General features: G+C 42.0%; 5 protein-coding genes across 9 annotated transcripts; 4 read left to right on the top strand and 1 right to left on the bottom strand.

Annotated features, from left to right (window-relative positions):
* Positions 1-365: 365 nt before the first annotated feature.
* Positions 366-76,958, top strand: hdac11 (histone deacetylase 11). Of its 5 annotated transcripts, none has more exons than XM_029502915.1 (11): positions 366-499; positions 844-895; positions 1,020-1,168; positions 4,366-4,466; positions 5,234-5,350; positions 29,035-29,077; positions 37,273-37,349; positions 39,470-39,532; positions 41,561-41,657; positions 43,125-43,303; positions 75,389-76,958. In XM_029502915.1, exons 2-11 carry the CDS (start codon positions 861-863, stop codon positions 75,413-75,415), a joined length of 888 nt encoding a protein of 295 aa, XP_029358775.1. In that variant the 5' UTR covers positions 366-499; positions 844-860; the 3' UTR covers positions 75,416-76,958. The 5 variants fall into 5 exon arrangements, with proteins under 5 accessions (XP_029358775.1, XP_029358770.1, XP_029358773.1 ...); XM_029502910.1 differs by lacking the exon at positions 75,389-76,958 and adding an exon at positions 58,672-59,921; XM_029502913.1 differs by lacking the exon at positions 75,389-76,958 and adding an exon at positions 58,810-59,921.
* A 24,448-nt stretch (positions 76,959-101,406) lies between these two features.
* On the top strand, positions 101,407-191,984 carry fbln2 (fibulin 2). The gene is made up of 17 exons (XM_029503037.1): positions 101,407-101,548; positions 102,925-104,786; positions 125,501-125,618; positions 126,208-126,337; positions 127,339-127,525; positions 132,232-132,441; positions 137,795-137,926; positions 148,054-148,155; positions 151,678-151,812; positions 153,833-153,970; positions 155,987-156,130; positions 158,457-158,585; positions 178,398-178,523; positions 178,779-178,895; positions 185,592-185,720; positions 187,862-187,985; positions 189,787-191,984. Exons 2-17 carry the CDS (start codon positions 103,025-103,027, stop codon positions 190,142-190,144), a joined length of 4,041 nt encoding a protein of 1,346 aa, XP_029358897.1. The 5' UTR covers positions 101,407-101,548; positions 102,925-103,024; the 3' UTR covers positions 190,145-191,984.
* On the top strand, positions 159,415-160,561 carry LOC115044167 (N-lysine methyltransferase KMT5A-A-like). The gene is made up of 3 exons (XM_029503038.1): positions 159,415-159,471; positions 160,104-160,260; positions 160,440-160,561. The coding sequence occupies exons 1-3, from the start codon at positions 159,444-159,446 to the stop codon at positions 160,531-160,533; spliced, it is 279 nt and encodes a 92-aa protein (XP_029358898.1). The 5' UTR covers positions 159,415-159,443; the 3' UTR covers positions 160,534-160,561.
* Positions 191,985-233,538: 41,554 nt separating the features above from the next.
* LOC115043057 (glycine-rich cell wall structural protein 1.8-like) lies at positions 233,539-234,099 on the top strand. The gene has a single exon (XM_029501133.1). It carries the CDS (start codon positions 233,539-233,541, stop codon positions 234,097-234,099), a length of 561 nt encoding a protein of 186 aa, XP_029356993.1.
* Positions 234,100-256,930: 22,831 nt separating this feature from the next.
* Positions 256,931-266,486, bottom strand: wnt7aa (wingless-type MMTV integration site family, member 7Aa). The gene is made up of 4 exons (XM_029502459.1): positions 266,039-266,486; positions 265,660-265,886; positions 263,395-263,666; positions 256,931-258,493 (listed from the first exon to the last, which is right to left on the bottom strand). The coding sequence occupies exons 1-4, from the start codon at positions 266,107-266,109 to the stop codon at positions 258,014-258,016; spliced, it is 1,050 nt and encodes a 349-aa protein (XP_029358319.1). The 5' UTR covers positions 266,110-266,486; the 3' UTR covers positions 256,931-258,013.
* Positions 266,487-272,972: the final 6,486 nt, after the last annotated feature.

Below are 272,972 nucleotides of genomic sequence, written 5' to 3' on the forward strand. Positions count from 1 at the left end.
GAGTCAGGAAGTGACACCAGATTTCATTGATAGAAATAGGTGGACAGATTACTAGAAACACCTGTCAGTGTATTGCATCTATACTTAATACATTTCAGCAGCTCAGACTTCATTTAAATGATTAGTTAAGTGTGTACTGTCAAGTATGTATCTTGTATCCCTTTGTAGTCTTGTTCTATATGATATAAAATATAGTGTCCTGAAAATAAAGGATTTTATTATGATATTTTTTAGTTAGTGTGCTTACTTGTAGCGGTCTCCTAACTGGACTATGTGGCGGCTCGTTGCGGTTATTCCTTTAAATGTGATTACGCAAGAGTGTGGCGTATACAGCTTCAGACGAGACGCTCGTGCACATTCCCGCTACACATTGTACGGAGCGGATAAGTGAGAGCGGAGGAGGATACTGGTTGAACGGTCAACACAAGATGTTTTCCTTTCAGCTATCTGCCACAGACCAACCCCAGCTGCTCCTCTGTCTGACTGTCGGTGACAGCAGGTGAGTCGCTGCTTTAGCCTGACTCTTCTGAGCCTTTTCTTTCACCATCTCCGGACACGGTTCTTCTTCGGCCGGTTATATGAGCACGGATAAACCACTAAATCATCCCATTTATAGTCTGCGCGTGTCCCCGGAAGCATTTCGTCGAGCTGTTGAGTCTTTGCAAACGTGGAAATCTCACAGCGCATGCGCGAGAGCAGCTTTTTTTTGTCACCTAATGCCATATCATTTCTCTCTTGTTTTGCGCAGGGTGGCCACATTTGGTAGATGGCTTGACTCAGAATCTCCAAAGTCCGTCAGTTTCTGTAAATATTAACACGTTTTTTTACCATAATTTTTCCCAGGTGCAGTGCCTGAAAACATGTCTCACAAAGAAGATATTGAAGAGAAAAAAAGGTGAGCAGTAAAAGCAAACAACATGAAAGTTCCAGTGGTGCTTCTTTGGCCATTGGGGAAATCACTTAATCTAAATTCAATACAGCAGTGTCTTACTGAACACCTCTTTGACAATTTCTTTCAGCTTTCACCACACCGAATTGTACATCAGCATACCTCGAACATGTCTGCCAATTGTCTACCACCCAGACTACAACATCACCTTCATGGGCCTTGAAAAGCTCCATCCATTTGATTCAGGGAAGTGGGGGAAAGTCATTTGCTACTTAAAAGGTAAGAGAGCAAGAAGTCCAAGTGGCAGAGGGGGTGGGCAGTTCCTGGGGTCGTTGTACCGTAATTTCCGGATTATAAACTGCTAATTTTTGCACATGCTTTGAACCCTGTGTAGTTATAGAAAGCTCCCTGTGGGAGTCTGTGCAGGTACACAGATAAGACCCAGTGTGAATTTTAAGGCCAAAGGACAACAATCACACAGGAACTGACACAACTTCAAATGCTCTTGATGTCAAATTGTGGTATTGTCTTTGCCATGGATAGTGCCGTGCATACCTTAATGAACTCATAAAGGCTCCAGCTGTTAAGAAAGCAAACCAAAAGCCTATTATCTAAATTTACCCTTGACATAATTGATGAAATGAGAAAATTCTGCAAATTTAAGCAGCATTTTTAGAATACAGTTGGAAAGAACTTACTTGCTATAGATTTAATGAATCCTTCATGTTACATTGAAAGTTAAAGGCTTGACTTTTTAAAACATAGGACCGTAGAAAATTAGTGACTTCCCTTGGTCTAAGAAAAAACAAACTGTCTCTCCAACAAAACAGATAGTATAATATTAATCAAGAACACGTAGTCAGTGCCCTGGTCATACTTACTTGTGTGTAACTGCGTATTTTTTTTACGCTGTGAAGCACTTACTTGCTTATTTTCATGAAAAGTGCTATATAAATAACAGCCACTGTATTGTGGACTACTGTGTGATGTTATAATTCACCATATGGCCATATGTATGCTACAAATTATAGCAGATGTATTATGGTATTGTAATTGGGGCTGAAACAATTTTTCAAATAATTTGAGTACCTTGATTACAAAAAATGATCGAGGAATTTCCTCTGCCTCGAGGAATCATTTAATTTTTGCAGAGCATGGCATTTCGCCCAGACTAACAGACAAACAAATGCCCAAAAGCCACTGTGCGGTAGACCGGGCAGTAAGAGTCAGAGGCTTCAAGGCTGATGTGTAGCCGATTGGCGCCTCTCGTCTTACTGTCTGTATCCACTTCTCTCGTCTTAAAGGCAATTTTTTTCTGTTTGGCAGCTTCTAAAAACTTAGATCAGGGTGTGTTTGCTGGCACATGGAGAGTGACAAGAGACACCTTCACACAATACAAAGTCAAAGGAGAGCTCTTGATTGCTTTCCCCTTCGGTGTGGGCGAGACTGAAATGCAATCTGTCTCTAAGATGTGATGACGACAAAGTGAGGATAAAGATAAATGTTGACTGTTTAAAAAAGGAAAGCAATTGTTCATTATTAAGTGAAATTAACACTTTTTCATTTTCTCATGTATATTTATAATTGCTCTTTCACTAAACAAAAATATGTCTTTCAGTAGAATACTTGATTACTCAAATATTCGATAGCAGTCCGAATTGTAATCATAATATATGCAGCACTGGGTGAGGGCAGAGCACTTTCTGTGCAGGTCAACAATCTCTATATATATATATATATATATATATATATATATATATATATATATATATATATATATATATATATATATATATATATAGGCAAAAGCGGCCGACAAGACAAAGATAGAGGACCAATTCGCCAATGGACCAATGATCCCAGAAAGATGTGGCAGAGGATAAATCATATCACAAATTATAGAAGCAAAATCCTGGGCAACACCAAGACTGATGCCTTGCTGGCGGAAGAGTTGAACAGCTGATTTGCCCGCTTCAAGGCAGACAGACCAGCAGCCACTCCACACACCCCACCCTCCAGCACCTGCAGACTAACACTTCAGGAGCATGAAGTGAGACGTGTGCTGAAGTTGGTGAACCCCAGGGAGGCCACCTTATTACATTTGAGTTTACTTTAATGGGCTCCACAGCATTGAGGAATAAACTCAGCTATAGAAAATGTTTATCTGAAGATGCTGTGGCTAAATTTAAAGAGAACATTTGGTCATCATTCCCAACGATGCCATATCTAAATTCAAATGAGGATTTCTCCCATACACAGGTTGATGACCTTGTGATTAGCACTATGGCCACACTGTGTTAAAACCTTGATGATGCCGCCCCTCTCAAAAAGAAAGTATTCAATCTGAGGAGGCTGGCTCCCTGATATAATTACCAAATCCGTGCCTTAAAGCAGACATCAAGGAAATTAGAAAGAAATTGGTGTTCCATTAACGTAGAAGAGTCTCACAGAGCCTGGAAAGATAGCCTAAAAACATATAAAAGAGCTCTCTGCAGTGCTAGAAGTTCATATTACTCAGCACTAATAGAAGAAAACAAGAACAACCCCAGGTTTCTCTTCAGCACTGTAGCCAGGCTGACAGAGAGCCATAGCTCAGTTGAACCAGTGATCCCCTTAGCGCTAAGCAGTGATGATTTTATTAACTTTTTTACAGATAAAATTATAACAATCAGAAAAAGAATTTATCAGCTCTGGCCTACGTTAGATAAAAATCCCCTACTGAATACAGCAACTCCTGAATCAGCTGCGACGCCTCTTTTACATCTGGAATCATTCTCACCTCTGAATCTCTCAGAGCTAGCTTCTATAGTTTCATCATCCAGACCGTCAACCTGTCTATTAGACCCAGTACCAACTAGCCTCTTTAAAGAGATCTTTTATTTAATTGAGCGGTTCATTCTAGATTTGATTAATCTGACTTTATTTCTGGGTTATGTACCTCAGGCACTTCAGACCGCGGCCATCAAACCCCAGCTTAAAAAGCCTAATCTTGATCCAGATGTTTTGGCAAACTATAGACCCATATTGAACCTTCCATTTATTTCTAAAATCATTGAGAAAGCTGTAGCAAGACAACTACACAACCATCTGGATGGGAATGGTTTGTTTGAAGAGTTTCAGTCAGGATTTAGAGCCCATCATAGCACAGAAACAGCGCTGGTTAAAATCTCCAATGATATTCTAATGGCTTCAGACAATGGATCAACCTCCATACTTCTCCTTTTAGATCTCAGTGCTGCATTTAACACCATAGATCATAATATTTTACTACAGAGACTGGAACATGAAATTGGAATTAAAGGAACTGCACTAAAATGGTTCAAATCCTATTTATCAGATAGACATCAGTTTGTTCATGTTAACAACAGCTCCTCCTCGTGCACTGTAGTCAGTCATGGAGTCATGGAGCAGGGTTCGGTACTTGGACCAATCCTCTTTGATTTGATTTGATCAGTCAGTCATTGCCTGTGTCTCAGAGGAGCAGTTCATCCATGATGGGAACATAGTGGGAGCCCTTGAAGCTACTGAGGAGGATCTGCTAGTGGTTCACACCAAACACTACCTCAACAGATTAAAGGTAATTTTATTTCTTTCTCACGGCCTTTCCACTGTTCTGTCCCTCTTTTATTCTGACAAATTTGCATGTTCTTTTCTCTGTGTATCATATGCATCACTCAGTTGTTGTTGCATGTGATTTTTAACTGCTTCACTTTTGAGTTTTTTCGCTGTAATTATGGTGCAACAGGTATAATAGGGGCCAGGAACTGCACAGCCGACCTTCTTGTTGTGGTAACCGTAATGCTAACCATTATTTATACCATGCTGCCTCCTCAAATCAATCAATCAAGAATATTAATAAGATAATATAATATAATATAGGAGATAGCGCCTCTGAGTCCTATGAGTCAATAAGAGTTTTTGTGTTCAATGTTGCTTTTTATTCTTTCTCCTGCTTTTTTTTGTATTTATTCAACACTATACAACACTAGGTGAGTTTTTCTATACCTTTTTATATCCAAAACCGTCGAAGTATCACCTTGTCATGAGTAGTTGAGAAGTTGTCTATGCATCCTACATTATGGCCACGTATGGTCATAACTGAATTCACTCACCTTCTTTAACCATTGAAGATTAGAAAAGGAAAATAACCAGAGGCAGTGATTCTAGCTTGCTTCTTTCTTGCTTTATCCGTTCTATCTATTTTGTTTTGTGGGTCTTTAAGTTATCTGAGGTAAAAATACGTTGGTGTGTCTGCTTTCTAAGTTTACAAGGGATGGGGTCCTAGCACAGGAAAGCAAAATATATTGTATGTGGTATGTCTAATTGTGCCTTTCCTCCATATAGTGGTCTCTTGTGGTGGCAACAATCACTGAAATCCCGCCTCTCCTGTTTCTGCCTAATTTCCTGGTGCAACGGAAGGTGCTGAAACCTCTTCGGACTCAAACAGGAGGGACAATAATGGTCCATATTTAATTTCTCCCAAATGTTTTTATACATTTTCTTTATCTGCCTACAGTACAATATTATCTGTTTGCCTCATAAATTATAAAGGTGCTGCAGTCATTATTACAAAAGGGATTGTTGTGGCAGAAAGAGGTGGAAAAGAGGAAATCAGGCTGTCTGGACACAGGTGTCAGATGGGGAATCTCTTTATTCACATCAGCCCTACTAACAACGTAGTCAGAGACAGAACCACCAGAAAAACATGTGACTTGCTTCTTATACCTAAGACAGGTTTCATGTGTGTGTTGTAGTGATTGTGATTGTACAACACTAGGTGTGTATGTGTGGTGTAGTTCTCTTCCCTGGCACCCAGATGTCTTCTACTAATTGTTTTGACTTGTTTGGCGCCAGAGCAGGTCCTGATGACCTGACTCTCATATTGACGCATGAACAGAGACAAGGCCTCTGAACTTTGTCTTTCTCCCACATTTATAGTAGGGCTGTTGCTATTGAATATTTTAGTAATCGAGTATTCTACTAAAATTCCACTGACTAATCGAGTAATTGGATAAAACATTTTTGTTTAGTTAAAGAGCAATTATAAATATACATGAGAAAATAATATATTTCACTTAATAATGAGCAATTGGTTTCCTTTTTTTGGACAATCATCATTTATCTATATCTTCCCTTTCATCATCATCACGTCTTTCCTCCATAGAGATAGAGCACATTTAAGCCCCGCCCACACCGGAGGAAAAAACAGTCAAGAGTTCTCCATTGACTTTGTATTGTGTGAAGGTGTCTCTTGTCACTCTCCATGTGACAGCAAACACAAACAACCATGCCCAAAAGCTGCTCGGTACACTACTAAGAGGCTAAAGAACCCTGATCTAAGCTTTTTTAAGCTGCTGAACAGAAGAAAAATTGCCTTTAAAACAAGAGGCGCTGTCGTTAGCTACACATCATCCTTGAAGACCGGGCAGTCAGAGTTGGCTGGTTTATGGTGGAACACAACTTCAATCCATTCACTTACAAAAAGAGTTATCGGCATCCAAAGATCTGTAATTTCTCATTGTTGTGTGAGTGTATATTCCTGACAAAAAGGAAGATAAATAACAAGCAATTAGCCCTCACTCGATACTCTTCTCATGCCAAGCTTTTGTTAGAATATTTTGTACCATAAGTGGTGTAATGTTAAAATGTATACAATTTATAAATTAATAAAAAAAATAATAATAATAATAAAGTTATGTGCATTCATTCTTTTTAACTCTAATTTAGGGTTAGGGTTAACCCTAACCCTAACCCTGAATTGGCAAGGCTAACTGTAGGAGTTGAAGCTAACCATGGTTAACGTACATACACCAACTACATTTTAACCCCATAAAATGTTTGAACCCTAACCCTCTTGAAAAGCTATTTTAAAACGATGATGTGGTAGTGTGGATGTGTTTGTGTTTACTGGCACACAGAGAGTGACAAGAGACACCTGTAGTCCGGGCGAAATACCATGCTCTGTAAAAATATAACAATTTCTCGAGGCAGAGGAAATTCCTCAATCATTTTTTGTAATCGAGGTATTCAAAGTATTTCAGGAATCGTTTCAGCCATAATTTATAGGCTTTGAAACTAACTTAAAAATAGTTATACCAATGCATTACTCCTAATGCAAGGGAAATCAAATTACAGCATGTGAAAATACATGTGATCATGGAAAAGAAATAGTTGATTCGTGGTAAAATTTTTATTTTAACTGTAGCTATACGCCCCATAAGAGAGGAAATTTGTTCCAGCGCCCTAGGTCATCACAGATTTTCTCCAGAAGTTGATCAAATTTCAAGTGGGCTTGCTCTGATAGTTGAGGTGAGATATTTATACTGAAGTATTTAATGTTGCATGTGGAGAAGGAAAGTTGGAGCTTCTGGGTTATTGGGAATATTGTTGATTTGGACCAGTTAATCGAGTAGTCAAAAAGGGCTGATATATTTTAGATACAGTTATAGGCTTCCTCTAATGATCTTTGAGGTTGTTGTAAGTAGAGTAATACGTCATCAGCATATAAATTGATTTTGTGTCCGGAAATAGTCGAGTGGGTACCTTTTGATATTGGTGTTCCGACATATTGCTGATGCCAGTGGTTCAATACAGTTAGTGCAGTCCTCCTTCCTCTCTGTTGGTGCTCCTTCAGGATCAGGTACAGCACTTTCCGCCTCTTGTTGATCTCTTCTAGGAATTAGTCGTTCATCCCGAAAGAAGTTCCTTAAGTTTGCGTCTTAACAAGCATCCAACATTAAACAAAACACAGCACGGTTTACGAACAAACAGTTACAAGCAAGCAACAAGTCAAAGTTGTAACTCGTCAGCTGAGTAGTTACAGAGGTCTTTCGCCCACTTGGGTTAGCTCCAACAACAACAGGAGCAAGGCACTGAACGAACTGTATCAGCATATCAGTGAACAGCAGACAGCTCACCCAGATGCTTTTCTCATCCTGGCTGGGGATTTCAACCACGCAGACCCAAAGACTGTTTCCCAAATTACACAAACACATCAGTTTTCCAACACGGAGTAACAGCACTTTGGATAACATCTTCACCACCCAGAGAGGAGCCTACAAGGCTCTGCCCCTCCCCCGCCTTGGTGCCTCAGACCACATCACTGTCATGCTAATCCCAGCATACAGGCCGCTGGTAAGAGTCACCAATCCAGTTTGGAAGAGGGTACAACATGTGTGGCTGGAGGGGTCCCGAGACGCACTTCAAGACGGTTTTTCTATCACAAAGTGGGACATGTTCAGAAAGGCTGCCACCTACAACAACACCACTGACCTCCAAGAGTACACATAGACTGTCATTGCATACATTGCCAAATGTATAGATGCTGTCACGAACACCAGGACCATCACTGTTTGGGCCAACAAAAAAACCATGGCTTACCAGGAAGATCTACTGGCTCCTGAGGCCAAGGAACACTGCCTTCAGAGCTGGAGAAAAGGTGGGCCTGAGAACAGCAAGGGCCAACTTCTTACGTGGCATCAAAGATGCAAAGAGGCAGTACTCCAGGAGGGTTGCTCATTGCTTCAGTGACAGCAGAGACACGCGGAGCCTGTGGCAGGGGATACAGACCATTGTGGACTATAAACCCACACTACAGACCATCAACACCTCCACCGCTCTGCTGAACTAGCTGAACAACTTCTTCAGCCATTTTGAGATGCAAAACAACACCCCAGCACAGAAGACCCCACCTGGTACCCAGATACTGAGAGCCTGAGTAGATCCCTCAGCAGGATCAACGCACGCAAAGCTCCAGGCCCTGACATCATCCCTGGTCGTGTAATAAGGGACTGTGCTGAGGAACTCACATAAGTCTTCTTGGACACCTTCAACACCTCACTCAGCCAGTTTATTGTCTCCACACACTTCAAAGTCTGCACCATCATTCCGGTCCTGGAGAAGTCTCCTGCTAGAATGACTACCTTCCAGTAGCACTCACTTCCATCCTCATGAACTGTTTCGAACAACTAGTCATGCAACATATCAAGTCTGCCCCCCCCCCCTCCTTGGACCCATACCAGTTTGTTTATCGGCCTAAGCATTCGACGGATGGTGCCATCTCCACTGCCCTCCACTCAGCCCTCACACATCTGGATACTAGGGCCTCATATGTCAGAATGCTGTTCATAGATTTCAGTTCAGTATTCAACACAATCATTCCCCAGCAGCTGATTCACAAACTGGACTATCTAGGGCTAGAGACCTCACTGTGCAACTGGCTGCTTGACTTCCTGACAGGAAGACCTCAGGCAGTCAGCACCACCTCTAGTACCATCACAATGTGTGCTGAGCCCCCTCCTCTTCACTGTGCTAACCCACCACTGCACACCAGCACACAGGTCCAACCTCTTTGTCAAGTTTTAGGATGACACAACTGTGGTGGGTCTCATTAGCAAAGAAGATGAGACATCCTACAGGAGTGAAGTGAGCCACCTGGCCATGTGGTGCAAGAACAACAGTCTCCCCCTGAACGTAGAGAAGATGAAGGAGATTGTTGTGGACTTAAGCACATGTGACCACACTCAGCACACTCCTCTGACCATCAATGGTGCTATTTTGGAAAGGGGAGCAGCACCAGGTTCCTGGGTGTGCATATAACAAATGACCTCTCCTGGACCAAGAACGCCACGCCACTGGCCAGTAAAGCCCAACAGCATCTGTAATTCCTCCGCAAGCTGAGAGGAGCCAGAGCCCCAGCCCCCATCATGTGCGCCTTCTACAAAGGCACCATCTAGAGCATCCTGACCAGCTGCATCCCTGTGTCGTATGGCACATGCACTGTACCCTGCCACAAGAAACTACAACACATAGTGAGAGCAACTGAGAGGATTGTTGGTGTCTCTCTCCCCTCCCTCCAGGAAATCTACCACACCCGCCTCACCCACAAAGCCCTCTGGATTGCAGGGGACCCCACCCATTTAATTAATTTGTATCTGTATCTGTGCATCTGTCCTGTAATGCGATTAGTGCTTCATCTAACGTGAAAGTAATGCTTAAGCACAATCACTTTTACAATAACACAAACACTTTTAATATTTAATTGTATGTTTATTGTCCATATTGAAGAGGTCACTCAAATGCTTATAAAATAATGTGAAACCCCAAATTAATGACATTGACAAAAGATAACAAGTGTCAGGACTCAGTAAATTGCTAATAATAATAAAACTGTAATAATTCATTGTGAATGGATTTACAGTCAAGTCTTCGTCAAGCTGGAAACAAACAGTGCATAAATGCAGATCATTTAGTTTTCTAGCTGCTCTCGAGTAAACTTTTCAAAGAACAGCTAAATGCTTCACAACACACAGGGAAAATGATGATGTTTTGGTTGATTTTATAAAGACCACTAAATATTGTGTAAATGCCCATTTACCTCATTACCTAACTATATAAACCTGTACTTCACTCTACCACTCTGCTATATGATTCCGTTCCATTCACCTATTCATTTCCCATGCTGCTCCAGTCTCCATGTTTTCAACCTCTTTTTCATCTTCTTGGAAACTACATCCCACCAGCCAGCTCCCTGCCTCCACAGCCTTTTTGTTGTGAGCAGTGAAACGGCTCCCCATTTTCCTAAATTTTGGTCCATCCAATCCAAAGACAGGCTACCTCCCCTACCAGCATTCCCCCTTTATTCGTCTTTGAACTATAGTAAGTTAGCCATGGCATTTGTGAATGATCCATCAGCCCGTAGTCCTGGCTATAGTCGTCATATACATCTTGCTCATTCTCCTTTGTCTTATCTGGGGTTGGAGTGATTTCTTCAACCTTAATAATTTTAACTGTTGGCTCATTGGTAACTGTACGGACCATAGTTACTATTCCCTCAGTCATAACTGTTGGTTCTCTCATTACTATGGTCACAGGGGTCATTGTCTTATTGGCTTTTACTGTGGTCGTAACTGTAGTTCCTTCATCTGACTTAACATCACTTGGTTTGGTCTGGGGTGTCACCCATTCTCATGCAGTGTACTTGTCTCGTCTAACTTGTGTCTCAGCATGTTTTTTACTTGTAACAGTTGGTGAACCGTAAACCTGGTGTAGGAAATCTGGTCTGGGCCCGAGCACTGCCTGGATGGATGTGTTCGTTTTTGCATCGTACTCCTCTGAATCATTGGGAGTAGCTCCTTTCATGGTCTGGTGCTTTCCTTCCAGTGTCCTGCAGTTGCTTGGATCTTCTTGGGCCAGTTAGGGGCTGGTTGGCTCTGGCCTCATCTGTCCCAGATTTCCTACTGACATCAACACGAGAGTGCTTGTCACTAGTTTGCACCACACAGTCATTCTCCTCATCAATCTCTCTCAGTTTTATACTGCTCTTCTTGTCTGTCAGAACCTTTTGGTTGCAGTGATTTAGGTGATACCAAATCTAGCTTCCTTCCACCTGGACAGCCATTGGTGTTGCTCTTACAACTTTGTAAGGTCCCTCACGCCTAGGCTCGTGCCACTTTCGTCGGAAGACTTTCACATACACCTGATTTCCTGGCACCACTGGTCGGGTTGGATCCTGGTCCTGGTTGACCTCTCGGGCTTTTTTCCTGCAAGTATATAGATCTATGGATAGCAGTTAGTTGTTTCATTGCTCAAGCGATGGTCCCTGATGAGGACCTCTTCGTTGCTTCAGGTGGCACGTTCGTGAGCGGTGTGTGAGGGTTGGGCACTTCTGCTGGTAACTCTTCCACCATTTAATTTATCATTCTCAGGTCATGAACCAACCTGTGTCTTAATTTGTCTGATTTTAACACAGGAAGAATAGGGGTATTGTATACACTACCTGTTTCAACCAATACTCCTTCTTCGATTAACTCTGTAATTGTTTTACTTACTCCTTCTTATGATTCCGGTTTCAGTGGGTATTGAGCGCAGCAAGGGAATCGCACGCCTTTTAGCTTTACCTGTATGTAGGTTGGCAGATTTCACGAGGCCAACGTCAGTATGCTTTGACCACAACACTTCTGGAACATGTCCTAGCATGTCCTCCTTCAACTCCGCATTTGTCTGTTCCATTTTGTTGGTTATTAGAACAGCTTGAGTCGGTATCACCTTGCGGGTTTTGCCAACATTGATGTGCCGCATGGGTTCTTCATCATGTTTGCCTTTAGGGACTGAAAAATCAGTGGGTTATCAGTTTTGTCCCACTGGAGTGTAGGGGCAGTTTCCATCATTGGTCCTAAGTCTTTATCTTTAAAATGTTAGTTTTTTAGCATGGTAATGTGTGGTGTTGATTTTGGCACATGAAACCATTCTGTGAGGAACGGGTTACATTCTACCTGAAATGCTGCTCCTTCTTGCTCAATAACAATGTACTGGGAACTCAGCTCAACTTTGATTCCTTTTGTCATTTTGTACTAATTTCTCACTTTTTGTTTCGTTATAGAACATTGTGCAATGATAGTCAAACGATGGCTTAGAGGCTGTTGGGCCCGGATGTACTTTCGCCACTTCTCTAACACTTGTGTTACTGGTGTAGAGATTTCACCTAGCCAATAAACTTTAGCCCTTTCAGTTTGCTAATCAACATTTGATTGTCCAGGCCGTCTTTGTCAACATAAACTCCCAAAGGAGAGCATCAAATTTTAATTTCTTAATTTACACAACGCATCTCTTCCTAGTAAATTGATTGGGGTTTGGCTTGACACTAATATTGCAATTTTGATTTCAGAATTATTAGTGGCAATTTTCACTGGAGCAGTCTTTGGAATTAGCTGCTTTATTCCTGAGAATCCTACCGTTGCAACAAATTTTTCAGACATGGGGGAGGTGAGTGGCATACTTTGGACTTACACAGGTGTAAGTTGCTCTCCAGTGCCTACCAAAATGGGCGTATGCTTGCCCTCTATTTGCACCTGCAGCATTTGTTCTTCATCAGTCCCTATGGTAACAGTCGGGAACTGACCCTAACCCGCAGCCCTAGTAGCCGTGTTTGGGCCCTGCCCATGGGTTTACTGGCCCTCCAGCTCCACACTGCTGAAGCCGGCCAAGGCCGTACTGAAAGTCCCCACCAATTCGAGGATGTTGGCAACATGTCCATATTCACCACAATTCCAACACCTCTTTGTGCGACCACCACCACGTCCACCTCCTATATACATCCTCCAAGGTTGGTAACGATTGCCAGGGTGTTGCATGTGTTGAGTTCCGAAAGTGAACTCGCGCATTCATTTGATGGATGCAGGAGATGTCCAAATCAATATCATATATTTTATTTGAACATCTAACAGTAAAATAGACAGTAAAAAAGACATTGTTTACTCTGGACCAGACTATGTTTCCCTGACCAGCAGACAACTCCAGCATCAGTTCACAAAGTCTGATGCTCTATCTTTCCCTGGTCCAGCTTATGTTATGGTTACACAAATGAAATGAGGTATGTGGGTGTAGTCCTCTTCGGAGTGCACACTTCCTCTTTGTATTATCTGGCTCCATTCAAATCAAAAGGAATCAAATCAGATTTATTTGTATAGCGCCAAATCATTAAAACCTCATCAATGCACTTGACATACAGAGCAGGTCTAGACCAAACTCTTTATAAATTTATTGAAAGAGACCCAACAGATCCCCCGATGAGCAAGCACTTGGCGACAGTGGCAAGGAAAAACTTCCTTTAAGAGTCAGAAACCTCGAGCAGAACCAGGCTCAGGGGGGGCGGCCATCTGCCTCGACTGGTTGGGTTGAGAAAGGAAGAGAGAGAAAGAGATGCATGGAGGGGGTGTAGGCAGGAACATGTTGCTATATGAAGTTCATGGAGAGGAGCTGTAGTCCAGAATTCATGAAGATATAGGAACAGCAGGCGTTGCAGGAACATGGGATGGCAATGAGTCACCACCTGCAGGATGAGGACAGGGAGAGAGAGGAGAGGAACTGGGAGAGACAGAGACTTTGGCAGAACATGGTTAGTGAATGCAGTACAAATGCTTAAAACTGGGAAAAACAGGGGTTTTTAAGAAGCATGGTTCTTATCAGCGCATGCAGGGGGGGAAGGGAGGGGGAGAGAGAGAGAGAGAGAGAGAGAGAGAGAGATGCTCAGTCCTTCCCCAGTAAACTAGGCCTACAGCAGCATAGCTAAAGAGTAGAGGACTTTAACTTTTTAACTATAAGTTCAGTCATACAGTTAAGTTTTAAGCTTGGTCTTGAAAATTGTTAAAAGAGTCTGTCCCCGGACCGATACTGGAAGTTGGTTCACACAGCCTGATAACTGAAAGATCTGCCTCCAGCTTTCCACTTGGAGACTCTAGGAACCACAAGGAAACCTCATTCTAGAGAGTGGAGTGGCCTACCAGGACAGTAAGAAACTATGAGCTCTCTGAGATATGATGGAGCTTGGCCAGTAAGAGCTTTATATGTTAACGGAAGGATTTTGAATTCTACTCTGTATTTTACTGGCAGCCAATGAAGAGCAGCTGCCAGGAGAGACGTGATCTCTTTTCCTAATTCCTGTTAATATTCGTGCAGCAGTGTTCTGAATCAACTGAAGGCCTTTTAGAGATTTGTTTGGACATCCAGCTACTGAGTTACAGTAGTCCAGCCTAGAAGTTGCAAATGCATGGACTAGTTTTTCTGCATCATCCCGAGAAAGGATGTTTCTGATTTCGATGTCGAATGCAGCACTGAGATCTAGAAGGAGAAGTATGGAGGCTGATCCATTGTCTGAAGCCATTAGAATATCATTGGAGACTTTAACCAGCGCTGTTTCTGTGCTATGATGGGCTCTAAATCCTGACTGAAACTCTTCAAACAAACTGTTCCCATCCAGATGGTCATGTAATTGTCTTGCTATGGCTTCCTCAATGATTTTAGAGATAAATGGAAGGTTCGATATGGGTCTATAGTTTGCCAAAACATCTGGATCAAGATTAGGCTTTTTAAGCTGGGGTTTGATGACTGCGGTCTGAAGATTCTGAGGTACATAACCCAGAAATAAAGTCAGATTAATCAGATCTAGAATGAACGGCTCAATTAAATAAAAGATCTCTTTAAAGAGGCTAGTTGGTACTGGGTCTAATAGACAGGTTGACGGTCTGGATGATGAAACTATAGAAGCTAGCTCTGAGAGATTCGGAGGTGAGAATGACTCCAGATGTAAAAGAGGCATTGCAGTTGATTCAGGAGTTTTTGTATTCAGTAGAAGCTTATTGTCTAATGCAGGTAAGAGCCAATGAATTCTTTCTCTGATTATGAGAATTTTATCTTTTAAAAGCAGCTTCGAGTTAAGGGGATCACTGGTTCAACTGAGCTATGGCTCTCTGTCAGCCTGGCTACAGTGCTGAAGAGAAACCTGGGGTTGTTCTTGTTTTCTTCTATTAGTGCTGAGTAATATGAACTTCTAGCACTGTGGAGAGCTCTTTTGTATGTTTTTAGGCTATCTTTCCAGGCTCTGTGAGACTCTTCTGACTTACTGGAACACCAAATTTCTAATTTCTAATTTACTAATTTCCTTGATGTCTGCTTTAAGGCACAGATTTGGTAATTATACCAGGGAGCCAGCCTCCTCTGTTTGATTCCTTTCTTTTTGAGAGGGGCGGCATCGTCACGATTTGAACACAGTGTGGCCATAGTGCTAATCACAAGGTCATCAATCTGTGTATGGGAGAAATCCTCATTTGAATTTAGATATCGCATTGTTGGGAATGATGACCAAATGTTCTCATTAAATTTAGCCACAGCATCTTCAGATAAACATCTTCCATAGCTGAGTTTATTCCTCAATGCTGTGGAGCCCATTAAAGTAAACTCAAATGTAATGAGGTAATGGTCAGTCAGGAGAGAGTTTTGGGGAAGAATTGTTAGCGTGTCAATTTCAATGCCATATGTTAGAACAAGATCAAGGATATGATTGTAGAAGTGAGTGGGTTCATTCACATGGTGGGAAAAGCCAATTGAGTCTAGTTGGGAAAGAAACCCAGAACTAAGGCTGTCGCTTTCTACATCAACATGTATATTGAAATCTCCCAGTATAATGATTTTATCTGTACTGAATACTAACTCTGATATAAACTCAGAAAACTCTGATCACTTATACAAAATAAATCAATATGGTGATCAGCTATGAGATTGTTAACTAGTAGAGATTTTGATGATAATGATTGAATGTTCAACAGTCCACATTTGATCGCAGATTTGAGACTGAATTTGTGGCTGTTTTAATTTCAGTTAAGTTTTTGTTTTTAGCTCCTCTTCTGTGTAATTTGGGTTTAGTAACTTTTCTAAATTTAGGTGGTCGGGGGAGAGACACAGTTTCTATAGACCTAAACATAGACAGAGACTTTATTCTATTCTCGGCAGGTGACAGCTCTGACTGAGGTGCAGAGGAGCGTGTTAAACTGCGGCTCTGGCTCCTGGTCTTGACTCAGGGCTATCAGGGTTTTGGATTTCTAATAAAATCGGCCATATTCCTTGAAATGAGAGCGGCCCCGTCCACGGTGGGATGGACACCATCTCTCCTAATTAGACCAGGTCTCCCCCAGAAAGACTTCCAGTTATCTATGTAGCCCACGTTGTTTTCGGGACACCACCTCGACAGCCAGCGGTTAAATGACGACATGCGGCTGTACATATCATCACTGGTCCGATTGGGGAGGGGGCCGGAGAAAACTAGTGTCCAACATTGTTTTAGCAAAGGTACACACCGATTCCACATTAATTTTTGTGACTTCCGACTGGCGAAGTCAGGTGTCTTTACTGCTGAGGTGAATAACAATATTAGCATATTTACGTTTACCCTTAGCCAGCAGTTTCAGATAAGACTGGTTGTCTCCTGCTCTGGCCCCCGGGATACACTTCACTATGGCCGCCGGTGTCGCTAACTTGATGTTCCTCAGAAAAAAATCGGCAATAACTAGAGCTGACTTTTCAGAGAACTGTTTTCTGTGCAACAGAAAGGAGAACAGACACAAACCACAAAGTCCACAAACCCAGTATATATCCGTCACTCAGTAATAAAAAGACCATGATTATAATATACTGTGTATAGATATTTCATAAAAAGTGTTTTTCAATCATGTCTATGTATTATCTTTATTATATTGTGCAGTAGCTACTTCATTCGTGTGGGTGTCACTCTTTACGCTATCATCAGTAGTTAGTTAAATCCAAACAGTATAATAAAAGTATAAAAACATTTAAGAGGTATAAACTCAGATATTAAAACAATATGTGATTCATTAGTTTAAAACAGCCTGATTATCAATCATACAAAGGTGTGTAAGTAACATAAAGCCAGACATCCCTGCACGTCAGATGGTTGTTGAAAGACATTGACCACTGGTGGTGGCTGAGGTTGGGGAGCTCCAAAAGCTGTTGGTTGTGTCAGTGGCTGGGGTGGCATAACGTTCTGTGCCCCCACCGCCAGGACAGGTGCAGTGGGTTCATTTGGCTGCACAATTACTGCTTGAGTGTCCTTGGTCGTCACGACTGCACCCTGTGACTTTGCCTTGCTCTTTCCTTGCATGTTTTTGTGCTGCTCATTCATTTGTTTTTCATCCATCCTGTGTTTGTCAACAGCGTACACCACAGGATCACGAAACTGTTCATGTGACATGGATGTAAATCCCACAACATCCTCCAACTTTCTTCCGACAGGGGCTGGCATTGCTTCCACTATGGCATTGCGAAACAATGTGGTAAACACTGTGTCTCTTGTTTCCACCTCCTCATTTGACGTGTTATGTAGGCTGCAGCATTTTCAGTCTCTGATAGGGGCTCCCCTTTTAACACTGATGGATCTACTTTTTTTGGATACTCACCACGCAGCGCCTTCCAGAGTATGGATCGAATGCATTGAACTCAGCTCCACCTGCTCTGGGATTCAACATCCAGCCATTTTTGCTGGCTTTTTGTATGTTTTCCATAACAGGGGCTCCACAACACTGTGCCCATATGGCTTTAATGTCTCCCAGGGCCAGCAGTTTGGACACAGTTTCTTCCTTAAAAGCTCTGATCCATTTGTTCGCACCTTCATCGGGCAGCCGGCCAACCAACCCAGTGAGTGTTTGCCACGGTACATAATGTCCTTCAGTTCCTTTAATTAGTATTGGATATTGGCTGTCTGTGTAGCGCTCAGGATTTTTAAATTTGGTCTTAGCCTAAAGTCATATGTTTGACCAGCATGCTGTCCTTCTGTTGATTTTGTAGCAGGTTTGTTCATGTTACTGGCTACCTGTGCTTCCTCCAGGTTACATTTCTTATTATGTAACCTGTCTATCTCTTCCTAAATTTCTTGAATCACTTTGTGATTTTTTTTTTTCCTGTTTGGTCAAGTACTAGCCATTACGACAACCCCCCTGCACGCTCATTATTTTTTGCATAACAATCTAGCACTCAGTGCTACAGTATATTTGGGGCATGGCTATGTCACTCTGTGGTGTTCTGTTTAACCCTGTTAACTGACTTCAGTTTATCTGAGAGTTCTCCTGGTTGCCTGCAGTATCATTTCTCATTTGAGTGTTTTCTTGTTTTCTTGAACCATCATTAGGGTCACATTGGCTCAATGCAGCCTGTGGCAACACGTCAAAATCACCTGAAAAGTTGACTACCCCAGCCAGGGATGGATACATCCCTGCTGGTTCCTGCTTGGGGTTTTGGTAACGCTGATTTTGTTTTTCTTTTAATTCAGTCAAACCTTCCTTCAGGAAATTCCTGTAGTTTTCTCCTTCTTTTTTAAACAAGTTTACATTTTTATCTCCAAGTTTCTTTTATCTTGTCTTTTCTTACTTTTGTCTTTTATTTTATGATCATTGATTCGCCTTTCCATGTCCTCACGCACTAACACATCAAACATGCCATCCTTGGGCCATGCAGAGGTCATTCCTTTTGTTCGCTTCTCCCATTTTTTAGAAATTTTACTAATTTGTTTCAAGTATTCTGGATACTTAGCTGCGATCAGGGCTGTTGGCACGATACTCATCTTGCTACTGGCACTTTTTAAACTGATGTTAACTGATGTGTAAAGAAAGAGAGGAGAGGAAAAAAAGTTCTGTTTCTGTACAGGACTTGGGAAAAGCACAAGGGGTTGGGGAACTATTTTTGGCTTTCTGCTTCTGTGTACTTTCCTCGGCCAGTTGCCAACTGAGTAGACTGTACTATCACGCCCACACACCAGTTACTCACTCCCACTGGCCACTCACACCAATCACACTTGACTAGGACAAGCCTCGAGGCGTTCGTCTTTGCTCATTCACCATTTTCCTTTGACTTTAACTTTACTTTAACTCCTTAAATTCTGACTTCATAATTTCCTCTCTGTGCCACAACCTGGCCTAAACACCTCACTCTGTTTGTTCACTTCCAGCGGTCTCCCCTCAACCAAAAAACACTTCTCTCTCATCCATTCACTTATGCCCAGCTTTGCAGATCAACATATATCGTACATATATACGTTACCCGACTTCGCCAGTCGGAAGTCACAAAAATTAATGTGGAATCGGTGTGTACTTTTGCTAAAACGATGTCAGACACTGTAGTTTTCTCCGGCCCCCTCCCCAATCGGACCATTGATGACATGTACAGCCGCATGTCGTCATTTAACCGCTGGCTGTCGAGGTGGTGTCCCAAAAGCAACGTGGGCTACATAGATAACTGGAAGTCTTTCTGGGGGAGACCTGGTCTAATTAGGAGAGATGGTGTCCATCCCACCGTGGACGGGGCCGCTCTCATTTCTAGAAATATGGCCGATTTTATTAGAAATCCAAAACCCTGACAATCCCGGGTCGAGACCAGGAGACAGAGCCGCAGTTTAACACGCTCCTCTGCGCCTCAGTCAGAGCGGTCATCTGCCGAGAATAGAATAGAGTCTCTGTCTATGTTTAGGTCTATAGAAACTGTGTCTGTCCCCCGACGACCTAAATTTAGAAAAGTTAATAAACCCAAATTAAACAAAAGAGGACTTAAAAACAAAAACCTAACTGTAATTAAAACAGCCACAAATTTAGTCTCAAATAACACTGCGATCAAATGTGGACTGTTGAACATTCGATCATTATCATCAAAATCTCTACTAGTTAACGATCTCATAGCTGATCACCATATTGATTTATTTTGTATAACTGAAACGTGGCTGCAGCAGGATGAGTATGTTAGCATTAATGAAGCTACACCCCCAACTCATGTTAACTTTCATATCCCTCGTACCACAGGTCGAGGAGGTGGGGTGGCTGCAATATTTCAGTCAAGCCTATTAATCAACCCCAGACCAAAATCTGGCTGCAGGTCTTTTGAAAGCCTCACTCTTAGTCTTTCCCACTCAGACTGGAAAGGTGAAAAACCAGTTCTGTTAGTTACAGTATACCGTCCACCTGGTCCGTACTCAGAATTCCTATCAGAGTTTTCTGAGTTTATATCAGAGTTAGTACTTAGTACAGATAAAATCATTATTCTGGGAGATTTCAATATACATGTTGATGTAGAAAGCGACAGCCTTAGTTCTGGGTTTCTTTCCCTACTAGACTCAATTGGCTTTTCCCAGCATGTGAATGAACCCACTCACTTTTACAATCATATCCTTGATCTTGTTCTAACTTATGGCATTGAAATTGACAAGCTAACAATTCTTCCCCAAAATTCTCTCCTGTCTGACCATTACCTCATTACATTTGAGTTTACTTTAATGGGCTCCACAGCATTGAGGAATAAATTCAGCTATAGAAGATGTTTATCTGAAGCTGCTGTGGCTAAATTTAAAGAGAACATTTGGTCATCATTCCCAACAATGCCATATCTAAATTTAAATGAGGATTTCTCCCATACGCAGGTTGATGACCTTGTGACTAGCACGATGGCCACACTGTGTTTGAATCTTGATAATGCCGCCCCTCTCAAAAAGAAAGTATTCAATCTGAGGAGGCTGGCTCCCTGGTATAGTTACCAAATCTGTACCTTGAAGCAGACATCAAGGAAATTAGAAAGAAACTGGCGTTCCAGTAAGTCAGAAGAGTCTCACAGAGCCTGGAAAGATAGCCTAAAAACGTATAAAAAAGCTCTCCGCAGTGCTAGAAGTTCATATTACTCAGCACTCATAGAAGAAAACAAGAACAACCCCAGGTTTCTCTTCAGCACTGTAGCCAGGCTGACAGAGAGCCATAGCTCAGTTGAACCAGTGATCCCCTTAGCTCTAAGCAGTAATGATTTTATTAGTTTTTTTTCAGACAAAATTCTCACGATCAGAGAAAGAATTTATCAGCTCTTGCCTACGTTAGATAAAAATCCCCTTCTGAAGACAGCAACTGCTGAATCAGCTGCGGCGCCTCTTTTACATCTGGAATCATTCTCACCTCTAAATCTCTCAGAGCTAGCTTCTATAGTTTCATCATCCAGACCGTCAACCTGTCTATTAGACCCAGTACCAACTAGCCTCTTTAAAGAGATCTTTTATGTAATTGAGCCGTTCATTCTAGATTTGGTTAATCTGACTTTATTTCTGGGTTATGTACCTCAGGCACTTAAGACTGTGGTCATCAAACCCCAGCTTAAAAAGCCTAATCTTGATCCAGATGTTTTGGCAAACTATAGACCCATATCGAACCTTTCATTTATTTCTAAAATCATTGAGAAAGCTGTAGCAAAACAACTACACGAGCATCTGGATGGGAACAGTTTGTTTGAAGAGTTTCAGTCAGGATTTAGAGCCCATCATAGCACAGAAACAGCGCTGGTTAAAGTCTCCAATGACATTCTAATGGCCTCAGACAATGGATCAGCCTCCATACTTCTCCTTCTAGATCTTAGTGCTGCATTCGACACCATAGATCATAATATTTTACTACAGAGACTGGAACATGAAATTGGAATTAAAGGAACTGCACTAAAGTGGTTCAAATCCTACTTATCAGATAGACATCAGTTTGTTCATGTAAACAACAGCTCCTCCTCATGTACTGTAGTCAGTCATGGAGTCCCGCAGGGTTCGGTACTTGGACCAATCCTCTTTACGCTTTATCTGCTTCCTCTAGGCAACATTATCAGGAAACACAGCATCAATTTCCACTGCTACGCAGACGATACTCAGCTGTACCTATCAATGAAGCCAAATGAAGTCACTCAGATAGTCAGACTGCAGGCATGTCTTGAAGACATAAAAGTCTGGATGACTGGAAATTTTTTACTTCTCAACTCTGACAAAACAGAAGTTATTGTACTCGGTCCTAAGCACCTCAGAAAAATACTATCTAATCATCTCATCAGTTTGGACGGCATTACTTGGGCCTCCAGCTCCACTGTAAGAAACCTTGGAGTAATTTTTGACCAGGACATGTCCTTTGTCCCTCACATAAAACAAGTTAGTCGGGCAGCTTTCTTCCACCTGAGAAACATTAGGAAAATCAGAAACATCCTTTCTCAGGATGATGCAGAAAAACTAGTCCATGCATTTGTAACTTCTAGGCTGGACTACTGTAACTCATTACTATCTGGATGTCCAAACAAATCTCTAAAAGGCCTTCAGTTAATTCAGAACGCTGCTGCACGAATATTAACAGGAACTAGGAAAAGAGATCACATCTCTCCCGTGTTAGCTGCTCTTCATTGGCTGCCAGTAAAATATAGAGTAGAATTCAAAATCCTTCTTTTAACGTATAAAGCTCCATCGTATCTCAGAGAGCTCATAGTTCCTTACTGTCCTAGCAGGCCACTCCGCTCTCTAGATGGAGGTTTACTTGTGGTTCCTAGAGTCTCCAAGAGTAAATCTGGAGGCAGATCGTTCAGTTATCAGGCTCCTCTCCTATGGAACCAACTCCCAGCATCGGTCCGGGGGGCGGACTCTTTAGTAACTTTCAAGACCAGGCTTAAAACTTTCCTGTATGACAGAGCGTACAGTTAAAAAGTCCTCTACTCTTTAGGTATGCTGCTATAGGCCTAGGCTGCTGGGGGAAGGACTGAGCTTCTCTCTCTCTCTCTTTCTCGCTCTCTGTCTCTCCCTGTCACCCTCTCTCCCTCTTTCTCTCTAACTCCCTCCTTGCATGCGCTGATAAAAACCATCTTTCTTAAAAAAAAAAAAAAAAAAAACACAAAAAAAACACACAAAAAAAAAACAGTTTCACCCAGTTCTAAGCATTTATACTGCATTTACTAACCATGTTCTGCCAAAGTCTCTGTCTCTCCCAGTTCCTCTCCTCTCTCTCCCTGTCCTCATCCTGCAGGTGGTGACTCATCTCCATCCCATGTTCCTGCAACACCTGCTGGTCCCATATAGCATGAATTCTGTATTACAGCTCAACTCCATGAACTTCATGCAACAACATGTTCCTGCCTACACCCCCCCCCTCCAATGCCTGCCTGCCTGTCTCTCTCTAATTAATTTATTGGGAGTGGGAGAACTGGCCGGCCATACCAGTTCCCCCCTGCTGTGACCTCAAGTTTTTTCTCATTTTTGAACCTTTTTAAGTTGGAAATTAGAGTGGTCTAATATTCACTCTTAGCTAGGACTTATACACAGGTATTATAACTATAACTTATTTAATTATAAATTGCCCCAATCCAGGGCTGAGGATCTGACTGATTTTCTTGGACGAAATTGAACTTGTAGGTCTTTCTCTTTTCTTTTGCACTGTTACTGAAATGCATCTGTTAAGTTCAGCTTGTTCCTTGACTAGTGGATGAGGTATGATACTCCTCCACATATATATTTATTAATAAGTGAGTACAATTTGGGTTAGGGTTCCCTGGTTAAGAGTATTGCTGCCCAAAATCTTGACCATAGCCCCACCAATTTACAGCATAGCTCACATCCCATCTTCCCTTCTCATTTAAATCCTCAGCCTGCGGTTATCACACGCACACAAACCAGGGGGCTCAGAGTGCCGGCTCTTCACTTATCATACAGCGCTTCACAAAACTCTTATTTCCACAGCACACAACTCGAGCATCTCCGGCTCCGTTCTGTGGTTGGACAGCTTAACTTTTCTAACACACAACAGGAACTTGTCCCTCCTTTCTCTCAGACTGCCTATCCAAGCACTATGACTTGCCAGTCATACCGCCAGATATGTCCAGTCAGCCAAAATGGAATTTGCACGTACATTGATCAAGCTGCCACAGAGCACCTTCCGTGCTTCTCATAAATACATAACCATAATAACATAACACACACTATTACAGAATTTGCTAGCAGAATCTCCATATGCAGGTTTCACCTAGTTTTCACCTGAGTCCCCCTCTGATCCTCCACCATTTCCTCCTTCAAAAATGTTTTTGCTCCAATAGCCTCAATTCAAGGGTATTCATTTAAAGTGCATCCACAATAGCTGAGACTTTAGCTGTCACCCCCCGCAGCAAGTCTACTAGTGTAGGTTTAATTTAACCTACCTTATGCTGCGGCTTTGTTTGGCGGCCTCCCTCTCAGCCCAGGATCCAAACTTGGTCACATCGGGGTCACCATTTATGTGGTGGCAGAAAGAGGTGGAAAAGAGGAAATCAGGTTGTCCGGACACAGGTGTCAGATGGGGAATCTCTTTATTCATATCAGCCCTACTAACAACGTAGTCAGAGACAGAACCAACCAGAAAAAACATGTGACATGCTTCTTATACCTAAGGCAGGTTATGTGTGTATGTTGTGTGGATAGCCTTCACCCTTATCTTGAACTTCAACCATAGTGATTGTACAGCACTATGTGTGAGTGTGTGGTGTAGTTCTCTTCCCTGGCACCCAGATGTCTTCTACTTATTGTTTTAACTTGTTAGGTGCCAGAGCAGGTCCTGATGACCTGATTCTCGTACTGACGCATGAACAGAGACAAGGCCTCTAGACCTTGTTTTTCCCCTACACCCTTTATCCCCACACCCATCAGAAACTCAGGAGTGACAGGGTCGTGCAGTCATTTCCTCCACCAGTGTTCCAGCAACCTTTAACTTATTCCACTGACAATTCAAAGATTTATTTCATTTGTAGTTTATTATCCAAGAAGGCATCAGCTTGGCCTGTGGGAATGGCGAAAAGTAACTTACCCATTACTCACTCCTTTCAGTCATTTACAGCAGAGATTTTTACTAATCTGTTTCAGGGTAAGGAGGATAGTAGCAGGCTTCTCTCCTTAGGTCAGGGCTCAGGGAGAGTTTCCTCTTACTCCACTAACTTTCTAAATCTTGCAGACAAGAGTCGGTGGGATAAGTAAGGACTATGAGGTTTTTTTTGTTTGTATTTTTTTTTTGTTTGTTTGTTTGTTTGTGGGCTTAGTGAGGTACCTAACTGAAGGATGAGCTAGAAGCTTCTGACGAAATCTCCTCCATATAGTTGGAGTTAATTGTTGCACCATTTGTTTTGATAATCACCTCCATGAGAGACAAAGGGAGTGTGCACAAAGACACGGTACCCCTTTCTTTTTTAATGGCCCAAGACTCCTTGACCACCTTCCTCTACTGCACCTCCACTCACAGGACCATCGTCCTCCTGCAGCCTCATCACCCCTCAGCAGTGAGGGGCCCAAACAGCTGTCCTGGTACTGTGTCCTGGTCAAAAGTTTCCCTTCCCCTCCAAGTACTGGTGGATTCTGGTGCAGACAACAATTTTATTGTCTCTGATTTTGTATCTCAGTCTGACCTACCCTCCAAGCTCCTAGCGGAACCCACAGACATTTTTGCTATTGACAGGAGTTTCCTTGCCCATGTAAATCACTGCACTACCATGGTGTCACTGCACTGTACCTTGCTATGCCTTTTGGTTTAACTAATGCATCTGCAGTCTTCAAGGCTCTCATGAATGATGTCTTTTGTGACATGCTTAATAGGTTTGTGTAAGTGTGCCTGGATGATATTTTGATTTTATCTCGCACTTGCAAAGAAAATATCCACTATGTCAGACTGGTGCTGCAGAGGCTTTTAGATAACAGACTCTATGTTAAGGCTGAGAAGTGTCTCCTCTTCTGGGTTTTGTGGTGGAGAAAGGGAAGCTCAAGACCAACCCTGCCAAGGTTCAGGCAGTGACTAATGGCCCACTCTTCCAACAAAAAAAGCAAGGTTCAAAGGTTGAACTAACCAAACTAACATCTGTCAAAACTCCTGTGTGGTCATCTGTTGCAGATGCTGCATTTATCAAATTGAAGCCATTATTTTCTTCTGCCCCAGTGTTAGCCCACCCTGATCTTGCAGCTCAGGTTGTGGTCAAGGTTGATGCTTCTGACTCTAGTGTTGGGGCAGTCCTCTCCCAGCACTCTTGCTCTGAACCACCATCCATCATCCCTGCGCCTTCTTCTCTTGCAGGCTCACTCCAGGAGAGAGACATAACAATGTGGGTAACCAAAAGCAGCTGGCGGTCGTGCTGAAACCTTGAGGAATGGATGTACTGGCAGAAGGACACCACTCATCCCTTTGTGGTGTGGACTGATGACAAAAACCTGTCCTACCGCTGTTCAGCTCATAGGGTTAACTCACTCCAGGCTCGGTGGTCTTTGTTCCTGGGCTGGTATAATTTCTTACTCATCTACTGACGAGGCTCCAGGAATATGAAACCCTGTTGCATCACTTCACCCCTGCTGTGGAGTAAACTACTGAGGGCACTATTCTGCCTTCTTTCTGTGTCATGGGAGCAGCCAGGTAGGACAAAGGGTGGTACAGGAGGCTGAGGAGGACCATACAGCACCCAAGGGATGCCCAACCAACTGACTGTTTGTACCCCCATCTACCAGGTCTCCAATGCTCCAGTGATGGACACTGGCTCTTCTGCGGCCATCCATGTCTGCTGACATGAAGGAGTACATCATTGTGTGCTCTGTGTGCCCATAGTAAGGCTTCTCACAAGGCCCCCGCTGATCTTCTTTTCCCCCACCCCATTCCCCACCAGCCTTGGTCTCACATATTTGTGAATTTTGTCACTGACCTGCCTCCATCAGAAGGTAATACAACTATTATAATGACAGTTGACTGTTTTTCCAAAGCTGTGCACTTCATCCCCCTGCCTGGAATACCTTGTGCTCTGGAGACTGCTAACTGCTACTCATCCAGCATGTTTTTAGACTCCATGGCATTCCCGGGACGTTGTGTTGGACAGGGTACTGCAGTTATCCTCCAGGTTATGGAAAGCTTATTGTCAGACCTTTGGGGCATCTTTCAGCCTGTTATTAGGCTACCCTCCTCAAACCAATGGAAAAACTGAATGGGCTAATCAGGACCTAGAGCCTGCATTTGGTTGTGTCACATCACCTGGCTTCCTCGTCCACCAGCTTCCCCTGGGTTGAATAACAACTCTCTGGTTTTCCACCCAGGACTTCCCTCTCTAAATTGAAGCCTGGAAATTGGCACCCAGGTGCATCAGACCATATGGGATTGAACACATTATTAATCCCAGTGTGGTTAAACGGAGACTGGCTCCTTTTTTGAATGTCCACCCATTTTTCCATGTGTCCCACCTTAAACCAGTTTCTACCAGCCCTCTGAGCCCTCCAGCTGAACCCCCTAAATCCCCACAGATCATTAACGGCCGCTCCACTTTCACCTTCCAGCAGCTGTTGAATGTTTGGATACAACGTTGGGGTTTCCAGTATTTGGTGGATTATGAGGTGTATGGGCCGAAGGAGCATTCATGGATTTCTTGGTCCCTCATATTGGACCTTGAACAACCAGGCTTGCCACATGCCAGCTGAAATAGTTGCAAGGTGCCAGGATAAAAAGGAGAGTTAGTTGCATGCACAGTGAAAGCATATGTGAGAATACAAAAATCAACATCAACTCCTGGTGTGGCTAACCAATAACCTAAACACATACACAAGCCTAGCAGAGAGAGTCACCAGATCTACATTTGCATATACAAAAGTTAACAGTCTTGTTCTTAGCTGTGCCCGTTATATGCTAGGTTGGCCCAGTGAACATTACCCAATTCTTGGCAAAGCAACCTATCTTCTTGCTTTGTCCAAGTCCAGAGCTGCAGGTCTGAGTGGTTGAGTTTCTTTAGTTGGGTTTCTGGTGTTGCAGATGTGGCCAAAAGAGGTGTTTTAAAAGAGGAGTTAGATGGTTGAGACACACGTGTCAGATGGGGAATCTCTTTATTCAATTGGCCCTACTAACAACGCAGTCAGAGACAAATCCCAACATACGACATATGACATGTCTTCTTATACTTAAGACAGGCTATGTGTGTGTATGTGTATGCAAGGTCACTGGACCCTGTCCTTCCCCTACACAGATAAGTTAGCAGTTGATGCTAACTTCAGCCTTGATGCTTCCAGGAATCAGCACGGAGATGCTGCATGTCTGAGTGTAGGACCTCGCATCTCTACCATGGAAAGAGTGAAGAGTTGCAAAGAAAGTCAGGGCCAACCTCCTAGCGAGATCCAAAGTGGGGCCTCAGAGGGCCAAGAAAGCCAAGAAAGGATCCAGGAACCAAGCAAGAGGATCTAAAGAGGGTATGAAGGAAGCGAAGGAAGTGAAAGGAGTGTGAGAGGTTTTTGTTTGACCAATAGCAGTTGAACTTACAGTTTATGTTTGTCTTCTCACATACATGTGAAAAGATGAGCATTGTGTGGGGCTGAGTTCAGAGGACCCTCCTTTTTCTGTGGAGCAAAGGAGCATGTTGTCTTGTCTTTTGAATGGGCTGTGGTCCAAAATACACATAACAGGAGGGAGCACAATGATCATGCTTGTTTGCTGTTTCAGCTGCCTTGGGCTTAGACAACTCACCATCATCAAAATGAAAATTGATTACTATGATCATGCAGGATTAATAATTAAACTGTTTGTCTACCTGCTCAAGTCAAGTCGAAGCTGGTGATGCAGCAGGACAAATATCCTTCACATCCAAGTCACGTCCAAGTAAATCTACCACTGAATTACTTCAAATGAAGAAAATTTACCAGTTGTAGTACTGCAATCAGAACCAAGTATATTCTGTGTGTGTGTAATAATTGGTAGCAATTTTTCAAAATAGAAAACTAGAACCTTTGGTAATGACACAACATTTCAAGATTTTAATTATATTATTATATTATATATTATATTTTCGCTCTCTCGCTCTCTATATTTTTTTTTTTTTTATTTCATAACAAAATACTTTTTCAAAAATCAGCTGTTGCATTCTTGGTGATATGGCTGTATATGGTTTATTTTGAGGATATTTTCTTTCAAAAAGAAAAAAATATGCATCATCATATTAATTCATGTTTTTAATGTGTCTGTATCTATATTATCTATATTATATGTGGATCTGAAATATTGTTTCCTCCTCAGGCAGGAAAATTGGCCATTGACCGAGGATGGGCCATCAACGTAGGTAAGTCTTCAGTTTCAGGCATGGATAATTATCAAAGTCCATAAATAGATTATCAGTTTGTCTTAAATCATGTTTTACCTCCAGTCTTGCAAAGCACATTCCCTGTTGCTGTCTGTATCGAACCCTGGTCCCTCAGAATTTTTTATGATTATGCCAAATATTTATGTGGGAAAATATGGCTGCACAGTCAAAAATTAATGCAACTCACCAGATTTTTATCAGCCCCAATGCTGATATAAGGTTTTTCATTCATTCATCTTCAACCACTTATCCATTTCCGTGTTGCGTGGTTGCTGGAGCCAATCCCAGCTCACACTGGGTGAGGGCGGGGTACACCCTGGACAGGTTGCCAGTCCATCGCAGTGCCAACACACACTCGCACTCAGACCTACGGACAATTTAGAGTCACCAATAAACCCAAATATGATGTCTTTGGACAGTAGAAGGAAACCCACAGGCACAGGGAAAACATGCAAACTCCACAAAGAAAGGCCCCAGGTTCGGTTCCCAGGCCTGGGGCTGCCAGTCATATAAGGTATCAACACAAATTTTAAATATTGGAAAACAGATACAATGGGACCTGATGTGATTCTTGAGAGCTGGGACAAAACACGTCCATGACATAAATCAGTTTTTTAGTTTACAATGCGCATAATATATTTTAAAAACCTAACAAAGTCATAAACAGGGCAAGAGTAGTACCACTAAGTGTGTTTTGAAGTTGTCTAATATTTAGTTTTTCTTCTTAATGATATAATGGGTGACCAGTGCCTACAAAAACCCATGTCCGGAAGCAGGTTTCATCACACTCCAATGCTTTAAAAAGTCCAAAAATATGTATAAAATGTAATTTTTTAAATATTATGTGTAAAATTAGTAGTATTTACTTAACAAACTTAACAACATAAAAATTTTGAAATGCTTTTAATGCACTTTCTAATCAATTGAAAATAAGTCTGGACTTATTGTCAACACCATCTGACTTTTTTAAATTGGGAAAAAAATCAGGAATAATTTAGAGCAGTTATAACTTAAAGGACCCCTTCCTCCTTGGTCTTCCTGAAGAATCTGCTGCTCAGCCTGATATGCAATGAATTTTTGCATGCTTATCCATAAGAAACACCTGAATGCAGAATGGTATGTATGCATGTCAGGTTCAAATGGCGAGACAGAAGTGGTCTGTTGTGGAGTGAAGGAGAAGGAACAGAGAGTATCAAAAGAAAATGAGAGAAAAAATTAAGAGCCAGTCTGAGTTGAAGGAGGAGTTCCTGACAAAGGAGAGGGAAAGATGGAGAAAGAGGGTGAACGAGGGCAAAAAAGAAAATATGGGAAATAAGCACAGAAAGAATCAAGAGAATGAAAGAGCAAGGCCAGCAAGAATTAGATACTCCATCACAGTGTGCTTTAGACAACAGCGTTGAGAAGCAAAGGACCAACAGACAGCTTCAGAGGTCTTCAAATTTGTCCATGCCAAGGCCCCCTGCATTGATAGAGACAGTGGAGGAAGCCCAAGTTAGCTGACATTTAAAATGGTATAGCTAACCAGGCCAACATTAACATGTAAAGAGGCCAGTAGCGTCAAGTACTTTGTAATGCTATGTCAGAAATGTAATACTTATCAACAGACTAATATCTAAGACAGTTTGTTTTGTGATTATACTCTTTTGTATGTGAAAGATTTGTGAACACCCGTCTTAACAAAACTCAGTTTTTCAGGGGAAAAATACATTTTCAGATGTTTTCTTCATCTATTACAGTTTTTACTTTATCTATACAGTTTGATAAGAGAGTTTGAGAGTTCAGATGACCGTTTCAATGAGATTTTTCGAGTTGGTGATCACTTTATTGTTCCTGCAAATTGTCAACTCCGAAGATGCCTTGTCAACTCTATCAGATATATTTTTTAAAGTATTTCTTTGAACAAATATCCTTCAAGGAATAAAACAAATGTCCTTTTTAGAGACTAACACATTTCCAATGTGCATGTGTATTTTTAAATCTTAAAAATGTCGCTGTTAAATCTAAAGGTTAAAGACAAATATAATTCATGGTACAATTTCAATTTACTCACTTCTTTGGCTTTAAAAATGTTATTTTATTGATTTAAAGATCTGTGTGCACTATTAAAGGAAAACGAGTGAGCGAAAATATTTCAGAAAAGTATTATTATGTTTCTGATGGTGTTGACAAAAATAGAGTGGCGTACCAGCAAACACACAATTTACACAAAAAAGTGGGAGGTTGAACCAAAACATGTTTGGATAGACAAAACATAATTTGACAAAAAATGTGCCATATATTTAAAAAAAATATATATTTAATTTAGAAATATTTCTATGAAAATCAAAACCTTTTTTCAAATCAAATCAAATCAGATTTATTTGTATAGCGCCAAATCATAACAAAGTTACATCAAGGCACTTTACATATAGAGCAGGTCTAGACCAAACTCTTTATAAGTTTATTTAAAGAGACCCAACAGATTCCCCGATGAGCAAGCACTTGGCAACAGTGGCAAGGAAAAACTTCCTTTAAGAGGCAGAAACCTCGAGCAGAACCAGGCTCAGGGGGGGCAGCCATCTGCCTCAACTGGTTGGGTTGAGAGTGGGAGAGAGAGAGAGAGAGAGAGATAGGCATTGGGGGGTGGGTGTAGGCAGGAACATGTTGCTGCATGAAGTTCATGGAGTTGAGCTGTAGTACAGAATTCATGAAATATGGGACCAGGAGGTGTTGCAGGAACATGGGATGGTGATGAGTCACCACCTGCAGGATGAGGACAGGGAGAGAGAGGAGAGGAACTGGGAGAGACAGAGACTTTGGCAGAACATGGTTAGTAAATGCAGTATCAATGCTTAGAACTGGGTGAAACTGTGTTTTTTTTAAGGAAGGATGGTTCAGCGCATGCAAGGAGGGAGGGAGAGAGAAAGAGGGAGAGGGGGAGAGAGGGTGACAGTTATAGACAGGGAGAGAGAGAGAGAGAGAGAGAGAGAAAGAGAAGTTCAGTCCTTCCCCCAGCAGCCTAGGCCTATAGCAGCATACCTAAAGAGTAGAGGACTTTAACTTTTTAACTATAAGCTCTGTCATACAGGAAAGTTTTAAGCCTGGTCTTGAAAATTACTAAAGAGTCGCCCCCCGGACCGATGCTGGAAGTTGGTTCCATAGAAGAGGAGCCTGATCACTGAACGATCTGCCTCCAGATTTACTCTTGGAGACTCTAGGAACCACAAGTAAACCTCCATATAGAGAGCAGAGTGGCCTGCTAGGACAATAAGGAACTATGAGATCTCTGAGATATGATGGAGCTTGGCCATTAAGAGCTTTATATGTTAAAAGAAGGATTTTGAAATCTACTCTATATTTTACTAGCAGCCAATGAAGAGCAGCTAACAGGGTTTGATGACCGCGGTCTTAAGTGCCTGAGGTACATAACCCAGAAATAAAGTCAGATTAATCAAATCTAGAATGAACGGCTCAATTAAATAAAAGATCTCTTTAAAGAGGCTAGTTGGTACTGGGTCTAATAGACAGGTCGACGGTCTGGATGATGAAACTATAGAAGCTAGCTCTGAGAGATTCAGAGGTGAGAATGATTCCAGATGTAAAAGAGGCGTCACAGCTGATTCAGGAGTTGCTGTATTCAGTAGGGGATTTTTATCTAACGTAGGCAAGAGCTGATAAATTCTTTCTCTGATCGTGAGAATTTTGTCTGTAAAAAAGTTAATAAAATCATCACTGCTTAGAGCTAAGGGGATCACTGGTTCAACTGAGCTATGGCTCTCTGTCAGCCTGGCTACAGTGCTGAAGAGAAACCTGGGGTTGTTCTTGTTTTCTTCTATGAGTGCTGAGTAATATGAACTTCTAGCACTGCGGAGAGCTTTTTTATATGTTTTATCTTTCCAGGCTCTGTGAGACTCTTCTGACTTACTGGAACACCAATTTCTTTCTAATTTCCTTGATGTCTGCTTTAAGGCACGGATTTGGGAATTATACCAGGGAGCCAGCCTCCTCGGATTGAATACTTTCTTTTTGAGAGGGGCGGTATTGTCGAGATTCGAACACAGTGTGGCCATAGTGCTAATCACAAAGTCATCAACCTGTGTATGGGAGAAATCCTCATTTGAATTTAGATATGGCATTCTTGGGAATGATGACCAAATGTTCTCATTAAATTTAGCCACAGCATCTTCAGATAAACATCTTCTTTACCTGAATTTATTCCTCAATGCTGTGGAGCCCATTAAAGTAAATTCAAATGTAATGAGGTAATGGTCAGACAGGAGAGAATTTTGGGGAAGAATTGTTAGCTTGTCAATTTCAATGCCATATGTTATAACAAGATCAAGGATATGATTGTAGAAGTGAGTGGGTTCATTCACATGCTGGGAAAAGCCAATTGAGTCTAGTTGGGAAAGAAACCCAGAACTAAGGCTGTCGCTTTCTACCTCAACATGTATATCGAAATCTCCCAGTATAATGATTTTATCTGTACTAACTCTGATATAAACTCAGTAAACTCCGATAGGAATTCTGAGTACGGACCAGGTGGACGGTATACTGTGACTAACAGAACTGGTTTTCCACCTTTCCAGTCTGAGTGGGAACGACTAAGAGTGAGGCTTTCAAAAGACCTGCAGCCAGATTTTGGTCTGGGGTTGATTAATAGGCTTGACTGAAATATTGCAGCCACTCCGTGTCCCTTATCTCAGGAATCACTGAAAATTCATGACAAATTAAGCAGGCTGAGGGGACTGTCAGATCTGATGTGCACAGGAGAGAGTGAAACTGGGGATCATACTTTCCTTCCCTCTACTTTAATTTGCTACGCAGTTACTTATGGCACTTTCCATGTGATCAATCAGGTGTGACCAACAGCGTGTCCCACTGAAAGACACCATCAGATAGTACTATGGCAAAGCTTTGTTCATGATTGATAAATAGTTCAAACTGTAATTTAAGTTCATGAGACTGGACCCATTTTGGGCCATGACCTTGTGAATAGTGCTATGGCCAAACTGTGTTTAAATCTTTGGGTTCTTAGGATCTTAGGATCTCTGACTCCTCTGAAAAAGAAAGTCATGTAAAAGAGGGGGCTGGCACCTTGGTTTAGCCTTCAAAGTTGTCCCTTGAAGCAAATGCCATGGATATTGGAAGGGAAGTGGTGGTCCAGTCCAGTCCAAGTGCTTCTTTGAAGAGTTTCACTCAGGCTTTAGAGTAAATCATAGCACAGAATCAACACTGGTAAGGTTACCAATGACATTCTAATGGCTTCAGACATTGGATTGGTCTCCATAATTGTTTTCCTGTTAGATCTTAGTGTTGCAGAGAAAACAAAGGAAGAAATGGTGGTCTACACCTTCACAAATATGAGCTTTAACACTAAATACTACTAATGTGCTGGTTGGATGACTAAAAGGATAATAGGCTATCATGGACATCAGCCTCTCTGCCCCACACTGATGCCGTTCTGGACTTTTCAGTGGGACAAAAAAGTATTTAGTCAGCCACTGATTGTGCAAGTTCTCCTACTTAGAAAGATGAGAGAGGTCTGTAATTTTCATCATAGGTACACTATGAGAGACAAAATGAGAAAAAACATCGAGGAAATCAAATCGTAAGATTTTTAAAGAATTCATTTGTAAATTATGGTGGAAAATAAGCATTTGGTCACCCACAAGAAAGCAAGATTTCTGGCTCTCACAGACCTGTAACTTTTTCTTTAAGAAGCTCTTCTGTCCTCCACTCATTACCTGTATGAATGGCACCTGTCCACAGCCTCAAACACTCAGACTCCAAACGCAACCATGGCCAAGACCAAAGAGCTATCGAAGGACACCAGGAAGAAAATTGTAGACCTGCACCAGGCTGGGAAGAGTGAATCTATAATAGGCAAGCAGGTTGGTGTGATCAAATGTGGGCGCAATTGTAAGAAAATGGAAGACATATAAGACCATTGATAATCTGATGAATGACCTGCATAGAGCTGGGACTAAAGTAACAAAGGCCACCATCAGTAACACACTACACCGGAAGGGACTCAAATCCTGCAGTGCCAGGCATATCCCCCTGCTTAATCCAGTACATGTCCAGGCCCGTCTGAATTTGCCAGAGAGCATATGGATGATCCAGAAGAGGATTGGAAGAATATTTGGTAAAATTTTGGTAAAAGTCAACTCGTCGTGTTTGGAGGAAGAAGAAAGCTGAGTTGCATCCCAAGAACACCATACCTACTGTGAAACGTGGGGATGGAAACGCCAAGCTTTGGGGCTGTTTTTCTGCAAAAGGGACAGGACGACTGATCCGTGTTAAGGGAAGAATGAACGGGGCCAAAACCTACTTCCATCAGGGAGAGCATTGAGGGCAATGAAGGAGTGGCTCCGTAAAAAGCATTTCAAGAACCTGGAGTGGCCTAGCCAGTCTCCAGACCTCAACCCCATAGAAAATTTGTGGAGGGAGTTGAAAGTCTGTGTTGCCCAGCGACAGCCCCAAAACATCACTGCTCTAAAGGAGATCTGCATGGAGGAATGGGCCAAAATACCAGCTAAAGTGTGTGCAAACCTGGCGAAGGAAACGTTTGACCTCTGTCATTGCCAACAAAGGTTATTACAAAGTATTGAGTTTAAATTTTTTTATTGACCAAATACTTATTTTCCACCATAATTTACAAATATATTCTTTAAAAAGCCTACAATGTGATTTCCTGGATTTTTTTTCTTTTTTCCTCATTTTGTCTCTCATAGTTGAAGTTTACCTATGATGAAAATTACAGACCTCTCTCATTTTTCTGAGTAGGAGAACTTGCACAATCAGTGGCTGACTAAATACTTTTTTGTCCCACTGTATATACCCTCTCCATTGCCAATTTCCAGACAGCTTGGAAATTGCTGATCCAATCATTAAGAAGAGGAGGAGGTGGTGTTATCAATGCATTCGGGAGAAACAGTAGAACCAGCCATTACAGAATATACAAAGCATTAACCCTACAACACAGTTGTAACATATGTAATTAGAGAGAAAGCTCTGTGATTAGTTCAAACTGGTGTTGTCTGACACTGAAAAAGCTCTGCCACTTTTGGTTCGTTGGTTTGCCCAAGCACGGATGAGCCCTTCTCTATTTTGTGACCAAGACATGCTATTGTTGTTTTCTTGTCTTTGTATGATCACATTTTTCCTGTTATTCTTACCATAGTCTCCCACTCACTCACCCATCTACATCCGCTTTATCCGTTTTCTGAGTCACGGGGCTGCTGGATCCAACCCCAGCTAACATCGGGCGAGGGGCGGGGTACACCCTGGACAGCTCCTTCCCAGAGGTTAAAGTTATGCAGATAGAACTCAAGTCTAAGTGATGTACGTGTTGTGACTTTACTGTTGGATTTGCAGTCTTAATCGTAATCTTAGTTTTTTAAATCTACCATAGAAGGTGGCACACTACTCTGTAATACTTATTAAATTCATGTTCGACATGTCAACAATTGTTGCTTGGGGTGGATATAATGCTACTGACCTTCCTGCTTGACTTGCTTACCTCAACAACAGGACTGACTAAATAAAAAGGTCTTTTGTTGAAAAAGTATTCTCTATTCCCACAATTAAAAGGAAAGCCCATTTGGACTTTAACATTGTACTTCGAGCTAACTAAGCTACTTCCACATTTTGTCGATATGATTAGGGGAATATTGTCCTGCATCAATATATATATTTTTTTTCAATAAAGATATACAGAGAATATCAGATGGGATGATCATCTTTGTGTTAGGTGACTGAACACTTTGAAAAATCATCCTTTGATGTGGAAGCTTTACAACAGGCCACTTGTCGAAGCGTGGCACTAAATGATAAAAACATATTTTACCCTTTATCTCCCAGACCTTCATTGACATCCTACTCAACACTATAGCTCAATAAACACAGGCAGGGCAGAAGGGACCATAATTCTAAGCCTGAATAAATGGTTCATCATTGCAGTTTTAAAAATCTCTTCAGTGTCGTTCTCTATCTTGGTACATTGCTGCTAAGGTAACAATTGAACAGTTCCATTCTTTTGTCAATACAGCCATTGCTGTCAAATCAATAAAAGCTTTTTTTTTTTATATCAGCAATGGTGATTATGAAGAATAGACTGCTCAGATGTACATTGACCTGCTTGGCTTGTCTACTGGCTCTGATACTAAGCTAGTGAATTTTGTGTCCCCCAGGAGGAGGATTCCACCACTGCTCCAGTGATAGGGGAGGAGGTTTTTGTGCCTATGCAGACATCACTCTGGCCATCAAAGTGAGATGAATGTTTAAAGATGAAGCTTATTTGAAACAGTCTTAATTATTTTGTTAAAGTCATCATGTAACTATTAGGTGATGTTTTGATGCTATAGCTAATTTGTCTGATATGATTTTTAACTTATGGTGACTCGTGATGCTGGGGCTAAAGTTGTTTTTTCTTGTTTTTCGCTGCATAGAGAGAATACAAACAAAAAGAGCAGAAAAAAGGCACAAACACAAAATGGTTGTCATTTTGACGCCTGGACAGAGACTCTTGACTCTGGAGCTTGTCCTTCCCCTACAGTACAATACAATACAATGTAGTATTTTGAAATCAAAATGGGCAATGATGCTTTGCACTGAACATAGATTCACATCTAAGTTCCCTCGCTGAAGCTTTTCAGTGCTGACTTACACAATGTCGTGGTACAGTAAGAAATGCGGATAACAGGGCAAGCGAGTATAGTGAAGGTGGGAAAATAATCAAAGAAGGACAAACTTACAGACACGCTCCACAAACTCATTAGATATGAAAAACTGAATTTTCCACAAAAAGAACACCAGAGAATTGAACCGGGGTCTGTTCCAACAAACAGAACACTGCAATGGAAATTCTGTCTTTTTTTTCCTTACAGCTTAGTTGTATCAACCAAGTATCAGTCTGAGAGTCACCATTTCAATCCAGACGAGCCAGAATCATTAATGTGCAACACGAAGTGCTCTATTTTAGAGCTGCACAACTAATCCTTTTCTAAACAAACTACAATATTATTACAGGAAGTAATTTGTATTGCATGTTGCATTGTTAGTATCATAAATGTTGTGGTATTACAGGGCCTACGAACCCATATTCTTTAGAGTTAAACAAGCATGTTTATTTGGTACAACACCCTAAAAAACTTCATCATCATTACTGCTAAATTTATTTCAGTCATAATAAAATGAAAATAAATAAATAAATAGATAACTGACTGAAATCCCATTGCATATTACAATTTTTTTGTTCATTTGTTTGTTTTTTTTGTTTTTTTAATTTAAATGGTCCAAAATGGCCCAGCAAACACAGCAGCTCTGTGTATATGAGTGAATCAATGCATTTTGCTTCCCTCTGTTAATAACTAATGGCACTATTGGACATTATCTGCAATATTTTGAGACGTGAATACATTTTTGGTTCACTATGAAAGCATGTCCAGACAAATGTGTTTAAGGTGATGAATGGGAAATACAGTGGAGACCCTAGGACACCCTACTGTATGCACACATAGGTAGGCACATATTACTCTCTTGATAATCTGTCCAATACTGTAAAATCTATCTTACTGTGAATTAAGTCCTGAAGACTGTGTAGTGTGCTTTGTCAGCTGGCATGTGGGCAGTACTGGCATGTTAATGAATATGGTGAGAGACCAACATTTTTACAGCAGAGACACAAACATGCATGTGTTGCACACTGCTTTCAAAACAGAAAACATAAAAACAAACATGGGGGGTTCACTAAATTACTAAATCTTTACATAGAAAAATTTTTTTTTTTACTTGTATATTTAGTTTAAAACTAGTTTACAGAATCTTTACTTCTTTGATTGTCTGACAACATAAATAGAGAAACATTTAACTGGCTGACACTAGACTGGATGCACAGTTTAGAATTATTTAAATCATTGCGCTTCAGCCAAATTTATAATGCATTTATATGACAAAGATTATATTACTAGACTTGACGTGTAGAAATGTGTTGATAGTTGGACCCACTAATTGGGTTTATTCTTGCTGACAAGAGGAAAAAAGTACATCAACACCAGTTTTATCTTTAAGCTTAATTGGCCCTAATTTCTCATAATAGCCATTTCTGTGATGCCCAGAAGAAATTCCTCATTTTACATCCCTTTGATTTTGTTTGGGGAAAAGCCTTTTTTTAGGCCCAGAGCAAAGGAAGAACCAAAATGCCTGCCATGCAGCTCTGACTTCTTCTTAGTAAGACAGGCATTCAATTGCTTCCTTCAATATTTCCACACAATATTTTGATGTTTCTGAGCTTAAATGTGAATGAAACTCTACTGTGAGTGATAATCAACTGTGAGAAAATGTGTTGATATGTGATTTAAAATAAATATTGTCTTATTTACCCCTCAGTTTCTGTTTGAGAGAGTGCAAGGCATTTCCAAGGCTACCATCATTGATCTGGATGCTCATCAGGTGAGCCAATAACATTACCGCCTAACAGCTCACACTGGTCAAAGGCGGGGTACACCCTGGACAGGAATGGTCTGTTGACACTGATGTACATCCCTAGTTGAGTGTTGAGTGGAGTGAACACACCTGATTAGCTGATGAATCTGTCAATAAGAAACATACATTTGATTGACAGCTTTATCAGCCAAGTGACGTTGGTTGACCTGTGACATCAGATCAGTCTAAAAATTCAACATACAGATTTCATACATGCACATTCAGCAATTCAAACGCTCCGTGAATTTATATTACAAGTGTACCCCAAAATTACATTTGTGAAGTCTGAAATATAACTATGAAACAAAGCGTGTGAAATCGTCAGGCCAAAATACGACTACAAAACAAAGCATGTGCATTCGTGAAAATTTGTTTTGTCTGGGGATTTGGATTTGAAATCAGGCTCCTGTGGTTAAAACTGAGCCATAATGGAGTGCCTCCCAATGCCACTTGGGCAAGCTCATCCACTGATGTATATAATACTTTGTTTATCTTATTTACACATGTATCAGGGACTAAACAAAGTTAAAAGTTAAATAAATGAGTAGGCAAACAAAACAAAACAAAAGAGTTTTATCTACAGATGATTTATGCTTCTAACTTCTTCAAATCTAAAAGTCCAGAGTGACATGTATGGAATTTTTATTCTTCAATACTGCACTTTGGTTTGCATCCTGCTGCCTTCCATGTCCCTCATTCTTTTAATTTTTCCAACACATCTAGTTTTGTAATTAGGTTTAATTTGACAGCAGAAACTGTAGCTGCTGATCATCTTTAGCTCCTCACCAATATCATCCTGTTACCTGCTGAAGAATCTGATTCTGTCACATCCATTTTTTGTTGTCGTCCTGCCATTTTGATAATATTTTATTAAATAGTGAGGAATTGTTCCATCATTTCACACAGATGTTAAAATATGGTAATAGAAAAGTGAATGAAAAGCTCATTTTAAAGCTGCAGTGAAGGCTTTTAGCTGACACTAACAAATGGTTTGTTCTTGTAGAGTACAGTTGTGGGGAGTGGATAAGACGAATAAAACTGCAGGGAGGCAGCTACAGAATAGGCAGCATATAAAATCATTGAGAGTCTGATTCTGTCTTCAAGAGAGGAAGCAGAGTTTCTACTTACATGTTGTTTCAGTCATTGTAAGTATACGTGTATAGTCTTCAGTGAGATATCCCATTGTATTTTTATTTCCTCTATTTGAAATACAGATTTTCTATTTACATGTTTAACTATAGAGTAAAGTAAATACTTACTCAAATTTATTTTTGACTTATTTTGACCACTTGGTGGTCAAAGGCCAAATTTGCTGTGACCTCACACTATGTTTTCTGTTTTGTGAATGCAACTACATTTTTTGTATGCACTTTTTTAAGCATTGTTTCACCACAATTTAGTTAATTAGTACAATTAGATCTGCTGTAAAGGACTAGATGTTGATATCCCTTATTGCATGAAATTGGGATGTACTGTATGATCGATGACTGTCTAACCATGTCAAGTATTCAAGAGTGGGTGCACTTTGATACCATCCTTATCATAGGAACCAACCAGACCATGCATTAGTAAACAATACCTTTATTGCACTGAGCAGTGGATTATACACTCCAACTGCAAATGATGTTCAACTAACACATTTCCCTTTTAATTCAATAATACTAGACTTGGCACAATGCCTAATCTCCTCCTGACAGCAGTCAGACATATTGGGTGACAAATGGAAGGAGGAAAATGAAAAGTGATGAAGTAGCCATGACTTTTTTATATTATAGTAGTATTTTCACATATAATGCTTACAGATGATAAGATTATGTATCCCATGTCTGCTACTGTCAGTCAACACAGTGCATTTCAGTTAAATAAATAACCCTGTGTGACTCTTGTGTAGACTTGGCACAGAGGAGACATGCAGAAGACTAATTAAGGGCTGTCTGTAAAGAGGCAGACAACAATGAAGTGTTGGGTCAAAGTTGTGGTTCTGCTCTGTTGTAGGGAAATGGACATGAGCGGGATTTCATGGATGACAGGCGAGTGTTCATCATGGATATGTATAATCCCTACATATATCCCAGGGATGAATATGCCAAACGTGAGTGCAACTGAATCTTCCTCTCAAACTTCAACTTTATCATTTAAACATCAGTATAACTTTCTAGCCATTAATACAAATGCAAGAAAAAGTATGTGAGCCATGTGGAATTACCTAGTTTTCAGCATTAATTGGTGATTAAAATGTGATTCAATCTACATGTAAATCACAAGTATTGACCAAAACAATGTACTTTACCTAATGCCACACAAACAAATATACTCATGTCTTTATTGAACACATCCATTCACAGTGCAGGTGGAAAAAGTAAGCAAACCCTTGGCTAATGACTCCAAAAAACAAAGAAAAGCTAAACAGAGTCAGGAGTTAGCAAAGTTGGAGTTCAATCAATGAAATGAGATTGGGGCAAAGTGTAGACCTACTTTGACCTATAAAAGCAATCAAACTTAGATTCACATCAAGCCTCGCAGAAAAGATATCTCTGAAGACCTATGGTCAAGAATTGTTGGGCTGCATGACTGGAAGGGGTTGCAAAGATTTTAGGTATTCACCAGTCTATTGTTAGACAAACAACGATTTAGTACTGTGGCTACTCTACCTAGAAGTGGGCACCCAGCCAAGTTGACTGAGAAGGCATGATGCAGAATGAAGCAGGGAAATTACTCTAAACATCAAAGTAAATATACAACAGATTTACTAAGAAAATCTGCCTTTTGGAGTGTCCCAGTGAGAGCCCAGACCTGAATCTAATAGAGAACATATTGAGCGAGAGAGCTGTTCACACCAGAAATCCTAAGAATACAAATGAGCTGAAGTAGTTCCATCAGGTCCAAACGCATTGTGCAGGTCTGATTAGCAGCTACCACAACTGCTTGGTCAAGGTTATTACTGCCAACAGAGGTTCGAGCTGTCAGTAAATCCAAGGGTTCGCTTAATCCAATGACAGAATAAGCTATCTTTTCCCCCTGATTGGCGGTTGGTTGGTTGGTGATCTTGGAACAGAAGGGCAGCTTTCTCCAGTTCCAGCCCCTAGATCTGCTAGTTATTTTTATTATTATTTTTTTATATATATATTTTTTTTTAATCTGCTTGATATGTTACTTATTTCCTCGTAGCTCCAATGCCAAGTAGTTTTTGACACCACTTCCTTCAAATCTACAAAAACTAGCAAGAGTAGACTTAGGAAACTGCTGAGAATTCTGCCCTACATGCTTAAACATTTTTCTTTCCTGCTTTTGTAGCTTCATTTTTGAACTTTGAAACTTAGTTCTTTTTTCATTGTGTGCATAAATTGCTTGAAATATTGCCCAATGAAAGCCCTGCAATGCTTTTGCATAATTGAGCTTATAATTGAGACTCTGTAGTTATATCTTACATTGGAGTATTTACTGGTGAGTGGATTGAGTTCAACATAACTGCTACTATTTTATGATACTTGGTTTATTGGTGGTGTAGCTTTTAATTTAATTAATGTGTCATTAATCAAGTTATTTGTCGATATTCCAGGAGCCATAAAAAGGAAGGTAGAGTTGGAATGGGGCACTGAAGACTTTGAGTACCTTCAGAAAGTACATCTTCACTCCGAGGGAGCTCTGAATGAGGTCCAACCTGACATCATTGTTTATAATGCAGGGACAGACATCTTGGATGGGGACCCCCTTGGAGGACTCTCCATATCGCCTCAGGTACTGTATCTGCTGCATCTAACAGCAGCCTCAGAATAAAAGGTCAAAATACTTGTAAAAGAGTTCCTTTCGATGAGGGCTGGGTGCACAGAACAAGACAAACCAAAAGTTGCAATTATGCAAATTAATTTCTTCTAGCAAGGTTGGAAAAAAATATTCAAAAATTATCCCCCAAAAATGGATATTCAAAAATAAATATAACAAACTTACAGGCTTTAAATCAAGCATAGAGCATAAGCAGACTCTCATGTCATATATGGGCAGAGCTGTTGGCAGCGTAGTGCCCAACCTCTCCCTCCACTGTCAGAGACAAGAATGAGTGAAACTCCCTCGGCCAGGGCCAAATCTCCCTAGTGAAGGGCTGATACACAAGCGCACCTACAATTCAAATGACCATAATCCAAGAAAACCATTTCAAAACATCAAGTACATTATGACAGATTTTTGAGCGCAGTGTGCGCAGTGAGGAGATAATGTTTTTGCGCGACTTTGGTAAGCCACAAAGCCGCTCCGCTTGATTGTCAGAGCAGTCCCAGCTGACACAGGAACGTTGGTCCTTGGTTGGATATGGGTTGCAACGTGAGACAACGTTAGAAAATTAATTATGTAGTGCTGGGAACAACCATCATCCAACATGTAGTCAGTGTTACCTTACTATAATTAGACATCAAGCCAATGTTAGGTTTTTAACGTAAACCCAATATTCAAATCCATATCATAATCCAATTATAATCAAATGTTGAGATGCAACGTCGTTCCGACGTTACACTAACTTCAGGTGTTTACTATCGCTGGCCACGATAAACCAATCAGAGAAAAGTACGCGGTACGCTTACCTGTGCCACTTTCTGTAATACCGGTATGTACTGTGCTTCGCTTTGTATATGTTTTATCATGCGCCTTATAATCCGGTGCACCATGTTTATGAAAATAGATCCGTTCATTGATTCGCCTTATGGTATGCAAAATACGGTAATTTAATAATTATTTTTGTAAGACTTTTGTCAAAGAAAATCTGACCTTTCTGTCCTAATTAAATGATAAATCTCAATGACTGATACACAACTTTATATTGGTATAAGAAGCATAATCCTTGAGCCTCCCCATAATCCATTAGCCTTTACCTTTCACATAAGCCACTTCTGATTACAACTGATCACCTACAAGTCAAGTTGTTATTTCTTGTTCCCACAACTTGGGCTGCAATAAATTTATCCTGTGGGAAATTCAGTGGTTAAATTACTACAGCAAAACCAGGCGTGGTTGACATGGGTGTTGTCAAGAAGTTTATTATTATTGCATGTATAATGTATCAAATTACCATGAACACAGATGATCTCTGTTGTTGGTGACTCTACTCGACAGCAGTTGACTCATCAGGTTGTTGTCATTTTTGCATTTGCATGTTGCCAAAGTAGTTTGTCCTCTAGAGGACAAACTATTCAATGACAACATTCATAACATTTAATTTAATTGTCATTTAATAGGCCATTATTTAAAACAAATACAGATTAATCTGTAAATAGCTCATATTGGCATTATTGGTATGCTGATGAATCGGCCAGGCTCTAATTGCTTCTATGCAGTACTCTTAGAAGTCATTCAAGCTCTCTTTGTGCAGTTTGGTCCTGCACTGGGACTATGATCTTTGGTCCACATGGAAAAAAACTGAACTGATCTGAGTCATCATTTGAAACTGAGTGTCTGTTGTAACTGAATTGGGAACTGGGACACTCACTAATCAGCTACTGCACCAGTTAAAACTTTGATTGAAAGAATTCCTGCTCTATAAGACAGTTTTCCAAAACATGCTGCCACAAGAGGGTGAGGAAGCCTGAGCCAATCCCTGGTGACATTCAGAAAGGGTGGGATACACTGGACAGTCCATTACAGGACCAACACAGAGACAGACAGAGAAATTCACAGTCACACCTCACACATCTATGGGAAAGTAAGAGTCACCAACCAAATATGAAGGAGGAAGCCAGAGGGAGCCCACAGGGAAGTACAGAGAGAAAGTAAACACCCCAGGCCTCTTGTTGCTGTGAGACGACAGTGCCAAACCACCTTACTGCCCGCACATATTTAAGTAGAGGAGAAATGAAATTGGTGCTAATTGGTTTAGCCCTGCAATGGACTGGCAGCCTGTCCAGGGTCAGAGAGTAATATGTACACCTTCTCGTCAGACTTGACAGGTCCTTTGATCTTAGTTGACCTTTTGACTCCTCCCCTCTCGACCAATGAGAGCGTTTCCCCGCTCGTAACCACTCCCCTAGTGTTTTCATGCACCTGGCGATGAGGTCACAACCAATCAGATCATTCGAGGGCGGGGACGAGCAAAATGGCGGCAAATTCATTTCCAGGTTGACAGGCAAAGAGGGAGGACGTGTTTTGCTAGAGTGAAAGGAGCGGATTGAGTATGTATTTAAAAAAGAGGATGATATTCACAGTGTTTCTCTCTCTACGAAGAGGGAGTATATTGACAATACAATGGTATTCACACAACAAGATAGAAAAAAAGAGTTAAATCATCTGAAAGTTGTGTTTTCTCCCTGTGAAGCGGTTACTTACTGACAATTACTTTTGTAATTTTCGGTTTCGTCCGTTGTTCAAACCTCTGTTGTAATGAAAGGAGAGGATATTGACAGTGATATTCACCCGACACAGAGTCTTTCTCCCTACTCAGGGTTGACTCGAGAGGAGTGGGTTTTCACCCACTGGTCCAGCCATAAGCACTCCCTTAATGTGTCCACACCCCTGGCGATGAGGTTACAACCAATCAGATCATACGCGGGGCAGGTACAAGCAGAATGGCGCTCAATTCATATAGAGGATAACATGCAAAGAGTTTGGATGTGTGCTGCACTGAAACGAAAAAAAATAAAAAATTCAAAGTGTTGAGGTTTTTTTTTTAAGTAAGAAAAAATGGCTGAAAACAACATGAAATCAGAGTCTGCCGCCCTGAACGTGGTGATCGGCGAGACTCCTGTAACGAGTTATCATGAATTACGAGGAGCTCCGAAGAAGCGGGTGACATATTTGTGTCAGATTCAGACTCCAGCACCCGAGGCTGTCCACAGAGAGTGGAAACTGTTGGACGGCAGTGCCTGGAGGTACGTGTTCAACTATACCTCTCAAGAGATGTGTTTTTACCAGAAAAAGATGAGGTTTACAGCCCGACGGGATCAAGAGCGACACTCACCTCAACAGACTGGTCGGCACTGACGTTGGTGGGTCACAAAATTTAAAAGTGAATGGTGTGAAAAAAGAAGAAGGAGAGGGATCATCAGGAGTTCCGAAAAAAATAATTGCAGCCAGCATTGTGTCGGAGACCAAGAGCACCCCGTCGGGTCGATGGTACTACAGAGCCGCCCATTGGGTAAGTGAGTGGTGTGAGGACGAGTTTGTGTTGGAGTATTTCAACAACGAGTGCGGAGTGTTTCAGAGATGTTTGTACATTCCGTTCAAGAACTTTTTGACGGTGATGGAGGAATACACGGAGAAGATTAAGACTGTTTGCGAGCAGTCAGAGTTTCAGAGACATTCTGCTGGTGAGAAAAATTCTGGTGTATTAGACTCCACCCCTTCTACGCCATTGGTCTACGAATAACCCCTCAGCCTCCTCCTACTCCTCCTCCCGACCAATTCCAACACGCTTGTATGGCTAACACGGCGTGCGAGTAACTCTGCCTCCTCTCAGCCGTACTTTAAAAAGAACGACGAGAACAAGAAGATAAAATCATGTCTTTCATAAACACAACGGTCCGCCCGCCAAGTCCTCGATATCCGTCGAGCGGATATCATGCAATGCCGCCAAACTCCCCGACGGCTACACAGATTGCTCCTGACACAACCCCATCCCCGCAGGCGAGCCAATCTTCGATGGAAAGTGCAGCGGAGAGAGAGGATGTGACCGATGGACGGCTGTCCGCCGTTCTTTTGAACATGGTGAAAGCCGCGGTGTCTCATCACTGAACCACGTCATCTCCATTTTTTGTTTGGAAATCTGCTACGGCTGTATCACCGGCCACCCCAGTCAGAGGGAGCACGAGTGTCTGGAAGATGCACCGGACTACTTCTACCTTAAGTACTTTGAGCAGGTGACTTTGGACGGATAAATTTGTTCCCGCCATCGCCACGGCCTTGAAAAATCGCTCCATCCACATGTCGGGTGAGAGGATCCAAGGTCTGGCAGAAGCCAGACCTTCTTGACGATCTGAAATTCGAAAGACGCGTGAACGAGAAAATCGCCGACCTGTACGATGAACTGGTTGAAAAAGGAAACGCTCTGGAGTTGAAAAGCACCGAAGAAGCCTTCACCCTGTGGAACGGTGGAGAAGAGTTGAAGAAATGGGGGATTATTGTGGAAAATTGATGGCGCATTTGGACCACTGGACTACTGGCCGGTTAGTCTTTATTTTAGAAGGGGTGATTGAAAACACAACAAATGATAATCGTGTAGATGAAATAAGAAAGAGGTTGGACTCGGTTCGAAGTCACGCAGGACCTTTGTGGGGTTTACTCATCACGGTAGTCTCGCAATTCACGGATGAACGGTCATTACCCGAAGCATTTGATGAAATGATCAGAGAGATGAATTATGACAATGTGGATCATCTATTTATGATATATGCTTTGATTCTAGATGTCATAAATCATGTAGAAAACACTGTGCCTACACACGTCTCGAGTGAATTGCTGAAGCTGCATTGTGTTATTAGAGCCACCATTGGAGCCTCGGTGATAAGGACCGCCCTGTACAGCCTTGATGTTTAAATATTATAATGTGTGTGTGTGTTGATCCATCATACATTGTCAATGTATTTTGAACCATCATATATTTGCAACGTATTTCTGATGCTTTATGATGAATAAAAGTTGTATTAAAAAAGTAGAGTCTCACGTCTGCCACGACCAATGGTTCAATTTCAGGCCGATCTCTGCGATATGCAGGCTTTGGCCGAGCACAACGATGGTTATCGTTATCTCTTGACGGTCATAGATGTATTTTCTAAAAAGGCGTACGTGAGAGTTTTAAAGAATAAAAGCGCCTCGGAGACTGTAAAGGCTTTTGAATCTATTTTAAAGAGAGCCGGACAAGTGAAAAGTTACAAACTGACTCTGGTAAAGAATTTTTCAAAAAGAATTTCCAGAGGCCGATGAAGAAACACAGGGTAAAACATTTTGCCATGGCCAGCATTCTGAAAGCTTCGGTTGTGGAAATTTAACCGTACGCTGAAAACTAGAATGTTGAGGTATTTTACCGCTAAAAACACTCGTAGATACTTGGATGTTTTACAGGATTTGGTGAAAAGTTATAACAACAGCTACCATAAAAATATAAAAATGACCCCTCAGCAGGTGACCGAGGAAAATACCTCTCAAGTTTTTCAAAACCTGTGCGGTTCTTTTCCTCTCAGATACAAAACCAGGTTCAAGATGAATTTGAAACAGGGGGACACGGTGAGAATATCCCAACTGAGCGGAAAATTTGATAAAAAATACGAACAGAGGTTTACCGACAAGCTATTTACAGTGTCTGAATGCATACCGCGTCTACCGCTGGTGTATAAACTCAAAGACTACGATGACGAACCTATCGAGGGTACTTTTTACAAAGCTGAGTTGCAAAAAGTAAAGACGGCTCCGGATAAGCTCTATAGAGTGGAGAAAATTTTAGCCAGGAGGGTGGTGGGGGGTGAAAAGCAAGCCTTTGTGCGATGGAAAAATTGACCCAAAAAATTCAACTGTGGGATCAGAGCCGACGATCTGAAAAATGTATAAAACAAATCCCGCGAGCCGTCCGTGTACGCACATTTTATCCCTCGTACCGTTTGTACAAAAAATCATGAACGGGACGGATAGCAAGGGCTTTTACATCACCCTTCCCTCCAACACCAGCAGTCTTTAAAATTGATACAGCCTCCGTTTTCCAGGTGGATTTACCTCAACACATGCGCACACCTGGTTTAACGTACCAAAAGGCGCGGGGTACTTTGATTGGACAAAGAAACCTAAAGAGGATGAGGAAACGGGGGAAGAGGTGAAGGCTGTTCTTCTCGTAAAGAGAAAAGGTGATGTACAGGTAGCAGCGGTTGCAAGCGCGTCCAAGAAATAGACGGGGGTTGTCGTCAATGATTTACGGAAGGTTATTACAGAAGTGCCGAGCAATTTGCGGATGAGTTTCTTAGACATATCGAATCGGACATTAAACTAGTCTTAATGACGTTCACAAGAAATTTGAATATGCCACGACATCCCAGGTGTAAAGCCCGGAGAATGGATCAAGTTTGAATCGAAGACGGCTCCTTATCCCGCGGATATAAAAGTGGGGATGTACCACCTCTACTGTTACACAGACGTGGTACAACACCAGGTGGTGGGTGACGCTTACACTCCTCCCTTGAGAATCGTCAATGTGCAGGGAACATACGGGGACGTGATCACACAATATTTCAACCCCGCTTACTATCTGCCCGTGGCCAAGAACCACATTGAAAACAATCGCATAGAGATTAAATCGGATCAAAGCCTACCCGTCAATTTCACCTTTGGAAAGACTGTGTTGAAATTACATTTCAGGCCCGTCAAAACTCTTTCCGGTGTATTAAACATTATTAGGAGTCTCAAAACAAACCGCACCGTTTTGTGAGTTATTATGAAACTCAAGTAGGGGGAGCACTGCCCGGCTTCTACGGGTCCCCTGTGATGTACGGGAGAGGTATAGGCTCTGTATTTAGTAAGTTATTTCGTTTTGTAGCACCTTTGGTGAGAAAGCGCTTTGCGGTCGCTAAACCTCACATCAAAACGGCGGCCAAAAACATAGCCTCTGAAGTGTTTACCTGCGCCGTGGGTAAATTATCTAACCCTTTTATGCGCGCCGACATACTGTTTTGTTTTGTTTTTTTCAAATATGTAAATGATTTCACTTTGTTTTCGGCAAATAAACCACCGGCCACTGGTGAGGTAGTATTCCCTACCTGAGTCTGAATCTTTCTGGACAGGTGGGTGTGAGGTCCACCAATAAATAACCGAAAGGATCTTGAGTAGCGTCTTCAAAACTTTGAATAAAAAAATCTTTTTGACCGGGATATATTTGTTGAGCCAATATGTTGATTTGCAATTTATCCTGTGGGTTCTTAAACAGCACCAGGTAATTACTGTTTAAGCTGAGGGTGCAACTGTATTTACCTTTGTAAAATACATTTTGGGTCAACAGCATGACGCTCATATTTTTATGGTGTCTGTATTGCGTGAGAAAATTCTTACCACTTCCAGATGATCCGCCGCTTATAATAACACGTCGTCTAGTATAATGAGATGGTTTTGTTGAGGGGGAAATAATTGAGCGTCTTCAAAAGAATCCAGCAGTCCGGCAGTCCTTCATATTTTTGTTTTTATTTTGCAGTTCTTTGTTCATGCTTTGATAAGAAGTATAAATCCATACAATATTCTCAGGTACACGGTTCATCACATGTTGACAATTTTCCAATACATTTTTTACAAAAAATGTTTTTCCACAACCGCTGGGTCCCACAATCTGGCATGAAAAGGGCAGGACCAATCTAGGATCAAAATCAATTTCTTCAACAAGGTGTGACATTTTTTTAAAAACCAAAAGTACGACCTGGTAGGCAGCAGCCGTCTCTTGTCAAACACAACGAGAAACTTTTTCTGAAATGAAGAATTTTTTAAGAGAAATCCCCTTTTATCCCTTACAATGCCCTGCTGAGGGGTTTGAATGAACCCCTCCCCCTCTTCCTCTTGCTCCTCCTCCTCCCCACTCTCAGCACGCTGTCTCACACAGCTCTCCACCAGTCGTTTGACGCAGTCAAAGTTGACTCTTTGACAGCTGTCATGCGTCTGCGTAATGCCTTTGACTTTGAGCACCACTTTTTTCTTGTTCCTTGTTTTATAAGCGTAGCTTTTAGGACCGGCTGCAGCAAATTCTTGTATGCTGTCTCCGTCTAATTCATCGGTCAATTCTCACAGGTAGTTACCCAGAGGCAGTGTGTTTTGGCCCTTTCTAGTGGTGTTAATGAGGCTGTCTGTGTCAAAGTAAAGAACTCTGTCCTGCATCTGTTCCAAGTAACCGTACAATTTTAATCTGCCGTAGGCCGTGGTGAAAGCAGCTACAAACACATTGTCTACCTTGTTGGGAGGGGCGATGTAGCGATCTCTGTGCACCCACTGGATCAGAGCCACTCTGTCGTTGATGAAGTTAAAGTATTTGACTTTGTGCTTTTCTGAAAACGTAAAAGAGAAAAACTCTTCGGGTTCTGTGATGACAGACGTCTGACAGAGGTTATTTCTCTGAGCAAACTTTCCCCAGAAGCTGTTGAGACACAATTTCAAAATTTGTCTTTTAGCCGGATTTGGTTTAATTTGGGAGGCATCCAGCAAAATACCCTGATGCGTCTGATAGTCCCTTACATATCTTTCCCTGCTCTCCTCATCTACCTGGGGCGGGTAACCCAAAGCCTCCTGTTTACCTTTCAAAAACGTCTGCATGTACCTTAGAAAGACGGTGTCGTCCCTGCAATTGAAATGCCACACTTCTGTATCTTGGCCAAACGATAGCCCATCTCCAAAGCCTTGTTAAACTCTGGCGTGACCCAGACCCCCTTTAAAGCTCTAGCCTCATCACTGTGAGTGCACGCCCCCTGCTGAAAATTCATCTCTGTACAGGTGCGGCACAAAGTAAACACCAGTTTACCGGAAAGAGTTCTGTACGGTATAACAGGGAAAAACAAACCTCTGGGTGGATACACTACAGCTTTGATTAGCCCAAAGTAGCTGCTGGGGTGTTCAAAATCTTTAAGGATTATTTCAGTGTGACCCAGAGGATAAGGGAAACTGCAATTTACATAGGGATACAGGGAGGTCACGTCCACGTAACAGACGGTCTCGTCAGGATCTGTCTTCACGGCACATGTCCTGTCTCCGTACAAAGCCTCACCGGGTGACAGAGGCTGAGGAGTGTCGTAACGTCTGAGAAAATCTTTCACCCCTTTCATCTCTGCCCACCTGTGCTCCCTCATGACGACAGGTGTGACACCGTGCTCCGAACGCAACCTCTCTTGGCTCTTCCCAGACGTACTGAACGCCCCCTGCTTCAGTGTAACCATTTACAAAGTAGTTACCCAGCTGTTTTTCACCGGCATTCAGAGCGTGCTGTATAAACATGCCGCGGGTGTTAGAAACCCATTCTAACCACTGTATGCTGTTGTGCAAATAAGATTTAAATTGACGTTTGTAATTATCGGTAGGAGGAATGGCTAAGGTTTTGGCCTTGAGAAAATTAGTGAGAAATACTTTCATGCAGGCCGAGGCTATGGTCGACCTGCTGAAAGGATCCACACCCGTTTCCTGGATGTAACCGTTTCTGAAAACGGTACAAGCCTCAGAGAGAATGTCCACGTCGTTTTGACAAGAAAACAGCGCTTCTTTTTCAAAGTTAAAGACTCCGCCCCTGACCGTTTCGTACCACACCTCAAACTCCCTCTTGCCCGTGGCTGTCATGCATTCTGTGCAGTAATCCTCAGCTCGAGGGTAAGGGCCTTCGTACTTCAAACGCTGCTCAGAGCTAAAACCGTGAGGAAAATAGCCTTTGGTTTCATCAGCAAAACCTAAAGCTTTGAGCATGGCGGAGAGAGGCATGGTCAGAAAACTCAGGGAATCTATGTATTTATGATCGTAATCATTTTCTGAAAAACAAATCACTTGTCACGCCGAAAACACGGTGTGAGTGCGTTGCAGGGTGAGGACCCAGGTAGGTGACGAAAAAGACTTTAATCTGAACTAAATCTACAACATAAACTGAACGAGAAAACATGGACAAAACGACAGGGCATGGGCAAAACAACAAGGCAGGGCATGGACAAGCAACGAGGAACAAGCAACAAGGAATAAGCGACAAGGATCCGACCAGGACTAGACTGAAAACAGGACTTAAATACAGTGCTAGACAAGACACAGGTGATCCACATTAGGGCAGGGAAGGCCATCAACATGGGACACAACCAGGAAGTAAAGTAATGGGGAACACGAAGGAACCAGGACTACAAAATAAAACAGGAAGTTACAAGGACAGGACAGAATTAACTCCAAACCCTCCAGCTTTATGCCCAGCTCTATCATGGCATTGAGGACCAAGTAGCTGTCAAAACCTTTAGAATTATGTGCTATAAAGACGGTTTTCTGATAAGAGGCCGTTCTGAAATGTCTGACAAACTCTAGAATGCATTTCACGCCGTGGTTTTTGTGCACACCAGATATGGCATGTGCACGTCCTGCTCTTTCGTGAAGGTTTCAAAATCATAAAAGACTATTTTCTGATTGTGATCCGCGTCTGCCTGTAAAGGCTGCATGTAACACAGATGCTTCTCACTCCCCTCCTCATCACCGGTGACCTCCCCGCTTATTCTGCATTTGAATTTTTGACACACGTGAGGTTTGCTCTTGCCGTTCATAGCGACGTACCACTGTCTGTGACATTTTTCACACTGTTTGAACATCTCACATTGACTAGTGTTGAAGAAAAAAACAATCTGGGTCTAGTTCCAGGTTGGCTGAGGTGGTGTGAGTTTATTGAAGTTCCAGGTCATGGTGAGCCTACCGACACAGAGTGGGTCCGGTAACAGAGATTGACCGACACTGGCCGACCGACAGACTGACCGACAGAGACTGACAGAGACTCACAGAGAGACTCACAGAGGGACTGACCCAATGTAGGGCCAGCTAACAGATATACCCTGTCCCCGGGTGTGGTCACAGACAGTTCATGCATGGATCGTATAGTGGGATGTGTATTACCGATTACCACAGGAGGGTGAACTCAGTAGGGGGCAGGGATGGTTCCCAGACAAGGCCACAGACAAAGGAACAAAAGGACAAAGGAATGACACTCAGGTAGACACTGATCAGCAGGGGAGCGAAGACAGGAGGAAATATCATTTGGTTGGGTTTGCCCCAGACGTGTAATGGCAAGTCCCTTTTCAAAGGAAATGTATCTAAGTTTGTAAATTCTTCTTCACTAGCGTACGGCCCAAACCCTATTCTCTCAACGGGCTCCTTGTGTTTACTCAGACAGTAAGCAGAACAACACGTTCTGTTACAATCTACATGCTCAAACCTGACTTTACAACACGAGCTGTCCAGACACACGGGGCACCGCCCTGGACAGCGGTGGCTGCAAACGCTGTCATACCCCATGTAACAGTACTCACACACGTGATGGGCTCCTAGAAAAGATTGTAAATTTTTTATGCCATAATAGTGATTCTGTGGTAAAAACATAAACACAGTTTTGTCTTTTCTAGGGTTAGGGGTAAGGAATTTGGAGAGGGCTCATGTGCCTTTGTTTCTATAAAACACTGCAATTTTACAATCCAAGGCCCTCTCAAATTTTGAAACATCATCAAACGTCACCTCCATCTGATCATCAAAACCTACAGCCGTCTGAAACTCTCTGGCCCTCCTCTCAGCCTCTCTGTCGCAGAGATGGGGATGCAGCAGGTGTGCCAAATTAATAGCAAAGCACATTTTGTTGGGGAGATTTTCCACCACGTAAAAAAATCTTCTCCTCTTTTTCAAAACCTCCTCATCCAACATTTTATCTACTCTTCTTTTCCCTCCGCTGCGAGGGTTGCGTATCAACTCTACACTAATTCAAGACCGGTGTCCGTCATGACAGACATGTCTCCAGTTCATCCAGGAGATTCTGAAAGGTGGAGAGATCCCCGTCAGCACTTTCAGCTCTGACTATTGAGGACACGCATTTACTCAGTCTGTCCCCTCTGTCTGTCCCCATCCGTACAACGTCACGAGGCTGTGCTTGCGAGAATGCTCTTTCAAACAGCCCGTGAGCGGTTCCCATCACAGCACCGTAAAACTCTCCATAATCGGCTACACCTGTCGGAGTCGGGAAATTTAAAATTTGCCTAATTTCTATATTATTGAATCTATTTCTAATCACAACCCCCTCTGCCCCTCTGCCCCCCTCCCACTCATCCTCCACAAGCTCTGCCCCTCTGCCCCCCTCCCACTCATCCTCCACAAGCTCTCCCCCTCTGCCCCCCTCCCACTCATCCTCCTCTAGCTCTACCCCCTGCCCCTGTGAAAAAATAAATAAATAAATAAATAAAATAACTTCCGACTGAGCTATACACGGTTGAAGCAGCTTCGCTCTGTTTCACTGTTCATGTAGGTACACAGTTTGAAGTACAGGTTGATGTTTTAAATGTGGAAAAAAATCAAAAACTTACAACCTCTTCAGCTGGCGGCAGAGGAAGAAGACGAAGAGGTGCTCAAAGACTCCTTGGATCTTTTCCTAGATTCTCCTCGAGCTTCCTCCCGTCTTGAGACCTCCAGGTCCCGCAATAGTTGTTTATCCACGTATGGTCGCGGTTCTTCAGCCGTGACTTTCCGGGAGCCTCCGGCCTATGGAACTGTCTCTGGTACGGGCCCGGTCACGGCTGTAGCGGTTGCTGGTGTGGGAGAACTTTCTCTGAAAACTCTCTTGCTTTCGTCCAGATCTTGCGTACAAACTACCGAAAAAAATACAGTAAAAAATAAAAATAATAATATGAATATAATCTCGACAACATTAAACACTTACCTTCAGGAAAATCATCAAAAGTGAGCCACTCCAACTCACCCTCTAGAAGACTGCCTCTAAAAACAAGTCTTTTAAGAAAATATACACATCACAAAAAAACTTTTCAGAAACAATCAATTAACTGCGTTATCTTAAAATGACTTAAGGTGGTTCATTTCCTTCTTCCACCGCTCCGAGTGGTCAACTGATAACAACTTGTCAATCGATCGTTTTGTCAATACACAGGCTGTGCTCGCTGTGGCCCTCTGTGTGGTTCTTGGTTTTTTAAACCCCACCCTGTCACATCGGCGTAATTCATCTGTGATTGACGGTCAATTGAGTGTTTTTTGGTAAACGCAGTGTCCGAGATTTTGTCCCTCCAGACACACCCTGATAGTTTTTTTTACCCTTCATAGATAAAACGTTTTACCATATGTAATAAACACATCAGAGTCAGGGTCTTGTCCTTTCTTGGAATGAGAAGATGGACTAGTTCTTTGTAAGTTTTGCATAAAGAGAGAAACATAACTTTCAGATTATTTAACACACTCTATCTTGTGATGTGAAGACAGACTCACCGACCTTTAATTCTCACTTTGTTTTTGTAAGTTTTGCATAGAGAGAAACACAAATTTCTGATTATTTAACACACTCTCTCTATCTTGTAATGTGAAGACAGACTCCCTCAACCTTTCACTCTCACTGTTTTTTACAAGATGTAATAAACACATTAGAGTCCTTCCAGACTCACCCTGATAGTTTTTTTACCCTTCATAGATAAACAAAACATTTTACCATATGTAATAAACACATCAGAGTCAGGGTCTTGTCCTTTCTTGGAATGAGAAGATGGACTAGTTCTTTGACACTCTGTGTCATGTGAATATCACTGTCAATATCCTCTCCTTTCATTGCAACAGAGGTTTGAACAACAACAAACAAAAACCTTTAACCGAAATTTACAAAAGTAATTGTAAGTGAGTAGCCCCTTCATAGGGAGAAAACACAACTTTCAGATGACTTAAAACTCTTTTTTCTATCTTGTTGTGTGAATACCATTGTTTTGTCAATATACTCCCTTTTTGTAGAGAGAGAGAGAGAGAAACACTCTCTCTACCATCTCATGTGAATATCATCGATTTTTTTTTAATATATATACTCAGTCTGCTCTCAACACATTTTAAGTTTTTTCCTTTCACTGTTGACATCTACATGAATTTACTGCCATTCTGCTCATACCCGCCCTTGAACGATCTCATTGGTTCTCGCCTTATCGCAAGGGCTGGATCAGTGGGTGAAAACCTACCGCCTCTCGAGTCAACCCTGAGTAGAGAGAAACACTCTGTGTCGGGTGAATATCACTGTCAATATCCTCTCCTTTACAACAGAGGTTTGAACAATGGACGAAACAGAAAATTACAAAAGTAATTGTCAGTAAGTAACCGCTTCACAGGGAGAAAACACAACTTTCAGATGATTTAAAACTCTTTTTTCTATCTTGTTGTGTGAATACCATTGTTTTGTCAATATACTATACGAGAGGGGGAGGGGTCAAACGTTCAACTAAGATCAAGGGACCTGTCAAGTTTGACGAGAAGGTGTACATATTACTCTCTAGGGTCTATCAGTTTGAGGTGGGATTGGTTACAACTCCACACATGATCTGAAAAGAGATAAGCGGTAGAAGATGGATGAATGAATGAATGAATAAGTAGTTACAATATGAATGCAAATACATAAATAAAAAAATCAAGTTAGAATCCTGTTGATTTGGATTTTAGTTGTGTTCTTCCAAAGGTTTTCTTTTCATAAATTAATCCAAAATGTATTTATTTATTTTTAACCTTTGAATATAATAAGCTTTCATTTTTTACCAACAAAGTATAGAAAAGAATACGTCAAAATAAAGAGTAAGATAGATAATAATAATAGATCCAGCATAAAATCTGTGATCAAATCAATCATGCAAATCACAGACCTGGCTAGCTGTGGTAAACCCATGCAGGGAAAAGCTGAAAGGGCCAAAAAAAAAAGAAAAAGTCGATTGTGGAATAAGGTGTGGTAAAATGACAGGCTACAATATAGCCTCACTCATTATCACCCCTCCTTGATACTATATGTGCTCAGTCCACCTGGTCAGAAAAATCAGAAAAACTGACAGGATTTTTAGCAAAAAACATATTTTCTATGCTATATATTCTATATATTGTTATCCTCTATATATTTCACGTCATGTTGCTGATTTATCGGAAATTGTGTAAACAATCTTAAGAGCTGAAGTGAGTGCCAAATTTAGATCTATTATTTCATGTGCAATGATTTTCTGCCAATGAGCTGGCAAATTCCATGAACAAAGCAAATGAAGGTGAAGTGGGGATGGTACACTCATGTGTAGCACTTCTGAAGATGTGTGTCAGTTGTGCTTATTAATGTATACATTTTTCTGTGAAATTATTCTTATTCTGTGCTTGCTCCCGAGTTAAAGGTACAAGCTGTTCCCACTCTCAGCCCCTAGACAAACAGGGGTGTGTGCGTGTGTGTGTGTGTGTCTCTTTTCACTCCATCCCATATGTGTCAGTCTGAGAGGCTTAATGCTCCACAGTGGAACAGAGAAACATATGAACATCAGTCCTTTTCCAGCCTCCCTCCCTCCTCAGGGGAGGAGGGCAGCGTAGATAAAAACTTTAGCAGGCAGTTACACAGAAAACACAGAAATTAGCAGCTGACAACATGGATAAGCTGACAGCTCGTCTTTCCATTTCTTTGCTAGGGCATCGTAAAGAGGGATGAGATTGTGTTCAGAGCTGCAAGGAGACGAGGGATCCCTATACTCATGATAACATCAGGGGGATACCAGAAAAAAACAGCCCGCATCATAGCCAACTCCATTCTTAATTTGTTTCAGCAGCATTTGATTGGTGCAGAGGCCCTGGAGGGGGACAGGTCCTCATCACTTGTGACCAGTATGATGGGCCACTGTGGACCTTCAGGATCAAAATTCTCTGCTGTCTGAAGGCATCAGCTCCAGTCAACATACTCACAGCACTGGCATGCTAGCCAAATCACTTTATGATATGCACTAATCACGTGAAAGCAGTAATGATGACATGACAGGTGTTTACTTTTAGTCATTTTCCTTATGTGTGTGGGTGTGTGTTTATGTGTTAGCAAACCTTGTGAAATGGGCACTTAGTAATAATTTCAAGAGAAAAATTGGATTGAAATAGCTCTCTCTGGACTACAGAAGATTTCCATAAGTGTCACATGCCACAAAAAGAGTAAATGAAGGGTCTATGTTTTATGTATGTTCAGGGCTGCATCTTAGAGAGGTGTTCTTTGATCTGAGGAAATTATGTAATTTGTGAAGGATATATATTAATAGTACATAAAAGGGTATAGAGCTTTGATGTTTTGACAGATCTGCAGAGTATATTCATTATCCTCCATCCAGTAGATGGAGAAATGTAACTGTCAAATAAAATTTCATAGTGATACGCAACCCAACAGGAGGCATGTTTGCTCTTACCCTCACTCACACTTGAATTGGTGTTTTTATCTCAGTAACATTGTAATCATTATCCATTTAATGACATTTGATGAATCAAGCTCATTGAGTTTTTGTGGACTGAATTCACTCTCTGCTTTAAATCCACAAATGTGGAATTTTTATAGGGAGCCCAATGCAATTTACTGCAGGCACTCCTGCTTTTGTGTCTGAACAGAGTGTGTGAGCACTGAGGACTTTAACTTGCATCTGGTGACAGAGAGAGATTAATCATTCCCCAACTCCTGAAAATCAGTGTCCTTTGTAAAATGTCTTGCTGTCACCAAAGACACCAAAGTCCAAAAACTGAAAGGTGTTGAATGATTAAAGAGCATGCCTTGTCAGATCCTTGTCGTCAATGTCGTCTCTCCGGTGTCATCTGCTCTGTGCCTCTGATGTTGTTTGTTGTCTCAGCCTGTTCTCTGTCCTCAGCCTCAGTCATCTTGTAGTTTTTTGGTTTGGTCATTAAACATTCATTTTCTCACCTCAACCTCAGTCTGCTTCTCCTGCATTTGGGTCCTCATTCCCACACTCCCGCACCCCAAATGTGACAGAAGGATCTGACCAAGCATGGATCCAGCCGAGTCTGCTCCTGCCCACAACCCTTTTTGGGGAACCCGTCTGGCCCAGAGAGGCCCTCACTCTTTGCAGCGAGCCTTCAAGGCCATGCGGTCATCAGTTCAGCCTGCTTTCCCCCAACCTCTGAGACTCGGGTTTGTGTCATTGATGGCAGGTACTTTCGCAGCAAGGGGTCTCACCTGACCCTGGCCCACCTGTCTCCCGAGATAGGTGACAGTGGCTTTACCGAAGTCGCACTTCGCCAGGTTTAACGTCAAGGACGCGCGCGCAAGGCGGGAGAACACCTGTTCTAGGATGAAGACATGTTCCCCCCACGTCATAGTGTACACAATTAGGTCATCTAGATAGGCATTACAATTTGGCAGTCCGGACAGGACAGTATTAACAAGCCTTTGAAAGGTCGCTGGAGCATTACACATGCCGAAAGCCATCACCGTGTACTGTAAGAAGCTATCGGGTGTCACGAAGGCAGAGATTTCAGACGCGCGCTCAGTTAATGGGACTTGCCAGTAACCTTTAAGCAAATCTAATTTGCTAACAAATTTCGCGGAGCCAAGCGTGTCAACGCAATCTTCCATCCTGGGGAGAGGATAAGAGTCCTGAACGGTTACAGCATTAACCTTACGGAAGTCTGTGATAAAACGAGGGGAACCGTCAGATTTGGTCTCCAAGAGACATGGGGAACTCCAAGAACTGGAGCTTGGCACAGCTAAGCCGTTTTCTAATAGGTAGTCCGTCTCCTTTCTCATTAACTGGCGCTTCACGGGATTAATCCGGTAAGGGTGCTGGCGGATAGGCTTTGCCTCTTTGACGTCAATGTCATGTTGCAAAACAGTGGTGCGCGTGGGAACATCATTAAAGAGACATAGAAAACTATCAATTAATGAAGCTATGTCACTCTGTTGCGCGCAGGTCAAGTGGCTTAACTGAGAAGGTAACATTTTGAGCATCCTCGAGTTTGGCAGGCGAGCAGTTTGATGGGGCAAATGACGCGTCTTTAAATCATCCTCATCATTGCTACTGTTAGGAGGCTCAGTAACAATTAGCACACTGACAGCGACAGGTCTGGACTTTACGGGGACAACGGGTGGAGCAGAGTTTGGTTTACGCATGAAATACGCCTTAAGCATGTTTATGTGACACACGCGAGTTTTTCTCCTTCTCTCTGGTGTGGCGATAACATAATCAGTTTCACTGAGACGTTCACGAACCTCATACGGACCGGAAAATTTCGCAGAGAGCGCAGACCCAGGAATAGGCAACAAGGCCAGTACTTTATCCCCTATATCAAAGCAGCGCGAGATGGCAGAACGGTCATACTGACGTTTCATTACTTTTTGGGACAACAAAAGATTTCCCTTAGCGAGGGCGTTAACACGGTGCAAACGTTCACGAAATTTGCTCACAAAATCAAGCACGTTCCTCTCACTAGAGGAGTCAGAGGAGAGGAACTTCTCCTGTAGAGACTTGAGAGGACCGCGGAGAGTGTGTCCGAAGACAAGCTCGGCGGGACTGAATCCTAGAGATTCCTGGATGGCCTCGCGGGCGGCAAACATTACAAACAGGATTCCTTCATCCCAACTCTTACCCGTTTCTAAGGAATATTTTCGGAGCATAGACTTTAAAGTCTGATGCCAGCGTTCCAACGCACCCTGGGATTCAGGATGATAAGCGCTGGAGACATAGTGTCTTATCCCCAAGGTCTTAAGGACTTGAACAATCGCGACTGGAAGTTTGTCCCTTGGTCCGTCTGAATGATTCTGGGGAGGCCAAAGGTGGAGAAGAACTTGGTCAGGGCTTTGACTACAGAGCTGGACGTGATTTTCCGCAGCGGAATGGCCTCAGGGTAACGAGTGGCAACGCACATAAGGGTGAGTAAATATTGATTGCCAGTTCTAGAGGCAGCGGAGAGAGAGGACACTTTCTGTTCATTTAAATACACCACAATGCTCTCAGGCAAACATTTCTTGAACTCTTCAAGAAGAAGTAACTCTCGGAGTGAATCAAAGTCATTTGTTTTACAAGAGTTACACCATTTATCAAAGAGGTTTCTCTTTTCCCTCGCGAACTCAACATAGGTTTGTGCTGGGGCTTTTTTGTGGTTTCGGAACCTTTGCCGATAGGCTTCAGGAACCAATTCGTAGGCGCGTAAAATTGACGTTTTAACACATTCATAATTCAAGCTCTCCGCTAACGGCAGAGCAGCAACAGCTTCTTGGGCTTTACCGTAGATTTTGCATTGGAGCAGTAGAGGCCATACGTCATAGGGCCACCGGAGTGCAGACGCAATACGCTCAAATGCAGCGAAATAACTGTCAACCTCGTTGTCCCTAAATGGAGGGACTAGAGAAATGTGTTTGCTGATATCAAATGACTCATAGGTAGCGCTAGTGGAAGGAGGAGACAGACCTGCATCCGCAGATGCACTCGGTGCAGAACTCTCTTTCTTCAGCTGAGCTTCCAACTCCAGCTGACGTAGTCGGACTGCTTTGTCAGCCTCGATCTCCATTTTCTTAATTTCCAACTGAGCTTGCCGAGCCTCGGTTTTCTCTCGGGCTTCAGCCTGAAGCCGGGCCATGCGGACTTTCAGTCTGGCCTCACTCAGAGAATCGTGGCTTGCTGGGGAGAGGGGATCATAGCGAGGCAATGTGAACGGAGTCTTGGGCCGCTCTCTCACCTCACCAGTCTCCCTCTGTGGAGCGTAACCAGCGGCTTCACTCTCAGCTGCGGGTCTGTGGCTACTAACTCCATCAGACCCAGATGCATCCACAGGGGGTTCACTAAGCACCGGCAACACAATTTGTCCCAACTCCACCAACTTACCTATGACTAAGTTTTTTAAGTCTCTCTTTAAAATGGTTTTAGTGAACGGAACATTGAAGTGGACAGCTATAGCGATCAAATGATCTTTTCGGCACTTATCAATTTGCTCAAATGAAGGATTTCCCAAGAAACTGGCTAACTCAAAAGACGCCATATTCACTCTTATGTTTATCGCAATGTTAACCAAGTTTACCCTAATCTACTAATAACCTTTGGTTTCCGGGTCTCCTTTAACGGATTAATATCCCGGACGAGCCCCCATTTATGTTACAACCAGCTCATTAGGGGAAAGGGAAGTAACATAAACCCCACGATGTCAAGGGTAAAATAAAGTTATTTATTGACCAAAGTAAACAGGGTAACCAAAAAGAGTGGCGGCACAAGAAAACAAAGCCACCCAAAAATGCAGTTTAACACAAAAAAACACGAGCAGCTACCAAAAGAAAACAAAACAACAAAACACCAGATCTCAAACAAGCTGCACTTGACTCTACGCCAACCAAAAACACACCCTTAGCTTTTCGCATAGTTTACTCGGCTCACATTAATGATCACCGTCACACAAGCGCAGGTACACAGCGCGTAGGCGAGTCTGCATACGGGCAACACAGATCGCCACGAACAACCAACTGACAGTTCTTTTATACTCGGGGTGGAGACGGAGGGCGGGGCCAGCTGATCAAGGGAGATGGCTTGCAGCGGGAGCATCGAAGGTGCAGGGAAAAAGGCGGAACACTCCCAGGAGATCCCGGTGACGTCACGGGCATCCCTTCTCTCAGGGTCAGACTGCAACAATAGGCAAACAAGACAGGACACAACACCCACACACACAAATACACACATGGAAAGGCAAAGGTCCCCCGAATACGGCCGCGGCCGTAACAGTCTCCAACCCCCTTGCCCGGAGCCCGTTCCTGCCAGCAACCCTTTCTGGGGAACCCGTCTGGCCCGGGGAGGACCTCGCTTGGCTAGACAAGCCTTCAAGGCCAGGGTCCCACCAGTCCAACCGGTTAGCCACCAGCCACTAGTCAAGCAGGCTAGCCGCCAACCATCCCTGTTCAGGCTGGGCCGCCAGGGCTCAGGATTGCATCGCTGCTTTTTGCAGACGATGTGGTGCTGTTGGCACCATCTGTCTGTGACCTTCAGCTCTGACTGGACAGGCTGGGATGAGGATCAGCACCTCTAAATCACAGGCCATGGTTTTCAGCGGGAAACCGATGGGCTGTTTACTCCCGAGTTAGGAATGAGTCGTTATCCCAAGTGAAGGAGTTCAAGTATGTCGGGGTCCTGTTCACAAGTGGGGGGTGTTGGCCTATGAGGTCAGAAAGGCCTACTTGTAAACCCTGAGGCCTGACCACAAAGTCACCTTCCATTCCTTTGTTCTCTGGAGACAAAAGAATCCATCCACAGACTCAATTTCCCTTCATCCCTTGCAGTTCATACCTGAACGCAAGTGAACATGAGTTGGCAGGCTGTCATCTCTGATTGGCAGAGCCTTATCCACAACACAGGGAGCCAAGGTAACGGGACCTTAACATCACTCCACCTTTAAATATGGACAAGGCAGGAACTTTTCTTCTCCTCTTTCTGGTATTCTCGCTCAGGAGGTTTACTTTTTCGATCAGCTAGATCACCAACAAAGGTGACCGATATATGTGTACTTATTCCTCCTTTTTGAGTTTCACCCTTGCTGGACGGGACGAGACCCAACCCGGTGCCGTGACAGTCAGCTGCTTGCAACCCACTGACCTCTCAGCTATTACCTGCAGAAGGAAGAAGAAGTTTCTTCACTGAGACATGAATAACTTCTACGTTACTAGTCTTAAGTAACAAGGATGGAGCCGTCAGTACCATGCACCGGAGGACCCACTGCTGGATCACACTGATGGACTTATACACACCGGTTCGCTCAGAAGAGCAACACAAGTTGTCTGGGCAGAGACGCTAGACTTATGTGTTTCACGAACATAGTGCTCGTTATTATGTTTGAGTGTGTGTTAACAGACCGCCGGTCCGCCCTCTGCTGTACTCTGAGGAGTATGTTTAGTTTGTGTTCACAATGCCAATGCCATTGTTTTGTGTTATCTCACTTGGGATTATTATTACTTTCGTGTTTGCACCACTGTGAGTGAAAGACAAGTTGCTTAGTCAGTTTACATGTAGACTCTACAACCAGACAGTGACAGTGGCATGTCACGTGATCCAGGCTGGCCATCTTTAGACACACATATACACACACATGCTGTATAATATCTGTGTGTCTTTACACCGCTGCTGTTTCATGTGTTTTGCTCAGCATTAGTTGGTAACATTTATTAAATGAAACAATGGTTGGCTTTGTTAATTATTGTGGAAGTTAATAAATGCTATTTGTAGCTTGGAAGAGAGAGTCAGTGCTCGGATTTCACACCTTCACCGTTCACCGAGTGGTGCTGATATTTCAGATATTGGCTCCTCTAATTGAGCAACTGTTTATGAGGCACCATTTGCAGTTTTGTTATTGGTCCCAGACTTCTGGTGGTGCCCCACATTATTATCTGAATTTAATCAATTTAGATTTAAATTCCTATTTAACAGAGATAATTAAGAATTATAGCTGATAAGCAAAAGCACCCTTTTCAAACCCAACAGGGGACTTTGGAACTTGATAGTGGCCTCCTGGTTGCCTCACTGGGGAGGTGTTCCAGGCATGTCCAGCTGGGAGGAGGACCCGGGGAAGACCAAGGACCAGGTGGAGAGATTATATCTCCGCCTGGGAACACCTTCCCCCAGCCAGAGCTGGTCGATGTGGCCAGGGAAAGGGAAGTCTGGGTAATGTGTTTAATTATTCATTATCTTTTGCTGCTCTGGCTCCACTCTACTGTAAAAAAAAATTCACACAGGATTAAAACGGCTGTCTTTGAAAATCATGAAAATTGTGTTGGGTGCTGATCCAGGAGGCTGTTCGGATACATTCATAATGAAAGTGAAAGGAAGGCTGTGTTCGTGGTGTTCATGCTAATTAGCTAAATCCTTTGATCTGGTGTGCTGCTTTTGAATGCATGCTGAATTGTTTGGTGTAGTCTACCTGCTTAATACCAGATGCCATTCCAGATTTCACTTTATCAGCTGTGTCAGCCAGCCAAGGCTTCGAAGCTGCTCTGTATATATTGTTTGGCGTAATTGTGGTTTTTGCTGACATTGAATTAAAGCTAAGCATTCATGCTAGTATTGAGAAAATAATTCATTCATCTTCTACTGCTTATTTGTTTCTGGGTCGCAAGGGTTAGGGTTAACCCTCGAGCCAATCCTAGCTCAAATCAGCCAAGTTGGGAGTACTGGATAGGTCGGAAGGCCATCACAGGGCCAACATACAGAGACAGACAAAGACAAATAACCACTCAGACCTACAGGCAATTTCAAGTCGACAATCAACCTAAACATGAATGTCTTTGGACGGTGCGAGGAAACGGAAGTACCTGGGGAGAAAATACAAACTCCACAGAGAAAGGCCCAAGGCCTGGGAACCAAACCGACCAGCAACAGCAACAACCACTATGTTGTCATGCTGCCCCGTTGAAAAAAAATAAGAAAGGGTTTATTTTGCTCATTTATTTATTGTTTATTGTTTACTGCCCAAGCTAAAAGTATATTATGTGAGGAAAACTTGTTAGCGAAGCATTTCCCAGAATTTTCCATTGACTGTTGCTCTTCCCATATGGGTGTTTCTCAGCTCTGCCCCATACTGAATAATGTATTGACAGTCCCATACTTGTATCAAAGTGACTCAGTGAGAAAATAATGCCCCTTTGTCATGTAGCTCTACTGATAATTTTTTTTTGTGTGTGTCTGTTTTGTTCAAGTAATTTTATTTACAGTCCTACAGCTCATCAAATACCTGCCACCAATGTAGAGAGCCGTGGCCACAACACGTGTTTTGTGCCTTCTTCTGCCTCTCATGTTCCTGGCTTCCTATCTCCACACTCCACCATCGAGCCCAGCTCTTCATTCCCGCCACAGACAGGACTGCTCACTCCGAGCCTCTACCTCCATTCCTCACTCTGCTCAGCGACTCACTGATCCCATGGCCTCGCTGGCATGAGTCTTTCCAGACATTTATTGAGGCTTTTGGGCTAGCTGAGGCTAGCAACACGCGGCTAAAGGCAATGCTAATCCACAGTCTGGGCAGCGAGGGACAACAGATCTTCAGGACTTCTGCTCTTGTCATCATGTCTTCTGCTCTTCTACTTCTCTGTGGGTCAGCTCTTCTGACCCGCACAGAAGTACGCTGACAGTGTTCCCTTGCTGGCCATTTCGCTGCCCCACAGAACGTCATGGTATGGTGAATCGTCTTCCGCCAGTGCTGACAGTGCCCTGGTGAGTCGGTCCACGACTACGTCGACGACCTCCAGGCCAGCCTCTGTAAGTTTGTCAATTTGGAGGAGATGATTCAGGACCAGCTAGCGGAGCACATGACTGACTCCAGGCTGCATGAAAAACTGTTCATGTCGACACGCCGCTATCGAAGGCAGTGGAAATAGCCTTCTAGCTTGAATCGGCCACTCTGTTAACATCTCGGCTAGCGGCCTCGGACCCGGCCTCAGTAGTCCTTACAGCAGTCCTTACAGTAGTCCTTACTGTTCCGCTGTCTGAGCCCACCTCTTTTCCGTACGAGCTCGAGGTAAACGTCAATGGACACCAGGGCGCCACGGCATGTCAGCGTTATGGAAACTGTGGCTCTTTATCACATCCCACACGCGCACTGGTCTGCCCAGCCACGGGGCAGAGGCGCCAACCCTTTGGTAAGCTGAACCACTTCTCCAAAGTGTGCCGCTCTGCACCCGTCCCCACAAACCCCCAACCTTGCTCATCTGCTATTTCAAGCCCAACCTACAGCCACTCTGTGGGCTCCTGCACCAAGCCATTTAAGTGGTGCAAGGTGGAGCTGGATGGTGTATGCCTGCCGTTGTTGCTGGACATTGCAGTTTCCAGATCTTGCTCAATGAATCCATAGTCCGACAGCTCTTTCCCCGACTGACGATCAAGGCATTACGGAGGATCTGTATGGCTATGGCCATGCTAAGATTTGCATGGTGGGTACTGCCACCTTCTCTGTACGCTACGGCTCCAGAGCTCTGGCGTTCACCTTTCAAGTATCTCGCCATGGTGCCAACCTTGGCCATGGGCCAAGGGCTTCATGGGCTTCTCCATCACAGACAACATGTGTGCCACTATATTGACAGTGGCCACATCTTGGCTGCTTCACTGGCCTTCACTGTTCCATTGGCTGGGCTGCCTCACCACCTTCAACCACTAACTGCTCTTCAACCCTGCTGTGGCGCCGGTCATCCTCAGTGCTTTCGTGACCCACATGGGGTCTTCCAGTACACCTGCATGTCTTTTGGACTTAGCTCCGCTCCCAGCTGTTTCCAGAAGATCATGGCAACCATCTTTGCTGATGTCTACACTGCATGGCAATTGCCTTTCCAGGGTGCTTGACATGCTCACCTGCCACAACCTCACACTGAATAGGGAGAAGTTCATTTTTGCTGTGCCCGCCAACGAGTTTGTGGGATTCTGCCTGACCGCTGACAGCCTGAGCCCACTCCACTCCAACATCAATGCCATCCTGCTTCTACTCGAGCCCTCCTGCCCTGCGCGTTCCTGGAGATGACAGCATTTTATAAAACGCAGCTCACTTCTCCACCTGTGCTTGCCCACTTTGACCTGCAGAGTCCCACGTTCATGACCTGCTATGCATCCAACACCACTGTTGGTGCCATTTTGTCCCAGCTCCATGGAGGGGCTCACCATGCTTCAAGGTCACTTACGCCTGGACCCTGAGTTTACTCAGCTTTACACTTTTATCCAAAAGGGTTGGCTCGCTAGGGTGCCAGAGGAGCTAGCACCTTTCCACCGTGTAAAAGGACGATGGTGAAAGACTGTACAACTTGCCTCCCCAGTGGAAAGACAGGCCCAGCCCCACCTCTGCCATTGCAGCCCCTACCATGGACAGCAGCCAGGTGGACCACATCCAGTTGGACATCTGTGGTGACCTTCATGGCATCCCTCAGCACCAACGTTTCCTCCTGGTGGCCTACGACCTCCAATCCAAATGGCCTGAAGTGCTTCCTGTCTGGTCTGTCACCACCAGGGTGGTCACCGATTTCCTTTCCTCCTTGTTTGCCCACTCGGGTGTACCTGATGCCATCACCACCAATAACACCCCCTAGTTCATCTCAACAGACTTTGCTGCCTTCACAGAGGGGACGGGGATCAAACATATCAGAACCGCCCTGTACCAAACGTACACCAATGGTGGTGTGGAGAGGTTTAACCAGACACTCAAGAACAGACTGAGAGCACACCTGGCAGATCACCTCCCATTTGCATCAGCATTGCAAAACTCCTTACTGCATTACAGGGTGATGCACCACGCCACAAAAGGCAGTTGCCCAGCCCTCTTGATGTTTGGATGTGAACTTCAGCTTCCTTTGGATCGTCTATGTCCTAAGAATGAAGACACTCCAGCGGCGAAGCCCTCCCCCGGCAACAAAGTAGCGGACAGGCATTACTGCATAAAGCAGTGCTTTGACAGGGTGCATCGAGTGAAATGTCCCGCACTCACAGTGTCAGACTGGGTCCGGATCCATCGACCCAGCCGGTCCCACAAGCTGCTTTCCTTGGCTGATGGATCACTTTGGCATGCCACCCGTCTTAGATGGGTCACGCCACTGTCTGCCTCAGACCAGGTGGCTGCAGCTGATCAACATCACATGGATGGGGACTGGAACTATTCTTCGGTGCAGCCAGGAGCCCCGGTGGCACATCCACCAGAATTTGATGCACCAGCTGAACCCCTGCAGCCTAGGTCCTGCTCTGCTTGGGCTCACCAGAGACCTCCTTACCTCAGAGAGTATGTTTTAAGTTCCTTACCAATTATAGAACAGTGCATAGCCTGTCATGTGGCAGAATAATCCACAAGGCTATGCGGGTAAGCTGGCAGTCTACCCGCTTTACCCAGTCAAGTTGGCTATGTTCAGGCCTCAATAATGTTCCTTTTGCCCCGACTTGTTCGGGGCAAAAGTCGGGGCGGGGGGTGGGATGATGGTGGTGAATGCAAAATACAAGTCACAACAGCGTGACGTTACTGCCGTAAAGTGTGTCCTGTAGAGTTCAACATATAAATGGCCATTGAGAAAAATAAAACACAGTGAGCACACACAGTGGTCGTCTGTGCATTATTAAACATAACACTGGCACCACAGCACCCCTTCCACAAGGAGTTTGTGGAGGTAATGTTTCAAGCGGTTGCTAAACTGAATATTGCCTGGCCGGACCCCTGGCACGTCCCCCCTGAATGCTCAGTGGTGCGTATTTTCGATGGTCAGCTATGCAGCCATCCCTCCCTGAGGCAGATGCCATGCTGCGATGACATAAAGCAGTAAGTCCGGCTCTCTTTGGGGGCGCTGCACCAGACCAGATCTCCCATTCAAGAATTCATGGGGTGGTCCTCCATTGACACTGAGTCGGAGTTCAACTATTTGAAGATGCCACTGTTGAAGGAATCTGTGGCGGCTCACCTCTCCGACAAGCCTCAGCTCCACTCCAAAGCCTGCCAGCCCACAGCCTCGCTGGCCGAAAAATCCTACAAGGCAGCAGGGAAGGTGGCGACCATGACAAATAAGCTGGCCCTCCTCCAGGCTTACCAGGCCTGCCTCCTGTGTGATGTGAAGGGTAAGGCCATCACTGAGACCTATATGGAGCTCCAGAAAGTGACAACCTTCTCCCTACGCATGATTACATGCACTGCACAGGACACAGGGAGGATAATGGGCTTCACCGTGGTCACCCAGCACCATCTCTGGCTGAATCTCAACCTAATGTCCAAGTGGGAGAAGAAGAGGCTCCTTAATGCCGAAGTTTCCACCACAGGACTGTTCGGCTCGGTGATTCAGTACATCGCACATATATTTGAGAGGCAGCAAAAAGACTCGCCGGCCTTTAAGTCGCTGACACCTCGACGCTCCCATAATCCCATTCCTTCCCAACTGGCCCTTCCTAACCGACCAGGTCGGAGATACACATCGGGCCAGCACTCTGCCAGCACCTACTGCTCCTGGGAAAGACCCCAGCAGGCGGCGGTGAGCCAATCCACAGCTAACCGGAGCTGGCTTCCTCATCCACTCCGCCAGCAGCAGCATAGCCAGCCGGGCAGAGGGAAAAAGTCTCGTAGGACCTAGTTACCGCAGCGCTGTCCGAGAGGCTGTAAGTATGGTAGTGGCTCTGCCCTCGTTCCCTGTTTATACTCAGCACTCTGAAGAAAGGCTACACCTTGCAGTTTGCTCACAGTCCACCATACTTCGCTGGTGTTATTCAGTCAAGTGTAAGAAAAGTTGCCTTGTGCCCTGACAGGTGACAACGTTTTTGGGTCTGGAGTTGAATTCCCTATCCATGTGAGTGCATTCAAAGGACGGCTCAAACTCTGTGCCAGAGTCCCACGGTCTCACTGGGTGGCTGCAGCATCAGCAGTGGTCCCGCTCGGCCTGCTGCGCATGCGGCCTCTCCAAAGTTGGTCTATCAGTCAACACATAAACCCAGTAAAGGACCGTCACTGCAGACTTGTACAGCAGTGCCGTTGGATCCTAGCAGCCTGGACGGACCCACTCTCTTTTTCAGCCGACACGGGCTGTGCCCAGTAGCGCTGACGCTACCCTGTGGGGGTGGGACGTGGTGTGCAATGGTTGTGCAGTAAACAGGTTGTGGTGAAACCAGGAGGAGCACCACATTCAACGTGCTGTTGGAAGCAGTCTGCCGAGCTCTTGCATGTTTTATGGACTGGATAGTGGGTCATCATGTGCTGATTCAGTCGGACAACACTGCTAGAGTCTCGTACATAAAACAACAGGGCGGAGTCCATTCCCAAGTCCTGAAGCAGGTGGCAACTCAGCTGCACCTATGGGTGCACAAACACTTACTTTCCCTGTCAGCGGTTCACATTTAGGGCCAGCTGAATCAGGGAGCGGACCTTCTATTGAGAGGCAACACGATCTGTTCACATCGTGGCTCACAACTCACTGTCCGCTGTGGTTCTCCATCCACAATGACGACCCACTGTTAGGGTACCACACTCTGGAGCACCAGTGGCCAGGGGAAAAGCTGTGTATGTGTTTCCTCTCATCCTGCTGATCCAGCAGGTTCTGGACAGAGTGAGGGAATGCAGGTTGCAACTCATCCTAGTGGCACCATATTGGCCATCACAGATGGTTTGCCAACCTGTGCGCTATGGCGCAGGGGGTTCCACGGACGCTTCCAAGGCTCGTGGACCTTCTGACTCAGGCAGGTGGAGAAATTTTCCACCCTTCTCCTCAGAAGTGGAAGCTGATGACTTGGTTCCTGAACAGGAGCGCCCGCTACGTGAGGGGTTAACTTTAGCAGTTGTGGAGACCTGTACTCATCTCTGTATGCGTATGAATGGCAAGTCTTTATGCACTGGTGTGCGGCATATAGGGAGTGTTACTGAGTTTTACTGCGGTATAAGGGTTGTTTTTTGTTTCCTTCAGAGCTTACTAGACAAAGGCTTGTCAATTTCTGCCTGCCATGTTGACATCAACGGAAGATCAGTGGGGTGCCACTCTTTAGCGTTTCAGTTCATGAAAGGCACTCGCCGTTTGCATCCACCTATAAGATGTGTTTTTCTAAGGTGGGATTTGGTGACAGTGCTTGAAGGGCTCTCAGGACCCCCATTTGACCCTGTCGGCACAGTCAAGTTAAAGTACTTATCCCCGAAGACGGTGTTATATCTAGCTAGAGGCGAGTTTTAGATCAAGGGTTGTGGATCTATTAGCATTCTGCCCCCCTCCCTTTGCATCAGTGGAAGAAGAGCGCTTGCATAGACTGTACCCGGTCCATACACTCTCTGTGTATTTGGACAGGACGCACAGACTGCGCCATTCTGACCAACTATTTGTTTGTTATGGGCCCAAGGTTAATTCCTCCTTGGGTCAGAAAGGTTGCGCATGGCTGTGTCCTTTTCTTGGCCAGCAAGGGTGGTGGTATGCGTTGTAGCATGAGGAAGAACTGGAGTTCGAAATGAAGTAAAACGTTGGGGTTGTGCTACAACCCAGTATTTACAAGTGAAGGACAAGAATTCTTACTATTTCAGCCTTGCTGGTGCTCCGTATGGGGCGGGCTGAATATGCTACTGTGGTTGACGATGGCAGGTGCTCGGGGAGTAATATAGACATTGGGGTGGGCTCAGACGCGTCATAGCACAGGAGCCTATCACCTGACTGTTCAGGCCAAGATGGACTTGGGTGGTGGTAGTAGTGTATAAATAAAATTTTATTCAGCAGCGCTGCCTATGACAGCTTGGTAGCATGAGTAAGTACTCTTGTTCTTCGTTTGGAAAATCTGGGTTGTAGCAACCCCATCATTTTATTAATTATTATGCTCCCATTTAGAGGAAAATAGACCAAAGGAGGGAATGGATTGGGGGGCAGGGCTGTATGATCAACTGACTGTACTACCCATTCAGGATTGAGTACAGAGCAGGTCAGCAATGCCATAAAAATGCAAGGAAAACATACAGATGTAAATAGTGATCAACACATGTTGCCACTAAATCTGCACTAGTAAATTTAAGCAGAACAAAAAACATTGGGAAATGAGTAATAGTGTGCAATGATAACTAATGGTGATTGTTGCAGCATGGCAGCATAGTGGTTATGGCTGTTGCCTCACAATCAGAAGGATGTGGATTTGATTCTTGGGCCTGGGGCCTTTCTGTTTGAAGTTTGCATGTTCTCTTGCTTGCGTGGGTTTCCTGCAGGTACTCCAGTTTACTCCCACTGCCCAAGTCATCCATGTTTATTTTGATTGGTAACTAAATTGCCCGTAGGAATGAGTGTAATTTCTGTCCGTCTTGAAGTTTTGGCGCTGTAATGGATTCGCGACCTGGCCAGGATGTACCCCACCCTCACCCAATGTGAGCTGGGTGAGACCTGCAAGTGGATGGATGAATGAACTGAGATAATTCAGCACCTGTAGGACAGTGACAGGAAAAGAGAAGTCAGGAGGAGGGAGAAACCTAGGCTATGGGAAGAAACAAAGTTGGTGACACGTAATGTTGTGATATACAGGCACTGGGGGGGATAGAGGTACTCAGTGCCCCCCAAGCAGTATAGGCCTATAGGAACATAACAAAACCAGAACATCAAAAACTTAAACTTTTTAACTGGGCTTCATCATAAAGGAAGTTTTTAAGCCTGATTTTGAAAGCTGCGGAAGAGTCTGTCCCCTAGACTGATATTGGGAGTTTGTTGCATTGAAGATGAGTCCACTAGCTTAATATTTGCATAAACTTAATGTAATTGTCAATAAAAGCCTTTGAAATGCTTGTAATAGATATACCATAAAACATCTCACAAAAGGTCTAAAACTACTTAAGCGGCAAATGCCAATACTACAGTCTCAAAACTTTAGTCTCAAAAATGTTCCTCCCCTCACCTATGAACATTAACTTTGAGTCACGACCAAAACGCGAAGATGCTGAATAGAAGTGGCCCAAATAAATTTTTTGTGCATGGCGGCAGGGTGCTTCCCTAGAGCTGAGATGAGGAGCTCTGTCACCTGGAAGGACCTTAGAGTAGAGCCACTGCTCCTCCACAACAGGAGCCACCTGAAGTGGCTTGGTTTTGGATGCCTCCCTGGGGAGATTTTCCGGGCAATGCCTGGGGATCCCCCTGAAAGACCTCCAGGAAGTGTTCCAGGAGTGGTCTGGGCTTTACTGCTTAGACTGCTGCCCCTGAGACAGCCATTTTTTTATTAAGTGATTTGATAACTGATTTTGTTATTATTTGTCGTTATTTTCTCTTGTGAGGTGAAAGCACATCTGATATTTGTTAAGATGCTGATCTTGGAATATGGTGAAATTGTCAAGTGTTTTTTAAATGGTTTCAAAACAAATGTCCTTTGACCCAGTAGTCTGTGATAAACTGTATATTATGTTTTGTCTATTTCTTAGTCACAGACTAACTAATATGTTAGAAACCGCAGCAGCTCAGGGGTGAAGCAGGGGGTCTCGCCCAGTGAACCTAGGGCGAGGGTGTCTGTTGTGAAACCCGAAACACCCAGTGAACCTAGGTGTCAGAACATGTTCTGATATGGTCCCGCCCACAGCTCAATGAAATATGATTGGCTTAGACACCTGTCAAACAAATTCATGCACACATTGACCTGAATTACACAGGTCTTTGTTACAGCCACCGAAGGTCCAGCAGGAGGAATCGCTGATTTAATAGCCTACCCAGATACCATTGGAAGAAAAATTGTGATTGGTCTGTTTCTCATTCTATCATATTAACCCATTATTTCCCAAAACATATTAGTCCAAATATATGACAATGATCAGGAAATTATTACAAGTACCGACCGAATAAAACTCATTTAAATTTTAAATAAAAATAAATAAATAAATAAATTAAAAAAAAAAAAAAAATATATATATATATATATCATTAGTAGTGAAAAAACTCTTTATTAACTCAATATTTTTTCTTAGGGCTTCACTTTATACCTTGAAGGATGAACTGGAATCCATGAAATGGATGAACTGCATGAGGGAGCTGAACTAGGCATGAGCCAATACTATCCAGTACCCTGTTTAGCTTCTTCCACTAAAATCTGACCCCAGTGGCATACATGATATATTCACAGCCAGTTTCATTTTCAAAAACTGACAGGGTTAATGAAATGTTAATTTGCTCAGGATTTTGCAAATATGCAGTAAAATGAATGTTTTAATCAGCCTCTGATGTACTTTGTGTCAGGTGCATGCAAAGACACTGAAGTGATACACATATATCAGCCATATATAATATACATGCTAAAACATGCTTTTACAACTTTACAACTTTAATGCTGTACTCGAAATTTTTTTGTCTTCATTCTGAGTCCCCCAAAATCTTGACTTCTATTGACTATTACTTGACTATGAAACAAACACTATTTATTTCCAATGACTGTTGAACAAATGATGATGATGAACAAACCACCGGACATTTAAAGCAAAATTATGTCACACTTTTTGTTCTGCCAAAGCAGACATCACTGAAAATTAGATGAAGCTAACTGGAATATTGATTTTTAATCATGTTGATCGGTGTGTGGATCATTATTCAAAGCTTAGATGTAACAGCTGTAGTTTTTCTTTCCAGTTCTGTTCAGAGTCTCTTCTTGTTATTCTGAGCTGTAGTGATGATATGGACAAAAAGCGTCACTGTAGGAAACATGTTTATTCAAGAATCTGTGTCAAGTTCAAATTAAAGTTATTTAATTTAATAGAACTGTGTGACACTTTCAAATGCTGAATGTCAGCATGGTGATTAAAGAAATTTAAACCTGAAATTTCTGTGTACAGATATAATACAGACTTCTGATGGTGCTCTTTGGTAACTCTATGGATGCGATGAAGATGCACTTTATGAGGCTGAAAGCCAGATGATTCTCAGCTCACAGATGCAGCAACCAAACCCCTCACCTGATCCTTCTGTGTAATCAGTTGAACATGAAGCAGTCCTGCTCCAACTCAACACAAACAGCTTCACAGTTCTGTTCTAACTGTCAGAGTAAATCTGCAAAGTAAACCAAAAGTATCTCAAGTAAAACCAATACAAAACATTATACATCTCAGGATTAATGTAAAAAAAAAATCTCTTCTGCTAAGATAATTTCATTAAATAATTTTGACTCAAGTTAAAAGCTGTGTGACGGGGTCAAAGAGTTTTCTTCACACAACTAAAACAATTTTGCATGCAATAATTGGGGATTACATTATTAGGAAAGCTCAGTAGTCCTGGTCCTACTGGGCCAACACGCTCTTTCTGATACATTAGATCACGACATTCTGTTTGATAGGCTTGGAAACCCAGGAGGCCTCTGGTACTGGTGTTTTTCATATTAGGTGGTGGGCTAAAGCCACGATTCCCTGTATTTAAACAATCCCTTTCGGGGGTGGACCCAGATTTTTGTTGACAACTTCTTAAGTTTTCAATAAGTCAAAAGAAAATTGTTGCTACCGGTACTTCCTGTGCATTTTTGTAGATCAGTACCTTTATGATATCTTTTTTATGGCAAACAGAGCAGACAGCTATGTTCGGGGTCCGACATGCATGACATCATTGTAGTTATCATCCAATGGAATGCTTGGAAAAAAGAAAAAACTTGGAAAAATTGCGCTGCATGTAGAGTCATACATAGAGCCATCAATACATAACTTGGTCTTTACACATTAAGGACTTTTTTAAAGTCTATGTGGGTACCATGTATATTTTCTCTGTGAGCTTTATACAAAATAAACATATTTGATTTCACAAATTTGAGGTCTGTGATCTTGCTGGGGAACTTCACCTGTCACTGATCTGTCAAAATGATGAAACATCATGAAGCGACTTCCATCCCCCCACTAGATTAATCTTTGTTGCTTTTTTTTTGAAAGACTGGAAAGACTGACTGGAAAGATTTAGGCACTGAAGAGTCTTATAACTGAAGAGGCAGTGTGGAGATTTAACTTTCACAGCCAGGAACTTGCTGAATATGCTATTCCAGCTAACGCTGGCTATCACAAGGACTGCTACATCCATTTTACTAATTTAACAAAAATAAAGCGAGCCCAGAAAAAAGAAAAGGAAGCATTAATTCAAAAGGAAAATGAACAGAAGGTTGGTATCAAACATGCAGTGAGAAACTGTTATTGTGAGGTCCGAAGAAAAGGGGGATGTGGAGATTCCAGTCCCCCACATCCCTCAAACTTCGAAGAGACTATTGCCTCCAACCGAGATTTCTCAGGTCTCTGTTAAGTGCTATCCTGGACCCTTATCCAAACCGGGCATCTAGAGACCCTGATTTCCTAAAATCATAAATTGCAGTCAACGTCACAAATCAGCATGAACCTGCCTCACCTACAGAGAGGTACCCCTTCTCTGACCCTCCACTCAGGCTGACCTGGTAACCTTATCAGGCAGCGAACGCAAATTGGCTGCACCGCACTCAGGCTCAGCATCCCAAGTTGCCTGGCAACCACGGCCGCTTGACCTGAGCCAGTCCCATCCGTCTTTCATTTCCCCCCTTTTTTTTTTGCTTTTGCTGTTTGAATTGATCTCTTTTTACGAGGCCACAAACCCCAGACGTTGAGTGGATTATCAAACCACCCACACAAGAGACAACATTGATGCTCCAGAGGGACAAGCCAGATCGACAGCATGACGGGAGGCCATGACGAAAGATCTCACCGGGGCCGCTCTAGCCGGACATCTCCTCTGCCCTCTTTGTGGCCGGTTGAGTCGTCGTCCAAAGTAAGGTGACACTTATCTGCTTCCTCAGTGGGTTGTTCTGAGTGCTGTGAGGCATGGCTAGCAAACAACACTAAGCCAAAATTTTAGTTCAGAGCTCTCCTTCCTCAGACAAGCTGTCCCTGATACTCTGACAGATGATATGCCTTTCATTTGCCCAAATCCTCTAGAGTCACGCTTTATCAGTATTGCCCCAGGACGTCATTGCATTGATACATTCGAGTTGTCTTCATACCTGTAGTTCTGCTGTAATCTGCGTCCCTATATAATGAGCGCACATTTTGATGCATTCCTCACTAGTCAATAAAGGGAAACAAACCCTAACCCTAACCCTCTAAGTCATCGTTACACTCTTTCTTTCAGTAATTTCTCTTTAGTCAATCCACAGTAGATAACACCCTTCCAGACTGAGATTAATAAGAGGCAACACTATACACAATCCAAGACACTGTAAATGTGGATCTTGAACTTCAAATCTAAATCTTGAACACTGAAGCTTTAAACAAAGAAAAGAAATTAGGAGCTACAATGACATCCACAATCAGGTTCTGACAACTGAAGTTTATTGTGTGTAATTCACTGTTCAGACATAAGCTTTGTATTTCACTCCTAAAATGAGCAAAATCCTAGTCAAAATCTATTTGATAAATCAGTTCACTGTATTCTCATCCATTTGATTCCATCACAGGAGGGAGTCATTTTCCCATCTAGCTACAGTAAACACTGTTGAGATGAAAAAGAGTAAGTTAAATTAAACCCCTCACTCATTCACATTACTTCTGAAGTCCAATAAAGTGCTCAGTAACATTCAAAAACTAAATTAAGAAGAACATGCAGTTTTTATTTAATCTCAGATAAGGTGACCAGATTTCTGAAATGAAAAGCAGGAACAATTCATTTCCAGAGCACAGAAATCATTATATATTGATCATTGATGGTCACCTGTACTTCCATACAGCCAAAGATAGAAACCCACACATTGTTGACATTAACAGCCTTCATGCCCATCTTGGCAAAGACAAATGTGAAGCCCTTGTTGGTCTGCATGCCTTCTCTGATTGCGACACTGTGAGTGCGCTGCATTGGGTGGGGAAAAGCAAAGGCATCCAAGAAAATAAATTCTGAAGTTGAATATGCCAATCTATTGAGACAATTAGATACAAGCTTCTCTCCATCACCGGAACTCCTTCAAGCACTACAAGCATTTAAATGTGACCTATATGATCAATAGGACTACCAGGACATTAACATTGTGAGGGCTAAACTTTTCAAGACTGCTCTGAGAGACAACTACTGCCAAACAAAGACTCCCTGCACCAGCACATCAAGTGAGCAAACTTTCAGGCAGCAATACACAGGAGGAGCCTTGAGTGTAGGCCAGACATTCCTCCTCCCATAAGTCATGGCTGGAAGATGGTAGGAGATTTTTACAAGGTGGAATGTATGACACTCCCCCCAGCACCAGAGGCGATACTGGAGCTTGTGCATTGTGCCTGTAAAATAACAGACCCACATGTAAACTGCATGAGCTGCCATGTACAAACTACAAACTTGTGTCAATGCACAAATTGTGATAATGGGCCTTTTGAAGAAGACTAGGTCCATATGGCTTCATCCTTTGAGTAGTCAGTGGTCTGTGTGATGACTCCTGCAGGAGGGGAATATAGCTTTCTATATAATGTATGTTATGCTTTGTTTCTTTAGGGTTAGGGTTACCCTAGCCCTAACCCTCTCTATTGCTGCACACGTGATTTACAATCAGTTCGAGCACTTCTCAAAAACTTAACTTTTTTCATTTAGCTGTTAGTTCTCTTCTGCTATTTCCATTGAGGTTATGAGAGGAAACTAATTAAATGACAATGTTTACACATCATCATAGCGTGTTTGCTTAGTTTATGAGACTCTGTGATGTTGGTCAGCAGATACTCGAATAAACGTGCAACAATCCCGGTTATTTCTACCACAAGGTCTTAAGAGAACTAATGTAAACCAATCAGAAATAAGATGCAAGGCACTTCAACTTCATTTTACCCATAAAGTCTGTAAAGCTGCTAGCTACTTTCAAAATGCCATCATATGTTTGAAAGAAATACTACAAATCACAAGGTGCAAGTGTAACCCTGGTTAGTTTCCGCACAAGTGTAAAGTACAAACCCCCTTGAATGCACCATAGTTGTTTCTCGTCTGTTAATTGAATTCCTGAGCTTACCTGAACACACTACATGCAGCTCTCGGCGTGTGAAGGTGAATGATGGCCAAGAAGGATAGAGAGGAAAAAAGAACTACTTCTGAGCTTGTTGTCTGTTGCTAGAAGTGGACACGGAGAAGTACTTACCTGGCGTATCCAGAATTGGTCACACGAGCAACTACGTTTTGCGAACTTCTGAACTATTCTGGATGTTTTTGTTTTTTTTAAGGAATGAATTTTCAGTTCAAGTATGTCCCATATTGATGCCTCTGCTGTAAGGACACTCCTGGTTGACACAACCTGCATCACTGGCTGCCACGTAGTGCAGACATGCAGTGTGGTAGACTTAAGGACAGGAAACAGTTTTTCCCTGGAGGATGCTAAAGGACAATTAACACAGACAATTAAAGGGACAATTGATATTTTTTAATTTTGTATTGATACTTAGCAGGTTCAGCAAATATTTTTCATTTCTACCACGTGAGAAGAACCGCATTATTATTTTGATGTCGTTGAGCTGAACATTTTCTGTTGTGTAATATTTGATTATACACAGTCACACCCCATTCTGTGTTGTGTGTGTTACTGTGGGCTGGGGGTCAATCGCTCTCAGGTTGAGTACTACAGCCAATCTCCTTTCCCGATCGAGCTAATCCAGAGGGAACTCAGGAAGACTGAGAAAAAGGTTGCACAAGTCATGCATTTGCACTCAATACTGTACAAAACAAACTGCAAAAATTTTTTAATAATATGATAACGTTGCTTGCTTCTCTCCACCTAACGGTGTCTATCTGCCGACTCCATTGAACTGCTGTGCTCAGTGTAGCTAAATCCGAAATCCTAACGATGGCCATCATTCGAAATCTTAGCGTTCTATTGGTCAAACAGTGTTTGCCTGCATATTAAACAAACTTTAAATTATAATTGTGGAAAAATGTGCAAGAATGGTTAGTGGCAACAACTCAGATCTGATGAAATAAAATAATCTTCACAATTTTACAAATCCTGGTTATCCCTGCATGGAGATCATTATTTTAACTAACGCAGATACATGGCTTCAGCTCGCCACCTATATATATCCCATCGTAGATTCATGTAAGTACATGAGCACCTTTACAGCGTCTTCAGGTGGTTGCTGGTTTTGGTAAGCATGTTACATCATTTCCAGTGCTCTGTGTCACGTTGTGTGTTGTCTCTGCTACTCTTTCTGTCAGAATAATGTATATAAGTTATCCCACGTTTGCTTAAAGTTACATGTATTAAAGTGTGGAAAATTACTGGCGTGCTGTAGTGTGAAGAAGAAGAAGATTCACAACTCATTCTGCACAGATAAGATTAACCAAGTCACGCAGACCTTGAGACAGAATGTGTCGCCCTCTGTGTATTCAAAATAAGAGGTAACCACTCCTATGTAACAAGGATAACCTAAAGAAATAAAAAGAGAGGAAACGGAAGGACGAACTCAGAGCGTGTTGGAGATTGTAACTGAGTACGTCTCTGACCGTTCTCCTCGCGAGTAAAATAACATCAGTTCCAGTTGTCTTTCTTTCCTAATGCAATTGAGAATGTTCTAGGTTGTTTGAACTTGACACTTTCCTATTCACCCGATTAATCTGACGGCAAACTGGTATCACACTTACACTGGTATAGAACTCAATCTCTCTCCCCTTTCCTAAGCTTATAGACAAAACTGATGCTCCGCTAATCAACCTCTCTCTACTCTCTCTTCCTCCTTCTCCCTCTCCTCTCCTCTCCTCTCCTCTCCTGCGTGCCTCATGTCTAGCTATTACTCGGCCTCATTTTTTGATACCACTTCTTGAAGATGAATGTAGAAATGGAGGCGAAAATCAGCGAGTTAGAGTCGCGACTCCGCTGAAAAGTCAGCTGTAGTGATTGGCGATTCTATTCTGAGGAACATGAAGTTAGCAACACAGGCGGCCATAGTTAAGTGTATCACAGGGGCCAGAGCAGGCGACATCCAGTCTTCTCTGAAACTACTGGCTAAGGATAAATGTTAGTATGGTAAAATTGTTATTCACGTCAGCAGTAACGACATTCGACTTTGCCAGTCGGAATTTCCAAAAATTAATGTGTGCAAATTTTCTCTGGCCCTCTCCCCAATCTGACCAGTGGTGACATGTATAGCCACATGCTGTCATTAGTTAAGGTCAAGGTGGTGTCCTGAAAACAATGTGGAGGAGAGGTGATGTCCATCCCACCGTGGGTGGTGTTGCTCTCATATCTAGGAATCTGGCCGAGTTCATTAGAAAGCCAAAACCCAGACAGCCCCGAGTCGAGACCAGGAAGCAGAGCCGCAGTTTAACACGCTCCTCTGTGCCTCAGTCAGCGCGGTCACCTGCCGAGAATAGAGTAGAGTTGTTTGGGTCTATAGAAACTGTGTCTTCCCCCAGACCACCTAAATTTAGAAAAGTTACTAAACCCAAATTAAACAGAAGAGGAGCTTAAAACAAAAACTTAACTGAAATCAAAATAGCCACAAATTTTGTCTCAAATAACACCGCAATCAAATTTGGACTGTTGAATATTCTATCACGATCATCAAAATCTCTACTGGTTAATGATGCCAAAGTTGATCATTGTATTGGTTTATTCTGCATAGCAGAAACCTGGCTGCAGCAGGATGAGTCTGTATGGGAAAGGAATACTTCAGCTCCAAGTATCTAGTCTAGTGGAGGAGTTCAAATGTACTAAGGTTAGGACAGAGCTCCTGTTACACGGAATAAAGATGTGGTCATTAGTAAGGTGGTTCCAAACCCTACCAAGGGGAGAAAATGGAATCCAACTCATAGGCATACAGAGATTGTGGGTAATGTGCAAGTAGGCCGGGGAGGCTTGGGGTTTGGCCCAGGCAAACCGGTGTGGAGTAGAGCAGGTCCCGAAGAGGAAGCTAGTTGTAGAGCAGGCTCGCAGACAGGAGGAAATATTAAGGAGTGCAAAGGCAGTGGCTTGGGCTAAGCAGGGACTGTGGTTGAACTGGGAAGGTGGATTGAAGAAAAAGCTTAGTTGGAAAGAGCTGTGGAGTATGGAGGAAAGTAGTATTAGATTTCTGATAGGGGTATAGCCAACTCCCCAGAACCTAAAACTCTGGGTAAACGGAGACCCACTGTGTTCGTTGTGTTCAGGTGCTGTAACTCGAAAGCACATCTGGCCAGGTTGTAAGGTTAGTCTGTCACAAGGACGGTATACATGGTGACATAACCAAGTTTTAAAAAGCTTAGCTGCAGGCATTGAAGATATACAGAGGCAGGCAAATTTAGGAAGGTCTAAGGCAAAGAGAGTTGCAATACAGTTTGTTCAAGAAGGAGGGAAAGTCAATAACAAGGAAGCAAGGCAGCTTGGAGGATGCTGGTGACTGGGAGATGCAGGTAGATTTAGGAGGAAAGCTTGTTGTTCCCCAGGAAATAGCCTGCACAAAGCTAAGGCCTGATGTAGTTATGTGGTCTAGGAGTAGAAAGAGAGTATATTTCATAGAGCTGACTGTGCCGTGGGAGGATTCAGTTGAAGAAGCATATAAAAGGAAAAAGCTCAGGTATTCAGATCTAGGTCAGAGCAGCAAGGATGGAAGGTTAGGATTTGTCCAGTGGAAGTAGGATGTAGAGGGTTTGTAGCAAGATCTGCTGTTACTTTGTTGAGGGAGTTAGGAGGAAGAGGACAGAGTGTGAGGAAAATAGTGAAGGAAATATCGGATGAGGCAGTAAGATCCAGTCAGTGGGTTTGGATTAGAAGTAATAGTCACTGGGGGCCCAGCAGGGGGAGCTCTTAGGATAGACAGACTCTTAGGAGAAAGAGAGGAAGAAATCCAGGAAGAGGAAGTGCATTTAAGTGGGTGTGGCCTGTGAGCCTCTTTGAGACCATGTGGTTAGTCCAGGTGAGTTGGCTTGTATTGGTTTGATTTGGTTTGAGTATAGGAGTTTTCAGGTGAGTTTGGTTGATTGAATCTGCTAATGTAGCTTGTATTACCTCCACCTCCTGCACCCTCTATACTTTCATGCCTCCTACCAGAACCAGAGTCTGCATCCCATCCCTACTTTTATCTCCACCTCTTCTATTTCTCTCCCCTACCCGAACCAGGGTCTGTATCCCCACCCCGCTTTCACTGGTAAACCACCATCTAGAGAATGGTGCGGCCTGCTAGGACAGTAAGGAACTATGAGCTCTCTGAGATATGATGGAGCTTGGACATTAAAAGCTTTATATGTTAAAAAAAGGATTTTAAATTCTACTCTGTATTTTACTGGCAGTCAATGAAGAGTAGCTAACAGGAGAGATGTGATCTTTTTTCCTAGTTCCTGTTAATATTCATGCAGCAGCGTTCTGAATCAACTGAAGGCCTTTTAGAGATTTGTTTGGACATTCAGATAGTAATGAGTTACAGTAGTCCAGCCTAGAAGTTACAAATGGCTCAATTGGCTTTTCCCAGCATGTACCAAACTGAAAAAAATAAAAATAAAAAAAAATGTGTGTATATATATATATATATATATATATATATATATATATATACACACACACACACACACACACACATCACTCAGCAATTATAGACATTAAGAAACTACTCATGCACACACGCACACCAAATGAAAAAAAGAACAGGAAGCTGCTGATGAAATGTTTGCATACTGGGCACTACAGAGGGTGAGTCTATTATGCAGTAGTAAGGGGAAAACAGGACCATACCATTTGAGGATGGACCATCGGCATGGGGGTGTGACTATGAAATAATATTATGGCCATTTAAAAAATAATATACACAAAACAAAAGGGGCAAAGGATAGAGTTCACATTGCAGTTTTATTTTCACAGGACTAAACTAAATACTTATGGTCCTAATTGGGCTGATCATTGGACATTCGACTTCTCTCCTTGACATTGAGAACCACATCATTGTAGATAGCGCAGAATTTAATCAAGATCAACGCTGTGCGTGACAGATCTTCAACTAAAGTGACAACTTTATTTAAAGCAGCTAGGACTGGAGATGCCAAAAATTGGCAACAGGTTGGAATTCCCAGACCATATGCATGAAAGTCCCAGGTTTATTCTGAGGTCATAATGTACACAAAGAATTACCCAGGACCTTCATACGATAGAGTTTGAAGGGTGTGGTGATTCTGGACTCATAGTTTTATTCTGAAAGACTGTCGCCGGAGTTCCTTTTCCTGTCTATGCTGTGTGTGGGTGGCTTACCTTTCCCCAGAGACTGCTCCCATCCCCCGCTGTGGCTCTGAGGCTGATTGCACTCACCTGTTGCCAATCACCATCACCAGGCCTATAAGACAGCTGTGGACTTCAGCCTCCGTGTGAGTATTATCGCCTCTACACAGTGATACACAGCTCCTCCTCAGTTCATTTGAGTATTTTGGAAAGAGAAAGTTATTGTGTTGCCTTACCTTGATGCTAATCTTCCTATTTTCTCTTTTTTCCATTGTCTCCCTCTTCAGACCAGCACTCTCTGTCACCTTTTTCATTCCACCCTGGACTCTTTTGGAGTTTAGTTTTACTTTCTGGACTTTTTTTTTTTTGTTTTTTTCCCCCTTTTTTTTTTTTTTTTGGCGCCGTTCTAGCGGCAGCCTGTAGCTGCAGCTCCTCGCTGTGTTTCGTGTAAACTTGTTAATTTGTTGGTTTGCTCTTTTGTTGTGTGTGGGTTTTTTTTTTTTGTTTTGTTTTTTTCTGTTCAATCACAACCTTTCTGTTAAAGTTGCGAAATGGCTTTAGTTGGTTTGGTTTTTCTCCTACTTTCCCGGCAGTTGATTTGCGCTGTGTAAACCCGCGCTGTTGCCTGGAGACAGGCCTGTGGTCCCGCAGGAGCTACGGAGGAGACGCCGGGGCTGCAGGTCCAGAGCGAAACGGAGGGGAAAAAAGGAGAAGACACAAACCAGTGGTCCCAGCGATCATAACGGGGAACGTGAGGTCTTTGGGGAACAAGATGGATGAACTGGCAACACTTGTGAAGACCCAGAGGAAATACCGTGACTGTAGCATATTTTGCTTCAGTGAAACATGGCTGCACTCGAACATCCCGGACAGCAGCGTTGAGGTCCCAGGTTACAGTTTGGTACGGGGAGACAGAGACTTTTCCAAATGTCATGAAGGAACGTCTCTATAACACAGACATCGAACTGCTGGCTGTAGGAATGCGCCCGTGTTGTTTACCAAGGGAGTTCACGTACGCCATTGTTATCACTGTTTACATCCCCCCCGTCAGCTGATGCAGCGCTAGCCTGTGAAGTCATCAGCTCCACTGCTGCCAAACTACTGACTGAACACCCAGATGCATTCATGTTATATATTTTATTCCCTATGTGTAATGCTGCTGTTACACTGCAATTTCCCAGTCTGGGATAAATAAAGTATCTATCTCCGCACTACACTGTGTGCCACAATAAAACCTGTTTTACCGTTCCACCTGTCTGGCTGCTTTTGGGTTCTTAATCTTCATCTCGTCACAAAGGGTGTCACATAAATGCTGTGCGCAAAATGAATAAGTTGATCATCTGTTTTTCTGGAAAATGAAATTATATTAGTGCATACATCATTCAAATCAAAGTTTGGGTCCCAGTCTGGTATATAAAAGATGTGTTCTGTAAATTAAAACTAGCCTTAATATCTTGAAATGTGCACAGGCCATTTCCATCATAAATATCACTAAGCAGATGAATCCCCCGGTCTCAACATTGTGGAAATTAAATAGGTCTGCCCCCTATTCTAAAGTTATTAAAAATTGGGGTATTCAAGTGCCCCTGAGTTGTAATGTTACATAGCTTTTCCACACAATGCCAAGTTGTGATCAGATGAGATATAATTGAACCAAATCGCAATTTGCACATTTTAATTGTTAAATTAGATAACAGCACATATCTGAGAACAAATAAAATTATCTATACAAAGCAAAATCATAGCAAAATTTGCCACAAAGTTGGCAATGACATACTCCTTTTAACAGGGAGAGTTAGCGAAGTTGCACAAGAAAAACTCTAATAGAACAGCCAAGACAGTGTCTCTACTTGTATAGAGTCTGAACAATCGGGCCATGAATGGAAGGAAAACAAGGGTTTTGTACTACATACTTATGAGATGATTGCCTTTACAGGACCCTGCCCTCAACAGGGGCCTCTGGGCATTCAGTGACCATCAGCAAGGCATTGATTCCAGGTAGCAGAACAGAGGAGTGCTGATTGAACCTTACCCTGTTCCATTTGCCCATTAGTCTGGAGGTGGTCCCCAGACGAGAGGCTGCGTTGGCCCCAGGTCCTGAAAAAAGCTCTCCAGACCTGAAATGTAAATTGTGGGCTCCAGTCCGACACAATGTGTTAAGGAATGCCATGGAGCTTGAACCCAGGAAGGATCAGCAGAGCTGCTGTCTCAGTAACTGAGGGCAAATTACAGAAGGGGAGAAAATGCCCAGTCTTAGAGAAGCAATCAGCAATAGCTAAGATGGTGGTGTTACCTTCAAATGGTGGTAGGCCTGTGACAAAATCCACCTCAATGTGGGACCTTGGACCACGGAGGGGATATAACAAGCCAGTAGGGGTCTTGTGAGAGGCCTTACTGTGCATACAGATGCTGCAGGCAGTCACAGAAGCTCAGGCAATGTGGGCCATTCAAGGCCACCAAAAATGCTGCTTGATGAAGGTAAGGGTGCGGTGGAAACCGGGATGCCACGTTAATTTTGACGCATGCCCCCACTGCAACATTTGAGACCTAACAGGATCAGGAACAAATTAAGGTGAGAGTGAAGTTAAATTGCCCTAGAAACAAGGCACATTTATTCGTTTAGCAGAGCAAATGTGGGAGAGGTTTTTGTGATCAGTCCATACAACAAATGGTTGTTCAGTTCCCTCAAGTAAGTGCCTCCACTCCTCCAATACCAGAACCATTGCCAGCAGTTCTCTGTTTCCAACATCGTTGCACTCTGTGGGGCAAAAATAGGTATCCACTTCCACAATAAACTGCCGAGAGCAATCAGGGTGAACCAACAAAATTGTTTAAGGCCTGGAAGGCTGCATCAGCATCAGGATTTTACTGAAAAGGACAGGCAGGAGAGGTGAGTTGTGAGAGGAGCTGCCACCTAGCTGTAGCCCTGGATAAACCGTTTGTAAAAGTGGGCGCAGACCACGCCACCACCACCAACTTTTCCTGGATCTGTCCTTAACTTGTCCTGCTCAATGATAGACATCTCACAGAAGACAGTTGAAATTTACACAGCTTTAACATAACTTTTACTTAAAATTTTCTCCAGTAACTGGCATAGCATGAATCTAGCATGCTGAACATGCTCTTCCATGTTGCAGGTTAGGTTAAAAAAGAAAAAAGAGTATGTCATCCAAATATACAAAAATTAAACAATTCAGCATATCCCAAAGAACATCTCTGACTAGCGCCCGAAGTACAGCAGGGGCGTTGGTGAGGCTGAAGGGACAATGAAGTACTTGAAATGGCAGAGAGACGTGTTGAAGGCTGTCCCCTCCTCTGATTTGGATGAGAAAGACACTACAATTAGGAATGGTGTCAGCAGACCAGTCGATGTGATGGTGCCATGGGTGATGCAAGCCAAAAGTTTTCCCATCCAGGGCTTTAACATTTTTTGGATTCAGGGATTATTTCCAGGGGAATGCCAGCCTGAGCCACATGAGCAGTGCCAATTAAATTATCATCTGCACCCAAGTCCACCAGAGCTAAAGGAAATCCTATCTCTATTGACAGAAAAGTGCAGGAAGCAAGGAAATGGTCAGCTTTGCAACAAAAAAGACACAACCCAACCCTCATCCTGTATTGGTGCTTCTTCTGGAGTGAGGAAACATCTCCTGAGTTGCGTGGGCTCCTCTTCTGAAGAAACACCCAATAAGCTGGTGGAAGATAATGGAGGAGCTGATGGAGCTGAGGGTGGAGCATGAGAGGCACAACTGCTGGAAACAACCAGTTCTCAATATACGATGTTCACGCAGCTGATTATAAAACAAAAGAAACCAGAGAGCTCAGGTCAGCAGGTTCATCACATTAGGGCAGTTCTAATTTTATTCACTTAATCCACCCATGACAAATACTGTCATGGGTGGTCCCTCCTGATCACTCACTCTCCTGTCATTGCAGGTCCTGACACACCCATCTGTCTTGCAATTACCTCATTCCACTCACCTCTCCGCCCATCTCTTCATCTGGATCCCATTATGCTCCTCACTCACTACCTATAAACACTGGCCCAGAGTCTCATGCCCTTTGCAATATTATCTAGTATTTTTGCGTAGCTTTACTTGTACTTGTACCTGTACCTGTAGGGCTGCCTCCTTCCGCCTTAGAGTTGCCAGAAAAGGTCAAAAAATCAACTGAGTAAGAGTAAGATTCAACAGGCGGCCAGCTTCATCCTCCTTATAACTGGGATTGTCAAACACTTCCTTCATCCTCTTAATGAAGTCAGCATATGACCAAGTATGCCCCAGCTGATTAGAATTCAAATCAAATCAAATCAAATCAGATTTATTTGTATAGCGCCAAATCATAACAAAGTTACATCAAGGCACTTTACATATAGAGCAGGTCTAGACCAAACTCTTTATAAATTTATTTAAAGAGACCCAACAGATCCCCTGATGAGCAAGCACTTGGCAACAGTGGCAAGGAAAAACTTCCTTTAAGAGGCAGAAACCTCGAGCAGAACCAGGCTCAGGGGGGGCGGCCATCTGCCTCGACCGATTGGGTTAGAGAGAGAGAGAGGGTGAGAAGGAGAAGGAGAGAGACTATTGTGATGCTCTTCTTAAAGCAGATTCAGCTGATCTGCAGCCCATGTCCTAACCAGGACCAAAGCTAGACAATCTTCCATCTCTATTGTATTGATTCATTGACTTGTTTTTAAAAGTCTTTGTTGTCTTGCCCTGGCAGATTTATCAGCATATTGATGTCTTGATACTATATGAACATGCAGCTCCTCAGGCAGTCATGTAGCTGGTCCATAGTGCAGGACTAAAATCTTTAGTGAGGAAGGTTTTAGCTTTATCGAGCCATCTCCGCAAGGACCTGAGAGCAACCAAGTAGAGATTTTTAAATATAAACTCAAAATGTACCTAATTCATCTGGCTTTTTAGCCAATCATTGATTCATCTTCTACCACTTATCCATTTCCAGGTTGCAGGTGGTGTTGGAGCCACTCCCAGCGCACATTGGCCGAGCCTGGGGTACACTCTGGACAACAACCACTCACACTCATGCCTATGGGTAATTTAGAGTCACTAGTTAACCTAAACATGCATGTCTTTGAACGATGGGAGGAAACCAGAGTACCCAGAAGAAAGCCTCACAAGGATGGGAGAACATGCAAACTCGACACAAAAAAGTCCCAGGCCTGGGCAACAAACCCACGACTTTCATGTTGTAAGGCAACAGCACTAACCACTATATCACCATATTACCATCATCACCATTTATTCCTTAATTATTCACTATTCCTTTTTATTTAGTATAAATCTTCTACTTTTCCTCTCTTTTCTTGTTTTCAAAATTTTCTTCAGTTTCTAAATTTTTGTTGTTGTCATCTTTCTCACTTCATTAGTCCTTTTACCTACCAAGCTGCTGATTGATTATAGAGTGAAGAGAAGTGCTGAAACACAAGATGAAGACAAGGCTCTTTCTGTTCTTTTAACCAATGTTCAGGGATCTTTGCCATTATTAAGAGTAGATTCTTGTTGCTGTTGAACATTATTGAGTGTTTCTTTGTAAAAATGTACACTGCAATTTGTAGGTTTAACAGCCAATCTGTCATAATTTAAAATGCCTAAGATGATCAGTTTCACCAAGGAAGCCCTTCCAGAAAACTGTGATATATTATGAGTAAGCCTTTCTCAAAATGAAGCACATGGTTGGCGTTCTGCCCTTAGCTCAGTGGACACTCAGCACTCAGCACATTCACTGTAACTGAGGGCCAAAACAACAAGACCCAGATGTATGTATATATATATATATATATATATATATATATATAAACTTTGAACATTGTGCTTAGGAGTCCATGCTATTTGTACACACACGCAATTTATTACAGGTCACATTGTTTCCAAATCCCACACTGGAACTCTTTTCTACTAAATCGGGGGATAGTTCCAGTGAAATCCTGAGTTTACAGTAACATCTCTGGATTATTCTGAGAACAATAAAAACAAAAACATCTACATTATACTGATCAAAACCTTTTTTCACAATTTTGCACCCAGAAACTTATTTTAGAATTGACTCACTCACTCATCTTCAGCGCTAGTCCATTGCAGAGCCAACACACAAGGACAAACAACTACACATGCTCGCATTCACACCTATGGTCAATTTAACATTGCCAGTTAACCTAACATGCATGTCTTTGGACAGTGGGAGGAAACCCATGCAGCAACGGAGTCTTATTGTGGGGCGACAACGCTAACCACTACGCCGCCGTGCTGCCCTAGAATTGACTCTTGCTTTTGAAATCAATCTTGGATTCAGTAAAGAGAAGCTTAAATTAAACATGCGCAGACTGGCTAAAGCAGCTTGATGGAGCTAAGGGGAATGTTTCCAATGGGGTATTCCAGAAAGTGGGTTATGTGAAAACTAACTGAGTATGTTAACCCTGAGATGAGGGAAACTCTGAGTTATCGGTTCCAGAAAGAGGGGTATCTGAAACTTCAAGTCAATCAAACAGACTCTGTGAACATAACCTGCTCACTGGTAGGTTTTCTTTAAGAAACCCTGAGTTTCTACCTGTCTCCTCCCACACAAAGAAGGCTGTTGGACATGGATTGCCCATTCTTTCCGAATCCGATTGATATCGAATGCCAAGTAATTCAAAATGCTTTACGTGACGAGAGAATCTTCCTACCAAGATTAGATGTCCTGGTGTTTTCAGTGCGAACACTACAGTATCATTTATCTCAATAACATCCTCCGGCCATACATCATCAACCTCACATACATACACATAAGTTTTTTTTGCAAACAGTAGTTATCTTTACAATGTTGGTGATGCAGAGCACTGTGTACAGTGTGTAGAGCTGTGAGAAAAGTAACTTATTGCACTGAAACAGCTGCTGCCAATGATGGTGGTGTTCCCAGGACACAAACCAAAGCATTGCAGGAAATCATATATTCTATTATTTTAAATGATATACAATCTGTTGTTCTCCATGTGGCAGCAGACAGTGTTTCTTCTTTATCATCATCATCACCATCATCATCCTCCTCCTGTGATGCAGGAAAAGATACTGTTTCAGGATATTTTGAACAGCCACCTGAGGCCAGAGCTGAGTCTGGAATATTTACAATCTCCGGGTGTTAAATTGTTTCAGTCAGAGGCTGAACGAGGCAGGTGACACCTTCCACAACTGTTACATCTGATGTAAGCACTTGTGTCCTGGGGGGTGACAGGCTCAGATGAGCTTACCCCCGAGAAACCCTCGGCCACTGGTTGTTCCAGCTCCTCAGCCTCTGTCAGAGGTAGTGGTGGTTTTTTCGGGCCCCTGCCTTCTTTCTGTTTGCTAAATAGAATGGCAATGTTAATCTCTTTTTTGAAATTAGTAGATTTTAGTGGTATATTAAATGAGATGACGTTAAAACAACATTTTGTCAGGGTTTTAAATTACCACTTGAATATTTACTTTAATATCTTAAGTCAATTTAAAAAAAATGAAATTTAAATCACAGTGAGGTACAATCATAGCCCAGGAAAATATGCCTTACCTTTTTGAATGATGTTTTTATATTTTGTCTTTTTTAACTGTTTCCAAGCACACTTCTCCCCGATGGATTGTACCTAATGAAAATCAGATTTTATTCCTATTTATAAATGTTAGTTGCAATCTTGGCGACTTGGTAGCATTTTTTACTCATGCCGTTTCTCTTTCACTGATGCAGCGGTGTTAGATTTACGGTGAAACACATGCTCATACTCTCCATGGGCCTGCATTAAGACCTCCATCTCCATCGGGGTGAAATAAGTGGATTGCTCTCGGTTGCCATGGTGACTTGTGGTATCGGGGCTCCATTGATGATGGCTTTTTATAGTGGTTGTGCATGCGCGCAACTCAAGGTGAACATACTCAGAGTTGATTGAACTTGTAACAATAGGAGCTATTGTTTCCATACATGTTCCCTAGGAACTAGTGTTTCTGTTTTACAGTGTTGTAACAGGGACAGTTTGAGTGAGGCACCCCAAGTGAAAAGGCTGTCAGCTGAAGTTAAAAAGTAAACTACGGCCCAGTTGGGTATAAATAATAAATTCTGTGGTCACTGAATATAGAAAGAGGCAAAATCTAACATGGCAGTGGACGTGACCTGTTGAGTCAGCGGTGATTAGTGGACAAGCTAATGCTAAGAGACTAGCCTATGGAGCGATAAGAAGGGATTAAAACCACCGCAAACACTGTGCTTGGACTCCAGCAATGAGTTTGTGCTTTATGTGGACCTGTCACTGACATGCGAGGAAGAGGATGAAAAGAAAAAGGTGAAATTTTTCAGCTATCTCATAGGTGCAAGTGGCTGAGAACGTCTGGATACACTGATGGGCGAGATTCCCAAGGATGCATGGAAGTTAGAAGACATCATTGAAAAATTTGATGACCATTGCAACCCCAGTGTTAATGAAACTGTGGAACGTTATCGTTTCTTTACAAGAAATCAAGGTGCCAGTGAACCTATTCATAGTTATCTTTCAGGACTGAAATTTTTGGCCACAACTTGCAACTTTGAGACGTTAAGAGACTCTCTTATTCAGGGTCAGACTGTGTGGGCATAACAACACGCCCATGACCGAGAGACTGCTCCGTGAAAAAAAACATGACCCTCGACATGTGTGTGTAGCTGTGCAGGGCTGCAGAGTTGTCACAGGAAAACATCAAAGCCATCTCAGGACTGATGGTGGAGGAGGTGCATGCAATATAAGGAGCATCGCACCAAAGACAAACTAACAAGACTGTGGAATGCAAGTTTTGTTGGAGAAAGCATGATAAAAGCAGAAACAGAAATGCCCTGCATATGGTAAGACATGCAAAAATGTGGCAAAGACAACAATTCTGCAGTGAAATGTAGAGCAAGCCCAAAGTTAATTCAACCAAGGATGATATAGGACTTGGCTTCTTGTTAAGAGCGATGGTGATGGTTTTGGTAATTGTTACATCCTCCACACACTTCTGAATGTAGGCCAGGATTATACAGCCAGGCCACGATTAGACAACAGTCTTTCATTTCCTTATGGCACAATCTCAGCCTCAGTAAGTCCATCTTGTTGTCCAACATATGCATGTTGGATAGGAAGAGTGATGGGATGGCAGATCTGCCGGCGCAAGCCTTTAGCCTAGTTAGCAGCCCAGCTATTTTGCCTCCTCTCTTATGTTTTCTTGTAGATGGCCTCCGATTTCTACCGAAGCAGTGTAGTCTGCTCATCCATTCTGATGTCCTAAACAGCTATGCCAAGATGCGCTTCAAGTTTCGTATGTATGTAATTGGAGCTAAATGGTAAATGGCTAAAAGGCCCTTCTGGCCTGTCCCTCTGGCTGCTAGAGGACCTTGGCTCTTCAACAGTTGAGGGTGGTGGTGAAGGGGTAGCAGGGAAGGTTAGGCCATCACCACCTATAATGTTTCTGTTTCTATCTTTATTTTTGATCACCTCTAGCTTTGCCCATGGCTCTTTTAGCTGCCCAGTATGGCATGTAGAGGCCCTGTACTCTCCATTTTTAACAGTGCCAGGTGGTAATGGTGCAGTAACAGTCCTCCTGCTCTGTTCAGCCCTGGACACTGGCTGCCTGCTCCCTCCTGCCCTGCTCAGCCTGGACTGCAGCTACTCATCCCTAGCTGTCCATATCACTACCTCACTGTTAAATAAAACTTTTCTTACCGTGCCCTGTATTTGTGCCTGAGTCCCTTGGCTAGCCCATGGCAGGCTGGGGGCATCAAGCTCGTGTTGTCAATGTTCAAATCTTCCATTGCCAAAAGCTGTGGTGGAGTGCTATGGCCTCAAGGTCACCTTGTCCATTGTGCCAGACACCATTGGTCAGGGAAGCTATCTGACTGAAGAAGGAGGCCTTCTGGGGTATGTTATCTCAGGGGACTCTGGAGGGAATTGCAGGACACTGACGGGCCCAAAGGGATGCAGCGGATGCAGTTGCTGAGGCAAAGCAGAGGCTGTGGCAGCGGTTCAGAGAGGACATGGCGAGGGACTTTCAGTCGGCACTGTTGTGCACTAGTAGGGGTAATCTGGTGATTGGCAATTAATATCAATGATTATCAAACTGATTATTGATATCTAAAATTATTCACTATGAGTAGTAAAATTCGGGGCACCATGTCCAAATTTGCTAAATCAATATCAAGTCTCAAAAGGGCTAACAGAAGGAGTAAATCTGAGCACTTGCTGTTATAAATCCACCAATTGTCACAATTATAGCCACAATAATCAGCGATAGCAATGATAATCACAATGGCATAGCAAAAGCAACCGCAATCGCACCAGTCTATCTATCGATCTTGAGGGTGTGTGTGTGTGTGTGGGAGTAGAGAGAAGGAATGTGTGATCGTGTGGGCGTGTGTGTGTGTGAGCAGTAAAGATGGCCGGAGAGTCATGTGGGTGACGTCTGCAATGGTCACCGCGTGTGGATGTGTGTGAGGGCAAGAAAAGGAAGGAGGAAGAGATCGCAGACGACATCACCACAGTTGATTGTTACAATATCACTACACAATAGCTGAGCCAGCGAACGGAGTTCATGGGTCGGGTATTGGTCGTTTAACTAGTGATATTGCGCACCAATGAGTCAATGGTGATGTTATGACATTCATATCACCTCTAAATCATTAACTATGAAGGATATAGATATAGATAGATTATAAGAAAAGATGGCACCAGTGTGTTTCTTTGTGTTTCGACACTCACCCAATAATTTTCAGTAGAGACACCCTGTTAAACATTAGGGAGTCCTCTCTGGACACTTTTTCCTTATTCCACACAAACCCAGAGGGCTTTTTTAGAGCTTTTGTTTGGAGGAGTAGCACCTCTGTACGGGACATGGAGGAGACGCAGAAGAGGTAAGTGGGCCAGCGCGCTCGTTAAGCTCCTACAGAGCGGCCACCGCACACTTCTTCCATCCATTTACCTGGCAAACTTCCGCTCCCTGCCTAACAAAATGGACAAGCTGCTTTTCCTCAACAGATCCAACAAGGATTTTGTACGTTTTTCTGCCCTTTGCCTCACTGAAACTTAGCTCAGTGAAGACATACCTGACTACATCTGCCGGGTTTTTCTCTCCCCTGTGCGGACCTTGTCAAGGAGCTCTCAGGGAACAGAGGATAGTGGAATATGCTTTTATATTAGCAAAGGTTGATGTACATCTGTCACAGTCCTGTTTGAACACAGCAGCCCAAATCTGGAATCCTTTACCATTAATTGTAAGTTCTTTAATTCACACGGGAGTTTTCCTCCATCAGGGGTGGAGTCATCACCTCACCCAAGCCAACGTGGGTGAAGTGCTGCAAACTCCCACCAAACAATTAAATAGCATTGAAGCCAAATGCCCAGACTTGCTCTCTATTGTCATGGGGGACTTTAATAGAGTGGGAATAAATCATGAACGTATAATATATAAGCAGCACATCAGCTGTCCCACCAGAGGCAGCAACACACTGGACCACTGCTACATAGTCATTAAAGGAGCATACCACTCTGTTCCCCAGGCAGCTTTGGGTCACTCTGACCACTGTTTAGTCCATCTCATCCCCACTTACAGGCAGAAGCTAAAATCTGCAAAGCCTGTGGTGAAGACTGTGAGGAAATGGACCAATGAGGCAAAGCAGGAACTACGGGCCTGTTTTGACTCCACAGACTGGAGTGTCTTTGAAGCTTCTAATGAAAACCTGGATGACCTGACAACTGGCCTGACCAACTAAAATCCGCACTTTCAATAATAACGAGCCATGGGTCACTACCAGACTGTGTCAGCTCAGCCAGGTGAAGGAGGAGGCTTATAGGAGTGGGGACAATGTCCTGTATAGGCAGGCCAAAAACACACTGAACAAGGAGGTCAGAGTGGCTGAGAGGAGCTACTCTGAGAAGCTGAAGAACCAGTCAGTCTGGAGGGGCCTGCAAGAAATCACCAGCTACAAGAGACCCTCCCCCTGCCTCGAGGCAAACAAAGACCTGGCCAACAATCTGAACAACTTATACTGCATGTTTGAGAGGGATAACTTCACACCCCTCACCCACCCAAGCCCACTCAGGCCAGCACTACCATAACCCCTGTGACAACACTAGCCACACTCCAACCTGCCCCCCTGTCACACTCAGAGTGTGTGAAGAGGTGTTGAGCTGGCTCTTTCAAAAACTGAAAATCAGGAAAGCACCAGGCCCAGACAGTGTGACACCCTCCTGTCTTAAAGCCTGTGCTGACCAATTGGCTCCAATATTCACCAGGATCTTCAACTGCTCACTGGAGCAGTCGAGGAGAAGTCCCCTCTGTCTTCAAGCACTCCACCATCCTCTATCACAGGACCAAATTACTACAAACCAGTGGCTCGAATGTCTGTGGTCATGAAATCCTTTGAAAGACTAGTGTTGAGCCATTTGAGGACTGTAATAGGACCCCTGCTGGACCCCCTGCAGTTTGCCTACCAGTCAAACAGCGCAGGGATCCTGTTTGTGGATTTCATCTCAGTGTTCAACACCATCATCCCTGAAATCCTCTCCTCCAAACTCTCCCATCTCAATGTGTCTCCATCCATATGTCAGTGGATTACCAGCTTTCTGACAGACAGGAGACAGCAGGTGAGGCTAAGAGATGCCACCTCAACATCCCGGACTGTTAGCACTGGCGCCCCCCAGGGGTGTGTCCTCTCCCCACTGCTCTTCTCCTTCTACACCAATGATTGTACCTCCAAGTACCCAGCTGTAAAATTCCTGAAGTTTGCAGAAGGACATAACAGTCATCGGCCTGATCCAGGATGAAGACAAGTCTGCATACTGGCAGGAGGTTGAGCGGTTGAGAAGTTGGTGCAGCCAGAACAACCTGGAGCTGAACATCCTCAAAACTGTGGAAATGACAGTGGACGTCAGGAGACAGCCCTTGCCACCACTCCCCCCCACCATCAACAACAGCCTTGTATCAGCCTTCGAGTCAATCTTTCAGGACATGAAGTGATCCACTGCATCCTGAAAAAGGCTCAGCAGAGGATGTCCTGCGACAGCTGAAGAGATGTGGCCTCTTCAACAGTTCTACATTGCTGTCATTGAGTCTGTCCTGTGCACCTCCATCACCATATGGTTCGGGGTTAGCCACACAGCAGGATAGAAACAGAATGCAGAGCACAGTTAGAACTGCTGAAAAACATCACTGGAGCCCCATGCCAACTTCCCCAGGAACTGAGGACATAGCCTGCTGGGTGGGTTCTGTCTGGGCACGCAGGTTCCCCGATGCTGATTTTCTTGTCGAAATCATGGTGTCAATAGCGCTGAGAGACCAGTTGATCAATTGCATGTTGAAGTTTGGAGTTTGGAGGGTTCACAGCTGAGTTGAGGTAGGGCTCGTCAGAATTGAGACAGAGACAGAGACAGAAAAGAAAGAGAGGGTAGAGAGAGGAGGAGGAGTGTGACTGCTCTCACCAAGGTCCAAGCTCCTTAATAAGTCCTTTATAAGTCCTGTTCTCCCCTGGACCCAGATCAGGACATAAAACTGTAGTTTAGCATTTTTCTCAAAACTCTCTCCATTGGCTTTGTATGATAACAGAATAACTTGGAGAAGCGACTGAAGGTGTGCGCCTTTATCCCCATATGAAGGATTCATCACCCATCTCTCTCTAATCCTTCACACTTTGTCACTTCATCAGTGGATCCATTGCCAAACAAAGCATGTATAAGGATTCCTTTATAGGTGTCCATTTGTTCACTCGGTGAGAGGAAGCTAGGTATAACTGAACCGAAGGATTTAGAGTTGTCATGTAAATATGTTTTTCTTGGGTGAGAAATAAAAGCTTCCGTGCCATCTAAGGACGAAAGGGTGGTGGTGTAAATGAGGCTGAATATGGCAGGCTTTTCTTTCTGTGAAAATGTTCCAGCAGCCCACACCCCATCCCTTGCTGCAGCCCACACACTGAAAATGTCTGTCACTTCAAGTTAATAGATTTCATTATTTCCATTATTTCATTCAAGCTTTGTCAAGGTACTTGTGAACGTACTTTCCACAATAAACAAACATGTTTTTAAAAAACAAAACAAAACAGAATCTGCAGGTAATAACTCCCTGAAGTTGCAGCTTCATGAAGCTTGGAGAGTTTCTGCTCAGAGTTTCTACTTTTTTCGGCTGGTGTCTTGTTACTTCAGCAAGCAACTTTTCTCTGAATCAACCATGTAAAATGTTTTCAGCAGCAAACAGCAGTTGGAGAGCAGCTGATCCCCTGCAAGGAAAATATGCTGGGTGAAGGATCATTGACCTTCCTGCCGTTGGAGAACAACATAAGTTTAGTTTTAGGCACATTTAAGACTGAGCTCTGAGGAACACCAAAAGAGACATTTAAAATACTGAAAGAACAGCCATCATAGTAAAAGTGGAAAGGTCAACAAAGAGAGCTGTGCAAAAGTTTTTATGATCCAGTGACTCTAATATGTCATTTATGACTTTCAGGGAAGCTGTAATGGTGCTGTGTTGTTTCCTGAATCCAGACTCATATGGAGAGAGAATGTTATTTGTATTTAGGAAGTCTTTTAACTGTTCATTCACAAGTCTTTCAAGGACCTTGGACAAAATGCACAACTTGGAAATAGGTCTATAGTTATAAAAAGAGGCAGATCCCACCTCTTTTAACAGAGGGACGACGCAAGCGGTATTCCAGATTTTATTTGTTGAAATTTTATTTGTTGTAAGAGTGAGGTTAAAAATATGTTGAAGGGGTTTAGCAATAAAATCAGCTGCTAGTTTTAAAAAATATTGTTCCAATTTATCTGGGCCGGCAGATTTTGTGGAGTCAAGTGATACCAGAGCTCTTTGGACTTCTTTGAGCGAGAACAAGGGAAGAAGGCAACAAGGAGGAAGCAAGTACCTGACCCAAATAGGTATGATGCAAGCAGGCATACAGGAGCAGCAGGCCTCAGTTGGATGGATAGGGCCCAGGATGCTTGCTGACCTAGAACCAATTTTATGTGACATCATCTGGACATTGGAACAACGCTGTCGCCCAACATTTGATTATAATTGGATTATGATATGGATTTGAAAATTGGGTTTACGTTAAAAACCTAATGTTGGCTTGACGTCTGATCATAGTAAGGTAACACTGACTAAATGCTGGATGATGGTTGTTCCCAGCACTACATAATTAGTTATCTAACGTTGTCTGGCGTTGCAGCCCATATCCAACCAAGGACCAACGTTAATATAACGTTCCTGTGTCAGCTGGGAATGCTCCGACAATCCATCAAGCAAAACGGCTTCGTGGCTTACCAAAGTTGCACAAAAACATTTTGACAGATTTTTGAGCGCAGTGTGCCACATAAAATTGGTTTGAGGTCAGCAAGCACAAGAAGAATACATACATAAGGCGCACTGTTGAATTTTGAGAAAATTTAAGGATTTTAAGTGTGACTTATAGTGCGAAGAAAACGGTATTTTAATTTAACCGTTTCCTTTTACAACTTTACAATTACAATCGAGTTGATGAAAATGTCTTTTTCATCTAGACTGCCTAATCCATCGTGTCTGAACAGAAGTAAGCATCATGTGATCTCGTGATAGATGTTGTCTGTTCTAGCCTCGGTGTTTTACTGCCGTTACTGAATAAATTTACATGTCATACTTATCAGCATTGTAGATCTCAAGTGAGCCCCCTCACCCCCTCTGTCCGGCCTGTGTTAGGGGCGGCCCTGCCGGTGGAGCTTGCTGCTCCACATGAATCCGGATTGGATCTTTTTTAGAGGGTGAATCAGGGCAGTTGTTGGTCCCTCCCCCTCCGCCCGCCTGCTATTCCTGGCAGCGCCTTCCTGGTCTGTAGGTTCCCACTTGAGCACTCAGAGAATCGGCAGCAGGCGGCTTTCCAGTCCTTCAGTCCGCGCCAGACCAGGCAGAGACCGGTGTCTTCTTACGGCTTCGGCCGCCGCACCTTCCTGTGGGACCGCAGCTTTTCTCCCTTTCTCTCTGTTCGCCTGCGTCAAAACATGAACTCATGGATGCTGGTAAGAACTGACAGAAACAATCTCAAAGTGAAAATTCAGCCTGATAGGTTTATTAAGCTGGATGAGAGTTTTTTTTTTTCAACAGGTTGCAGAGCAGTTTGTACAGCAGAGTCTGCAGCGTTGTTGATGTGTGCAGACATGACACAGCCCAACAATTAGAAGGTTTTAGTGTCTGTAAAATCTGATTCTAGAGAACAGACCAAACTGTACTATACACATCATCTTCATCAAAGAAATGCTCTTATTTTTCTCTTGTTATTGTCTATTTTGGCAAAGGTGGATGAGATCAGGGACTGTGTATAAGTATGTGTGTGTATGCCGGCAGAGAAAGAGAGGAATCCCCATCCCTTGCTGCAGCGGGGATCACCAGGCTGCTCCGTATTTTCTGCATGCATTCTTTAGCAGCTTTTATGACGTCTCTCTCAGTGGCCTTGTATGTGAATGCAGTGATAGTCACTTCACAGAAAAAATCCAAGTTTAGTGTCAGGGAGCCTTGGGGGTAGACTGCAGGGATTTATTCCCCCAGAAAGCTTTTGCAGATGGTCCAACTATGAGAGGAAAAAAGCGTCAACTCAACTCCTCTTCCTTTAACAATCCTCTCCAACCCAAATAATCCAAAATAAATTTTTGGATTATTTGGGCTCGCCTTCCTGTTTCTTGTTGACCGACTCACTTGTGTCAGTCGTTGTGTGTCCGACTATGCATGCTTTCGTATTTCTGTAAACAACACCAACCAGCATGGATTTCCATGAGAAAATATGCCAGATCTTATTGGCATTGCCTGTCAAAAAACATGTTTGCAGTGGAAGTAATTAGTAACCTTTTTCAAATTTTCTCAAGTTCAGGAAAACACAAATTCTTCACCTAATTTTACATATTTATCAAAATATTTTACTATTTGATTTCATTATTCAAGTCATGACTGGAGGTCTTTGCTTTCTGCTCCCTGATTGTGAAATTAACCAGTAAAATGTACATTTTGGTTCAGCTGAACTACAACAACAGCAGTAAGTAGTCAAATGAGACTGCACTTCAATTTGTTCGCATAAAGGGAAAAATGTTAACCAACAAACAAGAGACAACAACAACAATCAAGAACATTCATGACACATATATGGATAGTGGATAGTAGATTTCTACATTGATATCATAGAAATACCAGAATGTATGTGCAATACAAATTTCATCATTCAGGCTCCATAATATAAAACAGTGTGCTGCTGCTGATGGCTTTTAATATAGTCTTGTTGTCAGGCAACCATGAGGCTGAAAAAATGGACTCCTGTGAGTTCAGTTAAAAAGCCAGATTTTGGTCTGCTTTCATTTTGAGAAATAAGTTTCTGTCTCTGTTTCTCCCTGTGTCTTATTTCCTGCAGAGTAGAAGGAATTCAAGTGGACAGAATGCACCAGAAACCTTGAAGATAAACTGAAGTTCTTGGATGATTTCATTTGATTGTCAAGTGTACATCTGGTGCCATGACCTGTCTCATAAGAATGTTGTTATTAAGGTTTACATTGCTTCTTCTCCACCTGAGTGTCTGCTGGTGCCAGCATGACTGTACCGGTGTGGATTGTCCTGTGCTGGACAGCTGTATCGAAGAAGTGCTGGAGAGTGGTGCCTGCTGTGCTTCATGCTTACAAAAAGGATGCACATGTGAGGGTTACCAGTACTATGATTGCATCAATGCTGGATTCAAGAATGGCAAAGTGTCTGAAGGAGATTCTTATTTTGTTGACTATGGCAGCACAGAATGCTCTTGCCCTTTTGGAGGAGGCAGGATAAGCTGCAACTTCATCAGCTGTCCAGACATACCACCAAACTGCATTGAGGTGTCAGAGCCTGTAGATAGTTGCATGCAGTGTGAACGCATTGGGTGTGTCCACGGCAGACAAAAGTATGAGGCTGGACACTCCTTCCACATTGACCCCTGCCAGGTCTGCCACTGCCCCCATGAAGGAGGGAAGCTAATGTGCTACCCTGTACCTGACTGTGACCTGAAGAAAGACCATAAACCCATGTTAGCTGCTGCGACAAAGGAGGTCACAGCCAGGAGGAGAAGTGGTTACTCCAACAGGTTTGACCAACAAAGATTTACAGATCATTTCTCATCACCCTACCATCCTCTTCCAAATGGGAAGCTTCATCTTTTTAAACAGATTAAGGAGCCAGAAGACTATGATTATGGTCCTACAAACCTTCCGGAGACCTACCCTCAATATCTTGTCTTCCCCACCCTGTCCTTCTCCTCTAAAAAGGTCTCATCTATGTCTGGAGGATCAGATCAGAATCAGGGCAGAAACTCTGCAATTCAGAATTTGGATAGACAAGCCAAGCTGGAGCTGAGAGAGCAATATGGAGTTCATGAACATTCTCCTGACAAAGAGAAAGTGTCAGAAAATCCTCTGAGTAATGAGCAGAGCACCGTCAGGTTACAGATGCATGAGGACACTACTACCTCTTGGCAGCTCACGCAGGGTCCGACAAGTGTGCAAAGCGTCTCTGTCAATGATCTGAGTCTACGGACAGATTCTGAGAATCCACTGGATGCACACAGGAGTTACATCCAAGAAGAGGAGAAACACCCAGACCATATGACTGGAGAGGGTGTCACGCAATATCAAAGGGGCTCTGAGGTGAAGACGCATCACCAAAGTACATCAGATAATATTCTACACAGAGGTTCACACAATCAGATTAGCCAACCAGTCAGAGGTGCAGAGAGTCAAACTAATAAGCACAGGCAATCAGAGACAGTGAATTTTCAGTTGTACACCGTGACAAGTCCAGAGAACACAATCCATCCCCAGGCAAGTGGTCAGAAAGTGTTACAGGGATCAGTCACACCAGACAGTGATGCAGGGCTGAGTGCAAAAGAGATGGAAAAAATGGTAACTCCTCAGACTGTCACTGAGCCTGAAGAAGAGGATGTGTCCTTTACAATGCAGTCGGCACAACAGGAGAGAAGCCATGAGGACACCAAAAGCACTGAGTCCAGGCTCAGCACCAGCCCCACCACCAGGTCCAACTTCCAGATAAGCCCCAGTGTCAATGTGGATTTTATCACAACCACCGCCGCCCAGCCTCCAGTAAGGTCCACACTGGATGAGACAGAGCTGAGCAGCAAGCCCGCCCAAAAGCTGTTCAACCCTCACAACAAAGACAGAGAGGAGGTGAAAGCAGAAGGTACGGAGAAAGAGGAGATAGACCAGACTTTTTCATTCACCAGACCAGATGAAAGTAAGTCAAAATACTCAAGCCCTTTTTCACACACACTTAATCAGTTTATTATTTCCTTTTATTCTTCAAACAAGACAGAGATTTCCATTTCAAATTATGTATAGTCAATTTGTGAAAAGTTGAGTTTAGAGTTGAGAAAAGGTTTTCTACTTTATAATCAACATTTCCATACTTGTTTCTGGAGCTGTATGATTTGCAAATATATAATAAATACATTCTAAGTTCTAAGTTCAACTCTGAAGTGTCTCTGATGATCACTCAGAAAAATGTCTATTTCATACCAATAAATGTTGGAATGTTGTAGCAAAGGCAGCAATAGGCTGTGTAATTTTTTGTGCTGCCAATTTAGTTTTTTATCAGTTGTCTTTCTTACTTCACTACATGGCAATACCACACAGCACAGCACACAATCAGAGTTGCAATTCAATATTAGGGTTGAGCTGGATACACGGTTGAAACGAGTATCCGATATGGATATAGCAATTTTAACGAGTATGAGTATCAAACAAATAATAGGAGTCAATATCCGTGCTCTGGCTGAAGGAAAATCCTCCTCAGGGCGTCCTGTTATAGAGACAAAGCGCAACGTGTCATACTCCAAAAGCCTACTGGAGGGAAAACCAATCGGCGGCACAGTTTAAAAGACACTGTCCAGTAGTTCGCTTAGAACATTATTTCAACACGCTAGGTGATTGGAGAAAAAACGATACAATGAAAAACTCACATCTATGGGTCTTTCCCGCTGAATGGCCGGAGGTGACATTGATACAACTACCTGATCAAGTCCCCCGGTAAGATTATCATTTAACCTGATAGCGATAAAAAGTAGGGCTACATCCACACTACCACATCATCATTTTACAATAGCTTTTTATAACCCAAACATTTCAAATCTATGGAGTAAAAGCCTGATTCGTAACAGATGACGAGCGTTTCTCATTCTCACTTTTTCGTCACCGGGTGAGGTTCACTGGTCAGCCCGCTCTTCTTACAAACTAAGCTGTAAATAAAAATAAACATAAATATAAAGATACACCTTTTGTATAAACCACACCCAGGAGTGTGGGTTAAGTACCGCCCCTTACGAGTACGAATGCAGATACAGATGATGTAGATCACGATTGTGGCCGTGGGCCAAATCTGGCCCTTGGTGTAATTATATTTGGCCTGAGAGATCATACCAAATATGGCGGGCCAGCTCTAATACATATTGGATCGCATACACAGCTAATACTACAAATCCCACAATGCTTTGCGTTGCCGCGTCATCCGAGACCGCTAAGTACCCCCTCCTTTTCTGTTTGACAATTACTAGCATCCATTCTAACAAGAACCTCGGACAAACTTATCTCACCCGCTGTGTTGCCTAATGCACAGTTTGCTGAAAAACTCAGCGTCGAGTTTACCCGACGTTTTACCGACTTTGAAGCCCAGAGACGCAGATTTGGACAGCTCAGTTATCCGTTTGCGGTTGACGTGGAAAGTGCACCAGCTAACCTCCAAATGGAGCTGACTGAAATCCAGTGTAGTGACACGCTCAAGTCAAAGTATGAGTCTGTGGGTGCTGCACAATTTCTATCTTTCCTCCCTGACACACTGCCCCAACTCCGTGCCCAAGCTACTCAAGTGCTCTCTATGTGAGCAACTGTTCTCTTTGATTAAGACAAACAAAACACTAGGGAGTCGTATCACTGATGAACAACTTAACTCAGTCCTGAGGATTTCTTTAGCTCAGAGCCTAACCTTTCAGAGATGTCTTATGATGTGCATCAGAGTAAATCAGTGCAAACTGAGCTTGAATGAATGTTGTCTTGATGCACCTTTTCTACTCCAAGGCAGGGACTGTTAATAGTTGAGAGATTGCATTTTCATTGAAGGGAATTATTATTATTTTTGGTTGTTTTGTTGTTGGCCTGTTAAACAAGATTTACATTAAGTAGGATCTTGAAAGGTAACAAGTGGAGAGAGACATAATAAGAAACAAATACAACTGATGTGTGTTTTATTTCAAATTTTATTTCTCATGTGTTAATAATATTAAGCTTTGGTTATTCTAGATTAGGCTGACCTCTTTTACCCGGACATGTCCACCTTTTACTTCCCGTCCGGGGCGTCCGGGGTTTTTTATTAATTAATGGTAATGTCTGGTTTCCTTCTGTGTGTATATGTGTGTGCCCCCCTCCCCCGGTTGTCATTGTTTGGGTTAGCGTGTGTGACATAATCCCCGAGAGGCTGCCTATGGGAGGCTGAGTGCATGTGTCTGTCCAATAAAGGTGCCGGGGACCAACAGCTCATATGAACACAGTGAAACATAAAAAGGCAGTGCGAGGTGAGAGTAGTTCAGCAAAGTTGATTGAGTTCTTTGTGAAACCCTTTGTGAGCAACTGAAACTGTTGGGAAAAAACAGCTTTACGGCAAAATATGGATGGGTAGACAAGGAGGATGAAGATTACTAAAGATTTTGTTTTCTGTTTTTTGTTTTTTTTTTTAACAATTGAGGCACAATAAAGAATTTTCAGTAACCTCTGAGAAGCCTATCTAAATTTCTGTCTTTGAGAGATATTATAATATAACAAAATATTCTATCCATACATAACATAAACACATAAACTTATGAATATGGTCACCCTATTCCAGATTCAATGTTTATGCAAAAATAAAGTTTCTATATGAAAAGGTTCAACATTACATGTCTGGAGAGAAGGGAAAAGATGCACAGTTGCTGTCCATTTTTAAATAAATATTGAGTTTGGCCTGCGACTTCGTCCCAGTGTTTAATTTTGGCACACAGTGAATTTGAGTTTGACACTCCTGATGTAGATGGTTGAACGGATACGGATAGTGGTGTACTTGCTCATCCCTATTAAATTTGTGGTGAGGTCTGAGGTTCCTGCACATTTGTGACAGTTGTGTCTTTCAATACCACGACTGTTGTGTGGATTGTTGAGAAATATTTTTTTGCAGCTGTATGAATAGTTTTCCAACACTGTCAAATTTGGGTTGAGTATATGGAATTGTTTACTTCGTGTTCCAATGCCTATTTATTGCCTATCTCTCCCTTAGTGTTGTTGTTAGGTCAGGTATAGTAGATTGTTGAAATTAAACTACTTGTTATTGCAGATTTAATGTTATACGGTATAGACAGCAAATGCTGCAATTTTGCCATATTTCTTAGTTTTTATTAATTGTACTTTTATTTGTGTGTACTGCTGTAACGAGCAACTAAGCATTTCTCTGAGGCAGTCGAGGATTTAGCACAACATTGTCTAACAATGTTCCCTTTTTCTAACCTCTACTGTAAATACCAAGCCAAGTCGTATGCCATTAGGGCCCAAGGTATCAGAAAAGGAACATAAATAATGAGCCCAGGGTCTGTGTGGAGCAGGTTGTCAAACACTCTTGCCATAGTGACAATCCTCCCACCGCTGCTTCCCAGCAGTCACCTCACTCAGCCAGCCACTGCTTTAGGTTGCTCCAGCTGTCTCAGAGGATCAGCTTGAATTTGAAAGCTCTTCAATCTATATATTATATTTTTTACTTTACATTGGATGTGTTACTGTGACATGTGCATGTTTCAAGTATGAGCATGATCCCTACTGCTGTTAAATCCCAATTCTTTCTTTTCACTTACAAGTGAATGGTGGAAAAGTACAAGTCATCTGTTGCTTTAACTCGTCAAAGTTGAGTCAGAAACAAACTCTTAAAACAGCAAATGGGAAAACTTTCATATGCTGGCCATAGAAATTTATTTATTAGGGTTTAAAAAGAGAAGCCATGAAGAATAGTTTTACAGTTTTTAGCTGAAAAACTTTGGACTGTTTTAAATAAATAGGATCATGGGACATTGCAGTGGGCTTTTGATTCACATTCTAGTAGCCCTTCATGACATCATAGTAAAAGCATTTTCAGAGCAGAAATCATTAGTCAGTTCATCTATCCCTGATGTCTGTTAAAAAAAAATTTGCAATTTTGAAGCTTTTTCCCTTTTTGCAAAGTATCTTTAGAGGTTTTGTACTGTTCATTGGTACCTTCAAAGTAAAATCTTTCAGTAACTAACTTGTTACACATTAAAGCACAAAGAGATTTTCAACCAATGATGTTTGCTAAGGGAAGGAGAGACATCAAATGAAATAAAAAAAAAATTATTTAGTGCCATTTTATAACAAAGTAATTTCAAGGCACTTTTCACATAAAACAGGTCTAGACCAAACTCTTTATAGAGTTGTTAAGGAGACCCAATCTGGAAAAGACAAAAAAAAGAAACCGCATCTTCTGCATATACACTTCTGGAGTCAATCCCAGCTCACACTGGGTGAGGGCGGGGTACACTGGACAAGTCTCCAGTCCATCACAGGGCCAACACACAGACAGACAGAGAGCAACAACCACTCAGAACTATGGACAATTTAGAGTCCCCAATTAACCCAAAGATCAATAAAGGGGATCAATAAAGTTATATCTATCTATCAATCTATCTATCTTTCATTTTTAAATTGGTACATGGAATAGTTAAAAGGTTTTGATTGGATGATCTAAGTGGATGAACAGATGTATATGGGTGAAGTAATTCAGAAATATAGACAGGAGCTAGGCCATGTAATGCTTTGTAAGTGATTAAGAGAATTCTGAAATGGATCCAGTGGAATGACACCAGGATGGGGGTTGTGTGAGCTTTTATGAGAGTCCTACAGAGTTATCTGGCAGCTGCATTTTAAAGAATCTGCAGACGAGCCAGAGCAGTTTGACTAAGGCAGGTGAAGAGGAGAATTGCGGTAATCCAGGTAGCAGGTGGCAAGTGGTTGAAGGTGGGGATGAATATTGTTGGTGATTATGAGTTGAGATTATTTAGTTGCAGGAAATCGAATGACAACCAATTCCTTATTACATCTAAACAGATGTGGAGAGCGTCTATCTTACTGTTATCGCCTGGTTTTAAAGAAAAATATAGCTGTCAGCCTGTATCAGGAAGTCATTAGTGACTCTTAAAAGTGCAGTGTCAGTGCTTTGTTTTTGCCGAAACGCAGATTGAAATTTATCCCTTCAACAGTTCCCTTCCCTTTGAGATAGGTCTCAGATTACTTTGTGGGCTCGAGACCAGGTTTTTTTTTTTAACAGGTGTGGACACTTGCAGATTTGAATTGATCAGGGACGATACTAGAGGTGAGAAACAGGTTAATGTGATAAGAACAGCAGGGCCAATAAGAGGAAAGACTTCTTCAAAAAAATTGGGGGGAAGGATGTGTGCAGAGAAATTGTTTCCATCAGGTCATTCAGAGTGATTGTGAGTGAGTGAATTGTGTGGATGAATATTGAACAATACTGGGTGGTTGTAACAAAGTTGGTGTGGGCATAATGTTGGATCTGAGAAAATTGATCTTAGATACAAAATATAATAAATAAGATTCACAGTCACCATTTAAGGTGGCAGAGATGGCAGGGGGAACCGGTTGTACAAGGTGGTTGATTGCGGTAAACAGAGTTCTGGGATGAATTTTTTTTGGTGGTGATTAGGTCAGAGACGTAAACTGTTCTTTCATACTTGATTTTTTTGATTGAGAGCTGTTTCAAGTGTAGAAGATGAATGTTGAGTTTTGACTTCCATCTGCACTCAGCTCTCCTGCACTCCTGCTTACAGGCACATCATCCATGGTGATAACAACGGGAGCGGTTGCATTATTGAAGCTTTTAACCAGATCACTTAAGTCAGAGGGTTGAGCAGAGTAATTGTATATTTTAGAAAAAACATGAGAATGCTGAGGCAGACTTGTTATTGAAGATTCGAGAAGCTATGGTTCTCCTCTGGGTTGGAGGAATTGTTTGGATGCAGGAGTCAAAGAAAATATATTTATGGTCTGATACCAGGGCCTTTAAAGAAAGTACACCTTAGTAGTACACCTTGGTGAGTTCAGAAAACTATAGTCTGCAGGACAGAGTTCAGTTAACTGGGTGGAGTCATTAGATTTTAGCCATGTCTCAGTTAGAATCAAAAAGCCTAGGTTGTTAGAAATTATTAAATCATTAAGGATGAGAGATTTATTTGATAGGGACCTGGAATTAAGTGGAGGAAATTTAGCAGGAGAGATGGATTGCATAGACTGTTTCTTGCTAATAGGGATGTGGATAAGGTTATTGTGATTGGCAGAAATTGTGCGAGTGGAGATGTGTGTCATAGGCAGGAAGTTAGAGATAACAGGGATAAGTGAGGCAGGATTTAGGTTATGATGAGTATGTGAAAACACTGAAAGGCAGTCGGAGAAGGCCATGCAAGATCAGAGAGTGAGTTCAATGTTCATAGATAGGAGACGAGATCTAGCAATATTTGGATGAAGGCGGTCGTGTTAGAAGAGGCATAAAGAGGAAAGAGGTGAAGTTGTCCACATAAGCAATGCCTCTGCTGCAGCAGTAGCCTTTAAGCCAGAATTGAAGTTGTCTGAGGTGGCTGAATTTAATATCACCAAAGCAGGGGGGGACAAAGGGGCCGAAGATGATGCATTGTTTATTGGAGCTGAGGATATTTTCGATTAGGGAGATGTAATCTTCTTTAAGTTTCTTTGATTGCTGCAATCGCATGTTCCAAGTTAAGCTGAGTTAAGAATTTGTCCCAGGCTGATGTATTGTTTGTGGTAGCTAATCCCATTTCATATTTTCTATTTTGTGCGATGTGAAATCTGTGAATGGTTTTATACTGTATTAACTGTAGGTTTGTGTTAGTGGTCATAGAAAAGATGTTTTCATTGATTTGTGTCGAGAAGGCGAGGTCCTTTTCCCATTTGGTGGTTGGTAGAGATATGGATGAATTTGTGCCGGAGATAAGGTTATATAATTTGGAGATATTTTTTTTCGATGTTTTAATTTTGAAAATTTCTTCAGGTAATTTCGAAGGTTGCAGTGAATTATTGGTAATATTAATTTTGTATTTGATTATGGTTTTTATTTGATATTGGAGGAACTGATCTCTCCCAAACCCTTATTTCTCAGTAACGGTGTTAAAGAATGTGAATTGTTTTTTTTGTTTTTTTTAAGGTGATGGAAGGTGAGTGATTCCATTTTGTTGCCAAGATTGAAAGTGAACGGGGGTGTTGTGAAGTCTGGGTTGTGCCAGAGTAGGGTGTATCTGCAATGCGATGATTTAGTGATTTTGTTGGTTTTCCACCAGGGTGCGATGTCTTGAGTTTTTTAATTGATTGTGCTAAGAAGGTAAGATATTAGATATTAGTCTAGTCTTATTTTTTCTTATGTATGATGTTTTCCAGATTTGTTTCAATTCATTCTGTAAATGTTTACTTGGATTATTGGAATATTAGTTTGGCAGACGTTTTATTTGTTCTTCTAGATAATTTTCTTGTTCCTTTTGCTGTTTTTTCTTGTATGATGAATATGAAAAAAAAATTCCCCTAATGACAGCTTTACCTGCTTCCCATAATAGTTATAGAGTGATTTCTAGAGAGTCGTTTATCATCAGAAAGGATGCTTGCTTTCCATGGATCATTGTGGGGAAGTTATGCTTTTCTAGGAGAGATGTGTTAAAGCGCCATCTTGTTGAAGGTCTCATTGGTGACTGAGTGTTTATTGATAGTGAAACTGGTGCATGGTTGATGATTATGATTGGATGAATAGTGTTTTTCTGGATATGTTGGGTGAGTGAGTTTCTTACTGGAAAAAAGTCAGTTCTGGAGTGGGATTGATGGATGGGGGAAGAATATTAATGTTCTCTCAGTGATGGGTAACATCCTCTCCAACTATCGCCAGAACTATCCTCTCTCTCCCTGTTCTCATCCTGCAGGTGATGAATCATCATCACCCCATGTTCCTGCAATGCCTGCTGCTCTCATATCTGAATGAACTCTGCATCATATATTCCTGCTTGCACCTGTATTGAATATCCCTTCCTCCTGCTCTCATTCTCTCCCTACTCTACCCAACATTTCTCCCCCAAATGTGTTTCTCTCTCTCCCACTCTCAACCCAACCGGTCGAGGCAGATGGCCGCCCCCGCCCCGACTCTGGTTCTGCCCCGAGGTTTCTGCCTCTTAAAGGAAGTTTTTATGTAAACTGTCTTGATGTAACTTTGTTATGATGTGGCACTATATAAATAAACCAGATTTGATTTGACGTTCAAATCTTCCATATATATTTTTTTATTATATCGGTGGAGTGCCAAATTCTTAAGTTGCCAGATGTGCTAAAACACTTTGGGGGTTAGTAACGGTATTGAAGTCTCCTTTCCAGTAATTTTGAGTAGACTTTTCCCGGTAAGCTTAGTAGTGTGATGCCCCTGTAGTTGGCTCACACCTTCTGGTCCCCTTTCTTGAAGAAAGGAAACGGTTTCCTTCTCAGGCTGTGAGTTGGTGGACATGGTGGAAGGTGATGTTGTATCCAATCTCTTGTTGGAACTCAGTTGGAAGTTTGAGAGTTGGATTGGCTCGTCTGGGGAGCTCTGGGATTCCTGAGAAAATCAGATTGTCCTGCATGGTCCTGGGCTGTACGCCTACAACAGTTTCTTTAAGAAGTTTATTTTCTTCTTTGAGCTGGTCTACCTCAGCCAGAGGAGATATCAGCTTGAAGCTCAGTGTTCTCTCTCTGCAGGTTGTAGATCTTCTGATGTGAGAACTGATGTGAGATCCTTGATCTCCTGGTGTAGTAAGCTGAGCAGATCAATTTTTTTAGAGTTATCCAGGTTTTAATAATAGATCCTGTGTGTCAGTGGAGGAGTTGGCCTTCTTCTTCTTGGCCTGGTTGTCTACAGGAAGCTCCATGACGCACCGCTGATAGTATCAATGAAGTCCTCCACTCTCCATTTTTACATTTTAAATTCCATGTGATAACTTCTGTGTGATTCAGGGGATCAGAGGATATAATTCAAAGAAAGAATTTGTTATCAATCTGATCAAGCAGCGCAATGCCTCTATGTAAGGATTCAAAATCTCATTCTGTCTCACGATCTCAGAGCATCTCATGTGATGAACCTCCCCATTGCATTTTGAGATTGACAAAATGCCAGTGTTTTTAAAGTAGCCCAGTGCAGCAACTACAGTGTATGAACAGGTAGCTACACATAGCTTCTTCACCTCCGTATTACATGCAGCTTGGCTTTTTTCCACTCTTTGCTAGTCCCATAGCTTTTAAATCTGAAAGAGCTGCACATCTGTCCTTAGCCCCCTAAGACCCCTCATCTTTATAGGAGAATATTACATTTTGGATTCTCTGCATTATTAAACTTAATTTGCCTTAAATTAGACAGGAGGTAAAACCTGTCAGGGTTTTCACTGGAGCCACCATTCCAGTGATTCTAGTGATGGGAATTTAGGCTCTTTTGGCTCAGTACACTACAAAGCGCTGGTTTGTTCAGCTCCCAAGTGGCTTAGATTTTTTTGTTGCTTACATTTATTTATTACAAAAAGTCATGGACAGACTGAATCCTTGGTTTCTCACTAGCTTAGTGGGTCTGCACTTTACATGCCCTAGCACAGTGATTCCCAACTGCTGTGCCACAGCGTGTAGGTGTGCTGTCGGGGGTCGTCGGGTGTGCTGTGGAGCAGTGTCGTTTCATCTGATTGGTACTCTAAGCCTTGGAGTGCCAGTTGGGTGAGGTTGGGTGGGACCGGGTTTGGCACAAGCAGTGTCCAATGTCAAGATTTGTTCGGGGTTAAACTAAGATAATAGGGTGGGCTCCCATACAGACCTTTTTTTCAGCTTCTGTTAACAAATTTCTGTTAAGCAGCATTTTGTGTTAAGGACACTATAAGACAGGGAAAATATGCTGTAAATTGCTTTGTGAACAGGTGATTTTTAAAATTCTTCTTTGGTTTTTAACTTTATTATAACTTTATATGCATATGGTTATAGTTATTGTTCTTTATGTAAGGTAGTAGTAGTGGGGCAGATGGGGAAGCTGTGCAACCTAAATTTTGCCCCTAACTGTTAGGGGATACTAAAAAAAGTATCCATATTGTCCTTCCTTACAAAATCCAGACTGCTAGCAAATGGCTTTTATACCACAAAGACAGAAACAAAATTTTCAGAATCTGTAACCTCTCTGCAGAAATTGAGCTAATCAAGCAGACTCTGTTAAACATATAGAAGTTGTGTACATATGTTCAGTAAATGTAAGACAAGAGTTTCCATCTGTTTCTCTGTAAACACTTCTTCCTGTGGGATATACTGTAACATATACTGAGCAATGTGTGCTCCAGAAAAATAATACTTTTTTCAGACTTTGATCTAAAGTTTGGATTGTGTCCATCCAGGGTAGTATGATCATGAAGCTTTAAAGAATGTATCTGCACATCTGGATAACTGACTGAAATAATTCACATCTGAAAAGGAACGATTATACAAAGAATGCAAACTGAGCTCGCTCTTTAAGACCAAATCCTGTGTGATGTTGGGGGAGGTGACTGAGACTGGACTAAATTGCATCACATAACTTCGAGTTAAAGGATTTGGACCACATAGAAAGCACAAATCCACTGCAATGTTTCATGATATTGACAACTTGTTAATTGAAAGCAAGAGTATTGCACTACTCAGTTCTACAATATTTCAAATATTAAATAATAGCTCGGAAATTTCCTCACACAAATTTTGAAAGTGCCCCTGGGGGCTGTTGCCAATGGAGGGAAGGCTGTGTCTGTCCCACAGTAATGTATGAACAAAGTTAACAACACTGACTTTAGCTCTGTGTGTGTCTATTCTTGTATGTCACTCAATATGTGTGTGTGTGTGTGTGTGTGTGTTTGTGTCTGAATATCTATGTGTGTGTATGTATGCTTTTTGTTGTAGGTCTGTCTTGTCTGTGTATGTCTGTCTGTATTCATGTCTGTACATGTCTAAGTGTGTGTCAGTTGATAAGCTGACACAGATGCATGGACTTGACCCTCTCTGGGTGTGTGTTTCTGTGTATGTGTTTGTGGGTCTGTGCCAGTTGATAAACTACTTTCATATCAGTGGAGTCTGCACCTGAGGCACACGCACACACATACACACACAGACAGTAACTCCTAACACAGAACTGACCAGACTGTGATTGCTACAACAAGTTCCGTAAGCAATCTATGGTGTCTCTTGAGCCTAAAATGCAGATAAGAGAACAACAGTTCTGCTGTTCTCCTGAGAAATTGTGTTGGAGCAAATGGCAGAAAGGCTGAAAGATACACAAAAATGTGTATCTATGCATAGCTCACCAATTGAGTCTGAGTCGAACAATTTCACATATAATACAAATCAAAGTCAAGTCAAGTCAAGACAAGTCAAAAATGTAAATTTTGACAGAAGAGGAATAATAATAAGAAAAAGAAACCTGCAGGATAACAATTGTGACTCTGGGCCCTGCCCAAAGTCAATGGACCTCTATGGCAATATAGAGCAGTGTGTTTTTCGGCTATACTTGGTAATGATATGCAGATTCTGTAACTCAGACTTGCCCTACTATGGGACTTCCCTCCCATCCACCCATACCCATCCTTTTCTGCTGTCTCTGCTAACACAGGATCCAGGTTCAGGATCTTGTTTGTCTCTGTGTCAAACATCTTATTTGATTCATATAGTTTTTATTGATGGATGACTATAAAATTTGAAGGGCAATGATGAACTTTATTTTAGAATATGCAAACAAACCACCCCCCTTTCATGGACAAAAAAATACAATAAAGGAAATGTATTGGCTGTGTGCATGCTGCAATGGTAAATAGTCACTTTAAAATGTTTTCATCCTAGCATTTGGTTTCTCACTTTAGCTCTTTTACTCATTTTTAATCTCAAGCAAAGCTCTTTTCTTCATTCGGGCGTCATTGTACTTCACTGTCAACTGACCTCCCTTCAGTTTCACTGCAAGTAAACATCCATCCAGCCGTCTTCTACCACTTTTCCATTTCCGGGTCGCGGGGTGCTGGAGCTAATCCCAGCCAACGTTCACCAGCCAATTTAGAGTCACCACTTAACTTGGACATCCATGTCTTTGGAGAGTGGAAGGAAACCGGAATACCTGGAGGAAACCCACGCAGACACAGGGAGAACATACAATCTCCGCACAGAAAGGACCCAGGTTGGGAACCCATGACCTTCTAATTGTAGGGCGACCACTACATCGCCATGCTGCCCTACAAGTAAACAAAACATTAGGTCTCATTAAGCTGTCTTTTATTAGAAAGACGTTTAGCATGATACTGATATTATTATTCCCAACAATGGAGAGCGTTTTTTAAGATGCTTGCATTTAAAGCTACTGGCTAATAATGGATGATACTGATTCTTCTGCTTTACTGGCATATAACTCCACTTGATGGCTTTTTTTTACATATCTTATGTGGATCTGTGAAAGATCTGTGGAAGCCCTCTCAGCACTACATCTCCAGCTTTGTCTTCAGCTGTTTTCAGATCCATTTTGCTCACAGCGATTTTTGGCAGGAAGCAAATCCTGCAAATAAAAGCGGATGATGAGGGAGCATGGGCCCCAATGTCACTGGGGTTGTTCTGCTTATCTCTCAATTTGGAGAGGTAGCTGGGTCAGCGTGTCCTGCCTGCTTTTTGGCCCCATTCACACTTTCAAGGGCTCAAGCACCAGACAGTCACTAAACACTTGATGTCATGTGATGTCAAACACAAAAAGATGTTTATTTCTTCTTGAGGAGGAGTGGAGATAATTATTTTTGCACGCCACCAAGCCATTAGGCCCTTCTGTAATAACATAGTTTTGTGAGGAGAGCATGTGAAACAATTTAAAGACCTGAGGCCAGATGTACAAAACTCGATTCATGACTAAATCTATGTATATGCACAAAACCAGAAAAATGCATAGTTTTTTTTTTTTCCCTTTGGCGTTATAAAGGTGTGCAAATGTGTGATACCCTATTATAAATCTTTTACACTTTTACATAATCAATCCATCAGTTTGTAAACAAAATTGTGTCAAACGTTATCAGATGTGGCTAAAAAAAAAAAATAATAATAACCACTAATTAATTTATTTACTTAAAAATTAAACTCATCATTAAACTTTAGAACCATAATGATAAACCACTGTTGAACTGAACAGGAGCAGAGACATCTTCCTCAGGGTACATCTGAAACTAACAGTAAATACTGAAATAACGTTGAAACACAACGGAATGACAAAGATATATACTAAACTATGCTAAAGGAAACATCCAGCATAAAAGCACACTTATTTCTTATTTATTTTACACTTATTTTATGTTGATTTACGTTTATGAATAGTGTTTGCTACACAGTTTCAACATATACTCTGTCTACATAGTCTTCTCCAGGAAGTGGGGCTAGCATGTTCATTATGTATCTGATCCTGGGTACAAGGACATCTGTGGCCAGAAGAGTCAGACCTGACAGCTTGTGCTTTTTACAAACTGAAGTCACATATTGTAAAAGCAAAAAGTAATTTCTCATTTGAATCTAATGGTAAGAAATGCCACCTCTTTGCCCATTTTTGGGCTGCAAGTTATTGGCAGGGTAAGGCGTATTGGATGTATTGGATGAGCTAATAAACTTCTGACCTCATTAAAATTTCCCAGGTGATGGAATGAACATACTCAATGTGGCCAAGCTTGAAAGATTTAATACGAACAAACATTAAACAAAGCACAACACAGATTACTACATTAAACAGTTACAAGCTTGCAACAAGTCAGATTTGTATTTAATTTGTCAGCTGAGTGAAGAGAGAGTTCTTCCTCCCAGGTGAGTTAGAGAAGTCTGACAATTACTCTGTGACGCAAGTCAATTTTATACATGTAACATCTGGGGAGGCCCAAGGGTTTTGGTAGTCCTTTGTCCATTGTTTCCCTGGTGGGGTCAGATGAGCCTTCCTGTCCTGTGGTCATTTTTATGACCTCGGGGAGCAAATGCCACTTCTTGGCTATCTCCACAGGATCTTCTCAAATGAGGCCTTCAAAGACAAGGCTAATCAGTTGAAGGAATCAGTCAGGAGCCACATATGTCTTAAAAAAACAGGGCATCTATGGTATCACTGTTCAGATTTCCCCCAAACTCTTCTGTAGGTAAAACATAAAAAAATTATTTATATCACATTTGCATTTTGGCTGTCCTCAGCTGTGTTGCTATAGGCCAGATTTCAGATGTCAAGTGTAGCCCTGAGTGCAGCTTTTCTACACCTGTGTCTGGTCCACAAATCCAGTTAAGGCTGCAGGTCCTGGTGGTGGTGGATTCCTTCCAGAATGATCTTACCTGATGCTGGCGGCATTAAGCATATGATAGAGAGAGGATAACAGATTATGGACAGGACTCATTCTTCACTTTAAATGCGAGTTTACAGTTGGTCAGTGCTATAATTTTGAAAAACTGTATTATCCTACAGACATGGCAGTCATTCAACACATTTGTAGCTAAGTTAAAGGAACTGTACATGCTTCATGTGATTTTCAAAAACAAAAAGAATATTTTTTGGGCCAGATTTGGACCCTTGACATTTGTGCTGCACTGTGTTTCTCATTTTGAAACAGCAGTAGCTATTTCTCCCAGGTCAGCTGGAGCAGTGCTTAAGGCGGGGGTGAACTGCTGTTGACAGGTGTCAGGTTTTGAGAGATTGCCAGACATGAAAAGAACTGTCTGCAAAAAGGCAGTCTGAACATAGCAATGGAACAGCAATGTTTGGAAAGGAGGTAGATATAACTGCTGAGAGAAACACAAAGTTCAGAGATTCTGTGTGTTAGAAACAAGCAACAAAGAGTAGGTGGCGGGGCAGAATGGCGGCATAGCGGTAAGCACTGTTGCCTCACAAGACTGTTGTGGGTTCGGTTCCTGGGCCCTTTCTGGCAGTTTGCATGTTCTCCCCTTGCTTGTGTGTGTTTCCAACAGTTGCTCTGGTTTCCTTTAACCATCCAAAGACATACATGTTTAGGTCAATTGGTTACTCTGAATTGAACTGATGGTTGTTGACCTCTGTCTGTCTCTTTGTGTTGGCCCAGTGATGGACTTGTGACCTGTCCAGGTTGTACCCCGCCCTGCTTCAAAAACATGAACAGCATGGCGGCATAGTGGTTATGGTTGTTTTTCAAGCAGAAGCTGGATAATCAAACTAATTAATAGCTTAACTAATGTAAAATCTTTCTTATGTTTATGACTTTTAATTAACCCGTGTATCCTTGTGGAAACACTCATAGCACACATCTATTTCCAAATGTACAGGCATACATTTCATGTTGCCATACACTTAAAAGTTTTCATACGTTTTTCTGAGTAACTCTGTCAAAGCACAGGTCTCAGCCCAGTGGAAACCATAGCTGAATCTTGACCGGTTTTTGACGCAAAGCTTTGACAGAACCCTGATCCACGGAATAGGAAAAGAAGAATCAATGTAGTACACATGAAATAAATTGAAGTGACATTTGTTTTTGATGGTGATCATTAGTTTCAATTACACTTATTTGAGCAGAGAGGTTGGTTTATCAGAATATAATCTGTCTTTTCAATGATGGAAACCATCCAAAGAAAAACAGTTTGATTTGGCCAAGAAAATACCCTCACAGGCATTGGGAAGGCATTTTGTTTTCCGTTCTGTCAGCACTTTGCTTTGACCATTTAAAGTTGGAAGCAATCCTGTCCTATGTAATATTTCATGGCATATTGATAAATGAATGTTACAATGTATGAGAGTGAGAAAAGCTGTGATTGTACCCAGTGTTGAGCAAGTTACTGAAAATTAGTCACTAGTTTGTCAGGACTGGGGGGGCAGAACGCGGTGAGCGTGTTGCGGGTAGGACCCAGATGCAGGAGCCGGAAACCAGGTAGGTGGAAAAAAGGACTTTACTCGAGGAGCAAAAAAATCTACAGGGCATGGGCAAGACAACTAGGCAGGGCATGGACAAGGCATGGACAAGGCCACAACACGGAGACCGGACAGCGGCAGCGGCAATGACAGCGGCAGCGGCAATGACAGCGGCAGCGGCAATGACAGCGACAATGACAGCGACAGCGACAATGATCCAACAAGGACAAGACTGAAAACAGGACTTAAATACACAGTGGTAAACAAGACACAGGTGATCCACATCAGGGGAGGGAAGACAATCAACATGGGACACAACCAGGAAGTAACATAACCGGGAACACGAAGGGACCAGGACTACAAAATAAAACAGACAGTGACATGGACAGAACACTAACCCCAGCTTTAACCCAAAACCTGACAGTACACCCCCCCCCCCTTAAAGGACGGCTACCAGACGTCCCAAAACATCAAACATGGGATGGAGGGCCATCGGATGATGGGGGGAGGAGGAGGCCAGGGCTCAGGAACACGCGGCGGCGGCGGCCCAGCCGGGACAGGAACAAAAGGCGGCGGTGGCAGCCCAGCCGGGACAGGAGCGCAAGGTGGCTGCGGCGGCGGCAGCTCAGCCGGAACTGGAGCGCAAGGTGGCTGCGGCGGCGGCAGCTCAGCCGGAACTGGAGCGCAAGGTGGCTGCGGCGGCGGCAGCTCAGCCGGAACTGGAGCGCAAGGTGGCTGCGGCGGCGGCAGCTCAGCCGGAACTGGAGCGCAAGGTGGCCGCGGCGGCGGCAGCTCAGCCGGAACTGGAGCGCAAGGTGGCCGTGGCGGAACGGGAGGTGGCTGCGGAGGCAGCCCAGCCGGAACTGGAGCGCAAGATGGCTGGGGCGGCAGCCCAGCCGGAAAAGGAGCACAAAGTGGCTGCGGCGGCAGCCCAGCCGGAACAGGAAAAGAGGACTGCTGCGGCGGCAGCCCAGCCGGAACAGGGAACCAGGACTGCTGCGGCGGCAGCCCAGCCGGAACAGGGAACCAGGACTGCTGCGGCGGCAGCCCAGCCGAGACCGGAAGACATGATGGCAGCGGCGGCAGCCCAGCCAGAACGGGAGCAAGAGGTGGCTGCGGCGGCAGCCTGGAGGTCCGCCGCCGTTGTTCCTCCAGTAACTGCAGCGCGGATGACAGCCGATCCACTGCTGCCATACACGCCTCATGCATAGCCACCTGGCGGGCGAGCTTGGGATCCAAAAAGTCAAGTTCCGGGAGCTGGGGAACCGCAGGCTGAACGGACGGCCGCACGGTCCCCAGAGCAAGCACCGACTCCGCTGGGTCCATTGGCGGTTGGATCATTCTGTCAGGACTGGGGGGGCAGAACGCGGTGAGCGTGTTGCGGGTAGGACCCAGATGCAGGAGCCGGAAACCAGGTAGGTGGAAAAAAGGACTTTACTCGAGGAGCAAAAAAATCTACAGGGCATGGGCAAGACAACTAGGCAGGGCATGGACAAGGCCACAACACGGAGACCGGACAATGACAACGACAATGGCAATGACAGCGACAATGATCCAACAAGGACAAGACTGAAAACAGGACTTAAATACACAGTGGTAAACAAGACACAGGTGATCCACATCAGGGGAGGGAAGACAATCAACATGGGACACAACCAGGAAGTAACATAACCGGGAACACGAAGGGACCAGGACTACAAAATAAAACAGACAGTGACATGGACAGAACACTAACCCCAGCTTTAACCCAAAACCTGACATAGTTCAATCAATCTATCTATCAATCTATCTATCAATCAGATTTATTTGTATAGCGCCAAATCATAACAAAGTTACATCAAGACACTTTACATATAGAGCAGGTCTAGACCAAACTCTTTATAAATTTATTTAAAGAGACCCAACAGATCCCCTGATGAGCAAGCACTTCCTTTAAGAGGCAGAAACCTCGGGCAGAACCAGGCTCAGGGGGGGCGGTCATCTGCCTTGACCAGTTGGGTTGAGAGTGGGAGAGAGAGAGAGAGGCATGGGGGCGGGGGGGGGGGGGGGGGAGACTTTGGAAGAACATGGTTAGTAAATGCAGTATAAATGCTTAGAACTGGGAGAAGCAGGGATTTTTCAGAAGCATGGTTCTTATCAGCACATGCAGGGGTGAGGGAGACTATAAGCTCTGTCATACAAAAAAGTTTCAACCTGATCTTGAAAATTATTAAAGAGTCCGCCCCCCGGACCGATACTGGAAGTTGGTTCCATAGAAGAGGAGCCTGATAACTGAAAGATCTGCCTCCAGATTTACTCTTGGAGACTCTAGGAACCACAAGTAAACCTCCATCTAGAGAGCGGAGTGGCCTGCTAGGACAGTAAGGAACTATGAGCTCTCTGAGATATGATGGAGCTTGGCCATTAAGAGCTTTGTATGTTAAAAGAAGGATTTTGAATTCTACTCTGCATTTTACTGGCAGCCAATGAAGAGCAGCTAACACAAGGAATGCAAGCAAGGAAACCCTTGCTTGCATGGGTTTCCTCCAACAGTCCAAAATCCACATACAAAGTTCCCAGGTCTGGGAATCAAACCCACCATCTTCTTGCCATGAGGCAACTGTGCCGCCGTGCTCCTTGGCTGAAACTGGAAGCAGCTAATTGAGGTAAAGAGTTTTAAAGCCAAACTAAAAGATGGAGCAATTTGATTTTGTTGATTTTTTTCAATGTGTCTGTGTTTGCAACAGCCATAGCAAATCAGCAAATAGCAAATCAGAATTATTTTGTTAGTCAAAGGTCAAGCTCACAGTCACCTGACAAAGCACAGCTTTGGCCTAACGTCCTGAGGGATGTAATATTGGATGCTCTAATGCATCCAATATTAATACATTAGGTTTATGCCTTCAAAGTTCTGAAACTTCACATCAGAAAACAAAAGTTCTTTGTCAGTGACTTCTATTCAAAGGGCACAGAGTGAAATGACGTGTGTTGGTGTGTGTCCTTGAGTGTTCATTCTAAGAAGTGGTATTGTGGAAATTCTCTGCTGCTGGTGAAGAATGAAATAGAGACCTCTGCTGGCCAACAAGTTTTTATTTTCTTTGCAAAGAGAAGGTCGATCATTACACGAGCGGTAAAAATGAAGAAAGAGCCCATGCATGGGGAGGGCTAAACATTTATACTTGAGGAATGCCCCTCAATCCAAAGGTGTTTTTTCACACCCTTTGGTCTGCTGTAGGTTTCGGTGCTGACTATCTGGGGTGTGGTCAAATTAAAAACCCAAAAGGATCTGACATCCTGGTGAAGAAAAGGGAAGTGGGGTATTCCAAGTAGATCAAATGTAAGGAACTGAAATTGCCATTATACTAGATAAAAGCAGCAGTGTGGAACTGCTTGGAGTCTGACGTAGAGGCAGTGGGGAAAGTTACAAGCTTTACAGTGCCAAGCAACAGCAGCAGTAGCTCACCTCACAGTGTGTTTCTTCAGCAGCTTAGCTCCATGCAAAGCAGCCAGACTTACTGCTACTCACTTGGCAGTGGGCGGCCATTTCAGGCTCTGTGACGCCTGGACAGTAGCAATGAATGTGAGTGATTTCCATGATGGCAGCTTTTGACGTTGGCAAAGTACTTTTAAGCACCTAATTGAAAGCAACACATTTTTTTTTTTTCTCTCTCAAGCATCGGCACAAATGAGAGGTTTAGAAAAATAATTGTGCATTATTATTAATTGTGCATTCATGAAGCAGTGGTGATTAAATGAGCTTCATGGTTTAATGTATCTAATGCTGGATGGTGGTTGGATGGTCTGACTTACAGTTTGAAGCTCAGTCAATGATTGATCCCAAATTGCTCCTGGGCAATGGTGTGAAGCTTGACTTTACATGGTTTTGCATATTATAACTGAGTCAGTGCTACACATTTAATGAAAATTACCTGTAAAATGCAGAATTGTTCAATCAGTGGTTCCACAACATTATCTGCTTCAATATTATAAGCATCTCATTGTAATGCCACACTTTCCTGACGGTCCCCTTCCCATTCTCTGCTCACCTAGCGATACTGACCCCTACTGGCTACTGACTGACACTGCTTACTGATTTTAACAATGGAATTTTAATTAACGCCTCCCCATAAACACACATAAGACATAGGAAACATAAAACAATACTCTGACCCAAAATTCATTCATCATTGTGCCACATATACACATCCTTCTCCATGTGTTTGTTCAGCCATGTGAGCAAGTTGTTTGGGATACGAGATATTTCATCAACTATTGCATGGATTACAATTGAATTCAGCACAAACTCAGGGGATTTGGATGGACAACGTTGGTTCACTGACATTTGGTAAAGCCCCATTTTACATCTTGACAACTATTGCTTAGAAACTTGACTTAAGTGGATAAAATCCAAGTCAACAATCCTTTTCATCTACTGTCAGTCAAGTTTCTATGTGTATACTTTGGTTTAACAATCACAACACAACAAAAATATTGTACTCTCTATCTATCAGAGAATGTTACCAATCCTACCTACATTGGTGTGTTAATATCGTCATGAGTATGATGAGTATGAGTATGTTAACACACTAACCTTTGCTTATGCTCTTATATATAGGTGTTGGCAAAAATGAGGGTTATTGTGGTTATTAGGGATATTTTGTTAAAATATCTTATCAGAGGTCTTGCACTATAAATAGGATTAACTGTAGTTTTCCATAAAGCCGAGTGAAAGGTTCCCAGTCATAAAATTTGCTGCTGTATTTTGGCCTGCACCTCTTGAGTCAGCTGCAGATCTCAAAGACGCCTGTGAGGCCTGGTGCAGTCTACCATATGTGGCTGTCTGCTTACTGCAGTGCACTGCCAGGCTTTCTCACTGTTCCATATAGTGTGGCTGTGCAGGCATGTGGGATTTATTGCAGAACTGTTTTTATTCCATCACTCAAGTATGTACTGATGTATTTGTACCTGTTTGCCCCTGGACTGGGCTGTGGTTCCAGGTGTCTCCTCTGAAGATATGGTGCAGAGCTGCTGTGCTGCAGGGCATTCATGGGCCACTGAAAACCTCCACTGTAACAACATGCCTACTCTGGACAATAAAAAGCGCTCCATATGCAGGTGAGTGATGTGGCCTTTGGTGCCAGAATGCAGTTTTAATTATTTAAACGTCTTTGGAAGTTGCTCTTGAAAAAAAGGTCACTTGTTGTATGAGTGGTGTATTTTATTGAAATAACTGTGAGACTACTGAAAGGGCCATCCCACTGATTTTACACAGGAAGATTAATGAGCCACATCCAATATGATGCAGAAACCAGGAAGGTTACCTCACTGTACGGTCATCATGAAGGACATTGGCTACAGACATAAAACCAGTTTCTTGCCAGCCAAGTATTTATTAAAAAAAAATTGCAGTTGTATGTAAAACTGTGTTTGGTTTAATTATTCACATTAAAATGTCAAAGAATTTTTACATCCATGTAAAATGTTTTTGTTCAGAAAGGCATGGTGCCAACACTATAAACGAAAATAACATGCGTTGACTCTAACCTGTTCATTTGCTCTCTGAAAAGAAAGAGACTGAACAGTTGCCACGCACACACCATGCTGGCAGTGATATCAGGCTGAAGGAAGGGAGTTAGGTAATGAATGAGTTCATTGATGAATCAAGTTTAGCTAGAATGTGTGTGTGATTATGTCTTTGTGTCAGTGCTGTACAGAAACACTGCTGCCTCAGCTCACTGATGGAGGGCCAGTGTAAATATGGTATGACTTCAGCCAGAGGAGGGGACACCTGTGAAGTGGATCAGGAGGATCACTGCCCAAGTGACCCCTACCAGGTACATGATCTTTTTACCAATAGAGAGCCATTCAGTGCTGTTGTTTCTCAAAGGTTAAAGCATCTGCCAAAATTTTGCTTTGTTAAACAGCACATGAAGTGAGAGTGGTAGGGAAGAAATGAAAAAAAGATGGTGGAGTCAAGACTGAATAGCATGACATTATGGATAGATAAAACAAACATTTTCTACCCAGCAAATTCTCTATAAAACAAACACTGAATTGATTAAAGGTGGGTACATTTAATTCTGGAATAGAAGATGAACCATTTGAAACAGTGAGTCACACTCGACCTAACTCAAGCTGTGACAACGAACATTTCCACACCTCAGCAATGTTGAGTACAATGGATCCTTTGTCACAAAAACATGCAGACAGTTTTACTTTGCTTTACTTTTTTACTTTTTCAACTTGAAACGTATCCTGGAATGAATCATTGTTTTGACAAAGTCAGATTCAGTTTCAGATGCATATGCCAGCAGAGGGGCTTTCATATAGACCAGACAGCTCATTTGTGATTATTGGAAAACACGTTGAACTCTATCGGAAACAGAGTGCCAATTTCTCCCATTTCCCCTCATCTCCCTTCATGTCTATGAACACTTCCACATGGAAAGTGGACTCATACCTTTGCTATGAGTCAGTCCAAATAGCAATCTAGGCTTCTCTGAGAGGAAACCTAGTGGTTTAGCCCTCCAGCCAAATGTTCATGTGTTATTGCAGTCGAGCCAAATCATTGTGCCAGGTCATTGTTATAGGAAAGTGAATAAAGTCTGCTTTTCTTTGAATGACATGTGGTTCAGCTGGGGGCAACAGCTGAAATTTTTTGCAATGTGCTCACAGGGATGAACTATCCTGCCTGCCTGTACTTCTGTCATGCCCTCACTGCTGTTTAGTAAACAGGCCTTAAACTGGAGGGGCATGAAGAGAGCTGTTAAGGGAAATATGAAGCACCCCAGTGAAATACTCCTAACAGGCTCTGCTGCTGTCTCTGGATGACCAGGTGTGCTGCAGCTGCTGTGCACTTGGTTTACGACTGCACACTGAAGGATGGGGCTGTCATGCCCACCAGTACCTGGGTGACCCATGTGCTTACGCTTTCCTCACCTGCTGTAAGGAAAAGGAGGGTCTGAGCCAGATGCAGTTGAAGAGAATGCAGAAACCCAGCCCAACTGCTGTGCCCAGAAAAGGTATCTACTATTCACTGTGTGCAACCAAGTTTATCACGTCTTGGCTTTCAACTTGGAAAGCACATTCAGCAGCTTTAGGATATACTGTATGTTTATAAATAGTCACATAAACAAAGCTTCCTTGAAGCCACATTTGCTTTAAGGAAAAGGCAGGAGTTAAGTAAAGACAAAGCCGCAATACCAATAAGCCATTGCAAACACTTGGTTTACAAAACTCAAGGTCCATTCATGAGTTATTGCTGATTTGATATTTTATCACATCTTCACAAACATGTTAACTGTTAAGACAGGTGGGTTAGAGGTGTTTCACCTTCAGTTCTATGGCAAAATGATCTGCCCATGAATATCATATAATATGAATTTGTCAGACTTGTTTAAACAATCTGTCTTACTGAGACATCACTATCTTGGGGCCTCACCTTGAGGTCTCACAGGACCGTAGTCATCTCTTTGTTTATGGAACACTTAGTTCGTGTCTTCTCTGTGTCTTACAGTGCTATTGCGGGACTACGCAAGCAATTTATGTTTAAATTAACATATGATAAAGCTTACAATAACCGGGGTTAACTAGCAAAACAGTTAAATGTCAGAATTTTCAATCACATTTACTTCACAATAATTTCCTGTACAAGGAACAGGGATTCATGTACACTGAGGAGTGCAACTTTAGTCCAGGCAAAGCCAGGCAGTTGATAGAGAACTTGAGCTTGATCTTGTGATGGGATCAATGCTTAAACATGTCAGGACAAGGACTGGCCAAAAGCTTACTGACATGTTTTTAAGTGATGTCAAATATACAGTCCATCACACATCACAAATAGAAGACAAAAACCCTTAAAAGGTAAGAAAACATTTTATATTGTTGTGTAGGTGTGAGGCTGCTCCATTTCCTTTATACATTTCAGGGATAATAGATTTTTTGAGTGTGGTAAACTTTCTCAGATGTTCTTGGTGATTGCAAAATGACACGGTGATAGAAGTGGTGTGCAACAAGCATTGCTTTCTCCAAAGATTTCTCCAAACAATACTACTCTTGTACTTAGTGAAGTACATGAGAGCCTTTTTCTCTGCCCGTGTTGAATTGTGCTGCTAAAACAAGCTTGGTTTCACAATGGGCAGTTGAAAAATCATCATCATAATAATTGTAGTTTAATGCAGCACAGCTTCACTGTAAAATATGACCAACTACATTGCCCACAGTACAAGTCACCCTCCAACTACTCAAATGAAAATCTGGATATCTTTTTCTAGTAATGAGCAAAGAAGCCTGATTTTGCAAGCACCAAGAAAGACATTTGTTATTAAACTAATCTTCAGCTCTAATAAAAGGTCAGTGAAAGAATCAAAGGTCTACAGAAAAGTCATTGCCATCTGTATTCAAAAACTGATATTTAAACCAGCCGTCAGAACTCCTTTAACTTTGTGATGTCACAGCAAAACGGTCACTGCCTTCACCATTCAACCATGCCCCATCCACCTGGGTTCAGAGCCTCTTTTCTGATTGGCTGAATAACCTGTTGTCACAAGAGCTTCAAAGAGAAACCTGAAAGAGGAGATGTAAGACCGCCAAAGACGATAACTTAAGTTCTGCCTCCTCATCAACTCTGTCTTATAAATATATGTTTGGTTACTGGTTTCAACAAACTGATGTCGAGTTTAGTTTAGTTCTGATGTTGAGACAGATGCTCATAGTTGATTGGTCAGGAGTCAAGTTACCATTCAGAGTAAAGGGGAAAGATGTATTCAAGCTGTGATGAAACAGAAACAGATGTCAGCTCAGACTGTTGTCTGTCTACTTGCCAGCAAAGTTTTCCTCATTCCCTGATCCATCAAGTGCATAACACCAGTGATATTTGCAGCTGAGGTTGGGGATAAACAGGCCTCAATCAAATGGACTCCAACACTCATTTGTATGCCTTTAATTTGCAGATTTTTGTTAGAATACCTTCTCTGTTCACTGTAGTGGCTTTTGAATATGACCCGTATATCTTGATTGCAGCTGTAAGCTTAATGAGAAGGGCTTTGCCTTTTTTACATCAGTGACATCAGTGGTGTGGATGAAATGAGACTTTAAAATTAATGATTAATGAAGATTAATGTATGCTTGGATATGTTTTTGTTTGTTTGTACTCTTCTGTGAAATTAAATTCCATCAGGAAAGTGAAATTTTTTTTAGTTCATACACTAAGACCAATTTTAGTGGTTGGGCCATGATAACTGCGATAGTGAAGTAAGGTCAGTCCCCACCGTCTGTTATTTCACATCAGAGGATTTCCACCTTATCCCACCCTTTAACAACCACTGTGATTTTCAACCATCAGCATTTCTCATTTCCTTCAGAATTAAAAGGAAAATTTGAATGATGTTATTTTGAAAAAGGAATCAGCTAACATGCTGAAAGCTATGAGAATTTTAAGTGCTGCAACAGAGTATTTCTTTCTCTTCTGCATGCACACTACATGCATGAAGGATGCCTTTATTTTGGGACTGAGATGCACTGTAATTATTTCCATGGGGGATAGTTTTTCAGTCCTCTGAATCACTGCCTTTTAATTAAAAGAGAAAACATTTAAATACTGCTCTGAATTTAAATATTAGTTAATGAATGTAAACTGAATTTCATTGCACTGTGTATATACAGTGTGTGGTTGGCATACTGTAAAGTTGTGTTTGTAACACACTGACGTGTTCATGAACAGTTTTTTGGCCTGATATAGAATGAGAGGCATTCTGAAAGTGCCAAACTGAATAATACTAGACAGAACCACACAGATTAAAGGAGTAATCCAGCATTTTTACACGAGGATTAGTTTTGCCAATCTTGAATATCTGAAATTAAATCAACTATGACAATCCTTGACATTATTCACAGTAGATTTCTAAACAAAGTATTGGAATTTTATACATAGTTAATAGTCCCTTAGCAGGAGATTTTTTTGACGTCCAATTTTAAACATTTATGATTCAACAATTCTCAAAAACAAAAAAACCTATTGAATTTCAGAGTAGACAGACACACACACACACACACACACACACACATATTCATATCAGCCAAACTCATCCAGTGACTCCCTCTCATCCCCTACCTCCCATAATAACCTATAAAAATTGTAAGTTCGAAGGTCTCAACATATTCTAAGATATCATTCAAACACGCTATTGTCTGACATTTAGCACCATTTAGTTTAGCAGTGCAGAGTTCCAATGATACAATATCCACAAAAAACTGTTCCCACTGAATCAATCAAAGAGTGTGGAGGTTTCCATCTAAACTTTTTTTTTTTTTTTCTGTTTTACTTCCAGCCAGTCAAAAACGTCTTTGGGCAGCATTTAAAATTAACATATCCTTATCATGAAAGAGCATATATTTTGGACAGAGAGGAATATTAATCTGAAGTGCTGTAGAAAAATATTTTGTGTCCTGGTTCCAGAAAGAGTAGACTGTGGGACACTCCCACATCATGTACAGGAAGGTGCCTATTACATTTGATGGACAGATTGAGAAATAAGGAGATTTGTTAAATTCATTTAAACATGTTTTAGAGGAGTTAAGTATGTTCTATGTGCAAAAAATTTAATCAGCTTCAATATAAAGCTGTCTGTCTTCTTAGAGTACAACATGTTAATTGACTAAAACATGAATGAACACATCTGTGCATTCAGTGGGAGTCAGACCTGTGTGAATAGATGTATGTTTTGTCCACATAGAAAAGGGTGGTTAAACACCCTATGTGACATAAAGCAACACATTAGTCTAATAAAATGTGCGCCATCAAAAGCTCTTTGAGACTGGGAAACATACAGTAGAAGAGGCAACATGTGTCTCTTGAAGCCATCAGGACTGGTTTCAAGGTTTTGACTTTGTTGTGACATCACAACAAAGCAGCCACTGCACTTAGCCATGGCCCAAGCCCTACCCAGCTGAAGTACCATCCAGCTCTGCAGGAATCAACACACCTGTGCCCATCTGCATTTATAGTTTGGCAACTTGAACTAAAATTTCTGCATCATCATCTATCAACAGCTGCCAGCTTTAACAAGTTGAATAGCTCTGATTGGGATGGTGTGATATGCATTGTAAAAGCAACTCAAAACATGTTTGTCTATAAGTACCTCATTTATCTTATTCTACTCATTCCAATAGCTGCTAAAATAGACTTGTGTCAAGCAGAGACTCAGACAGGACTCAGATGCAGAGGCTTTGCAAGACACAGACTTTACATTACATAAACATTAACTTAAAGGGATGTCACTCGGTTCTAAATCGCTAGAGAACAAAATCCTGAAGGAGGTAAAAACTCTTCACTAGAGGAACCAAACCAAAAACAAAAAACGCTCCGTAGAAAGGAAAAACCTGACTAAGAAAACAAAAGAAACTTACTCAAGCTACTAAACGGAGGAATAAAGGTAATTCTATAAAACGTTACTAGAACTTGAGAACTTGAAATCAGCCATCAGGACTCCAGTGACTTAATGATATCACAACAATCTAATAGATCCTGAAAACACATCACATTTTCCCCTATTCCTTCACTCTCCCAACTTGTTACTGCTGGTTCCTTATGAGATGTTGATTCTGTATCGACGCTCTGGATAAAAGACTCGTTCAAAAATACTGATTGTAAAAGAGGAACAGGTGTTGTTTTCATGAAGTAAGCATGCCTCTGCCCCTCCTCCTCCCTTCTCTCTCTTATTACTTCCAGTTTTTGAGGGCAAATTCCCCAAGCAGGCGCTCTCAATCAGTGCCACGGATGAAGCTGCCATTGTGGTGGAGGAGCATGAGGATGTGGATCAGTGTCAGCTGTATGCAGGCCAGCTCTGCCAGCACAAATGCATCAACATCTGGGGATCGTACCGCTGTGAGTGCCACCAGGGCTTCATCCTGCAGCAGGACAGACACTCCTGTGCCCCAGGTAACTCGCCTTTTGCAGGTTGTTTCACACACAAACTATGGCTTTAAACGACTTTATTCTAAGAGTGAGCCAGGTAAGCTTGTTTCTCTTAGTCTGTGTTAAGGATTTGGATTTTCACCATTGTAAATGCTGATTCTCCAGTCAATTATTTATCTGATGGGTCCAAAAAAATTACAGTGAGCTGCATTTATTGCTTTCATACTGGGATGATACAGTATGCTAAATCAGTCTGCGCATTTTAAATATATTCTTGATGGACCAAAAAAGGGCTGTTGAATTAACGTCCTAAGACTGCATCCTCATTGCATTTCGGGGTTCCTTTGTTATGAATTTTGCTTAACTGAGACCTGTTCGCCTCATCTATGGGCTCTCATGTCTGTCATCTTGCGGTTGCAACCAGTGTACAATCAAAATGGCCAACAAGCTATTCACCTACTTTTCCAACTGAGCGAAATGTTTTTTTTGCAGCATTTCATGTTTTTCATTCATTCATCTTCAACCGCTTTATCCGTTTCCGGGTCGCAGAGCTGCTGGAGCCAATCCCAGCTCACATTGGGTGAGGGGCGGGATACACCCTGGACAGGTTGCCAGTCCATCACAGGGCCAAAACACAAAGACAAACATAGACAAACAACCACTCATGCTCACATTCACACCTATGGTCAATTTAGTGTCACCAGTAAACCAGAGTACCTGGTGGAAACCCATGCAGACACAGGAAGAGCATGCAAACTCTGCACAGAAAGGACCCAAGCCAGGAACCAGGAACTCGCAACTTTCTTATTGTGGGGCGATAGCACTAACCACTACGCCGCTGTGCTGCCCAGCATTTCATCTTGGGGGAAAAGAAATACATAAAACAAATAAAAAATGCAATAATTGAAAAGACAAATTGAAAAAAGCACACTTAGTAGCAAGAGCTAATTGACTTCTTTCATATTGATGACCAGTTTGCTTTTCTGTTCGGACTGAGGGCAGACGACTGTGAAGAACAGTGTCATTGGACAGATTCACTGGAGGGACAGCAAACAACTATCCACAGTGCAACCGACGGGTTTGTCCCATCTCTTTGCAGTTTCAACCAGTTGTTGAGCAGATAAGGTCCTGTATCTACTGCAGAGGTCAACAACTCCGGTCCTGGAGAGCTACTGTCCTGCATGCTTTAGATGTTTCCTGCTCCAACACATCTGATTCAAATGATCAGCTTGTCATCAAGCTCTGCTGAGGTCTGATCAGGAGTTCTCATTTAAATCAGGTGTGTTGGAGCAAGAAACATCTAAAACATGCAGGACAGTAGCTCTCCAAGACCGGAGTTGGACACCTCTGATCTACTGCATGCTCATTTGACATGATTGGAGCCTTTTCCATTGTTAACACAAGTCTGATTTCAGTGAGTTTTAGCAGTTTATAGTTTATTGACAATGTTGTGTGGTCATTGAACAACAGTAGCATTGAGCTGGGCCTTCCAGGTTTTTCACAGCTGGTTACCTGTGTAATCTGCATGTCTAAGAATCTGACAAAAACTGAACTTGGATTATTCAAATCAAATCAAATATTTGTATAGCACCAACATAGCAGACACTAAGGTCCAATCCCAATGTTCACCCTACTTACTACCCCTCGCCCTCACCCCCTACCCCTAACCCTAAAAAAGAAGCCACAAGCGTTAGGGCTTTAGGCGTTAGCGTTAGGGCTAATCTCCCCTAGGAATTGGGACACTACTTGCTACGTCACTTGTTTAAGTTCAGGCATGCAAGCAACTGTGTAGTCCCAGCAGCAACATGGACACTAGGGTTCATGTAAAACAGGCATGATTTTATTTTCGTATGTAACACCCTCAACCTGTTCGTACTCTGTTAGTCAATGTAAATTTTATCAATAAAAATAAAAAAACTACGAAACAAAAAACAACAACAACAACAAAAAACACAGAGTCTATGGTCGTGCTAATTTTTTTAGCGTTCATCATGCTTTGGTTGAAGAAAACAATCAAGAGAATGGAGAAGAACATGGAGAAGAATAGACCATCAACGTCTGTTGTCTCTTGTGAATTTTCTGTGGCTTTTCCTTTCCGACTTCTCCACATCCGCTCGCTCTCTGGGGTTTGCTCTCTAGCCCTTCCTCGGCAAGTCAGCATTGGAAAATTCTCAATCTGAAGGGCTGCACAGCGGGCTCCAAACTACTGTCCGTACACTCGCTCTGTGTAGACAAAGCAACCACTGCTCTCCTCTCACAGTCGCAGGACCGAGAATTGCTTTCCCTTCTTTTCGATTTCCACCCTCTCTCTCACATGCACACCTACACATCCATTCAATCGCCCACAGCTCACTCCACACATCTGATCATCAGATAACGTGAGAATAGCGTCACCTTATCCCTTTGTTATCCACCATCAGATTTGTGGGTGTGCAGGAATGCCTCTGACCACCAGGTAGCACTGTCAGTCATTGTCAACCGGAACCTTCCAGGAGCTCCGCCGGTTGTTTACATGGCACACACATACACACACACACTGTAGTTTACCTATTTTGCCTTTACTCTGCTGCTGTCTTTATGTGTTTTGCGTAGCATTAGTTGGTAGTATAGTATTTGTTGATTGAAACAATTGTTTGCTTTGTTTGATTGAGAGAGTCAGGGCTTGGATTTCACAGGCTCCCCGTTCACCTGCTGGGGCGGATTTTTCAGATATCAGCTCTTCTAATTGAACAACTGTTTATGAGGCGTTTACAGTTTGGCTACTGGTCTCAGACTCTGGGTGGTGCTTCACATTATTAATTGAATTTAATCATTTCTGATTCTATAATTCCCAATTATCTCTGATAATTATCTCTGATAATTGGGAATTACAGCTGATAACCAAACGCACCCTTTTCAAACCCAACAATACCAAAATAAAGTTGTGCATCAGTCATTGAGTTTTATCATTTAATTAAAACTAATTAAAACTACATACAATTGTAAAAATACAGAGCTGATTTTTTCAGTCAAAATTCAGTAAAATACAGTAAGTTATAGTTGATAAATTCCCATTATACAGAAATATGACATACATTTAATGTCAAAAAACATTAAAATCAGATATCTTTCAGATTAATCTCTGTAATTTCATGGTATACCTTATTTATTTTAGGAAACAGCCAAGTATATCTGCAGTAATTCCACTGTTATCTGTTAAATACTGTTATCCCATGTGCAATAACAAAATTATAACGTAGAAAAAAGAACTAGGTTCATAAAACTAAGTAAATATCTGCAAATTTATGGTATTCATTTGTCATTTTAGAGAATTAGTAGATTAAAAAACAATTATTGGACAGTGGAAAAACAAGCTGAATACATTACAAAGACATAAAAAAATATAGTTTTTAAGGACAATTCCTATAAATTAAGGGTATTCAGTAGTCATTTAGTCTAGTCATACAGTCTACACCGATTTGCTGCATAATTGTGGTTGCCCAACCCCCCACCCCCACCCCCAAAAAAAGACACAATGTATAAAATAAAAATGAATAAATGTATTAAAAAAAATGGACAATGGAAAATTCAACACTTTACATCAAAATACATTCATAGGTATATTTAAAGATCTGTAAGACATCTGTAAAAGTAGGGTGTTTAACATTTTAGTAAACTGAACAAATATTGTTAAATATTTCATTTGACAGAAAAACTAAGATAGTAAGTCATTACACATTAAAACACTACTAACAGGGTAAAGAACTCTGTTCTAAATTTTTATAAGCTGCTGAACAGAAAAAATTAGCCTTTAAGATAAGATGGTGGAAAGTGATGACGATGAAAGCGAAGATAAGAAAGGGATGCTAACGTTAGATTCAAGGCTCTTCACTAGATGTATGAAATGATGTGTATGTATGAATTAAAATATCATTCACGTGTTATCTGGGATACTTACCTCAAAATGGTTAGGGCAAGTCTTTCCCCTGCATAACTGATTGAACAGACACCAGCGCTTATCCCAACTAATTGTCATTCTTCAGTTACAGATGTACAAATAAAATAAACTGTCTTTCAAAACACAATATTAATGTAATCTTAAATCATGATTAATTAACTTTAATGTTAAACGTAAAATATAAAATTACTGAAAATATTTGTAAATCTACAAGCACTTTGTTGTTTTATTGGAAAAAATCTGTTTAATTTTACAGGAAATGTTCTGTAATTTTTATTTCATTTTACTTTTTTTTTTTACAGTGCATGAGCGTTCCAACAGGTCTGCAGTATTTGTGGTGATTGGGATGCAGTTCAGTGGATGATTCATTAGAAAAATCAACCTTCTGCATATTTTCCACTGTTCATCCTTTCTGCAAGCTTTGGGCCTTGACAAATACAACATGATTTTTTTGTTGTCTTCTGTTTAATGCTGGTTTGTGAGCACTGATTTGCTCATGGGGACCACTACGTGAGATAATTCGACAAACAAAGATATAGGGGTTTCTGGTAACCAGCTCTCATGTAGCTCTGCTAAAGTTGAACAAGGGCTGGCCCAACTGCAGCCCATGTAGCATGTAATTTTAATGGACACTGTAGTCTAGAGTGTGTAGAGAGTGTAACGTTGTGGGAGAGAGAAAAAGTGAGTAAAAAGGGCTATAAATGAACTTCTGTTGATTCTTTCTCATTTTTTGCCATTGAAACAGACCATCACTTTTCTAAATAACTTCATGACTGTAATTAGTGCTTTGTTGAGAGCCATATTGCATAGGAAAAAAATATTTTGTCCTTTATTGTTTAATGTTAGAAGATAGAGAAACCAAATGTCTGATGAAACTTTGCATTTATACCCAGGGTTGGATCAGAGGCAGCTTTGCGCATGCACAGTTCATTTGCTGTCTGGTCTGGATCGATGTTGATAGCAGGCAGAGTCAGAAATCTTTTGGAAAATTTTAAACATCTCACCACAGTGACATCTGGTGGCAAAATAAATTTGACCTTAAAATACTACAAACAACAATGTCTTATGTGTCTTATGTTAGGTGAAAACAAATATAATGCAAAACACAAACAAACCCAGAAAAATGACTGTATGCCTGCTACAGAGAAATGGTGAAGATATGACCAAAACTACAAGCATAGTTAAATATGGAACGCTATAGAAATGAATAACTATGGAGACAAATGGTGTGTTCTTGCCCACTTTGTCACAGGTTCTTTTTATACACACCTGGGAATGTGTTAATCACAGTATTTGTCACTGGTGGAACTCTAATCTGTGATTGGTTGAATTGTTTAAATGCATGAAAAGACTTTTGTCCAAGCAATTTAAAACATTTCGATGCACCATTTCACAGATTGACACGTCCCTGACTGTCTTTATTATTGTTTCTTTTTGCAGTGAGTCCTGATGAGGACAACAGAGTCAGAGAGGACACTCCTGCTGCAGTCCCAACAAAAACTTGTACCACCACCACTACTCAGAGCACGACCACCACTGGCCACCACTCCATCCACTTTAATCCTTGTGCAGGTAAAACCTTTATTATAATGCCATACATGGTGATAATGCTCTGCATAGAAATCGGGACAGTCATGCTAGCCTTAATAATGCACTCTCTGTGGATGTACATATTTGACAATATTTAATATGAGTAAGTAACAGAATTTTACAGACTGCTAAAAGGGAACAAAAATTACCATTGCATCATTGTTGATGTTAGGCTTTCCGAATAAGGATATGGTGTTGAGCTGGATAGTCGGCTGAACCAAGTATCTGGTATGGATTTTGACGAGTATGAGTACCATACGAGTAAGACGAGTCAATATCTGTGCTTGGGCTGAAGGAACATCCTCCTTAGGGCGTCCTGTGATAGGACAGAGCGCAACATGTCATGCTCCGAAAGCCACGCCCTCCGGAGGGGGAAAACAATTGGCAGCACAATCTGAAAAACACCCTAACCCTATCCAGTGGTTAGCTTAAAACATAAAGTCAACATGTCAGATGATTATTTCAACACGCTAGTTGAGAAAAACGGTACAAAGAAAAACTCACATCTATGGGTCTGTCTCATTGTCCCTTCTGTTTGCCTTCATTTTCATGGAGAAATGATCCCGCTGAATGGCCGGAGGTGACTACGATATTTACAACTACCTGAACGAGTCCCGCAGTAAGATTATCATTTAACCTAATAGGATTAAAATATTAGGCTACATTCACACGACTACATCATTATTTTAAAATAGCTTTTTATAACCCAAACATTTCAAATCTGCCCCACTTTATGGAGTTATGGGGTAAAAACTTGATTTGCAACAGAAGCATTGCTTGTGCATCGTGTTTCTTATTCTCAGTTTCCTCACCAGCTCAGCTCACGAATACGGATACAGAAAATGTAGATTGTTCAACAGATATGGATACGGATAGTGGTGTACTCGCTCATCCCTAGTGTTTAATATAGAGCACATTTTCAGGAAAATTGTACCTTTTATTACTCACATACCGTTAATTTTAGGGAATTTTAGTCAGTATCATGGCCTTCACTACACTTCTGCTTCATATTGTTTGTTTTGTTTGCTCTTCACTGATGTGCGGCATGAAAGATGTGCAAAAAGTTAATCAAAGATGGTACAGCTCATGTTGTGTGAGAAATTTCAAATTTCACATGCTAGCTTCTGTGTGATTCAAAGAACCTGAGTTATCAATTCACCATTGAAAACTCTTGCAAGGTCGCAAAAAATATAAAACAAGCAGCAATTTGATCTAGTTAGCCTGTTCATTCAGAGGCAGTTTTTGGCAATTTCCTCCTGTTTTTTTTTCACTGCAATTAAAGCTTTATGACTACAAAAGTACTAATCCCACAACTATGGCCAATGAAAAAAACATTTGTCCCTTTACATCTATTGACAAATATTGAATTGAGTAATTCCATAAAAAATATGGGTTGTGAAAATGCAATATTTTTTGGAAAAATAAAAAACAAGTTTGAAAATTTTTGTGAAAACAGTGATATTTCAAAATCTACTATACACTATAGAAGTTTTACCAAACAATGTCCCTTGGTGATCTCCAGTGTGCCAAACCTATTGTGCACACTGCAAGGTTTCAGTGAAATTAAATTTTTTTTCAACTGATAACCTTTTGGGGCCAATCACAGACATGATTGCTTTTAGGAACACTAGAAAACTGTCCAAAACCTAATCAACACGAAAATGAAATATTTGAAATATGAATTTATGAAATTTCATGTATTGTCTTTTACTATTTAGGTTCATTATTACATTAAAACCTGGGGCAGTAAAAACACACTTTTTGTGGAGATGTCTATTGTTTACTTGTTGACATTGGAGATGGAACAAAGGGACCAGGGTGGGTGTAGGCTGTTGTCGTTGATGTCGCCCTCTTTTTTGTCCTCACTTTACAATATTTGCAGCACTTCCATCGTAGTAAACACCTTATTGTTCATGTTGGTGCAAAAAAAATGGCAAACTCCTCAATGACAATAACAAAAACGAGGGTAAAAAGCGATTAAAAACGGCGCAAAAGAGACATCCAGGCTGACAGCATTGACTGTGTACGTCACTGCGTGTATGTCTTGTGCACCTCAACTCCAGTTACGCAGGGCTTATTTGGGGTGAAAAATTTGCCCAATCAGAGATTGTTATACATCAGAGGATACCTTAGGGTCTGTACTATTTGATGAAAAAATTGTGACCAGCGTGACTTGACAGACCCTACCTGTGCGGAAAAGATGCGCAATCTGACCGACCTTTAAATTAGCATTAGCACAGAGGGAAAAGATGACAAAATGTCCGATTAGCTGGACACGATGGATAAAATTGAACTGCGGATTATTGTTGGGCACATCTTCAGCTTTAAAATGAGGCCAAGCTTGTGAATTTATTCAATGTTTTAGTCAGGGTTTGATCGAAGAATGTTCGTATTCCATAGCAATAGAAAACAACGTCCGACTTTTTTTTTTTGTGAGAAGGCTTGTTGCTAACTTTATTGGGATATAAATTCCATATTTGTTCTTTGTTTTTGTTTCTATGACACTATATGATTTTTTTGGAGGTGAAAGAAATGGTGTAAAGATGCGTGCACATATGTTTACGTGTTGACGTGACGTCGCTTGTTGTCTTGCCGTCGTCTTCCATTGTTCGAGACATTTTCAGTAACTATGCTAAAATGGGAGCACCTACAAACTTAACAGATTTTGTGCATGTTGCTGAAAGTGTCCTCAAAATGTCTGAAATTTTCATTAAACCCTGCCTACTTTTGTTGTATAAAGTTTGGGATGCCAGCGTCCCAACCACTAGGGGGACTGAGTAAACAGGAGAATGTGCAATAGCTGTCAGGAATAGAGTCCTTGTCTTCAACTCCACAACACAGACTCCCCTGTGGATTTCTTCCTAAAACTGAGAGACAGGAACAAAACAACAACAGCAGTTCTAAAAGACCTCAAACAAGGCAGCAAATTTCCATCCAGCAAGATGAAGAGGTGGCATCAGACGAAGACGCCTATGAAAGCGGGTATGCAACTGCTACCTTACCAGATGTTCAAGAGAAGAGGTTTATCAAGGTATATGAAGTGCCAACATATAGTCTTGCACCTGCCCCAGGTGGGCATAGTCAAGGCTCTGTGAAATCTCACCCACACGTTGTCAATGCAGAATTTAGCTCCAGCAGCTGTAAAACCAAATGATACCTCTCAGCCTGAAAGAGCAATATGTCGATATGCTGAAGAGGAGGAAGCAGTCGGTTATTCAAAGGACCTGAGGAAACACAAAATCTACCTGAAATGGAAATGGAAAAGTCACCTGGATCGGACATAGAAAACTTTCCTGAGATGGAAACTTACCTGGAGACCTTCTTGACACTAGTCTGGACCCATGAACCCATGGAAGGACGTTCCATGGAATCAGAAACTAAAAAAGAGGCAGAGATACCAACCGAAGGGAAGACAAGCAGTAGTAACAACAGTAGACAAAGAGAAGTCTCCATTTTGGTCCATAAGAGACTACTATTTACTTGAAACAGTATGCTAACTTACCCAGAAGGCCAATACATCATTATTCAGGCATCAATCTTATGGTGTGGTGCATTAAAATCTTGTGTAGGGTGTATGTGATGTACCTAGCTGTGGCTGTGAGCAGTAATGTAGTGGTAAGTGTGTGTGGTGGGTGAAGTGTGATGTAAGTAAGCAATTTACATGCAAGTGAGGCCCTAGCCCTCAGCTGGAGGGCTGCAGGTGCAGTGGCCCAGGGGACCCACAGGTGGGGAGCCCCATGGAATCCAGAAGTCCCCCAACCGGACCCCAACCCCCAGCGTAGAGCAGCATTGCAAAAGGGGGCGCCATGGCTGCCACAGCAGAGACAACACTGGCCAGCCGTCGATGGGCACCACCAGTCCCCCTTCATCTCTCGGGAGGCCAGGGCCACCCCAGCATGCATGGGGACTCCATCCACTGGAAGAATTCAAACGTTAGTGGACAGAGACAGATCTGGCACGGAGGTATTACAGGTGGGTTATGACGAACAGGATGTGGGGGTAGCCACAGGTACATTTAGTCTCTCTCACTAGATATAAAATCAAACTCCCACTCACACAAATCGAGCAACTTAGCCTAATAATTCCATTCCATTCATTTTGTAGGTTATACCTGGTTAGTTTCAGCATTAGAATGGGGGAGGTGAGATATGACCTGGAACAATAGTGTGAAAAGTATGATTGATGTCAGCATTTTAGGGTGCTTACAGAGCCTATAATTCGATTGCTTTGGTCCGCTCCGGCAGAAAAATGTTACAATGTAGCAAACAGACGTTGGTACGGTTCGCTTTCACATATGCATATTTCTAAATGAACCAAACTAGACTGCAAAGATATCTCTCACGCCACTTTCATTCAGTTAGCATGGAGGGACAGCTTTGCATTGTGCATTGTGAACCCAGGGACCAAACTCATTTAGTGCGCACAAAATGTCGTTGGTGTGAAAGCACCCTTTAATGCCGTGGAACAATAAAAAACTTTGTCTGAGCAAAGGCAACAGTACATTGGGCATTTATTTGACATTTAAGATTCATGGGTAAATAAATGGTCATGGACAGATTTGTAACAAAAGTGATAATTTAAGAGTGGTAGTTTCAAACCTGCAAGCCACTTTGAGAAACTGTGCCATGCAAGACAGGCCCACTGCGCCCACTAATGCAGGGACGTGGGAATTCTTATTATGCTCACTTGGACCATTATGCTTATGTTCCATTGCTACTGTGATGACACAACTGGCATTTTGACTGGCGAGCACTTTTATTTTCTCTTGTGCTATTACTAGTGTTACTTTACGTTTGTAATTTAAATACATTTTGAGCAAAAAAAAGAAAAAAGGCCTGCTACACCATTCTGTTGGGGTGATCAAGGCCAGTGGGGCTTGACAATGACCCCCCTGTCCAAAGTGGGGAATGAAAAAAAGGGAAGAACCACTAAGAACCATTAAGAACCACTGCCCTATACTAAAAGTCTCAAATAATTCTGTGTTTCAGAAGTAGGTTCTCTTGGAGTTGGGTGATTACTTTCTGCTCCCAAGTGCTAAGATGAAGAGGGACTTTGTTAGTTACAAAATCAGGGTTGTACCAGATACATACAGGGTTCCAGTTGGGAACCTGTGGTCTCTAGAGCTTTCCACTCTCTGATTTTTTGAAAAGGTTGTGACACTTCAGGGTCCCACACAAGAACAGAGTGGAGGCTTCACTGGGCGATCAGGACAGCAGATGCATGTGGCAGGGACTTCGGAACATCACGGATTAGAAAGGACGCAATGATTCACTGGCTGCTGCAGATCCTTCACTAGCGGAGGAGCTGAACTCCTTTTTTCAATGCTTCGAGACTGCCAGCATTGCAGCTAACACTAACGCGGAGGTTCCCAGCATCAACACCACACAGACCCACATGCTGTCTGTCTCAGAGCACGACGTGAGGAAAGCTCTGGGATGTGTGAATAGCAGGAAGGCTGCTGGCCCTGATGGCATCCCTGGGCGTGCACTGAAGTCCTGTGCTGAGCAGCTGGCCCCTGTGTTCACCTCTATCTTCAACTTCCCTGGTACTCTCTGTTTTCCCTACCTGCTTCAAAAGGTCCATAATCATACCTGTCCCAAAAAAGCCCCGCCCAGCCTGTCACAATGACTTCCACGCAGTAGCACTGACCTCTGTGGTGGTGAAGTGCTTTGAAAGGCTGATTAAAGACTTCATCTGAACTTCACTGCCCTCCTCTCTTAACCTCTTCCAGTTTGCCTACTGCCCAAATAGGAGCACTGATGATGCCATCAATCACGTCCTCCACTCCACCTTCACCCACCCAGAGCGGAAAGGGGAACTATGCGCGCCTGCTGTTTACTGACTACAGCTCAGCATTTAATACCATAGTTCCTCACAGGCTGGTCAGTAAGCTCAGGCATCTGGGGCTGAACTCCTCAATCTGCTCCTGGGTCCAGAGCTTTCTGACAGATGGACAACAGGTTACAGGATAGGAAAACACACCTCCAGCACATGCACCCTCAACACCAGTCCCCCCCAAGGCCCCGTCCTGAGTCCTCTGCTCTACTCCCTCTAAACTGATAACTGCAAGGCAAATCACTGCTAACATCATGGTCAAGTTTACGGACGACACGCTGGTGGTAGGCCTGATCTCCAACAGTAGAAAGACAGCCTATCTGGAGGTGGATGCACTGCTGTCATGGTGCCAGAGGAACAACCTGGACCTAAACGTCTTCAAAACCAAGGAGACGATCGTGGACTTTAGGAGGAAGAAGCAGAAGAACCATCACACCCCTCATGGGATCTACAGGACCGCGGTGGAGAGAGTGCAGACCTACAAATACCTCAGCATCCACATCTCAGACGACCTAACATGGACCACCCACATCTCCACTCTCACGAAGAAGGTGTAGTAGTGCCTGTACCACCTCAGACGGCTGAGGAAATTTAAGATCTCCACAGCGCTGCAGAGGACCTTCTACACCACAGCAGTTGAGTCAGTACAACAGGAGCATCACCACAAAATGTAATTGTTATATTAGCAATACTTCCTGGAGGTATAAATCCATGTTAAACATCAAATGAAACAGCAGAACCTGGACTCAAAAGTGATCTAAAGCATGTTTACATGCTCCAAACGCACTCAATGAATAACCGAACACAAGAAATACCATAAAACATCACTAAATCGACCAAATTGCCACATTTCTGCCTCTATCGTCATAATCCTTTGTCTGGGACAGTTCTACGGCACCTAGAATGGAAGCCAGCACTCAACTGAGTCTGTACATATGTAACTCGGCACCTTCTGGTGGACCCTCTGTGGGACACAAACCCAACAGCAACAACAACACAAACTGCTTCGAGAAAATATTGTTGTAAATTCTCTCTTACTTTTGCTGTTTCGCCATGAAATGTTTATTTCACTGGTAAATCAACACTGGACTACATGAGCCAGAGGTCCTGTGCTACGTTCAAGAGTACCTCGTTGAATGTGGATAGCGTTAGCACCCGGCTGGTGGAGCTGAGGTGAGGAATCAAATCAAATCAAATCAGATTTTTTTGTATAGCGCCAAATCATTACAAAGTTACATCAAGGCACTTTACATATAGAGCAGGTCTAGACCAAACTCTTTTTAATTTTTAATTATTTAGAGACCCAACAGATCCCCCGATGAGCAAGCACTTGGCGACAGTGGCAAGGAAAAACTTAATTTAAGAGGCAGAAACCTCGAGCAGAACCAGGCTCAGGGGGGGCGGCCATCTGCCCTGACCGGCTGGTTTGAGAGTGGGAGAGAGAGAGAGAGTGACATAGGCATTGGGGGGGGGGGGGTGTAGGCAGGAACATGTTGCCGCATGAAGTTCATGGAGTTGAGCTGTAGTACAGAATTCATGAAGATATGGGACCAGCAGGTGTTGCATGCAAGGGGGGAGGAAGGGAGAGCGAGCGAGATGGAGGGAGAGAGAAGTTCAAAGTTTTTATTTTTTTTTTTTTTTGGGGGGGGGTGTGAACCTAACTTTTTCTTATTTTTTCTGTGTCCCATTCCGATTTACTCTTAACCAGTAGGGTGTATGGTAATATTTTTCACATCTGGACAAATCTCACAAGTATTCCCCTCAATATATCACTAAAATTATTCAAATAGACCTTGTGGTTGCAGAGATATAACCTTTTTATTGAGAATATGCAAGTTTCGAGGCAGAAACTGACAAATAGGCTCAGGCTTAAAAGGTCTTTAAAAGCCTAGTAATGAGGTGTTAAAACGCTATGTGATGACTACCTACTCCCACACAGAGTGATGGCAGAGCCTTGCATATGACTACGTCATATGATGTGGTGTTGAAAAAAAGAGTGTGTTTAGAGGCTTTGCTCAAAACTGTCATTTTTGGACTAAATTTGTGCTCTAATGTCTTGAAAAAATTTTTGAAACATCCATAATCTTTTCAAATGGTATTTAGACAAGACAAGATCTAGGCAAGATTATATATAAATTTGGAAAAAAAATTGACCTGCAATGTTTCCTTAAAGGACTGTGGTTGATTGCCACTTTTTTTGTGTGTGCTGAGTTGTGGAAGCAAGTGATAGACGTATTCAGGACTATGTTAAAATCCCCTCCTATGATCGTAGTTCGGATGACTGATATGTCAGATAATTGTGAAAAAAAACTTGCAGAAGAATGGCGGATCATCGTTGTTATGAGCATAGATATTCACAATTTTGTGTAATTTATAGGGATGAGCGAGTACACCACTATCTGTATCTGTTCAACCATCTACATTATCTGCATCCGTATTCGTACTCATAAGGGGCGGGGTTTATACAAAAGTTGTATTTTTCAGCCTGAAATTGTTATGGGTTGATCAGAAGTTGCTATGTTTGCTATGTTTGCTGTAAGCCTCAATATATTGCTGTAAGCCTCAATATATTTCTATTTACAGCTATTTACAGCTTCAGAGTGAGCCGACTGGAAAAAAAAAACCTGAGCCAGTGAAGAACAGTGAGAATGAGAAATACAATGCGGGCTGCATGCAGCCCTGTCTCGTCACACAAGCGCTGCTTCTGTTGCAGTTCAAGTTTTTACCCCATACATTGGGGCGTATTTGAAATGTTTGGGTTATAAAAAGCTATTCTAAAATGGTGATGCAGTAGTGTGGATGTAGCCTAACTTTTTATCACTATCAAGGTTAAATGATGATCTTACCGATGATAGTTGTCAGACCAGATAGTTGTCAATATTGATGTCACCTTGCGGTCGTTCAGTGGGATCATTTCTCCATGAAAATGAAGGCAAACAAAAGGGACAATGAAAAAGACCAACAGATGTGAGTTTTTCATTCTACTGCTCAAAGAGTCCTTCTTTGAGTTTAATTATTATTATTCCGCTGCATAAACTTGTGCAATAGAACCTGATTTCAGACTAGACTTCAGATAAGCGGTTGAAGATGGATGGATGGATTGATGCATAAACTTTTCGGGGACTTTAACATATCCTGGATCTCGGAATGCAGGGATGCATGTAATTTTGATATTTTGTTGATTGTATAAATGCCTGTCACAACATGGCTCAACAGCACAAACAATGTCCAGTCAGGTCTAAATTAAGCATACATGATCAGAGTCCAAACCTGAACACATCTACATAACAATACTGAGTCAGATTTTGAGCACATAAAGTCGGCCTCATATCCCAACCATTGTTCAATTATAACTATGACATGATATGTAACCGGTGGGTACTCTCTAGTGCCACACAGTGGAAAAGGGAAAAATGCCATATGCACACCACTCCGGAGAAAGGATTTTCAGATTGATTGGGTGGGGGTGAGTCCAGAGGAGTCTGAATTGCACAGGTGTTCTAGGGCCCATTAGCCACTGCTTGCAGCTTTAATTCTGTTTGAGACTCTTAATTGATCATTCCCTTCATTTGTCTGATACTGTGTTAGATTGCTTTATGTGTAATGAGTGATGACAAGTTTTGAGGCTTTAGATAATGTTTTATATGGGGCAGTGAAGTGTACAAGCAGTCACTGGAGCCCTGATACACCACTCAACACTCACATCAGCCATCAGCTGCTTTTATTAAGGCAAAGCAAACAAGTTGAGCTGACATGGTGTGTTCAAGTGCTGCCTGACTGCTCTGAATGCTCCCTTGTGAACAGATCTAAAACTAGGGTCTGCTCCCTCGCTGCAAGCACTCTCACTGATAAACTGTTCACCTGATCTGCAGCTGTAACTTGGTGAATTCTGTTAAAGGTCAGGAGGTCAGGATTGCAAACCTTTTGAGTCTGTGCTCTTTCAAAGTGTGCTTCATTGTTAAAATCTCCTGATCAATGGATACAGTGAGGAACTGAGGAAATTGTTCCAGGGACTTGGTACTTTGTGAGGACTGTAGAGCTGGCAATTAGGAACCAGTGATTCTCTTACATTGACTGAGGGGAAGACACCTTCTGCAAGGAGTGATCATCGCTTGAGGGAATGAAGATGGGATCTATAGGAGTCTTAAGAGAGCACTTGAGGACATTGAATCACTAGGATCACGCAGACACAGCACAAAGATGAGAAATTTCAGAGAGAGTGATTGTCCTGGACATGATTGTAGTCACTTTGCTCATATTTTTGTCTCCTGTAGAAAATGGCCATTGCAGTCAGCAGTGTATGGTGATCGCAGGCCAGGCTCGCTGCTCCTGCTTCCCAGGCTTCTCACTGAAGACAGATGAACGCATGTGTGAAGGTAAGGGCTGTCACACCTCCTCTTCTTCTTGTTGCCAGTATTTGGCAGTTATTGGATCAATTGACAAAGTTTGCGTGTGTCCTGAAAGATTTCTCCCTCAAGCTGGGAAGTGACAACCTGTCAACAATACTGAATAAATGAACAACAAACACATACAAACATGACAAAAAATCAAATGTGCAATGGAGCAGTTTGTCCAGAGATTGGGACACTTTTTAAGTGGATGTAGTTGCTCATGAAAGAGAAATATGCAAATATTTTGTGATACTAAATAATGCACCAATTGATTGGGCTTCCTGTGGTGGAGACGGTCGACAGCTGTATGAGTCAACCATAATCTATTATTCTGAGGCAGCAATAGCTTTAAAACACCACTTAAGACATCTGTACCCTCTGCAATGTTTCTTAAAAAGCCGACATTCACAGCTTCCTATCAACATGTACTTCCTGGTGCACTGAAGCGGTGGATAGTGCCATTTCCTCACAGCAACATAGTTATTGGTTTGGCTCCCAGGCCTGGGCCTTTCTGTGTGGAGTTTGCATGTTCTTTCTGTGCCTGTGTTGTTTTCTTCGAGGTATTCCAGTTTATTCTCGCAATCCAAAGAAGTGAACATTTAGCTTAATTGATGACTCTGAGTGGTTGTTGGTCTTTGAATATCTCTGCATGTTTGTCCTGCGATAGACTCGAGACCTATCCACGGTGAACCCAGAAGTTCCCAAAACATCAGCTACACCACAACAATGTAGTAATGCCTGCCATGACTTCAAAGAGATTTACTGTAAATCACTGACAGAAATGAAAAAGCGCTCTGATTAATTTCTTTCCAACTTGTTATTTAGTATTTATTAGTTGAGAGATAAATAAGAGAATGTCATTTTAATTTTATTTTGTTTTAATCATTATCGCTTAGTTTTTTTCTCATTTTCGATACGCTATTCATTGCTGACCACGTTAATGATGCCCCATGGTGAGGCTTCTGTTTAAGGGTATGAAATTGCTTGTGTGACAGAGTGATATTTGATCACCTCCTGGTTAAGATTTCACTTAGCCTGTGCATTTTACATGTCTGTGAACAAAAATGTGCTGGTGTACATCATCCCCTCCCTCATGCTCTGTCATGGGTTTGGATTAAAAATAAAGAACTTTATGTTTTTAAGAGGTCAAAAAGCTTTAAAAATTCTTCAGCTTCCCTTCATGACTCTTCAATGTACACAGCTCACTCTTGAGGCCCACCATTCATTCACCATTCTTTGCAATCCTAAAACCCTCCTGTCTCAAACCAACTCTGCAAATAAGCCAAGTTTGACTTCATGTACCTCAGCTTGATTTTTTTCAAAAAGAAACTCTTGGTCTGCTGGGTCCAGTGTGAAAGAACAACAGGGTGTGTGTTTTCTTCAGTGCTCAATGTTGCTGCCTCTCTCACATTTGTACTTGTGTACAACCTCCTCCAGACAGAATTCTTCAAAAACTACAACTTCCTTCATACTAGGCATGTGCATCCCAAAGCAGTCTCTTTGTTTATTTGTTTTGTATTGGATCATTTCACCCCTTCCGTCCTTGCACTGTGGGTCTCTCTGGGGACCAACCATGAAAGGTAGGGACCATAAAAAAGCAGGCACATTTTCCTTTATTTTTTTTTTCCCTCTTGAATGATGCACTGGAAATAATGCCAGACACTTGAGGCCTGCAATAGAAGGAGAAGGTGACTTTCTGCACTACTGGCGTTATGTAAACAGTCTCGTCTGTTTGTAAGCTTACTGGGGGCAGTGCATGGGGCATATGATGTGGCGTACTCAGTGTGATTTGTCTCTGGAAATATCCTTTATACAAAAAGTGCAGCTGTTTCTTGGGAAGATTTGTAAAGACAGATCTCAAAAAATGTCATGACTTCACTGCCTGTACAGCTACATAGACTCCCTAGTTCAGTAAATACTGCTGACCATTACATGTTCTTTTTGGAGGCAAATGTGTTATCTGCAGCTCCATAGAGGGTTTGTAGAAGACAGTGAGGTGTGTCCTTTACTGTGATTTTTGAATAACCTAATACACCAGGTACATGCTGAAGATCAGTGTTCTCCCTCCTCTTGTTCCCCATGTGAAAACAGTGTAAGGCAAGCAATTCATTTAAATTCCTGACGAGAAAAGATTTGAAAAGTTGAAGAGGGAATTTCAGTGAGAGACTGCTGACAGAAACATGGGCAAGGCAGGAGAATATGTTTCCCTCTTCTCTAGCTTTTTGTTTTTAAACCTTGGTTCCTTCACGTAGCTTTGTACTAGACCTGTTTGGCAGGTTCCCTGTGAAATGTGACATATTTTATAGCAATTTTCTGCCAAAATCTTACATGCACACAAATGTGAAAGAACACGCAATAACCCCAGTACAGACCACCAGATTATCAGCAGTGTGCTGCATAATAAATGTCTCAAGATCAACAACAGCTGTTACCACCTACAGCAATCTTCAACTGAGGAAAAATTACAAGCATGAAACTGCACAAGCAAAACATTACTTAGCTCCTGCCAAAACCCAATTCTCAATTTCACATGGGATTTAGTCTGTGGTCAAATTTAATACAAGGCCTAACAAAGGGCACATTCTGTGAGGGGAAGAGGGGATTTCCTCTCTCGGGCACTCAGTCATCCAATGAGAAGATGCAGAGAAGAGCTGTCTCTCTATTTTGTTTGGCTAACTTGGAGTAACACAAAAAACTGTCAAAAAACTGATTTCAGGTAAATGCTTAAAGAAACCATATTCTGTAAGGTTGGTTCCAGTGAGTGGGGCTTGGGGTGGTTTGTTGTGATATCACCATAAGTCCTGATGGCTCAGTTTGTGAATACAGGCTGAGCATTTCTCTGTGGACTGAGCAGATTAGAAACTAGTTAGTCAGTTATTGAACATCTTAAACATTTACTTGAAAAACTTAAACATAAGTCACAGTAGATCTCACTCACATCTTCATCCGCTTTATCCGTATCCAGGTCGTGGGGCTGCTGGAGCCAATCTCAGCTCACAATTGGCGAGGGGCGGGGTACGACCTGGACAGGTCCCCAGTCCATCACAGGGCCAACACACAAGGACAAACTAGCACTCACGCTCGCATTCACACCTATGGTCAATTTAGAGTCTCCAGTTGACATATACATGCATGTCTTGGACGGTCTGGACGTGGGGAGGAAACCGGAGTATCCGGAGGAATCCCATGCAGACACGGGGAGAACATGCAAACTCCGCACAGAAAGGACCTAACTCGGGAACCGAACCCACAACCTTCTTGTTGTGGGGCGACGGCGCGGCTGTAAATGTGAGCAAGAACATTCTAAAGCTAGTTTCACTTAGAAATGCCCCATCTTGGTGAGGGAGAGAAGGAAATTGATGGCTGGAATGTTTACAGGCCCTGTCCATCAACAAACTAACTGCTGCCTCACATGCACCTCCAAATCATGAAGCCTCTGTCTTTCCTCCCCTCCATCCTGTCAACACATACAAACTATTTTTTTTTTTTTTTTTTCTTTTTCTGCAGATGTTGACGAGTGCATGACCAATAAACACAGCTGTGGGCCCCATGAACGCTGTCTGAACACTGTGGGTTCATTTGTATGTAAATTGCAGATCACTTGTCCTGAAGGCTACCAGCTGAGGAACAGTGTTTGTGAAGGTAAGATCACTGTTACTTATTGTTTCATTTAGACAATTTATCACACAGTCCAATGGAAGAGGTCTTTCTTCAATTTGCATGTCTCGCAAAAATTAGCTGTGACATATTTGAGGGAAAGTAAATTGTAAACAATGGGGCTGATGTTGATAAAATGAAAAATTTGGTTCAAAAGGCAGGTGTTAGATTCAGCTGTGAGATGGAGCACAGACTTCTGCATGAAAGTCAAACTCACTACCACCTACAATCTCCACTTCTTCTCTTTCCCATTTGCCACACATGCAGCAACCTACTTCTTTTCTCAAGACTAAATGTTGGAAATGTCAGCCTTGAGCTGTGAATATGTCCAATATTTTTGTATTCACAATGGGCTGTAATACATGCAGAAGCAACCTATAATAATCACTCATATTGTTTGTAGTTTCAGCCTTCAGATATTACCTTCAATTCATTTCCACCAACAGAACTTGGCACTTACATTTGGCTGAAGCTCATTTACTTTAGAGTGGGAGACTTGGTTTGCCAGCACCTTCTGGGAGAGCTATTGGCCACCAACACACATTAAATACATGACTGCTGTATACATCAGGATGGCATAGGATACAGTTGTTTTCAAAGAGGCTCTTTAACAGAAACAAGATGTATTTGAACAGTCAATTTTAATCTATGTCCATGTTTATTTTTGTAATATAAGCATTAGCAACACATCAACAACACATCAAAGCAAAGTGTAAAAATCAAGAAAATGTATCATTATGGACTTTTGTCTTCCTTCTGAGATACTGTGTCAATCGTCTAATGATTTAAAGTCAGTACAATTAGCAAAGCTTTATGAAGGTTTATGGTAATGCTTTTAGGCCCATTAGTGATGTTTGTCCCTCACCAGATGCCCATGTTCAGTATCTGATCAGATGAGCGCCCACAGAGGCAGCATTGCAGAGGTAGTCAAATATGTTGACCTCTGTCTCTGACTCGTTTCATCAGCACTTGGAATCAGGGAAGGCTCATCAATGCAGCTACATAATGAAGGTAATATTTAGTTGATCTTCCAAAAGGGGAAATAATAATTGGCTGGTTGAAAGAAAGGGGAAATGCTCTCTGATGTGGGATGTCCTTTCCTCTGATGTTGCTTGGTGGAGAAGAGACCAAATTAAAACCTTGAGAGAGAGACCGGCGGACTCTTTAGCAATTTCAAGGTCAGGCTTAAAACTTTCCTGTATGACAGAGCTTATAGTTAAAAAGTTAAAGTCCTCTACTCTTTAGCTATGCTGCTGTAGGCCTAGGCTGCTGGGGGAAGGACTGAGCTTCTCTCTCTCTCTCTCTCTGCTCCTGCCTACACCTCTCCTGCTCTCATTCTCACCCTACACCACATCCCCCACCCCCCACACCCCCGTGCCTCTCTCTCTCTCTCTCTCCCACTCTCAACCCAACCGGGTTGAGGCAGATGGCCGCCCCCCCTGAGCCTGGTTCTGCTTGAGGTTTCTGCCTCTTAAAGGAAGTTTTTCCTTGCCACTGTCACCAAGTGCTTGCTCATCGGGGGATCTGTTGGGTCTCTTTAAATCATTTTATAAAGAGTTTGGTCTAGACCTGCTCTATATGTAAAGTGCCTTGATGTAACTTTGTTATGATTTGGCGCTATACAATAAATCTGATTTAATTTGATTTTGAAGTAAAAATCTCAATAATGGACAAATAATGTGAACTCTGTAGAAATGCACTTGCAGCAGAAAGGAAAAAATCTTCTAATTTCCATTGCTCAGGGGACTCAGTAACTTTCATTTAAGACGTTTGGTTCCACTTCTGTTAATTGCAGAGTTTGGAACAAGTGATATACAAGAAGGAATTTTTCCCGGAGTGAATTTCTGGGGTGCTACCTATGTTTATTCTGTGCTTAAGCCACAGTGCCATCTACTGAGCAGAGACTAAGGCTGAGAGCCAAGCGTTTTACAACAAGGGAGTGTGTGTATTGTTCTAGTTCCTCATGGTGACTCATTGCATTTATGTTCATCTGTTCTTTCTTTAGATGTTGATGAATGTGCACTGCAAACTCACAACTGTGGTGTTGGCTTTATATGTGACAACTCAATGGGGTCCTTCCTGTGTAAACCTAAACATAAGTGCATCAGCGGCTTCACACAGGACTCTCGTGGCAACTGTATCGGTAAGAGACTGGGAGAGACTGTTCTCTGCTGGCTCATGTAAACTCATAACACAGGACCATGAAGTGGGGAATAGATGCTAATTGCGTTACACAACTACCTGAAGGACTTTGACGTACCAGCCACATTCACATGGCCATTCATACAGTGCACCCTTAATTTTTATGGTAGTATTATTTAATGGGTAATTAGATCATCTTGCCAAAGCCACTTCAACATCGAGATCAAATCAAAGCAAACCACCAGCCATCAAACTGCTAGGATCAGGGGAAAGTGACTTGCAGGTAAAAGTTTGACGTCTATCTCATTCTGACTCAGTGTCACTGATGAGTGTGGCTGGATGGCGCAGATGTTTGCTACATGATACCACTAAATAACTAATAGTGACAGCACACCTGTTAGGTGAGATGCTAAATGGCTGGGGCTCAACAAAAACAAACCCATGTGTAGGCTGTGTGTGTCTGTTCCCACAAATGTACATCCAATATTCACTTCTTAATGCTGGTCTTGTAGATTCTAAATGGTTTAAAGTAATACTACAGTGACTCATTAGACAAGCATGATAAAACACATGCTATGAATCAGTTTAGACAGGAAAAGTCATCAGGACATATAAATGTCTTCCATGTCTTTTTTTCATTCAGTCATTTGCTCTTTATTCATTCATCTTCTGCCATTTATGAATTTCCAGGTCGCGGGAGCCAAACAGGTGGGGTACACCCTGGACAGGTTGCCAGTCAATTGTAGGGCCAACACACAGAGACAGACAAGTACTCACACCTGTGGACAATTTAGAGTCATCATTTAACCCAAACATGTATGTCTTTGGACAGTAGGAGGAAACCAGAGTACCCGGAGGAAACATGCAAACTATGCACAGAAAGACCCCAGGCCAGGAACTGAACCAGTGACCTACTTATTGTGGGGCAACAGCACTAACCACAATACTGCCGTGCTGCTGTGCTACCCTGTCATTTGCTCTTACTGGATGAAATAGTTTTATGATTTCTAATGTAGTATTACAGAGTTTTGGGGACTCAGTAACATGTTGAAGTTTGTGAAACTGCCTTTTATGCATAAATTCTACTGAAAACTCTATTTTGGGGCAGGACACAACAAATACATCCATGATATAAATCCATCATAATCATAATTTAATGATGGATTTCTTGGCTGGATGCAGTGACATTGTGGAGAGTAACCATGAGTAAATTCCAGCAGCTTCCTGCTTCCATCTAAGACAACAATCTGCTGGATAACTCCAATAAAGTCTCTATTTTTGTAGAATTTTTCTTTATTTTTTTCTTCTTTCTTTTTCATTTCTCAATCACTGATTTTTATCTGGGAGCATGGCAGCATAGTGGTAAGGGCTGTTGCCTTACAGCAAGAAGGTCATGGGGCCTTTCTGTGTGGAGTTTGCATGTTCTCCCCATACTTGCTTGGGTTTCCTCCCACAGTCCGAAGACATGCATGTCTAGGCTGACTGGTTACTGCAATGGACTATTGGCATTGGGTGATGGTCACCCAATGTGACCATTTCCAAGCAGTTTGAAGTTCCTGTGACTACAGTTGCACATATTATTCAGAAGTTTCACGTCCACTGGACTGTAGCCAACCTCCCTGGCTGTGGCTGCAAGAGGAAAATTGATGGCAACTTGAAGAGGATAATATGAATGGGAACCCAAGAAGCCCAGAACAACTTCAAAAGAGCTTATAAGTGAACCCTAAGGTGTAGGTATATCAGTGTGAGATTGTACCATCTGTCGCAGTTTGAGACAAAGTGGACTTAATGCAAGTGGTTGAGGAGGATTCCACTGTTGAAGTCAAATCATAAAAAAGTTAGACAGGAATTTGCACTAGGCTCTGTGATGGACTGGCAACCTGTCCAGGGCACACCCCACCCCCACTCAATGTGAGCTGAGGATGGCTCCAGCACCCCCTGCCACCCAGAAACGGATAAGCAATAGAAGACGAGTATACTTTTTAAATGCCTTTGGATTCCCTCTCTTTCTGTACAGACATTAATGAGTGTGACAGCCTGAACGAGCCATGCAGCTCAGCCTCTAACTGTATCAACACAGTGGGCTCCTACACCTGCCAGCAGAAGATTATAAGGTGCAGCCATGGGTACCATGCCAGCCCTGATGGAGCCAAGTGTGTTGGTGAGATTCACCTCTGAAACACAACAGCATGGGAAGCATGAAAAATTTGAATGTTGTGATATCATTCTGGAGTTGACTATGACACAATTGCTCAAATAATTTGCAAGCATGAAAGTCTAGCCCAAAGACTACCTAGCTAGGGTCAGTTATATACAGACCCAAAAGAGTTCAAATGATGTCATTTAGAAATTACAAAATAACACATAGCTCATTATCATGAATTCTTTGCAATATATTGCTGGTCATTTTTAGATTTTATTCTAGTAGTTAGACCATGTTTCTATTTCACAACATTTTCAGTCTTCTCTATTATAATGTTAGTTTATATGCCCATGTCTGTCAATGAAGACAAACAGGTTGAGAGTATGTTAAGTGATTTGCTGTTGCATTTGTCTGAATGAGCTGATTGTCAGTCAATCAAGACTGAAAACATGAGATTTTGAAACATTTTTCAGTCCCACCAAGTATACAATCACAGTGTTCAATTTCACATAAAAGTAAATTTTTAAGAGATACTGTACAGATGTAGACTGTGGTCTCCTTTAGACTAATCAATGATTCAGCATGTACAGTGCTCTGAAAAAGTATTTGTCACCTTCCTGATTTCTTACTTTTTTTCATGTGTGCCACACTCAACTGTTTCAGATCATCAAACAAATTTAAATATTAAACAAAGATAAACCAAGTAAACATAAAATGCAGTTTTTCTGTGATGATATTATTTGTTAAGAGAAAAATACTATCCAAACCTACATGATCCTGTGTGAAAAAGTAATTCCCCCCCTTGTTAAATGATGAGATAACTGTGATTAATCATATTATTGTGGAAAGCTGAGTTCAATTTCATAGCCACACCCAGACCTGATTGCTGCCAGACCTTACAAATCAAAAGATCACTTAAATAGAACCTGTCTGATAAGGTGAAGTAGGCCATATAGAACTCAAGACATCATGCTGTGATCCAAAGAACTTCAGGAGCAGGTAAGAAGAAAAGCAATTGGAATGTCTCAGTCTGGAAAAGATTACAAAGCTATTTCTAAATCTTTGGGACTCCAGCGAACCAAGGTGAGACCTGTTATCCACAAATGGAGAAAGCATGGTACAGAGGTGAACCTTCCCAGGAGTGGCTGACATATAAAATTACCCCAAGAGCACAGTGACGACTGATCCAAGAGGTCACAAAGGTGCCCACAACATCTAAACAACTGCAGGCCTCACTTGCCCCAGTAGAGGTCAGTGTTCATGACTCAACCATAAGACCAAAGAAGAACATAAAGGCTTGTCTCACTTTGCCAAAAAAACATCTTGATGATCCCCAAAGCTTTTGGGAAAATATTCTGTGGACTGATGAAGCAAAAGTTGAACTTCTTGGAAGGAGTGCATCCCGTTACATCTGGTGTAAAATGAACACAGCATTTTATTTAAAAAAACATCATGCCAACAGTGAAACATGGTGGTGGTAGTGTCATGGTTTGGGGCTGCTTTAGGACCTAGATGTCTTGCTGTGACTGAAGAAACCATGAACTCTGCTCTCTATCAACAAATCCTGAAGGAGAATGTCTGCCCATCAGTTGGTGAAGTGCACTTTGCAGCAGGACAATGATCCAAAGCACACCAGCAAGTCCACTTCTGAATGGCTTTAAAAAAAACAAAATGAGGGTTTTGGAGTGGCCTCATCAAAGTCCAAAACTGGACCCAACTGAGATGCTGTGGCATGACCTTAAAAAGGCGGTTCATGCTCGGAAACCCTCCAATGTGGCTGTGCTTGACTGCAGTTGGCCAAGAGTGACATAGGTGCAAAAAAAGTAAGAAATCAGTAAGGGGGCAAATACTTTTTTTTTTTTTTTTTTTTTTTTTTTTTTTTTTTTTTAATTATTATTATTATTATTATTATTTTATTTTATTTTTTTTTTTACAGCACTGTATGTTAGAAGATGGAGCCCAAAGTGTCCCCTCCAGATATCCAGAAAAGTCTTGCTAAAAAATTAGACCAATTATTTAATGATTGAAACTGTGAATGTGTTTGTCTTAAATCACGAAGTAGGTATTAATATTGATCAATTACTGTCTAGAATTTTTGGTCAATTACTCAACTGATTGCTTCAGCAGTAATTTATACAAAGCTTGCTTCAATAGCAGTTAACAAATTATAGGATTTTGGAAGGAGTATTTGAAGACCAAATGATTTTGCAACCTTTGTTAAAGAGCATGATATTTACGTGCATTTGTAAGTGGGTGTACTGTGCCTGGAATTCAGGATGAACCTAGACTGGGTCATCACTGAGGGGCTTTATGTTCCTCTCTCCTGTTCCTCTCAAATGTCTAGACATTGATGAGTGTCAGACGGGGACACACCACTGTGGACTGGGCCAGATCTGTCACAACCTCCCTGGCAGCTACCGCTGTGACTGTCAGACAGGCTACCAGTATGATGATCTCAACAAAGTCTGTACAGGTACATATAGTGTGTGTGTGCGCGCGCGTCCCCTGATGTTTCTCTTGCTTTTTCTTCAATTGGCCCACAAGGTAGGTGTAGGTGTGTCGATTTTTGACGCGAAATCGCGAGAGGAGCGGAGGGAAAAAAAAAAGCCTAGATGGCTAAAATGGATTGTGTGGGTGAAAATCTGAATATTTTACCACATTTTATCGCAACAAAGTGATCGCTCTGCACGCAGAAGGTAAGCATGATTTTTGTTCAATTTATATTGTTTATATCTTAGTGACGTTAATTACTTTATTACAATAATTGTTCGCTGCTCCCATTAGCTAGTGTAGTTAGCTGCTAACGTTCGCGATATTATAGGCTAATATTGCGGAAGTGGGAAAAAAAAATTTTTGTTAGATGCTACCATTAGCTACTTGTGGTTAGCGGCTAACGATCGCGGTATAATAGGCAAATATTGACAGAGTATAAAACTTCATTATAATTGTTAGCTGCTATCCTTAGCTACTTGTGTTTAGCGGTTAACGTTCGCGACACAATAGGGTTATGTTGACAGAGTGTAAAACAAAAAATTACTTAATTACAATAATTGTTAGCTGCTACCATTAGCTACTTGTGTTTAGCGGCTAATGGATAATGTTGAAAATGTATTAAAACATAACTATCCTATTAACAATATTTACTACAGTTATTAAAATTAATTTATAGATAATTAGATCTAGGCAAGACTTACTGAACAATTCTTATACTGAATGTGTGGTAATGATTCCAATTATTTTCAGAGTCATTATGTCCAAAAGGAAAGGAAGATTAAAACCTGCAGATGATGCAAAGGCACATTTTCTGCCTTGCACTGACAAGTCGGGATCTATGGAAAGATTCATTGACATTTTCAAAGGTAAGTGGTAGAAGGTTCCCTGAAGCAACTTATGTATTTCAAAAACAAAACAGTAAAGTTTGTACAGGGCATAGTTTATTTGTTTCAGGTCTTATGTGGGTTTTTTTTTTTTTTTTTTTTTTTTTTTGTGTTTGTCACAGGATTTCAGTGTATGTGAGTACTTAAGTAAAACATTTTACCAAAGTGTACAGTGAAGTAGAGACTGTTGCTGTAATGAAAGAAGTATATCTCTGCAACCACGATGTCTATTTGAATATGACTTGACTACTAAAGGGATCAGTATATGTGTTCCTGGTGAAGAGTGGATTTCAGGCTCACATAAATTAAAAACTATTTAGGATGAGTATCCTTTAGAATGATGCTGATTTGACTACCAAAATTTCAGACAGGGTTTCCAAAATGCCCATTTATGGCACAGTTTGGAACCATTGTTCAAGAGTCAATTAGTCCCAAACAATTTATAAAAAGTCACTGAAAACCAATCAACCCAGAGCCTGCTGCTTAATTTGATGTGCAACATGGCTATATTCTTTCATGATTACTGCAGTGGTCAACTTTGTTTGCCATGTATTTTTCACAGTCCCCCTTTAAACCTCCCAAATTGCAGTGTTTACTTTATTATATTCTTGTAGGAAGAGGAGTGTTCGCCATGCACCCCATTGAACCAGAGGACTTTGTCTTGGAGTACAGGGGTGAACTCTTCACACAGGCAGAAAGCCAGTCACGACAGTACTCAGAAATTGAAAGCACATTTCTCTTTGACTTTGAGTGGCAGAACTGTCGCTTGTGGTGAGCATGTAAAGATAGATGTTTTGTATCGATGAGAGAAATTCTAAGTTGGGTCTAAACTAAGGCACAAATACTCCTTAGAAAATTCTTTTTTTTTTTTTTTTTTTTTTAAAATCCATTCCAATAAAACTGCTTAAAATTATACCTGTTAAATTATTTTTTTTTCTTATACTTTTCAGCCTTGATGCATCTAAAGAAGATGGATCTCTTGGAGGACTAGTCAATGACAACCACAAAAATACAAATTGTGTCATGAAAAAAAATGGTAGTTGACAACAAGCCACACTTGTGCCTTTTTGCCCTGAAGAAAATAGACATAGGATCTGAAATTGAGTGATTCAAAATGGCCTTGGCGCAAGAAGGTGATTTGGTTAGATTAAGCATGAAGATTTTATTTATTGATAAATTAAAGCATAAAAATTTGCCATCATGTAAAAGCAAATAATATATTAACATTTCCACTCTTGAGTGCATCCATAGGCATGCATGTGATCTTTGATCTGTGTGATGTGATTCAACATCAGTTCTTGTTTAATTGAAATCCAGGTGAAAGGCCCTCAGACTCCTGCAGCAGTCGAGACAGAGACCAGGCCTGAACATCAGATGTTCCAAGAAGAATCAAAGCCAGATGAGACGAGCATGCAGGTAAAATGGCATTGTACAGTCATCACAAAAATATCTGTGGTGACTTGTATGTCAGGGTTGTCCCACCACCAAAACAGGCCAATGTTCACGTTGCTTTAATGCAGTCAGGATTACCTATTGGGTGGTGTGATAAAGGCCAGTAAACATCTCTCCCTCACACACGCATGTGTTTTTTTTTTTTTTTTCCCCCCCAGTCATGTCCTTATGGGGGTCATTTAATGTCACGAAAACTGATTGTCTCCTGGGTGGGGGATGGGAACATAACACACATTTATAGTCTTACTGTATGGGGTCCTTCTGTGTGACTCTCACTGAGAGTTTCTATGGCACTGTCCACCACCTGGCATAGTCTCAGCTTTGTTTTTTTTTTTTGTTTTTTTTTTTAAGTGATTATTGAGAATGTGAGCCACTGCAAACCTTTGTAAGGGGTTATGAGAGTTGTTGTTGCATCAGAAAGATTAAGCTGTGCTCTCAGTTTGAAGTTTTCAGACTGTTTCAGAAACTGTCTTACCATTTGGTGTCCTTATTAGCCTGTGAATGTCTCCATACGATCATGAATTCTGTCAGTTGTAAGTGTCCTCTTGTCTGGTATCTAAATTTCAGGTGAAAGGCCCTCAGACTCCTGCAGCAGTAGAGACAGAGACTAGGTCTGAACATCAGATGTTCCAAGAGGAATCAAAGCCAGATGAGACAAGCATGCAGGTAAAATGGCATTGTACAAACAGTCATCAAAAAAATATCTGTGGTGACTTGTATGTCAGGGTTGTCCCACCACCAAAACAGGCCAATGTTCAACTTGCTTTTCTGGATACAGGTTTTTAGTTGCATAATTTCATGTTTGTTACTGCTAACTCAGGAACAGTTTATGCCTTGACTAACTCATCTAGTTGACAGATACAGCCATGCATGAACTTTTTTAAAGCTAACAAATTTTTGCTGTTGACTTACGTTTAGGTTTTTACTGTCCGAGGGTTTTCGCTTGTTTGTTATTCCGATAGTAATGAAACTGATGAGGATTGTATGGAGAACACTCTCACTCCACACAGTGATGTCCTAAGGAAGAATACAGAAAACATTCCGGTAGGTCTCCAATGATTTGAATTCCATTAATGTTTTTAGTCAAGTCATTGTATAAACCTTCATGTTACTGTTTAAAACACAGCAACCTCTGTTCTGCTACATCTCCTATGTGTTCATGTTTCTGTAGTTTGAGCAGATTGTTGATTGGGGAGGGGGGATCATGTCTCCCTTTTTGCAGATGGATAGGGTACAAGATTTTGCTGGCTGTCTCTATGATTCAAGTGATGACAGCAAACAGGGCACTCTAAATTTTAAACCTGGAAGGCATTCACAGAGGCTGAGAAGAAGCTCTTGCCATCCTGTAAGTCTTTTTATTTTTATTTTTGTGTGTCTTCATGACTGAACGTCTTTTTGTTCTTGCTGGTGAGCCTGGTACTGACTCAATTGTATTTCCCTATTTTGTTTTGTAAATTAATACCAAGTCTGTTCCTTTTTTAGGCTTTATTGTATATGGCATTCAGGTTGTTTTAAAGGATTTAAGTAGGGATGGGCACAGTTAACAGTTTACAGGATGAGGATTGAACTTTATATTGTGGGTAGCTTATAATTTTTTGTATGACCAATTGAACATGAAGCTATAGGCTATGTGTTCTCTTGCTGTATTATGATTTGAGCCACTGGTGTTATGCCGAGTTCTGCCTGCTCACAACTGCATGCACCTTGTGAGAGTCCACAATGGTGTAGCTCCATAGTACCAGGCTTGGTTTCTACATATTCGCAATGGGTTGGATCGGGCCTTTATTTTCATGTCCATTGAGAACTCTAACAGGGTTACAACTCATTTATCACACGCAATATGTTCTTGTTTGACTGGAAACACTAGCGGAACAAATGTTAAGGGTCAGACACGTACCTACTGGATTTATTTTTATGGCTTAAAAAATGTAAGTACTCGTTCATTATATAATGCAAGTAATTGAATATTAAAATAACTGAAAATCCCACCCATCCCTAGATTTTAGTAAATATTTTTGGATAAGATTTACAGTATGTCTTTCTAATTTATAAATTTACTTAACCTGAGTGAGAGAGACAGACTCAAACATAGGTAGTGAAGATGAGTACATTCCATGTCCCATGGATGAAAGCACAGAGAGTGATAGCAGTTTGGATAACCAAGAAGATTTAAAAAAAAAAACAAAACAAAAAAAAAAAAACAAAGGTGCATCTAGTAAGAGCAGAAGAAAGTCTTCCAATCAGAGCAAGTTCAGGCCCAGGGATAGTGGAAGTGAGTCCTCCAGTAAGAGAAGAAGCAAGTCTTCCAGTCAGAGCCAGCTTGGTTTTAGCCAGAAGAGACCCTTCGAAATGACTCATGACCGCACCAACAGACTTGATGTGAATTAAAAAGAAAATAGTGGCAACATATTCCAAAAAGGATGTGAGTGTTTCAATGCCCCTAGAAGAGCAGTCTGTCTGTCCAGTTTTAAAGGAGAATGGATCTAGAAGTTATAACAAGAAACATTTCTGCTTTTATTGCAGAAAGTTTGTCCAGAAAATGTCAAGACATTTGTGGCGTAAACACCAAGATGAAATGGAAGTTGCAAAAGCACTCAGCTTGCCAAAGAACTCAAAAGAAAGGAGACTTCAGTTAGACTATATACAAAACAAGGGGAACGTTGAGCACAACAATGATGTTTTGGAGACACGGAAAGGTGAACTCATCCCATGGAAGCAACCAGGAAAAAAATCTGATGGATGGGAATTTTTACACTGTGTTCACTGCTATGGCTTGTTCTCAAGAAGAGCCATGTGGCGGCATTTTCAGGTGTGCAGGTTCAAACCTGAGAATACTAAACCAGGTAAAAGTAGAGTTCAAGCTTTGTGTGCTTTTGCTGAACCTGCTCCACATGGATTTAGCGATGCTTACTGGAAATTTTTAAGTATAATGAATCAAGACATGATTGCAGTTGCAATTAAAGAAGACCACTGCATTCGAGTGTGGTTAGACTGTTCAGGAATAATGAGAAGATGGCCAGTCAACATCAGTATATTAGGCAAAAACTGAGAGCTCTTCAGGCTGTTATTGGCAGCAAGAAAAATTATGCAAGTGAAGACCATCCGAGAGCTCATAAAACCTGAAAAGTACAGTCAGGTCATCACTGCTGCAAAGACTATCTGGATATAGTGAGCAACCTGGCAAATACCAACGTCCATCTCTTGCTCGCAAGGTTGGACACAGCTTGCAATCTTTGGCCATGTTTATCAAGTCTGAAGGCCTGGGGGGGAAAAAAGATAAACAAGCCATTCAAGATGCTGAGGAATTTGCACAGCTTTTATCAAGAAAGTTGGAGATTTGATATTGCAAGGTCACTTGATGCTCTGAGAAGAGAGGAGAATGTGGGGTCATGTGTGAAAATAGATATGTTTGCATTACCACACTCCATTGTCCATTGCATAAGGGCTTCTGACTGCATAAGGCAGTTTATGAAAGAATGCAATCACATCAAAAATCCTAACGCATTGACATCAACAAAACTGAGGAAACATATTGCCACGCTCTCGACTGTATTGAACCTTAAGACCACAGAACTCGATCAGTTGGCAGACTTCCTTGGGCATAATATTGCTGTCCACAGAAAGCACTACCGCCTTCTGGAGGGCACTCTCCAGTTGGCCAAAATCAGCAAAGTGCTCCTGGCAATTGAACAGGGACGCCTGGGAGAATACAAAGGAAAGAGTCTGGATGAAATTCAAGTTGACGTGAAAGGTACTAAGTCTTATTATATTTTAAATGTTCATTATGACATTTAGTCTTCAGCATTCAGTATGCAAGTATTTACCCTGTAAAACATAAGGGAGTAATGGTAATTGACGAGAATGGCAGTACTGTTATCCCATGTCTCTAGTAACTTTCACATAGACAGATTGCCCACAGTTTCAGCTTTACAACTAAATTATATCAATTAACATTTTAGAGACCGTTGGCATGGAGGAGCCTTTAGAAGAGGGCATTGAAGGTATGATTGTTTTCAAATTGATTTCTCTGAGCTGTCATTTATCTGTGAAATACAACTCACACCAAAGATTCAGGACAAGTCCAAATAATTTTAGAATGTTTCAGGGAAAAGTTGCAGCAGTGTGACTAGGTCATTTGCAGAGCATCTGAAGTCGTTGCAAATACTTCATAAAGGTCTGTCTTGTATTTCACCATTTCAGAGACGGCACAGAACATGACAAGTGGTGACGTTTATTAAGTTAGATAAATATTAATAATAGGTCATTATTCCATGTTCTACCAAATTAAAATGGAGAGGAAGAATAAAGAATGAGCACTGACACCAAAACATACAGTAAACAGGACAGACATTTGTACAAAGGGAGGGAGAATAAGCTGACCAGCTGTTTGAGGAACCACTTTCACTTACTCCAGTCAGACAACTGGATTAAATTAATGTCTTTTATTGGTTATTAATAATTATAACTACCAGCAAGCAAGTTGGTGTCAGGTTCTGTCTTGGAATATTCATTCCCTGATTATAATCTGCCTGAGAAGATGTTACAATGAATGAATGGAAATGATACCCCTGGGTTATTATAGAAACAACCCACAGGTGGATGCTGGGCAGGAGGTGGGGTTGCACACTTAGGTGCCATGTCCACCAAATGTGCTGACAGGGCTCAGGCTGTCTCTCTCTCTCTCTCGTCAGAATGCAGTTGTTGCTAGGTTACAAAACCACCTTCTTGGTCCTGATTTGTCAGTGTGCGGAAAAAGTGGCATGTCTCTGTCTGTCTTGCATGGTTGAATAAACCTTTTTTTGTCCAGATGTCAGTGTGCAGGAAGAACAGTGGTCAGAAGATGAGGTCAGCATTTCATCTCTGTACTGCCACATCACAAGTCCAAAACCAGGAAGTGTCTGCAACAGGTGAGCTGGAATGATTAAAGCAGTTTGTTCTTGACCACTCATCTGTGGGAGGAGGGAGGAAGGCAAAGTTGGGTAGAGTAGGGAGAGAATGAGAGCAAGAGATGATATTCGGTAGTAAAGGTAGGCAGGTAGGTAGGAAAATGATGCTGTATGGAATTCATGAAGATATGAAGCAGGAGGCGTTGCAGGAACATGGGGCAGGATGAGGAGAGCAACTGGGAGAGACAGAGACTTTGGGAAAACATGGTTAGTAAATACGGCACACATGCTTAGAACTGAGAGAAGCATGGTTATTGGTATGTCCGCGCATGCAAGAGGGGGAGGGAGAGAGAGGATAGGACCTGATGAAGTCCTGGATGAGTATTTATCCATGTTTGCAATGAGTTTATCACCTCCACTGGGTGGAGTTTCTGAATCACTGCCAGTTGAATGTAGCTGTATGATTTACTGTGGCCCTCTGATTGGCTACCTCTGACAGGGTAGGCTCTATATCTGCCTGTATTGTCACTGTTTTCAAATCTCTGCTTGAAAAGGTCCAGAGGACCAAAACATTGTTATATACGTTTTTGCAAGTTGAAGGATAGTGCCCGGGATTCCTTTTTTCTTCCTACTTTTCTTTTTTTCTTGTACTTTTTAAGTAAAGTTCTTTCTGTGTCTAGATGTTGGTATGCCAGGAGAACATGGGTCAGAAGATGAGGTCAGCATGTCATCACTGCATGAATGTACCTCCACATCACAAGTCCAAAACCAGAGTGTATCTGCAAAAAAGAGAGGTAATCTTTTGCTGCAGTAGAAAAACACCTGAAGAGGTGCATGGTGAGGCAAACTGTTCCAGGTAAAGAGGACTGAGCGCTGCATTTCTGCAGAACCTCAAGCGCTGCAAAATAGAGACTGGAAAGCAGTCAAGTATTTCATAAAAAAATAGAATAACTGCCCTGAGAAGAAAATTATAAATGAAAGCAGTACACTGATCAGAGGTATGGACAGATTTTTTTTTTTTTCAGTTATCCCTCCATTTCCCTTTCTTCAGTTCAAAACACAACTGTTCAGTAATATCAGCTGAGTTCACTTAAATCTGAATGAAAATATATATTCATTCATTGTCTTTTCTGTAGACTACTGTGTGTGTGTGTGTGTGTGTGTGTGTGTGTGTGTGTGTGTGTGTGTGTGTGTGTGTGTGTGTGTTTTTTTTTTGTTTTTTTTTGTACGTTTGTAGTCTGCTTGACTTAAGTCTGCGTAAATAAACACATGCTCCTTCAGGATAACATGTTGAAAGCATTTTGTTTTATTGTTAGCCTGCTAGTATAGTTGCCTGAAATCATATTTTTAGTTTCTTTTGCATTTTAATGCACAGTGATTCAGTAATGTTAGGTGAGTAGAACTATGCAGATTTCACAATTTGGCCAAAATGAGGCTAATGTTACGCAATGTGAAGAACTGTGCTCAGTTGACTCCAGGGTGAAATAAAAAGGGAAAAAGTGTTAACCCTTTCAAATTAATGAGTCCCAAGATCTAATTTTAAGTGCTGATCATTGTGATTACCACGTCACTACCCTGTCTTCCGGTGGATTCTGGTTGTTCAGATGAAAGCACATGCAGGAGTTAATGAGCAAACAAGGCATATGACTTTGCGGTGAAAATGGAAAGATGGAATGAAGGAAGTAGAAAATTTAATTTGAAATGTATATCCCTAATCCAGTCAGTGTCTATGTGCAATAGAGACCCTTAATGGGCCCCAGATAGTAGGAGAGGGAGAGAGGGGGGAAAAAAAGAATTGTTGATCAATTCCCAGGCCATTCTGTTTGAAGTTTGCATGTTCGCCCTGAGCTTGCATAGCTTTCCCTTCAGTTACACCAGTTTCCCCCCCACAGTCCAAAGATATGCATATCTCTTAATGCTGTTAAACAACTGAATTTCTTCATCTTTGTATGAGAGATGGAGATCAGAATTAGGTTCTCTAGCAAGTCAGAAAGGACTTCAATTAGATAATTGCTTGAACACTGGATTATCAACTCAGGAAGAGAGCCTCAGTTTAGGCAATTATTCCATGGTATCTGAGTCGAACTTGGTGTGTATTTACTCTTACTTTCAAGCTGAAAAGCCCAGAAGAGGATGGAACAGGTATAATTATAGGTTGCTCTGTAAAAATTCACTTTGCTAAAGAATTAGCTCTCATAGAACTCACACTACATAAGAGATCCATCTAAATGGTTTTGTGTCCTGTTAATCAAATTAGTGGGAGTTCCCTTCTTTGAATGTGACTCACATCTTGCTTAAAAGTTATCTTTAGGATTTGTTGAATCTGCTTGTTTTTCTGAAACTTGTTTCTCTGAAATTGTTTGACCTGGAGATGCACTTTTCTGTCCTTAAGAGAATCGTCTCTCTCAAAGCCATAATTTTTTACATGTGACTGATTTGGGTGTGTTCGCGTGTCCCCTTAACCCCACTCTGTTTGAATGTGTTGGTCAAAAACTAATAACAATTGCTTTAAGGAAAACAGCCTTTCCTTGCTTTATTTTCCCTAAAAAGCTGTTTACCATAAATATGATGCATGACTTTTTTTTTTTTTTTTTTTTTTTTCTTCTTCTTCTTCCCCCCAAGCTTTATTGAAAGTTTGCGGTGACTGATTTTGTATATTGCATTCAATAAAGTTTTGTGGGGGGGGGGGGGGGGGGTTTTCTCATCAAATTTGAATAAGCACCATCTTTATGTCTGAATATCTACACTACGCGCAAATGATATCACGGTGAATCAGGCCAAGTAAACTTGTTTTAACTTTGGATACCTGAATCTTTTTTTTTTTTTATGTCAACCCCGTCATACACCTTTCTGATTGCCGCGCACACCTGCTTTATTTCGAGCGGTGTCAGGTTGCCTGTTCGGCCGCGGAGGAAGCGGAGATGGTAAGTGCTGAGTTCTTTACGTAATTTTTAATATAATATTGTGCTGCTAAATATGACTTAGTTGAATAATGTTCGCATATGTACCGCATACAACAAAGAGCGGCGAAGTTGCAGCTTCACCTAAATGTTTAGCTAACCTAGCCTTATCTAGTGTTTGCACTAATTCACTCGCTCAAAAGTCGAGCATCGAAATGTTTTAGTTTTATATGAATGAATAACACGTTTTATTGTGTCATGCATACAACTATGCCCAAACCGCATAGACGCAAAACACCCAAAAACCACGTATAAAACAAGTCAGGGTCAGAATGCATCCTGACGTAATAATCGCACACCCACAGCTGCAGTGTCTGTCAGTAGCAGCATGTGAAACCTACTCTCTGATGGTTGGCTCTGAGGCCGTTGTTAACACGTCAGAACTCAATTAGAATGGGGGGGGGGGATCATTCAATATGCTGCAAATACTTTTTTTTTTTTTAATTATTATTTATAATTTATTCACGTTCATAAGGCTACCAAGTGTAGGTCATTCAGTGGACTGTGGCTGAAAAACGTTGAGAATTTACAAGAAACCAGATAATCACTAGTTTATTTTATGACTGAATCATGAATTTTCTGATGTTGGACCTTGACGTTTGACTAATTTGTAATTACAGGATGAATTTTGGCAGCTTTGAATACACAGGTGAGAAAGATGAGATGAAGAGTTTGTATAAATGAGGATTGTAATAAGTAGTCATTCCTAAGCTAAAATTATCCACTTCTGAGACTTGTGCCTAAATAACATATATATTTGATCTAATGCCTTCCTGAAGGCCAAGTTCATGCATATTCATTGCATCAAGCTGATCAAAGAAAAGTATGAAGCCATCTATTTTACTTTCCATGCTGTCATATTTATAGGTAGTTCTTCAGTTCTTTTATCAATCAGTTTATTTTGAAATTTAAAATGGCTGTTTAATTTTCACCAACAAGTTAAGGGATGCATGCAGTAATTACAACAAGCTAAGATGAATGCAAATAAACATTGTTTTATGTATGGTATATGACTGTGAAAAGTCATGACTACTGCATTCCTTTAAACATCCGCTGTGTCAGAGCATCTTGCTTTGTAGTGAACATGCAGATTGTGAAAGGAACATATGTGCAATCGATGGTTTTTATAATTGCCAATTTATGATTGAATGTGGGCGTGCATAGGATGGGATAGTTCTTTCAACTATAAGTAATTGCATGCTTGTATGAAATTATAAGTCTCATATCATGTTGACTTTAGTAACTGCAGATTTTTATCAAAATGGTGCCACTATTTTCACTATTATGATGGAATAATTCAGGGAGGTTGTTGATTTGTTTTCCCAAATAGAGCATTTTCTTGGGTTTTCTAACCCTAACCCACTTTAGGAGGGAAATAAAACATGAATGGATGGAACATGCATTGTTAATGAACAGCATCAATTTGGCATTTGTTCATCTTGAATGGTATTAACATTTTCATCTTCTGTAATTTAGTTGCAAGTGCTGCTGATGTGATAGGTGACTTTGATCCTGAACAGAAGAAAGAGGTAGGATATGTTGTCATCTTTGAGTTCTTAAAATCAACAAAACAATGTGACACTATACCATTGCTTTCATCAAAGTCTCCTGAAGACTAAACATGCAGTTGACTTGAATAGATGCCAATTACATCATGTTAGTGGCCACAAATGACAGCGGTGAGAGAATGCTGCGAACTGTTTTCATGTGAATCTCAGGGAGGATTTATGGATAGTGTGAATAACTGAATTTTCATTTAAGTGAACTATTACTTTAAGAACTGAATCATATTATGATTTTTGGCCAATAGGTTTATCATATCGGTGATAACCAAAGCAAAACTGTGACATGGCATTTTAAGTGGGATACAACTGTGATGATATTATAGCCAGCCACTACAAAAAATTGCTAAAATGGAAATCATTGCAAATCTGCATTGAAGTGAATAGGTCTTTTAATTTCTAGTGGACTTCAATTGTTTAAAAAGTATTTTCTGATGTTTATTTTCAGTCCTATGACATTGAGGGTACCATTGTCATAGAACCCACTCCAGCTGATTTCTACAAGGACAAAAGCATACCTGAGCCCACAGAAACGGTCAGTGCAATTGTAAGTTAAATTTGTAAAACTTCACATGCTAAGTGCCATGGCATCTTTAATTTGTCCTGTGTTCAGGAAAAAACTGTGACAGCCATTTTTTGAAACACCTTTACAATATTTAAGTAGTTCCTAAAATTAAATTTAGCTTCTTTTTTTTTTTTTTTTTTTAAAGCTTACAAAGCAAATGCTTTGTAAGTTAAATGTTTGAGGGACCCACTTGTCCTCACTGAACTCAAAACTCAATCTGCTGACGGAGAGTGAGGCGTCAAAAGATGAGTTTTCTTGAACTTATCAAACAGTACAAAGATGGGAAGAGAAAGATGCAGAGAACATCTACACCTAACTCTCAGGAAGTAGATGTCCAGTCATCTAAGTCAAAGAAAAGGCGCATGACAAGTAACAGTTCAACAAAAGATATTATGCAGCTCAAGAAGCACATACATAAGGGCAAGAAGAAAAAGAAACAGAACACGTGAAAGATTCTAGTTGCCTAGCTGCAAACAACACTGGAGAATCCTCTTTGACTGATGGTTCTGATGTTCACAAGGGTCAGAAGAAAAAGAAACGGTGAACGCATGTGAAAGATTCTAGTTCCCTAGCTGCAAACAACACTGGAGAATCCTCTTCGACAGATGGCTCTCATGTGACTGACACTATTGAAGAAAGAACATGGTGGCAGACTTTACACGAAAAGGTTTTACTGCATGTTTTGCTCTAAGCCTTTCAGCAAAGTGGCACGTCATTTGGAATCAAAACACAGATAAACCAGAAGTGGCAAGATCAGTTGCATTTCCAAAGGGGTCTAAAGCGAGGCGAATACAGTTGATTTTACTGAAAAATAGAGGGAACCGTATGCACATCAGGTGCTTCGAAAAGGAATGGTGATTTTCCCCATCTACAACCCAGTGTACCTGTAAAAGTCAGTGATTACATGCACTGTGCGAACTGTGAGGCTTACCTCAAGAGGAAATCGCTTTTGAGGCACATGCAGAGATGCCACCTACACAAGAAAATCAAAGGCTTAGAGCCAGGAAAAACAAGAGTTCAGACCTTTTGCACGTATACTCAGCCAGTTCCAGGCAGTGTGAATGCCAGATTTTGGAAACTGGTGCTTGACATGCAGCAAGATGACATAACAGATGTTACCCGCAAAGAACAAAGCATACGGAAATTAGGGGAAGACCTCTTCAATAAACAAAGGCATGATTCCACAAAACATGAGTATATCAGACAAAAGATGCAAGAAACAGGGTGACTAGTTCTGCAAGCAAAGAAAAATGGCAAGTTAAAGAAGGTGTCAGATTTCTTTGTACTAGCTAATTTCACTCATGTGATAGAGGCAGTGAAGAATGTGGCTGGTTTCAATGAGGAAACGATTACAAAACACCGTCATTGGCATTGAAGTTTGGCCACAACCTCAAGAAAATGGCAAACATTCTGGAATGTGAACCACTGATCTCAGGTGATGACGTCATTAGCAATGTGCAGCTTTTCAAACAAATCTGTGACACTAAATGGAATGAGTGTGTGTCATCCCAGGCCCTCAGGACTTTGAGTGAAGATGTGAAAAAAAATGCACCAGTATCTCGGCATAAAAACAAAGGAGTGTCAAGCGAACCTTGAAGAAGAAGCCACCAAGAAGCACTGGGCAGAACTTGCAAAAACAACTTTTTAATAGAAGAGAAGAAGTGTCCAAGATGTCACTTGCTGCTTTTACACTGAGAGATACTTCTGTGACTCATCCAGACGTAGAGCTTGCTTTATCTGACCTGAGGGGACATTACAGCTGGCGAAGATAAGTAAGGTTGTTATGGCCATGGAACAAGGACAGCTGTCTAAATTCAAAGGAAAGAATCTTGACCAGATCAACCTTGATCCACAAGGTAAAGTAGATCTGTGTAAATAACTTAAATGTATTTACAGAATTACTAATGTTAGAAATATACCAGTAGATTGAACTCTGCAATGTGGTATTACAACCAGCAGATGAAAAAAAAAATGCAATCGTGACACTTTGAACATTGTAGTGGACTTGCAGTATCATATAAATCTTGAGATTTCAATGAATCCATTGAACACCATGTTGGCTTTCTGGGAAAGGGGTGAAACATTACTCCAAAGTTTAACAGTTTTACTGAGAGTGAACTTTGCAGGGGCCCTTTTAAGATTGCAAGTCCTGCAAAGTGATCATCTCACACATGCACATAGCGATGTTCAAACTATAGATTGTGCAGCCTTACATTGTACCCTCTAGCATTGTATCAGGATGTTTATTTGTCAGGCAGTCCCAGCTCTGCTTTCTTAAATTGTTTATTTGATTGGTTATTTTCCATATGGTTGCTTGTTTTCCAGAGAAAATAGCTGTGGACAGTGATGCATCAGGCACTGACAATGAGGATGACACAACAGTGCGTTCACCTTCTCCTGCATCTACAAAATCATCAACTTCACCTTCATCTTCAAAAGCATCAGGTATGTACTGTAGGCAGCTCTTGAGAGGGAATAAGCACACTGACTGATCACTGTGTTGAAGATTCAATGCTAAAAGAGGGTATTATAAGGAGATTATAATTGTTTGTTTGTTTGTTTTTTTTGTTGTTTTTTTTTTTTTAATCAATTATTACAAGGTTACATGAACTACATATATAGCAAATCTTGTCAGTTTTGCTCATGTTTTTAATAGATGGGTCGCATGGAAAGATGCCACTGGTTGGGGAATCGCATACAACAGAAGGTAAGCTGGTCAAAGTTTTTGGCTGGATTGCTGAACAGCGATCAGACACCGCTCAATTACTCTACTACTACTACTACTCAGTACAGTATAACTATCCACTATGATGTCAACAATAGACACAAAGTAGAATAATTACATTTCTGACAATGTCAACAAATTCTGAGAATGTAAAAGTGGCATTTAGTGCAAAGCTACTGGATTGAATTAGATTGCACAGGTGTAACTAATGAAGTAGCTGGTGAGTGTAGATTTTTTTTTTTTTTTTTTTTTTTTTTTTTTTTTTTTTTTTTTGGCATTTTGATTTTAGTCCAAATCAGTTTTTTCACTACTGGTCCTACAATTTTGACCAATGGTCACCAAATTTGCAGCAGAACATCCCCGGACCAAGCCGGAAAGTTACTTTTTCAGATTTGCAACAGTTTTATAGCTGTCTATCAAAGTATAGTCTCATTCATGAAGAATATTTAATTGTCCGCTTTTATTCAGGGTTATCACAAACCAAAAGAAAGAAGTGGACTGAAGAAGAAATCAAGGCAGTGGAGAAAACACTCATGTACTATATCAGGTCTGGAAAGGTTCCTGGGAAAGCCCAGTGTGTCAAGTGCATAGAGACTTCACCAATAGAACTTTGAGAGAGGAAATGGGAGGGAGTGAAATTTTATGTATAAAAAAAAAAAAAAAACAACAAAAAAAAACGCATTGATGCTTCAAAGGGAGACTGCGAAACAAAGGTAAGCTTGGACCTAGGACTGTTGCTTTCAGAAAGCTGGAAGATAAAAGTTTTTTTGTTTAAGGTAAAGTTTTTGCTGTTTTAAATGTTGAAACGCAATTGATTTATTTTGGAATATACAGACATAAATAATGTCACAGATTTGTTTAAACAGCCACACATTGCATATTAGCGCTAGGTAGTGTCTAAACCTCATGATACAGAGGCCATAACACAAAATGTATGTGTTTTGAATAATGTCCAAGTCCAGACTTGTTCTCTGAAATGTTCCACTGTCTTTGCCTTCAGTTTTGCTGACGATGAATAGTTTTTCATTCATTAAATGATTTTGAATTGAGATGTTCTGTTTTGACCTTTCTGTATCCTGCACCTGTACTGTACAAAAAGTGTTAACTCTTTTGTTTTATTTCTAGTCAAATGTCTTCCAGTCCAAAGGCATCTCATTACACTTTAAATAAGACTGACAAATTTACCTTTCACTGAAGCTTATTTCAAGTTTTTGCTTTTTTTAAGCAAAAATGTCTGCTAATGGAACATTTGATTTGCTTGAAACAAGATACTTTATTTATCCCAGACTGGGAAATTGCAGTGTAACAGCAGCATTACACATAGGGAATAAAATATATAACATGAATGCATCTGGGTGTTCAGTCAGTAGTTTGGCAGCGGTGGAGCTGATGACTTCACAGGCTAGCGCTGCATCAGCTGACGGGGGGATGTAAACAGTGATGATAATGGCGTACGTGAACTTCCTTGGTAAATAATACGGGCCCATTCCTACAGCCAGCAGTTCGATGTCTGGGTTATAGAGACGTTCCTTCATGACATTTGGAAAAGTCTCTGTCTCCCCGTACCAAACTGTAACCTGGGACCTCAACGCTGCTGTCCGGGATGTTCGAGTGCAGCCATGTTTCACTGAAGCCAAATATGCTACAGTCACGGTAATTCCTCTGGGTCTTCACAAGTGCTGCCAGTTCGTCCGTCTTGTTCCCCAAAGACCTCACGTTCCCCGTTATGATCGCTGGGACCGCTGGTTTGTGTCTTCTCCTTTTTTCCCTCCGTTTCGCTCTGGACCTGCAGCCCCGGCGTCTCCTCCGTAGCTCCTGCGGGACCACAGGCCTGTCTCCAGGCAACAGCGCAATCAACTGCCACAACTGCCGGCGGCGATCTTCCAAGTTACAAAAAGTAGGAAAGTAGGAGAAAAACCAAACCAACCAAAGCCATTTCGCAACTTTAACAGAAAGGTTGTTATTGAACAGAAAAAAAAAAACAACAAAAGAGCGAACCAACAAATTAACAAAGTTAACACGAAACAGGACGAGGAGCTGCGGCTACAGGCTGCCGCTAAAACGGCGCCAAAAAAAGAAAGTGTAATGTTAAGTGTAAATGAAAGATTTTTGACTAGACATTTTGATAAGACAAGATGCACTGATGCATATATTTTTGTTTTAAACTAAGCTAAACTAATATGTACAGATTTATCAGTTAAGTGATTAGTTGTCTTTTTTTTTTTCATAATTTGAGTAAAAGTAGTATAGTAATAGTTTGAGCAAATTTTAAAAAACAAATCTCTGATTAATTGGACTTTTTTTTTTTTTTTTTTTTTTTTTTTTTTTTTTTTTTAAATACCTTGAAAAACTAACCTGACAAAACATTGTGACACTTGACAGGTTACAAATAATTAAAAGAACTATTTGCAGCCCTACATACACAATACTAGAAATTATTAATTTAACTTTTTAAGTTTGGCGCGTAGACCATATAAACAAGGTGATTCGTTTTCTGGCTCAGGGTGGTAAGGTCAAAGGTTATCAGCAGAATGTTCTCCTGTGTTCAAGCACACAGTTATTAAAAGTTACTTTAAAGCTGTAATTTGGGTGACTACTTCATTTTAGATGCAGTCAAAGGAAAAGTGATAATGTTGTGTAGTGAAGATCACACTGCAACATGAAGTAGAGTAATCAAGTTATTTAAGTACAGTGTTGGTTTTATATGACTGAAAAATATTGTTCAACCCTTTTGAAAGCTCTGACCATAACAGGGTTGTAAAATTGAGTTCTCTATACATTTTTGAGTCTGATATGCATAGATCATTACTCAAACAAACACTAGTCAATAGTGAATATGAAAAAGCAAAATAAAAGTTAGGGGAAAAAAAATACAAACACTTCATTGTTTGTCTTGTACAGCAGCGGTCCCCAACCTTTTTTGTGCCACAGACCAGCCTTTAAGGTGTGGGGTATAAATGCAACAAAATAAAATTATACGATCGGCATAAAAACTGTGCTATTTTCTAAATGTCATAATAAACATGAATCCACTGTGCACTCGTATGCAACTTTATTAGCAGCGTCATCGTAACATCCTCTCTGCCCCCTAACCCCGAACCGAAATGCAGCTTTCTTTTTCATGGAAGTCACAGGCTCTTCTTCTGTCTCCTCACTGGGCCTTTTCCCCTTCACAAAGCAACTATCCTTTTTTAATCATTTTGCTAGCTTGTGGGTTTAATTTTAGCGGTAACGTATCACGTGACCGAGACAAGCTCAAGAGTGAGTCATAGACGGATGTAACGGAGAGAATCCGGTCATTTTTCAAAATGAAACATAGCTCAGATTCAGATAATAAATAAAACATAAATAATGTATGTTATTTATTCTTTCTCCGCGGCCCGGTTCAAAAGACCCACGGACCGGTACTGGTCCGCGGCCCGGGGGTTGGGGACCGCTGTTGTACAGGCTTGGAAATGTATAAATCCTCTTGACAATATGTAACAATAGTTTTATTTTTACCTTAACCCAAGGTCTTCAATGTGGGCAGCAGCAAGTAGGTTCAATATTTATCACCAAGCAAAGACTTTGAATATTAATGTTTATCATCTTCTAAAAAGGGGGAATTGAGAAAATGTCCTGAGCTAGATAAAGTCCTTAAAATCCTTCTTGAGGATTATCTAAGAAGTGAATCGTCTCAATGATTTTACTGTAACTGATAAGAACATTAATCAACATTTAAGAAAGTTTACCATTTCAGTTGCTTTAATACTGTCATCTTTGTGATGACACTCGGGTCCTTTTCTTCATTTCTACTGCATCCTCCTCAACTGACACTGACAGCAGTGCTACTGGCAGGAGGGGTTTGGCTCTTGCTGTTTTTGGTAATGCACATTTGGTGTCACTGTGAAAAAGGTTGTGAAACCTTTGGTAGTTTTGGTAAAAACAGTTTTTTCCTCTCACCATATCTTCTCCACTGCGGTACTGGTGTAGCTCACACGTGGAACATGGGAATAGTCAGTGGGGGTGGGGAGTCAAAACGATCATAATTGATTAAGCATTTTGATGTGTGTTTTAAGCGTGTGAATTAAGACTAAAACAATAATGATTGTCTTAAATTGAGAAGGACTCTTTTTAATTAGCTTTGATGAGACGTTTGGGGGCCCCACGCAATTACCTGCGTTTGCCATAATAGCGACTCTGCCCTTGACAGTGCCCCCTGGTTGTTATTTGCGATAAGACCCAATGGGAGCGTTCCCATTGGGATAGAAAAATCTGGAAAAAAAAGTAAGCTCTCTAAATTTAAGAATTTCATACTAGACCTGAGTTTTGGGATTTAAAAAAATCCCAAAAATTCTAAGGTAAAATCAAGCCCGTATCTCGTTTAGAAAGTGGTGTCCCCATCTGTAACCACCCAGTCAGGGCAAAATTTAGGTCCTCATGATGTAACAAAAGCGTGCGTGTGTGTGTGGGGCAGATGTGAACATGAATGCTGAGTATCTACATGGCTTTATGCATTTCACAGCTGTCACATCATTGGATGAACATATGCATGCACTTTTGCCTTTGACTGCACTACCAAATGACTTAATTGATTGTGACTTTATCATTTGGTGCCCACTGATGCACTGCATGCAGAAATATTGAAAACGAACAAGGTGAAGAAGTCACTATACACACTGACGGGGATACCGGCACATAGTGTGTGTGACATTATAGTGTTTTGTGACCTGTAGGTAATTGCCTGCTGTCTAATAGCTCTTGCTCCTGTACTGACAGATGTAAATGAGTGCTGGCACTACCCTGGCAGGCTGTGTGCCCAGACCTGTGAAAACACTCCTGGTTCCTACCACTGCTCATGCACAACTGGCTTCTCCCTAGCATTTGATGGCAAGAATTGTGAAGGTAAGCAACCTTGCTTAGATGTATTGTTACTTTGCATTAAAAGGTAAATACAGGCTTCACATAGACATTTCTATTGATTTGAAAGTTTTGAGTTCTTTAAATTTTCAATAATAAATAAAACCCAGTGGTGCTTCAAAGACCTTGACCAGGGGAATGAATGTGAATTGGGTCTTATTTTAGAAGCTTGCGTACATTTCTTTAATTTACTGCAGCCATATCAGAGAAAACTCTAATCGTGTATTTTCTTTTCTATAGATATAAATGAATGTGACAAAAATCCCTGTAGCCAGGAGTGTGCCAACATCTACGGCTCATACCAATGCTACTGTCGCGAAGGTTACTACCTGAAAGAGGACAGACACACCTGTGAAGGTATTTTCTGCCAAAGATTTAGTGGACCAGTAAACCTGACAGTGACGGAATCAACTCCAATAGTAGAGTCACATTATATGGGAACTGTGTTTGTATAGCCTGAATAATTCCTGTTAGTTTGGTCTCTGCTGATCCCATGACAGGTGGCTGTCCTAAGAACTGGTTTTAAAGAACCAAAGACATATTTGACGGCTCTTACCTTCCTGTGTGGTAGTTCTATCTTCTAGTCTTTGGGTAAACTTAGTTGCCTTCCACAAGGTCAAAACGTATTCACTGGAGTCTGAGACTGTTGGGTTTTCCTATTGAGACTGCTGGAGGACAGCAAACATAGACCGCGTTCACACAGACATTCCCCTAAGCAACACTGCACCATGCAGAGAAACAGCGGAAACATCTTTTATTTACAACTCATCATGAAATCATCATCACTGCATTTTCCGATTGCATGTTAGCATGTAAGCTCATTCCTTCAGCAGTATTCGAACCATCACACAACAGTGTGTTCCATTGTTTTGGCAAATTTTTCTAACACACTGGTTAAAATTTGGCCTAGTTCAGTTCTCATAAGCACTCAAATAAGGCAGTGAGGTGCTGCGCCTTCAGCCTTCCCTTACTTTAGCGATTCACCACTTTTGCAGTCCCATCAAAACCAGTCTTCATTTCAAATGTTGACAAAGCCAAGCAGATTGAAAAAAAGTGTATAGATGGATGGATGGATGGATACATTACATATAGCAGAGCAATGTACATTGAAGAAAGGAGAGCAGGGACATGTCTCACTTGGCAGACGACATGAAAAGAAACAAACCAGACAGTTATTTATTTTTTTGGTTGACTGACACACACAGGCAGAGATAAAGTGAAATCATTCACTATCACTTAGCTCTAATGTTAGAATAAAGAGACCAATCACAAGGAGTTTTGTGTTGTGGTAAGCATGTCGCATCATTTCCGGTCACTGGTGGTTATGATCTGTTAACTTGTGTACTGTCTCTGCTATTTACCTGATCAATCGACAGTAAACTTATCAAACTTATACTAGCCAAGAACTCAATCTCGTTCCCCTTTCCTAAGCTTCACAGACAAGACTGTAGCTCTGCTAATCGAACTAAACGATGCAATGGCCTCTAGCTCTCTCTCCCCCTCTCCTGTCCAGTGTGCTACATGTGTAGTTACTTTTCTGAGTCATTATATGATAGTACTTCTTGTCAAATATGCAGAATGATGGCAGAAATGGAGGCGAGAATTAATGAGTTAGAGTCGCGGCTCCACACCTTAGCTAGCCAAGCTTATGCTAGTGTAGCTAGCTGCTACCTGTTGCCGGTTCGAGGCGACCTTGAGCAGCTCCTATAGCCGCCAAGAGAGTTTCCTCCCACCAAGCAGTCAAGATTTAGTCAGGGCGGCTGGGTGACTGTCCGAGACAAGAGGCAAAGGTTATGCAGCAGCCCCCGGTTCACCACCAACCAGTTCAGTTTGTCCCCACTCAGCGACACACCCGCTGAAAAGCCAACTCCAGTGATGGGTAATTCTATTCTGAGGAACATGAAGTTAGTGGCACCATAGCTAAGTGTATCCCAGGGCCACAGCAGGCGACATCCATTCTTATCTGAAACTAAAATTGTTATTCACATCGGCAGTAACGACACCCAACTTCACCAGTCGGAGGTCGCAAAGATTAATGTGCAGTAGTTGTGTACTTTTGCTAAAACAATGTTGGACACTAGTTTTCTCTGGCCCCCTCCCCAATCGGACTAGTGATGACATGTACACCCGCATGTCCTCATTTAACTGCTGGCTGTTCAGGTGGTGTCATGAAAACAATGTGGGCTATATAGATAACTGGAAGGCTTTCTGGGGGAGGCCTGGTCTGATTAGGAGAGATGGTGTCCATCCCACTGTGGGTGGGGCCACTCTTCTTTTCTGGCTGAATTTGTTAAAAGGCTAAAACCCTGACAGCTCCAAGTCGTGACCAGGAGGCAGAGGCACAGTTTAGTATGCTCCTCTGCGCCTCAGTCAGAGCGGTCACCTACCAGGAATAGAATAGTCTGTTTAGGTCTATAGAAACTGTCTGTCCCCTGACAACCTAAATAAAGTTACTAAACCCAAATTAAACAGAAGAGGAGCTCAAAACAAAAACTTAACTGAAATCAAAATAGCCACAAATTCAGTCTCAAATAACACTGCAATTAAATGTGAACTGTTGAATATTCTATCACTATCATCAAAATCTCTACTGGTTAATGATGCCAAAGTTGATCATTGTATTGGTTTATTCTGCATAGCAGAAACCTGGCTGCAGCAGGATGAGTCTGTATGGGAAAGGAATACTTCAGCTCCAAGTATCTAGTCTAGTGGAGGAGTTCAAATGTACTAAGGTTAGGACAGAGCTCCTGTTGCACGGAATAAAGATGTGGTCATTAGTAAGGTGGTTCCAAACCCTACCAAGGGGAGAAAATGGAATCCAACTCTTAGGCATACAAAGATTGTGGGTAATGTGCAAGTAGGGCGGGGAGGCTTGGGGTTTGGCCCAGGCAAACAAGTGTGGAGTAGAGCAGGTCCCGAAGAGGAAGCTAGTTGTAGAGCAGGCTCGCAGACAGGAGGAAATATTAAGGAGTGCGAAGGCAGTGGCTCAGGCTAAGCAGGGACCACAGGTTGAGGAGCTGCAATATTTCAGTCAAGCCTATTAATCAACCCTAGAACAAAATCTGGCTGTAGGTCTTTTGAAAGCGTCACTCTTAGTCTTTCCCACTCAAAGGGTTAAAAACCAGTTCTTTTAGTTACAGTATACCATCCACCTGGTCTGTACTCAGAATTCTTATCAGAGTTATGAGTTTGTTGTGCCTTGTATTGTGTATAGGGCTGCCTCTTATCAAATCTCAATCTAGAAGGGATGTTCTTTACTGTGGATTGATTTAAGAACAATTACTGAAGGAAGGAGTGTAACAATGGCTTAATGTATGGGGGTTTTATTAATTAAAAAAAGGGGAAATAAAACATGCTCATTATATACAGGTGCAAATCAAAGCATAAACTGGGTGAAACAGGTGAGCTTGGATATGTAAATGGAATGGCATGATGTAACAATGATAATCAAGCCGCTGGTGACTCTTGAGGATATGGGCGACTGAATAGCAGATCTTTTATTAAAATACAAGGGGGAGTCTGTCTGAAAAAGGAGAGCTCTAAAACTAAATTTGATTCACTGTTGTCTAATAGTCATGCCTCGCACCACTCAGAACAACCCGCTGGGGAAGCAGATAAACGCCACCTTACTTGGTAGACAACTCAACTGGCCACAACAATAGCAGATGTCCAATGAGAGCGGCTGTGTTGAGGTCCTTCGTCATGGCCTCCCAAGCTAGACTGGTCCTCAGCTGAAGTGGCTGTCGGTCTGGCTCGTCCCTCTTCAGCGGCAGTGTTGTTTTTCGTGCGATTGGCTTGGTTATTAAGTCAATATCCGAATTATCCTTCTCTTTGCTGATGAAAACAGACTGGAGCCGTGGGTGGTACAAGCAGCCCTGGTTACCACGGCAATTCGAGACGCTGGAGGCTGAGTGCCGTAAAGCCAAATTTGTCCTGGTCTCCAGCAGCTTCAGCATCAGCTTCAACTTGGAACTTTTAGCCGCTGTAGCTTAGCGGCTAAATTCTGACTTCTGAGTTTCTTTTTCTGTTGTGGTTGTTATTACTTCGTCAGGTCTCCTGGGGAAGCTCTCCTCTTCAGAACTTCCCCAGAATGCCCCAAGACTCCAAAAAAAAAAAAAAAAAAAAATAATTTTGACTGCTTTTATTTGGAGGCCTACCCATGGGTGTGGTCTGTTTGGCGTCGCGAATAGGGCATAGCAAGGGCGGTGTTTGGATTTTAACTACGTCTTTCATTCACCCAAATTTGAAGTTATATGTAAACAGGGATAAATGTATCGTTTGATAAGTACAGTTTTCTCTGCTTGTTGTAGGTACTTCGGTGGACATGGTTTTATCTGATTCACTGTAAAACACAATTAAATGGTTATTAGGCAATCACGACATCACTGAGCACACAAACAAATGAACTAAGAAAAGATCATTTTCATGCATATGTTGACTGTCTGTGGCCACCATCAGAGACGTGGCTATGGACAGTGTATGAAATGTCTTTCTTTTTCTCTTTCTCAGACATTTGAGTGGAATTCAAGTACATAGGTTATGGTGTGGTGGCAACACGCCATTGGTTTCAATGGCTCGCCGTCAGGTGGTGCTGTGGCTGCGTGATTGGAGTAGTTCATTATTCAGTGTCAGTCCTATCTCTGCCAAATTAGTTCGTAGAAAAACGGTTCGAACAGCTACAAAGTTGGTTCGCCGTCTTTGCAGTCTCTTACTTGAGTAGAGTATCCTATTTCTTATTATATCCACCCTTGTGGCCTTATGAGTATGAATGCATTCCATTTTGTTTGCTGCCTGATAAGGTTATCAGGTCAGCCTGAGTTGAGGGTCAGAGAAGGGGTACCTCTCTGTGGGGTGAGGCAGGTTCATGCTGATTTGTGGCACTGACTGCAATCTATTGTCTTGGGAAAGCAGGGTCTCTAGATGCCAGGTTCAGATAAGGGTCCAGGACGGCACTCAACATAGACCGTTGGAGGCAATAGTCTCTTAAAAGTTTGAGGGGTGTGGGGGATTGGAATCTCCACCACAGAGTTAGTACTCAGGACAGATAAAATCATTATCCTGGGAGATTTCAATATACATGTAGATGTAGAAAGCGACAGCCTTAGTTCTGGGTTTCTTTCCCAACTAGACTCAATTGGCTTTTCCCAGCATATGAATGTTCTAACATATGGCATTGAAATTGACAAATTCACATTTTTTTCTCCTTCACAATTTCTCTTTTAACCTACCATTACCTCATTACATTTGAGTTTACTTTGACTGCACGTTGAGGAATAAATTCAGCTGTAGAAGATGTTAATCTGAAGATGCTGTGGCTAAATTTAAAGAACATTCAGTCATTTGCAGCAATACCATATCTAAATTCAAATGAGGATTTCTCCCATACACAGGTTGATGACCTTGTGATTAGCACTATGGCCACACTGTGTTCAAATCTAGACAATGCCGCCCCTCTCAAAATGAAAGTAATCAAACAGAGTAGCTGGCTCCCTGGTATAATTCCCAAATCTGTGCCTTAAAGCAGACATCAAGGAAATTAGAAATTTGGTGTTCCAGTAAGTCAGAAGAGTCTCACAGAGCCTGAAAAGATAGCTTAAAAACATATAAAAGAGCTCTCCGCAGTGCTAGAAGAAAATATTACTCAGCACTCATAGAAGAAAATAAGAACAACCCCAGGTTTCTCTTCAGCACTGTAGCCAGGCTGACAGAGAGCCATAGCTCAGTTGAACCAGTGATCCCCTTAGCTCTAAGCAGTGATGATTTTATTAACTTTTTTACAGATAAAATTATAACAATCAGTAAGAATTCATCAGCTCTTATCTACATTAGACAATAATCTTCTACTGAATACAGCAACTCCTGAATCAACTGCAACGCCTCTTTTACATCTGGACTAATTCTCACCTGGACTCGTGGGTCTTTTGAATCGGGCCACACAGAAAGAATAAATAACTTACATTATTTATTTTTTATTTATTATCTGAATCTGAACTGTTTTATCTTGAAAATTCTTCAAGATTCTCTGCATTACAGCCATCTATGACTCAATCTTGACATATGTCAAAACGCTTGTCTAGGTCATGTGATACGTTACCACTAAAACTAAACCCACAAGCTTGCGAAATCATTAAAAAGGGAAAGTTTCTTTGTGAAGGGGAAAGGGCCCAGTGAGCAGACAGAAGAGCCTGTGACTTCCATGAAAAAGAAAGCTGCATTTACGTTCGGGCTTAGGGGGCAGAGAGGATGTTACTCATGTTATGTTGTTGGCGCGATGTTACAAGGACAGCATAGCTAAAGAGTAAATGAACGTTAACTTTTTAAACTATAAGCTCTGTCATACAAAAAAAGTTTTAAGATTATTCTTGAAAATTGCTAAAGAGTCCGCCCCCCGGACCGATACTGGAAGTTGGTTCCATAGAGGAGGAGCCTCTTGGAGACTCTAGGAACCACAAGTAAACCTCCATCTAGCGGAGTGGCCTGCTAGGACAGTAAGGAACTATGAGCTCTCTGAGATATGATGGAGCTTGGCCATTAAGAGCTTTATATTTTAACAGAAGGATTTTAAATTCTATTCTGAATTTTACTGGCAGCCAATGAAGAGCAGCTAACACAGCAGAGATGTGATCTCTTTTCCGAGTGCCTGTTAATATTCGTGCAACAGCATTCTGAATCACCTGAAGACCTTTCAGAGATTTGTTTGGACATCCAGATAGTAACAAGTGACAGTAGTCCAGCCTAGAAGCTACGAATGCATGGACGAGTTTTGAGACAGGATGTTAGATTTACTAATGTTTCTCAGGTGGAGAAACACTAGGAAACGGTTAGGGTTAGGGGTCTTGTTCTGCCTAAGGTTTCTCCCTCTTAAAGAAAGTTTTTCCTTGTCACTGTCAAGTGCTTGTTCATCGGGGGATCTGTTGGGCCTCATCAAATAATTTTGAGGAGTTTGGTCTGGGGTTAGGGTTTTTATGTAAAGTGCATTGATGTAACTCTGTTATGATTTGGTGCTATATAAATTTGATTGTTACTGATGTGATGTGTTTTGTTTTTTAACAGATATTGATGAGTGCTCCCAGAGCATCGGGAATCACTGTTACTTCAAGTGTGTCAACATTGCAGGCAGCTACCAGTGTGCGTGCCCTCCTCAGGGATACACAATGTCAGCAAATGGACGCACCTGCAGAGGTGAACACTAACTGAATATGCAGCATGAGTTTTGTTGGTTGGTGACCTCGCATCATTTCATTTATTCAATCATCTTCTACCGCTTATCCATTTCTGGGGAACTGGAGCCAGTCCCAGCTCACTGAGTAATTCAAATGTGTATTGTTCACATCAACATCAAGTCTACCCCTGATATTTAGGACTAATTAACAGATATTTTTAAATACCAGCCTAACACTACTTAATTTAGTGCCACGGGCTATAGCCCAGAGGCCACTACTTCTACACAGTAGAAGTAGTGGCCTCTGTGCAAAGCACGAGGCACTACTTAATCTTCTCCATACTTATTATTATTATTCCGTCACATTTTCGGCGATTAATGCAGGTCGTACCGCTGGACGAAGCCCTACAATATATATATCAAAACGTGCGGCTCGATCGTGACAAGTGTGCTAAGTTCTGGTGAGTAGATTTTCTGATTTTTCCCAAAGTTATTCCCAAAAAACCAACCAAAATTTTCCATCCAGAATGCATGGGAGCCGACGAAAAATCGCCTCCGAATTTCACCTATTTTCTCAGTCGCATAGTTCTGTCATACATGCACCTAGAAATGTCATTCAAACGTTGTGCTCTTTCCAGACCATCAAACCTAAATATTATACTTTTCAAACTGCGAGCGTTCAAAGGAGGAGTCCGATTCACTTTTTCCTCAAAGTTAGAGTGGAGACGCTCGTTAACTAGAGTGAGAGCACTGTGAAAAAGTCACCCACATTTTCATTTTTAACTCGAGCTCACGGCCAAACCGTGCAAAGGAGACAAACAATTTTTTGGCAAAATGTAGACACGGGTCTTGGGATTCAGAAAATCTAAGTTTGAGAGCTCTACTCCTCACCAAATTCAAACAGGAGGGCTGAGAGCGTCAGCAACACCTGGTTTTGCCCCAATTGACTTTGTCACAGAACTACACAGAGACAGATATACAGAAGCACTCACACATATACACAGACACACACACACAGACAAATATCCAGACGCACTCACATATACACAGACACACACAGACACAATCACACACACGAGCATATAAATATATATATATATATATATATATATATATAAATAATTCACTACAATAATTCACTACAATATGCCATAGCTCACTTATTCTATGTCCCTTTTTAACTTTTTCTAAACTTTTTCTAAAAGCAGACAAAAAACAAACGGAGAACAATGTTTTGGAAATGCAGAAACTGATGCTCTTGTTTTTCTTCAGCCCCTTGTATGTTTAAAAATAATGAAAGAATGAGATTAAAGCCTGTTTAAAAGTATAAAGACTAATTAAAAAAACAGGACAGCAGGACATATCCCTAAATTGTGTATTTTGAGGGTTGCTGCAAAATGCACAGCTTTGATAATGGAAATGATGGACTGGTAGTAAGAGCTAAAGCTTTTAGTTAAAATTTTTATTACACTTTTTTACTCAGTCAACACATTTCTTTTGATTTTAACATCCATATGTTTTTATAGAACACAGTGAAATAATCAGTCATTCAGATAAATTTGAAACCTCGTCAGTACAGAGAGCCAGAGTTAGTATTAACACTAACACTATGGCATCACTTTTATAAAACTAATGTAGGCGGACTGTCTGGTGCCTTAGGAGGGGAGGGCTGCCCTCTGCCCACACCGGATATACACAGGACATTAGTGAGATACTGTCTTCCACTGAAAGAGTACTTAAACAATCTGCTTAATTCCACAAGCAGGTATTCTTAGGAAGCAGAACTAGGTACCACTGAGGTGGCTCAACTCATCACAAGGGCTTCAAAAGTTTCTAAAGGCGGAGGATATTGAAGTGTTGTCTTTGGTGGCATGCCACTGCAACATTGCGTGGACATCGGGGACAGTACATCTGGAGTGGCAAACTGAGGTGGTGGTTCCCATTTTCAAGAAGGTGGAGCAGAGGATGTGTTCCAACCATAAGGGGCTCACACTCCTTAGATAAATAAATTCTATTTATTTATTTTTATTTCATGCCTCTGTGTTGATCTGTGCTGCTAAGTCCATTTCTACCAGGTGGATTTTATTAGTCTTATTTTGCTTATTCTGACTCATTGAAGATAATGTATTGAATTGCTTCATTGATCTATTTTTTTTTCCAGATATTGATGAGTGCACAGCTGGCAGCCACAACTGCTCATATGGACAGAGCTGCTTTAACCTGCAGGGAAGCTTCCGATGTCTTTCTTTTGACTGTCCTCCAAATTACAAGAAGGTGTCAGACACGTGAGTGACATTTCTCTCTTAGCATCTTATTGCTTTAATGACTCTTATCCTATAGCAGCATATCAGGCCTCATTGAAGCATTTTCATTCATTGGAAAACAGACCCAACCGAGTTACTTTTCCCAGGTTATATTATAGTTTTTATACAGGGTATTAAAAATCTGGTATCACTCAATTAGTGTAATGGTCTTCTGATCCACATTGGTCATCTGCAATGCTGCTGCTAGAGTTTTAACCAGGACAAAGCGATTGGAGCACATTACAGCTATACAAGCTGCCTGCTACCAATTTCTTTGAACACTATAAGTGTCAGAAGTCAGATGGCTTTGACCAGCTCGCTACTTCCTGGGGTGGTCCCCACTCTCATTCCTCTGCAGTACAGTGGGCTTCCTGCAGTCTTCATCAGTGTTGTCAAAAAATGCCTTATTAACCCTGGTTTGACATGGCCTTTCTCTTGATTGCAAAGCATCTTTCATTTGAGTTGACAAAGGTCTGTATGCTCACCATGGGTAGAATGAATGTCACCCTCTTGGTGCCACCTGGAGTTTGACACCAACAGCTTCCAAGAGACTTGTTTGGGATAAGAACAAAAAGGAAATTTAAAAACCTAAAATCTTATTTATTTTACAGTTTGGGTTTTTTATGCTTTCTTTGATTTTTTTTTTTTTTTTATGTTTTTTAGGAGGTTTGGTGACCAAAAAAAACCAAACAGTGCTTAAGATGAGAGATGTGTATGTGTTATTATTGAGCTGCAGCCTACAGTGATATTTCAAGGCCCAGTTGAAATCAGCTGATAGATGTGCAGGAAGATTGTTTCCTGGGTGAAGAGCAGACAAATTAAAAGCTGCTTCACCTGCTGCTGGGATTACCTTATTATCCCCACACACAACTGCAAGCAGCAGTGTGATTACACACATTTACAGAGGGCACACACAGACTCAGGGGAGGAGGAAGAAGCCAGGAGCTGCTGGAGTCAATCCAAGCTCACATTTGGCAAAGGTGGGGTACACCAGTTCATCACAGGGCTAACACACAGAGACAAACAGAAACAAACCATTACTCACACTCAGACCTACAGTCAATTTAGACTCACAAATGTAACTAAATGTATGTCTTTGGATTGTGGGAGGAAACTGGAGTACATGAGTAAATATTTAAACTCCGCACAGTAAGGCCCCATGCCCAGGAATTGAAGTCACTACCTTCTTGTTGTGAGGCAAAAGTCCTAACCACTATGCCAAGGTGCTGCCCCAGCTCCAGATCGATTTTCCTAAAAAAGTTGGAGTCTCTGTGAGAGAGATGAATCAGATCTTTTTGGTCAGAGTTTCTGGTTAGACATCACCTTGACAGGTGAGTGTCTGTGACATATCAAGAGAAGGAGGCAAAAAGGGTTGTAAACATAACACTCGGCTGAAGGCCAAGCAAAGCTGGAGCCAATAAAATACTTGCATCTAGTACAGAGTCATCTGGGTCTGAGTGCCGATTTTAGGCTTACCTCTCTTACAGAGCCTAATGTTGTCTTTGAAGGTTTATGACCAAAAGAGCTTTAACTGTAGAGGTTTATGGATGTCAAATAGAATCAATACAATCTAGCAGCTGAAGTTTGGGGTCTTGCTTCTTTAAACAAAGTCTTTGACATCAGCACATTTACTCATACCATATCAGCACAGTAATGGAGGCATAAGATTAAAAAAACACTTCTGTGTATTGACTGTTAATTCAACATTGAAGCTAAACACAGATATGGGAACGAGAGCTGAACTCACAAAAATGCTTACTGAACTCCCCTCTCTCCTTTCCAGGCGCTGTGAACGGATCACCTGCTCCAGCAACTCTCTGGATTGTCAGAGCTCTCCTGTGCGCATCACATACTACCAGCTCAGCTTCCAGACTAACATCATCATCCCAGCCCAGATTTTTCGAATTGGACCTTCTCCTGCCTACCCCAGTGACCACATCACCATCAGTATTTCCAAGGGTAACGACGAGGGCTACTTCAAGATCCGAAAGCTCAACAGCTTCACAGGTGCCATTTATCTGCAGCGACAAGTGCGCAAGCCCAAAGACTTCCTGATCGATGTGGAGATGAAACTGCTGAGGCAGAGCACCTTCACCTCCTTTCTGGCGAGGATCTACATCTTCATCACAAGCACAGTGTAAATCAAACAGTTTGACAAAGAAACTATTATGTATGGACCTAAGTTTTTTTTGTTTGTTTGTTTTTTTTAATACACATGTAGACAAAATTGTTGGTACTCTTTCATTAAGAAGGAAAAACCCACAATGGCCCCTGAAATAACTTAAAACTGACAAAAGTAATAGTAAATAAAAATGTATCGGAAACTAACTAATGAAAATCAGACATTGCTTTTGAACTGTGGTTCAACAAAATCATTTAAAAAGAAAAATACTGTCTTTGACAAAAGTGATGGTACCCTTAACTTCATATTTTGTTGCAAACAATTTGAGGCAATCACTGCAGTGAAGTGATTTATGTAATTGTCAAGACTTCAGCACCTGTCGACACATATTTTGGTCAACTCTTGATAAAGAAACTGCTCCACCTGTCTCAGGTTTGAATAGGCATTATCGCAGATTCAGTCATTCATTCATTCGGGGGGTGCACCCTGGACAGGTCGCTAGTCCATCACAGGGGCTATCGCAAATTCTAGTCTCCCTTTTTCATGATTTGCTTTCAACAAAGGACTCCTCAGTCGTCTTGCATTAAGTCCACTTTGGCTCAAACAGCAACAGACAGTGTTATCTGACACTGAAGTACCTTGACCTTGAGGTTCAACTACAATCTCTTTGGAATTTGTTCTTGGCTCTTGTTTTCCCTCTTGTGGCCACAGCCAGCTAGGTTGGCTACTGTCTCGTGGACCTAAAACATGTGCAACAGGAACATCAAGCTGCTTGAAAATGGTCTTATAGCCTTTACCACGTTTGTCTATAATTTTCCTTTTAATCTCCTGAGACAGCTCTCTTAGCTTCTTAGTATCATGGTATGCACCACACTAAAAGTGGACCACAGGAAGATAAGGAGGAAACTAAGTGACACACCTTAGTTTAACATGTCATTATGATCAAAATATTTCCAGTCTTTTCTAGGGGTACCATCATTTTTGTGCAGGCCAGTTTTGTTAGTATTTTTTTAAAACAATCAGTCAAACCATAAACCAAAAGCAATGTATGATTTATGTCCACCACTTCTGTTTCTGGGTTGCAGGAAATGTTGGACCCAATCCCAGCTGGACAGGTCATCTCTGTCTCTGTGTGTTGGCCCTGCAAAGAAATGGCGAACAACCACTGACACACAACTCTATGGGCAATTTTGAGTCAACAATTAACCGACACATGCATGAACTTCTTGCTGTGAACCAACAGTGCTAAGCATTAAGCCACTATGCTGCCCCCATACATTAATTTTCAAAAAATCTTTATTACTTTTGTCAGTTTCAAGTTATTTCAGTGACCATTGTGGGGTTTTCTTTCTTTAATACCAGGGCATTAACATTTTTTTTCCATATGTTTATCTGCAGACTCTTGTTGTTATGCCCCCGCATGATTTATTATTTTTCAACTTATTTGAATTAGAGGACTCACCCAGAAGGTGACCACTCTGGGTTGTTGCTTGGTGCTCTCCTCCTTAGCCTTGACCTCCCTGTAAATTCATTTTCAGAAGTCTTTAAAGTTTGAAGTTTGAACCCAAACTGATGAGATTTACCTGTGATGTTGCTCACTAAATTTTTTCTTATTTTTGTAATTTTTCTTTTTTTTTTTTTTTTTTCATTTATCGGACCTGTATGTGGTGTTGATAATGACATGGTCTCTATGTATGTCCAGGACATGGATTGAAGCAGGTTGTACTTAACTCTAAATCTTTTTATGTATTTCAAACTATTAAAGATTGTTCATTTTTGATTAATTCAGTTTTTTTGTTTTTGTTTTTGTTTGGGTTTTTTTTTTGTTTGATTTTTTTTTTTTTTTTTACTTTTATCAGTTTGGGCCTCAGCAAACACCATCTGGTTTTTAATGTTGTTAAAAAAAATTGTATGAATAATAGCAGTCTTCAGCATTTAGTTTATATTATTTTAAAAAAACAACAAAAAAAAAAAGATTTTACCCAGTTAATTTTAGAACTGCAAATTCAGGGCACACCTCATATATAATGCAGTGTTACTGATAGTCTTTTGTTTATTACTGGACATATATTTCTATGTTACTGTTTTGTAATTAACTCAGGGTAAAAATTGTGCAGTCAGACAAATTCCTGTGTAGTGTGCGGGAATAAAGCAATGTGCTGATGTAACTCTGGAGTGGCCTCACACAGCATGTGCACTTTAAGCTGTCACATGACATTGATATCTATAAACCCTTAATAAATGATGATCAAACTGTTATCACTTGCTTAATAAAAGTTAAGATTAAATTTGAGCAGTGTGTCAGAGTCAGGTTATCCCGTTTTGTTCACTGCTACACTGTTGTCTTTTCTGAACAATCAGAAGGCCAGGATTTCTTGTCTCATTTCTGCTATTAAATCAGATAATGAAGTGTTAAATCTTTTATTGATGTCTGGAGGAGTTTTTAAGGAAAATTATCTCTCTCCTCGTCAGAGGTTAAACCCTCTGGTAATGCCTGTTTTCTCAAATGTAGACAAAGAATCTATCCAGGTTTTCTTCAGAGAGGACCTTGAAAGACCAATAACACAATCTGAAATAAAAATTGCCATCGACAACATGTTTAAGATGGCTGAAGATGAAGATGGCTATAGTATTTATTTATTTTATTTTATTTTTTCAAACGTGCTCCCCAATTTTAATTGACAAATTGGAAAGGGTTTGTTGAGGTTCAGAAATGGGGGGGGGTGATTCCGATCTCCCACACCTCTCAAACTTTGAAGAGACTTTAAAGAGACTGTTACCTCTCCACAGAGATTTCCCAGAGCTCTGCTAAGTACCATCGAGGACCCTTATCTGAACCTGGCATCAAAAGACTCCTGCTTTCCCAGCACAATAAATTGCAGTCAATGCCACAAATCAGCATAAACCTGCCTAACCCCGCAGCAGAAGCAGTCCTGGCTAGTTTTGCACCCTGGGCAAAACATCCCAACCCCCCCTTACCCCCCCCCCAACATGCAAATACGGGAATATACTATATTATTTATGTTATTTTATTACATATGTTATTAAGTACAAAGGTTAACTAGAATAGAGAAACAAATACAAAAATACGATAAATAAAAAAGATAAATAAATGAAATAGAGTATGTAAACACCAATATAACCAACAAATCCTGCATCACACAAATACAAATATAATAAAAAAAAACTACTACTACTATCAACAACACCATAAGAACAACTACTACTACAAATGAATAAAATAAATAATACTAATAATATTATAATTTTCAGGTAGTGCTTGATCACATGAAAGTGCAGGTGTAAAGTGCAATCTAAAACCTGACCTTTCTAGCCGACTTTGATGGAAAATCATCAATAACATCATCATACAAATCTGTTGTATAATTGTATGATTGATGCTCGTGCACCACCAAATAGATTGCCCATAGCAAGATCCGGCTTTGCCCCGCAGAGAGATACCCCTTCTCTGACCCTCCACTTGGGTTGGCCTGATAACATTATCAGGCAACGGCTGTAAATTTCTATGCCCTAAAAGAGAGAAATTTGATTGGACCTTCCGCAGGAGACCTGACGCAGCAATAACAACAACAGAAAAAGAAACTCAGAAGACAGAACTTAGCCAGTACACTACAAGAGCTAAGTCCCAACTTCAAGCCAAGGTTGCTTGAGGCCGGAACAAGCTTGGCTGCACTTCACTCAACCTCCAGCGTCTTGAGTTGCCGTGTTAACCAGGGCCGCTTGTTCTGCTCCAATGTGTTTTCATCAGAAAAGAGAAGAATAATTCGGATATTAACTTGATAGCCAAGCCAATCGCTCCAAAGACAACGCTGCCGATGAAGAGGGACAAGCTGGACCGACAGCCACTTCAGCCGAGGACCAGTCTAGCTTGGGAGGCCGCGACGAAGGACCTTGATGCGGCTGCTCTCATCGGACATCTCTTGCCCTTTTCGTGGCCAGTTGAGTCGTCAACCAATGTAAGATGGCGTTTATCTGCTTCCCCAGCAGGTTGTTCTGAGTGGTGCGAGGCATGGTTAGCAGACAAAATTAATAGTTTTAGAGCTCTCCTTCCTAAGACAGACTGCTCCTTGTATTTTGATAAACGATCTGCCATTCATTCGCCCAAATCCTCAAGAGTCACCAGCCGCTTAATTATCATTGTTATATCATGCCATTCCATTTACATATCCAACCTCACCTGTTTCACCCAGTTTATGCTTTGATTTGCACCTGTATATAATGTGCACGTTTTATTTCCCCTTTTTTTATTAATAAAACCCCCATACATTAAGCCATTGTTACACTCCTTCCTTCAGTAATTTTCCTTATCACAGTCCCGCTTAAGCCAAATAATGGCTTTACAAGGTGTAGGATACCGCCCTATCTTTCTCCTCATTTTGGAGAGGAAAATCCTGGCAAGAAGATTAGAAGGAATTACACCCAAACTTATTCACATAGATCAAATTGGATTTGTAAAATCAACGCTCACTCCAGCTAGTGGTATCGACGCCTCTTTGGCATCGATACAGCTATTTATTGATTATAATTATATTCCTTTGATATATTCACGATAATTTGAGCCCCTTGCTCTTTATTTTATTATTAGAACCACTGGCCATTTCAATTAGGAATAACCATTATATTAAAAGTGTTGCAGCCCTGGTAACAGAAATAAAACTAAGCCTTTTTGAAGATGATATATTGTTGACAGTATCTGACCCACCCAGCTCCCTTAAATATTGTCACGCCCCAGTCTAGGGGTTTGTAACACAAAAAAAGACCAAAACAAACGGTTACCAAACAAGGTGAACACCGGCCAGCAGTCCGGATATGTGTCTACCTAATTAATTACCTACCTAATTAACGAAAACAGGAGAAAACAGTGGCAGCTCACCTGCTCACCGTGCTAGTACTATATAAGTCATTGGGATCTCTGACTAACCATGCTGTTTTATCCTAATGAATCACATATTGTTTTAATATCTGATTTTATACCTCTTACATGTTTTTATATGAAATATCTATATACTATATATAATCATGGCCTTTTTATTATTGAATGAAGGAGAAACACTGATATTGTGGACTTTGTGGTGTGGTTTGTGTCTGTTCTCCTTTCTCATCCACAGAAAACAGGGACCTACAACAGCAATTGGGGGCTGATCGCAGGAATGGAGCCAGATAATATGAGGAGGAATTGTGCAATCCAAAGAAGTCACACCCACATACCTCATTTCCTTTGTGTAACCATAACAAAAGCTGGACCAGGGAAAGATAGTGCATCAGACTTTGTGAACTGGTGCTGGAGTTGTCTGCTGGTTAGGGAACATAGTCTGGTCCAGAGCTCTGTAAACGATTTCTTTTTTATAGTATATTTTACAGTTTGTATTCATATATGAAATTGATTTGGACGTCTCATGCATCCTTCATCAAACAAATGCGCGAGTTCACTTTGGGAACTCAACAAAGTGAAAATGGATCGTGCAGATTATATATAAGTGAATATGGCGTAGCATTATCGCGAACACCTGGCAGCGGAAGGATCAAACAACAAACAAAAAAACACAGGCAATGAGGCACAGGCAGGTTGGACGCGAGTGAGTTGGACAGTGACAGCTGTGAAATTACCCTCCTTGAGTTTGACAGCTTCGAAAGTACTTGTAGGCCATGGCTCCCCGTCAGCACAGGCCACACATGTGGACGAACCCACCAATCAAAGACAGAGTATACCCTGCAGGTTCTTCTGCAGGAGAACAGCACCGGCTACGCTAGCACTGGCATCCACTTCTAGTTTAAAAAGACAAGAGAAGTCGGTAGCCGCCAGGACAGGAGTGCTGCACAGGAGGGCCTTACGGGACTCGAGGGAGTGCTGGCAAGCAGGTCTCCACGCAAAAGGCTTTTTGACATTTGTCCAACTAGTGAGAGGGGCAACAACAGCAGCAAAATTATGGCAAAAACTGCGATAGTACCCAGCCATCCCCTGGAAACAGCGGAGCTCCTGCCTGGTTTGGGGTACTGGATATTCCAGAATCACCTGAATTTTGGCATCAAAATTGACCTGTCCCACCTGCCTCCCAAGGTTGGTGGCTGTAGCTCTGTCGAACTCACACTTAGCTAGGTTCCAAGTTAGTGTGGCCTCCTTTCACTTGTCAAAAATCTTCTCTAGGGTTCGCATGCGCTCAGGCCATGTAGCTGAAGCTACCACGTTGTCAAGGTACACCTCAGAGTTTTTCACATCAGCCAGGACAATGTGCATAAGCTATTGGAAAGTGGCAGGTGCGTTCCAGAGACCAAAGGGCATGAGAGTGTATTGACAGAAGTTATCCGGAGTTACGAAGGCAGAAATGTCAGAAGCAAGGGACTTGCCAGTAACCTTTCAGTAAGTCAAGATTTGTGACGAATGTTGCTGAACCAAACCTCTCCACACAGTCTTCCATTCTAGGCAGGGGATATGAATCAGTTTTTGTGACATTACTTACTTTTCTAAAGTCACTGCAAAAATAGGGTGTGTTGTCAGGTTTGGGCACAAGCAGACAAGGAGAGCTCCACGCACTGGGGGTGGGGACAGCTAGACCACTATCTACCAGGTAATTGACCTCTTTTTTCAGAAGAGCGCGCTTGGTTGGGCTAACCCGGTAAACGTGCTGTTTGATAGATGGTGGTCACCAACATCGATGTCATGAGAGACAGTCATGCAGGATGGATGGTCTGAAAACAAGGTGTGATAGCTGTTATTCAGATCTATAATATCTGCTCGCCCTGACGCCCTGCTGCAATTGGGCTTGCAGATCTTTCAAAAACTCAGAATTCTGCAGCCGTGAACAATGAGAATTATTCTCGTGTAGATATCTCCTGAGGGCATCAATCAATTAATCAATCTACTAGAAAAAGGCGTTTCCCACAGGAGAAACATTTGCAAGGTGTATTTACATTTCAACCCTGACATATAAATACAAAATCACAACATTCACAACACACAAAAAGACACCACAACCACCTTTCACACACCTCATGAGTTGATTTGGTGCAGTGGGCCAGACTGTGCATGCTCCCAATCTACCCAGGCACTACAAAAGCCAGCCAGACACAATGCTCAGGTCATTTAACACTGCCCAGACCCAGGAAGTGCTGCGGTGAGGAAAACACATTTGAACAATGATTTTGTAGCCTTTGAACAATAAACAGTTAACAAAACTGTGGTTGTGCGTTTGTGTACAACAAAGAAAATATGTTAGTGTAATGAAAGAAAATAGCACAGGAAACCTGCTAAGTTGTTAAATGTAGCTTAGTTTGTGCACCCACTAAACTGTAGCATGCTACCTGGCTAACATGGTGCAGGGTGCTATCAGTGGCAGGGGAAACTGCCACATTGCTCCCCCCTCCTCTCCCGGCGTAGCTGGAGTGTTCAGCCAGGACAGGTAGTCAGCCAACAGATTGCTCTTGCCAGATCGGTGCCTGATCTGGAAACTGAAAGGTTGCATATTGAGATACCATCAGGTGATTCTGGCATTATGTTCATAGTGTTGATCCATGACAAAGCTTGGTGGTCTGTTTCCAAGTCAAACTCTCTTCCAAGGAGATAGTAGCACAGACTTTCTAAAGCCCATTTAATGGCTAAGGCCTCCTTCTCAATTGTGGAATACCTAGTCTCCCAAGGTTCCAACTTCCAACTTAGGTGCAGCACTGGTTTCTCCTTCATCTTGTGCCCTTGTGTCAACACGGGCCCACTTCCGAGGCATCCACCTGGACCCGGAAGCGCTTCTGAGTCAGGACTGCAGAGAGTGGAGTAGTGTGGAATAAAGTTAGAATACCACCCAACAAGGCCCACAAATGACCTCACTTGCTTCTTGGTGCGGAGGCGCTGAGCATTGCGGATGGCATCGACTTTGTCCACAAGAGGGCAGACATGTCCCCCTCCAAGCTGGAACTGCAGATATTGGACTTCACTCCTGACCCACTCACTCTTCTGAGCATTGAGGGTCAGGCCGGCCCTTTCAATGTGACTCAAGACCTGTTTTAGATGGAGATGGTCCTTCCAGGAATGGCTAAAAATGACGACATGGTCCAGCTAAGCAGCACTGAAGGATTCAAGCCATGTCAGAACAGGATCCATCAACCTTTGGAAGGTCGCAGGCGCTCCATGCAGTCCAAACAGCATTACTGTAAACTGGTACAGTCCTGTTGGTGTACGGAAAGCAGCGTACCCCTTGGACATCTCCTCCAGTGGAATCTGCCAATATCCCTTGCAAAGATCCAACGTTGTTATGAAGGTGGCAGTCCCCACGTGCTCCACGAGGTCATCTATGCAGGGCATGGGGTAGGCGTCGAAGCAGGTGACAGCATTGATCTTCCTGAAGTCAATGCAATGGTCGTTGAGAACCGTGCTTCTTCGGTACCATCACCATGGGACTGGACCACTTGCTCTCAGATGGCTCAATCACACCAAGATCAAGCATCATCTGGACCTCATTCTTCAGAGACCCCGCCAACTTTTCTGGGATGCGGTATGGCCTCTGTCGAATGGGAGGAGCGTCCGCCTTTTTGAGTCAGATGGTGTGCTGTCCGTGCCGTCCATCCTGGTCCATCACGGAACAGTCCTTGTAGCTCCCGGAACAGCAACTGCAACTCCTGTTGAAGGGGCAAAGACAGGTGCCCCAGATGGGGGGGGTTTGGCTGAAAAAGCTGTTGCAGATTAGAGTCAAACTCTCCATCTTCCTCTTTCACTTGGCGCACCAGGAACGCCTTGGTGGGTTCCTGCTCTTTCCACTATTTGAGCAGATTAATGTGGTAACACTCGGATGCTTTCCCCTTGTCCAGGTGAGCCACTTCGCACGTCACCTGTCCCATCTTCTTCAACACCTCATAAGGTCCCTGCCACTTGGCTAGCAGTTTGTTGCTACTTGTTATGTCCTGATGGCTAGGGGTATCTCAGGACAAACAAAAGTAGTATTTTTAAACAAAAAAGAACGAGTAGAGATGGATAAACAGACTGGTAGGTATGAGCATCAAATGAGGTATTTTAATAAGGTAGCTCAGTGGCACACCAAAAATAAATCCTCACACACCTAAGGATGATATAAGAAATAACAGAAAACTATCCTCTCAAAAACAGGAAGGAAGTAAGAACAACACTTCAAAACCCACTGTCTAACACACAGTCAGCTTGCGGTTTGCCACTTCACTGGTGCTGCTGCCTTACTGGCGTGTTGGGGAGAGAGAGCCACTTTCCCTCTGCTCCTCTTATCGTTATTGGTCCAGGCAATCCTGCAATTAGCAGACACTCACACACAGAGACACACCCACACAGACAGTTCATAGAGGCACTTCACACACAGACACTCCCACACAGGCATATCTATATAGAGGTCCGTAACACTACTGGTTGGCAGCTCCCTCTGTCGAGCCCTTTTGTCATACCAGCACTTCTGGTCACGCTGTGCCCTCTCCAGGTGGACCTAAGCCTCATAACAGTATCTCTCCAGACGTTCGTGCATTTTGAGCACATAGGACAGGATACCTTCTGGGGCTGGTTTCTTGGTTGCCTCCCACTCCTTACTCAGGAGATCCAATGGGACTTGTACTGGCCAGGTACAGGAGCTTGAACGAAGAGAAGCCCGTGGATGCTTGAGGCACCTACTACACTCCTACACGAGAAAAAAGCTGGACAAGGGCTCTGATTATCCTTGGTGTCTTTATGCTTCGGAGGGAAAGCTTCAGGGAATCGGGTTGCATAGTCACAGATGACAAGGATGTACTGGTAACTGGCACTAATCTTCTCCAGGGGACCAACCACATCCATTGCTATGTGCCGGAAAGGGGTACGGATGACAAGTAATGGATTTAATGGCACTGGCTTGGTTTTGATGTGTGTGGTGATCTGACACTCTGGGCATGCAGTGCAAAAATGTTTAACATCAGTAAACATTGTCGGCCAGTAAAACCATGACCCCAACCTCAAGTAGGTTTTCTGTTGCCCTAGATTGCCTGACCAAGGTATTGTGTGGGCCAGATGTAAAACTACAGGCCTACAGCTGGTTGGCACCACTAAGTGTTTGCCTGAACCCCCCATTGCATACAAAATATCATCTTCTACCACAACACTTGGACCGGAATCTTGCATGCCCTTCCCATCCTCAACCCTCTTATACAAGAGAGACAAGTCATAAAATTTCAAGTTGAACAGAGTGTGATATGTTTTTGTTTTTGTTTTTTTGTTTTTTTTTTTTGTTTTTTTTTGCAGCTTAACATGGTGGTGGGTCATTTTTGACCTGCAGGACAACATGAAGGTTATTAAAATGAATGTCATCCCAAGGATAAGTTTCCTATTGGTTGTCATTCCTCTTCCCCTGGATAAAATGTTTTTCAAAGAATTTGAAGCTCTTTCCAGAAATTTTATTTGGAACAAGACCCCCGGAGTCAGTATTAAAAACTTATACATGGACAGGGGATTGGGAAGCCTAGGCCTCTCAAATGTATATAAATATTATGGTGCACTCCTATACGCAAAAAAAATCACTTTTCTTGCTCTACATTGAAAAAAATTCAGAATACGATCAATTATAAAGTTAACAAATCCCAAATGTCCTCTTGTGGAACAGGTTTAGCTGAAATGGCAAACCTCTCAAAAACAATCTTTGGGAAAGTAAAGGTATAAGGAGGATTGGTGACTTGATAAACCCCAGTGACAGAAAACTTAAGTCTTCTGCTAAACTTTCAGATTCATACAGAATTGAAGATAAGGACTACCTAACTTATATGCAAATAAGATCTCATCTGGTTTATTATTTCGTGGAAGTGGTTAAAATACCTTCCATGACAGAGGTGGAAATTATACTTGAATCAATGGTCAAACAGAAATTCAACATTGTTTCTAAACTTTATATAATGTTAAACAGCCCAACAGGAAACAGTTGGAATGTAGTTCAAAGAAACTGGGAATCTTATCTGGGCAGACCATTGGGAATGGAAAAATAGAGTAAAATTTGGAAAAACTTACATAAAGTATCAAAACGAGTAAAGAGCAAAATGATAAATTATAATACACAGAACATATTTTACACCTGTTCGACTGCATAGTATAAACACCTCTGTCTCTGACTGCTGTTGGCACTGTCAACAAGATAAAGGTACATTTTATCATATGGTATGGGCTTGTCCAAAAATAAAACTGTTCTGGGAAAGTATTACACAGTTTCTGGGCGGAATTATTGATCTCTGTGTTGTTTCCGACCTGGAAATATGTTTGTTGAATTATATGGACAAGAGATTGTGGCCGAAATACAAAGAACAAATTATTAGAACCAGCTGTATGACAGCCAAAAGACTCATCGCTACTAACTGGAAGGATGCAGACCAATTGGAAATAGGCCAATGGCTAATAAGCTGGTCTTATGATACGCAGTTTACCCTCATTTCAGAGGGCCTGAAAAGATCCCCATGAGCCCAGCGGGGTTTGAATTCAGTCTGTTCACTCCTGGACCATAATTGTTTACTAATTGTATCCCCACTCCCACTGAGCTAATACAATTTTTATTTTTTATTTATACATTTTTTGTTTTTCAGTTCTTTCTTCTTTTGTTCTTTCTCTTTTTCTTTTCGCTTTTCCCCCCTTCTCTTGTTTGTATGTAAAAACTATTGGTAATTATGATTACATTGACCATGTCTTACTATGTCTTGACTTTCTGGCTGCCAATACAAGTTTAAATGGAATAATCTTTTCTGAACAATAAGTCAACATCCTCATCTACTGGAGAATGGAGGAAGTGTTCGATTACTTTCTCCTGGAAACAGTAGATAAACTTTTTTTTTCTCTCATGTGGTAACATTTTATTTCAGTTTAAATTTGAAAATAGTCTGCTTAACATTAAGTTTGAGCATTTCTCATCTTGAATATTTTCATCCTGGTTTTATCACTTCATCGCTCCACAAAGAACATTCAGTGTTTTACACCTTCCAACATTCCCACCCGGAAAGTGTGCATGCTCTATTAATACAACAGATAGCCTTTCAAATGGAAAGTAGGGTGAACATTTCCAGGCTACTATATAAATAAGTCTGAGCAATGCAAGCTTTTAGCAGGTACTATCAACAGCAGTAGTTTTGTGCTCAAACTGCTGATGACACATTGAGGAGTAAATGAACATATCCCAGTAAAGTTTTTCTCTGAAAGGTTCAATACAGCCTGCAGGCCCAGAGCCTGTTTTCTGCATGATTGAATAAAGATATAGCAGATTTTAGGTGAACTTAACAAATCCCATTAAGGTTTGATGGTGCGTCCATATAGGTGGCGACTGGGGGCAGTGACTGCTTATTGTGACATCACAAAGTCCCAGATTTCCTGTTGGCTTAGTTCAAGACTTAGTTTCTGAATACAGGCTGAGCATTTCTTTATAAACTGAGGCCTGATTTAATATAGAACTTAGGCCCAATTTAGAATCAAAGATCACATGGAGGTCTACCTTTAGGCCATATGGACTTTTAACATATACCTTTAGACCATATGGACCTATGTGTTTGTGTTTCTTCAGGTTTACCCTTAATGACCATTTATAGATGTTGATTATTATCAGTTTTTACAAGACCTTTGTTTGTCTGTTGACATTCAATTGTCAACAGACAAACAATCCAATTGATTGTAATTCAACTTAAATAGTTGAAAATGTTAAAAAGCTGTGAAATGAAGGGAAAATGAAATCTATCCGATTAGATATGAACCATTATATTCACTGGAAAATATTGGGCCAACAGACTCTTACAGAGAGTTTGCCCTCTCACAGTTAGTGTACCAAAGTCTCAAATATGTGTAAACAACTAATGTCTGCCTACTGAATTCCATCTTCTACCAATTCTGGTTGAAGGTAGAATTTCCATACTGGTCCATCAGAGCCAGTTTGGCACTGGATTATACTGTTGAGCCAGTAAAGTGGTGACCCTGTCCTGCACTGGGTGGCCTCTTTCCTCTCTGCTCAACACATCCGGCCATTGAGGTGGCATCCCACACAATGAGGGTGTGATCTCTGATTACATGTCTGTGCTTCAAAGCCTTATCAAGACAACTAAATATATGTGTTGAGGTCCCACCTTGTTACTGTAACACGAGAGCAAACAGCCCTGCAGGAACACACTGCTAACACCCTAAATGCCACAAAGTCACTGCACAAGACCAACAGACAGCCTCAGCCTCAGGATATTTTATACATAAGGGTCAATTCAGCAAATCCAGTGTTACTCACAGGTGACATGTTCTTTTGACTTTGACATCTTTAGAGCAGTAAGAGGGGTCAGCAAACAAACTGTTCCATCAGTGTGATCAATGCAGGAATGAATGTGTTTTCCATCTGACTGGGTAGAAGCACTGCTCAATCAATCCCATTCGCTCATATACTATATTCACCAGCAGCAGTACAGCACTCTTTTATCGAAACGCGTTCACAAAACACACACACAAACACACACAATGATGTGTCTGGAGCCAAGGACTGAGTTTTCATTGTTACCAAAGTTTTTATTAGCTTCAAAAATAGGCCCATATTTAAATATGGCCCTCGCTTGAAAAGTTTGTATCTGACTCATACTGATGCTTTCAAGCTCTATGACAGAGGTGTCCAAATCCGGTCCTGGAGTTCCACTGTCCTGCATGTTTTAGAAGTTTCCTGCTCCAACACACCTCATTCAAATGAGGGGCTCCTGATCAGACTTCAACAGAGCTTGATGACGAGCTGATGATTCAATACCTCTGCTCTATGAGCTGCTGGCTGACAGCAGGGGGCAGCAGGGGCAGGAGAAATACCAATCCAGCGGCCACAATCTGCTGATGAAAGAATGTGCCCTTGCTTTACACACTCACATAAACAAGTGTTCGCTCATCAAATACATGACTACATTTTCCTTTCCAGCATATGATGATAAACACGTTCCCATTCCACAACCACACCAAGATAACCCCTCACCACTTCATTCTGTCGTTGTCATGGTGTGGCTTCCAGGCCATTGGTTGGTGGTTATCATCAGAAATCTATGTGAAATCATGAGTAAGTTTTCCATACATTTCCAGCAGAGAAATGGCTCTGTGACAAAAATACAAGGCCTCAGCTGCAATTATATGTTGCCTTTGTTTGGCTGATGACGTGCTGGTCACTGCATGCTCTGTCTATGAGGCCTGCCCACCCCCTTCCACCGATTCCGCATACACACCCCCCCCACACACACACACACACATTGACAAATCAAACAGCAGAGGTTTGCAGTTTGGCTTATCAGCCTGCATACAACTCTCACAGATTGTCAAACTTGTGTCATTCTTCCCAGTTAGATGTGTTTTAGAATCATTAATTATGTGACAAGACTCATTTTGATTACTTCTACTTTGTCACAATCAAATACTATTTTTTTTGGATGAGTCCATTACAGAAAGTTCCTACTCATTTTATCATTTGTTCTCCTGCTGCTCTACAAAATGCTGCAGTGAGTGTATGTGTACATCTACACAGAAAAAAACTAAACATCCACCTTCATCAAGATTTGCCCCCCGTATTTAATCTCTCCATTTGTCTACGTAACAGCTTCTTTTTCATGTTAACTGTACATGACCTGAAGCTTATTTTCAATGGTTTATTCCACTTAATGGGTGACAAAAACCCTCAGCATTTCAACATCTTTTTTTTCCCACGGAAAACTGACTTTTTAAGGCCCTTGATTGTACCATTAGCAGAAACCAGATACACCAGTTGGTAGTTGCGTTTGATCGGTGCAAAGAAAGAAATTCAGTCAAAGTAAAATAACAATAAACCATTGACCTCATATTTCTTCTTTAAGAATATTAGAGGCCTGTTTGGGATGAGGTCACTGACAAGTCCATAATGAAAAATACGTTCCTGAAAATATTTCATTGAGTATATTATAATTAAATAAATGTTTTGATAAATGATAACCATGCTATTTGTGACATAATAAGCCTGAGGAAAGAAAATTATTTGTTGACAAATCTTTGGCTGCATTTTGGCATAGTTTTTTTCTCTTCATTTCATTGCTTTTTTTCCACTGTAGCTGTGCTTATTTTACACAGGTAGTCAAGTAAAATAATAAATAGTTGCATAGTATAAATATCATTCCAAAATCCAAATGCAATGTACCATTTTGTAAAAAAACAAAAAACAAAAAACAAACAAAACAACAAAAAAAAAAAAAAACAGCCTGTCAAATGTCTATCTGAGGGGGAACCAGGTCCTGGTCCTTCAGAACTAACATTTGCTGGAGGTTTTCTTAGCTTGTACCTGCAAAGTAGAATCTACTTTACAATTATAAATGTATTTATTAATTTAACTTTAATTATAAATTCATATCTATGGACATGAAGTAAGAAAACTGTTGTGTCTTTTAAGATTAACGGTCTGAGGGAAAATGTTTTTATATTCATTTCTTTCACATTTAGGGCTGGACAAGCTGCAGTGTGCAGTGTTATTTGCTTAAGGTCTGTGAGAGGCACTTCATGATGAGCAAGTGCGAGAAAATTAGCTTTTTATTGGAGAATTGGGGACTGGGGTGCAGGAAGGGTCTGGCCAGCTGGGAACTGAACAGCAGCTTCCTTGCCTTAAAGCAGTTGCACCCACATGGTATGTGCCCTGACCCATCTAACCCTAAGATAGTCACATTATGGGGGTCACCCATCTTTGTTGTCAAAAGAAATCATAGAAATCATAGAGGACATTGAGGAAACAGTGATAGCAATCAGCAAAACTGGCAAAAGTAATGATGGTTATGTGCAAAGAGCCACTAAAATGTGATTGATGGGAATCTGTTTTACATTTACAACACAAAGGAATTTGTACTTTACAGTCAAACATGTAAATCCCTGTTTTGGCAACCAAGAGGAACAAGTGCCAATATAATATTTACATAGATATATGACCAGCGGAAGGACAGCTTTCCCTAACATACCAAGTACTGACTTTCCCTCTGGCACTGATAGTAAAAAAAGGGCAAAAGACTTGAATGGTCTCTCTATCATGCCTCAACATACTTGTTTCCGCCCTTCAGGGAACCGGGCTGACATGTAACTTATCACTGTTAACTTCAGCTTTGATTCTTTTGCATGAACTGTATTGCACAATTCACCTTCTACCATTAAACTTTCTTTAATACATTGAGATAGCATTCTAAATGAGAACAGGGTTCCCACTGATCCTTAAAAAGTCTTAAAATGTCTTAAATTTAAATCCGGGTAATTAAGGCCTTAAAATGTCTCACCTAAGGTATTAAATTTCTAGGCGGTGCATTTAATGCCGATGGGAAAGCAGAGTAGTTGACCTTAAAACATAGTGTGTATTTGTTTGATTAACTTAGTACAAAGACTCTGTCGTAAATGAGAGACTCTGCGATTAATAGCCGTTTCACGGTATGTCAGTGACAGACTGAAGTCGTGCCACCATTACGCGCAGTGGTTGTCGAAGTGAGCGGTTGAACATGCAAAGATGAGGAAGTGCAAATTTAATGAAAAATGGATCGAAGATCCATTTAGGAGTTCATTGGTGCCAGCTGAAAACAACAACGAGACATTGAGCAAATTCTGGAAAAAGACTATTTCGAAATGGGCCATAGGTCTCAAAGCCATCAAGTCACATATGAAAAGAGGAAAGCGCCAGCGATACGTGGCAGCAGCTAGCCACAGCGGGGCCAGGTTTAAATTGTCTTAAAGTAAATAATTAAATAAAATGGAGAAAATTTGTTGAGATCTTAAAAATGTCTTAAAAAGCATTACATTTTACTCTTAAAATGGTGCAAGAAACCTGGAGAAGGAAACAAAGCTGTGATAAATAAGTACAAATGCTTGTCTCCCCCCCTTTCATTTTCAGCACAGTGATTTTCAAATTTGCTCATTCTGAAGGGAGGTTGTAGTCATATCTGATTTGTCTGTAACAAAGATGTGCACAAAGATCACCTTATCTTCAAGAGGTATTTATTTTAACCATGTTTTCAGGATCTAACCAAGACACAACTGTTATCATAGTAAGCATGGCAACAAAGGTAGGTACACAGTCCTTGGTCTGCTGTTTATTGGAATGCAGTGAACTGATGGCTATTAGGGCCATGTGTTGTGGTTAAAAGACCCTGCACTGCTCCCTCACCACTGCACCCCCCAACTCAGGAATGATCTGCTACCCAGGTTTTCTGAACAGTACGCGATGCTTAATAAACATGACATGACATGTTAGTAACAGAGCTGATCGTGGCAGGAGCCATAAACATTTTCATAGATTGTAAGATGTGGTTTTTGTAATGATCTTGTCACACTACATGATATAATGTGCCAAACCTGATTGTCAGGAGTTTTGAAGTTGTCCAGCGGTGTTTGTTGAGGCTGGGTGGGTTCCATTTTGAGTCAGCTTGGATGCCACGGGTCAGCTATGTTAGGGGTCGGGCTCATAGCACAGGCCTTTGTACTGAACAAGTGATGCTTGCACAGGTACAATGAGTTGCTCTGATCCTTGGGTCAGCAGAATTAGCCATAGGTCACAGTGAGCTGTGATCATGAAGCTAAAAGCTGCTCTCAGGATCATATGTTTCATCTTTTGGATTCCCTGTACTACTCTATCAAGATTTCATAATTTCATCTTATATTGAATTGGTAGTAATATTGTACCATAAGCGTTGGCTTTCTTAATTTCATGCTAAGAGCTGCCTGATTGAGACAGAAACATTAACAAACTGCACCAAAACCTTAGAAATACCTCTGATATATATTTCAAAGCTTCATCTAATATGTTAGAAATCAATTGCTTATTTGTGGATTTGAGTCTGAGTAATTTTGAATCTCAGCTAAGTAATATCCATAACTTTAATATTCATACATTTTGCTATTAAATGCTAATTCCTAATGTTTTGTGTTTATTTGGTGTGAAGTAAAACAATGAGCTAAAAGAGGGGCAAATAACCTCATAGAGCTGATATCTGTGGTTTTGCTATAGTGAGGAAATATGAAGAATCAGCTGTTCTGTGAGTAAACACACCCACTATTTTATATCCAAACATGTTTGCAACCTGTGAATATTTGCTTTTGTCCTGTATTATGAATAAAGAGACAGTTTGCAGAGGTAAGCAGGTACTCACAGTTCAGAGCAGTTCATATTCTTTGAAAGGTGGCAAGAAACTACAGGTAGCTGTTTAATTACTCACTGCATACCATGATGAGTGCAGTGCCACTATTATCAGCTCTGCCTCTGGCCCTGGGGCACTCTGGTAATTCCCTCTGCTCATCTTCCAAAAGCTCTTATTTTACAGGCTCTCTATATGATGAAGTTACAGAGACAGCAGACATTATTTTCAGGCTCCTCTTCTATGGAACCAACTTCCAGCATCGGTCCGGGGGGCGGACTCTTTAGTAATTTTCAAGACCAGGCTTAAAACTTTCCTGTCTGACAGAGCTTATAGTTAAAAAGTTAAAGTCCTCTACTCTTTAGCTATGCTGCTGTAGGCCTAGGCTGCTGGGGGAAGGACTAAGCTTCTCTCTCTCTCTGTCTCTCCCTGTTACCCTCTCTCCCCCTCTCCCTCTTTCTCTCTCCCTCCGTCTCACTCGCTTTCTTTTCCTCCCCCCTTGCATGTGCTGATAAGAACCATCCTTCTTAAAAAATACAGTTTCACCCAGTTCTAAGCATTTATACTACATTTACTAACCATGTTCTGCCAAAGTCTCTGTCTCTCCCAGCTCCTCTCCTCTCTCTCCCTGTCCTCATCCTGCAGGTGGTGACTCATCACCATCCCATGTTCCTGCAACACCTGCTGGTCCCATATTTCATGAATTCTGTACTACAGCTCAACTCCATGAACTTCATGCAGCAACATGTTCCTGCCTACACCCACCCCCCAATGCCTATCTCTCTCTCTCTCTCTCTCTCCCACTCTCAACCCAACCGGTCGAGGCAGATGGCCGCCCCCCCTGAGCCTGGTTCTGCTCGAGGTTTCTGCCTCTTAAAGGAAGTTTTTCCTTGCCACTGTCACCAAGTGCTTGCTCATTGGGGCATCTGTTGGGTCTCTTTAAATCATTTTATAAAGAGTTTGGTCTAGACCTGCTCTATATGTAAAGTGCCTTGATACAATATACAATACAATACAAATAAATCTGATTTGATTTGATTTGACATTGCATGAGCTGTGTTAAAAGTGCAGAGTGTTAACATTTATTATTGTTCAGTGCAGTGATGGCTTTGGGGAAGAAGCTGTCCCACAGCCTGTTTGTCCAAGTTCTGTGAGACCTATACCATTGGCCCGAGGGTAGCAGGTCGAACAGGTGGCTGCTGGGGTGGTAAGTGTCCTTAATGATGCTGGTAGCTCTGCTGAGGTAGCAACAGCTGGCAATGTCCTTTAGGCTGGGCAGAGAGAGAGGTCTGTGAGGAAGTCCTTGATCCACTTGCAGATGGGGGTGGAGGCAGAAGTGCAGCAGGCCTGTAGTCATTGATGCTTTCCACTGTTGAATTCTTGGGGACGGGGATGATGGTGGAGGCTTTCAGGCAAGGTGGGATGAAAGCCTGCGACAGGGACAGGTTGAAGATGCTGGCTAAAACTCCAGCCAGTTGGTTGGCACATGCTCTGAGTACCTTAACAGGTACTCCATTGGGGCCGGTGGCCTCCCTGGGGTTCACCAACTTCAGCTCATGTCTCACTTCGTGCTCCTGAAGTGTTCGGGTGGGGATGTGTGGAGTGGCTGCTGGTCTGTCTGCTTTCTTGAAGTGGGCAAAGAAGTGGTTCAGCTCATCCCCCAGTGAGGCATCAGTCTTGGTGTTGTCCGGATTGTTGCTTTTGTAATTTGGGTGTGATTTATCGCCTGCCACATCTTTCTGGGATCATTCACACTCAAGTGGTCCTCTATCTTTGTCTTGTAGGCCGCCTTTGCATCACTGATGTCTCTTGTCAGGTCAGACCTGGCTGCGCTGTATAGGGCCCTGTCCCCTGACTTAATGGCGGTGTTGCAGCTTTTTAACAGGGCCTTGATTTCGCTGTTCGTCCAGGGTTTCTGGTTTGGAAAAACCCTGACCCTTTTGTCCACGGTCGCATTGTCAACGCAGTTCTTGATGTAAGAGAGTACAGTGTTGGGGTACTCCTGCAGGATGTGGCTGGAGAATAAATCCCATAGTCTGTTGGAAGCAGTCCTGTATCTGGGAGAGGGCTCCCTCTGGCCAGGTTTGGAAAAGCAAGCACCATATTGGAGAGCTAAGAGCTGCTGCACCTGTGCGCGCCACCATTTTAAAAGACATAGGTCAGTTTGTCGTAAATATGTTTTATGTCTCATGGGACTTGAAAATTATACACTTCTCTCTCACTTGCTGCTATAGTGACAAATGTATTACTTTCAGTACAGGCTGAATATGATGAGATAGGATACTAATTATTTACTTCATCAAATCACATCAAATCAAATCAGATTTGTATAGCACCAAATCATAACAAAGTTACATCAAGGTACTTTACATATAGAGCAGGTCTAGACCAAACTCTTTATAAATGTATTTAAAGAGACCCAACAGATCCCCCGATGAGCAAGCACTTGGCAACAGTGGCAAGGAAAAACTTCCTTTAAGAGGCAGAAACCTCGAGCAGAACCAGGCTCAGGGGGGGCGGCCATCTGCCTCGACCGGTTGGGTTGAAAGTGAGAGAGAGAGAGAGAGAGAGGGTGAGAGAGGCATGGGGGGGTTGTAGGCAGGAACATGGTGCTACATGAAGTTCATGGAGATGAGCTGTAGTACAGAATACTTCATCAAGTCAGCGTATAACTAATTCCGGTTCCAAATAAAAATGCTGCCTAAATAAAGTTCTGACTCAAGAGTTAGAGTGGGTAGTCCACTAATTAGAAGTTGGGAGTGTCCTTTAGGGGCATACTGGTTGTGAGGCAACAACGCAAACCACACAGCAGGAGGGTTGCAGGTTCAATTCTTGGGCCTGGGGAGTTTGCATGTTTCCTCTGTGTGGAGTTTGCATTTTCTCCCCGTCCCTTAGTGAGTTTACTCTCTGTACCCAGATTTCCTCCCACAGTCCAAATACATGCATGTCTAAGTTGACTGGTGACTATAAATTTCCTGTCGGTCTGAGTGTGATTGTGAATTATTGTTTGTCTCTATCCCTCTCGATGTGTTAGCCCGGCAATAGACCTGTTAAGGTTGTAGCACCGCTGTGGCCCTGAAGGATAAGTAGCTGCAACTGCCCTTTTAAGAGTTGTTAATGATCTTTCAAGTTTTGATTCAGGTAACTTCACAGTTTTAGTACTTTTACACTTGACCACTGCCTTCAATACAATCAATCACTCGATTCTTTTATTGAATGGCTCCAGTTTTATCTGTCAAAAAGGAGTTTTCTCCATCTTGGTGCATTTTCTTCTTTTATGGCCCCTTGCCCTGTTGCTCCCCCTGGGTTCCATCTTCAAAAACATATGATATCATCTTCCACTGTGCAGATTTATTTTACATAAAAAACTAATACTAATGACTCTCTTTTGAGAAAGCTAATTGAAAGATTTTGTTTGTTTTTATGGTTGGCAGAGCATCTTCTTATTCATGTGAATCTTACTGTACACTTTTTAGGCCATCCACAACCTCACTCCCCTCACCTATTGTCACCTCCTCCCACTTCCTCAGGTCTTCCTCCTCCCTCCACCTCCCTGTGCCCTCCGCCCGTCTCAGCTCCATGAGGAGCAGAGCTTTGGTCTCACCTGACTTGTGAGACCAAAGCCTAATATCTACAGATTAATGACTTAGCAGCTCTGTGAAGATGAAGCAGTGACATCTTAAGCTGCTGTTGACTTTAGCAATCCTTTGATGGCAAGTTGATATACATCTCACAGTAACAGTCAAATTTGAGACTTCATGTTACAGTAATACTGCCATGGAGGGGTACTATCAAAGGTCTCAGTCCACAGAGAAATGTTTAGCCTGTATTCAGAAACTGAGCCTTAAAACTTCTCGGACTTTGTGATGTCACAACAAAGCAGTTGCTACCCTCAGCCACACATCCAAGCCCCATTCACCTGGACCCACCATCCAGTTTTACAGGATTTGGTTTCTCTGAGAGTTGACAAAAAATTTGCCATATTTTTGTGGATCACTCAGAAAACAGTCAACCAATCAGAAGAGAGGACCTGGGGCTCTTTGTCATGACATCAATTGTTTGGTGCAGTGAATCCGTGCTCTGCTACAGCGGCTCATTGAGTCTCAATCGAGTCATTCTGGCCTCTTAAGTGGTTCTGAAGTTGTGCTTGACTTGTGATGTGAGTCTGAGGTAGGGGTCTGATCTGCAAGGAGCAGTTCTGGGTGATGGGGAACAACATGTACTGAACTTCAGAGATTAGAGAAACATTGCTTTCTTTTTTTAAGTGGTGCAGCGTTGTGAAGGCTGAGCATTCCTGGAGTTCAAAATTGCATTAAAGCAAGGCACCCAGAAGATGCTGCAGATTGCTATCTCTGAATAGAGAAATTATGAAAATCTGATGTACATGGGTCCTTGCTCCTGCTTGTTGTTGCTGATGTTAGCATGCAAATATTGACTCCATGATTTATCACACAAAAAATCTGATAGCTGATTTTTTATTTATTTATATACTCATTTTGCATGATACACTTGCACTGGGTAAGTAAGTTGTCTGACTGAAAGTTTCTGCAATGGGATCAGAGCAAAAAGGACACTTGACCAGCCATCAAAGTACAATTCTGTTTCCATTCCATCAGCTGCCTTTCGACACGCAACTTTGTGTTTCCTTTTAATTCACCTCCCAAACCAGCCAGACGTTTTTGTCCCTCTGATGTGGTAGATATTTTACAGAGCTTTCTGTTTGATAAACAAAAAGGTTTCAAGGATCTGTGTCATCCATTCAACATCTTCAAATCAGAGGTGATAATGAATTTTGGGGATTAGCGTGAGCACTAGCATCTGACATTTCACTTAAGGCTTTATGAAGCATGTAGTTTGCAAATCGGTCCATACAGCTGTTTTTTGTTGTTGTTGTTGTTGTTGTTTGTTTGTTGTTGTTTTTTTGTTTGTTTTTTTAGTTTAGTTTTGTTTGTTTGTTTCAGTTTAAAAGGAAACCCCAACCAGTTATTCATGATAGTCTGTAAGTCTTTTTCAGTCTGTATGTTTGTATCTGATGAACAGACAATGTGACAGTGTAAAAAAATCCATCTCAGTCTCGGGAAGAGCTCCAAGACATGGATTTTAACTTCTGGCTCTGACTAGCCCACAGCTGAGGACCTGCTGGGGTGTGGCAGATTTAAAAGAGGAAATGTTGACCAACTGCCTTACACACTCTTGCAGTATTTACAGTGTAAACTACGAGGCTGGCAGAGGAGTGTGTTCTTATTTATCTTGGCTATGGGCCTATCAGTGGAGATTGGAGCTGTTATGAGAAACATTTTTGTGGGTGGCCTCTCTTGTGTTTGTGGTTTGGCTATGAGGCATGGAAGGAATTAACTCTAGCCTTCTGTGTTGTCCATGTGCACACTCATCTGAAAACACCTCACCTCATTTTTCATTTTCTCTGCTGTAGAAATGTGGATATAAGAACAGAAAACTATTTAACACAAATAAAATTGTATAAATATTGTATTTTCTTGTAAAAGTGCATGATATGTTAAAAGGTTCTCCTCCAGAGGCCTTGGCAGATATGAGATTAAAAGTTTGATACTCTGTGGAGTTTCCCCTTAAGAGGAAGACCCACAAAGGTGCAGAGGAGGAATAAATCATTGAGGGGATGAGAGCTGAAAGAGCATATCTCTTCTCCATCATCAAAGTAATGTAGGAGTACCTGAAAACAAGATGGAGAAGCTAGGAGCCCTTGTGAGGGATCAGAGGAACCTAAGTGCAGTGTTTCACAACAGACAGAGCAACAAGGGGATACTCCCAAACGCCTTAGTGGACAACCAACAGGTAGTTCAGGATGAAATGTGTCTTCACTCAGGTTGTTAGCTGCAAAACCAGAGGCGATGGGACCCTGGGCCTGGTCCATGCTAATGTTCAGTTCGGACATTTCACTTCACACCTTAGTGTTTTTTGTGTTTACTTACTGTGTATTTCTAACTCTGGCTTGTTCAGTTGCAACATGTTCCCCTGCAGGAGTCTATTAGGTTTTTGATTCTGACTTTTCTCTGAACAGTTACAAGTGCACATGTTTGTAGTCATGCCATTGTCACTACACAAAATGTTTGTACTGAGTACTGAATATAAACTTTCATGAGTTTCATGAAGGTAGGGGAGGTCACTGGAGCTCAGTGTTCATTCATCTTCTACTGCTTATGTTTCCGGGTTGCAGAGGGTGCTGGAGCCAATCTCAGCTCACATTGGGTGAAGGCAGGCTACACCCAGGACAGGTAGCCAGTCCATCACAGGACCAAAAACCACTCACACTCACACTCAGAGTCAACTAATCAACCTAAACATGGATGTTTTTGGACAGTTGGGGGAAACCCACACAAGCCCAGGGAGAACATACAAACTCCACACAGGAAGGCCCCAGGCCCAGGAACCAAACCCGCGACCTTCTTATTTTGGGGCAACAGCACTAGCCACTATGCTGCCATGCTGCCAGATCTCAGTGTCTTTGCTATAAATTATTGAATGCAGATACTGAAAAACATTTATTTGAGGGATATTTCTCAACATATTTTAGCTATAACTGCTGATATAGCCTGCCTTTTCATTAAAAATTTTGCCATACATGAAATTCGTATTGTAAAAATAGCCACACAGGGTTAGGGTTAGGCAAGTGGAAATGAGATTGAGTTTGGATGTGAGAATTTTAACACAGTCAGTGACAGGGATGCAAACATTTCCTTCTTATTGAGTCAAATGGACTTGAGGGTTCACCCAGGTGAACTTTAACCTTAACTTTCATCACCTGATGTAGGTGGATCGGGCTACAACAAAGAATAATGGTTCTGATGATGGATCCCAGTGCTGTCTATCTGTGTGGCATGCAGTCTTCCTCTGTGTTGCGATTGCGACACACACACACACACACACACACACACACACACACACACACACACACACACACACACACACACACACACACATACACACTTGCACAGACTGTGACATTACTTTAGGCTTCAATCAGAGCTACATGTTGGGCTTTGCCAAGATCAGCTCAGTTTCAAGTTGATTTATTTATGCTGTGAAAAGACTCCACGGAATACAAGTGAATCACACTCATACGGTTTTACCCATGTACATACATGCACATGGAAAAACCAGCAAGCAATGGCAAGCAGGGTTACTCATAGTCCGAGAATGCATTTTTGCATCATAATTCAGATATTATTATTATTATTATTATTATTATTATCATATTTCAAAATTATTTGTCAAGGCTTCTCTATAAACCCTGAATTAGAAGGTATGTTTCAATCATTACTGATTGCTCTTCTACAGTTTCTTAGATTTTATTTGTAAGGGATTCTTGTGATAAAACCAAAATCTAAAACAGCAAAATTTCATTCCTAAGGAGCTTAACACTCTCATGATAACTGGATCTCCACAGATTAATCTCAATAACCTGCAAATCCATTAAAAGAACAGGGCCACACAGAGTCAATTTTGGACCAGGCACTTTAATTTAAATCATATCAGATTTACTTGTTTGTGACTTGTGCCAAATCATAACAAAGTGACATCAAGGCACTTTAAATAATTTTAGAAAGAGTTTAGTCTAGACCTGCTCTATATGTAAAGAGACCCAACAGATCCCCTGATGAGCAAGCACTTGGCAACAGTGTCAAGGAAAAACTTCCTTTAAGAGGCAGAAACCTCAGGCAGAACCAGACTCAGGGGGGGGCGGCCATCTGCCTCGACCAGTTGGGTTGAGAGAGGGAGAGAGAGAGAGAGATAGGCATCAGTTGGTGTGTACTAAAGTGGTTTTGTTGCAGGCTCATAATTCTCTTCAAATATCAGTTAGTACATGAGCTCAAACATGTTCACTGCTAGCTAGTGTTTTGATATTAAGTTCTCTTAAGAGTTCTCTTAAGTTGGTATGTCTTAGTTATCTGGATTTAATGTCATATTCTCAGATTCACCGCCATTAGATATTGAACATACAGATGGAGTGGTATTATCACTGCAAAAGTGATATTGAAATTATATGATGAAATATGCAGAATAATGCCTTAGTCATCAATTAAAACCTGTATTTCAGTTTCAATAGATTATTTTAAATACTGCATACTTTTGTTCTCCTTGGCTGTGTGGAACGCTCTTCCACTATGCTCTGAGCTGAACATTCCTCTACGCTTTTCGTTGAATTCTTGCCTTAAGTAACAAATCAGCTCAGGAATGCATGTTGTCTTTTGCAAATGGATTGAGGGCCAGTAAATTTTCCAAAGTAATGGACAGATTTTCATGATGAAGTTTGAGAGGAACAATGCTTCTGGAGAGGTTAATTTGTCATAATGAAAGGCTTTTTCACCATAGTGTCGAGCAACCAATAGCTCTGCCCACCCTCTGTTAAACCTCGCCTGCTCCCAGTGATATTTCTGTGGACAAAATCCTCTAAATGAACTCATGTTGTTGGCTGAATGCTGGCTTAACTGGTGCTGAGCTGTGACTTGTTTGGACCACAAAAGCCATGCACTTAAATTAAAATACACTCCCATCCACAGCTAATGAACTTTCTTTCTTTAGATGACAAATTAAAGAGACAAAATGTATCTCATGTTGTCATAAAGTGCTAATCCCTCCCTCTACTGTGGATGTTGAGAATGTGAATTTGCTCTGTTGTGCAGCAGTTAGACAGACAAAGAGCTGGGCCATCAGCGACTGTCGGACACACTAAGCATCTGGTGACAGATCAGTCAGGATGCATGACCACTTTACACTAGGCTGACTGTGTGTGGGAGACCTGGATAGATACATGGAGTGTTTTTACTGCGTACTTAGTGCACACCTCAGGAATTCCAATGCAGTCGTGTCCTCACTAGCAAAACCTGCTTGTGTCCTCTACTCCAAACGTGTTTAATTGTCTGTGGCAGGAGCCAGCAAAATGTCTTCTTTTTCTTCAACTGACACATGAACTTTTTCCCCTAGATAATTCAGACCAAAAAACACGCTTGTTGTTTATCTGGCAGTTTTGCAGACGCTGTTTAATGATTCAGTGATGATGAATCAACACAATGATAATTGTGCTTTTGCTTTTAAAAGTCACAGTTTTTAGAAAAACTCCACAAAACCATTTCAAGATTGCAGGATATTTATGCTATTTATAAAACATCCCACATGAGATAATGTTGTCTTTGGAAACAGATGTCTGTCAGTTGGATCATGACAATAGCTGACCCATGTTGTAGCCCAATCACACCTGGCATTTCCAGAAGAAGACCTTTTACCTTTTTGCTCAGATGAAGGAACTCCACCTCATTTTCTCACCATGTTGCAGCCATGTCTCTGTCATGTTCTCTATATCATAAGAAAAATCAGGTCTTACCTGACTCAGTCCACCACTCAGCTCTTGGTCGAGGTCTTGGTAACCTCTCTACAAAATGTTCTTCTTCATACACAGTGAAAACCACCTTGTCTCCAATCAGACCGGATGGAGACAAGGTGGAGCGGATGCCACTCAAATCAAATCAAATCAAATCAAATCAGATTTATTTGTATAGCGCCAAATCATAACAAAGTTACATCAAGGCACTTTACATATAGAGCAGGTCTAGACCAAACTCTTTATAAATTTATTTAAAGAGACCCAACAGATCCCCCGATGAGCAAGCACTTGGCAACAGTGGCAAGGAAAAACTTCCTTTAAGAGGCAGAAACCTCGAGCAGAACCAGGCTCGGGGGGGCGGCCATCTGCCTCGACCGGTTGCGTTGAGAGAGAGAGAGAGAGAGAGAGAGAGAGAGAGAGAGAGAGAGAGAGAGAGAGAGACAGGCAGGCAGGCATTGGAGGGGGGGGGTGTAGGCAGGAACATGTTGTTGCATGAAGTTCATGGAGTTGAGCTGTAATACAGAATTCATGCTATATGGGACCAGCAGGTGTTGCAGGAACATGGGATGGAGATGAGTCACCACCTGCAGGATGAGGACAGGGAGAGAGAGGAGAGGAACTGGGAGAGACAGAGACTTTGGCAGAACATGGTTAGTAAATGCAGTATAAATGCTTAGAACTGGGTGAAACTGTTTTGTTTTTGTTTTTTTTTAAGAAGGATGGTTTTTATCAGCGCATGCAAGGAGGGAGTTAGAGAGAAAGAGGGAGAGAGGGTGACAGGGAGAGACAGAGAGCGAGAGAGAGAGAGAGAGAGAGAGAGAGAGAGAGAGAGAGAGAGAGAGAGAGAGAGAAAGAGAGAGAGAAGCTCAGTCCTTCCCCCAGCAGCCTAGGCCTATAGCAGCATACCTAAAGAGTAGAGGACTTTTTAACTGTACGCTCTGTCATACAGGAAAGTTTTACGCCTGGTCTTGAAAGTTACTAAAGAGTCCGCCCCCCGGACCGATGCTGGGAGTTGGTTCCATAGAAGAGGAGCCTGATAACTGAACGATCTGCCTCCAGATTTACTCTTGGAGACTCTAGGAACCACAAGTAAACCTCCATCTAGAGAGCGGAGTGGCCTGCTAGGACAGTAAGGAACTATGAGCTCTCTGAGATACGATGGAGCTTGGCCATTAAGAGCTTTATACGTTAAAAGAAGGATTTTGAATTCTACTCTATATTTTACTGGCAGCCAATGAAGAGCAGCTAACACGGGAGAGATGTGATCTCTTTTCCTAGTTCCTGTTAATATTCGTGCAGCAGCGTTCTGAATTAACTGAAGGCCTTTTAGAGATTTGTTTGGACATGCAGATAGTAATGAGTTACAGTAGTCCAGCCTAGAAGCTACAAATGCATGGACTAGTTTTTCTGCATCATCCTGAGAGAGGATGTTTCTGATTTTCCTAATGTTTCTCAGGTGGAAGAAAGCTGCCCGACTAACTTGTTTTATGTGAGGGACAAAGGACATGTCCTGGTCAAAAATTACTCCAAGGTTTCTTACAGTGGAGCTGGAGGCCAAAGTAATGCCGTCCAAACTGATGAGATGATTAGATAGTATTTTTCTGAGGTGCTTAGGACCGAGTACAATAACTTCTGTTTTGTCAGAGTTGAGAAGTAAAAAATTTCCAGTCATCCAGACTTTTATGTCTTCAAGACATGCCTGCAGTCTGACTATCTGACTGACTTCATTTGGCTTCATTGATAGGTACAGCTGAGTATCGTCTGCGTAGCAGTGGAAATTGATGCTGTGTTTCCTGATAATGTTGCCTAGAGGAAGCAGATAAAGCGTAAAGAGGATTGGTCCAAGTACCGAACCCTGCGGGACTCCATGATTGACTACAGTACATGAGGAGGAGCTGTTGTTTACATGAACAAACTGATGTCTATCTGATAAGTAGGATTTGAACCACTTTAGTGCAGTTCCTTTAATTCCAATTTCATGTTCCAGTCTCTGTAGTAAAATATTATGATCTATGGTGTCGAATGCAGCACTAAGATCTAGAAGGAGAAGTATGGAGGCTGATCCATTGTCTGAGGCCATTAGAATGTCATTGGAGACTTTAACCAGCACTGTTTCTGTGCTATGATGGGCTCTAAATCCTGACTGAAACTCTTCAAACAAACTGTTCCCAACCAGATGCTCGTGTAGTTGTTTTGCTACAGCTTTCTCAATGATTTTAGAAATAAATGGAAGGTTCGATATGGGTCTATAGTTTGCCAAAACATCTGGATCAAGATTAGGCTTTTTAAGCTGGGGTTTGATGACCGCGGTCTTAAGTGCCTGAGGTACATAACCCAGAAATAAAGTCAGATTAACCAAATCTAGAATAAACGGCTCAATTACATAAAAGATCTCTTTAAAGAGGCTAGTTGGTACTGGGTCTAATAGACAGGTTGACGGTCTGACCTGTGCTGGCTACACATGAACACCTGAATGAAATTAAAGTCACTAACGTTACCTTCAGATTGACTCCTGGGTCTGTACCATCTACTTGATCACCATTCCTGTAAACAAGACCCTCCTAGGCTGGATTCTTCTGGACTGTGGTTCTCTGGAACAAACCCCTGAATCCTTTTAGACAGGGACGTCATGTCTGTTGTCGTCAAGAAGCTCTTGAGAACTCATCTCTTATGAGAGGACCTCCTCTCCTACAGGCCCCAGCGGCATGAGGTACACTTCTTGTTTGGCCTTGTAACACTTATTCAGTAGATTCAGAATTTATTAATGTAACGGTTTCCTACTGGACTGAAGGAGACAGACAGCAGGAAAACTGGAGTCAGTGGCAGGAGTAAGATGGGGAAAAAACTGCAGGCACAGAGAGCACAGGATTAGCAAGGCTGAATTCAAACAGTGCAGGTTGGACCATGATGGATTGGTCGGAGTCTATAATCTGGCACCGTGGCTGATCTGTGGGTACATACACTGCGACTAATAATGATGTATGGCAACTGCAAGCCTGGCTCCTGATTCGCTAACTACAATCCAGCAGCCAAACAAAGAAGGCAGGTAGAGAAAGGCTGTGGTTAGAGTAGTGATTCTCATTTTCAAGCCCCACCTGCCCCCATCGCCCAAAAGATATGCAAATGAAATTACGTCAAGCTTAAAATTTTCATCAAGTAATGTCATGTTTCATCTGTCATCAACTTTTGTGGTCCCTGTCACAAACTAATCCATTCTGCGAAATTATAGCCCACACTAGCCTGCCACTCCTCTATGTCAAAGTTTGTTTACTGTTCTGTTGCAGTTAACATGTCAACATTAATTATTATTTTCACACTTTGCTTCAAATCACATTTTTCTCCTGGGCTCCAGTCTAATGTTCTTGTCATTTAAGTTACATGTAGGCTATTAATGATTAATTTGTTTCGATGTGGGTGTTTTGTCTTGAATAAAGGGTCTTTGTTTTCAATAAAGACAGACATTACTAACAGTAGACATAAAAGGAAAATTTCCTCCAATTCATTGTGCCCACCTGTCATATCTCTAGAATTGAGAAGGTGGAGGGCATGACACCAGTCATAAAATTCACCAAAAAAAAACTGAAGAAATAAAAATGCATCTAACAAATGAGTCTAAATATGACTCTGACTCTAGGTTGGATTGCTGTATCACAAGGAAACAATGCAGATTAACATTCTATCTCTTCTCTATCTCAAGTTCACCTAGAAATAGCTTAGTATTTTTTCAAAGTTTACATTTGCAAAATGACTGAATGAATTTTACAAAGAATCCTTCCAGATGAATTTCACCTCCAAAGGAAAAATAATATCATTTTAACCAAAAGGTTTTGACAAATGGTGAAATGATCCTTCCCTGCATAAGAGCTGCAACACAGGAGCAAATCCTCCAGTCTCACTAATATTGGCTTTGTGTAAAATCATATTGGGTCTATGTATGGTGGAATTACTACAGCTTCAGAATATAATGTTCACATTCACCACTAGTTGAGTTGATAAGAGAGCTCTGCCAGTGCTTTGGCTACAGCAGGAGGTGGTGCAGAGTTCAGCTGCAGCTAAAATGGCCCTAACAGACTGACCTGGAGCTGTCTGACTGCGGGGAAAAAACAGGAGGTCAGGATGGGGCTGACAGATGATCATAGCTGAGACATACACACAAAAAGGAAACATTGTTCAGAATAGGCCATCTCCAAATCAACCACACATGGTTTATCTGTGTTAATAAACCAACTGATGACAGTAAAATGAAGCTTATCTGGGCTTCCCTAAAATGTAACACAAATACATTTAAAGCTCTCTGTCTGATCACATGATCAGTGCTTCAAATTTTTTATTATGACATAATATGGGATCAGCGAGGTGGCATCTATTAAGACACAATTTAGGGAGTTAGCCAGCATCCACTGACTGTGACAGTCAACCTCATAAACCAGGTGTTGGACTTCCTGAATACAGACACTGTGAAACATTATCTCTATCTATTTATGTATGGGTAATGAGAGGCCATTACCCATAAATACCCTCTCCAGATGACCCCTGACTAGCCAGTGGTTGTACTATAAGTTAAACTAATGTTAGATTTATGAGGAATCGTGTCTCTTTTGTCCAGATTACTATTTAGACTGAAATCTTAATTTTTTTTTTTATGTTACAAGCAAATGGGATTTGACTCTTCTCAATTCCAGAGGGTGGCAGAAATGCACCATAAACTGACATCATTGTTAAAGTCCATGGTTTGCATCCTTACTTCTACTACTTACTTACTCGCTACCTTGTTTAGTTAAGTTAAAGCAACAATTTTACAACTTTAGTTAAGTTAAAACTTGATTGTGCTTTTGAATAAACTCTGCCTTGGATGTCTATCAGCATTTCTGATTTATTTCTGCCACTGTCTGCACATGAAGTTGCTAAAACTAATAAGTGTACTATTTGTCATGTCACTGATGTATTAAGATTCAGCATGCAGTTGGCAGGTGTTGCTGGTATAATGACAGTATTAGTTAGTATGTTTTGGACTTCCCCTGACACATAGAGAAGGAATGAATGCTGTCACAGTGCTGTCACTAAATGGCTCTCTGATTCTCAGCCATCAACAGGGTCAAGAGTCATTACTTGCCAAAAACAAATACCCACGTTTGGCTCAGATTTCATGTAATGGTCTAGCATATGATACGTGACAGGCATCATGGCGGCATTGTGGTTCATGCTGTTCCCTCACAACAAGAATGTCATGTTTTAGGTTCCCAGCCTGAGGCCTTTCTGTGCAGAGTTTGTGCCTTTGTGGATTTCCTCCAGTTACTCTGGCTTCTTCCCACTGTCCAAAGACACGCGTCTTTAGGTTAGCTAGTGACTCTAAATTGTCTGTAGGTCTGAGTGTGAGTGGTTGTTTGTCTCTGTCTGGTTCTGTATATTGGCCCTGCGATGGACTGGAGCCCTGTCCAGGGTGTACCCCGCCCTCGCCCAATGTGAGGCGGGATTGGCTCCTGCACCCTTTACGACCTGGAAATGGGTAAGTGGTAGAAAATGAATGTATGATTCATAACCAATTGAAGGTGCATTCAAAACTTTTACTGCTCTGACTCAGGGTAGCAGAATGAGTATAAAAGGCCAGTGCTGTAAGGTGGGCACAACATATGTAATGCACTGTTGTTTGTAAAATAATAATGCATATATATGGCAACTTTTTGTAGAGGGGCCTTGGCTGAAAGACTTTGAAGCCCTTAACATGCATAAAGCTTTAATAGTACATCTGTACAATATCTTTGGAAGTGTTTGATTAAAAATGGGTTAGGGGAGATTTCAGGCAATCATACAGAAAAAGAGGATTAGATAATGATCTTCTCCTGTCATGGAGTTTGAGGCAGACATGTCCTGACATCCTGCCCTGAGTTGGTTTTGGTTCTCAAAACAACAAATATATTTTCTTTAGGATATTAAGACCTGAATAAAACACCCAATAAGTTTCAAATATTGGATGATGAATATAAATGTCTGGAGCCTCTTAACCTTCTGCCAGCTTGCCAGTAAATATCTCTACATCAGCACAAAAATAATCTAGTTGTATACAATATTGGTCTAATAGGATATAATATATCACAACGTAAGTGCAGCCAGACACATTATTATTATTATTATTATTATTATTATTATTATTATTATTATTATTATTATTACATGTTATTTATTTATGTATTCATTTGCATTTTTTTGCATTGGCACGAGCTATAAACTTATCTTTTAAAATTACAGCTGCTCTCTGTTACCAAGTCTCAAAAGACACTAAAGTGAGTGAGTCCCAGCACAAAGCCCCTTGTACCTATTATGGTGTCATTTGTGGGCTCGATGCTGGTATTATTAAATATCACTCTCTATGTCTTTGCAATAGTGATTCTGTTTTCACAGAGAACATCCAACTGCCACTGTCAGCTACTGTGCTACCAGAGGTTTCAGAGTAGTGACAGTCTTTCATCAGCCTCCTGGTAGGGCCTGTGCTTCACATTTATCTTGTCTGCCATGGTGGAGTGTTCCTTCACATGGGCCTGTGATAGATATGGACAGTTCAATGGTTTTCCTGCTATCTGAGTTATCAGGGTGTGTGAAGATTTAATTGGTTTCAGAAGAAACTTCAGTTTTAGACATTTACTACAAACATTTTATGTTGTAACTTCTCTTTGAAAAGCAGCCGGAGAGATGCATCTCACTGTTGTAGATGAGACAAATGAAGATCCTTCATTTGCATTCCTTTTTAAGTCTGTTAATCCTCAAGCTTACTTCTCTCAGCACCTCTACTGATAAAGACAATTTAACTCCAAAGTATGTGATAATAGAACAGATAAAACAGATGCACTGTAATTCAGATCATTTATTTCATTAAGGCCACCCGGTGCAGATGTGAACTGTGACCTTGATCTCTGATAATGTTCATCCACCAACTTCAGCATCATCTCCATTCCCCAGCAAAAACTTGTAATAGAGATGTATTGTGACAGATTGCTGTGGGCATATGAGGGGAAATTTCTTCCTTCAGCCAGGTCTCCCTTCTGACATATAAGATTATTTGTATTTGCGTCAGTCAGCTAAATTCTTTCCCTTTTTTTTCATATTTAGTTATTGTATTGTATTAATTATATAATAATATATAATTATATAACCTGGATCGGGATTAAGGAAATTGTGGTCCAAACCATGAGGATTAAACGACTCACTTTTGGTATTATTGAGCCTTGGAGCTCTGACATTTCCTGTTTCTCACTCTCTCCAACTGCACATTGACAGGTGAGGTGGAGGTTTTTAAAAAGAAAGCCATCAACATGAGTGAATCGGTGCTACACAGCGCACCTTGGGGTGATTACAGGGGCGTGGGCAGGCTGGCTGTCACAGTGTGTGTGTACTTTCTGTTTCTGTATTGCTGCTAATGCCAAAGAAACCCTTTCCTTATTCCTCCATATTCCATATTTCCTTATTCCTCAACAACAGATCCAGAGTATTGTGTGCATCAAACTGCCTGTAACTGCAGGCTGTCACCGGCAGCACATGACTTAAAAATCAGTCGATATTCACATAGTTTCTTAAATGGCAACCAAGAAGAAAATATGTTTATTTCATATCTCTCCAGTGTTTTGTTTGTTTTTTTTTTAAGTATTGATGTCCCAAAATAGATATGCTCTTAGTTTTACATTGGTTTACATCTTCATTGTGGATTCATAACAAACAGTCAGCCAGCGAGCGATCTAGAGGACAGGATCTGATAAACAGTAATCAGATAAACATGTAGCAGATTTCAGGTAAATACTCCATCCATGAGCTGTCAACCTGGAGAGAAAATTCAAACTCCACACAGACAGACAGGAATCAATAATAAACCTACTCATTCATACAATTACTCATACAATGAACCTGGCATCAATGGAAGAACAACTAAACACTGTTACGGCAAAAAAACAAACAAAAGAAATTGACAATGTACGTTTTTAAAGAGCTTGTGCTGAAACACAGCAACATTTTGTTGTCTTTTCTCTGTGAAATCAAGTAAAATAAAGTGGATTTAGATGAATCAGTGTGTGTGTAGTCAATAGGCATTGTTCATTTTAAAACTATTGAAAGATTGCAATGTTACTTGCACATCAGTGAAAGTGAGCATGTAAAAGTACACCTCAAATGAGACCTATGAATAAGGGCATTTATTCTTCACACAACTTCACCCTGAAGATGGCGTTGCAGTTCCTGAACTCTTTGATGAATACCTTGGTGTTGAGAAAGTTGAATGCATTAACATTAAGTGGGAATAAAGGGCAAATATCAATTCATCTACCCATCTAAGATTTGAAGTTGTTTAAGTGTCATTAAATGTACCCTGAAGCTTTTAAATCACTGTCTGAATTCCAGTGCTAATAGTCAGGGTACTGGTTCAGGTAACATTTTACCATTTTACATGCTAAAGAAAAAAAAAAAAGTCCTGATCATGTGGTGAATTCTGTCCCGTGGCATGTAAATGGATCTGTGTTGTGTTTGCTTGTTTTCAAATAGAAGCATCCTGTGTCTTGCAGTGGATTCAGCCAACGTCAACAGAGACCTTAGCTTTAAACAAATTGTGCTTTAGGGATAGTCAACTGGCTAGCCTAGAGCCAACAACCACTGAGTTGGGGTCTATTAGGAGAAAAAAATGCTTCCATGCATTTTTCAGAAAAAACTTATCTTATGAATGAGCAATACAAGCTGAACAATACAACGCATTGCTCAGCTAAAGCACAGATAGAATGCAGAAATCAAACCAGATTTTCTTCCAAACTTACCAAAGAGAAGGCGAGATTCATAATTGCTATAACAGAAAATCAGTCTTGAACCAAGAGCTCCAGGTAAAGGAATTTAGGTATTACTGTTTGCAGTTCAGGAGCTACAAGCCAACTTATACAGCACTTTAAGGATGACCATACGGTTCCACTTCCTGAAAGAGAAACTCATCTCCTCTTCCTCTCCTCAAGGTACTTGAGGCTGTACCAGCATCCATATTTGGCACTTTAATCAGCCCCAGATTTAGCCTTTACTACTAGGTGGGGCAGGAGAAAGTGACAGAGGGGTGGCTTTCAGCAAATCCCCCAAAATCCCAGAAAATGCATAGAAAACTATGCATTTTGTATTACACAACTATAATACAATACAAACAACCCGTCTTACACCCGCATCAAGCTACTGCATTACACTTGTTGCCGTATCTGACATCTACCCTGAAATCTGAAAGTGAACCACTAAAATCAAAATGTTCCTTCCTTCAATTGTCTGAATAACATTTTAATTCAAAATAAATTCGCTAAAGAAAGAGAGGAGTTGGCAACCAGCAGCGGTGTGTCTGTGAGAGACTGACTGGTGCTTGCTCGCTCCTCACTACGCAGCAACGGCAAATCAAGGCAGAGCATTATTTTGAATTGTGACACATGAATCTGGTGGTGCGATAGTTGTAGCATAACATTTTAACAATACTTTTAAATATAGTAGATTTTTTTTTTCATTCCATCTTGTTTGGTGGGGCAGTCAGGGCATTTAGGGCATTGCCCCTCCGTGCCCATGACCAGATCCACCTTTAATACACATTCCGTGTCAGAAAGAAAAATACAATCATGGCGGTAATCTCTTTTGTAAAAGTCAAACCTCACTTACTCGTGGTCAAGCCTCAGAACTAGAGATGCTCTGCACCCTAGCACTGGGAGAAGATGCTGAATGACCTAACCTTTTCTGTGAGCTGCTCACCATGGCTGGCAAGCTGCCATTGGAAACAGCGAAAGTGGGAAAAGGATCGTGAAGCCTCTTAATTGGCGTCCAAAGCTAAGCTTAATGAGGCCCCTTATCTTCCTTCAGGCAGGATCGCCAAGAAGCCTGTCACTTTGACTTAATCCATTTTCTGCTTTGAGGGAAAGTCACCTCTTAGTTTTAACACATTTGAATGCAAACAAGGCCAGAAGGGAGCAGTGTGTTAATTTGGAGGGCCTGTGAGCTTCTCTGAAAGGGTTGTCAAGGAGAAAAATGTGACAGGCTGCTCTGTCATTGCTCACCAGTTAGACCACCGAAGAAATATTGCCTCTTTCAGGTTGCAGCCCTCTTTTGGGGAGCCTGTTGAAAGGAGGGGCCTGACACGCCAGGGTAAGGGTTAGCTTCTCCACTGCTGTTGATTGCCACTTTATGGGCCCTCAGTTTCACCATTAATATCAGGTTGGCACTTAAACATACATTTATTTGTTCAAAATGATTTAAACATAAGTCAGCACACAGTCTTAGTTTAATGGTCAGCTTTCTTTATGTAACTCTTTGACCTTGCATATGACAACATTTTTTTTTCTGAAAATATCTTTGCATTGTAGGTTGGATGCACCTTTTAACTTACATTACATTACATTACACAGACATCACTAGCTCCGTATGACTTAATTATGTATGATCTGACACAGCCGGTCCGGGAGCCGATCACAAGAGAATCTTAGTATGACAGAGGGCAGTGGCTGCTTTGTCGTGACATCACAGAGGCTCAGTTCATGAATACAGGCTGTGTTTTTTCTGATTTCTAATAAAGACAACCTCTCATGTCATTATGTAGAATGACAGAGAGAAAAATCACTATCATGAGTAAGAAATTTGCCAAAGTCAAGTTGGAATAAAAGGAAATATCAACAAATGCTGGTTGTTCCAGACCACAGATTTGTTCATTATATCCTCCAGCTACCATACTGGTGTGACAGCTGGTTCTGAGCCAAATGAAGAATAGGTTTAATAAGTCTATAGCTCACAGTTACACCACTGGCAGATGACACAAAACAATGTGTGTTTCTATGTGTTTGAAAGAGCATGTAGAACACATGTACAGACTGGCTTTATGGCCCTCAGGCTGCCTGTCTTCTCAGCCAACCAAGTCAGTGCACTCAGAGATGATTTCACACAGTCTAATGAGTCTCAAAAATTGTCAGAATTTAACTGTTGTTTTATATTGTAATAAATCAGAGGAACCTTCTTCAGAAGATTTGGTTTGGTTTTGGATCGAATAAAGTGTCATAATCAACAGGCTGAGAAAAGAGCACTAAGAATCTTGAAACAGGGGATGTGATGGTAAACTGTCCATTGTGCCAGTGGATGTTATGCACATGCGGTGTGCCTTGATGTTGAGAGTGGCATGAGAGCTGTATCTCAGACGTGGGAAAGATGTAAATTTCAGGACATATCATCAGAAGTGTACTATTGAATCATGGGTTGTTTCGACCTTTCAACATTAGACACCCTCATCAAAGTTGGCCAGCTACAAGGTGAGCTTGTGTCCCATGCCCAATCATGAGAATTGCCTAGTTGTTTAAATTGTGCAGCCCACGGCAAGGCAGGGGACGTCCTCTTCCCTCAGTCAAGCCTAAAGCTGACCGCATACCTGGTTCAGCCTCCTTAAGAGATGTGACTGGGGTCTCAAGTAGGGGATGGGGTGGGGAGATTATAGTAAGCAGGTCATGCTGAGGCTCTTTGAGCTGAGCTTTCTCTTCTCATCTGGAGGCTTACTTTAGAGCACTTGTGCTCTTCGGTGAAACTTGTGAAAGGCAGTTCGAGGACCCCTTTGCCATAGTGGCTGATGTTAGTCATGCAGCGTGGGACACTGAGTCCCTTCTTCACCTATGAAATCATTGTTTGCTTCATCTTTTCCACAGTTGTTACTGGGAGCTTGTAGATAGTGAGTGGCCACATTACCCAAGGGAGAAATCCAAATTGCAGGCACTAGAACTTGAGCTTCCCTGGCAGTCAGGTCTTGTTGATGTTTTCCAGACTGTTGGTGATGTCCTGCCTCACTCGTTGCACTTGGTCTTTGTCTCTGAAGCTTGTGTAATGCCATCTGCCAGGCTTTTAACAGGTTGCTCAGACACTGTTGGTATTGGGTCGTCACCAACGCAGACTTCACATGTTTAAGCTGTCCCTTGACTATCTAGATGTTTTGTGTTCTCCTGCAGTTTTCCAACTAGCCACCTGGTGCATCCTGTAGTCATGGTTAAAGTGGTCACGTCATCCATGTATGCACGGATAGGTGGGAGGCGGATCCTGTTCTTGGTTCTCTCACCCCCCAACCCCCAGGCCAACTTCCATGGCCATTATGAAGTCCATGGGTGAGATGTTGTAAAGTTGGCTGTTGTGAAGGATTCACAGAGGAGGTTATGGGGAACTGATCCAAAGGAAGATACCATGGATGTCTCTTTTGTCCTTCTTCACTGTTTGGATCTGGCAACCACAGCAAACACAGAGCCCAGGAATGCCAACCTTCTGTACAGACAAATCAACATACTTGGTTATCTCCAGGTAGGTGGACAACTTCTGTGCTATCACACTGAAAAAAATTTTATCCTCAATGTTGAGAAGGCAGATATGCCAGAATTGACTTATATCTGTCGCATCCTTCTCCTTAGGAATTAGCACCCTTCCAGCCCTTTGCCACACCTTAGGTTCTTTGTTCTCTTGACACCACAGGACATTCATACTTTGTTCTTCTTGCGAAGTTTCCTCAAGTTCTGTGCTCTTCATAAGGTTGTCAACCAAAACTTGATGTCCCCCTGGAGTAGTATGAGACCCTATCTCTCTGCATCAGAGGCATTTTTCCACTGCTTTCTCAGCTGCCTTCTCTCTCTGACCAGCCTTATGATCTCTTGTGCCTCCTGGATTTGTACTGGTGTTGTTTTGTCACTTCTCCTTATGTTCACTCCAAAGCATTCTTCTCCGTGATGGTAGATGATGTCGCCCATCCTTTCTAGATTTTTTTTCTGCAATGCCCACTTGTAGCGCAAGGATTTTTGTCAGGTTGTTGTTGGCTGTTGACTGACCCACTCTCTCTTTTCAAAAGCTTTGGGCCACTTCACACTCAGTCTGCTCTTTTCCTTATTGGGAGGTCTCTGTGGTTGGGTGGGTTCCTCAACCTGCATTTCTGTGCTTGTATCATCCTCCTCAGTGACATGCTCTGCAAAGTGTTGTTTTCGTCCTGCCACTGTGCTTCACTCGACTGATTTGACGAGTTGCTTCATAAGAAGTCCTGGTCAATGCAAGGCCCTTGCCGCTGCTCTCTCAAGCACCCTCTCTTTCCTTGATATGCCCTCAATCTCCTGAATGATGTTATTTTCGTCCAGCCACAACTGAAGTGAGTGTCCAGCTGCTCATGTGGTTATCTCATGTGCCATGTTCTTGCTCGTAGTCATGTCCATTCCTGGGTCTGTAGCCATGTTGTCAATCGTCGAACCAACTTGCTCCGCCGCTCTCACAGGCTCTAGGGGTATGCTCCTTTGTTCACTTTTGTAGCACTTGGTGGGTTTCTCCAACATGCTAAAGCAGCACCGGAGACTGCTGCCATGGGTAGCTAACCCATGACAGCCCCAGTGAGGACTATTCCCATTCAGCTGTCTCTCCAAGCTAACAAAAAGTTAACTGACTAAACTTTACACAAAAATGTCAGCTCATAAAAAGACCCCAAAACAACAGTCTAAGGACAAGAAAGCATAAAATTTACCCATGTCAGATGCAACTCATATTTACTGGACTTAATCAACTTCCAAAGCGGAGGCTGTAAATGAGGACTACAATATTGAACTCTCTTATTTTTTTAACTCTGCCTGCTAATACTCATGAGGGATTTCAACTGGGGACCAGCCTTTCTTGTACCCACACCTGAAACCACAGAATCGTTGGATTTCAGGAAAAGCAATTTATGTTGAATGTGATCACACAAGTATCATCTGAGAGTGCCCTTGGCACATATAAGCTCAATAAAAGTACTGTAGCTGAATTAAGAGCTGCTGGAATAGTATAGCTTTCCCCTCTCTGAAAAAACAGTGAATGCAATTTTGCGACATCATCTCTCTACTTTTAAAATTCACACACAAGGTTGAAATAACACACGAACACTTCTTTTATTGCCGGGCAGTGATTGTTTGCTGAATGAGGAACAGCCTCCAGGAACCCATGATGAATTCTAGACGAGCACTGGATTATTCCTGGGGGGGGGATAGCAATTGTGCCTCAGTTACGTGGCTTAGAAATAAATTGGTAAATAGCTGGATTGGGTGTGATTTTCTCCTTCAAGTCAAGTGCCCAATGGGTGTACATTATTACAGGTATACAGTATTGTTTTATTAACCTCCTAGAGTCTTCCTCCATGGAAGTGGGTTTATAGGGTGACTTACAGTAGATTTAATAAGTTGATGTTACCTGCAGAAGTTTTATAATGGCCTGTACACAGCTTTACAAGATAAATGCGTCAAATTCAGATTTTTTTTTTTTTCCTCATTTGCCTCTCACCATACGTAGTCATAAAAGGGTTAGGGTTATTTGTGATATTGCAAATTTAAGTCCTTCCTTTTCTGACTGCTCATCATTGGACAATTATTTTTCTAGCCAATGGGCATTATGAAAAGCAATGTAGAAAGCCATGGGGCTGGGGGGCAGGCCAGCAGCAGCAACACTAATGTTTGGACACATGTTGCAGTCACAGAACTTCATTGAGGTAAGCTGATGTGAGAGGTTTCTCAACTTACAGTTTGTTATATTATCAAACTGACCATTCGCAGGACAGAAAACACCCTTCGTCCACTCCCTCCCCGTTTATGTTTCCCAGTGGACTGGTTGCCACGATCAGTGAGAACATTGCTCAACAAAACATGAGTTCTCTTCTGGCATTAAATATTATTTAGATAACTGGCAGCTCTCAGACTGACACAACTTTAACATAGTTTAACATAGTTGTAAGTCGCAGCAGCATTTTGTGATTTTAGTTTCTAGCCCCCTCTTAAATATTTGGGTCCTTTAATTAGGCCTGTGTCAATCAGCTTAGCAAGCATCAGTCATTTAAGTATCATCTTCAGTCTGACATCACTGATCTGGCCAGCTGTGTTATTCTGAGTGCTGGATGACATTGGTGGACACCTCTGACCTCATGCTGAACTGGACTCTCAGCCAATCAGGTGGCAGCTAAGGTTCTCTTTTGCAGTCAGTTATCACTAGAACACACTCAAAGGCTAAATGGACATGGAACATCTTTCTTAATCTGAATAAGAAGAGCTTCGTGGAAAATGTCTTAGCGGAGTGTTCAGTGATGCCTGGGTCCTGGCTGAAGCTCCTCATGCTTATGGTCAGTCTCAAACATAAACATCAACTTTCCCTTTTTGAAGAGGCCGCAAGCTGTCAAAACAATGAAAGAGCAGGGAAAGCAACAAGCAACATGAGACAGCCATGGGAAAGCAGAATGCACATCTCATAAGGAGAAAAAGAAGTAAAAGGCCTTTATTTTTTTTATTCTGGTAAATATGAACTTAGATGACAATGTAATGGGTTCAGTTCCTTGGCCCATTCTGCACAGAGTTTGCATGTTGTACTTGCTTGGGTTTCCTCCCACCATCCAAAGAGATGCATGTCTAGGTGACTCTAAATTGCCTGAAAGTATGAGTGGTTCCTCTTTGTATGTTGGGGTGGGTCGGTCGGTCGGTCGGTCGGTCTCTCTCTCTCCCTCTCCCTCTCTCTCCCTCTCTCTCTCTCTGAGTGTGTGCTGGGAGTGGAGGTCGGTGAGAGTGCGTGAGTGAGTTTTCAGACTAAAAGTCTATTTTTCTCTTTTCTTTTCTTTTCTGTATGTCATTGTTCGGTTACTGGTTTAATTGTTTAGTGTTTAGTGACTTTTTGGTGTCTTTGTTGGTATTTTTTACCGTGTTTCGTGGCGGGGATGGCGTCCTCACAGATGCCGTCCCTGAAACATGGCCCAGCTCCTCCGTGGAGCAGGTGCTGCTGGCGGTGGGAGAGCAGGTCGGCCACGGGAACATCTGCTATGCTTCCCGGATGAACAAAGCCGTGGTGTTATTCCTCAAAGATCAGGCCTTTGTTACCCAGCTGATCGAGAGCATGTTTCTGGACGCTGGAGGTGTCGTTCAGAGTGAAGCATGAGGACAGCTTCTACATGGTGTACGCCAACTCCGGGTGCGGAGATGTGGGGCACAAGCGGGTCGCCTGTCCGCACAGGCAGCACCCGGCGGGGGCCGCTCCGACAGCATGGGGCCTGCCTCCGGTCTCCGGGGCCGATGGCACCGGAGCTGCGGCTGGAGAGTGGTGGGGCTGAGAGCCCCCCAACAAGGGGCGGGTCTGAGGCTGAGCAGGTGAGCGCTGACCATGTAATCATGGCAACGGGTGGTCAGGAAAATACTGTGGGCGGGGCTGAGCAGGGGCAGGAAGGTGGTCAGGGAGGGAACAGGGGCGGGGCTGAGCAGGGACAGGAAGGTGGTCAGGGAGGGAAAAGGGGCGGGGCTGAGCAGGGACAGGAAGGTGGTCAGGGAGGAAAAGGGGGCGGGGCTGAGCAGGGGCAGGAAGGTGGTCAGGGAGGAAAAGGGGGCGGGGCTGAGCAGGGGCAGGAAGGTGGTCAGGGAGGGAAAGTGGGCGGGGCGGAAAAAGAGCAGAGCTGTAGGGAGGTAAGTGAAGTGGGAGGAGCTAAGCAGGACTGTAGTGAGGTAGGAGAAGTGGGCGGGGCAGAGCAGGGGCAGGCTATCTTCTGACACGGCGGAAATGAGGAGGCATGCTGCGGATTTTTATTCTGACCTGTTCCGGGCAGAGGACTGCGATATGGACGCTGCCGCAGAGCTGCTGGACGGCCTTCCTCGGCTGAGCCCAGAGGACCGTGATGCTCTGGGTTCGGACCTGTCCCTCCAGGAGCTGACCTCGGCCGTCACCCAAATGGCCTCAGGGAAATCTCCTGGCATCTCCGCGGAGCAGGTGCTGCTGGCGGTGGGAGAGCAGGTCGGCCATGGGAACATCTGCTATGCTTCCCGGATGAACAAAGCCGTGGTGTTATTCCTCAAAGATCAGGCCTTTGTTACCCAGCTGATCGAGAGCATGTTTCTGGACGCTGGAGGTGTCGTTCAGAGTGAAGCGTGAGGACAGCTTCTACATGGTGTATGCCAACTCCGGGTGCGGAGATGTGGGGCACAAGCGGGTCGCCTGTCCGCACAGGAAGTACCCGGCGGGGGCCGCTCCGACAGCATGGGGCCTGCCTCCGGTCTCCGGGGCCGGGCTGCCTGCTTTTTTTTTTAAACACAAACTGGGACATGACCTGCTGGATGTTTTTAAATAAAGTCTTATAATAAAGGGAACCTCCCGGCTTCCTGCCACAGAGCAGCGATCTCTGCTGCCCAAAAAGGGGGATCTAATGCTTTTAAAAAACTGGAGGCCTGTGGCTCTTTTATGCACTGATTACAAAATTTTATCCAGGGTTTTATCCAACAGACTAAAAGTTTTTATTGGACAATTGATTGGGGTCAACCAATCATATTGTGTCCCAGACAGATCCATACAGGACAATTTGTTTTTAATGAGAGACATATTTGACATTTGCAAATGTTATAATCTAAATGTGGGCATTTTAGCAGTTGATCAAGAAAAGGCATTTGATCGTGTGGATCATTCTTTTTTATTTGCCACTTTGCAGGCGTTTGGTGTTGGGGAGCACTTTTTGTCTTGGGTGAAACTGTTATATAAGAGTGCGTGTTGTGTGGTGAAGGTGGGGGGAGGGCTCAGCTGTCCTGTAGAGGTGGGAAGGGGGATCAGGCAGGGCTGTCCGATCTCAGGGCAGCTGTACAGTATTGCCATCGAGCCGCTCCTCCTCAGACTCAGAAAGCGGCTGAAAGGACTTAGTCTGCCTGAGCTGGCCCCCCCTGTAGTGGTGTCAGCCTACGCAGATGATATCAGCATTCTGGTCCAGGATCAGAGGGATGTCGAGGAGCTAGAGAAAAGCCTAGCCCTATATGAGAATGCTTCCTCTGCTCGAGTAAACTGGGGGAAAGAGTGAAGCCTGTCTGGTGGGGAAATGGAGCAGGGGGACCACTCCTGGCCTTCCTGGAAACTTGCAGTGGGGGAGTACAGGGGTAAAAGTTCTGGGGGTTCAACTGGGAGGGAGTGCTGGGGAAAGTGCAGGCCAAGTTGCTTAAATGGACATGGTTGCTACCTCAGCTGTCCTACAGGGGAAGACTTCTGATCATCAACAACCTGGTCGCCTCGTCCCTGTGGCACAGGCTGCAGGTGTTGGTACCTCCACCTGATCTCCTGGAACAAATAAAACGGCTCCTGGTGGACTTCTTTTGGACGGGGTGTCATTGGGTAAGAGCGTCGGTCCTGTACCTCCCTGTGGCAGAAGGGGGTCAGGGCCTGGTGGACATCAGGTCCAGGACTACGGCCTTCAGGCTTCAAGCAGTTCAGCGGCTGCTGTATGGACATCCCCCCTGCTGGTCGGCATTGGCCAGCCTGCTTTTTCGGAAAGCCGGCCGGCTTGGACTGGATAAATATCTTTTCCTTTTAAAACGGGCTGGAAGCGACCTGGAGGGAGATGCTACGGACTCTCTTGGAGGAAGTGTGGTGTTCACTGCCTGCTCCGCTGAGGGAGTTTGCAAGGACCATGGCTGACCAATGGAGAGAGGGCCAGGACTACATCTTCCCCTCGGTTAGTGTGAGCCCTGCTATTGGGGAGTGGACCGAGGAGAGCGGTCAGCTCCTCTCCCTGAGGACACCAGTACTGGGCACATTCAACACATGCAGCAAACAACTTCTGTACCTCAGCTGCATCAAGGTGCTGAACCTCCGCTCGCTGTCTGGAGTTAGGGAGTCGAGGTGGACCGGGGTGTTGGGATCAGACTCTTCCCCTAAAGGCTGCTGGCGTCTCCTGTATAAGTGTCCCGTTGAAAAACGGATGGCCGATCTCCAGTGGAGGATTATACACGGAGCTATAGCTACGAACAGACACAGAGCTCACTTGGACCCCGGCACTGAGGAGAACTGCCCCTTCTGCCCTGAACCTGAAACCCTCCAACACCTGGTGCTGTCCTGCGCCCGCCTGACAGGACTGATGGACCTCCTGAAGGAATGGGTGGAGAGGCTAGGAGAAACCTTCTCTCCATCCCTCTTTGTGTTTGGTCCCAGATAAACCCCCGGGAAGAGACAGTCCCTGGTTTTGATAAATTTTATCTTTGCAGCCGCTAAATTAGCAATCTGGAAAACCAGAAAAAAAATCGGGTGAGGGGTGAAGGCTGGACTGACCCGGTCCGCTGTTTGAAAGGTTTGGTGGTGGCTCGGTTGAAAGTAGAGCGAGCGTTTTTCACCCTGACTGGGAACATGAACGGGTTCAGAGCCTTGTGGGACTGTGGGCACGTCCTGACCTCACTGGGGGACAGCCCTCAACTTGGCCTGGCTTAGCTCAGTTTGTCTTAGCCTAATGTAGTTTGGCTTAACCTATTTTTCTACCACCGTAGTGTGAATGTAAGTTTTCTTGTTTTTTGTTTTGTTATTTTTATTTAATTTATTTAATTGTCTGATTTTTCTTTATTGATTTTTTTATATACATAAGACTTTTCACTTATTTGTAAAGTTTTTAAGAATAAGCTATAAATAAAGTTTTGTTAAAAGTCAAAGTCTCTCTCTCTCTCTCAACATACTATTTAAAGGTTCTTTCTTATTTATATTCAAAAGCAGTTACTTCACATAAGTCAGCACCTGCTTCCATTTAAAAATACCACCTGCAGGACTTGCACCTGTGTCTCTTGTACTGAAGAGACTAGAGATGCGATTTGAAAATAAGTTGGTTGAGGATGTTGATTAAATTAATCAAAAAGGCATATGTGAAACTACATCTGCAGAAGCAAAAAAGCAGTTTAACCAATATAATAAACTAATGAGAATTAAGCCGCTTTATTAGTACAAATCTTAAAATAGGCTAACCAACAAAAGCTAAAAAAAAATCCAGCAGTACATCCTCTAAATCACTAAACCCAATAAACTAAAAGTGAACTAAGTATACAAAATAAATTACCACATTCTCTCTTGAGCATCAAACTCGTCAAAACAAACTTAAAGTGCAGCCTATTGTGACCCAGTGCCAAACTTGCATGCAAAAGGTGGAGGACCCCCTCACCCTGAGTGCTTGGCCTCCCAAACTAGTAGTCTCCACCACTGAAAGGAAACAAACTAATTATAACAAGAAGAAATAAATAAGCATACCCAGTTGGTAAATAAGGCAACTTGACGAAGCAACAATTGGATCAAAACCAATTACTGCAATATACCAAAACTGAAGGTAAAGGAAGAAGGTAATGTGGAAAACTACAAAGGAAGGATTAAAGGAGGACACAACAAACTGCAGCATGGTTAGGCCTGCAATGAAACAAAAAAGAAATACAATTAAAATATAGCACTTTACACCAATTTAATGCAGACATACCGACCAAGCCACCCAACTCACCACCTCGAAGCTAGACAATAATCTGCAGCTACAGGATGAACGCTTAAGGGCCAGGAGCTACACGAACCAACAAATGTAATTTAATACACTTTATCCAAAGATAAAGGCTACCTTCAGTAGTCAACACACACAGCAGCAAACCAGGCAGGAGCAAGAGGCCTGCAAGAAACTCCAGCTGCCTTATATAAGCTTGCTTGATTGCTAGGAGGAGCGGTCAGAGTGAGGGAGAGAAAGCTGCAATCCAAAACGGCACTAAACTGCAGCTCTCTCACCTGCTGCTTAAACATCACAGCTCTATCATCAGGCAGGAACAATGACATTAGATGCTTCATTAAACGTCCCTGGGGAATTGAAGACCATGCACATTTCTGAGCTTAGGGGATGGCGTTCAAGCTGAAGGTGACACACTGCAACAAGGTGAGTGAAAAGAACACAAATTAGTTAGTTACTTTTTCAGACATGTACAGGCACTGAACAATACCGGTCCAGCTTTGTCCAATAGTTAATTCTTATGGGTGCCAAGGTGAAAGTTGGTGCATTGCATTTTAAGCCTGCTCTTCTAAACAGATGTATACAACTGCTCTTCAAACAATAACAAACAGTGGATCTGTAGCCCCATCCTTTCTGCTGGTTTCAACAACAAAGGCCCTTAAAAACTAAATCAAATCAAATCAGATTTATTTGTATAGCGCCAAATCATAACAAAGTTACATCAAGGCACTTTACATATAGAGCAGGTCGAGACCAAACTCTTTATAAATTTATTTAAAGAGACCCAACAGATCCCCCGATGAGCAAGCACTTCGTGACAGTGGCAAGGAAAAACTCCCTTTAAGAGGCAGAAACCTCAGGCAGAACCAGGCTTGGGGGGGCAGCCATCTGCCTTGACCGGTTGGGTTGACTGCAAGTGAGAAAAGTTTCAGAGTATAATTGTATTATAGATGTGGATAAAGTTTTGATCTCAGTCTCCCTTTTTACCTTTGCCAGGTAAAAAGAAGGCTGCAGCAAGATGAAAGGTCACCACAGGAAAAGTGCTGTTGTTGTTGGCTTTGTTTTCTCTGTAGTATCATTTGCTTTGCAGCTGACATGTAAGTTTACTTGCTAATTGGTCTCATCAGCCTACAGATGATCTGCATAATGTTCACAGACAACTAGTATATGTCTCATTCAAAGCTTGATATTTGGCACTAAAGATAGTTGATGTTTTTTCTCCCAGTCAATTCTGTGCCTTCTCACTTGTTGAAACTTGTTTAAGAGCAGGGGAGAACTCACTGATCCAATCCCAGACTAAGGTTGCCAGCACAAATTACATTCATCATTATTATAAAATTTCCTGGTTTCCACAGTTTATAAAACTGGCATTGTAGTGACCTTACAGTGAACTTCAAAACCATCAAAAGTTGTTGCTGTTTGCAATCAACCTTTGGGCAGAAAACATGAGTTCCTTGAACAGTGATTAGGAGTGCTAACACTTGGGCTGTTCAAGCATGTTTTGGTGCAAACTTCATGCACATTTACAATATGAGGGTGTCTTATCTCAATAATTCCTCATGCCACTCATAAAGATATGTACAGGATGGTTGAAAGCAAATGGGCTTCCTAGCTAAAGCAATGCAGGCTGGTGACTGTAGGTAAAGATACCATGTGAAAAAGTCCTGCGAAGGTTGCGTAAGCACACCCACAACTCAGAGCACCAAACAAAGTTTAGGCTTCCTGTGTGCTCCTGATCCTCAGAAAGAGTCAGGGAGGCGACAAGCTCATAGGTTTGAAAAATCTTAGCTGTCTTTCTTTATTGTGATTTGATGAAAACATTTTTGCTTGGACAGCACAGCGGCATAGTAGAGCTTGCATGTTCTCCCCGTGTCTGCATGGGTACTCGGGTTTCCTCCTTGCCGTCCAAAGACATGTGTGTCTAGGTTAAACGGTGACTCTAAACTGTCCATAGGTCTGAATGTGAGTGTGAGAGATTGTTTGTTTCTGTCTCTCTCTGTGTGTTGGCCCTGGCGATGGACTGGCGACCTGGCCAGCATATACCTGTCCAATGTGAGCTGGGATTGGCTCCAGCTTCCGCTGTGACCCAGAAATGGATAAGCAGTAAAGGATGAATGAATAAACAAAATCCAGATATCTGTTCGTCTGTTCACTTACCCATTTCCGGCTCACCTTGGGCAAGGGCAAGGTACTCCCTGGACAGGTCGCCAGGTCATCTCACGGCCAACTCAACATGCACAATTTAGATGTATTTGTCAGAGAAAAAGGTTAATGTAAGGCTGCTCAGCTTCAACGATAATTTGAAGCTGATAATTTTACTCTGACAAAAAATCTCTGGAAAACGAAGAGTTGTAGAGTTAAACTATTGACAGAAAGGTTAGCAGCAAGCTCTGCTCTGTGAAAATGTTCTTGCTTAGCCTCAATTGTTTTGTTTGTCATTAAAAAAAGGAACATCTGTAGAAGCTTGTTTTTGTTTCAGTTTACTTTGGGTGTGCGGACCAGATATTTGCTTTACTGCAGAGAAAAAGACTGAAAATGTCAAATCCATCAGTAATCCATCAGTCACTAAAGGATCAGGCTGATGAACAGGGAATGATCAGAAACACAACTGCTGATTGCTCTAATGCAAATTCAGCAACTGTGTGTAATAAGTGCAAGGAAAAGTTGCAGTCTTGCTTTCCATCTATCATTCAAAGTGTTTGAAGAAAGTGCAGTAGCTTTGGACAAACAGTCTGTCATCAGTCTGTTCATTACTGAAATTTATTTTAGCTGTATTTTAGACTGTCACAACTGTTTTCAGCTTCCTCCAGCAGCCCTCACTGCTTTGTGATGATCCACCACATTCCTCTGCTTAAATCAACCACTGAAAGGTGTGAGGTGATGAAAACATGAAGAATAACCAAATTTTTCATCGGAATTTAAAGCGTACTTGCTCACTCAAAATAGATTCAGTTCACTGTTCACGTGGTGGACTTAATGAGGATGCAGACTTCTATTGGCTGTTGACTGAATTTTTCCACCCACACTCAGTTTCAGGCTTCAGATATCAGTGTCTTCTAATCATTTAATGGCACAATATGCTTCAAGAACTTTTTACATCCTTTTATTTGGGGAAAAATTACAGCTTGCTGGGCATCAAGCAGGAAGTAGTTTGTGTTGCTGATGCTTGAATACAGGGACATACCTCCCATGTCCTGTCATTGAAGTCATTCATATCGTGCATGCTATGTGTCATTACTGCATTCTTCACCCAGTTTTACAGTCAAAGGAGGGTGTACTGTCTGATGTAAACCTTTGCAAGGACAACTCATAATCAAGTTTGCCCTACACTGTAAGCTTTAATAAAAACCTCTCGATACTCCACAAATTGGTATGAGCTGCAAGCTAACACAAGTACAAGAATAATTTCTAATCCTCTTCATACGTGGAGTGTAATTTCAGATGCACACCACACATGTGGTAGAAAGGCCTGCAAGAGGAAAAAAGTGTAATTAAGTGCGTATAGATGTTATTTCCTTTGGCTTCTCTCGGATTAAGCTGCCTGTCAATCACCACAGGAAACAAAAGGGGACTGAGACCTCCTGCCTGGCTTCATGTCTTAGTGTGTAACCACAGCACAACTGCATGACGCCTCAGTGCCGATGGCAGGATATCTGTACCTGCTCCGCACGTTGATCTTTGTTTGGGCTGAGATAGTAAAAGCGAGTTGTTGGCATAACTGAAATATGAAAAACCCATATAATCCTTTAAATATAGACTTCATTGGAATATTTACAAAATTTGTTTTTGTCACAAACATCAAAAAGACATTGTGTCTACACTACACCTTCCCTTTGCTAGGATTAGCAGGAAGGGGATTACAAGTATACATTTTAGGGGATTGGATTGGGCTTTTTAACGTCTGTCTTCAAACATAGCCTATATATGCAATAGAAGAGTTATATCCCTGTCAATACAGGCTGTGAGATCATGACGCATAAGCAAAACCTGGACAAAATCAATTTAACTCAGAAGTTTTATTTAGATCAATAGGCTACCCACATACGCAGCTCCAGTCTTTTCAACTCCAGCGAGTGTTATCAGTGCTATTTTCTGCTTTTCTATTGATCTGTTGGTACAGACCTAATTATTGACAACCTTATCTATATATTATATAGTATATGTTATACCTGCAATGGAATGGCAACCTGTCCAGGGTGTACCCCTACCTCACCTACACACTACCAGTCAAGAGTTTGGACACACTGTCCTATGAATAGGGTTAGGGTGTCCAAACTTTTGACTGGTAGTGTATATACACATGAATTCATTTGCATGATTAATTTGCTAAAAAATTTTAACACAATGAACTTGGTTTCTAAGTATGGTACACACGTATACCAAACAGTTTGGTATGAATACACAGACAATTACACCCCTAATACATATATACATACATACATATACATATACATATATATATATATATATATATAGAGAGAGAGAGAGAGAGCGTTTCGAGAAAGTCCTTATCAAACCCTTCCCATTCATTTGGAGCAGTCAATAATAAAATATTAGATGACACAATATAGCATCAAAAACAATAAAGTAATTTGAGAGAATGAAAATTAGGTAATAATAATAACATGCTAAAGAATAATGTTCTGTTCTTTAATAACAGAGTCTGTTGGGTGATTTAAAGGTTTGTTTGTTTTTTGTTTCCTTCAAGATGAATTATAAAGTCTAAGGTTTTGCTTTTTCATTTAGAGCCACCATAAGGCCAACATTTTATCCTAAATAGTTGTAGCCAGTTGTATTAGTTTACAGTTGACATCTCTTATCTCACTGGAATTGTACAAAAAAAATGGATGTTAGGATTGTAAAAATGGATTAGCAATGTTGATAGCCTTAGCGATGGTGATAGCTATAGCAGTAACATTAGTAATATCATATGCAGCAACACTAATGAATAGCGATAGCAATGACAATCACAATGGGGCCGGAACAGCAATCACACCAGTCTATCTATGGGACTTGAGTGTGTATGTGTGGGTGTGCGTGTGTATGTGCGTGCAGGGGAGAGAGAGGAGGAGTGTGTGTGTGTGTGTGTGTGAACAGTAAAGATGGCTGCAGAGTCACGTGGGTGACATCTTTCCATGACCAAGATGGTCATGGAATGACCGTCGCGCAGCCGGAGTAGGTCAGTGGCCAAGTACTGCAGCAGACCCTTCACTGGCAGGTGAACAGGCAGTAGGAAGAGCCAGGCACAGACCAGCAGGATGTAGATCCTACTGGTCCACATTGTGGATGAGGACATGGAAATGTCCAGAAACGCCAGGTGAGCTACAGGTGAAGTCTCACACAAACGCTAGTGCCAGCAGATCATGTAATTATTCCAAATGAAAGTAATTGTACTGTCAGATTAGGGCAGAAAGACCACAGGATGGATCAGGACAGTCTAGAAGGTTAAAACGTTAAAAAGTAAAAAAAAAAAAAAAACAGTTAGCAGTGAGCAGCGGCAGCAAGTTGCGCCAATGTTAGTGGTACCTGGGTCCAATGCAGGCAATGGCTTGGCATTTCGGTCACAGTATGGACGCTGGTGTGACTGCAAATCTTGTATCCTGTCATGAACATGCTGTGGGGTAGACTGCTTTAGCAAAGCACTGGAGCATGGAAGTGTGCTGCGCAGAGCTCTTCGACAGTTGCACAAGTGTCATGTTCAGCCCTGTCACTGGCATGTTCCTTAGTGACAGCAGTACAAGATCTGTGCCAGTTTGCATTGCTTTGCATCGGCTCCTTCTGCTGCTGTGGCTGAAATTGCCGGCACTGAATACATTTCTCCACTGTCATCTCTATGTTATGTGTCATGTCAGGCCAATAGAGGACTTTTTCTTGTTTTGGCTTTTGTGCACTGGACTCCCTGGTAGGCTAAATGGAGTTTCTCCAAGATCACTTTTCTGAAGCTAAGTGGTATGATGATTTTTTTTGCCTACCATGACAATATCATTCTGGATGCTGATGTTGTGTCACATTGGCCAGTAGCTGTGAAGGCTCTCATCCAGGCTGTGCCTTCTCGTAGGCCAGCCGTCCAGATGGTTCTTACACACAGCTTGTAATACACTGTCTGCAGCAGTGGCGGTTTTCAGCTGGTTGAGTTTCTCCTCACTCAATGCATCTGTGGCCTCCATGGTGTACACAACTTTATCGTCACAGGGGTTCTCGCTCAAAATTTCCTCATCTCTGATCGCAGTGGCTCGTGACAGTGTGTCTGCAATATACATGTGTTTGCCAGGGGTGTATGGAATGATCAGGTAATATTTTTGCAGTTGCAACAACGTGCCTTGTAGTCGTGCTGGTGCTTTGTTCAGCGGCTTTCGAACTATGACCTCCAGAGGCTTGTGATCTGACTGCACAGTCACTGGTCTGCCAAAGACGTACTGGAGGGATATCTTTTGGCTGCAAAGACTATGGCAAGCAGTTCCTTCTCTATTTGAGCGTACCTCTTCTCAGTATCTGTGAGGGCACGTGAGGCATAACAAAGACGCTGCCCTTCTTGTAGAAAGCATGCTCCTAGTCCATCCTTTGATGAGTCTGCTTGTCGTGTAAGTGGCTTATTGTGGTCATAAAACCTTAATACTGGTGCCTGTGTGAGAGCAGTCTTTTCGGTTTCTAGTGCTGCACTGTGGTGTGGACACCACTGCCACACTGCGTCCTTCTTAAGGAACTGTCTGAGCAGTGCTGTCAGTGAAGCCTCATTTGGTACGTACTGCGCAAAGAATTTAGTAATTCCCCCCAGGAGTTGGAGGCTTTGTTTGTCCTCTGGCAGCGGCATGTCAACAATTGCCTTGATCTTTGCGTCATCAGGCCTCTGTCTTGCTGAGGTGATTATGTGTCCCATATATTTCACCGTGTCCACCTTGTACTGTATTTTGTCCTTGTTAAATTTCGCATTTGTTGCCTTTGCCCTTTCCATTACTTTATGAAGGATGTTGTCTGCAATGATGTGTACACCTGGAATGTCACCAAAGGTGTCACAGTTCTTTTACTGGAATACTTCGCTGGCTGACTTAATCCCAAAGGGAAGCCTGAGGAAGCGGTATCGACCCCATGGTGTGTTAAAGGTGCATAATTTTGAAGATGGCTCACCCATCTTAATCTGCCAGTATCCGTCTTTTTCATTTAAAGATGGTTTTTCCTGCGAGTTTGCTGCACTAATCTTAAGGAGTAGGAATGGAGTAGTGTTGACATTTGACAGCTTCATTCAGGTTACTAGGGTCCAAACACACCCTAAGCAAACCATTTTTCTTCTTCGTGGTGACAAGGCTGTTCACCCGCTCAGTCAGTTTGTTGACAGGTTTTATAGCCTCTCTCCTCTCTAGATCTTGCAGTGTGTGTTTCAGTGAGTCCATGATCGAAAGAGGTATGTTTCTGCAACCATGAATCTAAGCTAGTCTAAGTCTAGGGGGAACAGATGAGTCAATCTGTATATGATGTACTCCTGGAAACGGTTCGATCAGCTCCTTTTTGGATGATGGGGGGTTTGGTGGCTGTGAGGGTGTTGTTGTGAGTGTTTCTAACCTCTTAACCAGCCCCAAATCTGTACATGCTTCACCTCCCAGAATCGCTTTGTCTGCCTTTCTGGCTACATGGAACTCTACAGTGACTGTGTGTCTGGCGGTCTTGCACTGCAGGTATGCAACGCCATTTGAAGGCAGGCGGGCTCCTCCAAAAGCAACTAACACAGCCGTTGTGGGGTGCAGCAGAATGGGACCTGCCAGCTGCTTAAAAATGGACATGGGCAGTACACTAGCATCAGTATCGAGTTTGAATCTTATTGCTACACCTCTGATGCTGGCTGTCAGACCACCTGCTGTCCTTTGTGTGGCTCACTGCTTCTTCTCCATCATTGCTTATCATGCCAATATACAAGGAATCCACTTCACTTTCAATGTTACTTACAGTCTTGTGGGGCTCATGTTGTCTTCCACATTTCTGGCAGTTCATTGTCCTTTGCTTTTTGGCCTTGTTAAATCTGCTGCTCATTCTCTTGTGACCTTTTGTTTCTGCCACAACGTCAATTGCAACATCACACGTAGCAGGGGTCATCTGCATTGTCTGTATTTGTGTCTTGGCATATATCAATGGCTCTCTGAAGTGTAAATCCATTTTCACGGATTAGTGATGCTGAACATTAGCTTATCCCACAGCATATCATCTTTACTTTGGCCAAACTCACAGTCTTTATTTTTTTCATGCAGCTCTGTGAGAAATCTGTCAACTGTAATGCCCGATGACAACGTATGGGACCAAAACTTATGCCGTTCAGAGACAATATTCTTCTGTGGGATACAGTACTCTTTGAATGCTGTGATAACATCCTCCATCGTTATGGCATTATCTTCGGATGGAGCAACGTTGAGTGTGTTATACACTTCTAATGCTTCCTCGCCTACAGTATGAAGCAGGATGGCTACTTTAACCTCCTCCTCTTTCTCTGACGTTCCTGAGACAATCATGTACAGGCGGAAGCGTTGTTCCCATCTGCACCAGTTTTCAGCGACATTACCGGTTAGTATCAGCTGTGACGATGCTCCATTCTCACGCTGTTGCTGTCCGGTGTGAGCAAAATGCTAGCCCTTTCAAGTTTGCACAGTCCCTCGGCTCACTCTGCAACTCCGTCTTCTGACACCATGTTGTGGTTTTATACCGTGTATGTAGTACTGCGTGAATCGTGGGTCTCAACTGTTATACTGAATAACAGACACGGATGCGAGGCTTAATTTCCATGTGTTCTCTTTAGTGCCGGACAACTTCCGACCACATTTATAACTCCAGAACCAACACCACACTCTGTGCCTCAATCTAACACATTCGAGTCAAGTTACCAAGTGTTCGATCAGGTACACTACAGTTCGCTTGTTGGCCATTTTCCACCAGCCCTATTAGCAACGTAGTCAGAAACGGAATCAATCAGAGAAACATGTTACATGCTTCTCATACCTAGGACAGGTTATGTGTGTGTGTTGTGTGGATAGCCTTCACCCTTATCTTGAACTAACCCTAACCCTTTTTTTTTTTTTTTTATTTCCCTCTGACCATTTCCCAAACCTTAACCCTGAACCCCCACCCCAAAAATAAGGAAAAAACCTTTTCAAAACATTTCACAAAGTGAATATGCCACCTGTGCCAGATCAGCTCAGAAAACCAAAGAGCCTCTTGTCACCTAACTTAAACCATAGTGATTGTGCACGGGCCGGCCTAGAACAGCTCCTACGGCAGGTGAGGAAGTTTCCTGCCACCCAGCAGCTCCCAAGCAGCCAGGATCTATTCAGGGTGGCTGGGTGACTGTCCGAGGCACAGTCGTAGGCAAGTTCTCCCCACTCAGCGACACATCTGCTGAAAAGCCGACTCTAGTGATTGACGATTCTATTCTGAGGAATGTGGCGGCCATAGTGAAGTGTATTCCGGAGGCCAGAGCAGGAGACAACCAGTCTTATCTGAAACTGCTGGCTAAGGGTAAACGTAAATATGCAAATATTGTTATTCACGTCGGCAGTAACGACACCTGACTTCACCAGTTGGAAGTCACAAAAATTAATGTGGAATCGGTGTGTACCTTTGCTAAAACGATGTCGGACACTGTAGTTTTCTCCGGCCCCCTCCCCAATCGGACCAGTGATAACATGTACATGCACAGGTGGTGTCCCGAAAACAACGTGGGCTACATAGATAACTGGAAGCCTTTCTGGGGGAGACCTGGTCTAATTAGGAGAGATGGTGTCCATCCCACCGTGGACGGGGCCGCTCTCATTTCTAGGAATATGGCTGATTTTATTAGAAATCGAAAACTCTGACAATCCCGGGTCGAGCCCAGGAGGCAGAGCCGCAGTATAACATGCTCCTCTGCACCTCAGTCAGAGCGGTCACCTGCCGAGAATAGAATAGAGTCTCTGTCTATGTTTAGGTCTATAGAAACTGTGTCTGTCCCCCGACCACCTAAATTTAGAAAAAAATAATAAACCCAAACTAAACAGAGGAAGAGCTTAAAAACAAAAGCAAAAACTTAACTGAAATCAAAACAGCCACAAATTCGATCTCAAATAACACTGCCATTAAATGTAGACTGTTGAATATTCGATCACTATCATCAAAATGTCTACTAGTTAATGACCTCATAGCTGATCATTGTATTGATTTATTTTGTATAACTGAAACGTGGCTGCAGCAGGATGAGTATGTTAGCATGAATGAAGCTACACCCCCAACTAATTTTCATATTCCTCGTACCACAGGTCGAGGAGGGGGGTGGCTGCAATATTTCAGTCAAGCCTATTAATCAACCCCAGACCAAAATCTGGCTGCAGGTCTTTTGAAAGCCTCCCTCTTAGTCTTTCCCACTCAGACTGGAAAGGTGAAAAACCAGTTCTGTTAGTCACAGTATACCGTCCACCTGGTCCGTACTCAGAATTCCTATCGGAGTTTACTGAGTTTATATCAGAGTTAGGAGAGATAAAATCATTATACTGGGAGATTTCGATATACATGTTGATGTAGAAAGTGACAGCCTTAGTTCTGGGTTTCTTTCCCTACTAGACTCAATTGGCTTTTCCCAGCATGTGAATGAACCCACTCACTTCTACAATCATATCCTTGATCTTGTTCTAGCTCCACAGCATTGAGGAATAAATTCAGCTATAGAAGATGCTTATCTGAAGATGCTGTGGCTAAATTTTAATGAGAACATTTGGTCATCATTCCCAACAATGTCATATCTAAATTCAAATGAGGATTTCTCCCATATGCAGGTTGATGACCTTGTGACTATCACTTTGGCCACATTCAGGAGTTGGTGTTCGAATGCCGCCCCTCTCAAAAAGAAAGTAATCAAACTGAGGAGGCTGGCTCCCTGGTATAATTACCAAATCCGTGCCTTAAAGCAGACATCAAGGAAATTAGAAAGATGTTGGTGTGAATGAATGATGAATGAATGAATGAATGAATGAATGTTGGTGTTCCAGTAACTCGAAAGAGTCTCACAGAGCCTGGAAAGATAGCTTAAAAACATATAAAAAAGCTCTCTGCAGTGCTAGAAGTTCATATTACTCAGCACTAATAGAAGAAAACAAGAACAACCCCAGGTTTCTCTTCAGCACTGTAGCCAGGCTGACAGAGAGCCATAGCTCAGTTGAACCAGTGATCCCCTTAGCTCTAAGCAGTGATGATTTTACAGACAAAATTCTCACGATCAGAGAAAGAATTTATCAGCTCTTGCCTACGTTAGATAAAAATCCCCTACTGAATACAGCAACTCCTGAATCAACTGCAACGCCTCTTTCACATCTGGAGTCATTCTCACCTCTGAATCTCTCAGAGCTAGCTTCTATAGTCTCATCATCCAGATCATCAACCTATTAGCCCCAGTACCAACTAGCCTCTTTAAAGAGATTTTTAAATTCATTGAGCCATTCATTCTAGATCTGATACATGTGACCTTATCTTTGGGTTATGTACCTCAGACTAAGACCTGTTGTGCACTAGCAGGGAGATTGGCAATAAATATCAATGATTATGAAACTGATTATTGATATCTAAAATTATTTACTATGAGTAGTAAATTTCAGGGCACCACCCTTTAACCAGGGACCAATGCCCAAATTAGCAAAATCAATATCAAGTCTCAAAAGGGCTAGCAGAAGGAGTACATCCGAGCACTGGCAATAATCACAAACAACGACGGTTTAACATATAACAGAATTTATTCACAGCAATAATTATTCAAAATAACATCACTCTGGATAAATGGCTGTTATAGTTTGATTATTTAATGACACACATCTACTAAACTACAACAGAAAACACACATGTAATAAGGATGGGTTAGTAATATGGATAGCCTTAGCGATGGTAATAGCTATAGCGGTAACAATAGTAACATCATATGCAGAAACACTAATAAATAGCGATAGCAATGATAATCACAATAGCACAGCAAAAGCAACCGCAATCGCACCAGTCTATCTATGGATCTTGAGGGTGTGTGTGTGTGTGTGCGTGTAGGATAGAGAAGGAATGTGTGAGCGTGTGGGAACGTGTGTGTGTGTGTGTGTGTGTGTGTGAGCAGTAAAGATGGCCAGGGAGTTACGTGAGTGATGTCTGCAATGGCCAAGATGGCGACAGAGTAACGTCGGCTATGCACTCGTCGGAGACAAGATGGCGACGGGGTGATGTCAATAACACACCCGTTGGGTGGCGACTAGTCACCCCGTGTGAATGTGTGTGAGGGGAAGAAAAGGAAAGAGATCGCAGACAATGCCACTACAGTTGATTATTACAATATCACAACACAATAGCTGAGCCAGTGAACGGAGTTCACAGGTCAGGTATTGGTCCTTTAACTAGTGATACAAACAGTGATCATGGTGACGGCCGATCTGTAGCACCAATCGCTCATGGGATTTAAGGGAAATAAAACAAAGCAAACGAACAGAACTGAATCCCAAATAAGTAAAAGAAACGGTAAAGCAAAATGCAATGCACGCTATTCTAATTGTCTGCCCAGACCTAAAGCCTCTTATTTTGGTTGCTCCGCTCCGCCTAAGTGAGGGAGTGAATTAGAACGAGTGATCCACTCCGAGTGTCCGCAAAACGTTCTTCAGCTCGGTTGAGCAGTCCGTGTTCTCCTCAGACAACAGTGATGTGATGAATCCCTCGGCGGCAGCGGGGAAGATCACGGGAGACGATTGTTCTTTGTTAGCACATGGATCAGCTGATTGTGCGGCGGTCCGCGCTGGGTTTGAGGAGGGAGGAAAAAAAGGGAAAAACAAACAAAAAGAAAACAGCAGTCTGCGCTCGTCTCGCGAGTTGAAGACTGTGACCCAGGTTTTGTGGTGGCAGAATCCAAATGTTTGGTGTTGCTCCCTGTGGCGAGCCGATTGAGACGAAAGCTAGGACAGCTCTCTACTGCAACTGGGGCACGGGAAAAAGCAAAGATGGAGAGCCACGGAACGTCTTTATTACCTGTGTGACGTCACAGGAGACCCCTGCTGAGGGCACTGGCGTCCAGCCAATGCCTGTTCAAACTCAGAACCACAACCAAGGGGTGGTTACTGGGGTCATGGCGCCATTTTCAAACAGGCAGACAACTCTGGCTCAGGCTTCAGGAGGGACATGTAGGCCTCTCTTTTGTTCTTCTTGGATCACGTGGGAAGTGATCCCAACAGACCGCAGTCATGAAACCACACCTTAAGAAACCAAATCTTGATCCAGATGTTTTGGCCAACTATAGACCCATATCAAACCTTCTATTCATTTGTAAAATAATTGAGAAAGCAGTAGAAAACCAATTACACGACCACCTGCGTAGGAACGGTTTGCTTGAAGAGTCTCAGTCAGGATTTAGAGCCCATTATCGCGCAGAAACATAGCTGGTTAAAGTCTCCAATAATATTCTAATGGCGTCAGACAATGGATCAGCCTCCATACTTCTCTTCTTAGATCTCAGTGCTGCAATTAACACCACAGATCATAACATTTTACTACAGAGACTGGAAGATTTGATTGGCATTAAAGGAACTGCACTAAGGTGGTTCAAATCCTATTTATCAAATAAACATCAGTTTGTTCTCCTCATGCACTTTATCTTCTTCCTCTAGGCAACATTATCAGGAAACACAGCATCAACTTTCACTGTTATGCAGATGACACTCAGCTATACTTATCAATGAAGCTAAATGAAGTCACTCAGATAGTCAGACTGCAGACATGTCTTGAAGACATAAAAGTCTGGATGACTGGAAACTCTGACAAAACAGAAGTTATTGTACTCGGCCCTAATCACCTCAGAAAAATACTATCTAATCATCTCATCAGTCTGGACGGCATTACTTTGGCTTCCAGCTCCACTGTAAGAAACCTTGGAGCAATTTTTGACCAGGACATGTCCTTTGTCCCTCACATAAAACAAGTCAGTAGGGCAGCTTTCTTCCACCTGAGAAACATTAGGAAAATCAGAAACATCCTCTCTCAGGATGATGCAGAAAAACTAGTCCATGCATTTGCAACTTCTCAGCTGGACTACTGTAACTCATTACTATCTGGATGTCCAAACAAATCTCTAAAAGGCCTTCAGTTGATTCAGAACGTTGATGCACGAATATTAACAGGAACGAGGAAAAGAAAACATACCTCTCCTGTTGGCTGCTCTTCGTTGGCTGCTGGAATTTAAAATCCTTCTGTTAACATATAAAGCTCACAGTGACCAAGTGACCCCCCCCCCATTGCATGCACTGAATTACCATGCTTCTTAGAAATCCATGTTTCTCCCAGTTCTAAGCATGTGTACTGCATTTACTAACCATGTTTCCATGTTTTCCCAAAGTCTCTGTCTCTCCCAGCTCCTCTTCTCTCTCTCCCTGTCCTCATTCTGCAGGTGGTGACTCATCGCCATCCCAGGTTCCTGCAACGCCTGCTACTCCCTTATCCTCTTGAATTCCATACGACAGCATCATCTCCATGAACTCCATGCAGTATCATATTCCTGCCTACACCTGTTTTGAATATCTCCCTCTCTTGCTGTCATTCTCACCCTACACTAACCCCCTCCCGTCCCTCTCTTGCTCTCACTCTATCTCTCTCTCTCTCCAACTCTCAACCCAATCGGTCGAGGCAGATGGCTGCCCCCTCGAGCCTGGTTCTGCCCTAGGTTTCTGCCTCATAAGCACTGTCGTCAGGGGATTTGTTGGGTCTCTCTATATCATTTTATGATGATTCATTTCATTGAAGAGTTTGGTTTACACCTGCTCTTAATATAAACAGAACACAATAAAGTGCAACCAACATTTCTTTAGGAGAGGTGCCTGGACTGTCGCCATTTTGTTTAATCCCATGGCCCCCCAGTAGATGGTTGGGAAGATTTGCCGTGTTTCCGTGATATTTTATTTGGCTACATATTCTACAAACAGCGACTGGCATATTTAGAAAGTCTTTGCAAAAGCCAAAATGTTTTCACAAACAGGATTGAAAAGGTGGCTTGTAAATTTCTTTCTCACCATCTCCTCTGCCATGCTACATTTTGTTGTCATTCTGAGTTTCGCGCTACATCATGCCGATGACACCACAGAGAGGCAGGCTGAATCGAGTAACGTTTAATGTGTCTAAAGTGCTTAAAACAAATAAACACATCCATACAATTTTTGTGTTTAAATCCAATGTGCAGTTTCCAAATATTGCTGAAAATTGATTCTTTACCATTTCAAATGATTTTAATCGATGTATGTCGCCCACAATTGTCATGGTTGTAGTTTTGCAGGAAAGCTGCCCGACTAAACAAGTTAGTCGGGCAGCTTTCTTCCACCTGAGAAACATTAGGAAAATCAGAAACATCCTTTCTCAGGATGATGCAGAAAAACTAATCCATGCATTTGTAACTTCTAGGCTGGACTACTGTAACTCATTACTATCTGGATGTTCAAACAAATCTCTAAAAGGCCTTCAGTTAATTCAGAATGCTGCTGCACGAATATTAACAGGAACTAGGAAAAGAGATCATATCTCTCCTGTGTTAGCTGCTCTTCATTGGCTGCCCGTAAAATATAGAGTAGAATTCAAAATCCTTCTTTTAACATATAAAGCTCTTAATGGCCAAGCTCCATCATATCTCAGAGAGCTCATAGTTCCTTACTGTCCTAGCAGGCCACTCCGCTCTCTAGATGGAGGTTTACTTGTCGTTCCTAGAGTCTCCAAGAGTAAATCTGGAGGCAGATCTTTCAGTTATCAGGCTCCTCTTCTATGGAACCAACTCCCAGCATCGGTCCGGGGGGCGACTCTTTAGCAATTTTCAAGACCAGGCTTAAAACTTTCCTGTATGACAGAGCTTATAGTTAAAAAGTTAAAGTCCTCTACTCTTTAGCTATGCTGCTATAGGCCTAGGCTGCTGGGGGAAGGACTGAGCTTCTCTCTCTCTCTCTCTCTCTCTCCCTGTCTCTCCCTGTTACCCTCTTTCTCTCTCCCTCCCTCTCGCTCGCTCTCCTGTCCTCACCCCTTGCATGCGTTGATAAGAACCATCCTTCTTAAAAAACACAGTTTCACCCAGTTCTAAGCATTTATACTGCATTTACTAACCATGTTCTGCCAAAGTCTCTGTCTCTCCCAGTTGCTCTCCTCCCTCTCCCTGTCCTCATCCCGCAGGTGGTGTCCCATATTTCATGAATTCTGTACTACAGCTCAACTCCATGAACTTCATGCAGCAAAATGTTCCTGCCTACAATCCCCCCCCCATGCCTGTCTCACTCTCTCTCTCTCTCTCTCTCTCTCCCACTCTCAACCCAACCGGTCGAGGCAGATGGCCGCCCCCCCTGAGCCTGGTTCTGCTCGAGGTTTCTGCCTCTTAAAGGAAGTTTTTCCTTGCCACTGTCGCCAAGTGCTTGTTGGGTCTCTTTAAATAAATTTATAAAGAGTTTGGTCTAGACCTGCTCTATATGTAAAGTACCTTTGTTATGATTTGGCGCGATACAAATAAATCTGATTTGATTTGATTTATTGTGGGTTTCTTTTTCTGTTCTCTCTCCCTACTCTACCTACCTACCTACCCTCCTCTTTCTGTTTTTCAGGCAGAGGGAGTGTGCTTTGGAGGTTGTGGCTGGTTGTGTGACACTACAATGAGGCTCACCGGTTGGTTGTGCAGCTCTGTGACAAGGCTCACCTGTTTCACATCCACTAATCAGTCCTGCCATAAAAGACTGGTCAAGTCTCCACTCCTGTGCCGGATTATTCCCGTTGCTGTTGGTAACGCAGAGCCTGTACTCCCCTGATTCTCTGTTTTTATGCAGTCCTCCTGTGGGCCTCCAGTGCAGCCTCTGTTTGCCAGCCACCTACAGCCTCTACTCCAGCCAGCTGTCTACAGCCACCACCAGCCCAGTTTTTCATTTTTTGGCTTACAGTAAACCCAACTTGGACTAAACTCCCTGTCTTTGCACCTTCTTGGGGTCCAATCTAAAACTCAGACCTAACAAGAATACCGATTTGCCTAGCATAGATTGATGCAATTGGATCACAAGAACATAAATCAATGAATCGATGAATCGTTACGCCCCAATTTATTGTATATATTTATCTTATTCTTGTTGGTGCCTTGTTCTTGATCTGTTGCACTCTGTGTCTGGCAATGACAGAGTCCCTCCTCCCTGTGGCCAGTTACTGTTTTATGTGCCTTTGGTTCATACAGAGCTGCAGAGTACTGTGAGTCAGCAAATTGGGCAGCATCAGATATCATTTATTTCCTAATCCTAGATTAAGTAGTTAAAGTCTACTTCTATCTTTGCGGTTTTCTTTGTTGTTTGGAGCGCATGAAACATTACCTGTAAGTATATGTTTTGTTAATGAAATAGTTTGGATATTGCTAACTTGCTAACAGCTTTGCTATATGTATGTATGTATGCGTACTAGCATATTAGCATGTTCACTAAATTTACTAATGTCAGAAGTCCTTTGAGAGTGCTAGACAAAGCCCACAAAGTAACGGTTCATTCATGGAATCATTTGTCAGTTTAAGCAGAGATGATCTCTAATTGTCTCATTGAACTGTTTTAGTAAATTCCTAGTACATGCAATTGTAGCCAACTAATGTATTAGTTGGACCTAGTATAAAATTATTATTTAATATTTAGTGATGTCTGTTTTCTTCTCTTGTATTGTCATTGCCTCACAGCAAGGAGTTTATGTGTTCGAAAGGCCTGGGGCCTTTTTGTGTGGGTTTCCTCCAGGTACTCCGGTTTCCTCCCACCATCCAAAGACATGCATGTCTAGGTTAACTGGTTACTCTAAATTGTCCGTTGGTCTGAGTGATTGTTCTTCCCTGTGTGTTTTTGTGTGTTGGTCCTGTGATGGACTGGCATCCTGTCCAGAGTGTACCCCCTCTCCTTCACCCAGAACGTTGGCTGGGATTGTCTCCAGCACCCCAGAAATGGGAAGTGGTAGAAGATGGATAGAGAAACCCCATCTATAAACAACATTAAGCCAAATAAGTGTGTGGGTGGTGTCTTGAAATTCATAAGGAGCATTCATAACTTCATCCCTGACCAGATGCCCTGTGGCGATTCTAAACGCCCCCAAATCAGTGACCTAGCTCTTAAATCAAGTTTTTAGAATTAATTACTTTACACAATCCAAGCACAGGGGACCATGCACTCTTCTGATTCTTCTGCTTCCAAAGGTCCAGAGAGTGTTCACTCTGATATCAAAGAGGCCTCTGTGAAGGAAGCATTATCACAGAAGAACCAACAACCAACTGAGAAACAATATCACTGATTTTAACAAAACTTTCTTTTTTACAAACAAGTCTCGAGACGTAACTTGAGGAGATTTTGGGACCCACTGTTCTACCTTGCCCCTGCAGCTTCTTGTACTCAGTTCCTAAAAGCTCAAAACATCCAGTGCTTGCACAACTCACACAATTTTAAGTTTTGGTCAGTGAATATTGAACAATAGTTTTTATTATAAATTTAGAGAGCCTCCATCCACGAGTGTTTTGGTATGTCATGTTGATGTGAATAAAAAGAGTCTGTGCTGCCTGAGATACCACATTATGTTGTTGTGTTCCCAGTGACAGACATTCATCCTTATGCTAACCAATGCTGTTTGTCCAGCTGCCTTTTTTTTAGAGCGTCTATTGAGACAAACTTTAGCTGGGGAATGTTTTGTACTAATTATTCTCGGAGTTAAGACCTTTACCATTGCTCTGATTGAAATTCTTCTTGACATCATCCCCTTGCAAATGTAAAGCCCCCCTCCCTGCTTGCTTCTTATTTTCCATTTCCACCAAATAAATAGCATCCAAATTTTATCTGGGCTTTGCACGGTTACCATCTTCTTAATGGGCAGTCTGGCCTCTCGATAAGACAAGCATTTTTTAGGGACACAGTGTGGTTGTTGGGACAACGCTGTGAAGAAGTGAATAAAGCAGATGTCAGAGTAATCCATCAGGCGGCAGCTCCACACTCCCACTGCACACAGAGTAACACAAACACACACTGCTGAGACCCCTGCAGCGTGACCCCAGATACACCTTCTTCATTCTGCCATCATCGTCAGACAAATGTGGAAAAACACAAAATCACATTGTTCCGTTAATTCCGAGAACATTTATTAAACAGAAACACACAAGTCTACATGGCAGAATTCAACAAGAGGCTCTAATTTAGGAGTAGTACAACTTTTGGTTGATAATTTCCTGAGTTCAGTCTCATACTAAAGAAAAAACCTTTAATGATTATTGAGTCCCTGTTTTAAGTGTCTTTGTTTGGGCAAGACTGATGTAAAATGATAACATAATTGAAATGACAACCAAGTATGATAAAAGTCAGATATTTTTGAGCATTATTTAATGCTTCAGTGGGTATAGAAATGTCAAGGAAAATATCTTACAATGACATAGAAAATAAATAAAACAATATTTATATAAAAAAATAATCTCTTACAAAATATATTCTATCAACCAACAATCAAGGAATTTTCTGTCTGGAAGCTCATGTTTTCTCCTGGTGATGTCAACTTAGCCTGAGTAGTCAATATGGCCACTTGCTCACAAACTCCACAAGTTTCCAGACAACTAGCAGCAAACTGAAGGGGGAGGGGAAAAGGATAAGCAGAAAACAATACCATCATACTGAGTACCGAATCAGCAGTTTAATGATAATCTATACGTCGTTTTCAGTTCTGACTGTTCCAGGTTTCAGCTCCAGTGTTTGATTTGTATTTTAAAAAAGTAACAAAAAATATCTGTTTGCCCTTATGCGCACATGAATTGTCTTTTCTTTTTTTTTGTCAGCAAAAATATCGGGCATCTACACCAACCAATTGAAAAGCTCACCAGGTTTAGCTGACAGAGGAATTTCAAAATGATAAGTAGTTTTCTACCTGAATAAATTATTAATCTAGAAAAAGAAATAATATCACTGTGAGTCAGGCCACTAGATCAGTGTGGCCTGAAGAGAAAACAAGCCTGGGACATGAAAAGGCATTTGAGAAAATCATTATAAAATCTAATGTATGGATTTAGGCCACAGATTGAGTCCAGTGTGATGGCTCTCGTACACTGATGTCCGTGTAGCAAGCAGAAGTTGGAGGAAGTTGCTGCATCTGTGTATCAGACATTGACAAGTCTTCTTCTTCTGAAATAAATCGCAGCCCAGTCTGTGTGCATAAAGGTCCAATAAATATGTCTATTTACAGGTATACACCTCTGTCCTCTCACTGCAGGTGTTGCATTTGACGTAGCAGCACCACAGGAACTTGCAATTGCACTGCCAAACATGTGAGTACTGGTGTGTGTTATATCCCCGACCACAGCACATCAGGTCACAGCTGTTAGGCTGCTGTGCTGTTTTGTTGCACAGGCGCCCCTGCGTTCCCATGCTGCCTGTCAGAGGGTCTGCCTCGCAGTAGTTAGGTGACCTCTCGATGTAGACCAGCTCTGTGTCCAATGGCTTACGGTAGGAATGGGGTTTCTTTATCTTAAGGAAGGTGGGACGCTTGTTGCGGCTGGCTCGCACTGGCTCCACGTGTATGGCCTGGTTGTACTTGTCCTTCAGCATATATCCCATCTGACGGAACTTTGGTAGAGTCGTCCAGCATGTTTTCGTGGTGCAAGATCCCGAAACACCATGACACTTACACTCCAGACGCATGCCTTTCTCCAGAACCTACAAGACAAGTATTCATCAGAGTATTAAAGTATTAAACATAAAGTTTTAAATAGGTCCAATACTATGCACTTTTTGTTGCTGTTGTTCAATAATGAACAGGAAGGAAAAACCAGTTCAAAGAAATACTCTTGACATTGTGTGGATAGCTCAACAGGTTGAGACAAAAGGTTTTAGCATTCCAAATAAATGTAAGCATTCCTGAGATCTCAGAGTTGCTACAGTATGTCACTTTATGGCTGCTAGCTATGTATGCTCCAGTCTTTCACAGGACAGTGTGAGCCTCAAAACTTGGACCCATAATCTTTCAAACAAATACATCAGAAATCTTCTTAGGCTATTAAATGTGTTAAATCATATCCAAACAATCTCCTTGTTTTTTTTTTTTTGTTTTTTTTTTTGTTTGTTTCTTTGTTTGTTTGTTTGTTTTTGTGTCAAAAGAACAGCATGATGAAAGGCTTGAAAGGATTTCCCCATCAGGATACTTGTTACCTTGAAGAAATAACTCAAATGTCATAGTGATCTCATGAGGAGAAACTCAAGCCCCCAGACATGGGGCACGAGAAAAGTTTGGTACAGCAGCTGCACAGGAGGCTGTTCACAATAATACACTGTATTACAATCACATGATAAGTCTTTAAAATATTCAAACCTATATATCTTGCCATACAACTTTATTGTGAAAGAATTTTTGTCATTATCTTTGTTGGAGCATCCTGATCAGAATTTAGTCCATTTGGTCCAAGCCTGGAAGAGCCTTATGACTGAATGATTTCTGAGGCTAGCTTGCTGGAGGAAGTCTCCAGTCTAATGTTCATTCATTCATTCATCTTCAACCGCTTATCTGCTTTCGGGTTGTTGGGGTGCTGGAGCCAATACCAGATCAGGGATTGGATACATGCAAACTCCACACAGGTCGGGAACTGAACCTGCGACCTTCTTATTGTAGGGGTGACGGCGCTAGCCACTATTCCACCGTGCTGCCCCCCATTCTCATTTTTATGGGACAAAAACCACGGTAGATCATGCAGGCTCCTTCAACTGACATGTCCATTTAGCATGGGACACTGTTCATTTCTTCTTCATACATTGACAACTGTCTCAGCTTTGGTTCAGAGAATACTTATCTAACCGAACAACAGGAACAGAAAGTTAGAATATTTTAAATTCAGACATTGACCTCTAACAAGTACCTGACCTCATGATATATCAGTTATCAGGCTCCTCTTCTATGGAACCAACTCCCAGCATCGGTCCGGGGGGCGGACTCTTTAGTAATTTTCAAGACCAGGCTTAAAACTTTCCTGTATGACAGAGCTTATAGTTAAAAAGTCCTCTACTCTTTAGGTATGCTGCTATAGGCCTAGGCTGCTGGGGGAAGGACTGAGCTTCTCTCTCTCTCTCTCTCTCTCTCTCTCTCTCTGTCTCTCTCTCTCTCTCTCTGTCTCTCCCTGTCACCCTCTCTCCCCCTTTCTCTCTAACTCTCTCCTTGCATGCGCTGATAAAAACCATCCTTCTTAAAAAAAACAAAACAAAAAACAACAGTTTCACCCAGTTCTAAGCATTTATACTGCATTTACTAACCATGTTATGACAAAGTCTCTGTCTCTCCCAGTTCCTCTCCTCTCTCTCCCTGTCCTCATCCTGCAGGTGGTGACTCATCACCATCCCATGTTCCTGCAACACCTGCTGGTCCCATATTTCATGAATTCTGTACTACAGCTCAACTCCATGAACAACAAGTTCCTGCCTACACCCCCCCCCCTCCAATGCCTGTCTCCCTCTCTCTCTCTCTCCCTCCCACTCTCAACCCAACCGGTCGAGGCAGATGGCCGCCCCCCCTGAGCCTGGTTCTGCTCGAGGTTTCTGCCTCTTAAAGGAAGTTTTTCCTTGCCACTGTTGCCAAGTGCTTGCTCATCGGGGAATCTGTTGGGTCTCTTTAAATAAATTTATAAAGAGTTTGGTCTAGACCTGCTCTATATGTAAAGTGCCTTGATGTAACTTTGTTATGATTTGGCGCTATACAAATAAATCAGATTTTATTTGATTTGATTTGATGATAATGTTTAATTCCACATAAAATATGTTGTTTTTTCTTCTCTAATTTTGAATAAGATTTTACAAACCATTTTTTGCTGAAGACATACACACAGTACAGGGTTTTTAACCCTATGCCTTCATTTTGTGCTTGAGAAATGCTTCCAATAAACAAAATACTTTTTATGTACTTGAATAGTAATTTCAAAATGGACAGAAAAACAGAGAAATGCAAATGAGCATTTAATTAATTTCCGGGCTCAGAGATCAGTAGATGTCCCATTCCACAGCCTTTTCAGAGGATTCTGACTCTTGGGCACAGAATTACAGTGCCTTAACTGTCTGCTTTACTGTGAACAAGAACTATGGAAAACACTGAATACAAAAGTTGTCTTTCTATATGCAAACAACAAAATGAAGTTGTATAAGGTTAATTCAGACTTGAAAGAGAGACAACTTGTTCTGTCACCATTCAGACTGGCAGCAGTAAAAGGCTTTTTTAGGGTTAGTGTGGATCCAAATGGTGTGTTTGGCAAAGCAACCAGGGTATTCTCTTTGTGCCTCAGGCTGAATGACATCAGCCCACCCTCCTCCATCCTCACCCTCGCAGGCATTAAAGAAGCCTCAACCTGCTTTTTAATTATTCCACTCTGATATGCCCTCAGACTTTCTGGAGTCTCTTGGGGTAATTGTCAAAAGCCTTGGATGCACACAGCTTAGTGTGGTCATGCTCCCGAGATCTGACAAACATATAATTCACGGAGTTCAGTGAAGTGAGATGCCAAGGAAGCTCCCATTGTTTGTCTAACAGAGACCTTGTAAGCCTCCTGTGGCACCTTTTACACTATTGTTTATTCTTCTCAAGAAATGTAAAGGTTGACATTCAAAACATACTCTGACATCATCTCCAATTAAACATGAAAGCCTCACTACAATAATTACAGAGGTATCAATTTAGTAAGTGTATATTAAGAGATTGTATCACATTTTGACTGATACCTGACCTCACATGTGAAACTTTACACAACCAAAGACACATCAAATGAAACAACTCCTCTTTGTCCCTGTATGGGACCACAAGCTATTACTGTGACACTGACGTGAAATCCATCAAAGTAAATTTCCTCCGCAGCTGAGTACAGACCTCTAAATACACTTTTTCATGCTTATTCCTCGACCAGAAATAAAAGGACATTGAACAATTTTGACCAAGAGAAAGAACAATTCACATTTTATTTGGCTTTTGAAAGAAACTTTTACGATAGACCTGCCATTACAGATGCAGTGGATAATCTGCCTGTGTGAAAAAATTCATCAAATAATTTTCTGAGGACGTTCAGTGGGAATCTTTACCTCTGACTGGGAGGAAGTTTTCAACCCAGTCTGTTTGTTGGCTACAGGAGTCTGTAAAAAGTACTGTGCCTACTTGGACAAACTTCATGTTGGGGTGGGACCAGGGCCAGGAAGAACTCATTAATAAAAGCAGATCCAGACCATTAACAGTGAATTACAGACTGGAGTACCTTTTCTCTGCTTGTTTTGTATTACTAGCAGTCAATGTAGCAGCTCTGAGATGCACAGCTTCTGGAGAAATAAAGCTAACATGAACAGGGTATTATATTCACAATAACAAATGCTAACACATTGGTGTTTATCAAGTTATTAGTGCAGATAAGCATGTTTGTATGCTAACATTTGACCTGAAGTTGGCACTGTCAGACCGCTGTCATATGCATTCATCTTTGCTCAGTCGATAAAATGAATTCACTGAATTACTTCAGAAGCATCTCAAGTAAATCTCAGCAGCAAGTCAACCTGGAACACCATTTTCATGGTCATCCTTTTTTCAGCAGGCTCTTGTCTCCCTTGCTTGTTCCCTCAGCTGCTCCCTCATCCACCCAGTTAACCTCCACAGAGGAAACTGCGCACCACTTTCATCCAGAGTTTCCTCAGTTTGCTCTTGAAAGGCTCATGACATGACAAACCCTCTGTTTCTCTCATGACTGAGTTTCATCAGCAGACACATCATATGTTCTAATATCTTCCATATTTAATGAATTATTGTGTGTCTCTTTCTGTTAATGTCTCTGAATTTAACTCAGAAACACAGCAGCTTTCAACCCTTTAGTGGGCCTGTGTGGGGGTTCTCATGGGCCTGCTTCGGCTTTTCCGATTGATTTCTTGTGGTGTCACTTTATATTGATCTATCGTTTGGCTCTGTTGGATCTGCCCTCTGATTGCTGGTTAACAACATCAGAGTCTGACCAATCTACTCTTTTATGGTATCACTTCCCTGTGCATCTCACTGGAATCTGTTACCTCTTGGCTCGACATTACTTTTGGTATCAATTACCTTTTGTGCTCAGTGGCTCCTGATGCCACTCCGCCTGTCACTCACCCTGAACATGTCCTATTCATGTTTTAAATTGTTGGAAATGCAGAAGTAGATCCAACTCATCAGCTAATCACAAATCACCACTCTGAAAAGAGATTATATATTGAAACAGCACCTAGACTTGCTTATGATGTAAAGTGTGTGACCCATAGACAAAGCACATAGCAGATTAATCTACAAGTGAGTATTTCTGCCAGCAGGAAAACAACAATTTAACTCTGTGGCACAGAAGAATAAGATACACCAGATTTTGATTATACACACCCGCTTAGTATGCAGATTTTTGGTTTTGCTAGAAAAAAGTATTGAATGCTCTTCAGTTTTATCCATTAAATCTTGCCTTCACTGTTTTTATTAGTTCTTAGTGTTTTGGGCCTTATCACTTTGAACAGCAACTTCAAATTACTTCTGGTTTGTGATTATGACGTGATTTGGATGACATGTGAAATGAAAGCAAAACCAAACGTACCTTACGTCCCACCTCATTGTTATGTAAATTCATGAGAGTCCTGGCATTCTGCTTAATTTCCCTTGCATCCACAAACACCTTGGAGAAGCCCAGGCCGTAGTGGATGTCTGCAGAGCATCCACCCCACTTCCAGCCTTGCTCCTGGTTGTAGAAACCCTGTTTCTCCTTGTCACAGCCACAACCGCTCAGACTCCCCTGGGTGCAGGCAGCAGTGACTGAATGGGCAACCCCTGCAGCAATAATAGCGTAGGTGAAGGCAACCTCCTTACTGCCTGCGAGGAGGAGAAAAGATGTTTTTATTCATGATTGCCAACAAAAGGATTCCCGTTGTCAAACCTCCTTACATACTTGGAATAGCTGCTTCAAACCAAATCATAAACTACATTAGCTGAGCCAAGCCCAGTTCATTAATCATGCTCCCTTTAAATTGATAAACTTCATGAAGAAGCTCTGACCCTTTCAGAAAATGATAATAATAGGGAGAGAAAGGAAACCCTAATGACACACTGGTGTACTTACAGTTTGACCAAAGAACTTTCAGTGTTAAGTGTTTGAAAATATTTGGAGAGTAATTTAACAACATATAACCAATAAAGATTACATTTTGAAACCATACAGTGGGGGATAAAACAATCAGTGTTCAGGCATCATATTGGCCCTTGCCCCAGTTCCCATTACAACCGGATCCACCCTGTGGAGGTGAAGTTGAAAGGCATGCAGAGACTCCCTAGCTAGATGTATATCCATGCCATAAATCTGAGTGCTTCAAGTCTACAGCCTTCTTTAATTAAAATAAATATAGTTTCTATGGGAGTGGGTGTGGAAAATGTCCAAAAATGACCATTAAGTCAAGTCAATCATCCTTAAGCATTAAGCTGCCATCACTGTGTTAGATGCTGAATGTGAATTTTTGGGCAACTGTTGGGTTTTGTTGGAACAATTATGTGACTTTGTTATGGATGGAATGCAACAGCACCATATTATTACCAGATTGGTGAAGATTAGTGAAATGTATTAACAATTTCAGAACTTGCACCAAACGGTCTGTTAGCTACTCCTTCAGCCATTACCCACACTGACCAAAGTAGTCAGTTTGGCAGATTGGTAGGATAATTAATCCTTATGCTGTAATACTAGATCACTGCCAACAGCAATCTCAAATGAATGTGTTCTGTCAGTTATCACAGGTCCAGTCTGCCACAACAAAGCAATAGTTTCAGATGGGCTCTGTGCAGGGCAGCTGGAGCTGAACCTGCCGTCTCCTGAAAATCAGCCTGATTCCCATCCAAGCATTAAAAGTTCAACTTTGAGTTGATGTGTTCTCAGTCATCTTCTGTCACGGAGTACTCTTCAAATCTGCTCTTATGTTTTAATGAAGTTGCTTCTCCCAAGCAGTGAAAAATAAATCTGTTAAAATTGTCCTACAAAACACACCCCCAGTCAAAAGCTGCAGAACCTAGTGGTTAAGTGTGTAAGCTTAGAATAAATTACTTTACTTTAAGTATTTGGAGGGGAAAGTATTTTAAGAACATAGATGAAGTTAGTTTCACTGAAACAAGATAAAGAGCATGTAGGTACACATGTTACAGGCTATGAAACAGCAAAAGGGCGATAAGCAGATGCAGTCATACTATAACACACTGAAATCATTAGACATAAATTCCAGTGTATCATCTCAACCAATCCCTCATAACAGGAACCTCTATAATATATAAAGCTGTAGGCTGCATGCCTGCTTGTATATCAACATATATACAATCGACATAATCTACATATTGCATCTTTAAAGTGTGTGAATATTTCTCATAATATAACAAATTAGTTGTATTAACAACTATTTTTCATAATATAACAAATAATATAACCAATAAAAGCGGAAACCAGCATTTGTGAAAGGCCTAAATTAAGTGATGTACAATCTTGAAGTGAAATTTGACAGTGAAACTTTATCTCTGTGGATAACTGTGTGATTCTAAAGGATGACAGTTCTTTGTTAGCTAGTTCTTTGCTTGTTTTCCACTGCCCTGTCTCTGGAGCAAATTTAGCCTCCAGCCTTATTCCACACACAGGATAACATCTGCAGCTTCTTCTTCCAATCCTCAGAAATAAAGTCCTACACATTCAAAGCTTTGTAAACTTCAGAAACCCTGTATCAGAATTGACCTATTCGGTACTGAGACATGGGGTCCACCAGGGCTGAAGGATGAACATTAATTCTAAATATCTGTGCAAGTAAGACTGAGATCCATTCAGACAGCAACATACCCACTTTGAGCTCTTTCCCGAACACGGTCCTCTCCCCAAGGGCAGAGCAGTTCCAGCGTCCATGTCTGAATTGGAATTGGCACTCATTGATGCCCATCTGAACCCCCTCCCCGATTACTATGATGGCATCGGGTCGGCTCTGACAGATGGCCCTCTGACGGGGGGCCAGGCCTGGGATTTTGTTACAGATGATGCTCGCTCCCAGAGCGACCACAGATGACAGACCCCTGCGGTGAAGCCAGAAGGTTAAAATGGGACATGATTTCTCTGGAGATTTTTGCAGGCGAGTCAACACTCCGCTCCTCGGATCTGGCTCACCAACTCCTGCAGCACCTGTTTGTGATGCAAACACAACCTGTGGAACATCCCAGTGACTCACCCGATTTTCAAATACACAACTCCGAGGCACAGGAAAAAATGCAGAATCCAGCGCCGAATCTTCCTGTTCATGGTGATCACCGCTCTGCTGCTGCAATAACTGTGGCTTTCTCTACGGTTCCTGCGGGCTCTCCGTGTGCTCCGGTCGGCTGGCGTGGGTGAACCTCCTCGGGACAAATCTCCTTGTGTGGGATCGGACTAGTCCTGATTTCCCGTGGTAAGTGTCCCGCGGTGTGAGGCCGTGGTGGAGCATTGGGGCTGTTGTCTTCAGGTGAGGCAGATCGGTTGCTCGGTCTGTCGGTCCTAGTGCTCTCTACCTTTTCTCTGAGGGCGTGTTCAGCCGGAGAGCCGCTCAGTCTCAGCCTGCAGGTACGCGCTAAGGTCGTCGATGCTCTCTGCTGCAGCCCTGTACTCTGTCAGCTCATACACACCGAGTCCTCCACGGGACACCGGAGTCCATCCCGCCACTGAACAGTAGCTGTGACTGACAGCCAACCATCCCACTTAATTAATGTGCCAACAATCAGCGCCCCTCCCACTCACACTGCTATTTGGACTTTTTTTCTTATTCAAATGAATAGGAGAGTATGTTCAAATGTTTGACTGGTAGTGTACATTATAATACACCAATAAAAAGAGGGTAGTAATTAAATAAGTCAGTCTCTCATGGACCGAAGGTAACTTATTTATTTATTTCACTTTTCATTTGTGGTGAGGCTGCTCTAAGACAACTTAAAGGTCCCATGCATCTCATGACTTCAGGGTTTTATCTGAACTTCTTATCTCCATTAGAAGAAATATTTGTGTTTTTAGGAACCAAAGAGCTAAACTCCGTACTTTAAAATCTCCTTTCTGACTTCTTTCTGCAGCTGCAGGAACAACAGGTCAGTAAGGCAATCATCGGAGGAATGAGACTCAGATTTCAGCTAAACACTCAGAGAACCTAGTTCTAAAACTTTTGAAATAGGGTCCCAGTGGGGTTAAATGTAAGCCATAAAACACTTTATTTAAAATCAACAGTATTAACAAGACTCGCATCCTGGCACAGCAATTGCAGCTGCATTATATAGACACACACACGTATAAATGTCCACTCATTCGTTCATCTTCTACCGCTTATAATTTTCGGGGTCGCGGAAGGTGCTGGAGCCAATCCCTAACCCAACCCGAGGGCGGGGTACACCCTGGACAGGTTACCAGTCCATCGGAGAGCCAAAACACAGAGACAGACGAAGACAAACAACCACACACACTCACATCGCCGGCCAATTTAGAGCCACCAATCAATCGGTACGTGATAACTTTGGACGGCGGGAGGAAACCGGAGTACCTGGTGGAAATCCACAGAGAGCATGCAAACTCTAAACAAAAAAGAAACCAACCATAGACCGTTTCCAAAATGTTTGGATACTTTCTCATTCATTTGAATGAGAAAGTATGTAACAACGTTTGACTGGTAGTGTAGATGGATTGATAGATCGATAAATACAATGACGTAAGTTTGGGTCTACCATTGGAGGGGTTAAATATTTTTATTAAATCAGAATGATGTGGGGGGTATATTGGCTGGATCTAATTTTTGCAGGGGTCATGACCCCCTTATTCCCCGTGCAAATTACGCCCTTGGATAAATATATGAAGTGTGTAAGTTCTTTGCAGGATTTTTTTTAAGGACTCTATCACCATCTGCTGTTACTACATCATCACTACAGTTAGAGGTCATAGTGGTCTCCTGCAAATTGATATCAAGTTTACTCATACCAACCTCCATTTGATTTAGTTTTACTTCTTTATTTGTTGCAGTTTAAAATACACAGAAAATGAGAAAAAAAGATAACTTCATAGCACTTATTGACAGTCACATCTTGTCCTTGTGCTGTGCGGATTTATTCCTCCAATGTCCAATGTGATGTAAAAATTGTATTAAACACAGTAAAAGGCGTTTTATTGCATGAAAAGTTCAATTCAAAACAAACGGCTGTATTAATGAAAACTAGATTGCATTGTTTCACATTTTGACTTGTTGAACTAACATGCACTCATGAAGAGTAACTCTTGGAAAGACTTTTACTCAAAGGACTAACCAAATGAAAAGTTAAAGTTAATTATACAGTAATTACACACCTCTATACTATGAATCAATGTACACTAAAACTTCTTTTACCATCACTTGCTGCATTATTAATATTGATCAAATACTGCCATTGTGTAATATAAAAATACAACTGTCAACCATTCTGTACAACATAGTTTCAATAGTTTAATTGCAATTAAGTGATAACACTCACCTTATATATGTACTGTGCTTATCTGAAAGATTGTACAAAAAAAAAAAAGAAATTGAAAAAGCGATGTGTGGACATTTAATCAATTAAATTTAAATGTCATTCTGCTGTGAGGCCACAACTAGCTTTCATATCGTGATAGATTTTATTATGAGCTCATAGAAATACAGAAAGTGTAAGTTCATGTTTACACTGCTTAAATGTGAGGAACAATGTCTTCACAAGTTCAGCTATTATAACAGAATATATGTATTTATCTGTAATCAGAATTCATTTGAAGGTGAAAAAAGAAACACAATAAGCAATTGTCAACGTGAGAAATCAGTCAGTAAAATAACCTCGAACACCTTGTTAGATATCTGCAGGATATACAATAGTTTGTAATGGAGATGCATCAAAGAGGATAAATAGTTTGAATATGAATCCTAGGATGCCACTCCTCAGGGAAGGCAATAGATTGTATAGTTACCTTCCATACAGGGCAAAAACACTACCCTACAACTATACAATCTACTACCTCACACCGAGTGAGCAGCTGACTAAAACAACGTCAGAGTCCAATAGCAAGATGCTGTCAAACTGCTGGTCTTCAGGATCCCCACAAGGACAACTGAGATGTGTGCTTGGCACTTTGAGAAAGACAGTAGGTTGAATAGTTATCTCCTAGTGTGGGTGTGACCCTAAAACTATACAACCTACTACCTCAACCCACAGTGAAAGCAAATCTGTCAAACTGCAGGGGAAGAGCAGATGAGAGGTGATTAGTCCATGTTAACAACCGAAAGAAAACTATCAGCAAGTGTTCCAATGCAGGTCAACAAACTGTGGAGAGTCAAACAGATGAGTAGATAAGTTCCACAACTGAAATATAACAATGTCAGTCCAAATTATGAAGAGGGAGAGACTTCTATGTTCAGTGTTATATTATCACTGTAAAGCAGATTACACATCAGTGACGTTTGGAAAAAGCTACTGGGTTCTGTGTTGTGGCTGTATTCGTGTTATCCTGCAAGAACTGTTCCCAGAACTTATTTGAATTGGCATGAGGATACAGATTTTTCCTTATGACCGAGGAGCGGAGGGTGGAAAGTAAGGCTCAGCTAAGCACAAGCAGTAATGGCTCAGGCTGATTTGGATCAGGTTTCTGCTGCCCATAATACTCAGGTTAACTTGTCTAAAAAAGTCTAAAGGATTGAATGGGGTAGGGTTTAAGACTAGGACTAAATGGCACTGAATTCCATGTGCAGGTATACCGGTATGTGACAATCGTAAATGTATCCCTCCATTGGATGTAACACTGATGGGGACTAATGTCTGCTGCATTTTTGTTTAGAAAACCAGCCTGATGGAGGCCAAGCTAAGAAAACGGTGGTCTGAAGTTCAGTACCACGGACAGCAGCTAGCAGCACGGACACTTTGACTCCTCATTTGAAGACACACACACTATTAGTGTACAGCTGGATGAATCTCTACTGTTAATAGTGATTTAAAAGTTTGTATGTTTCTTATTTGGACAGTTTCCTTTGTCAGTACTGAAGCTGGCTGGCCACCCACCTCTTACATCACTTACTAATAAAAAGAGTAAGTATTCATTTAACACAGAGAGGCAGCAGACTCCACATTAAAGGCAATGTTCCTATTGTGAAGAAAGCATTGCTTCTAAACGACAGTGTGCCCACTGCTGCTAACAGTCTGAAGACAGAGATTTAATATGTCCATCTAACTAGTTTTCTACTCAATGAAGAAATTAACTTCTCACCAGATCCACCTTGTTCTGGAGTGACCGACATCGCAATCAGGATCGAATCTTCCAACATGTAGCTACTAGCTAGCCCCTTCTCCCAAACCATCAACGTGACTGGGCATATAACAAACACCCCGTCTTCTGTGGACGTTTTCAGGGGAATTCAAACGAAATATCCCCAGTAAACCCAATTTGCTGTCCCCTCGCCCGGGTGGTGGTGGGGGGGGGGGGGGGCGCCACCACACCCCTTCTCACTGCTCGCTAGCTAAGTTCATGGAGCTAGCAGCTAGCTAGCAGCACGTTCAAGCATGGTGGAGCAAAGAGCGGCGGTAAGACCTGCAGCAGCTAGAATTGCCACAATGAAAGTCACCCGCTGATGTTTTGCAGCCTGATGGTCCCCAGAGCTCCGAGTACTCACCAAATACGGGGAAATAAGGTGTTATTCCAGCCCACTCACCTGTCTGCCATGTCACAGAGTTCCCTTACACGCCCTCATTCTTCTTCTGGGCTTTCTAGTGCAGCGCAGTCACAGTGGTGATGTCGCCCCCGCTGGCTCGGAGGGCAGACGACCACAGAGACTGGAGACCGTTCTCAGGGTCTGCTGGGATTAAACCCGCCTTCGTGCCCACAAATTAGGTTGATAGTTACATGCAAGAAAGGTCCAATTTTAACAAATTAAAGGGGACTGCAAAATAAACCCAGATACTATTTTGACTCCCAGGTAACAACAAATGTGGAACCATATAAAGAACAACCTGGGCCCAAGGGTGAAGGCTGGTCTCCTGGCAGCTGGATTCTGTTTTTTATGGTTCTCAATAGTTCATGACCTACACCTAAATATTTGAGCCCTTTATTGTATGACATCCTGCCCCAGGATGATTAAGACAAAGTCATTTTCATCCAAACGAAGTAAGTAAGATTCTCTCCATCAGTTCACACTCTCTGGACCCTCATTCTTGGGGATGTATGGCTCCAGTCCAGTAATGTTGTGCTAATGTTAGAGCCAGTACTGAGTCAGTTATGGATTCCTATTTTCATATCAGGGTTGGCTGTCCGTATGAAACTGTGGCAATGGGTCATTAAATCAAATCAAATCAAATCAGATTTATTTGTATAGCGCCAAATCATAACAAAGTTACATCAAGGCACTTTACATATAGAGCAGGTCTAGACCAAACTCTTTATAAATTTATTTAAAGAGACCCAACAGAACATTACTTAGCCCTATTAGCTGTACTTTAGAGAGAACATAGTATCATAAGTAAAGTTAACAGTCCACTTCAAGCTTCTTCACATACATTTGCTGGGAGACTTCAGTAATTAATTCCTTCTACATGAAAATTTTCCCCTCAATTAGATATGTGTTTTTTTAGTTGTTGTTGCTGGGGTTTTTTGGGGATTATTTTAATTTTTTATTTTTAATTTTTTTAATTTTTTGAGAACATGTCTGCAATAATCTGGACCTATGTACAATATTTCCCAGACTTAGAGACAATACTTTTTGCATGTTAAGAATTAGATCTGATGGTGACGATAGTCATGTTTCAGTTCTTTTCTTAGTACACAGTGGCTCTATTTGAATGGTGAATGGAAACAGTTATCCAATGGAGAGAACAATCGCATTTGAAATGGTTTATTCCCCTTCTCCTTCGTGTTGGCTTGTTGAGCAATAATGTTCAGACAGAACATTTGAAAACAGATCAGTAGGCTACCAGCTGTGTGACCACTGTGTTGTCTTTAGTTAACTGAGAAGCCAGGATAAAAACTTTTCAAAGCTGAAGTGTGTTGAATTAATATGAAAGATGGCAAAATGATAATTGTGCAATGTTTCCCCAGTGAACTCAAATCATAGCCTGCACCAAATACAGATCTGAAATCAAAACTGGCTGTGTTTGTAACAGATTAAGAACAGATGATGGAGCTCTGTCCTTCCTGGTTATTTAACAATTTTCTCAGTCACATGTCATCATCCAATTCAAACAGCAGAAAGAATCCGAGCATGACCCCAAAAACAGAAATATTAGAGGGGAAAATTATGGTCACCTGATGTACAAGCAGCTGTCATGTGATGGCCTGGCACAAGTGTCACAACACACAAGTACATCAGGAACAGAAGCTTTATGTGAGCTCTCCTCCTCTTTCAAGATAACTGTGCTAATCCAGGACAATGATTGGACACAACAGACAATCTTGCAGTTCACAATAAAAGGCTATGGAAGCTGTAATATTTTCACACTGCCATTGATTATGTCAGGCTCCATATGGTAATTTGTATGTATTTCCTGTTTTATTTTGTAGTTTTTGGTCTGTTGGTCTGTCTGTTCTGCCAGAATGTGTTCCACCTGTGTCTTACTGTCTCCCCTCTCCTAGAGCAGCGGTCCCCAACCCCGGGCCGTGGACCGGTACCGGTCCATGGGTCTTTTGAACCGGGCCGCACAGAAAGAATAAATAACTTACATTATTTATGTTGTAATTTTTATTTGAATCTGAACGATGTTTTATTTTGAAAAATGACGGAAGTCTCTCTGTTACAGCCGTCTATGACTCACTCTTGACGCATGTCAAGATGCTTGTCATGGTCACGTGATACGTTACCACTAAAATTAAACCCACAAGCTAGCGAAATGATTAAAAAGGGACAGTTTCTTTGTGGAGGGGAAAAGGCCCAGTGAGGAGACAGAAGAACAGCCTGAGAAAGCTGCATTTACGTTCGGGCTTAGGGGGCAGAGAGGATGTTACTCATGTTATGTTGTTGGCGCAATGTTACGAGGATGCTGCTAATAAATTTCCATACAAGTGCACTGTGGATTCACGTTTATTATGAAATTTAAAAAATAGCACAGTTTTATGCCGATTGTATCACTTTATTTTGTTGCATTTATCTGCCACACCTTAAAGGCCGGTCC

Source organism: Echeneis naucrates, chromosome 5 (assembly GCF_900963305.1).
Source record: "Echeneis naucrates chromosome 5, fEcheNa1.1, whole genome shotgun sequence".
Lineage (NCBI taxonomy): Eukaryota > Metazoa > Chordata > Actinopteri > Carangiformes > Echeneidae > Echeneis > Echeneis naucrates.

Coding starts and splice junctions, on each gene's coding strand:
- hdac11 (XM_029502910.1), top strand. CDS start 861: ATGTCTCACAAAGAAGATATTGAAGAGAAAAAAAG. Junction 1,169..4,365: donor AGTCATTTGCTACTTAAAAG/GTAAGAGAGCAA, acceptor CCTGTGTCTCAG/AGGAGCAGTTCATCCATGAT. Junction 43,304..58,671: donor GACTCTCCATATCGCCTCAG/GTACTGTATCTG, acceptor TTTCTTTGCTAG/GGCATCGTAAAGAGGGATGA.
- fbln2 (XM_029503037.1), top strand. CDS start 103,025: ATGACCTGTCTCATAAGAATGTTGTTATTAAGGTTTACATTGCTTCTT. Junction 126,338..127,338: donor GCCCAAGTGACCCCTACCAG/GTACATGATCTT, acceptor CTGGATGACCAG/GTGTGCTGCAGCTGCTGTGC. Junction 178,524..178,778: donor TGATGGCAAGAATTGTGAAG/GTAAGCAACCTT, acceptor TCTTTTCTATAG/ATATAAATGAATGTGACAAA.
- LOC115044167 (XM_029503038.1), top strand. CDS start 159,444: ATGGAAAGATTCATTGACATTTTCAAAG. Junction 159,472..160,103: donor ATTCATTGACATTTTCAAAG/GTAAGTGGTAGA, acceptor ATATTCTTGTAG/GAAGAGGAGTGTTCGCCATG. Junction 160,261..160,439: donor TGGCAGAACTGTCGCTTGTG/GTGAGCATGTAA, acceptor TATACTTTTCAG/CCTTGATGCATCTAAAGAAG.
- LOC115043057 (XM_029501133.1), top strand. CDS start 233,539: ATGTGGGGCACAAGCGGGTCGCCTGTCCGCACAGGCAGCACCCGGCGG.
- wnt7aa (XM_029502459.1), bottom strand. CDS start 266,109: ATGAACAGGAAGATTCGGCGCTGGATTCTGCATTTTTTCCTGTGCCTC. Junction 265,887..266,038: donor GTTGTGTATTTGAAAATCGG/GTGAGTCACTGG, acceptor GCTTCACCGCAG/GGGTCTGTCATCTGTGGTCG. Junction 258,494..263,394: donor ACAATGAGGTGGGACGTAAG/GTACGTTTGGTT, acceptor CTTGTCTTGTAG/GTTCTGGAGAAAGGCATGCG.